This window comes from Sorex fumeus, unplaced genomic scaffold (assembly GCF_029834395.1).
Source record: "Sorex fumeus unplaced genomic scaffold, SorFum_2.1 ptg000008l, whole genome shotgun sequence".
NCBI lineage: Eukaryota > Metazoa > Chordata > Mammalia > Eulipotyphla > Soricidae > Sorex > Sorex fumeus.
Genome location: NW_026606065.1, coordinates 78,222,513 through 78,477,752, shown reverse-complemented (window position 1 = coordinate 78,477,752; position 255,240 = coordinate 78,222,513). Strand labels below are relative to the sequence as shown.

The 255,240-nt window shown below is 42.7% G+C and overlaps 2 protein-coding genes across 2 annotated transcripts; one reads left to right on the top strand and one right to left on the bottom strand.

The window, feature by feature from the left end:
* Positions 1 to 11,820: 11,820 nt before the first annotated feature.
* GTF2F2 (general transcription factor IIF subunit 2) lies at positions 11,821 to 162,606 on the bottom strand. Its single transcript, XM_056109796.1, has 8 exons — positions 162,373 to 162,606; positions 148,407 to 148,480; positions 144,209 to 144,227; positions 137,427 to 137,571; positions 85,821 to 85,902; positions 38,494 to 38,593; positions 27,070 to 27,213; positions 11,821 to 13,097 (listed from the first exon to the last, which is right to left on the bottom strand). Exons 1-8 carry the CDS (start codon positions 162,436 to 162,438, stop codon positions 12,978 to 12,980), a joined length of 750 nt encoding a protein of 249 aa, XP_055965771.1. The 5' UTR covers positions 162,439 to 162,606; the 3' UTR covers positions 11,821 to 12,977.
* KCTD4 (potassium channel tetramerization domain containing 4) lies at positions 97,420 to 98,736 on the top strand. Its single transcript, XM_056109795.1, has one exon. It carries the CDS (start codon positions 97,589 to 97,591, stop codon positions 98,366 to 98,368), a length of 780 nt encoding a protein of 259 aa, XP_055965770.1. The 5' UTR covers positions 97,420 to 97,588; the 3' UTR covers positions 98,369 to 98,736.
* Positions 162,607 to 255,240: the final 92,634 nt, after the last annotated feature.

Here is a 255,240-nt window from a genome sequence, read left to right as displayed (position 1 = left end):
CCTCAATCTTTTCAGCCTCTTCCTCTATTGCCTTTTGCTGGCAGCACGTTACCCAGCGTGCCCAATTAAAAAAAAAAAAAACAGAAAAACGAAACCGCTGGGGACTAAGACAGGAGGCGGCATTTTCTGCTTAGAGGGTGGGGGCATCAACTGAGCAAGCCGAGCGCGACCGCCTTTTGCAGCCCCGCTGGTCTGCGGCCCCGGGTACCCGGTCGCGGCCTAGTGCTAGAGCCCGAGCGCAGGGGAGGCGAGATCGGCTGCAGGGGGCGCTGCAGCACAGCCGCGGGCAGAGACGCGTAGCAGCGCCCAGCGCATCCCTGAGGGTGCGGTTCCCGGAAAGGCAAAGGTCTGGAGAGAACAACTACAAAGGGCATTTTCCTGAAATCGTCACTTGCCCTGCATTACCAGGACGGTTCTAAGCAGACTTTTTTTTTCTAAATTTTTTTTTTTAATTAACAATCTCGCAGCGATGATCCTAGACTGCCCTGTTGCTTGGCAACAGAAAGTGTGAATAAAATCATGAAGGTGTACACTGGGCCATAAAAGGCGGGTAGCAGAAAACCATGGCTGTGTTTTCTTAATCGAAATGCTTGGAGGCAAAGTGGGAGATAAATTATTTTATTTATTTATTTATTTATAGCTCTCAGATATGTCTTTGCAGAAAGATACCAAACATTCATTTGCAAATGCGTTGACACACATCCAATTATATTACTGATTTAAGCCGTGGGCAATTTAGGATGGCCCTGGTGTTAGGCATGAGTTTAATATAAATTTATTCTTTCTGAAGACAAAGAGTGCTCATATCTGTATCATCAGGATCTGAAACTATGTATGCACATGTTATCACCCTTTTGATCTTTAACCATTATTATTAAATAATAAAATGATAATTTAAAATAATAATAACAACCATTTAACCATTATTATTCCCTTCCACCTATGCCTATTTCTATCCTAGAGAAATGCAAAGGTAAAAAATGATGGCATGGGTGTGGGCTCAGCGTGGGGAGGGTAATATTGCACCCCCCTGCTCCTGAAAGGAACAAACTTGAAAATATAGGACTTAGCATTCCAGCTCTCAGACAAAACTGGACACTCTTCAATCATGTCTCTTTTCTTTTCTTTTTTTGCTTTTGAGCCACGCCTGATGGTGCTCAGAACTTACACCTGGCTCTGCATTCAGAGATCACTTTTGGCAGTACTGGAGTGGGGTGGGGGTGATAACTATATGGGATGCTGGGGATCAAACTCAGGTCAGCCTTGTGCAAGGCAAGTACTATGGCTCCGACCCCTCCAAGATTTTTGTGAACTGGGTAATGAGCTCATTATAATTGCATTACATTTTTACAACCAATAACTGCACCATTACTTGTACCATTAAGGTATATACAGAATGGGCACAAGTGGAAAAAACCTACAATAAAAAGTAGGGAAGTCAAGTTTTTCTTATTGGTAATCACATTCCCAGTTGCGACGTCTGTAGTGTGTGAATAAGAAGGGGAACTGCGTTAAATGAACTCACCATAACACTTCAATAGAGCGCCCTAGGAACGTCAGCAGAGGGCGTCTAAGTTTGCTTCCTAGGACGCTTCAACGTAAATAGCAGGGCAAAGCCCTGAGTCAGTTTCAAAGCTTGGGAAGGGGTGTGGAGTCAGGATAACAAGATGCAGGACTGGAAGACTGGAAGGCTGCTGGGGTGAGCTGTCATTGCAGGCCTGGGAAGTCTTCTTTTTTTTTTTTTTTTTTGCCTTTTTGGGTCACACCCAGCAATGCTCAGGGGTCACTCCTGGCTCTGCACTCAGAAATTACTCCTGGCGGTGCTTGGGAGACTATATGGGATCAAATTTGGGTCAGCCGCATGCAAGGCAAACGCCCTACCTGCTGTGCTATCGCTCTGGCCCCAGGCCTGGGAAGTCTTGACCTTGTTTACAGCTGTGAGCTGTGCTGCTGTTTGATGGGAAGGCCCTTCTCGCCTCCCTCTCAACTTGTCTATATTCAAGGGGGCGATGGTGAAGGACAATGCCTCGAAAGGTATACTACAGTCTAATAAATGTGCTAGGGTACTGGAGTGATAGGACAGCAGATAAGACACTTGCCTTGCGCACAGCAAACCTGGGTTTGATCCCCGGCATCCTATTCATGATTCCCCAGTCAGGAGTAATTCTTGATGGCAGAGCCAGAGTAACCCCTGAGCATTGCTGGGCGTGCCCCCCAAATAAAAACAAACAAGAATTAAGGGTGTGTTTGTTCACAGAGGGCTGTCAGACCTACCTATTTCCAGGAGTGCACATGCAGTGTGGGGGAGGGGGGATTGAACCGGGGTTGTCTGCCTACAAGGCAAGTGTCTTAATACCAGTGTAAGGTCCTGTGGGACCCCGAGGGAAATTCCAGAGCTAAACTCTGCTAATTAGTAACTCTTCCTTTCCTGCCCCCTCCCTAGTAAAGTCTTGAGATGTAAATCCTCCCCCTCCCTAGTAGAGGCCTGAGATGTAAATTCTGTCTCCACTGTTGACTCTTCTTAATTGGGATGTAAATCTTGCCTCCACTGTTGACTCTTCCTTATCTGCCCCTCAGCTAGTAACTCTTCCCTTACCCGCCTCCACCAGAAGGCAGGTGTTCTGAGCTGTAAATCACGGGGAGCTGGGTAGTCATGGAAGATAACCAGATGTTTGAGTTATGAGATACCCACTAGCCACAATGCCCATGTACGTAAATGCTGATCTTTGAATCTATAGGCTAAGGAGTGATGTACTTTTAAATGGATTGGTTAAGAAAGTATGTTACGAATCTATTGGCCGTGAAATGTGCGGGCTCTGCTGTAATTGGCCAGTGAAGGCCTATATAAGATTCCCTTTGAAGAAGTTCAGTGTCTTGCTTAATCTATCGGACCTGTGTGTCTGTATAGGCGGCTCAACCCTGGCTACCTTGCTTGCTGTTTGCAGTCTCTGGAGTCTCTTTGTCGTTAAAGGGAGATCACGATCCGTGTCCTAACACCTGTACTATCTCTCAGGCCCTATAATGAGATTCTGAAGCAAAGGGGGGGGGGAAATGGGGGAAAAAATGGGCATGGAGAAGCAGTGAAGTTGCTAGAGCCTTGGATTTAGTCATGAGTTTAAATCCCCAGTGTCCCACATGCACCAAGTATGAGTCTGGCCTTCATGGAAGTGTGGCATCTCACCTTTCCAAGGCTCCTGGGAATAACCAGGACAGACTGTAGGATAACACTGTTTTGTCCTTCTTGGATAGCTCCAGGCAGTTTAGGTATATTGGGTTGCTCCCATCACTCTGTGTTTATCTGTAACTTCTTTCTCTGTGTTCTGTTGACTTGTAAATATTGTTTTTCTCTTCTCCCTAAGTCCTTTGCATAGTTTTTTCAGAGCAATGTCCTTTTTGTAGGGATACAAGAAGATAGTATATGCTATGCTTTTGTAATGTGACTCTGTGATATTTTTCTCCTGGGCATCTGTTCTCTCAACTAAGCCTCAGCTACTCTTTCTTCCTTGTGCCCCCCAAGCAGGGTCCGACGAGGGACTGGATGGAACCAGGGCAAGCGGTAAGCTATGTGCTACCCTGGCATCGAGATGGACCTGGTCAAAGTGCCTAATGCTTAACTATAAGTTAAGAGCTTGGTCATGGACAAATGCTGTCATGATCCAAAAAGTAATAAATAGATTTGGACCCTGCTAGGGTTAGGAAAGATTAATCTGGCCTGAGTGCTGTAGTCTGAGTCTGTGGCAAGATGTTCCCAGGAAAGCTGCCCTACAAGCCTCAATGTTGTTTCTTACTGTGTCCATACAAAAATAACTAGTATTGAGATGTTGATAGAGTTATTGGACTGAGGAAAGGAGAAAAACACCTTAAGAGGCATTTTGCTGAGGCAGTCTGGAAGGGCTTTGAAATACCTTTTAGGTGGTGTTCCCTTTGAACTTGGTGGGCCCTCAGGAAGGGCTTTCTTATGTTGATTTGGCTACCAGACTGGGTGCAGTGTCAGCCCAGAGTGCTGGGAAGTTGGAGAGGCAAGAGAATTGGAGAACGAGAGAGAGAGCAGGGCGGAAAGATGGACTGCGGAGAGAATAGCAAGGGGACAGAGAGAGAATGTAGAAGAATACAGGAGCAGGCACGTGGAGAGAGCGAGCCCAGGCTGTGAGATGGAGCAGAGAGATGAGCCGGAGAGACAGGAGGTGACGGGAATGAGAGGCAGTGTGAGACTAGAATGTGAGGCTCAGGGAGACTGGGGCAGGCATGTGGGGAGAATGGAATAAACCACATCTGGTAAACCAACCGGCTTGGCCCTCATTTCGTCCACTGTCTGCCCCATGGCCTGGGCTGCCCCGGCTGGGTGAGTGGCCCGGGCGCCCCCCCCCCAACCCCCGAATGCAGGTGGAGAGGGGGAGACCCCCCAATGGCTCTCCCCTGGCCACCCCTAAAGATTTTATACAACAGACCATCTAATTTTCAAGAGCAACCCCAGTCCCACAAGTTCTGTCCAAGGATCCACGCATTTATTGTTTTTTTTTTTCTTTTTCTTTTTGGATCACACCTGGTGATGCACAGTGGTTACTCCTGGCTCAGGCACTCAGGAATTATTCCTGGCAGTGCTGGGGGACCATATGGGATGCTGGGAATCGAACCCTAGTCGGCCGCGTGCAAGGCAAACACCCTACCTGCTGTGTTATCACTCCAGCCCCAGGTGCATGCATTTAGTAATGCTTCTGCCTCAACATTCTCTCCCCTTCCAGGGTGAGGAGTCCCTGTACCCGGGGGCAGGGCTAGAGAAGCTCCTGTAGGTCTGACTGGTAAAGCCCTGGGAGATGCTTGAAAAAGATCCTCAGAGCCACAGCCCACGTTGCCCTGGCTGCTCCCAATTGTGTGATTTTTTTTTCTCCACCTCCAGGACTAGAGGTCAATGCAACTGTTTCCTGGTTGCAAGCTAGAATGGCTGTTCAGCCCCATTTAAATTCACTTGGCAAGTGAGTCTTCATGAGCTGTGGCACTACCACCCTCTCCAAGCCCAAAAGTAGATGCTGTGTAGGAGTAGCCCCTGCTTTGATAGATAAACAGCGGAGTTGTGCACCGCTTGGGCTGACAGGGCTGGAAGGTACCAAATCATATTTTCTAAAAGATAGGTTAGTCTATCATTAAAGGTGTGTGTGTGTGTGTGTGTGTGTGTTGTGTGTGTGTGTGTGTGTGTGTGTAATAAGTTCTCACACCCGGCACCCACTTGGGCTGACAGGGCTGGAAGGTACTAAATCGTGTTTTTTTTTTTTTATTATAAGTTTATATTAGTGAAACACCATGAGGTACAGCTGTAGCTTACAAATTTCTGTGCTTGGGTTTCAGTTATACAATGATCGAGTACCCATCCCTCCACCAGTGCCCATTACAAATCGTGTTTTCTAAAAGATAAGTTAGTCTGTCATTAAAGGTGTGTGTGTGTGTGTGTGTGTGTGTGTGTGTGTGTGTGCGCGCGCGCGCGAGTGCGCGTGTAATAAGTTCTCACACCCGGCTTGCTGGAGATTATGAGAAATCAACCACTGCAGCAGCATGAAGTTGTGTCTAGACCCATTTATTCTGAGATGTCTGTCCCGGTGTGTTGTCACTTTATTAATCATTATTTTACTTTTTTTTTTTTCTTTTTGGGTCACACCCGGCGATGCTCAGGGGTTACTCCTGGCTCACGCACTCAGCAATTACTCCTGGTGGTGCTCGGGGGACCATATGGAATGCTGGGAATCGAACCTGGGTCAGTCATGTTGGTTGCGTGCAAGGCAAACGCCCTACCTGCTGTGCTATTGCTCCAGTCCCTATTAATCATTATTTTAAATTATTTTTATTTTTAGGGTGGGGGGTGGAGCTATACCTGGCAATGCTCAGGGGTTACTCCTGCCTCTGCATTCAGGAATCACCCCGGGCACTGCCCAGGGGACCATTATGGGATGCCAAGAATCAAACCTGGATCTGCTACATGCAAGGCAGGTTCCTCACCACTGTACTATGGCTCTGGCTCCTGCTGTGGCTGCTTTAAAGGGACAATGCAGGACCAGGTCTCCCTGCTTCATGACCTAAGGGCCATCAGACCTAAAAGCAGGTCCAAAGTGTCTGAGCTGGGGTGGGGGCAGGGGGTGTTGGTTCCCACATTCCTGTGCTCTCACATCCTGAGGATACTTCAAAGATAAGGCAAGGTGTGTGGGGTTCAGAAGCCCGATGCCTGCCCTGGTGGCGTGAAGGATATGTACATGGGGGCAACAAGAAATGCACCCATTCTTTGCACTGGGACACCTGTCCCGCTCACCATTGGGAGGGACCCAATCAGGACAGCTGACAGGAGGTGGGGGAGCCAGTTCTGGCTGTGGGAAGAAGGGACATGAGAGGGGGGACTCTCCTCGGTGCCTCATCCCAGGGCTCAAGCACCAGTTAATACTTTAGCGTTTTTTGGGAGGGTCCACACCGGGCCATATTTGGGCGACCATGCGTGGTACTGGGAATCAAACCTGGGTTGGCCGCGCACAAGGCGGCCATTTAAACCTGCACACTATCTCTCCAGCCCACTTTCTGCTTTTTTACACTGTTCTTTTTTTTTTTTTGCTTTTTGGGGTACACTTCGCAATACACAGGGGTTACTCCTGGCTCTGCACTCAGGAATTACTCCTGGTGGTGCTCAGCGAACCATATGGGATGCTGAAAATAAACTCAGGTCAGCCGCGTGCAAGGCAAACGCCCTACCCGCTGTGCTATCTCTCTAGTCCCTTTTTTTCATTATTCTTTGGCTGAAAAATGTTGGACAAGAGCTACTGTTCCAGGACCTGTCTGAAAAATCATGAGATATGTGCAGATCTGGGGCCAGAGCAATAGTACAACGGGGAGGGTGTTTGCCTTGCATGTGGCTGATCTAGGTTTGATCCCCAGCATTCTATATGGTCCCCTGAGCACCGCCAGGAGTAATTCCTGAGTGCAGAGCCAGAAGTTAACTCCTGAGGATTGTAGGTGTGACCCATAAAGCAATAACAAACAAAACTGGGCCCTGGTGTGGACGTTAGAGAACATTTTTGTTGTGATCGCTCAGAGCTGCTGCCCTTGTGAGACTTTCCTTTCCCTCCTGCAACATTTCTCCACCCTGGGTCACTGGTGACAGCGGTCATGTAACTGCCCCCCCCCCCTTCCCCGGCAAACACAAGCATTAGACACGATGGAGACCATGAAACCAAGGCCTTGTCCTGCTGGCGTCTGAGTTCTGACCTGAACTGACAAAACTCCACTGGCTGGACCCACTGGCCTGAGAAAAGCCCCTTTCAAACAAAGAGAAGACACCTGTAACTTCAAAGAACCCCGCCAGGTTTTTCAGCCCTATCCCATTTGGTTAAAGATCTGCAGCAGTGGGTGGCAGAGTCCCACCCCTCCATGCATGGTCAGCTCCCAGCCAACACTGACCTATATCTTCATCGATGTCATCTTGCCTTTACCAGACCACACACAGGCAAACATTTGGTACAGAGTCCGAGGAGTCTGGCCTCATGCATGCAAGGTGAGTGCTCTGCCACAGAGACACATTTCTTGGCCCACATTACAAGGTTTGATTTTTTTTTTTTTCTTCTTGAGTCACACCTGGAGATGCACAGGGGTTAGTCCTGGCGGTGCTCATATGGGATGCTGGGAATCTAACCCTTGTCAGCTGCGTTCAAGGCAAATGCCCTACCTGCTGTGCTATCCCTCCAGCCCCTAGTTTGTTGTGTTTTGATCTTTGTTGTTCATTTGTTTTTGGGCCATACCTGGAAACGCTCAGGGCTTACACTCCTGGCTGTGCACTCAGGGATCATTCCTGGCAGGTTTGGGGGGTCATGTGGGGTGCCGGGGATGGAACAGCGCCTTCCCTGCTATACCAGCGCTCTGGCCCAAGCCCAGGCTTTGAAGGGCAGGGAGTGAGTGCCACTGGAGGCTGCAGGGACGTGTGGGGGGGACACTGCGCCCGGCTGCCCAGGCACTTCCTTGTGCTCTGTTGCCTGCCGCTTGGGTCTCACTGGATTCCTACACTCCTTCAAGAGTCGGCTCAGATCTTCAAACTGAGTTCAGAAGCCGACTCCTGAGAAGGCTTTCTTGATTGCCAAAAGATGAAACTAATTTTATTCTGTGCTACCTCCGTACTATATTATGTGAAATAAAGTCATTAAAAAACTTAATGCACATAGGGTTCTAAAGACAGAATAGGGGTAAAGCACTTGTTTTTCAAGTGGACTGTGTATTCTCCAGAGCACTGAGCCAAGAGGGATCCCTGGGCACCGAGCCAAGAGTGACCCCAGAACCAAGAGGGCTCTGAAGCCCCCTTCTAGCTGCAAAGACTATTAGAAAATCTTATTTTTGTATACTTTTTCTTATTTGTTTCTCTTTTGGAGGGTGGGAGAGGAGGGTGGATGTACTCAGCTAGGTTCAGAGCTTATTCCTGGCTCTGTATTCGAGGCTCAGGGGCAAGACGGAGTGCCTGAGAACGATACTGGGTTGGTCATGCGTAAGACAAGTGCCTGAACCTCTGTACTATCTCTCTCCAACCCCCAAATAATATTTCCACACCTACTATGTAAGTCATTCTCAACTGGAGCGGGGGCGGGGGTGGGTGGGTGCGGGGTGAGAAGAAGATAAGCTCTCGATTAGGTAGTCCATGTGTCTCTAGAACATTCAAAAATGAAAAGAACAACAGGACAACTCGCACTGATGGGTCAGGGGCAGGGCAGGGAATCAGGGCAAGCAGAGCCGGGCAAGGCCAGGGCACACGGGCCCCGGCCCCTCCCCCATCCCCGCCGACTATGCCCTGTCCACCACACCTCTCCCTGCCCATTGTGCCCTGTCCAGCACACCTCACCGCAGGCCACGCCCACAGGAGGTGTCTAGGAGACCCAGGGCCCTCCTGGGCTTCATTTGGCCTGTAGCCGAGCTTCAGGCCACAGGTCAGAAATGACGCGCAACAGCAGCTCCTTGTACGAGGTGCGGTCGTCCCAGGGCAGCACGGCGCTGCCCAGGACGAGGCTGTCCCTGCACCGCTGCCTCTTCCTCTCCTGCTTCAGTTTCGCGTTCAGCACGGCGGGCTTCCTGCTGCTGATGGCCGCCAGGCGCTTCCCGGAGGGCAACTGGGACAAGTTGATTTACCTGGTGGCCGGCATCTGCTTTGTGAATGTTATCTGTTTGGCCATCTGGGTCCTGTGGGACTTGGACGCGGGGTGGGATGATATCGAGGCCAACGCGGCCGCTGCCGGGGCTGCCGAGACCACCACGGAGGCCCGGTCTTCCGGCTCCCCAGACCCGGCCCCCCACGGGTCCTCCGACTTGGAGGACCGCACGACCCCCATCGGCCACTCGCAGGCGCCCCCGCGGGGTAGCAGCCGTGTCCCCAAAACCGCGACGGGCAGCTTCTCCAACCTGAGCCTGAGCCAGGCATCCTCCTCCATCTCGCCTGGCAGCGGGGGGACGGGCTGGGTCTCTCGGCTGCGCCTGCAGAGCCGGGCCGTGGGGTCCTGGATGGCCAAGCATCTGCGGTCGCACGGGAGCAGGGGGGCCATCCTGCCGCAGGCCTGGGCCCCACCGGACCGGGCCCCGCCGCAGGCCGTCCGGAAGCCGGTGCCCAGTCCCGGACGCGCCCCCGCGGGCCCACGCCTGCTGTCCGGCCACGCCTCGCCTCGCCCGCAGCCATCCCCCGCCCTGTGGTCCAGCATGCCCACGCTGTCCACAGCCGGCTGCCTTCCTTTTCTCTTGCCCGCGCACAGCCACGCCTCACCCTGGCTGCCACAGCTGCTCACAGGCCAATCGTGGCAGGCTGCTCTGAGATACCCGCCACGAGCGCCCGTCCAGGGCCACCCTCCCTCTGCCCAGAGTCCCGACCTGGCCTGGCCTGGCGGCCCCTGGCCTCTGGAGCCCCCTTGTCTGCGGCCTCGCCCCGAGACCACCGTGCCAGAGCCACCTCCGTTCGTTTGCCGGACCACTGGGGAACACACGGACGCCCCTGTTCTCCACGCCAGCTCCAGCAAGGGCAGCACCGTGCGCAAGATCTTGGTGCAGCCCCCGACGCCGGGCCAGGTCCAGGAGCCCCAGGGGCCCGGGTCCCCCGGCACCATGGCTCAGGAGCCCAAAGTTTCGGACCTCCCTCCCGTAGATTATTGACGAGAGTCCGGCAAGTTTATTCTGAGAAGAGATTGGATCAAAAATCACAACAGTTATGCTGTTCCTACTCAGATCCCGGGATTCTGCGTGAATGGGCAGTTTCGAATTGGGATCGGTTTTCACATGGAGACGGGCAATAAAGCATGCTATGTTTGCCTGAATTTTTTTTTGTTGTTGTTTGTTTTAATTTTTAGTAGTGAAACACATTGAGGTACAGTTGTAGACGTACAAATTTTTGTGCTTGGGTTTCAGAAGTACAATGATCGAGTACCCATCCACCCACCAGTGCCCATTCTCCACCACCACTGATCCCAATATTCCTCCCGCAAGGCATTCCCTTCTGTTCTCTCTCTCCTTTTGGGTACTGTGGTTTGCAGAAAGGAATTGAGTGGCGATCATGTTCGGTCTATGGTCTACTTCCAGCATGCATCTCCCATCCTGGGCGGATCCTCCCAACACCCTTTATCTGGTGCTCCCTTCTCTATCTGAGCTGCCTTTTCCCCTAGCATGTGTGGCTGGCCTCTAAAGATCAGCCCGGTAGATGTACCTGGCCAATTCTATAGAGCATTTATCAGGCTTTACTGCCTTTGGCTGTTTGGTATTCCCTTACTGTGCATCCTTATATCCCACATATGAGAAGGATCATTTTGTATCTTTCTCCTGGTAGATTTCACTTAGCAGGATACTTCTCAGTTCCATCTCCATAGAGACAAATGGCATTATTTTGTCTTTTCTTGTAGACCAGAAATATTTTATTGTGTATGTATGGGGGATGGGGGTTTGGGGGTGGGGGGGTGAGAAGAAGATAAAGCTCTTGATTTGGTAGTCCATGTGTCTCTAGAACATTCAAAAATTAAAACACCAGGACAACTCGCAGTGATGGGTCAGGGGCAGGGCAGGGAATCAGGGCAAGCAGAGCCGGGCAAGGGCGGGGCACACGGGCCCCGGCCCCTCCTCCATCCCCGCTGATTATGCCCTGTCCACCACACCTCTCCCTGCCCATTGTGCCCTGTCCAGCACACCTCACCGCAGGCCACGCCCACACGATGGCTTCCGGCTCCCCAGACCCAGCCCCCCACGGGTTATCCGACTTGGAGGACCTCACGACCCCAGTCGGCCACTCGCTGCCCCCCGACCCCTGTGGTGCAGCAGCCGAACCGCGACGACGGTCAGGTTCTCCAGCCTGAGTCAGGCGTCCTCCTCCATCTCGCCTGGCAGCGGGGGGATGGGCTGGGTCTCTCGGCTCTTACTGCAGAGCCAGGCTGTGGTGTGTGCAGGCAGACAGGTACCACTGTCCAAGGGAACTGCAGGCACAGACCTTGCGTTCTCAGTTCCGGTCAGACTGATGACGTGATTACCTACTGCTCCCTGGCAAGCAGCAGAAAAATGTTGGGGAGGGGGGACACAGGTTCCTGCAGAAGAGCAAGGCAGGGGAAGTCCTCAGAGTGGGGGCAGGGAGCAGAAACACATCCCCTAGTCAGAGAGGATACAAATTCTCTGGGCAGCGACGGTAAATCCTGGAATTCTGGTATTCCACTGTCAAAAATCAAGTAAGAGAGCAAAGTATTGTAGCATCTCCTGGATTTTTTTACCTACACAGCATCTTAAATTTTTTTTTTTTTTTGTTATTTGTGACTTCTTGGTTGCAACAATATAGGCACCAAAACAGACAAGTTAAAAAACAAACAAGCAGGTTTTTATTGGACTCAGTTTACTAAAATTTCTTTTGCTTTGGTAATGTTTGTGGGTACAATTTCAGCCAAATTTTGGGCTAGGTAGAACTTTAACCATGGACTTGCATCGCTTTTATTTAAAATTAAGGAAAACAAAGGAAACATTTCTAATCCCGAGGCTTTGACACGGTTTGTGTCTAAGATGTGGGCTGCCCAGAGAGCTGCCATGGTTACAGGCTGACTGACCGAAGTCTGCAGGGCAGGCAAGAAAACTCTGAGGCCATCAGTGTTGAGTGCTTATACCTTGGACTGGGGAGACCCCTTCTGAATTTTTGGGAAAGTATTTCATTTCTAAAGCTAACAAAAGAACTACCAGCGGACTATGATTTCTGCCTCATTTCTCATGTCATAGTCACTACCGTATAATCAACAATTTGTGGAAACTTCTTAGCACAAACGTAAGTGCTTTCCTCTAACTAAGGAATATGAACATCAAACATGATCACCTATTAAAGCCACCCAAGGCCCCCCGATTAAATGCCTTGTTCTTCGACACTTTCAAATTAGGGAGCTTTGGTTCTGTATTCAGCTTAAGAGTGCCTGCAACCGACCTGCAACTGACCACTTCTTGTTGTGTTGTTCATTTAGGATCGCGACAACCTCAGCCCTTTGGAGAAGAAACAGGGACGTGGAGTCCTCATTTAGAAAACATTTCCTCATTTTACAGGTTAGAAGTAAATATTTCAAAGGGGGGCAAAATGTTTTTCATCCACCAATCCCTAATTTCACTGTAAATAATCTGGATCAATGCAAGGTAAGTTCTGTAAATAATTCTTTTTAAACTTTTTGGTTTTGGAGGGCCACATCTGGTGATGCTCAGGGGTTACTCCTGGCTCTGTGCTCAGAGATCAATCATGGCGGTGCTCGGGGCAACCCTCTGAGATGCTGGGGATTGAATCCGGGTCAGCTGTGTGCAAGGCAAGCGCTCTACCCATTGTACAACCGCTCCTGCGCTCCGGTTCCAAATTTGTTTTTTTCCCTTAAACAAACAGACAAACAAACAAACAAACACTCAAGGAACTTCTCAAGAATTACTGGTTTAAAAAATTCAGCCTGTCCCGTCTCGGGTTGCATGTGGCCCGAAGCTCTGAGGCTGTCTCAGTCACTCTTCTCTTCTGCTTGATAGTGTCTGTACTCCGGCTTTAGCTCCCACGTGTTCTTGTGGATCCCTTTTACATTCTGAATGCCAATTTCCTTCAAGATTTCCTTCAGGTAGCCCTAAAAAAAAAAAAAAACAAACAAACCCAGAGGAGAAGGCAGAAAATGAATATGGTACCACATCACACACATGGATAATAAAAATGAAGGCTTGGGGAGGTCAAGGTTTCTCAACAAAGAGGTTCAAGTAATAGTCTTTTGGTTTTATGCATACAGTATAAAACACCTGCAGAAAACGAACTTGACTATGGTCTCTCGGGAATTGAACAACCTGAGCCAATCACTTCAACTTAAAAATAGGCTAGTGGGAAACAAATTGTCTACTGTTGCCTTTTCAGCAGATCTGAGTGTTGGGGTAAAATCCCAAATGTTAATGGTGGGTCTGGTGTCAAAATATTGAATTTAATCAAAGTAGGAGAATGGGCACTGGTGAAGGCACAGATGTTTCATTGTATGACCGAGACTTAAACCCGAACACTTTGTAACTGCTCTCACGGTGATTCAATAAGTAAAATTATATAAAAAAGAAAAAAGGAAAAAAATTATGAATAAAAAACAACAACAACAAACAAACAAAAATAGGCTAGTGGAAAATACACTAGCAAATGACTGGGGCCCAGTGCCCACAGCGACAGGGTTGCTAAGTGTGACAGTATTTATTGTGTATGTTTATGTCTGAATATATATATAGTGTATATATATACACACATATATGGATATAACATATCTATAACACAAATTTTTTTTGAACTGGAATATTCTATGAGCAAGCATATAAGAGATTTTCAGAATTCTCAGTTCTAAGGTAAATTACTCAAACTTGATATCAGAGTTGGAGTGAGAGTACAGAGGTTATGGTGCTTTGAAGAAGAAACAGGGACACGGAGTCCTCATTTAGAAAACATTTCCTCATTTTACAGGTTAGAAGTAAATATTTCAAAGGGGGGAAAATGTTCTTCATCCCCCAATCCCTAATTTCACTGTAAATAATCTGGATCAATGCAAGGTAAGTTCTGTAAATAATTCTTTTAAAACTTTTTAAACTTTTTGGTTTTGAAGGGCCACATCTGGCGATATTCAGGGGTTACTCCTGGCTCTGTGCTCAGAGATCAATGTGCTTGTCTTGCACATGGCCGACCTGGGTTTGATCCCCAGCACCCCATATATTCCCCCGAGCTCCACTGGGAGTGCTCTCTGAGCGAAGGCCAGGAGTAAGCCCTGAGCATGACCATGTGTGACCTCCAAAGCCAAAAACAAATGTACAAAAAACCAAAGCCCCAAACAAAAAACACAGAAGAGCTCATGCAGTGCATGCAGGAAGCCCAAGTTGGACCCTAACACTTCATGCTTCTTCAAGCACTGCTGAGCATGGCCACAGAGCCCAGAGTAGCCCCTAAACAAGTGGTGAAAATCCATGCCCCAAACTGTGGGTGCGGAAGCTCCTATGTTCGGTGAACAATGCTGGGCAGGCCCCTGTATTGAGGTATTTACGGCCTGTGCAAGTTCAACCACTATTAACCAAATGGTCACTATATTCCTGCAAATGACTGCTATAATAAATGTAGCAGTAAACCTCACTGCGCTTATCAGTTCCTAAGGCCAAATTATTCCACTATAAACTGACAAATGTGGGGCCTGTTCACCCCATGCCCAGGCGTGCAGGACACCAGGACACCCCTACACCCCACATCCCACTCCCTGGTGGGGGCATTCTGTTCTGGGACTGAAATCTGGGGCCTCTGCATGCAGGGCAGGTGTCCAGTCTTTGAGCTATTTCCCTGGCTCCTGGGAAAAGGTAGTAATTTTAAAGTGGTTTTTTTTTTTTTGGCTGTAAAGACAAACCAATCTAAAAATTTTTTTTTGTGTGTGCATGCTTCAAAGGACTAGTTATAATATTACAGTGTTTCACCTCAATGATGGAAGATATGCTCTTTCTCTCTCCCCCAGGGATTGAACACAGGGCTACACATGCAGGCCACTGCTTCACTGCTGAAGCACATCCTGGGCCACTGTGTAATAGTTTTACTTCAGTGAAATGAAACATCCATTTAAAAATAATCAAGAAGGTCAGGGAGATGACTCAAAGGACCATGTACATGCTTCGTATGTGGGAGGCTCAGGTACAATTCCCAGTGCCAGAGGGTTCCCCCGAGCAATGCCTGGAGTAGCCCAAAAGCAAACAAGAGCTCAGAGGGCCAAGTTCTTCATGCTCTCGGGTTTGTAAAGCCTTAGCATCTGGACTCCACGCAGGGTTTTTGAGCAGCCGCCCTTTCTCCAGGCACCAGCAGGTGGCAGCAACAAATCAAGTGAGTGCCAGGCTGCCCTGAGGCGGCTGCTTACCCCCACCTCTTGGTGCAGTGGGCCTCAAGGACCCCCGCCAGAGGAGGAAACTTGGGACATTTAGGTAACTGTATATCTGCCCTCTGCTACTTCAAATTACACAAAACAGCAGCGGCACTGTTCAGAAAGTACAAGCAACTGAACCGGGCTCCAAGGTGGAAAATACTGAGCTGCATTTTGATCTGGCCGAGAACAAGGCCTTTGTCAGACCCCCAATTGTTGGGGCTGGAGCAATAACACAGCGGGTACGGCGCTTAACTTGCATGTGGTTGACCCAGGTTTGGTTTCCAGCACTACACAGGGCCCCTCAGGACCCCGCTGGGTGACCCCTGAGCGCAGAGCCAGGAGTAAGCCCAGAGCGCCACTGGGTGTGGTCCTCAAACCAAATGACTGGCTAACTATTGTGGGTGCAGTGCAATGGGTCAAAACTGAAGAGTGGGGGGTATGGTGCCGCCAGCATGGTAATCTGTACCTGTGAGGCGATTGGTAGTATCCAGAGCAACAGTTGGTGGTCCTGGGATCAAACGATGGCCTCATGCCAGGAAAATAAGTGCCTTACAGCTGGTGCTATCTCTCTGTATGAGTTGAGATATGCACATTCTCAATTCGTCAAAGAACAATATGAGATCAGGGTCACAATGGCTAACCATGGCACAGAATTACTTCGGGTGAGTGACAGGAGGAGGAACTTCACTGGAATTTGAGGATGTTTCAAACTATAACCCTAGAACATTTTACATGAACTCAATAAACAAGCCTGGCACAAGGCACTAGCAGAAAAAGTAGAAACAGTGAAAAATAAGGTTAGAAAGTCTCTAAAAAAATTGACAGAGAAACAGCGAGAGCACGCTGTCAAAATTTCCCAAGTTGGCCTTGCTCTTCAAGCCCAGGTTCTCCCTTGAACGTGTATCTATCCCGTTTGCTTCTCTGTTTCTTTGCTGGCCCTGTCCACTCTGGAGAGGCCTGTGTTTACTCTCAAACATGTATTTCTCCCTCTCCCCTCACATGTATTTTTTTCCCCTTCTCATATATTTCTAAATAAAGTCTCAATAAAAACTTTCTTCACAAACAACAACAACAAAAACACCCAAAATAAAAATCAATCAAAAGGAACCCCCAAGTTCCCTTCGGCTTTTCGCTTCCAAACTCATTCACTGGTTCCACTCACCTCCTCCTTCCCCACTTGGCCTCATCTTCTGCACTTCCCTTAACACAGACTTCCTTGTACGTCCGTGTCCTTGTGCTTCTTCCATATACTCCTCTCTTTCCCTAGCTGTCTCCTCCTTCCCTCAAATAAAAACTCATCACCCTTCCACTCGAGGCTCTGTGCCCTTTCTCGGAGACTTGTCCCTGAGAACACAGCTCTTAGATTCGACCTTCCACCCTGCGCCTACTTCAGCGGGTCCTTTCCTCCCCGTTATACCATCTCTCCTGCTCCACAGGTGCCGACCTATACAGTCACTTACGCAGAGGGACTGAGTGTGCCTATGAGAAGTGGGGAGGGTACAGGAAGGGGCCCTTGAGCGAGCCCTTAGGAATGAGGCTACACCGTGCTAACTCCAGTTCTCAAGCTCTCATTAGCCTGTACACGGTGACGGCCTGCTTGGAGAAATAAAAGTTGATTAATTTGTGCTACCTCACAGTGACACTTATTGTTAAAATCTGTATTGTAATGCTAACATACTGGGAGAAAAAAGCCAACTGGGGGGAATTCTAAAGGTTCTAACAGGATTGAAGGGTAACTGGTGATCTGATTTTCCTTTTTACAAATTTAGTACTGGAGAGAAAGCTGAAGGGACTGGGCGCAAGAGTTTCTAAGCACCAGTGGGAACAACCCCCGAGCATCACCAGAAGTGGCTCCCAAGCAAACAAAGTCCGTAGAGTCACTTAAACATTATCTGGCTCCAAAACACAAAAGGGCCAAGTAGAGTGGCACACTGTCTTTGTTCTCACAGAATTCACAGTGTAAGATCAGAGTGCATGTGGGAGGCAGGAAAAGATGGAGAAGCAGGCAATTGGGAAATAAAGAGACATGAAAATAATGAAGACGTATCGGCAGGATGTTACCGGAGTACCTAGCCGCCCGACTCACGATGTTCAGTTGGGATTTGCGTTTGCTCAACTGAACGGAACAATAATTCAACCTGCACAGCCTAACAGAACCCAGTTCTCCTCCTCTAATTTACTCTAATACTGAGAGTCTTTCCAGTGTAAGCCTTTGGTGGACACCTGTATTTCACATGAAGGATTCTAGCTGCTCATCTCTATGCCACACAGGATTGGCGATTTCTCATGAGTGACTAAGTGTCCTGGTGCAGAAGGTTGGAAATAAAAACCTGGTTTCGGGGCTGGAGCAATAGCACAGCGGGTAGGGCGTTTGCCTTGCACGCAGCCAACATGACCGACACAGGTTCAATTCCCAGCACCCCATATGGTCCCCTGAGCACCGCCAGGGGCAATTCCTGAGTGCATGAGCCAGGAGTAACCCCTGAGCATCGCCGGGTGTGACCCAAAAAGCAAAAAACAAACAAACAAACAAACAAACAAACAAACAAAACCAAAAAAACCTGGTTTCTGCCCAGCAAGTCCTCATCAAAGGGATGTGCAAGCCTCAGAGCGAGTCTGATGCAGGGGAGGAAGGGGAGACGGTTTTCATGGAAGGAAAAAGGCAAAGCTCACACTTGACTGCTAAGTCAAGGGACAAGGACGCGGCTTATGTTCATGAGTCAAGATAGAATTATGGCAACCAGGGGCCTGGGAAAGAGCTCAAAGTGCTGGAGCACATACTCTGCAAGCTGGAGCCGGGGTTCGAGCCCTACTCCACATGGTCCCCCAAGTATCTCTAGGTGTGGCGCCAAAACAGAACAAAACAACAAGGGGGGGGGGGCGCAGAGGTCAGAAATCCAAGCATCAAATTCCTAATTTCCCAAGATCAAGACAAACCTTCGCAGAGTCACAGGCCCAGTGGCCTACTTTCATACCTCTCTCTCCTTCCTTCTCTCCCTCCACCCCCTCCCATTTCTCCTACCATCTCTGTCAACTAAACGAGGGATTTATCTGCATCTCATTATACTGTGAAACTCAGTGATTAGCATCACATACATAATAAATGAACTATGTATAAATTTCTAGAAGTTGATAAATTTCCCCCAAAAGGTTGGAATAATTATGTAATATTACAATTTGTATCAAAGATGGCACTGGGAATGCAGTCACCAAGGGAAGATCATTATGCTTTTAATTTTCTATTATCATCATTATTCAAGAAAAAAACCCTTTATTTTGGTTTGTTTTTGGAGGGGGATTTTTGGTCACACCTAGCAGTGCTCAGGTCTTACTGTTCCCTGCCTATACTCAGGAAACCATATGCAGCTGGCTATATGTGAGATATGTGCCTTTAACTTCCATATTATTTGTTTAGCTCCTTAATCTGATTTTTAAAAAGCCACTTCTTCTACAAAGGCACTTAGCCTTTTTGTGCCGTAAGTTATCATACTTTAATTAACGTACAATACCACATCTGTGTGGCACTGGTGATTTGCAACTGTTTGCATATTTCAGATAAAACTTATTTCCTCAGACCAAATTTAAAAAATGTTAATTGTTTAAAGATTCAAGATGTAGAGAATGTTTAAAGATAATAAGGGTATGGGGCTGGAGCGACAGCACAGTGGGTAGGGCATTTGCTTTGCACGCGGCCAAGCCGGGTTCGATTTCCAGCATCCCATATGGTCGCCCAAGTACTGCCAGGGGTAATTCTTGAGTGCATGAGCCAGAAGTAACCCCTGTGCATTGCTGGGTGTGACCCAAAAAGAAAAAAAAAAGGTAGTAAGGGTATAAGAGCCAAAGGCTGAAGAATCAGGGAGCTGGGTCTATAAACCAGCTTATCAATGGGGGGGGGGGGGGGGGGGCAGTGGGCAGGGGGAAACCTTGTTCTGGTGGAGAGAGCTGGCACCAGTGTGGGTCCGGTGATAAAACACTGTATGTGTGACATGTGGAGCAATCATACAGCGGGTTGGGCAGTAGACCTGATTTGGTTCCCCTACGGTCCCCAGAGCACCGCCAGGAGCAATTGAGCACTGTCATGTGTGGCCCATAAATCAATGGGGGCCAGGAAGGGGAGGGGGAGAAAATCAAACAAAAAATTACATATATGAACAGTATCTTAAATTAAAATTAAAATACCACCACCACCACAAAAAAAAAAAAAGGCAAAGTGATTTGCTTGTGAATGCTTATTTGCATACTCTAACTTATTCCAACTTACTATGGGATATACATAATAGTTTCCAATTGGGAAAAAATATATATACACATGCTATATGAACAGTCAACTCTGAATATTAACTAAGAAAATACAAAGATATCCAAAAAATTAGTAAAGATAAAAATATGCTTTCGGAATTTAAATATGAATTCTTACATTTAGAATCACGACAATTATTAGTACATTTGGAGTGAGGCAAAGCCTTGAATATACAAAAATTATCAACTGGCAGCTATTAGTCTACTTGATAACACCGCTAGAAATTAAATGGCAAAAAGACTCTGTAGGTGTATATTTTACCAACAGAGAATTTTTAGTAAGTGGGTTAGCATTCTCAATAATAAAGCATCAGTCATATCAAAAATATTTCTTATTTCTGGAGGGGAAGAGCACACCCAGCTATGCTCAGGGTGTACTCCTGTGCTCAGGGATCTCTCCTTGTGTAGGTTGGGGGGCTGTATGAGGGCCGGGGATCGAACCCGGGTCTGCCGCATGCAAGGCATGAACCTGTTGTGCTCCCATACTAAAAATACTTCAAATAGAGAACAAAGTTTTACTTTATAGCAATGGAAGATAAAAGTGTCTGGCTAAGAATTTAAAAAACCATCAATGACAATCTGAGATTTTCAAGTTAAAGTTAGCAAGAGACACAATTCCCCCTTTGAGAGGCATCAGGCGAGACCACAGCACAAAGGCGAGTACGCGAGGCTCTGCAGCACCAGCAGGGTGGAGCGAAAGGGCTGGCTCTGAGCATCAGTCCATATTCAGTGGAAAATAAGAGGGAATATGAGTATCATCTCCGACCGTTCTGGAAGGAAGGAGATGTGCTTTAACACGGTGACATGGAACTGAGGGTAGCCGACTGGCACCACAAGGTCTTCTGCAACAGGCTAATTCCATGCTATCTCAAGCCTGGGGTACTGCACGGAAGTCAGAAAAGATACTCTATTTCTGTCTGAGAGTTCCTGAGGAGGCTTTTCTGGCCACCACGTAGCAAGACCCTACTAAAGGAGAGAGAAGGAGAGAGGGAGAGGACAGAGGGAGAGGGAGAGAGAGATGCAAGGTAGATCGGTGGAAACAGCCTAGTAAACAGCCAACCCACTGGGTTCAATACCCAGCACTGTCAGGAGAGATTCCTGAGCACTGAGCAAGCCCTGAGCACAGTAGGGTGAGCCCCACCTCAAAACCTTCCCACCCACCCCCCAAAAAAAACCCAACCAAAAAATCCCCAGAATGGATAGTGAAGAGCTGGGATGAGATAGATCTAATTAACCAGATCTGGATCTAAGTAGGTGGATCTAGCCATGTCTAAACCTAGAGGCATTCCTTAACTTCCCAGCTACTTGAGCCAATAAATTCTATTTTTGTTTAAGCTAGTTTCTGTTGCGTTTCTATTCCTTGCAACGGAAAGAGTTCCAACCAATTCACAGATATGTAAGAACTCATACTTCTAAATTAGAAAAAAAAATTATTTTTGATAGGAACGCTTGTATGTCGAATTCTCTAGCCATTTTATCCTTTAAAGAAATACATTTATCATCTTGGATCCTTCTCTCCTGCCCACATCACAACCTGCCATATATAAACTTTCTCTTTCTGACCCTCCTTTACATATTTCTAAATAAAACTATTTTACTTAAAAAAAATTCTTCTTGGGGCCAGAGAGAGATAGTGCAGGGAGGAAGGTGCTGGCCTAGCCATGCAGCTGATCCCAGTTTAGATGCTGGCATCAGGTTCCGCAGGCACCACCAGGAGTCACCCCGAGTACAGAGTCAGAAACAGGCCCCGGGCACAGTACTGCATCCCACACTGTGTGGCATCTCTGCTGGGGATGGGGGTGGGGGAGTAGGGGATGGGTGGGAAGGATAACTTCTATCTTGCTGGTGACAAATTACGCTTTATTTATTTTTGTTCAAGTCTGTACTTAGACTTGTCTGGAAACAAACAGGATTAGGTTAACAATACCTTAATTGTATTGGTTGGGCCTGTATACCCAAAGTCTACAGAGTGGTACAAACAAGCAACTGCCTGCTATTATGGCATTATTCAGTGCTGGGAAACAAAATATGGGCACCACACTGCTTTAGAATCAAAGCCACGCAAATCTTCGTCTCATTTTCCCTGGTGACTTGAACCTACTTTCATAAAAGCATACAAATTGTTCAATTACATATTCTGAATTTTAAACCTGTTCCACTGGGGAAGGGGAGAGGAGCTGGGGGCTGGAGGGGGCACATGATCTGCGGCTGGGGGCCCCAGGTTCAATCTTGAGCACTGACAAGCCCCGAGCACCCCCATCCCTCCACGCCCCCACAAAAGCATGCCCTGCTTTCTTTTTGGGGACATCACTGGGAACTGATTTTAGAGGAAAGCATCAGTAGTAAAAGATAAACATGGTTTTGTAACTGCGAGGCTAGAAGACAAGGACTTAAGAGGTTTGAAGCAATTATTATCAGAAGTGATTGCAATGACCCCTCTGTTAGAAATGAAAGGTTCCAAGAACACAGGCACACAGAGTGAGCTCCAAATGGTCTTGACTGTTTGGTGTTTCAATGGGATCAATTAGATAAACTTTCTAATGGCCTGTGCTTTTGAAGGGAATGCTGAATACATGTCTATTTCAGAGATATAATAAAATATGAATTAAAAATAGAAACAACACATTTCAGGTGAAAGATCAAAGACTGCCAGGGGAGAAATAATAGGCTTTCTCTCATATTTCACTTTGGAAGGATAAAAAAAAAAAAGCTCTGATTTCTTTAAAAGGATATTTAACTGCATATTAGTTAAAATGGAGCTTGTTTGCCCCTGAGTGCCTTTAACCCTTTGTTTGCTTCTGACTGGCTCTAGTCACTGATTTTACTTGCAAAAGCAAAAGTTTTTAGAAAACATAGAAAGGAATGGACTAGAAAAACAAGAAATTACTGCAGATTCACTCAGAATATGCTAAAAGTGACATTCTTAAAGGTCAGAAAGCAGATGGGTACAAGTAGAGTGACAATGTTAATAGCACAGAAGATGTGTTAATATCCAAAGTGGCATTAGGGGCCATTAAAAAATAAGGTCATTTAATACATGTACTAAAGAGTTGATGAATACAATAAGATTCCCTTTCTTCTCTTTTATTAGGGCTCAACAACCTGTTTACTTATTTATCTGTTTTTGGTTTTGGACCACACCCAGCAACGTTCAGGGGTTACTCTTGTCCTCGCACTCAGGAATTACTCCTAGAGGTGCTCAGGAGACCATAGGGAATGCCAGGACCACACCTGGGTTGGCCACCTGCTAGGCAAATCCCACACCACCCGCTATACTATTGCTCCTGCTTCTCAACAATCTGCTTAATAGAATTATTATTAGCAGCAAAATACTTGGCATTTGACAATGCATTTTGCACAAAATTATCTTAATACTATAAGTATTCTATGAATTAGGTTGTGTTTTTAAATGCTTACATATTTTAATTCAATATTACAACCATTTAATTTGAACATGCTGGTAAATTTTATGTTGTCAACTGTTAAACAAACAAAAAAACCAACATTAAATAATGTGTTAAACAGTAAATGTGTTTTATTTAGACCTTTGTCCAGAAATATTTGGCTCTATTTCCTCCACCCTCTGTGACACGAAGCCTCTCAAAGTCCATCTAAGAAAACTACAGTGCTCCTTGAATACCGAAATGAGACCATTTCCTTTTATTTTGAGTCAACTCTGAACTACTATTATGTCTGTGCTTAGGAACATATACAACATTTAGGAAAAATAATATTGCCCTCAAGAAACTTACGCTCTTGAAGGTGGGTGGGGTATAACAGCACTGGATTCCCAAAACATTATTAACATTCTGCAAATCATGGTGCTTATATGTAAAAGAACAGAAAACAGAAACTTAAGCTTTGGTGAGGGGAGTGAGAAGGGGCTTAGGGGAGCAAGGCTTGCAAGTGCTCATGAGGGCTTCAATCCCTGGTACTCTGGGGCTGGCTGGGCACTGCAGGGGTGGCCTGAAGTCCTCAGCACTGTAGGGCTTGAATAGCACAGCATCCTTGGGCCTCAGCCAATGAACAGGCCAAACATTGCTGGGAGTGGTCCCTGGGGTAGAGTACTGCTTGGGAGGCCATCCCAGCCTCTTCAAGAAACCTAAGCCTGCCAAGGCAATCTTGTCCTGAAGGAACACTACTCATTTCGTTGGTTCATAGCTCAGTGGTTCTTAAAAGCTCTTCAAATGTTCCTAAATCCTAAATGAGAACTCGCTATCAACTCTGATCTGATCCTGAAAAAATGCACAGACTTTTTGCATATATTCAAGAGATTACTGGGTCCCCAAAAGCCCCACGACTGAACACGAATAATGAACCTCTGTTTTGAGATTCTTAGAATGCCACCACAGAAAAATTATCTGCAGAACTGAAGCTGAAATGCCAGTTGTTGATGCAAAATGAGCCAAACAATGTTGTCTTACCCAGCATTACACGAATGTTCCTCTACAAATGCTTCTTCCATATTTAATTTCTTTGTTATGCCATGAGAATCTATTATTTACATTCAGAGCTTCTGGAACTCATAAACTTCATTAAAACCAGAAGAAACATGGCTTAGCTAATGAATTATTCTATTTCAAATTTTTATCTAGCTTGGGATGCTCTTTGTGAGGCTTTGATGCTGAAGGGAGCGAGGTCATTAAGATGAGCTGATAATACTGCAGCAGGAGCACTTTCCTCGATTAAAATAAGTATTTAGAGATCTTGGAATTTAAATTAACTTCTTAATGAAACACCGAAAGGTTGAAGTATAACAGCGAAGAAATCTCTGAAGAGGGAAATGAACTGTACAATCAATATTAAAATTTCAGAAATCACTTCCAAACATTCTGAATAAGTCGGAAGAAAAGATATGTCAGGCCCTTTCATAAAGTTAGTTGGTTCTGTAAAAATGTTTGCTTTTAACCATAAGATCTGTAAGTAGAGAGAGAGAAAGAGAGAAAATGTCTGCCATAGAGGCAGGAAGAGGGGTGGGATGAGTGGGTGGGTGGGTGGGGGGCCTGCGGGTAGGGATACTGGGGACATTGGTGGTGGAAAATGTGCACTGGTGGAGGGATGGGTATTCTATCATTGTATGACTGAAACTCAAACATGAAAGTTTTGTAACTGTAGCTCATGGTGATTCAATGAAAAACAAACAAAAATATTTGCTCTTTTGGTGCCAGTGACTGACCCAAGGTCACATATATGACACTTGCGCTCTACCACTGAGTTACATTCTCAGCCCCTAAAATGTTTAATATTGGCCACCCTGTTATACATTCTAAGTAAATGAGTAAAGTTGCTAGAATGAACAGCCCTGTCAACAAAAAATAAATGAGACTAGATGGAAGAACAGAAAATGAAAGGATTCCCTAATGTAACAATTCAGTTTGATACTCTATTCACTATTTGATATTCTATACTCGATTTCACACATTGGGTGTGAAAAAGTGATTGTGATTCAAAGGCTAAAGAATCTGAATTTTTCCTCTGCATGCATGAGAAATATAAATTATTAGCAAACAGGAACAAAAGTCTGCATAAATAATAGAAATGATTTTTGAAATAAGCTCTCAAAAATTAAATTACTATTTTTTCCCATAAAAATGGAGAGTAGACCAATCCAACTACAGTTTTACCTACTACTATGAAGGAGCGCAGCTCAAGTTTTAAAGACCTAATGCTACTGGATAGGTGGTTTCTGATTAAAAAGTAAAAAGGAATCCATGGTCAGAACACATGCTTTGGACAGAGGAAGCCCAGGCTTGATCCCCAGTACTTCACAGTTCCCTGAAAAACCCCGGGAGCAACCCTTGAGAACTCAGCAGGAATAGCCCCTGAGGACTGCACAGGTGGAAACTCCAAAACAACAACAGCAGAAATGAAATAAGACAAAACAAAACATCCATGGAGCTCAGCCTGTAATGGAGGCGATGAACACTTTCGTATGACAGACCCCATGGCTCAAAACAGTCTCCTCTCCTCCCCATACTAGGCTGGCAGTGGGGAAACAGGCAAACGGAAGTGACACGGGGGCCTGGGGAGGGGGTGTTCTTGGGCACACTGCGGGGGTGAGGGGAGGCAACTGTGTACGCCAAGATTGTAAATATTAGCTCTAATATATTAAAAAATGTATCTTAATCCAAATACTAAGCAATCTAATATATTAAAAATTTAATAATCTAATTATATGCAATAACCTAATATTTTAAATTTAACAATCTAAAGTATTAAAAATTGTTCTATGAGGCACATTTCTTAGGGGGGCACAGTGGCCTCCCATTTTTTAGGGGGGTAGTGTTCAAGGGACCCCAAGGCAGTGTCTGGTGATGCTTTGTCTGGCTGTAGACCTGACGGTTCAGTCTCCATCAGTGTGGTATGCAGGGGGTGGGGGTGGGGGTGCCAAAGACTGGACTCTGAGCTATCACCCAAACCCCTATGGAGCAGGACTTCAAAAAAAAAAAAAAGGTGAGATTTTTGGGGAAGAACTTAATGTCAAGACCAGTCAACAGGAAAATCAATTTACCTTTGCTTCCTCTTTTTTTTTTTTTTTTTTTTTGCTTTTGGGTCACACCCGGGGTTGCACAGGGGTTACTCCTGGCTCATGCACTCAGGAATTATTCCTGGCGGTACTCAGGGGACCATATGGGATTCTGGGACGGTATCGAACCCGGGACGGCTGTGTGTAAGGCAAATGCCCTACCCATTGTGCTATCGCTCCAGCCCCTCACCTTTGCTTCTTGTGGATCTACTGTGATTAAATATAGTGAAGCTGATACTGATCTGAAATGAATTATCCAAAACTGGCTGCATCAACACTTCTTTTTTCTTTCAAGTTTTGGGGCCACGACTGGGAATGCTCAGTGCTAACTTCTGGTTCTGCACTCAGGGACAGCTCCTGGAGGCCCTTGGAGACCAGACATGGTGCTGGGGATGGAGCCTGGGTCAGTCAGGCACAAGGCCCCCACCTGCGGTACTTGCTTGCTTGTTGGTTTGCTTCCTTCCCTTCTCCCGGTCCCTCCCTCCCTCCCTCCCTCCCTCCCTCCCTCCCTCCCTCCCTCCCTCCCTCCTTCCCATCCCTACCCTTCTCTTCCTTTCTCTTCCATTTTTTTGGGGGGGCCTGGAGTGTTCGGGGCCACTCTCGATGCTCAGCAGTTATTCCTGGCTTTATATTCAGGGATCACTCCTGGCACTGCTTGGGGGACCATACGAGATACGAGGGGTTGAACCCAGGTCACCTGCATGCAAGGCCAACGACTTAGCCACTGCAGTATCTCTCCAGCCCACCCAGCATCTTTTCTATGTGCTAAAGACTGATATTGTCACAGTTGTGCACGCGCCTTTTCAGGAGAGCCAAGTTTAATAAAGCATATGTAAAAGATCAGTGTGAACAAATACATACCACAGGCTGTTTTGTGATGTCCACCAAATCCTTAAGGTTGTAATACTGATGCTTCTCAAAAGCTGAGAACAGCATGTCTAAAACGTATTGTTTATCAGCGCGCGCTCGTTTCCCGTCTTCTTTCTTTTTCCTTTCATACTCGATCTGTGTGCAAAAAGCCAAAGAAGGCATCAATTCAATATGCTGGACTCGAAACACAGGAATTTTCTCCTCAGTTGCCTACACAAAGTTCGGATTTTAAGCTGCAAGGCAGCAGGTTCAAGCAGCGGCTCAGAAGCTGGGGAGCTCATTAGTTTGGGGACACTCAGACCTCGATGGGCCTTTCTCCATAAAATCACAGCAAGTCAGTGTGACTGTGAACTTGTGTCGATCAGTCAGTAGTGAGTTCTTTTGTTTTTGATTGCTCAAGTTACAGAAAATACTGGACCTAACAGACGCAGTCTGGTAGGTAATATCTGTTAAGAATGGAATGGGGAGGCAGGTGATTATAAGGGCAGGGTCTAGAGCAGGTCCTCTGAGGAGCGAGGCTGGGAAGCATCGATGAAACCTAAGAACATGGGAGCGACAGGCGCCTCTTTGCGCACTCTGACGCTATGACCTCTTTGAACTCAGCTTTTCTATAAAGTGAACCATGGTACAAAAAAGAACCTATTAACTCTCTCCGGGTGCTACTACCCAGAGATTTGTGCTTTTGAAAACGGTTCCTCTTTTCTTGAGTACATGCCACTCACAGGCATTGATTTTAGCTGATTAAACATCACAATGGTTCTGTTTTGTTTGGGCCACATCTGGCGGTGCTCGGGGCTTACTCAGGGCTCTGCACTCAGGGATCACTTGTGGCGGGCTCGGGGGATCGTATTGGGTGCTGGGAATTGAATGTGGGTTGGCCATGTGCAAAGCAAGTGCCCTACTAACCATAGAATCACTGTCTCCCCAAAGTCACGATTTTTAAAAGAAACACTTCACTCACTTCACTCGGACACAGAATCAGGGAACTTGTTAAAAGAAATAGGCACAAACTGCAGTACAGCAGGAAGAAATTTATGAGAGGGCTGACAAGAGCTTCCAGAGAATATCTCCTGTCTATCAAATGGAATACCTATAATCTAGGTATCAGATTCAAAAATAATGAAATGGGTCTTGAAACTTACAAGGGTTTAAATTCCAGCACCTATAGTTATTTTTCTTATTTGACAAAAGACATTGGTTATTAAAAAGAAGAATATTTTTAAAAAAAGGATAAAAAATTAGTTTCCTATTGATGTTACAACTAAAAATACACTCCACATCAGGAACCTTCAAATTAGTGGCAGAAAGTGTAACTGATAATGGTATCTTTCAATTAAATAAAAGTAGCAGCTTAACACAGAGAAGAGACTATTTTTTGATACGAATGACTTGGAAGTATAACTCAAAAGAGATTAAGCATTGACTTTGAACTTGCTATTGCAGGAATAAATAGGGCAAATAAGACAGTCTCTTTCGAATGGTATCCTTTGTTAGGGCTTTGCCTTAAAACACAGAGAAGCTCTTGAGGGTTTAAAATGAGGTAAGGATAGGTCTAAGGCAGGATCAGGAAGCTAGAAAAAAAAAAATAAATAAAAAAAGGAAAAGGGAATGCATGACACAGATGGTTTACCAGGGAAGAAGGAAATCAAGCCAGTTCTCAAGATCCTGGGGCTGGGAGAGCACGCACAATAACAACTAGGGGCAGTGGCACCAGATTTATTAGAGAAGAGCAGTGATTTAGAAGAGAGGAAGAGAGGACCTGGAGTGTTAGTACAGTGGGTAGGGCATTTGCCTTGCATGTAGCCGACCCAGGTTCAATTCCCAGCACCCTATATGACACCCCTGAGCATCGCAAGGTGTGACCCAAAAAGCAAGGGAAAAAAAAGAAGAGAGGAAGATGGGGAGACCAGAGAAACCTGGACTCAGGAGAAAATCCAAATCTTCACAGTGTGGGGAAGATGGAAAACCAGGGGGCAGAAGGAGGGAAACTGGGGACACTGGTGGTGGGAAATGTGCACGGGTGAAGGAATGAGTGCTCGAACCAAAAAAAAAAAAAAAAAAAAAAAAAAGAAAAAACAACAGCTATGGGGAAAAAATACGGAAGACAAAGGGGAAAGTACAGCGTCTATTTCAACACAGTGAAAGGAGGCTGCTGCGTTCAAGAAACAAAGACCCAAATGAATGGATTTGAAGTTCACTCAAAAAAAGATTTTTTTTCAGGTGGGAGAGTCAGTACAGCAGGTAGGGCACTTGCACGCGGCTGGGAGCGCCTGAACCTGAATCAAATCTGAATCAAATCCGAAGTTTGCTTCCCTGAATCCGCCAAGAAAGATTCCTGAGCGCAGAACTAGGATTAATCAACTGAGCACAGCCACGGGTGGCTCCCAAACAAAACAAAAGGCTGTTTTTCCCTCTCTAGGGTCAAAAGAAGGAAAGAATGAAAAAAATGGCCGTAAGAAAGAAAAATAACAGGCAGAGCAGGTTAAAAACCCAGAAACCCAAGTCAGAGGGACTTTGTGTACAAAGAGCAAGCGGGCTGGGGAGATAGTTCAATGGGCTGAGCAAATGCTTTGTATGCCAGAGACCTGGGTTCAAGCCCCAGAAATGCAGGAGGAGCATCTAAGTGCCACCAGGTATGGAACTGGCCCCCTCACCCCCATACAAGGAAACCACAAAAGACTGAGTCTAGAAAACTATAGCTCTGCAGTACTGTAGCACTGTAGCACTGTCCTCCCGTTGTGCATCTATTAGCTCGAGCGGGCACCAGTAACATCTCACAACAAATTGTGAGACTTGTTACTGTTTTTGGCATATTGAATACGCCATGGGGAGCTTGCCAGGCTTTGCCGTGCGGGGCTAGATACTCTCGGTAGCTTGCCGGGCTCCCCTCCCAAGAGGGGCGGGGGAACCTGGGTCGGTCTCGGGCAAGGCAAACGCCCTACCCGCTGTGCTATGTTATTCCTTCTCTCTGTAGTTCTGTCCTTTTGGGCATTTTTGTCTGACATTGTAAGGAAATGGCACTCCAAGCAGTCAAATATCTAACTTTTCAGTAGACTCTGAAAAACACTGGAAAGATGTTACTGATCTAGGAACAGCTTCTGTATTATGGGAGTTTTAACTCTCAGCACCTTTTTTTTTTTTTTTTGCCTTTGGGGATTACCTGGGCCACCACAGTGGGACTGGGAGCATTCAGGACTACAACCAGCAGTACTCGGGGACCATGTGGTGCCAGGGATTGAGTCAGTGTTGGTCACATGTAAGGCATGTGCATTAACACATGTACTATCTCTATAGCCCTTAAGCTACGAATCTTACATTTGCCCTCATGATCACAGCATAACTGGCTGGATGATATAAAAGTCAGTTCAGGGGCTGGAGTGATAGGACAGTGGGTAGGGCATTTGCCCTGCACACGGCCGACCTGGGTTCAAGTCCCAGCATCCCATATGGTCCCCTGCGCACCGCCAGGAGTAATTCCTGAGTGCATGAGCCAGGAGTAACCCCTGTGCATTGCCGGGTGTGACCCAAAAAGCAAAAAATAACAACAACAACAACAAAAGCCAATTCAGAAGAGACTTTAGTCTTCAGTAATAATTTTTGGGGCCACACTCAGTGGTGCTCAGGAGTTGCTCTCAGCAACTTGGGGGCTGCTCACTGTGGTGCTTGGGCCTCTTGCATGCAAAGAGCAGATCCAGGCAGCCGAGTTCTCTTAAACTTTCTTTTGTTTTTGGGCTACACATCTGATCTGCAATGCTCAGGGCTTACTCCTGGCTCTGTTCTCAGGGATCACTCCTGGCGAGGCTTGGGGGACCACATGGGGTACTGGGGACTGAACCCAGTCTGGCTGTGTGCAAGACAAGCACCTGACCTGCTGTTCTATCTCTCTGGATCCCAAGTGCATTTCCCCCTAACACATTTTGACAATGAAAAAAAAATCATCATACACGATCGATTTTATTTTCACAATAAAAAAAAAGACTAAAATGCAGCCAAATGTTGAAAATTCAGTGTGAATGTGGTATAGAGATGTTCAACCGTCATCAGTGAAGCCTTAATCACTGACTAAAATTACAAATGCCGCCCACCACCAATTAAAATTTATAATACAGATGTCTGTAAATTTCTAGATTGCTGTTTGCGGAAACCCGCTGATTGCTTTGTCAAGGCAGTCTTTGTGGAAGCTTTTATCTCTAAAGTGAGCATGACAGCCTTGAAAATCATGGCTTACAGCTTTCTGAAAGAACCCTTACCCCCAATATTTCTATTTCTGTTCTGTATGTCCTCACCTCGAAGGAGAAAATTAATGATTAAGGGTCACTGTATTTGGTATGCCAATTCAAGTGAAAAAAATACTGCGTTTCCTAAGGCCTTTATGTACAGAACAGTGGGTATTCACTTGAGTGAACAAAATTTCAAATTCACAGATGTATTAGATAGACACAAAATAAAAAAATCCCAACTTCCTTAGCTCTGAAGTCTAACAATGCCTTCAGCAATCAATCCCACACCTGTTCTCATCTGAAAACTAATGCTGGTCGTCATATGGAAGGAAACTGAGTATGTATGAAAACAGGTCCACTAAGTGGTTCCTTTGGGCTTACCTTGAGATTTTATGTCATAACACGACACCTTCCCCACCACCAACACTTTTCTAAAGGTTTTGCTAGTTTGCTGCTGCTTTTGGGCAAAGAATTCTTGTCAAGGGGGGAAAAAAAAACCCAGTAGGTGGGGAATGAAAAATTTTTTTTCAGATGGTAACAGACTAGAAGATAGCAATCCCCCCCTCCCTCCCCCCATCCCCACCCAGGGGAGAAGCCACAATCAGTGATGCTCAGAGGATCAGATGGGATGGCAGGGACTGAACCCAGGTGGGCCATGCGTAAGACAAGTGCCCTACCCGTTGTCAATCCAGCCCTAAGATATCAATTCTTTTTCTAAAACTTCAGATATGGTGGAAAAAGTCCCGTGCCTCCTCCCAGGCATCATTTTCACATCCACTTTCAAGAAGAAATTGTAGAGAGAGTTATTAGGAAGGTCCTGTCTCTGTCTTTTCTTCCTTTTTGGGTCACACCCGCCTTGCACAGGGGTTATTCCTGGTTCTGCACTCAGGAATTACTCCTGGTGGTGCTCGGGGGACCATATGGGATGCTAGGAATCGAACCCGGGTCAGCAACGTGCAAGGCAAATGCCATACCCGCTGTGCTATTGCTCCAGCCCTTGGTTCCTGTCTCTGTTCAGTGTCAGGAACTTGAATTTTTTGTTGTGTCAGGAACTTGAATTTTTTTTTTTCTTTTTGGGTCACACCCAGCGGTGCTCAGGGGATATTCCTGGCTCTGTACTCAGGAATTACTCCTGGAGGTGCTTGGGGGACCATATGGGATGCCGGGGATTAAACCCGGGTTGGCTGCATGAAAGGCAAATGCTCTACACACTGTACTATTGCTCCAATTTGAATATTTTTAAGGGATTCTTGATAACTACACACAGTGGAACACAGAGCTTACTCCAGGCTCTCTGCTCAGGGGTCATTCCTGGTGGGCCTTGGCAGACCATATGAGGTGCTAGGGATCAAAACCAGGTTGGCTGAGTGCAAGGCAATTGTCATACCCACTGTATAACCTCATTTTTTTTTAAAAAAAGAAAAAATTGAATTACCCGGAGATGTTCCTGATTGGGTTTCAGTCATACAATGGTCCAATACCCATCCCTCCACCATTGTAATTTCGCAGTTCCACGCCCCCAAACCAACCGCATACCCACTTGACTTTATGGCAGGTACATCTCTTCTCTCTTTCTCATTAGGCATTATGGTTTGCAATACAGATGCTGAAATGTTATCATATATAGCCCTTTACATATTTTTAACACTCAGTTCTTGTCCTGAGTGATCATTTCTCAAATATTGTCATACTGGATCCTCCTCTATTGACCCCACACATACCTGTGGTAATTTTCAACCACTGTGGTCTTCCTGACACCTGTCTATATTACTTCTTTAGCCCCAGAACTCAAACATTTTAAGCCAGGAGCAGGGGAGACAGTAGTACAGAGGATGGAGGCATGCAAGGTGCCTGAGTTTAGTCCCTGGTACCACACGAACCCCCAGAATCACCAGGTGTGACTCTGGAGGTCCCTGAACATTGGTGAAGTGGCCCCACGGCGCCCAAGTATGACCATACCTTTGCATCCAAGTACTAAGCTTTTGGCTTGACTGGCTACAAATTGCTTCACCCCCTAAGCATTGCCTGGAAGACCCTACTCCTCATAAAAAAAAAAAAAGGTCCCTTTAGCTAGTTGAATTAATCTGCATTTTTCTTTAAAAAAAATTTCTTCAGGGGCTGGAGTGATAGCACAGCTGGTAGGGCGTTTGCCTTGCATGCAGCCGATCTGGGTTCGATTCCCAGCATCCCATATGGTCCCCTGAGCACCACCAGGGTTAATTCCTGAGTGCAGGGCCAGGAGTAACCCCTGTGCATTGCCAGGTGTGACCCAAAAAGCCAAAAAAAAAAATTTCTTTAAGGGGCCAGAGAGATAGTACAGCAGATAGGGTGCTTGCTCTGCACATGGCTGAGCTGGTTGATTTCCAGCATCCCATATGATTTCCTTGCACAGCCAGGAGTAATTCCCAAATGCAGAGCCAGGAGTAAGAACTGAGCACTGTGGGGCATGGCCCCCAAACAAAACAGAACAAAACGAAACAAAACAAAACAAACTCCCCAAAGAACCTGCGCTGCAAGCACAGGGCCAACAATGAGAACTATAGTGCTGCCCACGTGTGCGGGCATGGTCCAGTGGCTCCGCCATCTGAAACTCCTAGTGTGGTCACATGCTGAGCAACGACATGTGTGAGACAATCATATGTGTGAGACAGCAATGAACGCCACCAACCTGGGAACACAAGGGCAAGCACCTCCATCGTTATGTGTGACCCCCAGAGAGGGCCATGACGAAGTATGTGGACTTAGGCCTCGCAACAACAATAACTGGAAGAGGAAAATATTTTGCAGGTGACTCCAGTGACCAGCCAGCCTTGGGGACTCTCTATACTAATAGCTGATGTTGCTCAGAGGTTCCCAAACTTGTTTTGTGTATGGGCCCCTCTACAGAAAACTATTACGCAGCCTTGCTTCTTCCCTGTAGAATATTACTTTCTTTAAACAAACTATCAAAAAATACCTCCCAACTGCACCTGCTGCTACAACACTCACCCCCCCTTCAACCCCTTCCTCCCTGCCCTCGCGTGTGCACACAAACACACACACACACACACACACACACACACACACACACACACACACACCCCTGTGGGCAAGTGACGACAGTATTATCACCCACTTCGGGAGACAGCAGATGATGCACACTGCATCAGACAAACAGATGCACCAATACTTGAAATCACAGATGAAGGGAAGTGAAAGGACCTTCACAAATCAGCCAGTCATATATTTTGATGATATACTTTAAACAGCAGAAAGAAAGAAAGAAAGAAAGAAAGGAAGGAAGGAAGGGAGGGAGGAAGGAAGGAAGGAAGGAAAGAAGGAAGGAAGGAAGGAAGGAAGGAAGGAAGGAAGAAAGGAAGAAAGGAAGAAAGGAAAGAAAAAGAATCTATATCATTTGCAAATTTCTATGCATTGACAAACAAAACTTAAAGGGGATGAAATAAAAATGAAGTTTTGAAGAACTAGTTTTAGTTTCATTGTCAAAATTATAAGACTTCGCACCCCAAAAAACACAGTGATCTGCCTCATGTTCTGGTTTAGTTTTGAAGTGAATGGCAAACTGAGAGTGGAGCATTGACAATCACCAATTCACAGCACAACACACACCTGGGTCATGGGTCACAGTGCCAGTTATTTTGCCCAAGCCTTCAGCTCCAGACTGCAGAAGCCATGGCAGGAGGGGACCTGCAAAATATACTCCCCAAAATTCCTTGCCAGCTGTTTTTTTTTTTTTTTTTTTGCCACTGGTAGAATAAAAGTAGGAGGAAGAGAAATTTTTCTTTTTCTGTACTTGTGGGAGCTGTACCCAGCAGCGGCAGCAGCTTCCTGATATCCAATAACCAACCTCCTCCTCCCTTTTTCAATTTTTTAGCTGTAAACCATCTGTAATGAATTCCGTACGTCAAATCCTGTTCTGTTTGGATTATTTAGGGTTGCTTTTAGTTTCACGACAGACACTACCTGAATCATCAATGACATGAAGTGAGGACATCATACTTGAAATGATAGCGACAATTTCCATTGTTGGAAGGGCCAAGTTCAAGTTAGATCTGATGATACACTTCTATCCCATAAAGTTACTGGTAAAGTGATTATTTTAAGAGCATGAGAAGTGATAGTTTTTCTACTTTTTTTTTTTTAAATTATACGGTTTTTATTTGGAGAGTTTAAGGGAAGGAGGGAGAGAAAGTGGGAGAGAGAGAGGAGAGTATTGTGCTCAAGAGAGAACCCAGGCTTCTCCAAGGGCGGAGAGAGCCCCAAGGTTTTCTACTTTCTTGTTCATATAATTGCTTTATTAGGATTACTTTTATTTGGGTTGGATTTAGGGCCACACCTGGTGATGCTCAGGGGTTACTCCTAGTGGTCGTGGGGGACCACATGGAATTCTAGGGATCAAACCCGGGATGGCCACATGCACGACAAGTATCCTACCTGTCATACTATCCCTCCGACCTCTATTAAGATTACCTATAGATTCTTTGCAGAGTTAATTATTTTTGTGAAGCAAGAAAAGTTTTTATTGAAACATATTTAGAAATATGTGAGGGGAGAGAAAGGTTGACGTACATGTTTGAGAGAGAACACAACTTTCTCTAGAATGGAAATAGGCAGGCAAAAAGACACTGAGGCGAGTAAGAGAAATGTGTTCCAGGGAGAACACGAAAGTGAAGAAACAAGCCTTCACAGAAATATTTTAAATATTTTAAAGTCACTTCTTTGGAGGGTGGGGGGTAAGGGTGGGTATCTCTGAACTCTACCTGCTCAGGGGACACACCCAGAAGTATTCAGGCATCCAACCTGGGACTCCCACATACAGAGCATGAACTCTATCCCTCTGCGTCATCTTCCTGGCCCTTTTCTTTAAAACATCGTGGTTACATATGCTCAAATTCTTAAACTATGTTAATCTTTCTCCATCTATGAAAAGTCAACATCATCGTCTGAAAAGAAACCAAGTTTTATATTTATTATATAATTTAGTAAAATGACAAACATGCTTTTAAGAGCTATGCCAGTGGCTTTACACTCTCATTTTCTCCTGTGTGTGTGTACGGGCGGTGGGGTGGGGGGTGGGGGGGGGGGAGAGCCCTAAATGTTCAGATAATGCAATGTGGAGATTATAGTTAGTCTTCATTTCATATATATAAAACCCTAATAAAAGATGACTACATGACTCACTGGCTGGAGCGATAGCACAGTGGGTAGGGCGTTTGCCTTGCACGTGGCACGCCGGGCTGACCCGGGTTCAATTCCTTTGCCCCTCTTGGAGAGCCCGGGAAGCTACCGAGAGTATCTCGCCTGTACAGCAAAGCCTGGCAAGCTACCCATGACATATTCGATTTGCCAAACACAGTAACAACAAGTCTCACAATGGAGACGTTACTGGGCCCACTCGAGCAAATTGATGAACAATGGAAGGACAGGACAGTGCTATCGCTCCAGCCCCTGTAAGGGCATTCTGAAACTAGGACGTTTGGAGTGACCTTCAAGGCGGTGACAGGGCCAGTGTTGTTAAGAATATAGGCAGAGGCCAGAGCCTAGACAGCAGCACGTGCCAGCTCGGACTGACCCCGAAGAGATCTTCCTTTTGTTTCAGAAATCATGATCTGCAACCACATAATGAGTTACCCTTCTTGTGAAATGCAGGGGAAAATGATCATAATAAGAGAAATATGGACTCACTCCATCAAAGAAAACTCAGATTCTATCTCAACTGGTGTTTGATTTGAAAAGGCATAACAAAAGAATTCAAAGAAGTAGCTGCCCCCGAAATTCACATTTTGATCTATTTGGTTTCCTAGGAACAGATATCTCAGACACAAAGAAGGAATTTAAAAAGCATTTGTGGCTGCAAGAAACATTATTGTGTATATACACGGAGCAACTGGCTGACTGTGAGAAATGCTTAGCATCAGGACTGCTAGGTCAAAGGTGATAAGCCCTAAGCTTTCGAAACAAATCACTAAAATTTTCCTACAGAAAAGTAATGCGAAAAAAAAATCACAATTTACAGATACACATTTTATTTCTAGGCCCATTTGGCTCCAAAATGTTGTATGTATTTTAATGTAAGAGTTGAGAAATCTGGACTATAAGTATATAAAAAAGTAGACTTTTATCTATTTGTTTAATCAATAGACAAAAAAATGTCTCAGATTATCTGACACTTGTATCCACTTATTTTGAGTTACCATTTCTTTATAAAAAGGATGTATAGCCCCCAAACACACAAGAAAATTAATTTTAAAGAATATATGAACACACATGTTCACTGCTGCACTTAGCAAAATAGCCATACTATGACAACCAGGTGCCCAATTACAGATGGATTTGTGCCTGCTACAGGGGCAGTCTTGGGAGGTGGGTGGGAAACGGGACAGCGGTGGAACGAAGGTCACACTAGTGGTGGGACTGGTGTTGGAACATTGCATGGCTTAAAACAACTGTATTATGAACGACTCTGTAAACCACACATAAAGTTAAAATTTTTTTAAAGTTAGAATTTTTAAAGCTAAAAATTAAAAAAAAAATAGAAAAAGGGGGCTAGAGCGATAGCACAGCTGGTAGGGCGTTTGCCTTGCACACGGCCGACCCAGGTTCGATTCCCAGCACCCTATAAGGTCCCCCGAGCACTGCCAGGAGTAATTCCTGAGTGCAAAGCCAGGAGTAACCCCTGTGCATCGCTTGGTGTGACCCCAAAAGAAAAAAAACCCACAGAATTTGGACACCCTGATTTACAAAACTGTTCAGGATAGGGTTTCTTGCACACAAACTCCCAGCACCACACTCTCTACCAATGTCTGCTTCCCTTCACCACTCTCAGTGTTGTCCCTCCCCCAGTCCCCCTGTCCCACTATTTACTTCTTTTTTTTTTCCTTTTTGGGTCACACCTGGCGATGCACTGGGTTTATTCCTGGCTCTGCACTCCGGAATGACTCCTGGCGGTGTTCAGGGGACCATATGAGATGCTGGGAATCGAACCCGGGTCGGGCGCGTGCAAGGCAAACACCCTACCCGTTGTGCTACTGCTCCAGCCCTCCCACCATTTACTTTTAGGAAACTGTCATGTTTCTTACCAAGTTTGGATAATTCAGGTTCCTGATAAATAGCAAAGTGCCTGACTGCTGAAGGTCTTTCAAAATCTGAGTGTCTATGTTGAAGAGAGATGTGACAGAATAAAGACATGAACACTTACATTGTATTGGTGATTAGCAACAGGCTTGTAATTGGTTGTCACAACTTTGTCCAGCTGTTGTGACAGCCTTACAGGTTTAGATGATTCTTCTATTTGCAATCTGAAAAACAGACATCAACAAACTTGTTTAGTACAGTGAAATCTCAAGTTATTCCTATAATTTTATATAAAAAATAACAATATTTTAGAAAGTAGCCTCAAATGGCTTACTAGTTTTGTTTTGGCTTTTTGGGTGACACCTGGTGATGATCAGGAGTTACCCAAGGCTCTGCACTCAGTAATTACTCCTGGCGGGGCTCGGGGGACCATATGGGATGCAGGGATTTAACCCGGGTCAGCTGAGTGCAAGACAAATGTCCTACCCACTGTACTGTAGCCTCAGCTTCCAAGCTTATAAGTTAATCATTGAAAAACACACAGATATAAAATGTAAGCTAAATATATAAACCATCTCATTATAATTCTACAACTTATTTCTAATCTTATCTATTATAGTAAAATGAAACAAAAAACTAGTTTTAAATTTCTGGGAAAAAATCTTGGTATAAAAAATGAATTATCTTCAACCATATGGTCTAAACCTAATCAAGTTGCTAATTCAAAGTTTCTATTTACATAGTAAGAGATAAAGCCAAATAAAAAGAGATACATTGGCACTCGGGGTCTTGTGCTGCCTAACTAGATGAACATTTTCATCATCATTTAAAATCCCTTCAAGAAGTAGAAGCCACGGGGCTGGAGCAGGTAGGGTGTTTGCCTTGCGAGCAGCCGACCTGGGTTCGATCCCCGGCATCCCATATGGTCCCCCAAGCATCTCCAGGAATAATTCCTGAGTGCAGAGCCAGGAGTAACACACCTGAACACCACTGGGTGTGACCCAAAAAGCAAAAAAAAAAAAAAAAAAAAAAAAAGTAGAAGTCACAACCCTGGCTTAGGGGATGCTCACTTTTGGGCACATAATACCAAATTTGAAACCTATAAATACTATAGGAGTTATTTAACTAAAAATTAATATTTAAATGTCTAAAAGCTACACTGTTATGAACTGTAATATACTTAACCATTATTCTGACATTAAGCACTTAGCATTTTCAAATTACGAAAATAAAGATAATAAGAAGATGAACATTCTTTTTAATTTTAATTTTTTGCTTTTTAGGTCACACCTGGCGATGCACAGGGATTACTCCTGGCTCTGCGCTCAGGAATTACCCCTGGCAGTGTTCAGGGGTAATATGGAATGCTGGGAGTTGAACCCGGGACGGCCGTGTGCAAGGCAAACGCCCTCCCCGCTGTGCTGTTTCTCCAGCCCCAAGATGAACATTCTTGTGCATAAAATATACATATTTATCAAAGTTTCCTTGATAGAAACCAAAAAATAAACTTATGGGTGAGACAGTAGGAACATTAAGCACATTTAAAAAGAAAAACCTTGGGAGCCATCCCTACCCCCACAGCCACCACCATGCCATTGCTTCACGAATCATCTCTGCAGAGATGCCAAAATGACAAAAAGTCTAGGTACACGGGTTTTCAGGCAGAGAACTCTGGGGTCTTCTCAGAGTGGAGGTCTGCAGCCTCCCTCAGCTCCCCCTATCCCCATATTGCCAGACGTCCCAGCAGTCACACCCATAGCTGCCACTATGGAAAGCTACTGGCCTTGTTCTACAGATCTGGGAGCTCCAGGAGCAATGTCTCCAAATTCCACAGTACTGACAACCCAGTAGGGGCACACCAAATTCGATGGGAAAGTAGCATAGAAGCCAACTAAGCTCAAGAAACAAATCCAATAACACAGACGGAGGAACTAGCCACACAGAGCTCAGTAAACCCCAGACAAGGACTAAATGGCCCCATTATAAGATATAATAATTTTCACAAAACTTATTTTACTGAATTATTTTTCGATAATTAGGTAGAGGTCAAGGAGGGAGGTGTCCACCAGAGAGATGTGAGTTCTCAACCCCTTGCTGTGTGGGAAGGCACACACTACTTCACGTGACTTCACATCCCTCTGCAATCTAGCCCCTGCTTCTCTCTCCAACCATAGCAAACCCCTCACCTGTGTCAGACTGCCAATGTGCTATGACCAGATTTTAGGAGGTATTTTTTGGGCACTCGATCATCTACCAAGTGTAAACTAGGTTCCTGTGCCCACTAGGAGCTGGGTTAGAGGATAGGGATGTAGTAGTAAAGACTTGTGGGAGTGGAAGAAAAACATCAAACAAATGTTCATCTTAAACTGCAGTACCGAGGAGGGACAGGGGTTGGTATTGCTGACAGCTGCGTGCAGCTATGAAGTCAGTATTAATCCTAAGGCACGCAGCCCCTCGGCTGCATAAGTTACAGCAGTCCTGCCTATGTTTCCAAGTCAAGCAAGACTTGGGTGGAAAGGATTTATCCAAGCTGAGATGTCTCAAAGCTGCTAAAAGATAAACCTGTAGAGACAAAAAAAGGTGACTGAGGACCTACATGGGAATGTTTACTGATTCTAAGTATACCTCTGGAGTTCTAACTTTAGTCCTAGTCCCAAATAGTTCTCAGAGGTTTGACCTTTCTGAATAGTAATCTGTTGGGCTGCCACTAAATTATCTTCTCTTTTCTACCTTTTGATCATCTCATAATATGATTTTATGAGACACCCAAGGAAGGTGACATTAGTACTAGTTTCTTTGTCCACATTTAATGCTCATTCCCAGTACTTCACAGTTTGAAAATTCCTTAGTGTTTCAGTTTGTTTAGGTAAGTGCCTCTTTAAAAATAGTAGCTGATTCTCGTCATACTGTTAACACTTTTGAATTTATTTGTAGTCACTTATCCTAATTCAGGCTAATGTGGCATACTTTTATCTTGAACTAGAATGCAATAGTTCTAAAAGTTAGTTCCACTATCCATATTCAACCGATTTTGTATTTAGTATTTTAGTATATAAAGGAAAAGAGATGTAACTTCTTAAAAATGAAGAGCTCACACAAAAATTTAACCTTATAATACATTTAAAAAGTCAACTCCAAAGGTTTTGTTTCAATAAAAAGAGGATAGCTATGATTCAACACTCAAAACTGTTATATTTAGCACCAAGTAAAGGGTGTTGGGAGGATCCTCCCAGGATGGGAGATGCATGCTGAAAGTAGACTACAGACCGAACATGATTGCCACTCAATACCTCTTTTGCAAACCACAACACCCAAAATGAGAGAGAGAACAAAAGGGAATGTCGTGCCAGAGAGGTGGGGTGGGATGAGGGGGTTGGGGGGTAGGAGGGATACTGGATCATTGGTGGTAGAGAATGGGCACTGGTGGAGGGATGGATACTGGATCATTGTAAAATTGAAAACCAAGAGCGATAGCACAGCGGGTAGGGCATTTGCCTTGCAAGCAGCCAACAAGGCCGACCTAAGTTCGATTCCTTTGCCCCTCTCGGAGAGCCCAGCAAGCTACCGAGAGTACCTCGCCCGCACGGCAGAGCCTGGCAAGCTACCCGTGATGTATTCGATATGCCAAACACAGTAACAACAAGTCTCACGATGGAGACGTTACTGGGCCCGCTTGAGCAAATCGATGAACAACGGGAGGACCGTGACTGTTGTGACCGTGACAACTGTACCTAATGGTGTTTCACTAATATAAATTAAAAAAATAAAGTGTTATATTTCAACCTATGGGCTGAAATATAACCTATTTTTACAGAACTAAATCCTTTTTTTTTTTTAGGACTACTACTATTTGTTCAGCCATTGATTAAGCTGATTGAATTGGGCATGAACTCCATAGAACTGAACCTTAAAATAGTCAACGACCCTACTTCATCACTAAACAATGCATTAAATTAAACGTTACTGACCTCAACATGTATTTAAAGTCAAATAAGGTTTGTTTAAACTAGTATAAAATAAGGTGGAAATATTTTTATCTGTAAAGCAAAACAGCAAACTATACACAGAAATTTTTACTACAGTAAAAAGCTTTACTGTAGTACTGACCATTATTATTAAAACTAGGTTTTAACTTTTCAAGAAAATTTAAAATGTGATGCTATTTTCAAGAAACAATAGCAAAAAAATAATATTCTGTGTTCATTAGGTGCAACCAGGCCACACTTTACCTTCCTTTGATAAATTACTTTTTTGAAATGGAGTTACTTGCTATCATCATTTCAGAATTTAAATTATACATGAACATTCTTACAAGGCTAGAACTCACTGAATTACTAGTGTTTCTAGTAATATTAAAAAGTTCGTTTTATCTCTTATTTCCCATCAACGAAAAAGTTCAAGGACTTTTTCTAAGAGCAGCAAAATAAATAAAATGACAACCATAATAAGATACTGAAAGGGCATTTTCTGTGAATATGCTGAAAACTATTCAAATTTTGTTGTTGTTGTTGTTATTTCTGTAGATTTCTTTTTGGGTCACACCAAAAAGAAATGGTGATGCTCATGGGTTACTTCTGGCTCTAACTCCTGGCGGTGCTCAGGGGACCATATGGAATGTTTGGGATCCAACCCGGGTCAGCCGTGTACAAGGCAAAGCCCCCTCCTGCTGTACTATCTCTCCGGCCCCAACTATTCAAATATTTACCTGCCATCTCAATCCCACTTTCTGTCAAAAAAGAACTGGAAAACTCAAGATACTTTTTTACTTTTACCCCAAGACTTAAAGAGGTAATCGAAATACTCACTTCCGTAGTTTCCTAAAAGGTTATGTAACAAAATTAGTCTCTAACTCAAATCTCAATAAATTTATTCAAAATAAGTAATTTTCCTTGATACTTGGTAAACTCTCGGAGAGCCCGGCAAGCTATTGAGAGTATCTTGCCCTCATGGCAAAGCCTGGCAAGCTACCTGTGACATATTAGATATGTCCCCCCCCAAAAAAAAGCCAGTAACAACAAGTCTCACAATTTGTTGTGCAACGTTACTGGTGCCCGCTTGAGCAAATTGATGAACAATGGGAGAACAGTGCTACTTGGTAACCTGCCTACAATGATCCCAGCTGCAAACATGTCACTTTCATTAGGCCAGAATCAAAATGGCTCAGAATCACCCTTATCAAAATTACCTAAATATCTTTTCTTGTTATACTTTATTAAAGATTCATGTAGCATTAAAAACATTCCACTTCAGGTAATTTTAAAATTTTGGAAATGTAAAAATTCATCACAAATCCAAACTATTTGTCTAAACAAGTTGTTCTCTGATTCATCATTGGTTTATAATACAAAATTTCAAGGTTTTGGCTTCCCATCTCTCTACGTCTATAATTACCACATTCCACCACCAATGTTCTACGTGCCCTCAGCATGAACCCCCTCCCTCTCGCCCTCCTCTCCCCTCTCTTCTTCAGGCTGGTGATCACCATGTTGCTGCTATATTTTTAAACACCAAATACAGTGCTTAGTTTTATCATTTATTGTTAGTTCATGTTCTTGGAAATTCCTCTTGTACACAGAAATAATCAGGTAACCTTATGTTTTCCTTTATTTAACTTAGCATTATCACAAGAGTCATTTATCTTGCACACCATAACACCCAAAAGGAGAGAGAGAGTGAGAGGGAATGTGCCTGCCACAGAGGCAGGGGGTGGGAAGGGGTGGGGGTGATGGAAGGGATACTGGGAACACTGGTGGTGGAGAATGGGCACTGGTGGAGGGATGGGTACTTGAACATTGTTTGACTGGAACGCAATGATTAAAGTTTGTAAGTCTGTAACTATCTCACGGTGATTCATTAAAATAAAAAATAAATTGAAAAAACAAGTCATTCATCTGTCCCCAAAGGTGGTTTTATCATTTTAAATGGCAGAGCAGTGTTCTGTTAGGTGTGTATGCATACATGCATTACACCTTCTTTATCTAGTCATCTACCTACTTACATTGTTTCCACATAAAGCTGCAATAAATACAGGAAGTTCAAATATAGTTCCAAATACATGCTATCATAGCCTTCAGATAAATACCCTGGCAGGGTACTGTTGGATCACATACAATTGTGTCTTATTTTTCTAAAAGAGGAATATTTAAGGAACCTCGTCAAGAGGTTCCTAAGAGGCACCAACTTGCTTTACCAACCGTTCACCAGTTTCTTTTTCTTCACCAATAGCTTCCTTTACAAAAAAATAAATGAATAAATAAGGTCACTCTCATGAGTGTCAGGTGATTTTAATTTTGATTCAGTGTGATCTGGATTTGGCTTTGCCTAATAAGAAGGAATGTTCAGCAATTTTTCATGAGTCTGTGGACGATTTATGATTTTTCCTCAGAAAAGCCTTCTGTTTGTGGGTTTTTTTGGTTGTTGTTGCTTTTTTTTGGGTCACACACAAAGATGCTCAGGGGTTACTCCTGGCTCTGCACTCAGGAACTACTCCTGGAGATGCATGGGGGACCATATGAAATGCCAAGGATAGAACCTGGTTCAGTCATGTGCAAGGCAAATGCCCTATCCGCTATACTATTGCTCTGGCCCTGTTCATGTTTTGACTGGGGTGGTTTTCGTTGCAGAGTTGGATTTTTTATATATTACACAGATTTGTTACTGATAAGAACAGATACTACACTTGATCTCAGTGGTAGGGTGTTTGCCTTGCATGCAGTGGCCCGGGTTCGATTCCTCCACCCCTCTCGGAGAGCCCGGCCAGCTACCGAGAGTATCTCGCCTGCACGACAAAGCCTGGCAAGCTCCCCGTGACGTATTCAATATGCCAAACACAGTAACAACAAGTCTCACAATGGAGACGTTACTGGGCCCGCTCGAGCAAATCGATGAACAATGGGAGGACAGTGCTACAGGGCTACATAGATTTGTATATGATGTGATATATACAAATCTTATCAGATATATGATGTGCAAATATCCCCTCATTGCTGGGCTGGCATTATTTTCTTTATCTGCAATCATTTTTTTTTTTGCTTTAAAAATTTGATAAACTACCATTTGTTTATACATACTTTTTTCCCCCTTGAGGTATACTGATCTGCAAATATCAACCGTTCTACTTCTTTTTCCCCAATACAGATTCCTTTAATATCACTTTCTTACCTATTTGCTTACGGGGACTGCCAAAGTTATGTTAAGAAGCAGTAGGGTGAGCAGATATCCTTGTCAGGTTCCAGAGCTAAAAAGGGCGCTTTTAGTTTTTAACCATTGAAAATGATGTTAGCTGTAGGTGTGTCACAGATGGCTTTTATTAGGCAAGACCATTTTTCCTTCTCCCAATTTTATATTTTAAAATTATCATGATAAAAAGGTTTTTAGTATCAACTGATATAATCACATACTTTTTTTTTTCTTTTTCGCTTAGGGCTATTCCCAGTTCTGTGCTTTGGGGTTGCTCCTGGTAGTCTCCAGGTTGTTTTGTTTTGTTTTCTGAGTCATACCGGGTGGTGCTCAGGGATCACTGCTGAAAAGGCTAAGGAGGGATCATATGAAGTGGTGGGGATGAAACCTGGGTTGGTCGCATGCAAGGCAAGCTCCCTGCCCACTTTCTCTCAGGCCCTGAGTCTCTTGTTTACTGATGTGAGCCAGTATAGTGATGAATCTCCTTCTTAGTACTGCTTTGGCTGCATCCCACAGCAAGAGATAAGCCTGTCTCTTCATTTTCATTGTTCTCCAGGATTTTATTTGCCCTTTGATTTCTTCATTTACTCAATAATTATTTAGAAGCATTCTGTTTAGTCTCCACACGTGAAAAAAAGTCCAATTCTACTGTAGTAAACTGTTGGAAGATTAGGAAAAAAATGTGTCTTCAAATTTTAGTCAACAGATCCATTTCATTGTTAGTATAGAGCTTTTCATGTAAAAGCAATTCAATAATCTTCTTTATGTAGATGAATGACATTGGACACTTAGATCACAAAGGAAATACCAAAATTCCTTAAAAGCAAATACCACAATAATGTCTGATTTTACACATGCAAACTATTTTCATGTCTAGGCAGAAAATTCTCTTGCTAGTTTGATTATCAGCACAGAATTAAACAACTACCAGAAATTACAAGAATGACATATGTTTCTACCCTCAACTACTAAGGTAGGAGTCATTTTTTAATGTAAATACTATCACTTTAGTATTCACCTATCCTTTAAGCAACTGCTGCATTTGATTGCAATTTATGCCATTTTAAAAATGATAGGCTTGATACAAGAAGGTGTACTTTCTCAAGAGTTTTACTTCACCTTTTAAAAGGGAGACATTAAAGCAGTAAAGGAATAAAACAGCCCCTTCCCAAGGAGGAGCAAGAGGCTGCCATTTGCAGGATGGGAGAAAGAGAAGTGGCCGGGAGAGGTAGGCCCAGGAATGGAGTCCAGACACTCACCAGGGAAAGCCAGAACACAGAAGGCAGTGAGGAGGCCAGGTGGGCGGCCGTGACTGGCGATATGCTGAGCTGGTTTACTATTATGAAAAGGTTCTGATGGCGCCTAGTTCTAAGACCGCACATTTATAGAAAATTTTTGTATTCTGGGACTAAGACCAAAAGAGAGCTCAGGAAAACTATAATAGCAGCGTGTGTTGATCTGTTAGAATGTGAATTTCAATAGCAATGACAAAATTTTAGGGCTTCCAATAGGTAATTATATCATCTATTTATATAATCATCTGGCAAAACTACTGGAAGGACTACAGAAAGCAAATACAAGTGCTCGTCCAAATAGTTGGACAAGTGTCTCCTACAAATATTTATTTTTGTTGAATAATGGCTGTTCATCTCCCTAAAATCTGAAATAGCTATGCAGAATAGATGATGAATAATCAGGGGTGGCGGGGTGAGGAGGTATAAATGTGTTGAATAAAAAGAGGTTGAGGAGATGAAGAATGAGAAAAATGTTTGAGGGGCTTGGGGCAATAATAGTACAGCAGGTAGGGTGTTTGCCTAGCATGCGGCCAACTTGGGTTTGATCCCTGGCATCCCATATGGTCCCTTTGCACCACTAGGAGTAATTCCTGAGTACAAAGCCAGAAGTAACCCCTGAGCATTGCCTAGTATGACCCAAAAGAAAAAATTAAAAAAAAAAAAAAAGAAAAAACTGTTTGAGGTTGCATTTAGAGATGGAACTTCATGATAAATTCCAAAGACGTACAGTAACCCCCAAGAGCTATTAAATTTTTAAAATTTAAAACTCAGTTTCTCAGGTTATCAACAGCATTTTAAGTGCTTAATGGCCACTATAACTAGTTACCATACTGGACAATACAAACATCAAACATTTCTACCACTCAAAATGTTCTACTGGACGGGGCAAAAGAACTCATACACTCAAATGTTTAAGGAGTCTGTCAAGTTGAGTAGAAGTCTTCCTGAGGAGAGGTGGAAGCTGTAAATTGGAACACAGGCTCTATCTTAGAGAGGTGACTTATTTTGGAAGAATGCAAGCCCACTATTTGTTTATTTGTTTTGTTTTGGATCACCCCTGGCAATGCTCAGGGGTTACTCTTGGCTCTGTACTTAGTAATTACTCCTGGTAGTGCTCCGGGGACCATATGGGATGTCAAGGAGTGAACCCCGGTCTGCAGCATGCCAGGCAAATGCCCTCCTTGCTGTACTATAGCTCTGGACCCAGAAGCTCACTATTGCCAGATCTTCTCACAAGTCAAGAAAACGCTATCAGGAGTCAGAGGCACAGTATAATGGGTAGAAGGTTCGCCGTGCATGCGGCTGACTCTGGTTTGATCCTTGGGTCCCAAGCATCCCAAACGCTCTCCTGACCACTGCCAGGAGTAATTTCTGAGCACAGAACCAGGAATAACTCCTGAGCATCTCTATTTGTATGGCCCCAAAACAAAACAAAAAAAGAAAATGCCATCACATTTTTATGTGAAATCATTTAATTTATTAATCACTGCCAACTAATGTAATTGCTTTTAATGGACCACACTTTCATGGCCTATCCTTTAACCCTGCCAAATGCCAAAAACTACAATCAAAGCCAAAAACGCCATTTGCTATACCAGGCCACTAGTTAGTAGGCCTCTGGCATTTCATCTCCCTGCCCTGACCCTGCCATAGTGATGTTCTTAATTGTAAACAAAATAGCAAAGCTCTAAGAATGATTACTTCGGCACAAGTAGCGTAGCCGCTGGCATCAATAATAAGTTTTGCTGAAGGAGCAGCACATCATTCCACTCTTATCCCTATGTTTCCGTCCAAGGAGGCCTACGAATCTGGCCTGATTCAGATTTTTCTGGATTGTTTTGAGGGGAGAGTCCTACAGTTGATGTTTGAGGTAAGAATAGACAAATATCTCCTGTATCATTCAGAACTAGGTAATTTGGGGCTTAAAAAAATTTAAGCACCGTGATTGGCAATACCATCAATGGTAGGGTTTTACAGGTAAAAAGTTCCAACACCGTACCATGAACCAGAGTGTCTGCTTCTGGTAATCCTCTGGGCACCCCAGTTCACTTCTGGTGATCAGTTTTCAGGCTGTTACTTTTGGGCAGTTGTTCTATCCTGACTACAGTCTCTTTATATTCCATATTTGAGGAGATCATGCTCTGTCTGTCCCTCTGCTTCTGGCTCCCTTCACTCAGCATGAAACTCCTGAGTTCCATCTGCCCGGCAGCAAATTGCATGACTTCATCTTTTCTTAACAGCCAAGTAACATTCCACTGCATGCATGTACCCAGTGAGCTGTTCCAGATTTTGGCTATTGCAAATGGTGCTGCAATGAACATAAGCACACAGATGTCTTTTCTGAAGAGTTTTTGGGTCCTTGGGATAGAAACCAAGTAGTATTTTTGACTTTTTATAAAACTAGCAATATCATATGATTCAACCTAAGAGCTCCTTCTCAATGAAAGAGAACACTAAGTTGAATTCTACACAAGAACAATATAATTAAGAACTAATTAGGTCCCAGCTTAATGTTGTCTTGTCCATGATCACACCATTTGTCAGAGGCAAAGAGTTCAGGAAAATGAGATTTCTCATCTAGTGCAATTCACCTGTATTATAAGTAACAAAGTAATTCTGATGCTCTAGCTGGTTCATTTAGTAACCTCATTTAAAATACTTATGGCTACCTAAAAATATGCATTATCTCCATTACATCAGCTAGGTGTTCAGAAGGAAATGAAGAGAGGAAGTGATGATTCACACTAGACTTGGTTTTCTGCTAGGTTCTTGAGAAAAAACAGTCACCCACAAGTTTCTGGGATGTGATGAGGTAAGACAAATGACAGTGTAAGGAAGACTTTTTCTGCGTGCTTGTTTTGTTTTTAAATTACTGCCGAATTTCTATTCTTTACTGAAGTACTGTAAGACTGTCAACCCTCTATTTAATTTTCACTTTTCCAGAAAGAATGTATTGCCAGCATTTTTGAGAGTAGCCGGCTATTCATGCTGAATCAGCCAACACAGAATGACTATTCAGTGATCCAGGATGTAAACAGCTTGACTTCATGGCCAGAACACTTTTACTACTTCATGTGGCTTCCACTTCGCTCTTATCTCCTTACATAATCGACTGTCTTTCGCTTGAAGGCATATTGAGCGGCTACCTTTAATCTCCTCAGTGGCAGGACTTCTAAGACCCCAGCACTCAGTTCGAGTGAGTGCACAGAAGCCCGGAGCAGCAAACTGGAGGAAGAGGTGCAGGGAGACAGCACAGACACAATGCAAGGGTCAGAGCATGAGGTGTTTGTTCCCATAATCATCAGCTTTGGCCACCTGGACCTATTTCCCCTCCCTTAAGTCCAAGTCAAGCATGTTCTCCTTTATCATCTCAAGAAGACAAATGGGGGTTCAGAACGATAGCACAGCAGGGAGGGTGTTTGCCCAGATTCGATCCCCAGCATCCCATACAGTCCCCCAAGCACCCCCAGGAATAATTCCTGAGTGCAGAGTCCGGAGTAATCCCTGATCATCGCTGGATGCGGCTGACGTGGTTTTGATTCCCAGCATCCCATATGGTCTCCCCAGTACCACCAGGAGAAATTCCTGAGTGCAAAGCCAGGAGTAACCCCTGAGCATCACTGGGTGCAACCCAAAAGACAAAAAAAAAAAAAAAAAAAAAAATAGAAACGACAAACTGTTCTTCAGAAAGTGTGGATACAGAATAGAGGAAAGGAAAGAGAAGGGGACAGGCAGAGGAAGGAAACGCAGGCTGGCATTTGATGGGAGGAACCATTTACTGCCTATGCTTTTCCTGTTACTGTATTTGTGTGTGTGTGTGTGTGTGTGTGTGTGTGTGTGTATGTGTGCATAGTATAGTGGGTAGGACATTTACCTTGCATGCAAACATCCTGGTTCAATCCCCGGCATCACCAGAGCACTGCTAGGAGTAATTCCAGAGTGCAGAGCCTGGAGTAAGCCCTGAGCATCACCCGGGGGTGGGTGGGGTGGGTGGGGTGGATCCCAAACAAAAAAATCCAAAACCAAACAGACATACACAAGGGGAAAAGTATTGAGGTGATCAGGGACCAAGGAGCTATTTGTTCCATGCAAGAAATATAATTTCCATAAACTCCAAAGGATGATAAATGACAAAAATACTTAAACTTCATTGTTTAATAGTTTTTATTTCATTTTCTTTCTCCAAGTTCTAATAAAAGTAAAGAACCTAATCTGGCCCATTTCCTCAGGGTAGGGATAAAAGCCTATCTAGCAAAAGGACCAGCAATATTTACAGTTTGGTATTCAAAAGTGTGGCAAAGAAATACCTTTGGTATTTGGATTCATAATGATAATTCTGCATTAAAAAATCCTCAAACTGGGGCTGGAGCAACAGCACAATGAGTGGGATACTTGCCTTGCATGTAGCTGACCCGGGTTCAATCCCTGTCATCTCATATGGCTCCCTGAGCACTCCCAGGAGTGATTTCTGAGTGCAGAGCCAAGAGCAACCCCGGAGCACTGTTGAGTGTCCTCCCCACCTCCCACCACCCAACCTCCACAAATCCTGAACCTTATGGCACCCAGAATAACCCTGAAGAAAGTTTAGTGTGAGGCAGTGTACCACATGGCACACAGTGGGGTCCACCACTGGATGCGACCTTGGCCAAATCTGTCTGTTTTGAACATCATGATGTCTTTGTGAGAAAAAATAAAATGGAGAGAAATCAGTGGGACCACCAACACACTTGGTGAATGGGTTCAGTTTGCACTCGGTACCATTTTGGCTACTCCTATAGGTATTGTTATTTCTCAAATAGTCCCAATGAACAAACATATTGGGTAGATGTTTGAACAAACACAACTTTCAGTGTCTTTATTTTTGTTTGGGGGTAATACCCAGCTGTGCTCAGGGTACTGACTTTGCACTCAGAGATGACTCCTAGTAGGGCTTGGGGGACGATCTGGGGTGCTGAGGATTGAACTCAGGTTGGCCGTCTGCAAGGCAAACACCCTACCTGCTGCACTATCACTCTGGCCCCAGACTGGAATCTATTTTTATATTACTTCTATTATTACCAAAGTGACATGATCTATAGAATTGCTAATGTTCATGATTTTGGTATAGTTTCTCTGCTATCATGGTCACTGAAGTGCCTCAAACTCACCCCGACTGTTCCTGTGTCATGGGTAGCAAATCCCATCCCTGCCCCATACTCTGGAAACCTCAGCTCTGTTGTCAGAGTGCAAGGCTTTTTTTTACCAGACTCTGTCTATTCCCTTGCTTTTTGCTTCTTCATATACGATATATGTGTAGGGTCAGCTGGTACTCATCTTCCCTTTAATTCTTTCTGTATGACATGACACCCTCCAGTTCCATCCAAGTTGTAGCAATGGGCAACACTTCACCTTTTCTTATAGTCAAGCAGAATTCCACTGTGTACAGATACAATGATTTGTTTATCCATTCGTGTCACTAAGCATTTGGGTTGTATACAGATCTTATATACTGCAATGAATATGGGAATGTATTTTCAAGCCAATATGTTTATATTTTAGGGCTAGATACCAAGGAATGAAATGGCGAAGTTTGATGGCAATGTAATTTTTTAATTTTTAGAGAGTTTCTAAAATGTTCCAATGAGAATTGAAATGGATGATAGTCTCAATTAGTGAATGAGGGTCCTCTTTTTCACCAAACCCTAACCAGAACTGGTTGTTTCTGGTTCGGGGCCATTCTCATTGCGTAAAATATTATCTTGTTGCCATCTGATTTACATTTCTTAATATTACTGATGAGGAACACTTTTCATAAGCCTGTTGAATCTGTAGATCTTCTCTGAGGAAGTGTCTAACTAGTCTCTCCATTTCTAGATGGGACTATTTCTGTTGTACTTGAATTTTATGAGTGTTTTATGCATGCTGGATATTAGTCCTCTGTCAGATTATGGTGAATATTTTCTCCCATCCAATAGAGTGTCTTAATTTTAGCCATAGTTTTCTTTGAGGCTTCACGGTACAGAAACTTTCATACTTGATAGAGATCCATTTTTAAATTTTGTTTTTGTTTTCTGGATCAATGAAATAGAGATTACTATAATGGAGAGGTCTATGTATGTTTCCCAAAATATATTTTATGAGTTTGGTTCTAAGTTTGAGATCTTTAGGTACAATTCCTGGTATCAAAAAAAAAATGCAGAGAAACAACCTAATATCCTAATATCTTAAATCCTAGTAACAACCTAGTATTTTAAATCCATTTTGAGTTAACTCCCCCACCCTACCCTTGAACTTACATTTATGAAAGGTGTGAGACAGGGATCCAGTGTCACATTTTTACACATGGCTAATCAGTTTTCTCAACACATTTTGTTAAAGTAGCTTTCCTTGTTTTGTTCCACTCAATGCACTGTAAATTATTATATTATTATTTTTTTGTGGGGAGGCATCTCCAATGGTGCTCAGATGGCCTGGGAGCCTCTAGGTCCCTCTACCCAGCTGACTGGGCAGTGGTTTACTGCAGGGTCTGGGGATGCAGTGCAGCCCATTATCTGCCCTGGTGCTTCGGGTTACCTGGCAGACAATGTGTGCTGGGGATTGAATCAAAATCAGTTACATGCACAGCATGTGCTGAACCTCTGTACACACTGTCTGTCCCCAATAATCGTAAGTCTTTTTTTGGGGGGGGGGGTCACACCCGGTGATCCACAGGGGTTATTCCTGGCTCTGCACTCAGGAGTTACTCCTGGCAGTGCTCGGGGGACCATATGGGAGGCAAATGCCCTACCCGCTGTGCTATCACTCCAGATCCACTAATCATAAATTTTATCACACATTCCAGGGCCAACTTCTGGGCTCTCAATTCCATTTCCTGGTTCTCGAAGTCTGATTTTATTCCAGTTATCACAATGTTTTGATTACTAGTTTTATAGTATAAAGCTTCACTGATTGGATTTTTAAAACCAAGATTTATACAATCTGTGTTCCGGTAGAGGACACATAGCTTTACAGATTAAAAGCGCTTTCTTTGATCCCTTCTAATATTTCTAAGGCTATGAAAATTTTTTTCTAAATGCTGGAGCAATAGCACAGTGGGTAGGGTGTTTGCCTTGCACGCAGCTGACCCGGGTTCGATTACTCCGGCCCTCTCAGAGAGCCTGGCAAGCTACTCGTGGCCTATTTGATATGCCAAAAACAGTAACAACAAGTCTCACAATGGAGATGTAACTGGGGTCTGCTCAAGCAAATTGATGAACAAAGGGAGGACAGTGCTACAGTGTTACAGTGTTATTGAGTTGTAAGTAAATGTAATGCATATGGAAGTGCTAATTAGAACTAATTATAAATTTAATCATAGCATCAAAAGATATGTAAGAAATGTGGAGGTGCGCAGTGTGGGCTAACTTTTTATCTATATATGATTCAAAACATTTACCGAAGCTGGGGAGACAGCTTAGGGACTAGCCCATGCTTTCTATTCAGGAGGCCTGGGTTTGATTCCTGGCATGTCGTGTGGTTCCCCAGGCACTGCCAACGGTGACTCCTGTGCCCTGCTGGGAGTGGCCCCAGAAAAAACAAAATTTGTTGGACTTTAGATGTCATCAAAAATATTTCGAACTTATCCTTTGGACACTCAAAGCAGTCTCTCACTTAAGACTTTCAGCTTGCAGTGATTAGAACATGAAAAGCTGGGTTTAAATAAAGGTAGGAAATTACATTAGCATTATTTATCTTCCAAGTTATGAAGCTACCACATAACCATTTCTAAACCACCAGTCTCAAAAAAATTTATCTTCCCCATCCTTCTCACTAAAATGTGATTCAAAGAAGTTATAAAATATTCTTTCTGCCCAGGAGTCAAGAGTCAATTTCAGCAAAACTGCATGAAGTAACGGTTTCATTCCTTTCCTTCCCTGAATGGTGAATATCTAGTTTGTTTTGCCCAGAGTCCAGACTGTTACCTCTCTGACATTTTCAGCTGACTTTTTCTAGGTATTTTGGATTATTTTACATGCACAATTTTACTGCCTAAGTCGAAAAGGAAATGCCTTCAGGGACACTAGACAGTAACAGACCTATTTCCAGCAAAGCATGTTTTCATTTAGATTGACATCCTTTAAATACTTTGCCCAGTAGTTACCCACAGTGAGCCCACATCTGTGTGTGTGTGTGTGTGTGTGTGTGTGTGTGTTTTGGGGGGTTGTGGGTAGCAGGGAGGGGTTGAAGGGAAAACTTTAGACACAGAAATCAGGAAGCCGCCATTTTCACCATATGAAACTCAGATCCCAGCACTTCTTCTTCTTTATTTTTGCTTTTTGAGTCACACCCAGCGATGTGCAGGGGTTAGTCCTGGCTCTGCACTTAGGAATTACTCCTAGCGGTGCTGGGGGAAACATATGGGATGCTGGGCATCGAACCCGGGTCAGGCATGTGCAAAGCAAACGCCCTACCTGCTGTACTATCGCTCCAGTCTCCCACCTCTTCTAAGTTATGTCCCTTTACCCCTGCAGTGGCAGGGATCAAACCCAGTCTCATGTGTGCAAGGCAAACACTGACCGTCAAGCCACATCCACAGTCTCTTGATTATTTCAATAAAAAAAAAATGCTTCTAAGCATTCTGCACGTTTCCTTCATCTAAGTACTAACCAGGCCCGACCCTGCTTGGCTCCCAAATCTCTGCATGCGTCAAAGGGCTCCTGCTGCTTAAATTCTCAACTCAGTTAAGAAACCGTCCCTAAGTGTCTGCTTCCTTGCAGGTCCCCCATCTACAAGACTCTCCAGAATCCCACTATGGTGATCCTTGTATGATGGCGGCAACTGGATGACAGAACTGAGTCTAGTAGTCCCTATGGCACCGCAGCCCTGAAATATTCTCAAATCATATCAGATAAACCCTTTTATGTAGGTAAAATACTTGAAAAATAGACTTCTCTAGAAGGGTTTAAAAAGAAATCGAAATAGAGTCATTTAGGGGTAAGATTGCCACATAAGAGATTCTTTCAGGTCTTTTATATTTATTTAGTGGTGCTGGGGCTTGAAGCAAGACCTCACACAAGCAGAGCTATATTCTGGGCCAAAAGAGTTTTTTTTTTTTTTTTTTTTTTTTGCTTTTTGGGTCATACCCGGTGATGCTCAGGGGTTACTCCTGGCTCTGCACTTGGAAATTACTCCTGGCAGTGCTCGGGGGAACATAAGGGATACTGGGAATCGAACCCGGATTGGCCACGTGCAAGGCAAATGCCCTACCCACTCTGCTATCGCTCCAGCCCCATAAGAGTTCTTTTTTAATACCATTCTCCCTTCCCCAGGGCAATTTCTGGCTTTGTCATTTTTATGGTAAACACTAAAAAATATTAGAGCAAATCCTACAAAGCAGATACAAAAATTAAAGTATTGTGGATATCATTCATGTCATAAATTTACCAACTAATTTGCTAATTTTGTTAGTATTTGAAGCAAATAAGTAAACATTAGGAATGAATATAACAATAGGTGCCCCCCCTTTTCCTTTCCTGCCGAGAAAATGCAAATTCTGTCTTTCTCTATGCCAAAAACAGAAGAAATTCTATTGCATTGCTTATTAGAGAAACATAATACAAAAGCTTTTTCTTTCCACTAAGGATTGATTGAAATGTTTCCATTAATTTAAGGCTGGAGCTTGGTTTTGAGAATTTACAGTCTCACAAGTTTTACCTTTGTGAATAAAATTCTTGAAAAAATTAGAAGATAAATGACTCATTAATATGAATGGCATATTAATATGCCATTAATTGTTTTTTGGGTCACACCCGGTGATGCTCAGGGGCTACTGAGTTTAGGTCCCTAAACTTATATATATGGTCACCAAATTGCTAAAGTGCTAAAAAAGTTATACAAAGATGTTCTCTTTCCTTGACTCTCTGGCTATGCTTGGGAGACCGTATGGGATGCTGGGGATAAAACCCAGGTCAGCCTTGTGCTAGGCCTTACCAGCTACACTATCTCTTCAGCCCCAAAGATGTTCTCTCTCTCTCTATTTTTTTTTCTTTTAAAAAATTAGTGAAACACCATGAGGTACTTACAAATTTTTGTGCTTGGGTTTCAGTTATACAATGATTGAGTACCCATCCCTCCACCAATGCCCATTCCCTACCTCCAATGCTCCCAGCATCCCTACCCCCGCCCCCATCCCACCCCTTCTCTGTGGCACTTTCTTTTGTTCTCTATCTCTTTTTGGGTGCTGCGGTTTGCAAAAGAGGCACTGAGTGGCAATCATGTTCAGTCCATAGTCCACTTTCAGCATGCATCTCTCTTATCCTGAGAGGATCCTCCTAACCCCCTTTACTTGGTACTCTCCTCTGTATCTGAGCTGCCTTCTCCACCAGCATGTGCGGCCGGCCTCCAAGTCACGGAGTGAACCACCTGGTACTTATCTCAGCTATTCTTGGGTGTTAGTCTCCCATTTTGTTACTTTATATTCTCCAGATGAATGCAATCTTTCTATGTCTGTCCCTCTCCTTCTGACTCATTTCGCTTAGCATGATACTTTCCATGTAGTACCACTTGTATGTAAATTCATGACTTCATCTTTTCTAACAGCTGCATAGTACTCCATTGTGTAGATGTACAAAAGTTTCTTTAACCAGTCATCTGTTCTCAGGCACTTGGGTTTTTTCCAGATTTTGGCTACTATGAATAGTGCAGCAATGAAGATGTTCTCTTTTCAGTTTTTTTCCAGCTCATTTTGCCAGCTCTTTCAGTGGATACTCAACTTCAGCTATTTTTTTTTTCTTTTGGTAAGCTCGGAGAATGGCCTACCCACTGATTGATAAATTTGTGGTTTGGTTCCATCAAATTTGTGGGAGACTGTGAAACACTGAAACGAAGCTTCCCTACCAACATGTAAATTTTTCCTCAAGTGGAGTCTGGGGACTGTATATATATCATTTTATGACTTTAAGTATATACTATTTTTTCCTGGTATTGTAGGGGGAAGAAAGTATTATAAAAATGTTTCAATCTGCTTTTTCTGAATATATAAAATACTACCAAGTTCTATTTGAGTTTTATTTTTAATAGATAACCTTAGTACAAAGGATAATATTTAGCACATAGTAGGAGTTGCTAAACAAGACTTGGATGAAAACAATTCTCATGCTTTATGGACTTAGAGTCTCCAAGTCTCACAATGGAGACATTACTGGTGCCTGCTCGAGCAAATTGATGAACAAAGGGAGGACAGTGCTACAGTGCTACAGTGTTGTTACTAGAACCATCTATTTAAAAGCAGCTTCACCAAAAAATAAAAAAAATAAAGCAGCCTCACAAAAATAAACAAACAGACTAGATCAGATTAAAAGGTTACTGCACAGCAAAAGAAATGATCATAAAAGCAAAGATATCCTACTAAATGGAAGAATATGCTTGCATGTACATATGACAGTGGAATAATAATCAAAATATATGAAGTACTCAGAAAAATCATTAACATAACCTCAAAACCTGAGTTTTAAGCAGCACAGGTCTAGTACAGACAGATCCTCAGAATGAAGATGATAATAACAGAGGATCTGAATAGTTATTTCTCCACAAAAGATATGCAGATATCTAACAGGAATGTGAGAAGGTTTTCATCATCTCCTATTATTAGGCAAATGCAAATGCAAACCACAATGTGATATTACCTCACGCCTGTTAGAATGACTATTATCTAAAGAAACAAGAAATGGCAAGTTTTGGGAGGCGGTGCAAAGAAGGGAGAAAGCCTGGTGCAAGGTTGTGAGAATGAAAACTGTGGCAGCAGCTGTGACGGGAAGCAGTGTGGAGATTCCTCAAAAAACAAAAAAGAGAATTTCAAACAATCCAATTATCCCACTTCTGCGTACTTAACCCCACCTGAAAGCACTAACGTGATAAGCTAGGTGCACCCAAATTTTTAATGCAACATTATTTACAAAGCTAAGGGCTAGAAACAACCTATGTATTTATTGATAGATGGATGAATGGGCAGCATATACACATAATGGAACACTACAAGACTATTTTTTTTAAGAAAAGGACATTCTGGCATTTCCAACAATGATAAGTAAAATAAATTGGATAAAGACAGATAAACATGGCACGATTTCATACATGTGTTAGAGGGAGAAACCAAATGACAGGAATAATTTTTTAAAAAAATTTATTTATTTTTGCTTTTTGGGTCACACCTGGCAATGCTCAGGGGTTACTCCTGGCTCTGCACTCAGGAATCACCCCTGACGGTACTTGGGGGACCATATGGGATGCTGGGAATCGAACCCAGGTCGGCCCCGTGCAAGGCAAACGCCCTACCTGCTGTGCTATAGCTCCAGCCCCTGGAGTAAAGTTTTTAAAGAAAAAAAAAAAGAAAGAAAAGAGGCATCTGAGTCAAGTAATGAGTCAAAGAAAATAACCACTAGGAGATATTTGTAAATAAATGTTTTCAACCAAGACAAAAAGTCATGCCACTTTGATGGGAAAAGGCCAGAAAAATGGGAGGAAACTCTTATCCTTACAGGAATGTAAGACAGTAGAAAAGAGCCAAATGTTAAGGAACTGGGACGAATCATCATGTTAGAAAGGGAACATGACAAATGAAAAGGAGGAGACAGAGAGAGGCAGGGGACAGAATGCTGGAGTCTGAGAGTTCAGGAGGATATAGGATGCAGAGGATGCAGGTGGGTTCGCAGAATTGCAACGCAGTGCGGTGCTGTCCAATCAGGGAACCTCAAATCCCACACAGCCCAGGGCCAGGCTGGAGGCCTCTGAACTGAAAACTGCCAAAAATGTACCCCAGATTCTGAAGACACAGTATGAATTAAATGGAGTTTGACAATGGAGTAATACATTTTATGTTAAGTGCTGAAATCACAATATTTTGGAAATTCTAGTTAAAAAAACATATTAAGAATTTTTAAATAAAACAACAAACAAATAAAAACAGCTTTAGCTTCTAGGCGCCAATTTTATGGCCTACAAAATGTTAGTAGGGATAGGAGCCAGAGCAATAAGACAGTAGAGCATTTGCCTTGCACAGGACTGACCCGGGTTAAATCTCTGGCATCCTATATAGTCCCCCAAGCACAGTCCGGAATAATTCCTGACGCAGAGCCAGGCGTAAACCCTGAGCATCACCAAGTGTGACTCAAAAAGAAAGGTATCAGGCCACGGAACCACTGTCCTCCCGTTGTTCATCGATTTTCTCGAGCGGGCCCAGTAACGTCTCCATCGTGAGACTTGTTACTGTGTTTGGCATACTGAGTACGTCACGGGTAGCTTGCCAGGCTCTGCCGTGCGGGCGAGATACTCTCAGTAGCTTGCCGAACTCTCCGAGAGGGGCGGAGGAATTGAACTCGGGTCGGCCATGTTGGCTGCGTGCAAGGCAAACGCCCTACCGCTGTGCTATCGCTCCAGCCCATCAGGCCATTCATGTAAAAAGATATCAGGCTATTCATGTAAACTCTGGTCAGTCACCGACTGATTGGCACTTTGGGCCCCAAAGAAACATCTAAGAATGATTTTTTCCCTAACAATTACACTGGTTACTTACAGCTATGATGTATGTTTGAGAAATGAAAGACAATATCCATTTTATCTTTATAAATGGTTGACAGAATGATCTGGATCATTTATCTCTGTAAATCATGTTTTCTTAGAGATCTTTTATCAGGTTAATTATCAGTGAACTGAGCACCATCAGCAAGCATAAACCTCTGGCTTACTTTTTCCACCAGGCTCCTTAGAGCAGCCATTGTCTGCTGAAGGCAAGAGATCTTTGCACAAAACACACTAAGGTAACAGTGTGCAAATGGCCAGCAGTCCTGCCAACCTTAATTTCTCAGCAAAACCTGCTCAACAACGGAGCTGGTGGAAAACAAATCAGCACAAACCCACCACACGATCTTTTGCAAATAATACAGAGAAGTGCACTTTCTGTAAGCTGTATGTTTATACAAAATGAAATCTAAGGAAACATTTAAAAAGTGAAGACAGACTTACATAACAACTTAAGTAGTGACTAAAGGAACTTAAAATGGTTGTGTAGGAGGGGTAAATGGATGAGGCAATTTAGTTCAGAGACTGACCTACCAGACATTCAACGTTTAAGACTAGAAAAATTACTGTAATGACAAGCACACTCCAATTTTTATATTTTTACACGACAGACAGAAGGTGAATACCGGAATTATTTAAAATGACTTAAAGCTAAGCACGGAATCAATTGATCAATTTCTCAGGCTCTCTTTTTTTGGTGAGGCCTTAAGCAAGCTGCTTCTGATGAAAGCAGCAATGCCTCTGTGATGTATACCGCGAGTATGAGTCATTTTTCCAAATTAAAATTTCTATGATCTTATGACTAGGTGATGGGTGCCAACGGCACACAGTGGGCTCAAGCAACTCCTATTCAGTAAATGCAGAAATCATCATTCTACCAAACACCTGCTGCCTCTGAGTAGAAATCAGAGTCATTAGCTGCATATCATGTGACAGGGCAGGGAGCGACCCAGGCGCACACCAACCACAGCACGCGGTTGCCATGGTGACGAAGGGACCACAGCGAAGGCTACTTCATCAGCGACTGGGAACTGGAGACGCGCCAGCAAGGGGCGGGCGAGATACCGCCCTGCGCACGTCTATAAATGCAGCCTGGCGATTTCCCATAGGTGAGACAAAATGTAACGCAGTCTTTGAGACCGGCACCTTGGAAAAATCAAGGCGAGATGCTGGCACTTATCTGGGGGTGGGTGATCTGGCTCGCGGGAGGGGACACCGCTCAGGGCCAGTCGGAGAGATGCTGAGCATGATAAGGAGGTGGCCGAGCACCCTGGCAGCCACGGATGTCTGCAGAAAGGGTGTCCCCGCGCCGGGGCCGGGCCAGATGGTCTCGCTTTCTTCCCAAGATGAGCACAGAGGGTGGGAAAGATTTCCCTCGTGTTTCCACTTGGAGGAATTTAAAACTTTTACATTCAGGAGTCACAACAAAAGCTGGATAGAAACTCCCAAGGTAGTGACGGGATGCTGTGTGACAATTTAAGCTACAAGTTAGGATAAAATGTTAAACCATACATCTCTGAAGAAGGGAGAAGTTACTCAAATAAAGTCCGTCCAAGAGGAAAAGCTCTGCTCCAGGCTAGGCTGGTAGGGAGGGATGTCTCAAAGAAAGAGGGCTTGAGAGTGAAATAACAACCAAAAGGGTAAGTTTAAAGCTATAGTTACAACAGGACATGTATCGCCGAAGTTAATTTTTATTATATAATTGGTTGGTATAGAAGTGTAAGTTACAGGATTTAATATATATTTTTAAAAGTCTCAGATAATCGCATCTAATCCCAAGAGGCAGCTACTTACATTTTCTTGAGAGTACTTTAAGATACAATTAGAGATGCTTCATTTTTAAAGAAGCCATTGAGTTAAAATGTGTGTCTTTAACACTTCAATAGTTTTAAATAGCTTTGGGAAACAGTTTGTCATTGGTCAATGTTATTCTCATAAAAAAGATAAATTGTTGGGGGGCGGGTATATAACCACCAAGAAAGTGTTTACCATACTAAGATTTAATAACATTTAAAATTTTATCCCACCAGACAGACTGTCACTGTCACTGTCACTGTCCTCCCATTGTTCATGGATTTGCTCGAGCAGGCCCAGTAACGTCTCCATTGGAGATTTTGTTGTAACTGTGTTTGGCATACCAAATACATCACGGGTAGCTTGCCAGGCTCTACCGTGCAGGCGAGATACTCTCGGTAGCTTGCCAGGCTCTCCGAGAGGGGCGAAGGAACAAGTAAAAACCCAAGTCCATGATTTAAAACACAGACTTTTTGGGGGCTGGAGTGATAGCACAGCAGGTAGGGCGTTTGCCTTGCATGCGGCTGACCTGGGTTCAATTCCCAGCATCCCGTATGGTCCCCTGAGCACCGCCAGGAGTAATTCCTGAGTGCAAAGCCAGGAGTAACCCCTGTGCATCGCTGGGTATGACCCAAAAAGCAAAACAAAACAAAACAAAACAAAAACACAGACTTTTTTTCTATACAATTTGTCAAAAAGTTTTTTTATAAATACAATTTTATTTCTAAATAAAACATTGTAAGAAAACATCTTAGAATAAATTTTCTATATTTAAAAAAATAATAAACATTTCCTATAAAAACTGGTGGGACTGAGGATAGAATTCAAGGCATTACCTGAGTGAGTACAGGACCATCCCACTGAAGTCTTTATTGTAACCCTGGCTATAGATCATGACCAAGTAGCAATGAGGGTAAAGATACTTTTCTGTCTGTCACTGTCACTGTCCTCCTGTTCTTCACCGATTTGCTTGAGTGGACCCAGTAACGTCTCCATTTCGAGACTTGTTGTTACCGTGTTTGGCATATTGAATACATCACGGGTAGCTTGCCAGGCTTTGCCTTGCGGTTGAGATACTCTCGATAGCTTGCCGGGCTCTCCAAGAGGGGCGGAGGAATCGAACCTGGATTGGCCTGTATACATCTGAAATCTCTATCTCCTAATTAGGGACTCCTTAGACCAGAGAAGTATTTCTCAAAAGGGATTGGCTCCTACTTCTGTTATGTCCACAGCATTATTGTTAGTCTCAATTCAAGACCTGAAAGAAAATGTTTGTGTAAGGCCCACCCTGGAATTAATGTTTTTAATAAAATTTTCAGATGGCATGTATACACACAAAAAGGCTTGAGATCTGGCAAGCTAAGATCCATGAATATGAAAACCCTGTTTCAGTCACTGTAGGTACAGTGTCTAGCACAATACTCAACAAAGCAGGTATCTTTAATATATAGTAAAGGTTTAATGAATGGGACTGGCAGCAGAATATCCTGATATGCTGCTAATAACAAACTGATTTTGAAATTGCAGCTTCTTTCACAACAGAAACTTAAGAGCAGAGGAACAAGCTTTGTCAATTAATAGCTTAATAGAGCCCATTTATCTGTATGATTCAGTTCCACAGCAAAGCATTTGGAAAAATGCCAGTGAATTTACTTAGTAATACTTTATTATATATCGGAGTCTCAGATAGATGATACAAGTGTATCATATTAACACAAGTATTAAAAGACCCAAAGGAAGGTTTCCGAAATGAGAAACTACTTATTTCTATTTTTGTGGTTAAACACAGTGACATCTGCCCTAATCAGAATCAAAAAGAAGCAGAACACAGTATCTCAGTCACCAAAACAGATGTCGAAAAGCCATGCATGACAGCCTGTAGGTACTTAACTCACAGGCAAAACCTGTAGGTCTTCAGTCACAGAGAAGGATTTTAAAACAGGGTTTTGCTAAGTCACCGGAAATTAAAAACACTACATCACAAGAAAGCACAGGGTTGCAAAAGACAATAATACAATCAATATGACAAAATGGTAGCTGCTAGAAGTAGAGAACTGCATAAAATAATGATGAGAACTCACCAAGCACAGTGTCTGTGGCCACAGTTATCTGCAGGCATCTACCACATGAGCAGATTTAAAAATTTTAAGGGACAGATTTTAAAAGGAGACCAGTAACAGAAATGACTCATTCCTCTTGAGATCCAAGAAGAAAAAAGATACCAATGTACCATATCGACAGAACGGTCTTAAAAAAAAAATCATTCCACTTATCTCTTTGTTGACATGCTAAGCAAAAGTTATTCTTGTCTATGCTTGAAGGGCTATCATGTCTAGCTACCATTTGGAATCTTCATGGAGACATTTCATCTCAAAATAAAAAAAAGAATATGAAAAGTTTGCATTATAAAAATGGTGTTAGTGAAAAGCGCTAAAGATGACAATGAAAAATTACAAACAGCAATATAAGGGGCTGCAATAAAATGCCATATGGCATTCAATGTAATTATGCAATAAGTATTGAAAAATCCGAACAAAAGCATTTGGCTGTCACTACACCCTCCCCCTCCAAAATTGGTGTACGCACCAGATAGTACCAGCAAACAGACTTGAAAATTAATCTTAAATACTTCATGTTCATGTAATCGTCACACGGTGTCTGTGCTATGTGCGTGCATGTGAATGCTTCTCACAATTACATCATTTTGGACTATGGTAAAAATGTAAAAGAACATCAAATGTAGTTCAGAAAACAGATTTAACATTTTTCTTCTTGAAACTACAGACTCTTGTATATCAAAGAACAAACTGTCTACAGAAAATATTTCAGGGGCAGGAAAAATGTCTGACTCTCTTCATTCCTTAGGTTGCGGAATATATCCCGAGGTGCTCAGTGTTTACTGAATGAATGGGCTTACATAGAAACTCGTGAAGCCCGAGTTGCAAAATCCTCAGTATGATGGCATAAAATATTAACTTGTGGGAAAAATCCTGCTCACTGTTATATTTGATTTTAACAGCATCTTCAATTCACTGTCTAAAGTTATATTACATGCAGTATGTGCCATGACAAAGTTATTACTTTTAAGAGAAAATTAATTCTTTGAGATATTAAAATTAATTTTGGAATACTTGTGAATTAAACATAAGTTAACCCAAAGGTGGACACTGACTCTGGTGGTGGAGATGGTGAGTAAACTGTTTTAAGGCGTGTTAACTCAGTGAAAACAGGGGGAAAAGGTTTTAACTACTAGCATTTATACTCTAAAACTTAAAAAAAAGTGCCCACTCTTCTTTGTTAGTATAGATAGGTGTTGATTTATGATGATACATACATTAATCTAATGTATGTTTAAAAATCTAATTATCGACTTGCTTGAGCAGGCCCAGTAACGTCTCCATCGTGAGACTTATTGTTACTGTGTTTGGCATATTGAATTCATTACGGGTAGCTTGCCAGGCTCTGCCGTGCAGGTGAGATACTTCTTGGTAGCTTGCCGGGCTCTCCGAGAGGGGTGGAGGAATCTAATTATAAACTAATTAAACTTTATGCACTATAATGCAATGTTCACTGTATCACTGTCATCCTTTTTGAAACTAGCGGGCACCAGTAACATCTCCATTCGTCCCAGCCCTGAGATTTTAGCAGCCTCTCCTTACTCGTCCTTCCCAATGCTGCTGTATTGGAGGCTCTTTCAGGGTCAGGGGGATGAGACCCGTTATTGTTACTGTTTTTGACATATCGAATACGCCACAGGTAGTTTGCCAGGCTCTGCCGTGCAGGTGGGATACTCTCAGTAGCAAATACGGTCATCAAATATGGTGTGGTAATTATGGAAAATGGGTAGGGAGTGTCTTATGATATGTCTATAATGAAATGATATTTTAATAAAACTTTAAAAATACACATAAATTAAAAGAAAGAACACGTTAATTCACTTTTTTGAAAATCTAATAAAAAATTATCAGACCTTAACAACATCAACAACAACCTGTCGATCTTCAGATAAATCTCCATCATCTAAGGGAATCTCAAGACTATGAAAAACATTCATCCATGCAACAAATACTTATAGAATTCTCCTTGCATATAGCAATATGCTAGATGATGTGGGTACTAATGAGCCAATTATTGTTCATTAAATAGTGCCACACTAATGAGTACTATGAATATGGAAAAACTGGCTAATGATGCAGTGGGTAAGGAAGCAGATAGTGAGGGGAGAAGGCTCAGGAAAAGAGACTTCCACTGTAAGATTGGCCTAAGACTTATGCTTGGGCTGAAAGAAGGACTGGAGATGGGGCTTTTTGGGCTGGGGGCCAGCCCAAACTGGCTGTCACCTAAGGAATGTGAGAGGAATGTGGTGGGAGGGAAGGTTGAAGAAGCCTCAGGATCAGATCACACAGAGCCCGCAAGGCCAGATCACGTAGGATCTTAGGAACTCGGAGCAGGGGCAGTGGTCTGGTCTGAAGTAGGATGTTCCTGCTTGGGCTGCTTGTGTGAAGAACCGGCTATGGGGGAAGCAGGAAGTCCTGACTCTGAAGGCCACTGCAGCAGGAGAAGCAAGGGCAGAGTCCGGGGCTGCGCCCTGTGCAATGACCATTCTGACATTCTTTGTAACTACGAGCAGGGTCACTGTATTGTGGACCAAACCCCACACATTAGACAGTAGGGACCAAAGATAGGTGAGTGAAGGCAGCTGAGACATGTTTAGCGGTAGGGATGGCACAGAGTGGGTCGAGGTGCGCAGTTTGGTCTGCTCACGAACTTCAAGAGGCTACAAGTATCTCATCAAGAAAAGAAGTAGCACTGACATTTGTTTGGTTTGCCTTTATGGCTTTTTTCTTTTTGTTTTTTTGGGCCACTTCTAGCTACGCTCAAAGATCACTCCTGGCAGGGCTCAGGGGACCAGATGATTGCCAGGTCAGTCATATGGGTGCAAGACAAGTGCCCTGCCCAATGTACTATCTCTCTGGCCCCTTGTTTGCTCTTTTGAGACTCAAGTAACTGAAAATGATAAAATCTTGGGGAAAATGGTATTAGGGTTAGAAGAGTGACTAACAACCTCAGGCAAATGAAGTATCAGGTGAGACAACTAAGAGGAGTTACCGTGGAGAATTGTGTCTTAGTGTGTGTGTGTGTGTGTGTGTATCTGTTTGTTCCAAAGCAGATCCTGTAAAAGATCTAAGAACCTTCCTCAAAATGAAATATGCTCGTTCCAGCTAATTAGGTCATCTGCTATTTAGTCTAACAGAGAAATGACCTATAATCACCCCTCAGTCTATCCTCCTTATCTACCAAGTTCCCTGGAACACCACCTTTGAGTTAGCCCCAATTAGACTGTGGCCATTTTTGCCTGAAATCCTCCCTCCCACCTCTATCTATTCTTTAAGGCTAAGATTACTTTCTCTGACTTCACCAAATCAGCATTTAGAAGATCTTGTATTTACGGCCCGTAACTACCTCCCTGATTGCATGTGCTGTCTTAAATTATTAGTTAATACACACGTATGAACTACTTCCCCAAACCGACAAACTCTGGTTGGTTTTTAATGCCACACTGTCTGTTACACCTTAAATGCTCAATAAATATCACTTGAAGAATGAGTAATACATGACACTTTGAAGCTCTGAAATATGGGGAAATAATAGAAAAATCAACTTGGCATGCAGTAGCTTAGGAAGGAATGACTGATGGTGATCAGAGTCCTGGAGAGTCTGTAAGACAAAAAGACATAAAACCTAACTCTCATACCTTTCCTTCTTTCTGTCCTTTGTTCAACAAGTGGACCTACTAGGTGCCAAGTACCCTTCCAGTTATTAGAAATGTACCACTGAATAAAGGAGATTAAAAACTCTTATACTCATAGAGCCACACTTTAGTGGAAATTGGCATATTTTGCTTGGTACAAATTTCCTAAGCCCACACCTTCTATTGTGTCCCCCCAACCCCGACCCCCACATCTACTATTTTTTAGTTTGAAATACATTAACATCATCGCTAATTTCTTCCTTTTCATTGCCCCCAAATACATAATATAAGGGTTTTAAATATCCTGAGGCTTTAGTCAGACAGTATATGACAATGTTAAAAATACTAAATATATTGGGGCTGGAGTGATAGCACAGCAGGTAGGGCGTTTGCCTTGTATGCGGCCGACCCAGGTTCAATTCCCAGCATCCCGTATGGTCCCCTGAGCACTGCCAGGAGTAACTCCTGAGTGCAGAGCCAGGAGTAACCTACCTGTGCATTGCCAGGTGTGACCCAAAAAGCAAAAAAAAAAAAAAAAAAAACAAACCCAAAAAACAAAAAACAAAAAAAAACCAACTAAATATATTAAAAAGAAAATCTTCAAAATTACTCAAAAACTTGTTTATTTAAACAATCCAAAGCACTTAGATTTCACATAAACTTCACCAAAGTAAAAAAGGAAACTTTACAAATATACAAGATCATTAATATTCTACTTCTCTATAGAGAATACATGAAACTTTGAACTTTAAGTTATTTATTAAAGTTCATTTTTGATTTGCATCATCTGAAATCAGGTAATTAGTATGGTTTAAACAAAAAGAAAGTAACTAAAATGAACACCTGATTAATAAACAAGAATACATGACTCAGCAAGCAGGCTGATGTATCCTGGCTAAAAATCAGTTCCCTCCACCAGTCTTTAAACAATCTGTCAATAGTATCTACTCTTTCTCTCTTTTTAAAAAATTTCTAAGTCCCCCCTCCCCCTCCACCACATCCCTTTCTTCCCTAGAATACATCTCATGGCAATTGCTTTAGAGTCTGAAGCAGGAGGCATAAAAGAGCAGACTGTATACTATGTCAGGTGTCCTTGTACACTGACAAACTACCAGGAATTAAAAAAAATTTTTTTAAAGGTTTTTGGATCATACCCTGTAATGCTCAGGGGTTACTCCTGGGTCTGTGCTCAAGAATTATTTCAGGGGAGCTTAGAGGACCGAACATATGGGATGGTGGGGACTGAACCCAGATAGGCTGCATGCAAGGCAAATGCCTTACCCACTGTACTATCTTTCTGGTCCCTGGAATTTGAATTTGAAGCCCGATCATTCCCAAGAATAAATTAGTCCTTCCCAGAGGTAAGGCCAAGGCTTGACTATCATTATTCCTATGAAAACAGCCATCAAATGGGATCCTCACTCCCTACTGAACAATCTGGTAGCCCTCCTCAGTTCTCAGAGACTTCAGAAAACCACAGATCACAGGCTGAAAGTTCCAGGGCTCACAAGGACAAAACTATCAACTTCATTTTGAGCCAACAGGTAAGAAAATAGGCCTGGCGGTGGCTGTAGATGGGAGGATGCAGTTCCACCTAGGGCTCCCCTGTTCTGCAAGAAACCACAGCCATGCCAAGGGCTACATCCGCACAACTATCAGCAAGAATCTGTGCAATTATCATGCTAAGGTTCTGGCAGATGGCAGAACTTCTTGTGTGACAAAGCCTGTAAATTATCACTAATTTCTGACAGATAAAAACAAAACAGGGTTTAAAAAAAAAAGGCTTTAAAAAGGATGGCCTTTGAAAATTTCACACTGAACAGATTACCAAGCAGTAGAGACTTGGGGACGGGGTGGGGTGGGGTGGGGAAGAGAGAGAGATGGACTAGAAGGGACACAAGGATATTGGTGGTGGTGACGGAGGGGGCAGGGTGGGCAATCAGGTCTCTGGTGGTGGTGAGGTGTGATAACTACATCAAGACCAAGATTAAAAAGTACTTACACTATAGTAAAATATGTTCCCATAAATAGTATCTTTTTACAATAGTACAATACTGCTGCTTCAGACCAGCCTGCTGCTCACCACTGAAGTGTCAGAATTCCTCCCCCCTTATCCCAAGATTCCCTCCTCCACCCACACCCTCACATCACCCTTCCTGTGATGAAGGAAAAACTACCTTTCTTTGGACAAAAGAACTATGGAACTTAGTGATAATTCTGATTCTCACCGTGAGAATTCTGCCCACTTTTTGAGAGTCAGTCACTTCAGCAGCCAATTATAAATCCTCAGAAGAGCTCTCCTTGGTCAGATGTACCTATTTGGCTCAGGATACAGAGATCACTTCTGGTCCTGGTGACAAGTCCCCCATACAAACTAAAGAAAGGGACACATGATTTTGGAAAGTGGGTGGATGGGAGCTTATAGGTGGCAAGATTTCAATAACAGCTCTTCCTTTCCCATGGGGCAAAATCTACCTATTCCGTGCCCTGAGCAGGTAGATCATTTAACAGCTCTAAATCAGAACTTAGAGGCAAATGCTTAAAATCAAATGCCGAGTTTAATTTATGCCAACTGATCCTTTGGATATTTTCAGCATTGACCTTCTGTTGCTGCTCCCCCATTCCAGGTGAGGCTTGCCTCCGCTGATATCACTAGGCCTATTTCAAATGGGAGGAAGAGTCACTCCCTCTCAGGTGGGTACCAATAGCCTTCACACTCAAACTGTGCCATATTAAGGGCCCACACCACAGCTCTTGGAGTGACGGATCTACTCAACAAATTACATGCTGCTCACAGTTATTCTTCCTGTCATTCTGTAAGGTGGGCGGAGAAGACAACAACCTTTAGCTCTTTGCATCTTTTAGCCCCAACACAGGAAGAAACACCTGAAAACCAGTAGGGAAAACACAAGCTCAATGAGTGACAGTACCACCGAGGACATAAGCAACACCAGTAAATCCTCAGACAGTGTCTTTAAGTGATACTATGACGAGGATGTTCAATAAGTTCAAAGACACAATAGCACAGGTGGTCAGCAAAGCACAAGAAAGTAAGAGCATCGAAATGGAAAAACTACTAGTCAGAAATAAAGAGCAGGGTAGGTAATATTGAAAAACTCAATAGAAGCTCTGAACAGTAGAGTAACAGAAGCTAAGCGAAAGGCCATGGAACTCCAAGGTGAGAAGGAGGAAATCACTAGGAAGCAGCCAAAGGGGAAAATAGTATGAAAAGCAATGAACAGTATACCAGAGAACTATGGAATGAACTCAGGGGGAACAATGTAAGAATCTCTGGGGTCCAGGAAGGCAAACGCACTGAAGAGACATTTGTTAAAGAAATCATCGACAAGAACTTCCCAGAGTAGAGGATTACAGGCACCAACATCTAGGACCGAAGGGTCCCAGTGAAAACAGACCCAATTAGGAAAACTACAAGAAACATTATACTCAAAATGACAAAATTCAATAATGAAAGCAGAAAGGTCAAAAAAGGAACTTACATATAAAGGAAGACCCATAAGATGTACAGCAGATCTAGCACACGAGACCCTACAAGACATATGGAAGGATCTAGTACAAAAATTCAACGAAATGAACACCTCACTAAAAATACTTGATCCAGCTATACTACCATTCAGATTTGAAGGAACTGTACAGAGCTTCATGAATAGGCAACAGCTTAGGGAATTCATAGTCTTGCAAGATGTGTTAAAAAGCTTCTTTAAACAGGAGAAACTTCCCATCATGTGGTACTGAGGATAGTACTCACTAATGGTGTGTGATTGTCCTTTCTAGACTAAGAACGCTTAAAAAATCCACAATCATCACAGATTGACTACTATTTGATTAGTTTTCTGATAATTCTCTTAAGTTTTACTGGGGCAAGTGATGTAAGATAAATTTGTTATATGCCTGCCAAAGGGACAAAAAAAAAGCACCCCCAAACCCTTCATTTATGACAAGAAAGATATGATTACTGCAATAAGATTCAAATACAAAATAAAATTTCATGCAATATATTTTAGATGCCAGATTTGAAAACTTAGTGATGTAAATGAGAATTGGCAGCATATAAACTGTACTGTATGAAATGATCTGAATTTCTTAATTTACATAGGTTAAAATCAGATAGTAATCAGTCACTACACATTGACTTGTTGATTGCTTTTCCGATAAATCCATTTGCCAATGCTTTGTTTTGTTGGAGCAAGCAATATAAAATATGCCTGCCAAGGGAGCAGGCTGGGAGATGGTAGGAGCCTAGGGACACCGGTTCTGGGCAGAGGACACTGGTAGGGGATTTGTGTTGGAATACCATATGCTTTTAACAACTCTATCGTGAACAACTTTGTAAATCAGTGCCTTCATTATTTTCAAAAACAGAACAAGATACAGAGCTGATACTTCAGTGGGAAGATGACTTCTGGATAATAACGACAAACTTTCCACACTTCACAGCTTTGCCTAAGGTTAGGCCTGTTGATTTTCAACTGTGAATGAACAAAGAAAAATTGTGTACTGAGGTATTTTTATCCTGCAAAGCTGTGAGGCTTTGTGGAAATACCACCACATGCCAATACTGCTTCTCCTGGGTTATAATTTGAGATTTAAACACAGCTAAATACATTTTTTTAAAAAAAGGGTTCGTCCAGAGAGAGTCATTAATCAAGGTATAACTTTTAAATCTTTAAAAGCTAAAATACTGATCTTGACTCAGCTAACTCCACCCTCAGGGACTGATACAGTTCCTGACCTCAAAGAGCCCACACTCCAGTAGAGACATGAAGTTACAAAAGTAGAATAGAAAAGCAAAAGGGATTAGCAGTTTCTTAGAAAAAGTGTAGTGGGAGCTTGGAAGACTGGGAGCCTATTCAGAGAAAAACGCTGGGGCAGCCTTGACATCTGAGAGGACTGTAGCATGCAACAGAGCGGCCACCCAGGGGGCATGGAAACGAGGGGGACACTGAGAGACAGCGGAGGTGACTGGAGTGAAAGCGGGATTGAAAGGGCAGCAGAGTAAGGGGCCAAACCGAGAACACCAACAGCGTGAGCAGAGAAGACAGGAATCCCCCAAGTCAGAGATGCTTAGGGTGAGATTGAAATACTGATACTGAGATACAGGAAAAGTTCCTCTCCTCAAACTATCTTCAAGTGAAAATATCAGAGAACTTGGAAGAGAATGACAGGGGCTGGAGAGAGAGAACAGTCGGTGAGGAGCTTGCCTTGCATGCAGCTGACCTCTGCTTGATCCCTGGCATCCTACAATGGTCCCCTGAGCCCAGAACCAGGAGTAAGCCCTGGGCACAGCAGAGTATGGCCCGAAAAACACCAAAAATTAAAAAAAAAAAAAAGATAATGACAGAAAATGTCTGTGGTTCCACTATGCCAGTGCTATAATTCTCTACATATAGATATAGAAAAGTAAACCTATTTTCATAGATTAAAATGCCAGTGCATTAACATTAACAATAATGATTATTTACTGCTTGGTCTACAAGCCCAGTTCTCTTGAACACTTATCTTGCTGGTTTTCTCTATGTTTCTTTGCCTATTTCCACTCTGGAGAAGCCTGTGTTCTGTCTTAAATATTTCTCTTTCTCTCCCCACAAGTCTTTCTAAATAAATTTCAAAGAAAACAACTTGCTTCACACACAGACACAGACAGACAGACACACACACACAAACACACACACAGTCTCAACAACTTTTACAATCTCTTGGAAACCCTGATTTTACCAGCATAGTCCATCACCTGGGGCATGGGGAGGTCTAAGCACCAGGCTGCTGGGGCATCCCCCACAGTGCCTCAGCACAGAGGGCAAATTCACCTGTGCATCTTCTGAGATGGCCCTTCTGCATCATGGGGCATTTTCTGCAACCGCCCCTTTCAGCTTCTTTTAAAATCCTGGGAGGAACACTGTACTCCTAGTGTTCTCCGGTAGTTTGGTCTCCACTGGCGTTTTTTTTTTCTTTTTCTTTTTCTTTTTTTTTTCTTTTTGGGTCACACCCGGTGATGCACAGGGTTTACTCCTGGCTCATGCACTCAGGAACTACTCCTGGCGGTGCTCAGGGGACCATATGGGATGCTGGGAATCGAACTTGGGTCGGCCGCGTGCAAGGCAAACACCCTACCTGCGGTGCAATTGCTCCAGCCCCCACCACTGGCGTTTTCAAACATCTACTACAGCTGCCTATTTACAAGGATGCATTTTCAAATGTCTATAGTTTAATGAAGACATCAGTATCTTTCACAGGGTCACGTAGTTTCTTCACACTATGTGGAAAAGGCCATTCAGGGAGAAGAGCTGAGAGCAAGGGCACACACACAGCAGCGAAGACCAGCTGCTTTCTTGGGGTATGGCTCTTCAGAAGAACTTCTTGTTCCTGGCCTTAAAAAAAAAATCTTTGACTGTTTTCAAAGACAGCTTGGGAAAATTTCAACATTATCCTTTACACTTTCCAAAAATATTGTGACAATCCAGAAGAAGATTTAGAAGTGAAAACTTCTTGGGTTTTGGATATCTACATACAACTGTGGTTAGCTCTACCAGGAGTCCTTCAGGACAGAGCACCAGTATGAAAGGATAGACAGGTACCTGGGATAAGACTTCTGAACTACAAGTTTATGATTTTTTAAGTTGTTGTTGGTTTGTTTATTATTTTTGGGTCACACCTGGTGGTGCTCAGGGCAAACTCCTGGCAGTGTTCAGGAGAATATATGTGGTGCCAGGGACTGAACCAGGGTAAGCTGCACGCAAGTGCCCTACGCCTGTACTGTACCGTACTGTACTCAGGCCCACCACTTTGTTTTCAAATGATTCTTATCACAGTCTCTAGTGTAAACTCTTTGGATTCTCTCTCATATCTCTAGTTCTTTCTCTGCCCCATCTCCTTTTTTTTCTTCACCCAACCCATTCCTCTATTTCTAATTTGTACTGCTCTTTCACAGGGTAGAGACTAAAAAATAACCTTGTGTGCTTGTCTCCTCTACCGTGAAGACTAAGCTAGGACACAGGAGCAGGTCATGTTGGGAGGCACAGGGGGCCACACTGGTAGAAGGGCCAGTCAGCCTGAGGACAGGCTGGAGAGAGATCAGGAATATGAGGAGTAGGGCACGGATGACACCAGAACTTCCAGGCAAAACAAGGCTCAGGTTCAGGGCTGAAGCAATAGCACAGCTGGTAGGGCGTTTGCCTTGCACGTGGCTGACCCGGGTTCGATTCCCATATGGTCCCCTGAGCACTGCCAGGGTAATTCATGACTGCAAAGCCAGGAATGACCCCTGTGCATCGCTGGGTGTGATCCAAAAAGCAAAAAACATAACAACAACAACAACAAAAACAAAACAAGGCACAGATTCTCAACACCACTCGAACACATTTATGTGAGCAACTCAGCATTTTGTTTCTAATCCATTTTGCACTGGGTTCCCTTACACCTGCCCATGAAAGCATCCTAAGAGAAGTATATTTAACCCCACACCCCTGCAATGAAAATTCATATAGAAAAAGAAATCAGAAAGCTATGGTCCAATACTATACCTCCCTGGAAATCAATTATAAAATTCTGAATGACTATGACTCAACTTTTACTGAAGAATTCACAGAAAGGTGTATTTCTAAATCATTATTTTTAGCTTCTCATTGATTTTTCTTTTTTATAAGCTTTACAAAAAACTTACATGCAAACATTAACACAAACTCTCAGTCTGCACTTAGTCCCTGCACTTTGCTCTAGTCCAAGAGGTTTTCAAGCTGACAGTCTGCTAACCAATGTCTGTCTGCAGATATAGAAAGTCGAACACCACTGCTTAAGCCTGGAATTTCTAGCATATACTTCTAGCTGTCAGCAATTTTATTAACTGAGTCTCATCTTTTTGCTCTCATTTTAAAAGGCTGTATTTTAGTGTATCCAGATGACTTAGATAAAGATGCTCTTACAACCCAGCTTCTCTGGGCCAGTTTATACTGCTGTGTCAGTCTGGCACCACCTGGTTACAGTCTGCTTATAATCTCAAAAATATTCTCTCTGAATAACTAATTATATGATTATCACATTTGTTACCCAATTTTTTGCTTCTTTTTCAAATACAAAGGGACACAGCTGTATGATAATCATGACATTTCATAAAAACAATAAAAAATATTTATTTTTTAATGAAATTCATATGTGGAGGAGGGCTGAAATTAAGTGTAAAACATTCAATATCAATTTTTACTCAGTGAAAAGATGATGCCTCAAGTGTTGTTATTGTGTTAGATAAAAATTTTGTCACAGAAACTTCAGGCATAAATCTATTTCACCCATATGAATCACATCACCCATAAATTATGTAAGGATCTATTGATCTTTTTTATTTATATTTAATTTATTTTTTTTTCTATTGGTCTTTAATCGATGAGTTTTCTCTGACCTTAAGCATCCTAACAGAGCTTTTACCTTAATATGAAGTATCAGGGCTGGAGGAGAGATAGTATAGAGGGTAGGGCGCTTGTCTTGCTGTGGTCAACTGGGCTCATTCCCAGCACCGTGTAAGGTTCCCCAAGCCACACCAGGAGGGAGCCCTGAACTTTGCTTAGCTAATGGCAGAGTGCACACTTTGCATGTGTGAAGTGCTGGGTTGGAAACCTGGCCTGGGAAGAAACAAACAAAAAGCAAATTAGGGTGGGGTATTGCTCCACAGCGGCATGCCAGTCTCACATATTCGAGGAGCTTAGCAACCATGAAAAAAAAAATCAAAAAGCAAAATAAATTTCCTCCTAATAAACTATCATAGTCTAGTGATAAAGCTCATGCCTTTGCACACCTAAGGCCCAGTCTGACACTCAATACAAAATAAGATATAATTCAGATTCATTTTCATTAATGTCAGATAAAAAGAAAGTATTAGAAGCAGTAGATACATACTGTCTCCCTTTTAAGGTTTTCTTGATGGATAAATGTAATTTCACAAAAATTTTTTTAATGAGATGGGATTTGACAAAAGAAATTTACAGCATTGATTTGTTTCTTTGTTGGCTTAAATTTCATTGATGTAAGAGTTTATATACTTCTTGGGTTTATTGTAATACCAAGTTCTAGTTTAATCAAAATGAATGACAGAACCTTACATACTAACTGAATCTTATATTTGATTAAAATGGAATTGCATTTCTCATAACATTTGAGTAATATATCAGCTAAAATTTAATAGCAGAGCTACAATAAGAATTTATTACTAAAATTAAATTTCCAGTAAAGTAACACTGATCATTAAGAAAATTATTTATAAATATAAAGCATACTTTGTAATATATCTAATTACTTTACAAAATATGTGAGTTGCAATGAGCTAAAATATAATGCAGTAAAACCTAATTAAAGAAAGTGAAACTTCATTGACAAGTTAAAAAAATTTTTTGTGATGAAAAAGTCTAACTCTTATTTTGTAAGTTAAAGGCACTCAATTTATATATTAAAATAATTATTAATAAAATGTTTTTAGCTTTACAATCACTTTCTTCTCAAAGCAACATGCGTAGGTACACATATGTGTGCATTTATAAAAATACACATGTGTGTATATTAACGAGAAAAATCAAGTTGAGGTTTGAAGTGCAGGTCTAAAAAAAATTAAGAAATACAAATGATTTCTGTACCTAGTTTTGGATTTCTATTTTAATTCATTTCAAAACAACAAATACCTGAGAATACCTTTACAATCACTAAACTATGGAATGAGAGAACAAAAGAGAAAGGAAAGTGAGGAGGAAGCGACAGTGGGAAGGAAAAAAGTCACAACTCACAAGTCCCTGTTCCACGAAGCTTGTATCCTGAAGCAGGCACAATTATGTAAAGTGTAAGTGCAGAAAACCTAAACAGTCAGAGATACCATAAAGGAAGATAACCGGGAAATCACAGAACAGGGGAGGGTAGGTCCTACCTAGGATGGGAGAGCCGTCAATGAGCAGTTTTCACAGAGATGTGGGTTGGCTTTAAAGGTACAGAAGGATCTTTGCAGAAGGTGGCTAAGATATTCTGGGTAGAGGATGAAGCAAATAACAGGCATAATTTCATCAAGCATGAGAACTTATGGTGTAATGTAAACCTCTAATGTTTATGTAAATGACATTCTTGAAAAGGAAGTCAGAAAAGCTTGAATATCATTAAGGAGTTTAATTTAGAGAAGCATCTAAATATAAGAGGTTCTGAAATAATTAGAATACATGTACGAACTATCTAGGCATAGGAGATCTCAAGTGCTGAATTACTAATTTTGCACTATTTTTGATGAAACCTTTGCCTGGTAATCTGCCTTTCCATTTTCCACAAACAACACCACCAAAGTTTCTATCTGGTCAAGTAAATAGATTCTTTTTCTTTCTGCGGGGGGTGGGGGGAGAGAAGCGGGGGTTTTGGGCCATACCCAATGATGCTCAAGGGTTACTCCAGATTTGGTACTCAGAAATCACTCTTGGCAGTGTTTGGGGGTATGACAGGACTATATGGGATGCTGGGGATTGAACCCCATTCAGCGGCATGCAAGGCAAGCACCTTACCCGTGTACTATCTCTCCAACTCAAATTCTATATATAACCATGCATGTGTATTTCCTGACATTCAAAGGCTGTATACTTTTGGGGTAAGGCCACACACAGTAGTGCTTGCTCCAAGCAGTGCTTTGAGGACCCTGTGGTGCAGGGATTCATACTGGGCCTGGGATCATACAAGGCAAATGCCTTCACTCTTTTGTAGCTCCCCAGTCCCAAGTATCTTAAACCTCAAATCAAAACTACAGGCTGGAGAGACAAACTCATAGGGCTAGAGCACAGGCTGCTTCACATGCCAGAACACTGGGTATGATCCCTGGTCCCTCATGGTCCCTTGAACACTGCCAAAAGTAACCTCCTAGTACAGAGTCTCCAGTAGCTCCTTAGTACTGCCAAGTATGGCCACCAAACAAATAAAATAAATGAACAAGAAGCACGTAGTAGCACCGGATCATTTCATAAAAGATGAATATGGAGAAATAAGGGAAGAGAATAAGCATAAAAGAAGAGGCTTATGGTAATAACCCTCAGAATCCATATAGAAATATAGCAATAAGTTCTTTCATACTCAATAGTTAAATTAAATGTCAACGTCTTCAACTCACCAATGATTCGATCATTGTATGATAGAAACTCAAAACATGAAAGCTTTGTAACTGTATCTCACAATGACAAAGAAAAAAACCCCCCAAAAACAAAAACACAGGAACAGCTTTAGCCTTACATGATGGTTAAGGAATCAATCCATCAAAAGGACCTAATACCCATTAAAATATGTGCAACAAACAAGGGAGTATCAAAATATAAAAAGCAATTTTCAACAGACCTGAAGATAGATGTCGTCAGCAATAATAGGAGTTAGGGACTTTCGTACCCACTTGCCAGTGAACAAATTACTGACGCAGAAATTCACAGAGAAACAAGAGCCTTACATGAGGCGCTGGACCAAATGGGCACATTAAGTCACTTCCAAACCAAAAAAACTGAATACACCTCCTCAAGTGCACACAAAACACTCTACTGAATAGACACGTTGGAACAAAATAAAAAGTCAATAGGTTCACAAAAACAGGAATCTTTTCCACTATCTTCTCAGAGCACATGCATAAAAACTGAAGTCAAGAATAAAAACCTCAGGGGCTGGAGCAATAACACAGCGGGTAGGGCATTTGCCTTGCACGAGGCCGACCCGGGTTCAATTCCCAGCATCCCATATGCCCCCCCATGTACCGCCATCAGTAATTCCTGAGCATCACCAGGTGTGACCCAAAAAGCAATGAATAAATAAATGAAAAAAGAATACAAACCTCAAGTCCATGGACACTTTTTACTGAATAATGATGGGGTCAATGATGAAATCATAGAGGATAATTTAAAATTCCTGGAATCAAATAAGAATGAAGACAAACTACCAGTACATATGAGACGCATCAAAAGCAGAACTAAGAGGGAAGTTCATAGCAACAAGCTTCTATGGGGAAACAAAAAAGTCTCAAATAATCTAACTACCCACCTAGAAGAGCTAGGAAAAATAAAACACTGACAGAGTTTTCAATATAAAAGTCTTTCATTTCCTCTGTTAAGTTCTTTCCTTGAAATGTAATTATTAAAGATGTGATTGTAAATGGGATTTTATTTATCTATTTCTCTTCTTTGTTGTTTGCATGGGCTGGAGCAAAGCACAGCAGGTAGGGCCTTTGCCTTGCAAGTGGCCAACATTGCCGACTGGAGTTCGATTCCTCTGCCCCTTTCAGAGAGCCAGGCAAGCTACCAGGAGTATTTCGCCCGCACGGCAAAGCCTGGCAAGCTACCCCTGATGTACTGGATATGCCAAACACAGTAACAAGTGTCACAATGGAGACGTTACTGAGCCCGCTCGAGCAAACTGATGAACAACGGGAGGACAGTGACAGTTGTTTGCATATAGACATGCAATAAGTTTTTTTTTTTTGCGGGGAGGGGTGGTAGGGGATGGGGGAATCTGAGACATATCCTATGTTACTCAGGGCTTACTCCTGGTTCTGTGCTCAGGGCTTACTCCTGGTTCTGTGCTCAGGACTCACTCCTGGCAGGCTTGGGGTGCTGGGGATTGAACTGATTGGGCACATGCAAGGAAAACTCCTTATCTGCTGTTCTGTTGCTCTGGCCCCTGCAACGTGTTTGCATATTGATTTTATAACTGGCTGTTCCTGTATTTCTATGCTTTTTTTGGCTTTTGGGGTCACACCCAGCAATACTCAGGGGTTACTCCTGGCTTTGCACTAAGGAATTAATCCTGGCGGTGCTTGGGGGACCATATGGGATGCCGGGGATTGAACCTGGGCAGCGTGCAAGGCAGACGCCCTACCCGCTGTGCTATCGCTCTGGCCGCCTATACTTTTCTTTTTTAAACTATTTTATTGAAGGGGGCTGGGAGGCTGTGCCACACCTGGCTGTACTTGGGCCTCACTCCCAGTGGCACTCTGGGTGCTGCTGTGGAGTGACAGAGATGAACACAGGCAAAGCATATGGCTCCCACTGTCGATCCCCTGTATTGATTTATTAATTCTATAATGTTTTTTGGTTTTTTTTTTTTTGGTAAATGCTTCCGAATTTTCTGTTTATAATAAACTATTTGCAAAAAAAACCATTTTGCTGATTCTTTTTCAATGTGCATTCCTTTTATTTTTCTTGCCTGATTGCTCTGACTAGGACTTCTAGGAAGCTGTGTTGAAAAGTAATTGGTGTATTCACGTTCTCTATTTTCTCCTGACCCAATATATGGAAGCTGTAGGATTGACTCTAAGAATTTGTCCATTTCTTCTAAGTTTTCAGCTTGGTGGTAAAAAGCTGTTTGTAATGATCCATTATAGTCCTTAATAGAGTTCTGTGATAACTGTTGTAATTTTTCCCTCTTCACTTCTAAACCTCTATAAAGAGTTATATCTGTTGTTTTCTTAATGAGCCTAACAAAGATTTTATCTTTTTTTTTAAATTCTTTTGAAGCATCAACTCTTGATTTGATCCTGTGCTACGGAAAGCTGGAGATACATGTGATTATATACTATGTTATGAGGAGATATGTGCTATGAAGAAAACAGCACACTGAAGGAAGCAGAGCCCTAAGGAAGCAGTGTCAGAGAAGAGGCTTGACAGAGACTTGAAAGGGGAGAGGAGGCGAGTCGGGCAGTTATTTAGAGCACTTGAAGAATAGAGCTGAAGAATAACTTTCTCAACTGGGGACCCCTACTGTATTCTGAAGGCCACAGCACAAGACTAGGTGGGGAAGCAATACACAGGGGGCTGGACGGAGGAAGGGGTCTACAGTTAGAGAAAAAGGTTGAGAATCTATAACTTGCAAGACTGATCTTTCAGGCAGAAAAGAATTTTGAGTGCACAGGTGCTAAGAGGCGCGTGGGCCGAGAAGAAAGAGCCGAAGGGTGGGGAGCAGGGGCAGGTGATAGTTGGTTGGTCAACTTGGCACCCACAGGCAATTTTAAGGATTTGATTTTACTCCGATTGCTACAGGAAGCACAGGGAGTGGCACGCACAGGGAAGAAAGAATGGACAAATCTTCGAAGAAAGTGTTCTGGCTACTGGGCTCACGATGGGAAGATGCAGGGGAAGGCAGAAGCAAGAGCTCTGATATTACTATCAGAACCATAGAGCTACTATACTATAGAACTACTAGTAGTTCTTCTGCCAGAACCTGCCAGAAACAATGAAGGTCATGTAGGGGACAAGGAGTGGCTGGGGTATAACTGCGCATATTCTGAAGACCTAGTAAGATTTCTCGGACAAAGTGAAGCGTGAGAAGTCAAGAATGTCAGCAGAGTTCCTGAAGGAAAGAAAGGAGTACAGAGTTGGAATTAACTGATTCGAGTGGGATCCATACTTTTGGGGAGAAATTAGAAGCTCAGTTTTTGACATACATGACATGTCTACTGGACACTGAAACAGTGCCTTTGCATTGGTATCTGAAGCTTCAAGTTCAAAAAAGCTCCAGGCTGAAGTTTCCATCATTTGCTCTTATCTGGCTATTGCAGGTTTGCAGAAATACCTGCAGGTTCTTCTGGATGTTCCCCCAGTCTCTGTACCTGCATCTCTCTGCAGTGTTCTCACTCTCCCCACCCCCACTCCATCTCCCACCCCGCTTTTCTTCTTCAGTTTTTGGGCCACTCCTGGCCTTGCTCAGAGCTTACTCCTAGCACTGCACTCAGGGATCACTTTCGAGAGGGCTTAGGAGACCTTATATGACGGTGGGAATTGAACCTGGGTCAGCTGAGGGCAAGGCAAGCACTTTTTTTTTTCTTTTTGGGTCACACCCGGCGATGCTCAGGGGTTACTCCTGGCTTTGTACTCAGGAATTACTCCTGGCAGTGGTCAGGGGACCACACGGGATACTGGGACTCGAACCCAGGTCGGTCGCATGCAAGGCAAACGCCCTACCCGCTGTGCTATTGCTCCAGCCCCCAAGGCAAGCACTTTAAACCCTGTACTATCTCTTTGGCCCAAGTGTTTTCACGCTTCTTTCTGCTTGGTCAAAATAATTCTATTCTTCAAGAATAGTCATCTCTGATCTTTTTATAAAACATGGTAACATCTCTTGAACCATCCTGGTCCCTTAAATCATTAAAATAAATGAAATACAAAATGGCTGGTCATTTAGCATACTCAAAATGTTAAGTAATTTCTTCTTGCTTTTTTTTTTCTGGTAGGGAAAAGTAGCCATTTCATAAACACAGCAGGAAATTTGCTTGATCTCATCAAAAGAAACCATTAGAATTCTTTAGAGAAATCAAGACCACAGAAAAAGGCCAAGGCACAGTAGCCAGATTTTGCATTTTCCAATTCCAGTAGTTATTTGAAAGCAAATCTTTAAAAATGATTTGTACTATATAATAAACTCTATAGGCTACAAAGGCACATAGGGCAATCTTTTGCCAGTGTTCCAAAGCTATTTTCTGTTATAAAAAATTTTCATTTTGATTGTCATCATTTTACTTGCCCTAGGGAGGCATTAAAATGAGAGAAGTTATTGAACAAGAAAACGTGTCTGTGTCATTCCCAAGAGAAAGACTTGAATCAAATTGAGGAAAGGGGAAAAATTTTTAAATGATGTGAAATTTAGAAATAATCTAGATAAACAAAAATCTGCCTTTTCCAGACGAGAACACAGTCAGTCAGAGCTGATACTATCACTTGAACAGCATGTTCTCAACTATCGGTTCTGTTAGCTACAATTTGTGAAATTATAAACTCCATGAGGGCAGAGATTTCTGTCTGTTTTGTTAAGTATTGTTTCTATTTCACATACAAAGTGAACAGACTTATAATCCTAAATTGCATGGGACTGAAATACATTCAGGATGAACTATAAACAGATATCGAACATTTCTCCAGGGTTTGAAAAACTGCTTGCTCTTAGATCTGTGCTACCACGGAATCTGCAATCACGGTCTTAAAAATTTGATCACAGAAGGACAGTCACACAAAAGCAGGAGAAAGGGGAAATCTAAAGCAAAATCTCTAAATGCTTCAGATTACAAAAGCTGTCTGTGGGCAGGAGAGAATGCCTGGCACACAGAGACCTTGAGTTCCGAGCCCAACACCACCTCACTGTGAGCAGCCATGTGCCCCTGACAACCTCTGTCCCCCAGAAAACTTCTCTGTGGGTCGAGACAAAAGGATGCTATCCCACTGAAGACAAGGTCAGCAAAACCCTCCACGATATTGAGGCTAATGGTATCTTCAAAGACGACACTCCACTGACCAACCAAGTGGAAACAGGTAAACAAATGGGACTATCTTAAATTAAGAAGCTTCTGCACCTCAAAAGCTACAATGACCAGAATACAAAGACAATCTACAGAATGGGAAAGGATATTTACCCAATACCCATCTGATAAAGGGTTGATATCAAGGATATACAAAGCACTGGTTGAACTCTGCAAGAAGAAAACATCTAACCCCATCAAAAAATGGGGTGATAAAATGAACAGAAACTTTTCCAAAGAAGAAATCTGAATGGCTAAAAGGCACACGAGAAAATGCTCTACATCACTAACCATCAGGGAGATGCAGATGAAAACAATAATGAGATATCATCTCACACCACAGATACTGGCTCACATCCAAAAGAACAAAAGCAACCGGTGTTGGTGTGGATGTGGCGAGAAAGGGACTCTCCTTCACTGCTGGTGGGAATGCTGACTGGTTCAGCCCTTTTGGAAAACAGTACAGACGATTCTCAAAAAATTAGAAATTGAGCTCCCATTTGACCCAGCAATACTACTCCTGGTACTATATCCCGGAGAGGCAAAAAAGCACAGTCGAAATGACATCTGCACTTCTATGTTCATTGCTGCACTATTCACAATAGCCAGAATCTGGAAAAACCCCGAGTGCCTGAGAACAGATGACTGGTTAAAGAAACTTTGTACATTTACACCATGGAGTACTATGCAGCTGTTAAAAAGATGAAACCATGAAATTTACATACAAGTGGTACTACATGGAAAGTATCATGTTAAGTGAAATGAGTCAGAAAGAGAGGGACAGACAGAGAAAGACTGCATTCATCTGGGGAGTATAAAGTAACAAAACGGGAGACTAACAACCAAGAATAGCCGAGATAAGTACCAGGAGGTTCACTCCATGGCGTGGAGGCCAGCCACACGTGCTGGGGGAGAAGGCAGTTCAGATAGAGAGAGGAGCACCAAGTAAAGGGTGCTGGTAGGATCCTCCCAGGATGAAAGATGCATGCTGAATGTAGACTATAGACTGAACATGATTGCCACTCAATGCCTCTTTTGCAAACCACAGCACCCAAAATGAGACAGAGAACAAAAGGGAATGTCCAGCCACAGGGGTGGGGTGGGATGGGAAGGTTGGGGAGGTGGGAGGGATGGGTACTCAATCATTGTATAACTGAAACTCAAGCACCAAAATTTGTAAGTCTACAACTGTACCTCATGTTGTTTCACTAATAAAAACAAAAAAAAAGTGTTAGATTTACATAGCTATCGTGTTTTTTGGATACATATTCATTATGGGCATTAATAAGTCTTAGAAAGTAAAACAGTGTAAGGATATTGTAAAAGACTAAGATTTATCAGGAAAACTGGTGGTAGTGGGAGACAGAGTTAAAAAAAACTTTGATTTCAGATTATGTAATGCTTCAAATATCCAATTAAATGGCCCAGGTTCTATAAGTTCCTTTGTCAAAAAAACCCTTACATAGTTTTTAAAACCAAACAGCCTCTAAAGCAAACACTTCCAGCAAATACCAAAATTTCCATGCAGTCAACAGGCAATCTAATATATGCATTTCAATCCCCCAGAGGAAATATCATTTTTAACTGCATTTCAAAGTTAAAAAAATACCCACCTCTTTAATCTCATGTAGCTTTCACTGGCGGCAGGCCGGCATTCAGCTCTCTGGACCACTATTCCTTCCAACGACAGCTTATCTTGAAAGGAAGAAATAACAAAAGAATTCAGAAATACGTTATCATTTTCAAGATTGCATTTCAGCACACAGTAATGAGTTATGATCAAATGCAATAATAAAAATCAAGGAAAACAAAAGTACTAGGTTAAGGTTTACAGTCCTGCCTAGACAAGTGAGAGGCCTTCCTGGCGAGTGGCGAGCAGGGCTCCCGTCAGGAATGCTTATTGGGCTGCTACAGCCCCATGCCAATAACAGCTTACCTATACTTAGCCCTTCTTAAAGAGCTTGAAAGGCCATACAGTCAAATTTTAAAAATGTGAAAAACAGAGGCTTCATCATCTGTGGCAGAGAAGTAAATTCTGAAAACACAGCTAGTCTAAACTAGTAAATCCAGGAGAGAAGTATAGTGCTGTGTCTGTGTGTGTAAGCATCCCCACCTCCATGCAAACAAGATTCTAGAACAACCCATGATGAGAACTCAGCCTGGAAAATATTGCGAAATTGGGCAAATTATATTGTCTAGAAGTGTACTGTGTAGCTGCAGTTCTACCCACCAGCTGCTCCGACTTCTATTTTTCCAGCAAAATTATAAATGTGGGTATGTCCAGGTCAGAACTTTAACCGCTATGAATACCACCCAAATAAAAGGGCAACCTTCCCAACCACTACCTGAAATTCTTAAAATGACTAAGACAGAAAACGCAAGAGAGGGCTGGAGAGATAGTTCAAGCAATCAGAGTGCCTGGCTGATAGGGCAATGCCCGAGTTTGAACTCTTGAGCACTACCAGGCATGGGCCTGGTGTCCCCTGAGCACCACCCTCTATGGCCCCTAGAAAAGTTAAAAAAAAGTTATTTTAAAAGTCTTTCGACCTCAATGAAAGCACTGAAAATTATCAGCATCTTCTTCACGCATTCACCTTAAAAAAAAAAAATAGAATCCAAGACAAACAAAAAAGGTGGAGTAAAAGGGCCTTCCACATGCTTATCGATCATCAATCACTGTGGTGGTCTCTTAACAGATCTTACCCCCCTTCACATGACACAAATGAGTGTCCTACAGAGGCACCAGCCTGACTATGAAATGTCTGGAAATGTACAGCTCTGTCTACTAGTTTATTGCAGTGTTGAGGGCCTCACACATGCGTGGCAGGTGCTCCACTGTTGAGCCACATCCCTGCCTATCCCTACAAGAAGGAAATGCTATGTCAGTCATATTTCTGTGAGAATTCACTGAGATTTTTGAAAGGAGACAGGAAATCTCTTGGCTCCTCAGCACTGCACTTATGATTCATCTCTTCGGGCAAAGTGACCTCATTCATTCCATGAACATTAACTAAATGCCTACTGTGTGAGGGATACTATCCAGGCACTGAGGCATCAGTGCTGACTAAGATACAGGACTATCTTTAAGCACACGATGCCTGGGGAGACAGACGCAGAGGACACCACAAACACGGACACTACCTATTCCAGAGAAATCTTTTTATAATTCCTTTCTTAGAAATCATTCTTGACTTTTGTCTCCCAGATGGAGCAACTCCTTATGGCAGTGCCCAGGAACTAATTACGAATACACCATGTATATTATTAACAAGTCCTAGGGTCCTTCAATATAACATATGCAAAAATCCCATCTATAAACATTCAGATAGTTAGGAAGCAATGAGAAGCATTGCTTATACCAAAACATGCCAGGAAAAAAATGAGAAGACCATGATTATTTTTATTATATTTGAGATTTTGTTTTTTCAAGTAAAAAACAAATCTTACATTTAAACTTGCCTCCACTGAATCGTCTATCTAAAATATTCTTCAGCTGTCATAATAATAGCATGATTTAGAAAAGTTTTATGTATAAAATGCCTTAAATGCGTGAGAAGAGTTCACCACTGAAATAAAAAAAAGTTAATTAAAAACATTGTTGAGGGCTAGAGAAACAGCACTGGGCTAAGACACTTCTCTTGTGTGTGGCTGCCCCCACTTCACATTCCTGGCAGCACACAGGGTCCCGAGCCCCTCCAGGAAATAATCCCTGAGACCAACGGATGTGGCCCAACTCTCCTCCTGCCATCCACCCCCTGAAGGTCGCTCTCTGTATTCAGCATTGATAATCACTTGGCTATAATACTAAAAAAATTTCAGGGACAGTATCAAGAACGTCTACTCATTTATTTTTTGGTTTCTGGAACCTATCCAGGGGTGTTCCAGGCTTACTCTTGGCTCTAGGCTCAAGTATATTCCTGGCAGTGCTTGGGAGACCATATGCAGCATTAGGGATCAAACAGGGGCCAGCCAGGTACAAAGCGAGAGCCTTAACCACCCTGTACTCACTCTTTGGCCTGAAAGAGCGACCTTGTTTGGAGATGGAGCAGGAGGTGCAGGGCACAGCCTTCGGTGCGCAGGGGCTGTTATTGGCTTTGTGCTCAGGAGTGACTCCTGGCAGTGCTCGGGGGACCATATGCGGTGCCGGGAATTGGAACTCGAGTATTGCAGCTGCCACAGCCACATGCATGGCGAGTGCCGCAACCTCCTGTATCATCCCTCTGGCTCCAAGTCCGCTACCCTTTAATACCACCTACGAAAACGCCCCACTTCTATTCAGCAGCTTCCACTCCAGGTGGGTGAGTCTGCACATGAATTTCAGTTAAAGGTCTCTACTGCCAACATGTTCTTCGTGTAGCACCTGCAAGGGGGAGGAGAAACCCCAGTACTGGCCCCTCACAGCACGCCCATCACTGTTCCTCAGTCAAGGTCACTCACACGGAGCAACAAAATCCACTTCCCCAAAACATGATTTTCTGCCCATCACGTCTTCTTTTCAAACCTAAAATAGCCCTCAATTGCTTCCCAAGTGAAAGGAAAAGTCTCAATCATCAGCGATGACTTTCCCCACCAATTAGCTGCTCTTAAATAACCCCTCACTCATCGCTGTCTGCTTGTTCCTCCTAAATGAACTCTAAAAAGCCAATTTACTTATGTTACGGCTCTCAGCAAGATTTAAAACCTTCACACACATTTTAAGACAACACAGGAACACACTTTCTATCCTTCCACTAAATCATCTTGCTTCTTCAAAACATTCAGGAGAAAGGTATGAAATATTACATTTAATTTGCAAAGCATTTGGAAGCACACACTTGCACAGCACTGCTATTAATTATAGATCATATTCATTAATATGGAACCCTTATTTAAAATCACTTTATTGGCCTAGCTTGAATGATTCTAAATACTTAAAAATAACCCATATTATTTTTTGTTGACACTTCTATCAAGTATTTATGGGGGGGAGGGTTTAAGTAAAGGATAATATAAGGAACACAAAAGAAGTAACAAAGATAAATGGAAATGAATAAATGAACAGCTTCTACCTTCAAGAAGTGAGTGAGAGGCTGGAGTGTTTGCCCTGCACGTAGCGGATGGGGGAGTTAATCCTCAGTATCCCATATGGTCCCCTGAGCACCATTAGGGGTGAGCATTACCAGGTGTGGTCCAGAAAAACAAAAACAAGCAAACAAAAGAAGCAGGGAGTGAGCGTAGCCGTTCACAGTCTTTACAGGTACTGAGGACGCTCTTCCCCAAAGCTTTTGAGTCTATAGGTTCTAGCTGTAGACATTATCTATCACACTGGAAAGGGAAACTGAGAAATCATCACAAAATCCGTGAGGAAAGGCAATAAAGCCGTCATGTTGCTTCTGCATATTCTTGACAGGGTCTCTGGGATGCTTGTATCCAGTGGTTTCCAGATTCCATTTTGGGAACTGCTGCTTCAGTCGAATGACAGGCATATGAATCATTTTTAATATGCTAGATGCACTTGCAATTGACCACCACTTAACCCACTTCCAAGTCACCAGGGCTCTCAGTTACCCTCTCTGCAATACGGTGGCAGATGCCCGCTGCTCACTAGATACCAGTGGGCAGCAGGTGACTCTCTAGGACTCCCACACGCTTCTGCTCAAACTGGGATAGGACTTGTTTATGCCACTTTTACTGCTAGTAATTATACAATCTGATTATGCATTACATAATAATACTAAGTATTAGAATGGGGGAGGGATTTGTTTCTATGAACTAGATTTAATGATTTAGTTAAACTTGGTGTAAAGGTACTTTGCTAAAAACCAACACCAAACAAATAAAAAACTTCCACCAAATTATCAGAGAAAACCTGAGACTAGACAAGAAATGTGAAAATCTATTTTAGGGATAGGGGTGGGGCACAGCTGCCAGAGCTCAGGAATTATTCCTAGTTCTGCTCTCATGAGCTCAGGAGTTAGTCCTGGTGGCACTTGGGGGACCATATGGGATGCTGGGGATTGAATCCAAATCAGTCGCATGCAAGGCAAACATCCTACTCACTATACTACCTTTCTGGCCCTGAAACATAAAGAAAACACGGGTTTAGTTGTCATGCATTAAACAGAATGGAGGGGCTGAACCTTGAAAATTGGGTACTGATTTTATTTTATTTTTTAATTTTTTTTGCTTTTTGGGTCACACCCGGTGATGCACAGGGGTTACTCCTGGCTCTGCACTCAGGAGTCACTCCTGACAGTGCTCAGGGGAGCATATGGGATGCTGGGAATCGACCCCGGGTTGGCCGCGTGCAAGGCAAATGCCCTACCTGCTGTGCTATCGCTCCAGCCCCAAAAATTGGGCATGATTTTAGATGGAAGGTGAGCCATGGAATAAAAGTTGGTGGCAAGAATATGATCACGACATTTATGTCCTCTGCCTTGCCTCTGTAATTTTTAAAAGTGGGACTCAGACTAGAAATCACTGTCACTGTCCTCCCCTTGTTCATTGATTTGCTCGAGTGGGCCCAGTAATGTCTCCATTGTGACACTTGTTACTGCGTTTGGCATATTGAATACATCACGGGAAGCTTGCCACGCTTTGCCGTGCAGGCAAGATACTCTCGATAGCTTGCTGGGCTCTCCGAGAGGTATGGAGGAATCGAACCTGGGTCGCCCGGGTTGGCCGCGTGCAAGGCAAACGCCTACCCACTATGCTATTGCTTCAGCGTACTGACTAGAAATCAGTGCAAGAATATGGTCATAATTGCATTTTAAAGAGACATAAAAGCTTATCTCTCTGAAGACCTTAGAAAAGGCCCAGTTACTACCATCCCTTGAGTTGGGCCATTTGTTAAACTATTATTTGACTTCTGGGAAATAATCTAGAATCTTTCCTATTTGACTTCTGGGAAATAATCTAGACTCTTTCCTAAGTTTTCCCTCCACCTCTCCTTTAGTTGCTAGGTTGGTTTCAGCTATGATAAAAAGAGTCTTCATGAATATAAACATACATTTTATCATGTGTTTATAATATGAATACATTTTATTTGTATCCTGTCACCTAGTTCTAGAAAGCAAATTGAGAAAATTGTAAAGACAAAACATACAAGCACTTCCTATATAAAGAATCAACGGGAATTTTTTCTGATTATTATTAACTCTGGAAAAGTTACTTCATATCTCTGAGACCTCCTTCAATTTCCTTTTTCTAAAACAACACAACTAGCCCTCCTCGCCAATGGGGATGTATTCCTATCACATTAGTATTTGTTTGCTCTAACATTTTCTATAAGACCTAAATATAATTAAAGTTTCTTCCAGTTAAAATTAAAAAACACTTCTTGGAACAACAAACAAAATGTTGAGAAGCTGCCTAAGAACTGAAAATAAACTTCTGCTCTTGGTTGAACCATCCTGCTCTTGATTTCAATTTTAATTGTTTCCCTTTTATTTTTTTAATGGAACCATAATGATATATATATATATATATATATATATATATACACACACAAAGTTGTTCATGAATGGATTTCAGTCACATAATGTTCCAACACCTTACCCTTCGCCAGTGTACATTTCTCACCACCAATGTCCCAAGTTTCCTTCTTACCACACCCCCCCTTCCCTCCCTCCCCCCCTTTCTTTTTCCTCTCTCTCTCTCTCTCTCTCTCTCTCTCTCCCCCCCCCCCCCTCTTTTGGGCCTTATGGTTTAAAATACAGATAATTAAAGGTTATCAGGAATATCTCTTTACCTGTACCCTTCACTACCCGACCCCCCCCCACACACACACACATACACACACTTTTGTGGCAAGGTTCCAACCATTATCCTCCTGACCCCTGTCTGTTTATCCTTACCTTGGCTATTAGTCATATATATGTATATATATATATATATATATATTCCACAAATGAATGCAGTCATTCTATACCTGTCCCTCTCCTTCTGACTCATTTTATTAAACATGATACGCTCCATGTCAATCCATTTTAAGGAAATTACATGACATCATTCTTCTGAATAGCTGCATAGTATTCCACTGCGTAGATGAACCATAGATTCTTTATCCATTCATCTGTTCTTAGGCACTTGGGTTGTTTCCAGATTCTGGCTATTGTGAATAGTGCTGCAATGAGTATCAAAGTGCAGACGACAGTTCTGCTGTGTGTTTTTGGGCACCCAGGGAATATTCCCAGCAGTGGTATTGCTGGGTCAAATGGGAGCTCAATTTTTAGGTTTTTGAGGAATGTCCATACTGTTTTCCAAAAAGGCTGGACTAGGCGGCATTCCCATCAACAATGAATGAGAGTCCCTTTCTCCCACCTGTTCTCAAATTTAGGTATGTTCTCTATTGAGTGCTCGAAAGAAATGTGACAAAAACTTTTTCCAGGTGAGGGAGCACAGAGTTTGAACCAGTTAAAGCAGTAAGCAAGCAGAAGGGGCAGCAAGCGCCAGCACTGGCACATAAGGAATGTGAGAGGCATGCCCGGAAGACGTGAGGCATCAGGAAGTCATAGCATTCATTTCCACACGACCATGCAGGCTCCAGTTCAATGTGGAGCTCATTAAGAGCACTTCAAACTCAAGGTAAACTGTGGACTGGTGGCAAAGAATCAGGAGTTTGAACTGATGCTTGAGCCTTTTGAAGCTACTTTGCTGATTCTTATTTCACATCTCTTTGGAAAAGAACTGAAGACACGGTATCTCCAGAGCAGGTACATTTAAAAGGTAAATTCTTCTCATTTAAAATCTTTTCTTACTGGCTGCTGTTGTCTCTTCCTCCTCCTCCTCTTCGTTTCTTTTTTCGGCCTGTGGTTCACAGGATAAGGCCTATGAATAGTAAATTACCTGACATCCTAACAAACCAGTTTGGCAAAATTGCAATCCCTTTGTTAGTAAGGTAATACTTATGCCATTGAAATTTGAATTTCAGGACTAATCTGTAGAGTTTATGGGAATTATCAAATCATGTATCTTTGGGGGACAGGGGACAGGGGCACACCTGGTGGGCTAAGGGTACCACATGGGATGCTGGGGATTGAACCCAGATTGGCTGTGTGCAAGGCAAGCCTCCTACTTGCTATATTATCTCTCTAGTCCCAGACCATGTAGCTTTCACCCGGGAGCGCTACCTTCTTGGCAATGTTCCAGTGTCTATGAATGCTGCTAGCATATAAATGGAGCAAGCATATATTGGGATTAAAGTCCTATGTTGATTGCAGTGATGCCAATATCACACTTCCCATCAGGAGTTAATAGCAAGAGTCTCCCCAGTGGCCTGGAATAAGCACTGCCTAATGGAAATGGTGGACGGCTAGCACCATCATACAGTAGAAAGATTTGCTAAAATTTGGTTTGGGATTGGTGTTCTGACAGATAAAATGATACCAAGAATTCAACAATGGCATGGTTTAAATCCACAAAGTTCCTAAAGGGTCTATTAATAAATATCTCATGGATGTTTAAGAGAGAGGTGATCCAATGAAGGGTTAAAAACAAGGTGTTTCCCCTCCTCCCTTTTATGGCCTGAGAAGCAGAGTCAATGTTCTAGTCAAGGGATTGAGTGGGACAAAAACAAGCTAATATTTGATATGTAGATTAAATCCTTCTGCATTGGTTTAATGCATTGTACATTGATTTATGCCTGCTGGTATCTGCAGTGAGACAATGAAGTGCAGAGTTCTATAAACCCTGGATAGTTCCCTGGGTCTATGTACTGAAGTGCGATTTTTATAGTGTTTGGGCTGTGGATTTGATTGATGCTACCTAGGACAAGCCACCCTCACCACCTCCACCCACCCATTTCACTAAGCAGGTAAATACAAACAGACTAAAAAGAAGACAACCTGGCTTTCTCTTAAGGGGCATGTTCCACAGCAGACAGCAAAGATCAACAAAAATTTTGCACACTCTGAAAACAGCTATCACTCTGCTTTCATATGGATAATGTAGACTAATGGGTTACGGTATGGCCTACTGGGTACCATTTTTCTTTTCTAAGACTGCAAAGTTGGAGAAAACAGGACATAAAAGAAAAGTTCTACGGACTTATATCAGCACCTAGTCATGAACTATGACAAGGCTTCCATTACACTACTGTTGCCAGGCCATGAGTGGCAAACAAATCATACACGTTAGGCTGCAGAAGCCAAGAACACCAGAGTAAAATCTAGAGGGAAAAAAAGCAATCAAAGGTTAGAGTCTGTTAAGGCAAGCCAGCAGGAACAAAGACCACAGATCAATAATCTCGAAGAACAGGCAGCAGAAAGCAGAAGTGAGGGAGCAAGTATGAAGTAGCCCTAGCTGAACAGCCAGTGGGGTCAGTGGGCTAGACTCCAGCATCCTGCCAGGAAAGCCCCTCCTCCAGCACCAGAAACTTCAAGGCTCCCCCATGAACACATCAAAGAGACCAAACAGCATAGAAGGAAGACTCAGTATTCCGTAGTATTCACCTGTGTCACGTTGTTTAAACAATCAGGCAAATCCTAGCACAGACGCTATCATTATTTCAGTCATGTTCTACTGACTCTGCAATACTGAAGGTCATTGAAAGAGAGCTACAAGTTGACATTTATGTCTTTGTTGACTCTGCAATTATAAGTGCCAGAAATGTGCAGTGACTATTAACAGAAGAATTCTGGAAAGTATTTCTGAAATTGTACCCACCTCAAACTAATACATTATTTCTTAAAGATTTGTATTAACAGAAAAGACCTGATTGTAAGAAAACACACACACACACACACACACATATGTATACACACATCTGTTGAAATGCCAGAACATATAGAATATAGAACTTTTTAAATTAAGCAAGACTGCAAAGAAGCTCTTGTCTAAATGCTATTTTAAATATGACGCTAAAAATTCTCTGGGATGTAATTTTATCTTTGGTAAAATGTGGCGGTCGAATTTCATAGTCATTAGGCAAAAACTCAGTTCTAAGAACATTATGCCTTAGTTTCTGTCTTTCGGGGGTTTTGTTTTGTTTTCTGGCTTTTTGGGTCACACCTGGCAACATTCACACCTGGCAACATTCAGGGGTTACTCCTAGCTCTGCATTCAGGAATTACTCCTGGAGGTGCTCGGGACCATATGGGATGCTAGGGATAAAGCCAGGGTTTGCTGCGTGCAAGGAAAATGCCCCATCCACTGAATTATTGTTCTGGCCCCCTTAGATTTTTAAGATTACTTTTCAATGGACTTCGATTGACTTCAATGATTCATAAATGTTCAGTTCAATATTGTTTGGTGTGTTTGTGGGCCATACCTGACGATGCTCAGGGGTTACTCCTGGCTCTGCACTCAGAAATTACTCCTGATGACAATATGGGATGCTGGAGACTGAACCCTGGTCAACCAGGAGCAAGGCAAAAGCCCTACCTGCTGTACTATCTTTCCAGCCTCTAACATATGGTCAAAAAAATATTCTTCCATCTGAAGAGAAATTAAGTTTAGAGAAAATAAGGTAAACATTTTTAGAAGCACCTGCTCCAATATTTATATTAACACATAACTGAATTTAATAATACCTTTCACGAAGACAAAATCTTGCCTCCTGCTACAACATGGATGAAACCGGAAGGGGCATTTAAGCACAGTTAAGTTAGGAGAAGGAAGACAAATCCCAGATCAAAGATGGTACACAGAGAAGCGAAGCCAGAGTCTCTGACCACAGAACTGAGGTTACCATCAGCAGAGGACTCTGTGCAGAAATGGCCCAGTGGATTGCACTGGAGGTATGCTGGCATTTTATTAATGGGTATGACAACACTCAACACTGTAAATTTTTACACTCTTGCAAACCAGTGTTACCATAAAAAAAAAAAAGGAAAATACCTTTCAAGAAACAGAAATGTAAATCAATCTAATATTAACTCTAAAATCTAATTCTAAGAAGCTGGGGATGGAGTTCATGTGGTAAGGGCCTGATCCACAGCACTGCAAGAACAAATAAAATCACCTAATGATTTGAGGTAGTCAGACAGATAAGTCAAATAATAGCATGGCATGTAACACTAATATTTGTTACTGCTGAACACATACATTCTAGAAAAGAACAGGCCAGAGAGAGTGTACAGGGTTAAGGCACTTGCTTTGCACATGGCTGATCCTGGTTTAAACCTGGTACCACAGGTCCACTGAGCACAGAATTGCTGGGAGCGTCTGCTCCCTAAGCCCCACCTCCACCCAAAAAGATAAGAATTCCAGACATGAAAGTTCAGATCCCTAAGCTGACTTGAAAGGCAAGTTAGGGGGAAGTAGGGGGGGAGAAAATAACTAATAGGGAACAGAGTCACACCTTTCCAGTTCCCAGGTTAAATAAAGAGCAGGCTAGACTGGCTTCCCCCCGAGTACTGAGGAACAGTGGACACACAGACACTAACTTCCATGACAGTACTCTAGAGTAGGTACTTCGGATCTGCCTCTCTTTTATCAACTAAACACATGCATGAACTCCACCCCCCGACACACACATACACACACACATACACACACACACACACACACACACACACACACACACACACACAGAGTTTTCTGCAGTAGTCCAAATCTGTGTTCAGTACTAAAGTAGATTTAAGGGGAAATAAACTTATGAATTTTCCATCGGAAATTTTTACTTTTAATAAAGTAGAAATGGTTACTTCAAAGCCCTTGTTATTTTGTCTATTTTACCTTTGGGTTGTAAAAATGAAACAACAAAATAATCAACCCATTTGTTAAAAGACACTAAGAAATTTTATTCTCACTTCTAAAGATCCCGAGTCAGAATCATAAGCAAATTCAATTTAATTCAAGTGCAATGTCACAAGTAACAGGTTTACATATTCTCATTTGATCTCTAAAATGACTATATCACTGTGAAATATGTGACTTTTTTCAAGGAGAGAAAATTGCACATAACTAGTTCATTTCTATTTAGATTTATTATGATGTATCTTAAAAAATGGTTTCAACTCAATATATATTATTTTTCAAAAGATGACAGCATTATTCAATATTATGCCTGCCTGATTAATAACTTTAAAGGGGGTCTTCACAAATGGATAAACAAGCATACTTAGCTGCCGAACCTTTATGTTTGCATGACTGACAAGATGAAATTCAATTTGTTCAATTTTCATGGCTTCAAGGATACACACAAGCACCTTTCCACAACAAATCCCTTCCCTGACACAGTTAAATGCAAATGATCTTCCTTCTGCCTTACTCCAGAAAGCTCCTGCACACATAGCTGATACGCCACCTACTGCAAAGCTGAGCTGCCGGCGCAGACAGTGCTGCCAGCATTCCCATTCCAGCACCAGGCTGGGCTGAGTCAAGGCGTGTTCCTGTGCGCTCGTTTCTTTTTGGAAAATCTCAAAGCCAAGAAACAGAAGCTACAGCAGCATTTTCAAAAATGGAGCGTAAACTGAACAGAAGAGAGAAAGAGAAGGAGTACGAAGGGAAACACAACAGCCTGGAAGATGCTGACCAAGGGAAGAACTGCAAATCCACACTGATGACCCTCAATGTGGGTGGCTATTTATACATTACGCAAAAACAGACCCTGACCAAGTATCCAGACACTTTCCTTGAAGGTGTAGTGAATGGGAAAATCCTCTGTCCGTCCGACGCCGATGGTCATTATTTCATAGACAGGGATGGGCTCCTCTTCAGGCACGTCCTAAACTTCCTACGAAATGGAGAACTTCTGCTGCCTGAAGGGTTTCGAGAAAATCAACTTCTTGCACAAGAAGCAGAATTCTTTCAGCTCAAGGGACTGGCAGAAGAAGTAAAATCCAGGTGGGAAAAAGAACAGCTAACTCCCAGAGAGACCACTTTCTTGGAAATAACTGATAACCATGACCGCTCACAAGGACTGAGGATCTTCTGCAATGCTCCTGACTTCATTTCAAAAATAAAGTCTCGTATTGTCCTGGTGTCCAAAAGCAGGCTGGATGGATTTCCAGAGGAGTTTTCAATATCTTCAAATATCATTCAATTTAAGTACTTCATAAAGTCTGAAAATGGCACTAGACTCGTTCTAAAGGAAGACAACACCTTTGTTTGTACCTTGGAAACTCTGAAGTTTGAGGCTATAATGATGGCCTTAAAGTGTGGATTTAGACTGCTGACCAGTCTGGATTGCTCCAAAGGGTCAATTGTTCACAGCGATGCACTTCATTTTATCAAGTAATTACCTGTGTCACGAACAAAGGCAACAAGCATGCAGCCAGCAAGCTTCGAAAACGACAGCATCAAAGGCATCCCAAATAATGTGCCCAGCTAGCTCGTACTCAGAGCCCTGCTGCTAATCAATGACTGTGAGCTAATGGTATGTAAATTCTATTGCTAAAGATGTCCTTCTGTAGGGTGTTCCTGCTGAACAGACTCATACTGAAATGAAAACAGTGGTCTTCTATATACTGCAAATAAAGACTGAATGCTTTGCTATTTGCTTATTTTTCCTTAAGCTGTTCTTTCAATCAGCGTGTCTTGGGCACTTACACGATGAACAAGCATGCACATTATATACTGTTCATTTAAGTAAATGGTAGTAAAATATTTTAAGGGTCAATAAGATTTTAAATCCTTTCTACTACAGCAAAAAAAAAAAATCTACAAGGAAACGGAACCAGTAAAATTAACCATTAAAAGGAACACAGTTGTACAGATTTTTAAACAGAGCTACAGTACAACAAAAAGAGATCGTAGGAAAGTATTAGAGCTACCGGTTTAATTTTTAATGGTAAGCACCAAAATCTTACTGTTTTTGTATTTCATTCTAGAATTATAGCTGAATTGATATATTGCTAAAAATTCCTAGAAAAAAACTGCTTGATGACAATTAAAAAAAAAAAAAGTCCTGCTAGGTCCTTTGTATTAATAACTACAATAAAAGTTACATGTGTAATTTTAAAAATAAGTAGTCACTTGATGCTTTTAGATGACACTAGACACTGATAGAGCTGACTGGCTGCAGCAGTAATCTGGCTGCCTGGCTGGCTTTCCAAGTGACAAAAATCAGCAAATCTCTTTTTTATATTTTGCAGGCTGAGTTCTAACACAGCATGGAGAACTCATTCTCAAAAGAGTATGTGGTATCAGAATAACAGAAATGATTTTCAAAATCACTATACGTACTCACTGATCAAGTTCAAAAATATTAAATATCATTAAAGATTTTAATGAAAGAACTTTATTTCTTTATATTAGCCATTCTTTATATACCCGACTCTTTTTGGTACCTGTTTTGATGCCAAATCTCAGAGTCACTGAGTTGTGTAATTGCTCAACTTCATGCTAAACTAGGAGTTCTCTTCAGTTATTTTATTTAGAAAGTCTCGTTAAGAATGAAGTTTCATATATGGCTGTCTCAAAGAAACAATCCAGAAACTTAGCTTTAAATACGAGTGTGATTTTTTTCCCCTCCCTGTAACAGCTACATCATTTCCATGCCACTTGTTTTCTTTGGTTTCTAAGGAAAATTTAGAGCTAAATTTTCTTCCTTAAAATTTCATCATTCAAACTGCAATTCAATCTCAATTTTAATAAAATCAACAGAAATTTTTGAAAATACAAAAAAATTAGCATGCAGATTGAAAGATTAAACATAAAAACTTAGACTGAACAGACAGCAAAGCTGCTTCAATCTCAGAACACCGACCTCCAGGTACCACCTTGAAAGGCAGCACAAAAGTTGGCTCTACAATCCTAATAGTGTTACTTTTACGTTTAGAGTGCAAAAAAGGTCGTTCAAAAATCCACATTAAAAAACCTCCGTATCAACCACACAATCTTATTTTATGTGTAAAAGAAAATAATTTTTACCCAAACATCAAATTGCCTCTAATAAAATGGCCTGATTTAGATTTAAAGAAAGCATGAGAACAGAAATAGTGAAGCTTAACAGTCTCTGCAACTGAACATTTTAGCTATCCCTTCAGTTTATAAATCGAATTTTCCTTGGCATTTGTATTTTGCTAATAAGAAAACTGGAAAGACAATGTCAAAGAAAAATTTTCTTTAACAAGATTTCATTACTGATAATAAAAATAGGCCTGACATATCTCTTCATAGAAGACAGAGAACAAATCTCTACTTTTGCATTAAGAAAGAAAATTTAGCTGTTGTAATACACAATTACTATTGATGAAAACCACTGATTTTTATGTAAGTCTCTAACAAAATCCTACGAAGTATTTAATTCCACCTTAAACTACTGATAAATCATACTGGAAAATAACCTAGTAATTTAGAAAGAAATGTATCTTTTACAAATGTGCCTTTTACAATTTAAAATTACTTGCGCTTGGATTTACATATTCCAGTGCCTAAGAATTATACTAAATTCTGAAAATATCTAGCTTTTAGTTTCATTATTTTCTGGAAGTATTTAGAAATTCTTTCTACTCAAGAAATTATACAAAATGATAGCTATAAATCAGAGTAAAGCTGTCAAATTTTTACATGCATTTACTTCAAAATTTCTTCCTCAGATCTTTTCTAACACTGTTCCAAGGAATAACCACAGTGATTCTTTAGAAAAGTATTAAAATATCGGCTATCATCTTGTCATCAGCTAAACATACATACTTTGTATTTTGTATTATCCTACAGTGATTTCAAGCACTGACTTTAAAAAATGAAAATAAATAAGCTTACGGTATATACTACTTTGTAAGATATATAGAGCAGCATGCAGAATAAATGAACCACTCATATAGCTTTCCAAATATTACAAGATAATTACTATCCTAGACTGAAGAAAATATTGAAAAAACTTCAGTGTTTAAAGAAAAAATAATACTTCCTTCAAGTGCTATTTAGTTCAGTGTTTTATTACATGCAGTATAACATGCTACAAACACGTTATCTCAATTAATTCTCACAATCTTGAAAAATAAAACATTGCACTCTTTTCTTTCACAGATGAAGAAACAGACTTAGAGAGCTAAGAAACCTGCTTATGGACACGCAGTTATTATGTGGTAGAGGTGGAATTAGGATTTGAAACCCAGATAAACCAGTTCTAGAGCAAGTAGAAATTACATCTGCTTTTGAAGGACATTCACATCTCTAATACCTAGAACCTGCATAAAAGAGGCCTTCAGAAAGTAGGTAAATATGAAAACCAAAATATAGGGCTGCATCACTTGAAACAATCTCACAATGCAGGTATTCTTAAAATGTTAAGTGGATTCGGGAAAGCAAATAATATTTTTAATGTCAGGTTGTGTCATTAAAAGGGGTGAATCATTCTCACAAGAGTAAAAAAAATCCAAACTTGCCTATTAGTAAATCTTTGCTGAGTGGGGGATTAACTTTTTTATGACTTGTATAATCCATAGAACTGGTATCATGAGAAAAAATATGACACATTGAAATACACTTGGGCTCTGGCGTAAGGCATGGGTCCACATTCCATGAACATCCAGTAACTTATTTATACCAATATGTAAGCAGGATTTTCAACTTCTTTGAACTTCAACATCCTCATAGTAAAGTGAAGACAATTTATTAACTAAAGAACTTCTGTAAGGCTAAAATCATATGTAAGATGCCTCACCCACAGCAGACTTAGTTACTAAGTATTGGTTAGTATTCAACGTAAAGTATCTTCGTGACAACCATAAATCATAGGCACAAAATCACATATTTATATTAATTAGGTTTTCTACTTAGACACACAATTAAATTTTCTAACACAATGGAGCTTTTAACAAATGCATAAAGATACAAGAACATATATTTAAATCACTATAGGCAGTTTCAACTTATACAGGTTAAAAATATATTATGGTTTCTCAAGCCTTGCATCTTTGGTTTTCTTATATAAAACCTACAAGAACAAAATAGTTTTGCAGCTGTTTAATCAGTAATTTTAAATCAGCCAGCAGTATTAAGTGTGATAACACAATTTTTAAAGTACTTCCTCTAACACAGACCACTGGTGGTTGCCAGAGATAAGTGGAGTAGGGAGGAGTGGGTGAAATGGGTGAGGGGTTAAAAGGTATCAACCTGCAATAAAAACATGTCATAGGAATGTAGTATATAGCAAGGCAAATATAACTACAAATACATATTTGACGGTTCTTAGGAGAAGAATCTTGAAAGTTATGACTATTAGAAAAAGTTGCAAGTAGAGTGATGGATGGTACTGAGTGATCATTTTGTAATAGGTAACTATCACATTAAGTTGTACACAAGAAATGGAATGCTACATGTCAGTTACAATTCAATAAAAAAAGATACACCTATCTAATTCATTGTGATTAACTGCAATGTTAGTCAAAGTTAAAATTAGAATATCTGAATCATTATCCTTGCAATAAAGCAGAGATCTAATGTGAACAGCATGTATCTTTGAAATCATTTGTATTGAACTTTGAAATATATGTTTACTTCTGTAGCAGACAGTATCCTGATCATATTTTATTGAAGCTAATATTAAAATTAGTTTGCTTCTGTAAACAAATACAGAGGACGGGGCAAGAAAGTGTGCTGCATAAGTAAAAAATAAAATTTAAAATCTGCCTAAGATAATTTATAGAGAACACTCTGTTCCTATTTCCTCTCAATAAAAACATGTTATTAATTTCTATTAAACAAAATATCTTCTATTGTTGTACTGCATGTATAATTAAATTTTCCAACAAAGCAAAAAAAATGTATACTGATAGCATTTTGTACATAAAACAGTGACTCTAGCTTTGTTTCAACCATTAATTTGTTTTTCTGTAATACAGAACTAGCTATTAAAGAGTATGATTAAACTTTTTTTATATGCTTGATTCCCTAGCATAAAGCAGACAATTTAGGGGTTGGAGCAGTAAGTGGGTAGGGGAGACTTGCCTTGCACACAGCTGATTCAGGTTTAATCCCCAGCACACCACATGGCCCTCCAAGCCCACCAGGAGTGATCCCTGAGTGCAGAACAAGCAGTAAGCCCTGAGCATCACTGAGTGTGGCCCCCAAACCCAAAAACAAACAAACAAACAAAAAACCCTAAAACTATTTAGACTACTAGCTTTACAGGTTTTTCTAACCCCAAGATCCAAAACATTCAATGACACTTAAAGGCAAGTACAGTGGTTATATTCTAAACATAGATCTAATTAATTTTTGAAAAGAGGTCCATCTTTTCAAAGTAATTTAGATTTTATCTTCTGGAATGTTTTGCGTGAATTTTTCTATGCCATTATAGTATGGATATGCCTACTGATTTCTTAATTCCACCCCACTGATTTGTCTCATTATAACAGGTAGTTATTGGCTAATTTTTAAGGTTCTTTAATATCTGTTGAATAACACTAACTTTTTAATCTCACAGGTTGCTTTTATCAACTTTCTACAGCTTAATGTTTCACAAAGAATTAGACTAGCACTTATTTGAAGTCTCAACTAATAAAATTAAATTTTGTATTTGATAGTACAGCAGGTAGGGTGTTTGCCTTGCACGCAGCTGACCTGGCCGATCTGAGTTCGATTCCTCCGCCCCACTCAAGAGAGCCCAGCAAGTTACCGAGAGTATCTCAGCCGCAAGGCAAAGCCTGGCAAGCTACCCATGACATATTCCATATGCCAAACACAGTAACAACAAGCCTCACAATGGAGATATTACTGGGCCCGCTCGAGCAACGAGAGGACAGTGCTGTAGTGCTATTTATTTAAAAATAAAACCTGAGTATGAAGACAGACTCGAGCTCCTACAATCTAAACAATTTTATATTTATACATATTTTTATCCACATATATCTATTAAAAATTCCTACAGAAAAAAAAGATGACACAAAGAAATAATGATTAGTATAGGTAAGATGATCAATTGCAACGTTAAACAAAATAAATTTAAAAAATCATAGGATACTAGTTTTCATAGAGAACAGAGAAACAACCCCAAATTACAATCACAGGCATTTATGATACATAATTTTTTTTTCTTACAACATAGCTGAAACTTCAAAGTATATTCAATGACATTAAAATCTGGAAGCAGGTTTTATTATGATTCACAGTTAGTTATATTTCCTTTCTCTCTCATATTAATAAAATTTTGGATTACTTGGTTATCAGGCAGATTGTATTTTAGAGACCCAAAAATGGGAGATTCATTTATATCTTTTCATAAAGAAAATAATTCTTGTATTGTGAATTTCACAAGCTGATGGATATATAGAAAAATAATAAAGTTTTATGCCCAAACTGGGCTAGTAACACCAAGATGTTTAGTGAAGCCAAAGGCTGTGCTCTCAGCAAAATCATTCCTAGTCTTCATTTTGTGTCACTTGAACACTTTTCATTTAACTAAGTAAACATTTTAGTACAATTTAATTCCCTATATTGAAAAAAGTGAGTATGTGCTAAAGAGTGGTCATGTTTATTCAATGCAGAGGAAAGAAAAACAAAGAAAATTTCAAAATCAAAGTAAAAGATGTTCCAACTAAACCATGAAATCAAATGATTACAAAGTTATAAAGTCTAATGATAGTCAAAAAGTTGAAGTCTCCTGGGACAGGGAAACGACACAAAGACACAAAGGACCAGCACTGCATGGTCCCCTGCGCACCAATCCAGGAGCGGCCTGAGCACTGCCGGATTGGTGCCCTCCTTTCTCAAGAGAGAAGTCTCTCAAGCTGGGAAGGTGGCTCGGATCAGGGACATAAAGGCTGAGACCAGCTTCTGCATGCCGAAGGGTCGGGTTCAATCCCAAAGCCTGAGCCAGAAGGAGCCTCTGAGCCAGGGGCTGCTCCTGAACACCACAGGAAGTGGCACAGAACAAAATAAGATACACACCTGAAACCTTTCCTCCAGAAACCAATGATTCGTTTTCAAGGGGATAACCACCTACCTCTTTTCCTCGAATAAAACATGTACCGTACTTCTACGAGTCTCAGGTATTATATGATAAAAGGTCACTTCCTTGGCAAAGTACGTGAGGAGACATGAGCAGAATCCTCACATAGAAACCTGCATCACTGGTGCTTTGTGGCTCTTAGATGTGGCCAAGCTATCGAGTTCTGGCTGACAGGATATGAGGAAAACTTGTACAGTCAAAGTTTTTACATGTGCTCCTGGGAAAGGTTATGCAGAGCTTCCGAGCATTTCTGCTGCCACTTTTGCTGCTGGGGATGAGAAATGGGTGGTTCTAACTAGAGGCGCGGCAGCCTGAGGTGGAAGCCACCAAATGACACAGGAAGAATGCGGCCGGCATCCATGCAACCCTTCATACTAGACCGGAATCTCTCGTGGCAAAACTTGCTAAATTTATGTAAGAAAAATACATTTAAGTAACTGATTATCTATCTATCTATCTATCTATCTATCTATCTATCTATCTATCTATCTACCTACCTATCTACCTACCTACCTATCTATCTATCTATCTATCAACAAATCCCAAAGGTGGGGAGTATTACAAACTCCATTGTACAAATGAGAAAGAAGACCCGCAGAATGTGTGGCTTGCTGCAGTCACATAGTTCATGGGAAATCTCTTATCATTTCAGACTCAACACTGGGAACTCAGTGAGAGACTGGGGAGAGGACAAGAGGCTTTAGAATGGGCAAAATAATGTCAAGTGCAGCTTGGTCTTTCCATTTGTTTAGATGAGACCTAGATCTAGCTTCAAATACAGGAAGTCATTCAAGTAAACAAAAGGAAAAATCCTCTTTCTAGTTGAGTGCTGTGCAAGAAAGAACTAGAACAGACAATGCATTTCTGAGGTGTGTAAGATCATAGTCACAGAAGGGAAAGGCAGGGAATACGTGGGGCAGAAGTCTAACCAGAAAGGGAACCTCTGAAATACAAGGGAACCTCTGAGGATACCTGCTAGATCTAGGTATCCTCTAGAGGATTAATATGAGAATATTAGTGGGGCTGGAGAGATAGCACAGTGGGTATACGCAGCCGACCCTGGTTCAATCCAGACACCCAATATGGCCCCCAAAAGGATGAAAGGATATAATGGCAGTTTATAAAATGATGTTATGAATAATAATAACAGTAATCATATTAAAAAGCAAAATAGACTTTCTCCTACTTCCCTAAAGGACCAAAAATGCTTTTAAATACTCAAAATCAAAAAGCATCTTGCATGCTATTTTATAGTCAGTCACATTGATGGCAGATTTCTTTTACACTTTATTAGAAGTTGACACAAACCTCAGCAAACAATTTTAAAGCATGTGTGGAGGGCTGGAGCAATAGTCCAGCTAGTAGGGCAACTCACCTTGTATGCAGTTGACCAGGGTTCGATCCCCAGCATCCCATACTGAATTCCAAGCCTGCCAGGAGTAATCCCTGAGCACAGAGCCAGGAATAAGCCCTAAGCATCACCGGTGTGGCCCCAAAACCAAAAAAGAAAAATATAACAAACAACAAAAAAAACCCACACCTCCCTTACCCCCTTCCCCAAAAAAGTTTAGAATGTAAAATTATTTTATAAACTGCCTTTGTAAACTATGGTCCTTAGCTTTAAGTCTAATATCCATTTCACTTCATATTCCTTACCAATAGAATTATGAACTCATGTACAGAACATGCTAAATCACCAAATAATGAAAAATTATTAATCTTTACTGCATTTAACTTGTGTCACACACTGTCATTCACTTCTATAACTGCTACCTGATTTACAAATGAAATTGAACTTTAACAAAAAAGTGTGCCTAAGCTTTCAGGACTCATAATGAGTTGGTCCAGCTACTGGTTTTAAACTCACTCTTAATTACTATAACAAACACTCAGCCAATCTAAATTATCCCCAGCTCTGATAAGCAGAAAATGAGCTTTATCTTCGTTTGCCTTACAAGCGGCCAACATGGCCGACCCGAGTTCGATTCCTCCGCCCCTCTCAGAGAGCCCGGCAAGCTACCGAGAGTATTCGATATGCCAAACACAGTAACAACAAAGTCTCCAATGGAGACGTTACTGGGCCCGCTCGAGCAAATCGACGATCAACGGGAGGGCCTTTACCTTTACCTTTAATCTTCATCTATGAAGAACAATGCCTATCAAACAACTTTACAGTAAAAACAGTATTCTGAGGTAAGGTATTTTAGCTCCCATAGAAGCTGATTTTGAGAATGATAGTTTTTTTTTGGTCTTTGTTTTTCCCCACACAGGCGATTACTTATTTACAAGACTCTTAGCTGCTCATTCAAGGATTTCCCTGCATGTGCTCTCAACCCCCCAACCCTCTCCAGACTAAGCCTTTTTACTCTGATTTATTATTCTGAAGTGGTAATAATGACTTTTCTTAAAACTGCTATAAAAATAATTCCAAGCTGCCAGGAGAAGCAAAAAGAAAGGGAAGATTAAGAAGAAAATTGAAGACATGATATCTGCACATGACTTTTGTTTTCTGATGACTAAATAAGAATCATTAAAGAGATTGGCATTTTACCAGTACAAAAAGATACATTAAAGAAAAGACAAGCCTTTTGCAAGTTACCATATTTGGAAATAAAAGTTGAACGCATTTCATTACAATTAAAACTACAGGAAAATAAATGACTTAAAAAAAAAAAAGACATAAGGGATACTGACCAAATAAAACTATAGATTATAATTCAGAAAAATGTTTTTAAATTAGAGGGGGCCTTGAGAGGGCCTGACCCAGGCCCCGTGCCTTGAACATGGCCTCCTGGACATCCCAAGGGGGGGTCTGGTGGGCCCAAATGCCACAGGGCGTGAGCAGCACCACAGGCTCCAGCACTGCCCCACCGGCCTTGCTAGCTGAGTACTGTGGGAACGGACCTACCCCTCTCCCTGAACTTAGAGGGGAACCAGAAGATAGGTTGGTGACTACAAGCACTTGCCTAGCAAGCATGAGGTAATGGGCTCAATACCCAATACCACTTACTAGCACCCAGGGTCGTCCTCAGGGTGCTGCTGTCTGAGCCAAACAGAGCTGGCTGAGTGCAAGTGTCACAGCGAAAGTGGTGGTGACTAGGGTGAGCATGATGGCCAAACATGCACAAGCGCTATGCAACACAGCAGCACGAGCAACAAGAGGAAGGATCGGCAAAAATAAAATAAAAATTAGATACTGCCATCACAGGAAATTAAGAAGTATGTGAAGGAGAAAAAAGGGAAGCATGGCTCAATAAGTAGATCAATTCTTCCACACACACAAAAAATTGAACACAGTTAAATTTAATACTGTCTAGAACTCTTTGAGATATAAAAAAAAACTGTAAATAAACATTTTACTTTATATATCTAAAATAGGCAAAGTATTCGATCTAAAATGAAAGACTAAAATCTGCAAGAGAGTTGAAAAGAATATATGTGTATTTTGTAAAAGTCACCATAAACTCTTATTCTGGGGGTGGGAAGAACTAATGTTGATATCTAGGCAATGCAGAGATTAATGAAAATAATTTAGAAATAAACTGGCATAAGCAAAACCTGAAGAAAGCACAAATCTCATTATGAACGTAAGGTTAAGCAACAAAGAAATTAGTTGCAAAACAATGTTAATCTTTAATGACTTGACAGTGTGAATACAAGCAATAAAAAATTAGAAACTGTGTTTTGGTTTTAAAAAACAACAACTGTCAAAAACTGAAAAAGCTAAAACTGACAATTTCTCCATTATATGAAACCTAAATATAAGAGGAATTTTGGGGAACAATGATTTTTTTTGCAGAAAAAAGTGGTTTTTGACATTCAGTAATTCTTTCCAGTTTCATCTATTACTTCCAGTAAATTAGCTATACTTGTTTCTAACACCTGTAACAGTGGGCAAACCTATTTCGATCAAATCTTCCACTGAAAACAACTATAAAAGCAGAGAGATAGAGATCTGGGTGCTTGTTTTGCATGTTGCCAATACCTGTTGGATACTCAGCAACACATATGGTCCCCAAGACCCTCCGGAGAGATCCCTGAGCACCATTAGATGTGACCCAACATACCCCCAGCCCCAAAGACAGAATAAAAAATCTTAAAAGTATCAAAAGGCCATAGATAATAAGTAATCGCCGAATTCCAAGAGAGAAAAAAATCAAGCTCCCCTGAGGTAATTCAGGGAAAGGACCCTTCCTTTAGATGGATGCTCTCAAGGCACAGAAATCAAACTTCAGAGTCTGGACAAGGGAGAGAGTCTAACAGGAGTTTTTGTCTGTGACAGATTTAGAGTACGTGGAAAGCCCCTGATGAATCTAAGTAGGATGACAAGTGGTCCTTGTTTCCAGAGGCACGGGTGTTTCTTTCTACTCTCAAATAAGCTCCTGCTTGGAAGCCAAGCCCTGAGCACCCTAACAGTGACCTAGCTTCAATCTACTGGCCAGCCAATCACACAATGTCAAGTCTTAAGATGTTTTAATGGGGCTGTGGCAGTTTCTAAAAATGACTGCTAATCCCGGTACACAGTGAAAAGTGTCACACGTTTTAAAAGGAACCAAACAGGACACCTAAAAGTTCAAATGTGATAAGTAAAAATGAAACCTTATCCTGTCACTGTCACTGTCCTCCTGCTGTTCACCTATTTGCTCAAGTAGGCCCAGTAACATTGTGAGACTTGTTACTGTCTTTGGCTTATCGAATACGTCACGGGTAGCTTGCCAGGCGTTGCGGTACGGGCGCGATACTCTCGGTAGCTTGCCGGACTCTCTGAGAGGGGAGGAGGAATCAGATGCATTTATTTGTTTGGGGGCCAAACCCAGTGGTGCCGAGGACTGCTGATGGCTCTGTGCTCAGGTGTCACTTCCCGTGACTTTTGTGACGATGTGATACTGGGGACTGAACCCAGGGCTCCTGCATGCAAAGCATGTTTTTGAACATTTGAGACATCTTCCCAGCCCATGAATACATCTGAGGAATAGAACAGACACAACTGAAGAAAGAGCTGGTGAGGCAGATTATAGGAAAAATTAAATTTCCAGACTGGGAAGAAGGGAAGTAGAAGAAATGGAAAAGGTATCAAAGGTACAAAGAGTGTATGCATACTTTAAAAGTTTATTTTTTTGTTTTATTTTTATTTTTTTGCTTTTATTTGGGGGGGGGTCACACACTAGCGATGCTCAGGGGTTACTCCTGGTCCTGCACCCAGGAATCACTCCAGGCAGTGCTCGAGGGACCATATGGGAAGCTGGGAATCGAACCCAGGTCGGCCACGGGCGAGGCAAACGCCCTATCCGCTGTGCTATTGTTCCAGCCCCAAAAGTTTATTATTATTATTATTATTATTTAATTTTGAGGTGTTCATACCCCATGGTGCTCAGGGATCACTCCTGGTAGGGACAGGGGAAACATATGCAGTACTGGAAACCTGGGTCAGTTGTGTGCAAGGCAAGTGTCCTGCCTCTACAGTTGTCTCAAGTCCCTAGTTACATCTTAGGTGGCACAATTTTCAATACTGTCAATGACAGAAGTCATACATTTAATGTTCTAAGACGGAACCCTGCATGAGACTGTCCCCTTCCTCAACCTATGCCCTAATCCCCACTAGTTCTCCTTTAGCTCAAATATTTCAGAACACAGTAGAAATCTATACCAACAAATCTGGGGCTGGTGCAATAGAACAGGGGGTAGGGCATTTGCCTTGCACACGGCTGACACGGGATCACCTCATCCCATATGGTCTCCCGAGCACCAGCAGGAGTCATTCCTGAGTGCAGAGTCAGGATTAACACCTGAGCACCACCAGGTCATACTCCAAAAGCCAAAAACCAAAAAAACAAAACAAAACAAAAAAGCAAACAAACAAAAAGAAATCTATACCAACAAATCTGATAATTTAGATGAAATACAATTTCTAAATATTAAATTTTACCAAATGAGACAAGATACAGAAAAATCCAAAAAGACCTATAAATTGATTCCACCTATAATTTGTGAAAGGTGTGCTGGGGTCTGTCTGAATAAGGGTTTGCAACATGAAATGCAAGTACCAGACTACACTATCTCTCCAGCGCCCATTTGTTGTTGATTTTTGAAGTTGAATAGTAAGTATCAGGAAATTTCTGTATTATTCTACCACACTTGAAATTTTTCATTAAAAGAATGAATGTAAGCACCAACCTTCCAAAGAATTATATAAAAAAAATCACAAAATCAGTTTTACAAAGCTCTCTGTGAATCCATGGAAATGACAAGATTATTAATTTTTATATAAATTGGATTTCCTAGAGTTTGTAAGGCACTATACCATAGTAATCTGCAAAATGAGACAGCTCTTTAAATGAAATTTCTTACCAACTCAGAACATGTATCATATGATTAGCTATAAAGCTCAAGATGAAATGTATTTCAACTATTTATAAAATGCCATTATAGTTAAGGTAACAATCTGTATAGTCAGTTAGACAATTCATTAGCAAGAGAAAAACTGTGCTAACAACTGCCACAATAGAAAGGACCTTCAACCACCAAATTATAAACACCGTTAAAGCTAACTCTTTTTACTGAAGAGTAACTGCATGGAACAATGATCATTAAGTGTGAAACCCATTGAAAAAGTACTTAAAGCAATTTAAACTTTAGAATGACACACACTCAAGTGCTACAGCAGAAGAAGCACCGTGCAGCGTCTGTATAAAAAGGGAGATTATACTGAAAATCAGTCCTACTAGTGAATAAGGATCTTTTCTGCAACAGTGAAAAAAGCTAGTTTTCTTTTCAAATATACTATGTGTCCCAACTGATCAAAACATTCCTCACTCTTCAGTGCAAGCAACAAAAAGATGAAATAGAAATGTATATAAAATATTGCAGCTGCATGACAATTAACTTCAAAATAGTACTGATAGTTTCCTTTCTGAGGACAGAAAAGCCTGAGGGATTCTCGAGTCAAAAAAAAAAAAAAAACCTATTCCAAGGGCCTGGAACAACCCAGTGGCTTTTAAGCGCCTGGCAATCATGAGGGCCCGAGTGTGACATGCAGTGGTCATTGGATACACTGCGTTTTGGGTACAGCAACGGCATGGACCACCTCTGATTCACTGTAGTGATGTATGTGCACCTGGAGATCTGAAGACGTAAACACTTCAGACTTGTGGACTGGGACGCCCAACAAGTGCTCTCGCACCCGTGTGTGTGTGTGTGTATGTGTGTGTGAGTACCATGGCTGCCACCTGCAGTCACATCTAAACATACGCACTCACATGTACTTGGTACAGCTATCTCCCTGGTCCCTGAAGTTTTCTAATTTTTATATTTTGTTTTGTCTTCTTTGGGGGCCAATTCAGCAATATGCAGGGCTTACTCCTAGCTCTGCACTCAGGGATCACTCCCAAGTGATCCATAGGAAGGACCTTATGGGGTGCTGGGGATTAAATTCAGGTTGGCCTCCTGTAAGGCAATCACCCCACCCTCTGTACTATTGCCCCAGCCCCTTCTAGGCTCTGTATTTTAACAAACTATAGTTTTGGGTTTTTATTTATTTTTTTTTGGCTAATGGTACTGGGGGTCAAACCCATGATCTTATGCGGTGTGGGCTCTAGCGCAGGGTCAAATCCCAGTCTATAATTATCTTTACTATCTCATAGGGACCTTGCATGTGCTAGGCTCTGGGTTTGATCAATTGGCCTTACACCCTCTCTCTCCTGCTGTCCCCCACCTTACATAAAACTTCCAGTTCTAAGTTCTGGGGTTACAAGAAATAGGTGACTACAGTTAATACTGTATTAACTGTATTCTTGAAAGTTGCAAAGATGACTTTTTAAAAAATTTAATTAAGTTACCATTTGGCTTAACAGTCCCAAATGGTCACTGTAGTTTCTTTTATTATTGCTGTTTATGTAACCTATAGCATAGTGTCAATGTTTACGGTCTTGTTGTACAAGATTACCACACCTGCAACCACCAACAAAGTCCCCACGATTCTCCAGCACTGTCCATATGTCACTATTAGCCCACCTCTTCTTCCTCTCCCTCAGATCCCAGAGTTTGGTAAGTTCTATTCCAAAGTCAAAGCCCAGGAGCTTGTTATCATTATATATGTACTGTCCAGTCCCTTAATTTCTCTCTAGGACACAGATGAATCAGACTATCCTATACTAGTTCTCCTCCCTTTCACTTCATCTAAGGTGACACCTACTCAGTGAGAAAAGATCTTTCCTCACAGCCGAGTACCCACCACCTCCTTACCCACTCCTCTGTTGCTGGGCATTTGGGCTGCTCCCTGATCCTGGCGGTGTGCATAGTGCTGCAATGAACACGGCATCTCCCTTGTCAAGTTAGTGTTTCGGTATTCTTGGGATGCCAAGAGAATTACTAGGTCAGATGGGAGTTCTACTTTCTCATTCTTTGATAAGTCTCCATAGCGTTTTTCCATAGACACCGAACCAATGATGTTCCCACCAGCAGGCAACGCGTGTCCCTGTTTACTGCATCCCTGCTAACACTGTTTCTAGCCTTGCTGATATAGGACACTTTTACCAGCGTAAGGTGAGATGGACTGTCACTCTGATCTGCATAAATCAGAGGACCGGCGTTAAAACAAACTAGAGTTGTGGTTCCAGCATTTGATTTAATTTTGAACGCTGTCCCCTCCCTGCCCCCAAAAATCAGTGCTTGGGGGCCAACAGAGCCAAACCTGGCAATGGCTAAGAAGCCCTCAGGAGCCAGCAATCAAACTCAGGGGCCTCCAGACATGTGCTACTCCCCTTGAGAAATCTCCCTGCCTTTTGTTTCTTCTGTTTTAATAGGAAGACCTTGGTAATCTTTGTGAGGCACACAGTCTGGTAATCTTAGCATTACATAGGCTCCAATTAATTTTTCATTCTCCCACTTAACATCTTTTAATATTTTTTTTCTGACAAGTCTTAGAAGTAAAAGCTTTTTTGTAGAAAGTGAATGTCAGTTGAATCAGTGATGCAGTTAATTTATTTGACTTACTTTTCATGAGTCTCATAGTCTTGAAATAAAATTGTTTCCAACAAATGAAATTTTTGCAGCTAATGAGGTGCTGTGTACATAGAACATTTTTCCCCTTGCAATTGTCTCCCTAAGTAAATTATCTTTGAATGTGAAAGTTCTGTGGCTTTCAAATAGTTATTTCAAAAGGCTGGAGACTATACCCTGTGTATAGGAAGCCAAGGGGCTAAAATCACAAAAAGGATCAGAGGTGGTTCTTGAAAGAACCATCTTGAGATCACCACACCAATTCATGGAGGAATGAATGGAGCCCAAGTGAAGAGAAGGGTGGGGATGAACAGATTTGCCTGCAAAGTGGCCAGAGAGGGGAACGGAAGGGAAGCCAGTGAGGGCATTAAGCACTGTGCCTGGCCCTCTGGGTGGGGGCAGAGCTAGTAGTCAGCTAAAATGACTTAGGCAGTTGAATGAAAGATAAGCAGCAACAGGGAGTGATCAGGAGAGAAAGCAACAGAGCCAGGGGACACCTGGTGTGCTCTCAAACCGCACCTGGGTTCCTATGGAACATTTCCCCAAATATCAACCTAGGTCAATTCAAATATGCTTTATCCCTGCTAACCCTAGGAATCACATTAGGGTTGAAGATCGCTGGGATGCAAAGACACTCAGGGAGAGAGAGGCTGAAGATCAAAGATAAGTAATGTGACTTTTTTGGGGGGGGGGGGTTGGGGTTACACCTGGTAGTGATTGGGGCTTGCTTCTGGCTCTGTACTCAGGGATCCCTTCTGGCAGGGCTGAGGGGACCATATGGGGATGTCAGGGATCAAACCTCAAGTCAGACCCATGCAAGGCAAGCACCCTTCTACCCACTTTACTCTCTCCATAATTTTTATTTTTAGGGGCAGGAATATCATCAAACTTTGATCTCAGAAACACATCAATTTTCACTTTGAGTCAAAAGAGCGCAAGTGCCATCTCTACCTTAGTTTTGCCTTCCTCCCAAAGCTGACTCTGAAAAGACTTTAAAGTTCAGTGGTGAGGTGAGTCCTGGAAACATTGGGAGAAGAGCAAGAAAAAGAGACCAGAAGAGAAAGTAAATCACTGGGGTTGAAACTAGAAAATTGGTATGTACCGCAAAACACTGGAAACGTGGTTTTTTGCTCTGCTGCCAAACTCTGGAAGACACTGCAGGATCTGTGTCTGGGATTTACCCCGCATGGGGTCAGGGCTGGGTGTTTATCCACCAACTCCTGCCAGGTACTGGATGGAAGCCACCACCACAGCGAGCAGCATGTCTGTCAGCCCTCAGACAGGCAGAGTTGCTGGCAGCAGACAAGGGCCAGCGTGGACAGAAACAGCAAGAGCTGAAGGGACAGTATCGAAGGCACTGACGCCAGAGCTCCTAATCCACAAGAGGCTGAGTCTAACTGTCTAATTTAGGCACATAATTATTTTGCCCAAAAGACACACACACACACACACACACACACACACAACTAAAAGGTGCTCAAAAACACTAGGCAGTTTGCTATAAGAGTACAGATGTTCTTCTCCAGAAACTCTATTACACAGCAGGAAAGATACCTGCTAAAGCCCTGTCATCATTAAGTCCTATACAGTTAAGAGAAAAGAAACCAAAGCTGTCAAGTGCCCTGGACGGTTTTCAGCTCTGAGAGAAAGCTGCGGAGAAGGCCTCCAATTCTAACTATGAACCATTCTCAAGTTAGGCTCCTTCGGAACAACATGGGGTGGGGAGGGGGCAATGTAAAAAAACAGCATTTATCTGTCCAGACCAATAAGCTACGTCCTGCCTCTGGGTCTAATGATAATGCTAATGACACTGTATAAGAAACTATGGAGAGACAGAGAGACAGACGTGCGCGTGCTGTGTGTGTGAGCGCGCGCACGCACACATACACACACACACACTTCAAAAAATTTTTTTTCACACATACACTTTGAAAAAAGATTTTTTAAAGAGTCATTTTATTTCAAACACAGAAGTCTTTCAGAGCATGCTGGCTGTCTCTCTGAGCTCCACCTCTGGCAAGGCCACAGCTGTCTGCTTCTAACAGCTGCAAGTGAACATGCTAAGAATGAGGTTTTTATTTCAGAACTTAAACTTGTTTACTGAGACATTCTGCACCAGAGACACTCAAATAGACCTAATAAATGGAGCAATTTCAAACTAAGATTAAGCTTGACTGACTTCTCTATCCTTTTTTGATCATTTTTTTTTTAACTTTTCTAAGGAGCGATAGCACAGCGGGTAGGGTGTCCGCCTTACAAGCGGCCAACATGGCCGACCTGAGTTCGATTCCTCCGCCCCTCTCAGAGAGTCCGGCAAGCTACTGAGAGTATTCGATATGCCAAACACAGTAACAACAAAGTCTCCAATGGAGACGTTACTGGGCCCGCTCGAGCAAATCGACGATCAACGGGAGGGCCTTTACCTTTACCTTTTAAGGAAGTACATTCTAAATTGAGGTCTGTATACAATTTTATATAATGCTCTATCATTTGAGACAGATAGGCTTCCTAGTCACACTTTATTAACATTTTATTCTATTCAGCATATAAATTTATATGCTGAAAATTTATACTATCTTCCTCTAATTTACAGTTAGTTTTTACTTAAAAAAGAAACATTTTTCTTTAGACTTTTACAATAGTGCACTGAGAAGATTTTCCTCTTTCTGTATGACTGTACGCCTTTACTATATGCAATTTGAGCATAATCTATGATGTCCAATAAACACAGTTTAAGTATTCCCAACACCATCACAAGTTTGACATCTATGTGTCAGTCCCATTCTTAAAATGGTCTTCTCTTCTAAAACATAAAAGTTTTAGATTTGGGGTCACACCTGAACGGTGCTCAGGGGATCAGTCCTGTACACTGCTGGGATGAGGGGAGTGGCTGCTAAACGGTGCTCAGGGGACAATGTGGTGGCGGGAACTGAACCCGGCCACCAGCCCTTTGAGCTATCTCTCTCTGCCCTGTTTCCCCTCCCCCCACTTTAATAGAGGCCAAGCCTGGTGGTGCTCAGGGTCCACCAGGCCACACCCAGAGGTTCTGGCTGCAGGGTGTGTGTGTGTAGGTGGCACACAATGGCCAGGATGAGCTCAGAGCCTCACAGATTCGAGGTTCAGCCCTTTGCGCCGTCTCTCCAGCACCTATTCTGCCCCTGATCAGATTGCTTCACATCTTCAAAGTAACACAGTGACTTGATGACGCATGTTTCCTCCTCTCCAAGCAGATACAGTAAGCTGTACAATGGTAAACCACTGGGACTTCAGAAAGAGTTGGACTGGATGTCAGAAAACAATATATTTAAGGATGGGCACGACAGGGGTCGGAGGGGTGGCTAGGAAGGTCTGAGCATCAAACAGACCCCACTAAGCAGTTCTATAATATTTTGGAATGATTGCTGATATGTCTAGGTGTGATACTGATTATATATTTAAGGGGGAAATAAAGCTCATGAACATGTATTGACTTTAAAGATGAAAATATCTACTGTGTAAAAGAAATTTTTTTTCAGGGGTAGGGTACCAGGAATCCCCAGTTCAAATTTTTCTATAATTAATCCTGTGGGTACACAGGGCAGAGACTGAGCTGAAGCAAGATGGACCACAACTTGGAAGTTGGGTGATAAGTACATACATGAAACCTGCTATATTATTATTCTATTTTTCGCATATTTTTTCCTGATAAGCTTCACTTGTTGATACTGGTGTGGAAGCCAAGCCAGGGTACCTGGGAGCATATGGTGCCAGGAACTCCCCCCACCCCCATCCCCCACACACACATCAAGTGTTTTATCACTTAAGTCACATCCACGCTTGTTCCTGGTAAATTTTTATAAATGAAGAGAAGAAAAATTTGTCCCATTTCAATTTTTCAATTTTACATTGCCTTTTTCTTCATGCTATGTGAAACTTCCTAATTGTATCAACTTGAATTAAAGTGGGAATAGTCAAAGCTGAAAGGACCCAGCTTTCTCAATGTGAGCACTGCTTCAAAGGCAAAGAAAAGTCGTGTTTAAAGCACCCTATTTACTGCTCTAAGAATCTCTTCAGTCAGGACTTGTAGAGAATTTAAAAAGCAGGCTTTTGTGATGGTGATGAACACTCCAGATTGTTTAAAGGAGCAATCTTACAGAGGCGGAAAGAAAGCTAAAGTGCTTAAGGGCAGATACATGAATTAGTATAAAGAACCGAACTGCAGTCTTTAGCACACAGGATTTTTTCTGATATACTAAGAGAAGATGGGTGCTGCGAGGCAGGAGGAAGGAGAAAGTACAACTTCTTTGGAGACACACAAACACACACACACACACACACACACACACACACACACACACACACACACACACACCCGGCCAGCCCTGGGATTCATGTACATTGGTGGTGTTAAGGACTGAGAGGGCTAAATATCCAAATCAGCATTGACAACACCGAAATCATGAGACCTAAACTTGGTTAACCAAACACTTCAAAGGTGCATGTCAGGATGGCAGGCTTGGGTTGGGCGGGGGCTAGGAGAGAGAACCTGGGAACACTGGTGGAGGGAAACTGACAATGATGATGAGATGGGTGATGGACATTGTATGTCAAAGACCCAACTATAAGTAACAGTAACTCACTGTCCTCCTGTTGTTCATCAATTTTGCTCAAGAGGGCACAGTAATGTCTCCATTTTGAGACTTGTTGTTATTGTGTTTGGCATATTGAATATGTCACGGGTAGCTTGCCAGGCTTTGCCGTGCGGGTGAGATACTCTCGGTAGCTTGCCGGGCTCTCTGAGAGGGGTGGAGGAATCGAACTCGGGTCGGCTGAGTTGGCCGCGTGCAAGGCAAATGCCCTACCACTGTGCTATCGCTCCAGCACGTGGCCAACAGTAACTCACGGTGCTTTAATAAAATTTGGGAAAACATAAAATAAATTCACAATGTTTTAACTCTAAAAACAAAACAAACCCTACCTATTTTATATCTGGAACCCATCAGCATTAAGTCAGTAGTCTGTCATCTAAGAATAACAGCTTTCTCCCTTCAAAGGGAGGCCAGTGGTTCTTGCCCTTGGCACCGCTGACCTTTGGGACTGAAGAATCCTTTGCTGAAAGGGGCTGTGCTGGGCCTCCCTGGGTGACTGGTGGCATCCCCGTGTCACTGGATGCCAGGCGCACAGTCCCAGTCACACAGTCCAACGTGTCTCTCAACACTGCACAAGAGGCTCTGCTGGGGGCTACTGCACTGAGACTATAAAGACGCTAAGAAAGTGGCAGGTAAGATAGAACAGAATCTGGAAACAACGATCAGACTGATGACTGGTTTGATATGGAAAACTCAGGATGAAGTTTATGCAGAAACTAAGGTTGACGGTAAACGAAAGTATGAATAAATCCCGAAGGGGCCAGGGGCGTAGCTCAGTGTTCAAGCACCTCCTGCTCTCCACGAGTGAGCCACTGGTTTAGATCCCAGCTCCGAAAACAATGAAAAAGATGAAAATCAAATCACAATCATAAGTCTTAGAGAGCATTAGAAAACAAACTTCAGCAGGCCAATGAGGAAGGAGGAGTACATAGAGGTGAATAAAGTACAATCATATCTTTTTTACAAAAAAAAAATCTGCTATATTATTCTCTGGGAATAGGCTAAAAACAAACAAATAAACAAAAACATTAGGGCATAAAATCAAAAGTTGGGTGAGGGAATAAAAGTTTTTATTTTTTAAAAAATCTTATTCGAGGGGCTAGAGCGATAGCACAACAGGTAGGGCATTTGCCTTGCACGCGGCCGACCCGGGTTCGATTCCTAGCATCCCATATGGTCCCCTGAGCATCGCCAGGGGTAATTCCTGAGCGCAGAGCCAGGAGGAGTGACCCCTGTGCATTGCTGGGTGTGACCCAAAAAGAAAAAAAAAACTTTTTCAACTTCAGTGTACATTTAAAATGTTCCAAGATAAAATGTTAACTTTTTAAGTTTTTTGATGCTGGGAATTGAACCCAGGGCCTGACATTTGCAAGGCAGGTTCTCTACCTCTGAGTCACATCCCCAGCCCTTTTCATTCTATTTCTCTTTCTTAATGCTGCCTATGATGCACAAGACAAATTTTGCATCCACATTCCTAAAAATACTAAAACAATCATTAAGGACATGGGCATTCAAGCTGTATATTGTCTGTCAAATTATAGCCTATGTAAAAACCTTTTATTTTTCATCAGAGTACTAACACTAGTTCCTGTCACATAGGATTATTTGTGAGATAAGAGTACCTGGTATAAAGTGCTCACCAGAGTGAACAAAGAACTCAACGGATGACCTATTTCTGCTAGGGACTGCTGCTTAATGAAAAGACACAAACACTGTCAATTTATATGCCTAAATAAAAGTTCCTCCATTCTTCCAATTACAGAAATACAAAATGGTACAAGGCATTTCAAATCACAGTCAGCTTAGTGGAGAACAGAGGAGGGCTGGAGAAACTCAACTGGCATGCACACAGAGCATGGCAAGACCTAGGCTCAGTCCCAACACCATAAGCCCTCTCAAGCACCGGGTGACATAGACAGGTAGACAGGGAATGGCCCCCCTGGCAACAGAATGCCAAGAAAGGAATAAAAATAATAGACCCAAGGTTGCAAAAAGCCCACCTTGCAGACACAGGAACTAAGGCCTGATAAGACTTTCACCTGGCACCAAAAGAAGGCTGGACCCCAGCAAGAACAAAGGCCAGGAAAGGAATTTCAAAGAAGACCATCAACCACTCCCAACTCTACCCCCTTGGCAACCTCCCAGGCAATGGATTCTTACCTACGTAGCAGCCCCGTGTGGGGCCACATGGGAGAAACCCTATGAAAGCCACCTTGAACAAAGGAAGTCCATGCAAAGCTGCCTGAGCCCATGTGCTGCTTTGTCCACACGGCCAAAGACATGGGTCACCTGCATCTCCCCTCTTGAGATATATACCGGGGTTCTGTCTCTGGAGAAGTTCGTGCTCTCTCTTGAGCGTGTAACTCTCTCCCCCTTCTTCTCCCTCCTTCCCTTTCCTCAAAATCCTCCAAATAAAATCTGTCAATTTTTTTTTTTTTTGGCTTTTTGGCTCACACCTGGCGATGCTCAGCGGTTACTTCTGGCTCTGAACTCAGGAAAATCACTTCTAGCAGTGCTCAGGGAACCACACTGGATGCCGGAAATCGAACCCGGGTCAGCCACTTGCAAGACAAATGCCCTACCCAGTGTACTATTGCTCCGGACCCAAAAATCTGTCTTGTCTTTACTGCTCATCTACTTCTGAAATTCTTTTCTGTGAGAAGGACAAAGACCTGACTTGCAAGGCTTGGGTAAGATCTAGGACTGGCTTTCCTTTCCTGCAAAGAGCAATTTCTCACTCCAGACTGGGTTCATGGCTCCCAGAGAAACTGGGTGGCAGGGGTTAACTCCCATGCTGAGAAGTCAAGTGGGCAGCAGGTGTGGCTTGACGGCCACCTGGTGGGGCTGGCCAGGGGGTGCTCTGGCCCGTGCTGTGCAGTAGCTCATCTGAAGAGTTTATCAGTTTTAGCCTTCCCAGCCGGACCCGGGGTGGCAAAGGTGGATCAGGAGAAAGAAACCATCTCCTCCTCTCCACCTCACATAAGCCACCCATGGGGGCCCACTGACTTCAGGGGACTCCATACTGCTGGGGATATCAAAGAATAAAAAAATATTTAAAAGTATAGTACAAATGTTGGCTTCAAGTTTTTTTGGGAAGCTCCACCTACTCTGCTGGGGTGCAAGGTCATGGTTTTTTTGGGGGGGATGGAGGGGTTGTGTAACCTTTCTGTCAAGGGGGGTACACCAAAGAGAAGTACTAATCAGGCTGTGGAAGAAGGGGCACCTTCCTTCCTCCCTCCCTCCCTCCCTCCCTTCCTTTAATGTAGGAATACTGCTGCTACTTTTCTACATGAAAGTCTTCTGCACTCTTCATGTCATACTGTTTTTTACTCATTTCTATTTGTTTTATGCCTACTTTATCCTGAATTCTAAGGTTTTGCAGTTTCCATTTCTTCTTTGCACTATCTTCTTCCTCTGAGCAACCTATCTTCTTTCTCTGATCAACCTCCTCTTCAGGTTTAGGAAGAATCTGCTTTTTTCCAATAAGGATCTTCTCTGTTGCAGGGAGAGCTCATAGGGGGGCTAATCACCTGTAAGCCAATCCACCCGTGCTTTGTTCATAATATGCTCGATGACCAAAGAATCTACATCTAAACCCTTACGTTCATCAATACTCTTGGCATTTTAAAGCACGTGAAGTAAATGTCTTTGGCCAACGACCCTGGTGTCCAATCCCACTCTTTGGCTTGGGTGCACGTCTGAAAAACGCTAAAAGGGCACATGTTGCTTCTGCAGAGTGACATCCTTCAGGTGCTTAGTGCCTTTCCGGGTCTGCACACCCCTGATGGCCTGCCGGTTCCAGGGCGTTCTTAAAGTGAACACAAAGGATTGAGCCTCTGAACTTGCAGGATTTTGGCAGGTTTTGGGGGGATCCAAACAATGTACCATCTCAGGACTACCTCCAGTCCCTTATGGAAGAGGACTCAGGTCATTTTAAAACAAAGAATACGTACTGCTACGCAAAGTAATAAACAGGGTCAGGGAGGGAGAACAGGGGTGAGAGAGCTGCTTAGATTTCTGGCACCACAGTTGCCAGGGCACAGCTGGGTATTGCCTTGGAGGCTGCTGAGTGCCACCAGGGGGGCCTGGGGGGCCCCACACTTCTGGGTCCAAGCAGCAGCCCAGCAGCCCAGCAGCCTCAGGGGCTTGCACTGAATGGTCCAGTCTGGTTGGCTGAGAGTCGCAGGAGTGGCCTCTAGGTCCCAGTCAGCACTGTTTCGAAAATCCAAAAATAAAAATAATATAGTAAACCATATTTAGAGTCTCTTTTTTTGGCAAGGAATTGCTGTATTAGTAGTGTCAGCATATCAAAGAAGACAGTTTGAAGCAATAAAGCTCTCAAGGCAAACAAGAGATAATTTTTAATCAATTATTTATTTTGGCCACACTTGGCAGTGCTCAGGGCTTACTCCTGGTTCTGTACTCAGGGATCACTTCTGGTGGAATCAAGGGATCATATGTAGACCATGTCAGGCAACCGTCTACATGCAGTACTATCACTCTGGCTCCAATGTTTTCTACTTTTACAACAAAAGGCTAAGTGGCAGAGAAAGAAAACTCAGCGACATGGCATTTCCTGCACCTTCACTTCTGATATAAGAATAAGAACAGTATCCAGTTATGCTCAAAGAAGTCCAGAAGAAACCAAGACTAGGTGAGGCAAAAACTTTGAATAAGGTTTGAAAAACAGCAGTAACTTTGCAATAATGTGACGGTAGTGGCTCTTTTTAAAAACCAAAGAGAATGTGCTTCTACAAATCAAAACAACAGTAAGATATCATCTCACAGCACAGAGGCTGGCACACATCAAAAAGAACAAGAACAACCATTTGCAGGATGAAAAGAAACACATGGAATGAGACAGACTCAAGAACAGTAGAAATGAAGGAGAGGAGGACTGTTCCATGGTCGGAAGCTTGCCACACGTGAGGGAGGTGAGGGGCACTAGGACAGAGAAAGGACCACTCTGACAGTGGTAGTTGGAAATGACCACTCTGGACAAGAACTGAGTGCTTAAAGGAGGTAAAGGGATACACAAGATTACCTTTCATTACCTGCACTACAAACCATAATGCCCAAAAGGAGGAGGAGGGAAGGAGGAAGGGAAGGAGGGAGGGAAAATGGAGGGAGGGAGAAAGCGAGAAAGAAGGAGAGAGCAGCGTGTGCCACAAAGGCAGCCTGGGGCTAGTGGTGGGAGGGAAACTGGGGCATCAGTGGTGGGAAATGTACACTGGTGAAGGGACAGGGGTTGGTACACTGCATGACTGAAATCCAATCCTGAACAACTTTGTAACTGTGTATCTCGTGGTCATCCAATTAAAAAAATAATTTGTAATCATAAAAAATTAGAATATTCGTAATTAAAGCTGTTTCAATGATTTGGTTTTTATTATCTTCAGTGAATAACTTATAAGGTAAAATTCATTTTACTATGCTATACTTAGCTTATACAGAAGCTAGTTTCTACCTAAGATCTTAAATGAATCAAAATGAAGAAACCACTGAAGAAGGAAGCTAGAGAAATCACAGGCAAAAAAGAAAACATGCTTGTACAACTTGTCATTCCCGCCATGGACAATAAAAACTTCTCAAGTTCCTTCCAATTGCTTTACAAAACAGGACATATAGGTTTGATAAAAACCGAATATCCAAGAATGAGTACACAAAAAAGGCCAGAACTTAATACCTTTATGATATTCTGACAATCTCCATTAAAAACTACAAAGAATATTCAGAAAACAGATGTCCAAAACAATTTATTTCAGAAATCAAAACCAGAACTTTAGTAAAATCTTATTTTCTACATTTTGGAATTATACACACACACACACACACACACACACACACACACATATATAATTTATTTGTTGAATCACTGTGAGAACAGTAACAAAGCCTTTCAGTTCAAGTCTCGGTTGGTCATACAATGATCAAACACCTGTCCCTTCACCAGTGCACATTTGCCACCACCAAGAACCCCAGTATACCTACCCTCCCACCCACCCCCCACCTGTGTGGCAGATTTCCACTTTACTCTCTCTCTCTACATCGATCACATTCAATAGTACGACAAAAGACCCACCATTGTTATTTGGAATTTTCCCCAACATTCAGATCTGCCACAAAGACATCATTAGAAAATTTGTTTTCTAATGTTGATTACGAAGAGCTTATGATGTTGTGTGGCCACAATAGCGGCCAGGCGAATTTGGATTTCTAATATTTTAGTAATAAACCTAGAGGGATTACTGCCAGAAGCCCCTGGGTTCCGAGATTGGTATGTGTGCCTCTGGGTTCATGGTCGGTCAGAAGCCAGAGGAGGCATTTGAGGGTGGCAACCCGGAGCATTGCCATGGCAGGGAGAGGGGCCGATTCCACCCCCCATCCCATAAAGCCTCACGTGCCTCGTCAATGCAGTCACATACCTGGCTGTTCATTAGGCTCTAAAAGATGCAGGCCACCATGTCGCCACGGCAGAGGGGACAGGCGGAGGGAGAGACACCCTCCCCCTCCCAGGGCGGCATAGCACCATAGTTAAATATACAGTCCAGATGTATTTTGGTTGGACATTATCTTTTGCTCAGATTTTCCCACCACCATTCAAGCCTGAATTTCAGGGAGAAATGCTGGATGATTTACTTTCCATTGATCACTTTGCATATCAGGAAATGTCGTGTGGCTGCATAAGTGGCTGTGTAGTTCAGAAAAATTGCCCTGGTACCCGCATGCCAGAGCCCTGCTTGTAGAAGCTCACGGTCACCGGGATTCCATCTGGAGAAGGCGTACATTTTAGAATTTGTGAATACTGAAACTAAAAGCTTAGGTTCCACGAATGCATCCATAGCAGTGACTAAAGCTGAAGGGAAACAATCTGTCAATAGTCCTTGCGTAAATGACAGATCAAGTTTTCTAAAGCATACTATAAATATTTTCAAATTCACAATGAAAACACTGTCAGTGTAATTATGACAATATATAGAAAGAGAGACTACATACCAAAATAAAATAACACAAGGAGGGAAGGCCAGGGTGCAAGGTAGTGAGAGATGGAGTACTTGCCTTGCATGTTTAGGACCCTGGGTTCCATCCCTGTCGCCACAGAAACAAAACACAAAACAAACACCAAATCATGAGTGACAGGTGAAAACATCCTATACTCTTCACTGTTCATTTGCTATTTATCACCAGAAAACTAAGGACTGGATATTAAATTTCTCATTAATAATTACTCTTGAGCACGTAATTTATGTTAAGATTCAGGAAATTTCAAAGAATTCATGAACTAAAGAATCAGAAGAAAAAGAAGCTTGTCAAGATTTTCACTACATTGAACCTATTATCCTGAGCACTAAAAATTCTCCATTCAATCTAAGCACTGAAATTCTTTAATTGCTAGAAATTTGGATGACACAGCTAAGACATCACTAAAGAAATGTGTTGGTTTTCTCTAGCTCAATTGTAAAGACTTTGTTGTTGGCAACTGCAGATATGTCATAGTGACTCACATTAATACCTACTAACTCCAAGACAAAAGTTACCTCTGGAAAAAGAAACTTTTTCCAGAAAAAAGGAAAATAGAATGCCAGCTCTACCCAAAATGTTTTCTACCCTTTAAAAGGAAAACTCACATATGGCAAATGTCAACCATTATGATAAAGAGCTGTTAGACACAGGCTACACTATTCTCTATAGGCTTGAAATATTTCATTGTAAGAGCAAATCATACCTTTAACTTGTGACCACAAACCTTGCTATTATTATTATTATTATATTACTTTTTTTTTGGTCTTTTTGGGCCACACCCAGTGATGCTCAGGCTCCTGGCTCCGCACTCAGGCATTACTCCTGGTGGTGTTCAGGGAACCATATAGGATGCCGGGGATCAAACCTGGATCAGGTATGTGGAAGGCAAACGCCCTACTAGCTGTGCTATCGCTCCGGCCCCCCTCACTATTTTTCTTCTCCTCTTTACCCTGTTCCTAGACTACTAAAGCTGCAGTATATGCCAAGCACGTATTGATGCATGAATACCTGAACACAAAGAGTATGAACACACTCGTTACTCTCTTTCCAGACACTGAATACAGGAACACCCTCTGCTACTGGGCTTAATTTTTCAGAGCGTGGACAGGGCTCAGGCTGCTGGCAATAAAATTCAGAGCGGAAATTCCGGGGTCAGCTGCATCCTGCGCTGGCTGGTGTGCAAATACACAATGTAAAAAAGGCGTACATTTTTGATTCAGTCTGTTTAGCCTCAGGAGTGTGAAACGGGAGAAACTGGTGTGATTCCCAAAGCGCTGCAGTCATGGCTGTTACTCAGAGGTGTCACCAAAGAACCACATTGCTCTCCACTCCTCCCCACATCGGCCTTCACACCCCGTCCACTGCAGGTGTTGGGAAAACAGGGGGTGGGGTGGGGAGCTGCCAGAAAATTCCTCCCAGTTTAGTGAGCAGGAATCGACCCAGGTCAACCTAACAGCATGCCTCTCTCCTATTTTAAAAAGAGCTGTTTTCTAGAAGGCTAACTTGAAACAACAGCTTAGTAAACCCCTCAGATGAGGACTTAATATCCCCTTGGTAAGATATAACAACTTTCACAAATTTTCTGCGACGGAACTATTTTTTAATCATTCTGTTAAACAGTCAGAGGTAACCAGCAATATAAAATAAATTATTGTAGGGCTGCTACAGCAACAGCTTGAGGGATGGTTGGGAAAACGGAGACAAGAGTGGAGGGAAGGTGACAGTGGTGGTAGGATTGGTGCTGGAATATGAATGTCTGTGACCAATTATCACGAACAACTTTGTAAACCACGGCGTTTAAGCAAAGGGTGATGGGGTGGGGGAAGATGTTTTTTTAATTTTTTTTTTCCTTTTTGAGTCACACCTGGCGATGCACAGGGGTTACTCCTGGTTCATGCACTCAGGAATCACTCCTGGTGGTGCTCGGAGAACCATATGGGATGCTGGGAATCAAACTTGGGTTGGCCGTGTGCAAGGCAAACAGCCTTGTCTCCATTTTCCGACCCATCCCTATCCGCTGTGCTATCGCTCTAGCCCTTGTGATTTTTTAAGTATTCCTAAGAACAAGGAAAAAGAGTCATCAAATATCATTCATCTGCCTAATAGAGATTTTAAAGTCCCTCCCTGATGCACTGGGGGCAGGGGAATTAAATATGATCATGTATGTAATGGCAGACAATATACAGACATAGTGTGATAAATACTTAAGAAGTAGATGCCAGGGAGGTTCCTCTCAGGATGGGAAATGCGTGATGAGAGTAGACTATAGTCCGAACAAGACTGACACTCAATGTCTCTTTTGCAAACCACAGAACTCAAAAGGAGAGAGATAACAAAAGGGAATGCCCTGCCACAGAGGTGGGTGGGATGTGGGGAAGGTGGGTGGGAGGGATACTGGGACTGGTGGTGGTGGAGAATGGGCACTGGTGGAGGGATGGGTATTTGATCATTGTATAACTGAAACCCAAGCACAAAAATTTGTAAGTCTGCAACTGTACCTCATGGTGTTTCACTAATAAAAATTTAAGGAAAAAAAAATGTAGTAGATGCCAGTGCATACCATTGATGACTCACGCTTGAATGTGGTTTAATTACCACAACTTAGTGTGCCAAAGCCAAGGTGTTAAAATAACAATTTGATGAAATCCAGCCTAAAAAAAAAAAACCAGAAAAAATGTGGGTAGGGGGCACGACCAATGGCTCAGCATAGGTCTAGGATGCGCCAGGCCTGAGTTCCAACCCTGACATCATGAGGGCCTGAGCCCCACCATATGGCACCCCAAACAATGCCTCCAGATCTGTTCAGTGTGGCCCTGATTTTTTTTAAATGTGCTATACTTTCTGTGTATTTTTTTTAGGTTTTGTTTTTTGTTTTTGCCACACCCGGTTATGCTCAGGGGTCACTCCTGCCTCTGTATTCAGGAATTATTCCTGGCGGAGCTTGGGGGAACATATGGGCTGCTGGAGCCATATAGAAACTGGGTCACCGCGGGCAAGGCAAGCACCCTCTCCAGGGAGCCATCTCTGGTCCCGTGTTCTGTTCTGAATACCAACAATACACACTGAAGGGTGCGTGGGATGCACTGCTGTTAGTAACACTGCCCCTGAAGCTCTGGAAGATGGAGGTGTCCCATGTGGCTATGAAGAAAGATCCAACACATTTCAAGCTATCTGATAATGGATCCTGTGATCTTTCCTCATGATAGCACACTAAGTCCACATGCCACATCCTGGAGGGTCATGGGGTATATAGAAAGTCCAAGCACTTTCATCAGTGTATTTAACTGCCTTTCTCACTGTATTGAAATTTGCATTGTTAGTACCAAAGCAAGGTAGGTAAGATGTTGAGCTGTGGCTATAACAAGGTGATAGCACCCAACTACTACTACTACTACTCTACTACTACTACTACTACTACTACTACTACTACTACTACTACTACTACTACTGTACTTCCTCATACTCCCGATAAGATGAATGAAACATCTAAAGTTTCACCTGATGTCCTGATACACACAACCACAGTTGCATTTTATGTGATTCGGACCCTTGATACTCATTCTTTTATGCTACATAACACCAAGTAGGCCGGATGTATGAAGCACTTCTGCTAGCTACCTGCACAGGATGCAGTCCCAGGGGGAAACACTCCTGCCACTGAGTTAGGAGCTCAATGAACAACTGACTCATGGAAGACAATTTTTATCAGAATGGCAAACTATGATTACTCAGAGTCGGGTTTTTAAAAGAGATTTTTACAAAAAATGAATAGAATAAGTCCATCCTTTCAAAAACAAAAACCACCACCACAATTTGTTCTGTTAACCAAATTCAACATTTAAACAAAAAACCAGAAACTTCTGGACCCAACCTGTAAGAAATTACCATTTGGGGAGATGGTGTAGTAGAAAAAGAAAATAATCCAGAGTTATCTGAAAGTGCTATAAATTACTCTTAAGCTGTATTTGCAGGAGGTCAGATTTTTCTTCAGATTATTTCAACCAAAATATCCTCTAACAAAAGACTAAACAGAAGTGGGTCTGAAAATCCAGTTTATCTTTAATCTAGATATTCATGACATTTGCAAAATTTCTGGAGAGACAGTACAGCAGGTAGGGTGCTTGCCTTGCACTTGGCTGACCCAAGTTTGATCCCTGGCATCTTATATGGTCCCCTGAGCACTGCCAGGAGTAATTCCTGAGTGCCGAACCAGGCATGAGCAATGCTGGGTATGACCCAAAAACAGAAACAAAAAGCTACTATTCTTCCCAGTTTTGGAAAAGGGGAAGAATATGTTTTTCCTCCATAAAACAGTATTTAACATATAATGTACAAAGGGGTCCCTAGACCAAAAAGCGTGAGAACCACTACAACTAAGGTAATACAAAATAGCAGTGAATACACGAATAAGGCTACATGAAATTAATCATTTCATGGCGTCTAGTAATGTACATGCAGTAAAAAATTAGGTGATAAATATAAATTAGGCTTAAAAGCAGTTAACCCAAAAATCCAGTATGGAACAGCTGATATTTCAATGCTGACAAGCATTTATGAATAAAGCTTACTTCAACAACCTTCTGAAAATTATATAACCAATCTTTCACCTCAATAAATGGAAGCAATGCACCAAGTTCTGTATCTCAGAAGCACCTGATAATTCAACTTAGAGAACTGTGAGATATCACAGAACTAAAGCACACGTTTTGCATATACAAGGACCTGGCTTAAATCCCCCCCAAATATGGTTAAACTCCACAAGAAGAAAACATCCAACCCCATCCAAAAATGGGGCAATGAAATGAACAGAAACTTTCTCAAAGAAGAAATCCGAATGGCAAAAAAGCACATGAAAAAATGCTCTACATCATTAATCATCAGGGAGATGCAGATCAAAACCACAATGAGATACCATCTCACACCTCAGAGACTGGCCCACATTCAAAAGAACAAAAGCAACCGATGCTGGCGTGGATGTGGCGAGAAAGGGACACTCCTTCACTGTTGGTGGGAATGTCCACTGGTTCAGCCCTTCTGGAAAACAGTATGGACGATTCTCAAAAAATTAGAAATTGAGCTCCCATTTGACCCAGCAATACCACTCCTGGGAATATATCCCAGAGAGGCAAAAATGTATAGTCGAAGTGACATCTGCACTTGTTTGTTCATTGCAGCACTCTTTACAATAGCCAGAAACTGGAAGAAACCTGAATGCCCAAGAACAGATGACTGGTTAAAGAAACTTTGGTACATCTACACAATGGAGTACTATGTAGCTGTTAGAAAAGATGAAGTCATGAAATTTACATACAAGTGGTACAATATGGAAAGTATCATGCTAAGCGAAATGAGTCAGAAAGAGAGGGATAGACATAGAAAGATTGCATTCATCTGGGGGATATAAAGTAACAAAGTATGAGATTAATACCTAAGAATAGCTGAGATCAGCACCAGGAGGATTACTCCATAACTTAGAGGCCAGCCGGGTATCCTAGAGGAAAGGGCAGTTCAGATAGAGAAGGGAGCACCAAATAAAGGATGTTCGGAGGATCCTCCCAGGAGAGGAGATGCATGTCGAAAGTAGACTATGGACTGAACATGTTTGCCACTCAATGTCTCTTTTGCAGACCACAACACCCAAAAGGAGAGAGAGAACACAGGGGATTGCCCTGCCACAGAGACGGGGGGATGGGGGGATGGGGGTGGGAGGGATATTATCCATGGTGGTGGAAAATGGGCACTGGTGGAGGGATGGGTATCTGATCATTGTATAATTGAAACCAAAGCACAAAAAATTGTAAATCTACAACTGTAAAAAAAAATAAAATAAAATAAAGGAAAAAAAAAAGAAAACAACTATAAAAAAAAATCCCCCCCAAATAAAGCACGCACACAAAATTTTAATTAAAAAAGTCAAACCATTACATTTATGCTTCATTTACTGCACTAGTAGGACAGGACCATATAAGACAGATTATAAATTCTACAGAATCAGTTTGGTTCATAACAAGTGGTAACTCAACATCTCCAAGAGCAGTCCCATAAATATGCATTTTTCTTCAAATACAAACGAATACATTCTAAGACATATGTATTACCAAATTAAAACACAAAAGTAAGGCAGGCCACCATTAAATCAATTCTCACATACTGCAATGATCTCAGCTGCAGTGTTATATGGGGAATATGTCTTATTATATTGTGTACAGTGGTTAACCAAGTGTCACAGCACACTGCACTGAACTCATCTGATTAGCAAAGAAAAAGTAAAAGAATCATTTCTGCCAAAATTAAAATAAAAAGAGCAAGAAATGAAATGGAGAATAAAGGCATTTAATACTTAAATTTGAATCTCAAGTGTCTTAACAAAAACACTGTTAACTCTGAAAGAAGGAACCCCATCCCTGTGAGTCACTAACAAGCTCTCTTCAAAAACATTCTCAAAAGTACCATCGAATACTAGTAGTTGTTAGAAGAGAAACCATGTCAACACAATTGCTTTAACAAGCTCATTGCAATGTGCTTAATCCTGTACCAGACTTTACGGAGATTAGCATGAGCCCAGCCCACAAGGGACAGAATGAGGAAGACAACCCTAACCAACTTGTGAGTCCATGTGAAGGCGCAACAAAGGCTACAAGCAGCGAGGGCAGGATGTGTGTTAACCATAAAGGGCAAATAAATCCAGCAGCAGAAAAAAGCAAGAGAAAAAGCAGAGTGACAGGAGAAACCCACCATAAGATAACAAGGCATCCCAGCACACTGGTCTAGAGGAGGACAGAGAATGGGAGAAGTCTTCAGAAGACTACTTTAGATTAAGTGGTATCAGGGAAGAACATAGGTTGATTTCAAGTAAAGAAATAAGGCAACTGGTTGAATGTAAGTAAGGTGTTTGCCTTGCACATGATTGACCAGAGCTTGATTCCTGGCACCTCATATGGTCCCCTTGAGCACTGGTAATAGTGACCCCGAGCACAGAGCCTGGAGTAAGCAAGCCCTGAGCACACCGCACATGGCCCCAAATGAAAACCAAAGCTTCTCATTGAGGACAGCGCTGACCATGATTTAAACTGCATGTTCCACCCTCAACCCTCTTGACCCTATTTCCCACTTTCCTCCTGAGAGAATTTACTTTCCTCTAGATGGCTATGTAATTTGCTTATGTTGATTGTTTATTACTGCCTCTTCTAAGTACCATGAGGATGACATTTTGCTCATAGCATCCTGACTAAATAAAAGAAGGCGTGCAAACAAGCAGGTCCTGATAACAACATGTTCATTTGAAGATTCAAAGGGTTCAGAGAAAACTCAGAGCAAAAAAAGTCACCACATTTCTCAGTTTCCATTTTTCCCAATATTTTTTTTAACTCAGTTACAGCCTCACCATTCATCCAGATCTCAAGCCAAAAATAAGATTTCAGAAACCATCCTAGAGTTCTCACTCTTCAATATTCGTACGGTCATTTTACTACCAAAATCTGTCAAAATTATCTCTTATATCTCTAAAATCAGATTCTTTTCCACCTCCATTGCACCGCTGAAAACATTTTCCTCTCTTAGTTTATAAAGTTTACAACTGAGCCTATTTGTTTTGATCTAACCAGATCTTGGCTTAGATCTAGTCCAATGGATGTTTAGACAGATGTGATAAAAGTGACAAATAGAAGAAAGCGAAGTGGACAATAAAATACATAAAGGTGAAAAAAGGATTTTATTTCCTCTTAATAACAAAATGCAGGCTTACTCATATATTTCAAGGTCCTCCAATACTATCTCCACCTCGTTTTGTTTTGATTTGGTTTTGGGCCACAGGGATCAAACCAGTGTCAGGTGTTCACAAGGCAAGCACCATAACCCCTGTGCTATCTTTCTGGCCCAAACAAATGTTGGGTCTTTTTTTTGGGGGGGGGGGGGTTGTCACAGCCAGTAGTGTTCATGGGCTACTCCTGGCTCTGAGCTCGAGTTACCCTGGAAGTGCTCAGGGAACCATATGTGCTCTCAGGGATTCATATGAACCATTGTCCTGGCCATAGCTTCTAGGTGCAAGCTCGATGCCTTACATCTGTACTATCTATCTGGCTCTCATCTTCACATTTGAGGCCTTTCAGCTCCTTTAGGCATAGTGCATATACTTTCTTTCCTCCTTATACATAACTCTTCTTGGTATTTTTTTCCCACAAAAAAAAAGTTATCCCAATAGACATGGTCTTACTCAAGCACATGGTCTATCATCAGAAATGTCAGTTGTAGAGCTGAATGAATAACACTGTTAAATCTAGAAAAGGCAACTGTAATGAAGAAAAAGGTTAAGTCTGAACACAGGTAGGCATGCAAAGGACTGAAACAGAAATCATCTAGTTACCAACCATAGTAGACAAAAATACTAAACCAAAGACCCAAAGAGGTTAAAAGCCACAGTGCCAAGGGAGAGCACTAAAGGGCCAGTGTGGGTGCTCTGTGTGAGACCTTGATTCAACTGTCAGCACCACATGGTCCCGAGCACCACTGGGAGTGACCCCTGAGCAATGCCAGTGTGGTTCAAAAACCAGTAAAGACTACAGACAGCAGACATTTTCACAAAGATATGTGTACAATATAATAGAAATGCCCGTGAAAGAAGATATTTAATAAATAGATTAGAATTTTAGGAAGAAATGTGGAGTAGGAAGAAGAGCCAGCCCAAATCAGGCCATACAAATGGAACACATTCTTTTGGATAAGAGTGCTCAACTAAAAACAGATAAAAACAGAATGTGTTCAAAACACTTGCAAAATGCAGACTTCCTCGGTAAAGGAAAATACATGTGGTTCCATATACCCTTTTACTCCCACGCCCCAGAGAGACCGAAATTAAATCACAATTGGATTAAATCTAGAACTGCACAAATTCAATCAGAAAAACTGGGACAAAAGGACCTACCAGGTCTCAACAGGACTCAACAGGTTGACAGACAGCTCTAGGGGGTAAGCACTTGCAAAGTTTGTGGGAGGCACCAATCTGAGTCCTGACACTGAATGGTCCCCTAAGAAGCTCCAGGATTAGCACCAAGCCGTGAATAGTCCCTGAGCACCCACCAGGTCTATAGGAATCCAGGTTTCTACCCTGAAAACACAGCCCTCTCTCCTCCCCCCCCACACACCCCCTGCATTCCCCACCCCCTACAATCACCGTAGCAAACTCTGAGCACTGAAGCTGGAATTGTGTCCCTCTTCCCCCCCAAATAAGACTCTACTAGTTGAATTGTATCAAGCGATAAACATCCACACAAGCTTGAAACCTGAAATGTTTCAAAATAAAATTTAAGATATAATAGCAATGATAACTAATTTTACTGAGCACTTACTAGGGTCTAGGAGTTCAAGAATATTCTTATTTATGTATAAATGTAAATAATCATTGTCCCCATTTCACAAATAAGCCCAGAAAAGCACACAAAATGACATGGGACAAAAAATAATCGATGAGATTAAGAAGCAAATAATGTCCTTACTAGTGACTGACATCAAGTAGCAGCTTAGACGTGCAGCTGTATCATCACAATTCCCCCAAAGCAAGAACATAGTGTCCAAACCAAAGAAGGATGACAATGTTAATCCATTTTTAAACCCCTGCCAAGATAATCCTTCTAATACCTTGTTCACTTTGGAGTACTCGGTAACCAGATATGTGAACACAAAATACCCAAGAAGCAGAACACTAAACAATTTACAATTTTCAAAATCGGAGATTCATTATTCTCAGGGTAATAAATATCAACTTTCTAAACCAGACTTGCTTGCATAAGAACCAGCAGTAACTTAACCTATGCTCTGAAAAAAACTGGTTAACCCAAATAAGGCGCAAAAATTCAGAAACTGAGCACCTTTCTCCATAAAGGAAGTTCAAGTTCCCTACCGCAAACTTTTTCGAAGCTTTTCTCTGTCTCTTTTTATTTGGACTAACAAAATAACAAAAGCAATGCCATGACATCAAGTAGCAGCTTAGACGTGCAGTGGACCCTCTTCTACTCCAGGGTCCACCTGGTTCAACAGCTCTAAGTTCCTCTAAGCACAAGACACATTTCTGTGGATGTACCTAGGCCCTCCCTTGCCCTATGCCCCTATGCAGCATATAATAAATATATGCTATTTAAATCTCTGGTTAAAAAAAAAAAGCTAACATTTCCTACCTTCTATAATCCTACACTATAAATTACCACTGTGTTAGAATGATATAATAAATCAATACCAAAAAGATATTACTTACAAAGGGTAAGGCACTTGTCTTGCACATAGCTGACCCCAATTGAATCCCCAGCACTATATACGGTCCCCCAAGAACTGCAAGGAGTCATTCCTGAGTACAAAGCCAAGAACAACTGGATATGACCCAAAACATAAAAAAATTAAAATAAAAAAAAATCTCGAGGCTGCAGCAGTACAGCAATAATACAGCAGGTAGGGTGCTCGCCTTCCATGCAGTCAGTCTGGGTTTAATCCTTGGCACCCTATATGGTCCCCCCAACCCTGCCAGAAGTGATCTCTGAACACTGAGCCAGCAGTATGCCCTGAGCACTGTCTGGTGTGGCCCCCAACACAAAAATATAAATGAATTTATACTTCAGACCATGAGAAAATAGTTAAAATCTACCATTTTGTTAGACTCTATACCGAATACATTTTATGAAGCTATCACTAATCCAAGACATCACAAAAAGTTCATTTGAAGAGTCAGAGGGTAGTGCAACTTGCAGCATGTTTGCCTTGCACTCAGATCCAGGTTCGATCCCTGGCATCACATACTGTCCTCTGAGCACCACCTGGAGTGATTCCTCAGGGTGGAGCCAGGAGTAACCCCTGAGCACTGACAGGTACAGCCCCCCAAAAACAAAAACAAAATCCATTTGAGTATATTATGTTTTTAAAACAACTGGCTTAAAATAACGAACTTTCTAACACTTTTATTAAAATATTAAGTTAAGATACAAATCATCAAAACATTCAAATGTGAGAAATTAACCATATTAAAAAGTTTGCTACTGTAAATCGCAATATTATGAAATGAATAAAGGACAAAAACCAAGAAACAATGAAAATAAAGTTCCTTCTGCACTTAGTGCACAAACTGAAGCAAGCACTTGCTCCTGATTTACTGAATTATTAAGATACCTCGTGGCAAACCCACACAATTTGAAAATGACATTTTAGAAAGTTTCCTGGAGGCTGACAGCAATTAAAAGGAGTTAATCTGCTAATCTCTATACTTTAAAGAGCCTTCTTAGTAAAGAATGCAAGTAAGAACAAAAATTCAGATTAAAATACCCCCAAATATTAAGCAACATTCAAAAAAAATTTTTTTATTGGTGAATCACTGTGGGGTACAGTAAGCAACATTTTTAAGATACAAAGTAACTTATGGTTACTGAACATCCATCTATCGAATAGGCCAGGATGATGTCCTTATCTTGGCAAAACTCAGAATATTGTTTCTTCAACAGCTTAGAAGACAGCCTGGTACACCATACTCTTCCATCTGCTTTGTTCTATTTCTTTATGCCTCAAATGGAAATTAAACCCTTCGAGTAACAGCCAAATTTTCATCAATCACAGGACAAGAACTTGGAGCAGAGAATCAGCATGATATGAATATATGACTAACAGAGCCAGACAGAATAATCAGCGGTACAGACTTGATAATGACTTAACTGTTTTCTGATGAAAAATCTCGACAGCATATACGGGAATCACGAATTTACTCTGCTCTTACTTACCTGGTGAGCTCTCAGTAAACACGGTCAGTGTCTGTCCTCCAACACTCTGCAAGGCTAATGGATGTTCCCTTGGAGTACTGACTGAAGCTGGTTTCCCCCCAATATCATGAATATTTGCAAGCTCCTCGTTCAAAGTGAATGACACCTAAGGGAAATATTAGAGATCAATATGTTTGTGGCCAAAAACTTTGTGCATAAAATGTATTAGAAATCAAACTTTCAAAAATGTAAACTTTCCCAACCATTTTATTACTTAAAATCTTAAGATCTGTGAAGTGGAACAAGGAAAGCCTCTTCAACAAGTGGTGCTGGGAAAACTGGACAGCTACCTGCAAAAAAATAAACTCTGAACTCTGTCTAATGCCAGGCACAAAAGTCAGATCACTGTTTCACTGTATCACTGTCATCCTGTTGTTCATCGATTTCCCCGAGCAGGCACCAGTAACGTCTCCTTCGTCCTAGCCCTGAGATTTTAGAAGGTGCCACATTCGAGGCTCTTTCAGGGTCAGGAGAATGAGACCCATCATCGTTACTGGTTTTTGGCATACTGAATACGCCACGGGGAGTTTGCCAGACTCTGCCATGCGGGCAGGATACTTTTGGTAGCCTGCCAGGTTCTCCAGAGTAAGAACTAGATAAGATATTGGGGGGCAGTTGGTGGATGTAACGCCTACATACTGGAAGATGGGGGATCTGGGTGGAGGAGGCCCAGTTCCAACCCGGCGCCATATAATCCCATCAAAGGCCAAGACCCAGAGACTATAAAACTCAGCTCCCGGAAGAGAACAGCAGAGTCTCCTACCTCCACGCTTGGCTGTCCTCACTGGGGCCCCTTGGAGGAGGGCAGTTGAGTTTCCCTTCCCGCCCCAAGCAGAGTCCCAGCAGCTGAAGACCTCCGGTTCCAGCCACAGCCATGCTTAAGACCACTCTCCACACGTTCAGACGAGCCTCACGCATGAAGGAACCAGCAGAGGAACCCTGGTGTGCGGACCCGGGGCATAGATCTCCAAGCCTGCTCAGACTGGGACTCAGCCTCCTCCACCCAGATCCCCCCCCACCCCATCTTCCAGTTTGTAGGCATTTCACATCCAGCGCCATGTTAAAGTCAGATCAAGTGGATTAAAGACCTCAATATCAGACATGAATCCATAAGGTACAGAGAGGAAAATGTAGGCAGAACTCTCCACGACACTGAAGCTCAAAGCATCTTTAAGAACAAAACAGCACTGACCATGCAAGTGGAAGGAAACATAAACAAATGGGACTACATCAAACCAAGAAGCTTCTGCACTTCAAAAGAAACTGTGACCAAAATACAGAAAGAGCCCACACAATAGGAAAGATTATTTACCCAATACCCATCTGATAAGGGATTAATATCCAGGATATACAAAACACTAATAGAATTGTACAAGAAAAACCTCCAACCCCATCAAAACATGAGGAAAAGAAATGAACAGAAGCTTCCTCAAAAAAGAAATACAAATAGCCAAAAGGCACATAAAAAAATGGTCCACATCGCTAGCCATCAGGGAGATGCAAATCAAAACAACAATGAGATATCATCTCACATCACAGAGACTGGCACACATTCAAAAGAACAAAAGCAACCAGTGCTGGTGTGGATGTGGGGGAAAAGAGACACTCTTTCACTGTTGGTGGGAACGCCTACTAGTCCAGCCTTTCTGGAAAACAATATGAACAGTCCATCAAAAACTAGAAATTGAGCTTCCATATGACCCTGCAATACCACTTCTGGGAATATATCCCAAGAATGCAAAAAAGCACAGTAGAAATGACATCTGTACCTATATGTTCATTTCAGCACTGTTCACTTAACTTAATCACTTAATCACTTAACTTCCTGTTAGTCGTCGATTTGCTCGAGCGGGCGCCAGTAACGTCTCCATTTGTCCCTGTCGCGTGCAAGTGTAGCCCAATGGCATCTCTTCGCTCCAGGAACATGAAGGGCCTCAAACCGATCGTTCGCGATCTTGACGAAGAAGTCTGACCATCTGGTAGGTGGGCGGCCACGCGGTCTTTTGACATCCCATGGAATCCAGTCGGTAACAGTTCTAGCCCAGCGGTCGTCTTTAAATCTCATTACGTGACCAGCCCATCTGATTTTCGACACTTTGGCAAATGAGACAGCGTCCCTGATTCTTGATCGTCGACGGATGTCAGAACTCCGGATTCTTTCTCTCATTTGAGTGAAACGTGATATTCCAAGCATAGCTCTTTCTATTCTTCTTTGGGAGACCTGAATAGCGTTCTCATCCTGTTTGCGTAGGGTCCAGGTCTCTGAGGCATATGTTAATGCAGGAAGAACAGTGGAATCAAAGAGATGTGCCCGGAGCCGGAGGTTCTTCGTCCTCTTAGCTATTTCTTCGACGTTCTTGAAGGCGTTCCAAGCCGCTCTCTTCATCCTGCGCAGCTCGGGTGCCAGGTCATTGGTCATGTTGACCTCTCGACCTAGGTACACATAGCTGTTGCATTCGGAGATGGTCGTTCAGTTGAGAGCGAATGGGGCATCAGGAACAAGGCTGTTTCTCATAAACATTGTCTTCGTAAGATTCAGCTGGAGTCCTACCTTTCCACACTCACGGTCAAAGTCGGCCAGCATTTGTGCCGCTTGGCTGATGTTTGGTGTTATTAAAACAATGTCATCAGCAAAGCGGAGGTGGTGTAATTGCTGACCATCTATCTTCACTCCCATTCCTTCCCATTCTAGTCGTCGCATGATGTTCTCGAGGGTGGCACTGAAGAGTTTCGGTGAAATGGTATCACCCTGCCGCACCCCTCTCTTGACATCAACGATCACTTCTTTGTAGAATGGTGAGATCCTGGTAGTGAATCCGCAATACAGTTCACGGAGGATCCTGATGTATTGGGCTTGAATGCCCTGATTGGCTAGGGCTTCAATGACCGCTTCCGTCTCAACAGAATCAAAGGCCTTCTTTAAATCAATGAACGTTAAACAGAGCGGCATCTTGAACTCCCGAGAAACCTCAATGAGCTTGGTTATCATGTGGATATGGTCAATGGTGCTGAATCCTTTGCGGAACCCGGCTTGCTCGCATGGTTGTCCTTCATCTAGTGTTCTGCCAATCCTATTTAGGATGACTCGAGTGAACAACTTGTAGATGACAGACAATAGGCAGATCGGGCGATAGTTGCCAATGTCATGGATGTCTCCCTTCTTGAACAGTAGTACGGTCCTGCTGGTTTTCCATTGGGACGGAACCTTGCATTCAGACAGGTAGCGAGTGAAGAGCCGAGCCAGTGTATTGATGAGTACTGACGGCAGGTTCTTCAGGTGTTCAGGTCTGACCTTGTCTGGGCCGGGTGCTGTTTGTTTCTTTACCGACGAAATGGAGTGTCGGATTTCGGAAGGGAGAACGTTGGGAACGACATATCCATCCTGTGGAATTTGGTATGTCGGCAAGTGGACATGGCTGTCGAAGAGATTTGAGTAGAAGTCATGGATAATCTTCTCCATTGCCATTCTGGAGGATGTGATGGATCCATCAGGACGTCGGAGGGCAGTCATCTTGGTCTTGTAGTTGGCGAAGGACAGGCGGGCATTACGAATACTTTTCCTGGCTTCTGCCACATCTACCAATACTTCTGCTCTTCTCTCTTTGAGGTCTTCCTTGATCGCATCTCTGCACTGCTTTGCGAGCTCGGACGTTAGCTTGCGGTTGCCTGAGGCATGCGCCAAACCATGCTGGAGAATTAGCTCAAGAGTTTTTGAAGATAGGCGATTTTTTGTGGCTATCTCTCTCTTGGCGTTCCTCGCACATTTATGGAGGTGCTGAACCAGTCAATCGTATTCCTCGTCAATGTTGTCAACAATGGCATCTTCCCATGTTGCCGCAATAGTACCAAAGAGTTCCCAGTTGGTGGTCATTCTGGGAGTTCTCTTTTTGAACTTTGCAGCCCTTTCTCCCCGCTCTGTGAAGTAGAATTTTGCACGAAGGAGACGGTGGTCCGATTCCGTTCGAAATTTTGGGACAACAGCGACATCAGTCAGGCAAAACCGTCGATTGAATATGATGTGGTCTATTTCGTTGTGGAATCGTCCACCGGGAGACTCCCATGTCCATCGTTTAGATTCTGCCTTCTGGAACTGTGAGTTACCATGAATGGTCTTGGTCGACATGATGAACTCAGACAGTCTCTCACCCTGTTCGTTCCATTCTAGGCCATGGGTCCCGATGTGAAGTTCTTCAGCTGATCTTCTCGGTCCTATCTTGGCATTAAAATCACCCACAATGATCTTGTAGAAGGTGTGGTCTTCTTTATAGAACTTCTCTAGCTCCATGTAGAACTTCTCGATTTCTCTTTCATCATAATGAGATGTTGGTGCGTAGACCTAGGCTGCCACAACGAAGGAAGACAAAAATGATCGTCTGTACTTTCAATGCACGTACGCTAGCATCAGATGCATCCATCGAGGACCTGATGGTACAAGCGTGAATGATCAAGTACGACATCATTGGTCTGATCGAGACAAGAAGGCACGAATCTCACCATGCCGTTTTCAACACTGGAGAAGAATTGTTCCTCGAAACATGCGATAAGAGAGGTGTTGGAGGCGTCGGTGTCCTTGTCAACACAAACTTGGCCAAGAGCATTGATTCATTTGAATGCCTAACAACCTGAATCGGATGTTTACATTTGAATAGATGTGGCTCACTGCCTGCAGTTTCTATCTTCGTTGTCTACGCACCAACATCTCATTATGATGAAAGAGCACTGTTCACAACAGCCAAAATTTGGAAACAACCCAAGTGCCCTAGAACAGATGACTGGTTAAAGAAACTTTGGTACATCTACACAATGGAATACTATGCAGCTGTTAGGAGAGATGAAGTCATGAACTTTGCTTATAAATGGATAGACATGGAGAGTATCATGCTAAGTGAAATGAGTCAGAAAGAGAGGGACAGACATAGAAGGACTGCACTCATTTGTGGAGTCTGAAACAACATAACATGAGGCTGACACCTAAGGACAGTAGATATACGAGACAGGAAGATTGTTCTATAGCTGCAAGCCTGCCTCATGAGCAAAGGGGAGAAGACAGCTGGAATAGAGAAGGGATCACTAAGTAAATGATGGCTTGAGGAACCGGTCAGGATGGGAGATGTGTGCAGAAAGTAGATAAAGGACCAAACATGATGACCTCTCAGGGTCTGTATTGCAAACCATAATGCCCAAAAGTAGAGAGAGAGTATGGGGAATACTGTCTGCCATGGAGGCAAGGGGAGGGTGGGAAAGGGGGATATACTGGGGAGACTGGTGGTGGGAAATGTGCACTGGTGGAGGGAATGGTGTTTGATCATTGTGTGATTGTAACCCAAACATGAAAGCTTATAACTATTTCACGATGATTCAATACAATTTAAAAAAAAGTCTTAAGATCTTTAGTCCTTAGACATAAAGAGACTATTCTTATTTGTTACACTCATCATTAGAAAGATCACTTTGGGGCTGGGAGTGCAACTCCAAAGGATATACATGTTTTACATGTAGGAGGTCTGAGTTTGATGCCTAGCACCAAATGGTCCTGACCCCTAATTACCAGTACAAGACTGGTTTTAGCCTCTAAACCAAAGACAAAAAAAAAAAAATCCCAAGTAAGTACCAAGTGAAAAGGCTAGACCATTCTCTCTCTCTCTCTCTCTCTCTCTCTCTCTCTCTCTCTCTTCTCCCTCTCTCCTTCACTCCCTCCCTCTCTCTTTGTCTTATTGAAACTTATCTACACAGATGTGAGGGGAGAGAAACAGAGAAGTATGCACTCAAGAGAGAACATAGGCCAGCAAAGATACAGAGACAGAGAGACAGGCGAGTGAGATACAGGTTCCAGGAAGAACACAGGCTTGAAGAGCAAGCCAAAGTGGACCATTTTCAATTAGTCATTGCTTAATGAGTAAAATATTATAACTGTACTAAGAAAGCAATTGTATTTGAAGGTGTGAAAAGTGAGCATTTCACTAAAAAAAAAAAAACCTCCTATAAATAGAAGGTGTATTTCTTCTAGTAGCTTAATGACTACTATATGAGTACAAGGTACCAGTTTACTTTTTAATAATAGGTAAATAAATACAGAAAGGCATAGTAGGTGTTCTTTCAAAATGATTTTACTATATTCTGATTATACAGATCTCCCCAAAGAACAAAAAATATTACATTGAGGATTTATAAATACAAAATACTAATCTCCCAACTCCATAGGTAAATTATAAAGCATTTCTTAAAATATCTCTCTACTTGTGATAGGTATTACATTCTATGCCCTAAACTTAATAAATCAAAATCCAAAGCCCTCAAAAACTTCTATCAGGGCCAAAGAGATAGCACTCCAGAAAACTGGAGTACATGCTTTGCACGCAGGAGACAGAGACTGGATCCTTGGGTCAGATGGTCCTCCAAGCACTGGGCTGGGGCAGTCCTTGGGCATCCCTGGTTAAAGACCTTACCTACAGCAGGGCTGGAGGGTGTTATATGCCTTTTGCCACTGGAAAATTAAAATATTGTGGAAATTTCATAGTATCAAGAGTGGATACTTCAGTAAAAATAGAAAAAGGCTAAGATTGTGAATCAGAAAGGAGTGTGTTTACTCACAAGACTAATATTTTTACTATTATTTGTTCCTGACCATCAGCAATGAGTCTTATGTGGAGTTTCATGGGATCTAACAATCACCCTCCTTTTACAATGACTAATGCAGAGTAAAATAATCTCATGTTTTAAGTAAAAATGTCATTTAACCTTACCTCAGTCCTTCCTTGATTCCTAAAAAAGAAAGGAAAAATTTTCAAATTAGATTTCATGCTTCCTCAAAGCAAGCTAAAAAAAAGAAAGCTAATAAGAAAGCCACAAGAAATAGCACTACTTACAATTTACATAAAGTATTACATTTGTAGAGATTGATTAATATTTGGTTCTCCTTAACTATGTAATCTATAGGGGAAAAATCACATTATTCCCACACAAGTATATTAGATGCTATGAATTTGTGTCATTTAACACTATTACAACTGGTTCTAGAAATATTTTACCCAAATGATCTCAATATAATTCTTATCTTTATTTCTGAACATTTTTAGCATTAAACAGCATGTGAATGCATATTCAATACAAGGTACACAGTATTTCAGCAAGAATTTCTATTTTATCTAGCTAAAATTATTCATTAGCCTAGCTAAATCTTAAAAAATAAAAACTATTACATTTAATAAATTTTAAGTTTGTAAGCAATTTATTTTCATTACATAAACAGCTGGAGTGATAGCACAGAGGGTAGGGCATTTGCCTTGCACATGGCTAACCCAGGTTTGATTCTTCCGTATTCAATGTGCCAAAAACAGTAACAAGTCTCACAATGGAAACATTACTGGTGCTTGCTCAAGCAAATTGATGAACAATGGGAGGACAGTACTACAGTGCTCCATAAACAGCACATGCCTATATAAAAACATTTTCTTTTTTTTCTTTTTTTTCTTTTTGGGTCACACCCGGCGATGCTCAGGGTTACTCCTGGCTCATGCACTCAGGAATCACTCCTGGCGGTGCTCGGGGGACCATATGGGATGCTGGGAATCGAACCTGTGTCGGCCATGTTGGCTGCATGCAAGGCAAACGCCCTACCCACTGTGCTATCACTCCAGCCCCTAAAAACATTTTAATACAAACAAGTCTAATGAAGTTATAAAACACCACAACTTTACTGTTTACAGCTTGGTACTGAAAATATTCTCATTACTTTATTGCAACTATGGCCCTCCCGTTGATCGTCGATTTGCTCGAGCGGGCCCAGTAACGTCTCCATTGGAGACTTTGTTGTTACTGTGTCTGGCATATCGAATACTCTCGGTAGCTTGCCAGGATCTCCGAGAGGGGCGGAGGAATCGAACTCGGATCGGCCATGTTGGCCGCTTGTACGGCGAACACCCTACCGCTGTGCTATCGCTCCAGCCCCTAAAAACATTTTAATACAAACAAGTCTAATGAAGTTATAAAACACCACAACTTTACTGTTTACAGCTTGGTACTGAAAATATTCTCATTACTTTATTGTCTTTAAAATTTTTAGTAAATATGGTATGAATGCTTACTGTCTGAACCAGACAGTAGGCAACAAATTACATATATATATGCCTCTCGGAAAGCCTGGCAAGCTACGGAGAGTATCCTGCCCACACAGCAGAGTCTAGCAAGCTACCCGTGGCATATTCAATATGCTCAAAACAGTAACAATAACGGGTCTCTTTCCCCCAACCCTGAAAGAGCCTCCAATACAGCAGCGTTGGAAAAGACAAGTAAGGAGAGGCTGCTAAAATCTCAGGGCTGGGAAGCTACTGGCACCTGCTCAAGTAAATAGATGAACAATGGGATAACAGTGATACAGTGATACAGTGGCATCAATATTACATCCTATGTAACTTAATACTTTAAAAAAAAACCCAAACTGTTATTTCCACAGTGACCTATCGCTAAAATGATAAACATTATTGTATAACACAATAATTAAAGCCTCAGAAATGAATGAAATCAATACCTGCCCATTCTCTTACTGGACAACAAGAAGTTGGACTTTTCACTAACCATTGATGAGCCGCTAAAGCACTTTTTAGGTTAAAACAAGCAACTGATCAAAAGTACCAAGTCTTTAGCTCTGCTCCAGGGCTATCATGCCAGCTTGTCTTCTATTCACACGTCTGCTTAGTGAATGAGCGCATCAGCTCAGAAACCAGGGCAAGTGGCAGGCCAGGCAGCTGCAAGGTGAGCTGGAAAGGACAGGGAGCGACCAGGTGGAGAGGTGGGGAAGTCCCTGGGGTGAAAGGTGCAGTCTGGGGGCAGATGTCAGAGCTTAGAGTGGGGTGGGGGCAGCCCCATAAGAGATGGCTCAATAACAGATGGGGTGGCATCTACCTTGGTTGGCATCACCTGGAAGAAGCTCCTGAGAGTCAAGGGTGCCCTTGTGGGGCAAGGGGCGAGTCTAGAGAGGAGGGGGCAGCCTCAGCCGCCACGAGGACAGAAGTCTGAACAGGAAGGGCACAAACTGCAAGGGCAGCAAAGCGCAAAGTCTGATGAAAGGGTTTGGGGCGGGCAGGGAAAGGGGCGCTGAACAAATCAGAACACTGCCTCAACGAATATGTAACGGTACTTCTCACTTCCATCTAAGAGATACAAACATGAAGAGGGTCAAGAATGGGAACACACCCCATGGTGTCAGGCTAAAACTGGACACGGATGAGAGTTCATGTCTTCAACATGCAGACAAAAGGGCCACAGTGGTAGGACAGCAGGTGGGGCATTTGCCCGGCATTTGCAGCTGACCCAGGTCTGATCCCAGACATCCCATACGGTGTCCTGAGCACATCCAGGAGTGATTCCTGAGTACAAAGCAAGGAGTAATCCCTGAGCACTGACAGGTGGGGCCCCAAAACAAAACTGAACATGTAAGCAGAGAAAATAGGACAGATGTAAAGGGGTGGGGGGCAGGAGTCTACACACACATGAAAGCCAACAGAAAGCACAGGACAACAATGAGCACATTTGATATCCAGAGCTCAGATGTTAAATATCAATCTCCCGGGGGCCAGAACAATAGTACAGCACATAGGACACTTGCCTTGCCCAAACTGACACAGGTTCAATCCCTGGCACCCCAAAGAGTTCCCCCGCGCCTGCCAGGAGTGATACCTGAGCACAGAGCCAGGAATAGGCCCTGCACATCACCTGGTGTGGCTCCAAAATAAAAGTAATAATTAAAAAATCTCCCAAAGGAACCAGAACTCCTTGAAGAAATGAAGTTCTTCAGGGCTCAGATATAAACAGACATAAGTCTAAAACATCTTTCTATAACAAAAAATAAGTGCCCAAAAAATGATGGAAACATGTCAAAAGTACACAGGCCTAAAGAACTAAACTATGGTTAAACAGGGCACGTGAGCCAGCCAGAAAGTTCCCAGTGGATGATTAAACATTTGAATAAACGATGACAGTAAAAAATGCACCCTGTTGAGAAAAACTGAAATCCATTGCTTCATTATAATACTGAAAAATAAGTAAAAATTTGATGAGGAAAGTACCACACTACACAACACTTGGTAATTACAAAAGAGAGAATAGTAAGTATTTTATAGTGAAGAAGTGGAAGTTTAAAAAACATTATAATCAAGTCTTCAAACTTTCTACCACCATGGATGGTCAAAATGCAAACTTTGTCAGAATACAGCACTGATGCAGCTTTACCAATGTATTCTCAGAGGGATAAAAATAATCTGAATCTAATTATGGAGAAACATCAGAAAATCCAAATTGTACAAAAGTAACTGATTGGTAAACATAAAAAAAAAAGGTTAATTATGCATGAAAAACCAAGAAAAGATCTCCAAATGCTATCTACTTAAAAAAAAAAAAAAGCCTAGAAGACTGATAACAGAATGCAATGCAAGGGAGTCTTCTGCTACAAAACACCAATGACATCAAACAACGCGATACACAGGGAGAGAGGAAGTAAGGAGCGGGGGAACACGGAAGGCAGCGTGACACAGGGTAGAAAGAAAAAGCCTCACTGAGTTGGTATTTGAACAGATCTGAAACGTGGAACGAGCCACGGGAATGTCCAGTGGGAGAAGGTTCTGGACAAAATGAACAGAGCAAAAGTGAGTGTTGAGTCTGAGGTGCTACTGAGGCATCCTGGGTCAGGAGACAGTGGAATGAGGGAGCTATGTATTCTGCTGTTTCACGTGGAACGGGTTCCCGATCACTCTGACTAGCAGAGAACGTGTGTGTGCACACCAGCGCACATGCGTTACTCCTTACAGAATATCTGTCTTTTGACAAGCCTTGAAATCTTCAGGTAAATTTTCATTCTGGGGGTGGAAAAACTGCACTTACATTTAAAAGCACTTGTAAAATTTCAAAAAACAGTTTTTTAAATGTCAGAAATATCGGGTAACTTACTTGGCAATCCGCAGTTTCCCAACCTCACCTCTTCCAGGGGCTTTAGCCCACTGCTGTGACAAATATTTAGGAACCTAAAACAAAGATACATATATGATTATATCTGGGTGCTAACAAGTCTTCTTGAACATGAAACAATGCACTGCTTCTATTTTATTTTCTGCCTGCAATAACTTGCATTGGAGCGATAGCACAGCGGTAGGGCATTTGTCTTACAAGCGGTCAACATGACTGACCCGAGTTCGATTCCTCCACCCCTCTTGGAGAGCCCGGCAAGCTACTGAGAGTATCTCGCCCACACGGCAGAGCCTGGCAAGCTCCCTGTGACGTATTCGATATGCCAAACACAGTAACAACAAGTCTCACGATGGAGATGTTACTGGGCCCGCTCGAGCAAATCGATGAACAACGGGAGGACCGTTATTATTAAGCTCGAATTATGTTTTGTTCTGTAATGCGTCTTGAACATGCCCTGAGAGTACACACCTCCGCCCCACCACCTGCCCCTAAACAACAACAAAAAGAGAATCTAGTCATGACGCAAACATTGGTCCAGCAACTTGAAGTAACTAAGTGTCGCAGACCCCTGATCACTTTGCGACCCCTGAGTACAGAGTTGGGAGTAGCCCCAAGTACCACTGGATGTGCCCACCCAAAACTCCCCCCCCCAAAAGTTTAACTTTTAAAAAAATTATGAAGTGTTAACTTATGTTTCAAAACATGTCCAAAAATGTTCAAATTGAAACCCAAGCACAAAAATTTGTAAATCTACAACTGTACCTCATGGTGTTTCACTAACAAAAATTAAAAAAAAAATTAATGATGGAGAATGGGCACTGGTGGAGGGATGGGTACTGGATCATTGTATAACTGAAACCCAAGCACAAAAATGTGTAAGTCTACAACTGTACCTCATGGTGTTTCACTAATAAAAATTTTTAAAAAAACGTTCAAAAATGTTCAGAGATGAGAACAGCTCCTCAGAAGCACCGAGCACAAACATGGTATCGGAGCTTCCCAAGTTCATGGTAATTTCCAAGATACGATCAAATACAACTTCCCTAACACTGCAATAAGCACTTTACTTACAGGCTCGCACATTTGTTCCTCAATTTTATGAAGTAGATACTTTTCGTTACCCCTATGTTAGAGATTATGAATCTGGGATGCCCAAGTATTTAAGTTAGCAAAGAATATATAAAATTCATAAGTGATGAGACCCTAGATAGTTCAGCATCGAAACTGAAACGTAAGGAAATAAAAGAGTGAGATGGCTCCTGTCCAGGACTCTCCACTCCACACCTGTACCAGCACAGCTGAGAAAAAATAACCATGCTAAGTGGTCTCACTGGAAATGCATGTCCACTTCCAGCAAGGGAACCTTTTGGACGCTGGGGCAAGCCATCTCCCTACCGCATCACTCCCCCTCCACAGATGAGTCAAAGCTCTCTCCACTGCCAAACCACACTTCTCTTCCCTCTGTATTATAGCCTGATTTTTGTCTTGCAATAGCCTTGAAACATATTACTGAGCCATAGTCTGGTTGCTTTCCCCACTTTTAAGTCCAAGGTGAACTACAGCCACTCCTTCACTTGATGCAATGCATTTCTTTCCCTGGTGACGTTCTTTCCTTCAATGCTACCATCCCTGACTCCAGTTCCATCTCTCTTAATCATTCTCTCAGAGAATGATGACATCAGAAGCACAAGCAAACACACTCCTAACAATGCAGCCAGAAGATTCTAAACTAGTTCGGGAATGAGCTCCCAAGAGCAGCATTCCTGGGTAACAGCTTCTCTGTGTGTGAGAACAAGACCTGTCACCTGCTTTGGTGATGCAATATGGCAAAGGAATGGGATGCCATTATGTGGGCAAGTTATAGTAATTGTGACTTGTGGGTAGGGGCCAGTAGAGCACACACCTAGGATGGATAAGACCATGGGTTCAATCCCTGACTCTCCATACCCCCCAAACAGATTGGAAATTATGTCCTGTTTTCTCAACTTGCACGTTTTGATGATGTCAGCTACTGTGTTGGAGAGGCCCAGGTGGCAAGAAAGTAAGGCCAGGCTCCTGCCAGCAGTCAGCCTGAAAATTAGGCTCCTAGTCCAACAACCCATGAGAAACAGAATTCTGCCCACAGAGAAGCTTGGAAACAATACCTCCCAGGAACTCAGATAAGAATTCAATCCGGGCTGACTTGATGGTAGCAGGTATGGGACTGATTCAAAGAACCCAACTATGCCGGGATTCCAGAGTATAATCTGAATCTGAAGCAACACAATTCTGATCCACAGACCCTGAAGCAAGGTGTTATTCCAAGTTACTAAGGTTGTTAGAACACTTCATAGCAATAGATTATTCGTTAGGTAACAATCACCCTTCCAAATATTTAAAATATACTAGCCATGAAATCTCTATCAATCTTATTCTTTTATCAATCGTACAATGAGGCAACTGAGGCAGAGGGAAGTTAGCAAATGTGTTAAGGATTACACAGTTAAGAAGTAGTAAGACCAGACTATAAATCTTTCCTCTGTGTGCGTATCTGTCTGTCTGTCTCTAACACACACATCCTCAGCTTTCTCTCTCTCCTCTCTCTCTCCCTCCCCTCCTCCTCTCTCTCTCTCTCTCTCTCTCTCTCTCTCTCTCTCTCTCTCTCTCTCTCTCTCTCTCTCACCCCCCCCCACCTCCACACACACAGGGCTCACTCCTTGCAGAGCTCACTCCATAAGGCGTGTGGCACTCACCATGGCAGGGACCATCAAGGTCACACCTGACACTGCTGGGAGGTCAGCAGAGCTCCACCCTACAGTGCTATGGGGGAGTTAGGGGCCCACTCTCTGTCCTCTCAGTAACCTCCTTGAATGAGCGGTTTCTGCTGGCTGGCTACAACTCCTCTGCCCTTCTGTTGGATCAGGCGGTCTTTCCTTCCTACCACACCACTGTAACCAAACAAAGGTTCCCATGCCACCGGGCCAAGGTTCAGCTCTCTCCCTGTCCTCCCCTCAACAATACTGAGAACTAATTTCTTCCTTCAAACACTTTCCGTCCTCTCACTGCCTCCTGACAGCCTTCCCACATCTCTGGCTTCTCCCTTTTGGTGTCCACCTCCAGATTCTCATCTTCCTGATCTTTTTCTCCAGCCCTCAAACCTCTCCTCTTCTTATACTCACTCTTACAGAATATCTTGTTTCACAGCTTTAAATACCTTTGAACAATGACAACTCCCAAATTTATTACAAGTCCAGGCTCTCCACACAAGTCCCAACATATACAACTGACCCTTGAACAACACAGGATTGAACCGTGCAGGTCCTTAAAAGAAAAAAAAAAGTTTTTTCAATGAATGCAACTGGTTCTCTATATTGGTGGGTTTTTCTTTCTTTCTTTTTTTTTTATAATTTATTTATTTATTGAATCACTGTGGGAAAAGTTACAGAGCTTTCAGGTTTAGGTCTCAGTCATGTAAATATCAAACACATTTCCCTTTACCAATACTTATTTTTAACTGCGAACCCCAATAGAACCCCACCTCCCACCCCTCCCAATTCCTGTGAGGCAGATGAGTTCTAGTTAACACTCTATCTACTTTGACTAGATTCAATGTTTCGATAAAGGATGCACCATTATTATTTAGAGTTTACCACCCCCACCCCCCCAAATCAGACATGCTGAAAAAGCATTGTGAAATGATTTGCTCTCTACAGCTGGGTTCAAGAATTAAATGTTATCACGGCCACGCGGTTTTGGATTTCTGCTATTTTACTTATTAACCCTGGAAGTGTTTCTACTAAAAGTCAGATAATTAAGAGATTGGTTTCTGTGTTCTGGAGTCGTGGCCCTGCCAGAGAGCCGCTCGTGGGGGGCAACTGGTGACCTCGGTAGGGCGTGAAGGACGGGTCGGAACGCCCCCCTTCCCATGAGGTTTTTGTCGCCCCCGACCCCCAGCTCAAACCTGCTGTCCACAAGGCTCCCGTGCGGCCACCATCTTTCTTTCCAGAGAGGAGAGGGCGAATCTATATTGGTGGGTTTTTCATCCACAGATTCACCAACTGTGAATGTCATTGATCGAGTTCATAGATGCAGAAGCTGGAGTCATGAAGCATAAACTACAAGTACCTACAACATCTGTGGAACTCGTCATCAACTTGAAGGGGGGGGGGGTTCTGAAACCTATTACCCTCATATATCCAACTGACTTCGGCTACTCAAATTCTCCATCTGAATATTTGGTGGGCATTTCAAAATTAAAAACCCCACACTAAAATTCTTATTTCCCGGGGCTGGAGCAATAGCACAGCGGGTAGGGTGATTTGCCTTGCACGCGGCCAACCCGAGTTCGATTCCCAGCATCCCATATGGTCCCCTGAGCACCGCCAGGGGTAATTGCTGAGCACAGAGCCAGGAGGAACCCCTGTGCATTGCCGGGTGTGACCCAAAAAGAAAAAAATTCTTATTTCCCATAAGTATCTTCAATGCTGATAAATCTGCACCTCCTACAACCTTTCATGCCCCAATAAAAGTAAACTTCATTCTTCCAGACACTCAGGCTGAAACATGGGAACTATCCTGAATAGTTCCTGTTTTCCCACATTTCACATTCAACCAACAGACATATTCTGGTAGCAATACTTTCAAATTACATCTGAACTTCAGTTTCTTTTCACCAGTTCAAGGTCCAACCTGACATTATCTCTTGTATAATTATCAGAACAACTTTTTTTTCCCCACTAAAAAACATTTTATTTTATTTTTTTTTCCAGACTTACACATTTTTGTGCTTGGGTTTCAATTATACAATGATCAAACACCCATCCCTCCACCAGTACACATTTCCCACCACCACGGATCCCACTATCCCGCCCACCCCCCATCCCCCATCCCACCCTGCCTCTGTGGCAGGGAATTTCCCTCTCTCTCCTTTTGAGTGCTGTGGTTTGCAAAAGAGGCATTGGCAATCATGTTTGGTCGATAGTCTACTTTCAGCATGCTTCTCCCATCCTGGGAGGATCCTCCCAATACCCTGTTTGGCGTTCCCTTCCCTTTCTGGGCTCCCTTTTCCCCTAGCATGTATGGTTGGCCTCCAGGTCATTGAGTAAAATTCCTGGTACAAATCTCTGCCATTCTTGGGTGTTAGTTTCCTATTTTGTTACTTTATGTTCCCCAGATGAATGCAATCTTTCTATGTCTATCCCTTTCTTTCTGAGTCATTTCGCTTAACATGATACTTTCCATGTAGTATCACTTGTATGAAAATTTCATGACTTCCTCTTTTCTAACAGCTACATAGTACGCCATTGTGTAAATGTATCAGAGTTTCTTTAACCAGTCATCTGCTCTAGGCACTCAGGTTTTTTCCAGATTCTGGCTATTGTAAAGAGTGCTGCAATAAACAGACAATTTCAGATGTCACTTTGGCTATACTTTTTTGCCTCTCTGGGATATATTCCCAGGAGTGGTATTGCTGGGTCAAATGGGAGCTCAATTTCTAATTTTTTGAGAATCATCCATACTGTTTTCCAAAAGGGTTGAACCAGTCGGCATTCCCACTAACAGTGAAGGAGTGTCCCTTTCTCGCCACATCCGCGCCAGCACCGGTTGCTTTGTTCTTGTGGATATGGGCCAGTCTCTGTGATGTGAGGTGATATCTCATTGTGGTTTTGATCTGCATCTCCCTGATGATTAATGATGTGAAACATTTTCTCATGTGTCTTTTAGCCATTCGGATTTCTTCTTTGTCAAAGTTTCTATTCATTTCATCTCCCCATTTTTTGATGGGATTGAATGTTTTCTTTTTGTGGAGTTGAACCAGTAGGGATGCAAGGCTGGTCTAACACTCGGAAATCAATCAACATAATCCACCATATCAACAAAAGAAAAGATAAAAATCATATGATCATATCAGTAGATGCAAAGAAAGCATTTGACAAGATCCAGCACCCATTTATGATGAAAACCCTAGCCAAAATGGGGATAGAGGGGACTTTTCTCAATATAGTTAAAGCCATCTACCACAAGCCTACAGCAAGCATCGTCCTCAATGGCGAAAAACTGAGAACCTTCCCTCTAAGATCAGGGACGAGACAAGGATGTCCACTCTCTCCACTGTTGTTCAATATAGTACTGGAAGTACTTGTAATAGCGATTAGGCAAGAAAAAGATATTAGGGGCATCCAGGTAGGAAAGGAAGAAATCAAGCTTTCATTATTCGCAGATGATATGATACTATACTTAGAAAACCCTAAAACCTCTATCAAGAAACTTCTAGAAACAATAGGCTTGTATAGTAAAGTGGCGGGCTATAAAATCAATACCCAAAAGTCCATGGCTTTCCTATATGCAAATAGTGAAAGAGAAGAAAGAGACATGAAGAAAACAATCCCATTCACAATTGTGCCCCAGAAAATCAAGTACCTAGGAATCACCTTAACTAAGGAAGTAAAGGACCTGTACAAAGAAAACTACAAAACTCTACTTCAGGAAATAAAAGAGGATACGAGGAAATGGAAAAATATCCCCTGTTCATGGATCGGGAGAATTAACATTGTCAAAATGGAAATACTTCCCAAAGCACTGTATAAATTCAACGCAATTCGTATTAGGATACCCATGACATTCTTCAAAGAATTGGAGCAAACACTCCTGAAAATTTATATGGAACAATAAGCCCCCACTAATAGCTAAAGCAATTCTTGGGAAAAAGAAAATGGGAGGAATCAACCTCCCTAACTTCAAACTCCACTACAAGGCAGTAATAATTAAAACAGCATGGTACTGGAACAAAGGCAGAACTGTAGATCAATGGAACAGGGTTGAATATACTGACGTCCCCCCCACCAAGCATACGAGCATCTAATCTTCGATAATGGGGCAAGAAAAGTGAAGTGGAGCAGGGAAAGCCTTTTTAACAAATTGTGCTGGCAAAACTGGACGGCTACATGCAAAAAAATGGGCTCAGATCTCTGCCTAACTTCATGTACAAAAGTAAGATCTAAGTGGATTAAAGACCTCAACATCAGACCGGAATCTATAAGATACATTGAGGAAAATGTTGGCAAAACCCTTCAAGACATAGAAGCCAATGGTGTCTTCAAAGATGTCACACCGCTGGCCAAGTAAGTGAAAACAGAGATAGACAAATGGGACTATCTTAAACTAAGAAGCTTCTGCACCTCAAAAGAAACAGTGACCAAAATACAAAGACAGTCTACAGAATGGGAAAGGATATTCGCCAACTACACATCTGATAAGGGGTTAATATCAGAACAGCTTTTATTGTGTTATTATTATTCTTACTGTGATGCTGAGGATTAAGCCCAGGTTCTCCACAAGCAAGGCATGTATTTGAACACCAAGCCACATCTCTAGCTCTGTAAAGGTCTCTAAACTGATATCCTTGCTTCACTTTTGCTCATATCCAGTTTCTTCCCAATACAGCAGCCATAGTGATTATCTTAGCACATAAGTGAGACAACAATGTACTAACACGCTGGGGATGTGTGTGATAGAAACAACATTTATTGAACTGTACTCAGTTTAACATTTATATCGTCTTACCATCTATCAAGTGCTTTTCTGTATACTTTACAAATATTGCTTCATTTAATGATCTTTTTTTCCTCTTATTTGTAGATAAAGAAACTGGGGTACCAAGTAGTCACTTTTCCAGTCTCACTGTAACTATAATCATAGTGGAACCATGATTTCAACCTCGCCAACTTAGCATGCTACATGTCTACTAGCATCCCATCAAAGATAATTCCCTCTTAAGTCTTAGATGATCCATGCTCTTCTTTCAACAGCTGCATCACTACCACCCTCTGGATTCTAACTTTATGGATCTATGAAAAATCGCAGCACACACCCATATGAGGACCTCTGATTTGCCATTCTCTCTGTCTGGATTATTCTTGTCCCAGATATCTGCAGAGCATCCCCCACATAAGTTCCCTTGGTCTTTGTGGAAGGACCACCTTAACTGTACAGCACTTTCTTCCTGTACTAAATACAGCATCTCATGGACAGAAACTTCCTCAAAGAAGAGTAACAGATAGACAAAATGGTATACGAAAAACGCTTGGCATCACTCATCATCAGGGAACCGCAAATCAAAATGATGAGATATATCACCTCATACCAGTGAGACTGGCACATATCTCAAAGATTAAAATTAATGATCATAAATGATTAAAAACAACCAGTGTTGGCAGGGACATGGGAGAAAGGAACCCTCATCTGCTGTTGGTGGAAATGTTGACTGGTTTGATCTTTGTGGAGAACAATATAAAAACTCAAGAAACTAGAATCCTGTACAATATAGGGATTCCATTTCTTGGATAACTCCAGAAGCTCAAAAACTCTTCCAGAAAGATATCTGCACATCTATGTTCATTGCATCACCATTCACAACAGCCAAACTCTGGAAACAGCCTAAGTGTCAAGACAACTGGATATAGGAAACTGTGGTACATAGACACAATGGAATACTATGAGGCTATAAGAAAAGATGAAATCATGAAATCTGTTGCTATATGGATGGATATGCAGAGTATTATGCTGAGTTAATTAGAACAATGTTATGACAGAACCATCTCTCTCACTTATGGTATATAAAGTAACAGTAAAGAAACAACAAAAACTCAAAAGCAACAGAAACTGAGAACTGGTCTATAATAGAAAGAGAGGATGGTGCATAGGATAGAGAGGGAAGAAACACAGCATCTCCAGCTACTTTCCATGTCATTTACCCTACTTTATTTCCTTCAGAGCACTTATCATCTGCTCTCTATGTATTTGCTGATTATCTGTTCTTCCTCCACATTAGAAAGTAATTTGCACACGGCAACTATTTTGGCTGTTTGGTATACCATCATCTCCCTAGGATCTATGAGAATAGCCTGACATTGTTTGGGACATACACTAGAGGCAAATTTATCATTTTAATGATTGGATTAAAGAAACATTAGCTCATGCTAATATAATGACAATTATGGTGATATTGGGATATCCTAAGGATACAGAATTTACTTTTAATAAACTTCATTTCAAAGCAAAGTCTTATTTCAGAAATCTAAAATTAAGGGGGAAGACAGGAGAATGCCAACAGCAAAGCATTTTCCAATTTTCCACTGCTGGTAGCCTGAAATGCTGTTGCGATGAAGAATGTCCTGGAATGAAACTATGATCAAGCTTGCGGAAACTACAATTTAGTCTGAAAACAGTTCTAAGTGAAGCAACTAAATATGGCATATACACAACATATTTAAAAATCAAATTCAGTTTATAAGGTGAGACAGAACGTACCAGAGTTAAGGCTCTTGCTTTACAGCCCGTGTGCAGCTCCAGGAGAGACCCCGGAGCAGAGCTAGGGGTAGGCCCTGAGCACTACCTAGTGTAGTGCAAAAACCTGAACCTCACCCAGCCCCACCAAACAGAATAAAATTCAGTACAATAAACTATACCCAACACAAGCAATTGCCAACTTCAAGGTTTGTGTTCCAGAAGCTAATTGATAAATTTGGAACTCATACCACATTGTCATCATTATTGTAAAACTACTGTTTCCCAGGCATACCGAGTTATTTAATACAAAAGGCTGCCAAATATTATACACTGTAATGAAAAATAAGGATAGTATGCCAACAGATACAACTTGCTATACTTTCTATGAGCTTATGGAAATGTGTGTGCATATTTGTAGGTCCATTAATATTAAATCTGAAAAAAGAGGTAAGAGCCAGAAGAAAAAATAAGTGAAGACATACTTCCCAAGGCACCAAACACTTTTGGGGGCAGTTGATTTTCTTTCATTAAAATATGCTATCTTTAAATAAAAGTTAAGTGTATTTAATGTATACCACACTATGTACACAGCTAAATTAATATACTCAGGCTAATTAACTACTTTTTGTGTATCTGATACAGACCAAAAGTATACTCAGTAGATTTCCCCCAAACACTTCAGTCACATGTCATCTGTGCATGTCATGCGCATCAAATATGAGATAAGTAATGGGTGTGACAGGGAATGTTATCAAGACAGGCAAATGTGACACAAAATTTCCTCAGTAAAACGTCCCTTAACTCACTCACTCGAAGACAAGATCCTGTGTTAATCACAGCCACAGAAAGTTTTGCTTCATTTATCTGTAATATTTTCATTAAGTCGAATATGAGATTGGTGTCTGTTTCCTGCACTAGTCTATAAGCCTAGTTTACACAGCAAGGACCAAGTGTGTTTTCACTTGCCATACCATCTAGAACCCTGGATAAAAATCTACTGAAAGTTTACTGAATGAATCAAGCCACCCACTTACTCACTCAAGCTGGAAAGAATACTAAGTTCAACTGTGCCTTGAAGTCAGTGTGTTAAGGCAGTAAGTATAGACAATCTTTTTCTAAGCTTCTCTGTCAACACTGCTTTATTAAATATCTAGTCCCTGGACAACTAGTCTTCAGGGTGTCCAGGCAACTAAGGGCAGTGCAGAGCACTCTGTGATGTGATACCCATTCTACCTACTTACAAGTAAGAGCTTATTCCCCCAGTAGTTTGCAACATGACCAGGAAGAGCCCTCTGCTGTCAGCACTTTGGGGAATTGCTTCCACCAAGAGAGCCTTAGCCCAGCGTTCTCCAAGCACCTGTCCACAGGCCACTACTGGTTCGCAGGTGTAAAAGGTTAAAAACTACCTGTATGCAGGAAAGGTGCTGACCCTCAGGCATGAAAAGGTTTTTCAGTCAAGATCATACACTCCTCCCAGGGCAACCACAGTCAAAGATCAGTCAACAATGGGTGTGTTTCAGCCCACACAGGAGAGCTCTGTTGGACTCTTTTTTGGATTTCTTGGCTTGTTCTTGTTCGTGGCTTTCAATGAGACTGCATCACACTCTCTATCAATCCAGCTCAAGCTCGTCTCCTTCCACAGATAGTGATCCTAAGTGCACTATATGTAAGCTCACCTCCACCTCAGAGTCAGCCTCCTGGAGAACCCAACGCACGACAGGTAGCTTTCACTCCCATGTTTTCTTGAAGATCAACAGATGGAGCCAAAAAGATGTAAAGACACAGAAATGAAGTTTCCACCTCACCTCTCAATCTCCAAGGAGAAAAATCATTCCAATGGGATAGAATATTTATCCAATACCCATCTGATAAGGAGTTAATATCCAGGATACAGAAGACACTAGTAGAACTGTACAAGAAAAAAACCTCCAACCCCACCAAAACATGGGGAGAAGCTTCCTCAAAAAAGAAATACAAATGGCCAAAAGGAACATGAAAAAAATGCTCTACATCACTAATCATCAGGGAGATGCAAATCAAAACAACAATAAGATATCATCTCACACCACAGAGACTGGCACACATCAAAAAGAATAAGAACAACCAGTGCTAATGTGGATGTGGGGAGAAAGGGACTCTCTTTCATTGCTGGTGGGAATACTGACTGGTCCAGCCATTTTTTGGAAGACAATATGGGTATTCCTTCAAAAACTAGAAATTGAGCTTCTGTATGACCCTGCAATATCCCTTCTGGGAATATATCCCAAAAAAGCACAGTAGAAATGACATCTGCACCTGTATGTTCATTACAGCACTGTTCAAAACAGCAGAATCTGGAAACAACCCGAGTGCCCGAGAACACACGGCTGGTTAAAAACCATGGTATGTCTACACCATGGAATACTATGCAGCTGTTAAGAAAGATGAAGTCATGAAATTTGCTTTTAAGTGGATGATCATTAAGAGTATCATGCTAAGTGAAATGAGTCAGAAAAAAGAAAGACAGACATAGAATGACTTCAGTCATTTGTAGAATACAAAATATCATAATATGAAACTAACACCCAAGGACAGTAGAGACAGGGCCAGGAAGATTGTACCACAGTTGGAAGCTTGCCTTATGAGCTGGGGGACAAGGCAGCTGGGATACAGAAGGGATCACTTGGGATGGAAGAGGTGTGCAGAAAGTAGATAAAGGACCAAACATGAGGGTCTCTCATTATCTGTATTGCAAACCATAAGGCACCTAAGTAGAGAGAGAGTAAGAGGGAAACTGTCTGCCATAGAGGCAGGGGGAGGAGTGGGACAAGGGTGGGAGTGGGGTTGGGTACTGGGGACATTGGTGGTGGAAAATGAACACTGGTGGAGGGATGGGTGTTCGATCATTTTATGACTGAAACTCAAGCTCTGTAAGTATAGGTCATGGTGATTCAATTTAAAAAAAAAAAAAGAAATGAAAAGAAAATTCATTCCAAGAGGTCATGGGGAGGAGGGAATGGGGCACCCTTAAACTGAGCATTAGCTTCAGCTTATTCCTAGCATAAACTTTGTAGCTAAAGATATACATCTGTGTCACTGTCAATACCTAAGCAAGAACACCTTCCTAAGCTCAGTTGCATCATCTGGAAAATTTAATTAGTACCTACTCAATTTAATTAGCGTTAGTACCTACTAAAATTTAATTAGTCTGCTTTGTAAAACACTTGATACACTAAAAAAAAAAATCAAAGATCCTTTTCCTACTACTGCCTGCAATACTTTAATGTATGTATGTAGCTTTCTCTATGGCCACCAAATAGCCAACTGCTTCCCTACCCGTGATAAAACTAAAGCTGAGCTTAGAGGAATTTTAGCTGCTAAATAAAAAGGGTAACATTCACAGCAGTATCTTTGCCATCTCTCCAGCCTGATCCTCTCCTCCAACAAACATTAGTCAAAATGATAAAAGGATGGTTTGACAAGAAATAAATCTTCTCACTGGCTAACAAGCAATGGATTAGAACAACTGCAGCTCTTCCCAGTGCAGCCACCTGTCCATTCCCAAAGACATTACGTGCGTGCATGTGTGTGTGTGTGTGTGATTCCAGTAGGAGTATTCGTGACTTACCAAAAAAAAAAAAACTTCATTCCTTTCTTGTTTTTTGTTTGGGGCAGGGAGGGAAAGCAAGGGTGTGGATCACAACTACCTGTACTCAGGGAAGCATCCCTGGCAGTGCTCAGGGGATTATATGTAGTGGCGGAATCAGATGTGGCGGCAGGGATCAAGCAATATTTCAATTTAAATATTGAAAATTAAACAACAGATCAAAAATACTTTTAAACATCATCCAATTTTTTAAAACACAATTTGATATAGGGAATGCAGCAGTAGTGTGACCAGTTGGCAACCTACTAGTGGCAGTGACAGCAAATAGAAACAAGGTAGAGACAACTAGGGTCATCGAGGTGTCTTTAAAGGGCTGGAGCGCACGCCGGAGTCCCAGGTTCCATCCTTGGCATCCCCCAAACAAACAAAGGTAATACAAACGACAAGAGACTAATTCTCTGAGTTAAAAGTACTTAACTTTTAACTGGTAAAAATTGTGGCACTTGGTGGGTTTAACTCGGTGGAATCTGCTGTCAAGTGTTAAATTCACATCTGTTACTTTTAAGTATCAGCCTGTTTAGAGCATCATTCTCTTACCATCCCAAACTCCAGAAAGAACTTTTTTTTTTAAATCAGGAAAGGCCCTGTACACTCGTAGTACACAACCTACTGCTACATTTTCTTTTCCCTCGACACATATCCTAGTTCTCCCTAATTCTTCTGGGGAAGTTTGTTCTAACCAACAAGCAACTCGAAAGCGCTTCTTTATATAAAAAAAAAAAAATCACCTTCCCCAGTAAGAGTTCCCTGCTCCGGCCAAAGTTTTTCCTGCTGCAACAAACTCTCAAGCGATCTTAACACGTACAGCTTCTCCCTTTAGAACTCCCGTCCCAGCCAGGCTCGGACACTTGAGTGGCACTTTGCAGAATCTCTAAACTAAACTTCTACCAAGAGACAAAAACAATGACCTGGGCGAAATCAGTGATGCCCCAACACAAGGACGATTAAACAACAGCAACAAGCTTTCTGAGGCAGAGAAGTGGGCCAGTCCAGGGGCTCTGGGTTAGGGCGCGTGCCGGGACTCGCATCTCTTACCTTGACCAGCCACACTCCAGTGTTCTGCTTTGCACCGGTCAGGTCCAGTTCCCCGCGCTCTGCCATGGCTCGGTCACTGGTGTGCACCCGCAGCTGCGGCCCCGGGAGCTGGGGGAGGCTGCGGAGCAAGAGTCGCGAGGGTTAGATCGGCGGCTGCAAGAGACTGGAGAGTGAACTGCCCGCCTCCACCTGCCAGGACGCTAGGAAGTTGGGAAAAGAGGAACACGCCGCCGAGAACCGTGACTGCGCCTGCGCACAGCCACCGTCGGTACGGCGCGCTGCTCGGGACAAACTTCCTGGGTCCGCACGGGCTCGAGTGGGCGTGGCTAATGGTCCAGGCTCTGGCTGAGGGATGAGATCATAGGGTGGGATGGGCCATCCATCATCAATAAATATAAAGACTAGGCCAGCTTGAACTGCAGAATGTGTCAAAATAGAAAAACGAGGCCCAAAGAAACCAAAGCTGTGAGTATATGTCTAACTCTTTAAGTTAAGGAAACTGAGCACTCGGAGGACAGGGTCTGAGTGAAAAATGAATTTGCACAAGTGGGCCCTGGAATGAGGCTGAGTGATCTTGAGTATATTGCAAACATACTGATGCAAGGCGAGCACACCCTTTATGGAGTCCAGACCCAGAATTCGTATAATTAAATCATTGACAATAGGTATGTCAGAGAAGATGCAGGTTTATCTGTAAGAGAAGATGCAGGTTTGCTGGTAAATTGTTGTTTAACTCCCAGGCTTACCAGTTATCTGCCTCTCTTCTTCTTTTTTTGTTTGCTTTTTGGGGTTACTCTTGGCTCTGCACTCAGGAATTACACCTGGTGGTGTTCAGGGGACCATATGAGATGCTGGGAATCAAACCCGGGTCAGCTGCACATGCAAGGCAAACGCCCTACCCACTGTGATATTGCTCCAGCCCCCGGCCCCTCTTTTCTCTAAATTAATATGTGTGGGGGAGAGTGGCTAGTTCTGGGGATGGTGCTTAGGTGGAGGAAAGATGGTTAGGTCAGAGAAGGGACCACTATGACAATGATAGTGGGAAGTGATCACTCTGGACAAGAACTGGACAAGAACCTGCTGAAAGCAGGTAAAGTGATACTCCTGATATCCTTTCAGTAACAGTATTGCAAACAGTGCCTGAAAGGAAAAAAAGAAAAGTGGCTGCCGTAGAGGCAAGCTGGTATGGAGGGGGGCAAGAGGGAAGTTGGGGACAATTGTGGAAGGAAGTGGGCACTGGTAAAGGGATAGGTGCTTGAACATTGTACATGAAACTCAATCATGAACAACTTTCTAACTTTGTATTACATGATGATTCAATAAATTTGTTTAAAGTGAAAAAAATAAATAAAATTTAACCTGTCCTATACAAACCCTTTCCATTTGATACCTGCCATTCAAACAGCCACACATCTAACTACATGGAACTCATACTTCTGAACCTTTCAGGATCTCTCTCAATCATTTCAAAGACTCTACTAACTTGATTATCTTTACTCAGATGCTCTATTTGTGTATGTTGTGGTGTGTGTGTGCGTGTGTATGTGTGTATGTGTGTGTGTGTGTGTGTGTGTGTGCTGGATGGGGGATTATTTCCAGCTCAGTGCTAAAAGTGCAGATCACTCCAGGAGGTTCTGGGTGAGGGTGTGGGGAACCATCCAAGCGCCAAGACTCCTGCAAGGAAAGCATGCAACACAGCCCACTGGGCTACCTCTCTGGGCAGTTTCTTTTTCTTCTCATCTCAGTGTGTGACACTTAGCAAGCATCACCATGGCATACACGTTTACACACTGCCTTAGCTGTCTCAGCTGGGAACTCTTCCTAAGCTTACATAGTTTTATTCACTTTATATCCACAGAATCTATCATGGCACTTGACACATTGTCAAACTTCAATAGGCTTTAGTTGAATGGACTTTGCTAAAGAAACGAACAGCAAGATACTGTAAAAATGGAAATGACTATATTGAACTACACACTAGACCATGCTCACAGTAAAAAAAAATCTGTGTCTGTACAGCATTGGACCAAGAAAAGTCATCATCTATATCAGCCAGCTGAGATCGGCTAGAAAAATAGACAAAGATGGAAGATCAGGCATGTGGTGACAAGAAAGGCTGCTTGGGAAAGGGCCTTAAAACACAGAAAGGACTAACAGTAAAATAACTGCTTTAAGCTTTGATTAAAAAAATAAATAAATTGAAATATTACATCAAGGGTTGGAGTGATAGCACAGTGGTTAGGGTGTTTGCCTTGCATGCAGCTGACCAGGGTTCGATTCCTCCATCCCTCTCAGCTACCTAGAATATCCCACCCCCACAGTAGAGCCTGGCAAGCTCCCCGTGGCATATTCAATATTCAAAACAGTAACAAGTCTCACAATGGAGACGTTACTGGTTCCTGCTTGAGCAAATCAATGAACAATGGGAGGACAGTGCTACAGTGCTACATCAAGAAATTTGTACTAGAGTATCCGACCAACAGAATTGAGAGGAAGTGAAAAGTTTTAGATCTTGGTTTGGAGTGCAGAGATGGCTTGACAGTCTGAATGTGCTTGCATGCAGGAGACCCAGGTTCAAGCCCTGGTACAGGTGCCACATGTTGCCCAAGACTGATCCAGAAGTAGCTGTGAGTACTGGAAGATATAGTTCTGCCAGGGAGAAAAGTATCTTGGCTTTGATCTATAGGTCACAGGAAATTCAAAATGTGCATGTGAGCTTATACTAGTAGAGTTGGAGGGAAATAAATAAAGAAAAAATAACCGAAGAAAGGGGAAAAGGTGAAGATTTTAAAATGATTGTAGGAACTAGAGATATAGGACAGGAGACCAGGCCCTTGCCTTACATGCAGCTCACCTGGATTTGATGTCTAGTCAGACCTGTATACCTCAAGTAGTGATCCCTGAACACAGAGCCAAGAGTAAGCCCTGAGTACAGTTGGGTATGACTAAAGCAATAAAAAAAAAACTTGTGGCCAGAGCAATAGTACAGCAGGTAGAGTGTCTGTCTTGCATGTGACCGACCCGGGTTCAACCTCCAGCATCCCATATGGTCCCCTGAGCACTGCCAGGAATAATTCCTGAATGCAGAACCAGGAGCAACCCCTGAGTATCACCAGGTGTGACCCAAAAATCCATAAGTAAATAAATAAACACAAACAAAATACAAAACTATATATGGGGAGTGAGGGGGATGGGAAATGATGCAGACAAATGATTCTATCAAGAAGAAAAAGTCTTGAGCACTTTGTTACTCTAAGTAGCCAGGTAGAAAGCCTCTGGGCAGAAAATGTAAGAGAGAGACAAAAAAAGAAGAAAAAGACCAAAAACCTTAAAACCAAGAAATGGGGGCCCTAGAGAGTACAGGGGTTAAGGCATTTGCTGTGCACCCCACCAACCTGGTTCAAATCTCATACAACTTTTATGATCCCCGAGCACCACTGGGAGTCACTCCTGAGCACGGAGCAAGGCATAAGCCCTGAGCACAGCCGGATTTGACCCAACCACCACCACCTCCCTCAAAGAAACCTAATTTTTAAAGAATCAAGATGTGTCTGGAGAGACAAAATATATTCTACTTGTAATATTTTTAGGGGGTGGGGGATGAAGCTATACCCAGCAGGGTTTACCCTGAGGCTCTCTGCACTCAGGGGTTACTCCTGATAGGGCTCAGGAAAATATACAGTACCAGTATTCAAACCCGTTTTTGATGCATGCCAGACAAATGCCTTACGCACCATACATCTCTCCATCCCCACAAGATATGCCCTTAAGAGGCATCCTGAGCCGCATTAAAGGCATTACAGCGCGTTTGACACCCTGTCTTCAAGCAGCCAAGATTGAAAGCAGGAAACAATACTGAATGGTTGAACTCAGAAGATATTTTATATTAAAGGACAGAAAGGGGACAGGAGCAATAGTGTAGCAGATAGGGCATTTTCCTTGCATGCAACGTACCCGGGCTCAATCCCCAACATTCCAAATGGTCCCCCAAGCACCATCTAGTGTGATTCCTGAGCACAAAATCAGGAGTAACCCCTGAGCACCACACAGTGTGACCTAAAATTTTTAAAAATATATTAAAAAGTAAAATAAGGGTCTGGAGTAATAGCACAGTGGGTAGGGTGTTTGCCTCGCACACAGCCGACCTGGGTTCCATTCCCCACATCCCATATAGTTCCCCAGCACCACCAGGAGTAATTACTGAGCACAGAGCCAGGAGTAACCCCTGCGCATCGCTGGGTGGGACCCAAAAAGAAAAAAAGAGTAAAATAAATCAAAGGATACAAAGAAGAGAAAGTTGGGGATAGGAAGGCGCCCCATAATATGGGAGAGATCTCCTAAGCAGGTGTCCAGAGAAGGAGGATGCCTTTGTTTTAAACTAGGGGAGTGGGTTTAAAGTATGTAGGCTGATAAGAGAGGTGGTGAGGAAGAGCAGGAGGTGGAGATGAAAAACTTCTGGTTGGTCCAGGTTGGGAGGTCCATTCTCCTGACCTTCGTCTCAACAGACCTAGGTCTAATCTAGCCATACCTCATTCCCCCCATGCCTGTCACAGTCAGCTCAGTAAGAAACCCAGATACTGGTTCAGAAATTGCTGGTGGTCAGGAATGATGCCAGATATGATGGAGGAGGGGAAAAAAGGACACCCAACACTAAATTCCTTCTCCTTGACAACTCCCTAGAAATGCAGCACAAATGAAGGCAGCTTGGCAACAAAAGAAAAAAATAAACAAAAACCTATTAAAGCCTTTAGTGAGCACTTATATATAAGAGAGGGATCACCATCTGTGGAGGGTGGGAGAACTGCTTTCTAGGGTAGAGGGGACACTGGCAAAGATTCTTCAATTCTTAGGGGGCCACATGTTGTCCCATTCTGTTATAGTTTCCTACATGTCCCTTTCCAATCTTTCCCAGTCATGCTCTCACTTCTTTTTTTTTTGTGGGACAGGGGAGGTGCTCAAGCACTACTCAAGGCTAACTCCCGGCTCTGTGCTCAGGAATCACTTCTGGCAGTACTCAGGAACTGTATATGGTGCTGGAATAGAAACAGGATTCGCTGCGTACAAGGCAAGCATCTTAGCTCTTGTGCTATCCCTCAATAATTTCAATAATACAATGACAGTGAGCCCATATACTCACTGTCATTGTATTATTTTCTCAGATGATTACCTAGTAAAATTCTTACAAAGTATTCGGGAAGGCTCAAGAACTTACAGCTGGGGGAAGGGAGATAGGAGAGATAGTACAGTGGGTAAAGCACTTGCCTTGCAAATGACCAACCAGGGTTTAATCCCCAGCATCCCATATGGTACCCCAATAGTACAGAAGTGATACCTGAGCACAAAGTCAAGAGTAAGCCCTGAGCACCACTAGCTGTGGCTCAAAACTAAAGAAAAAAAATTCACAGCTTGGGCCAGTGAGATAGATCAAAGGTCTGGAGGCCTTTAATCTCCTGCGCCTTCACCCAACCATACTAAACAAAACACTACAAATGAATATGGTAATATGATCATTAATCAGACATTTTCTTTGTTATTATTTTTCTGCACTATCACAGCCCATCTCTGAATCCTTCCCACGAGGAATGATCCCCAAGCACTACACAGGTGTAGCCCCTGTGCATTGAAGAGAGTGCCCAAAAAGAACAAAAAAAAAAAGAAAAGAAAGAAAAAAGAAAATAAATCAATCACAGTTGCCTGAACTTTTCCAAAAAGTCTAGTAAGGGCTTAAAAAACCCTCAACTCCATCTTTACCCTAGAGTTTGGGTTCTGGTTCAGTTTTCAGAGCATCCCTATGTGCTTACCAGGCAGAACAAAGATTTGCTTTGTGTTGTCTAGACAAGGCAGGTGCTAAGGATTATATTCCTGCATCCAACTCCACCCAGCAAGCTTTATACAAGGCAAATGCTCTCAGGGGCTGGTCCCTAGAAAAGCTGCATTAAGATTCCTAGAGAGATATGTTAATAAACACAATCAAATGAGCAAACAAAAAAAATCCCACAAACCTGGGCCTCAGTCCAGGTGAACACAATCAGAATTTCCAGAAGCTAGTAGAAAGATCAAAATTATATTAAGTTTCACAGATTTTTTTATTTAGAATTTTGGCATCTAATTTTATTTTATTTTTATAAAGTTGTTCACAATAACTCATTACATTTAATATTCAAACACCAGTCCTCCCACCATGCACCTTCCCACCAACATAAGAGGAAAGTGTGTGAAGATTGTTATATTTCATCCTGGAGCCATTTGAGTCCTTGCATAAGAGATTACAAGCATGCATGTTAAACCCAAACAAATGTGTGCTACTTTTGGTACATCAGTGGGCTAGACTATGAAAGGCCGAGAAATTTAGGATATGATTGTAGAGCAGATTCATTCATGGGTAAGGCCTATGTTGCTCTCTTCTTGGCCGTTGATGAGATTATATGGCACTGGGGGCAGTTTGTGGGTGTGACTGCCAAGATGCTTGAAAACTAGAGAACCAGAGTGGGGGTGGGGAGGCAGGAGGAGGCCCAGTCCTGCTCCTAGCGGCTTGGAGATTTCAGTCATGTGTCCCTCATACCTGGGTTTTTCTGAAAGTTCTCTCTTGGGTGAGGCCCATCCGAGTCTGTGGAGAGCAACCTTGAGCATGGCTGCGCCTGAGTTCTGGAGGTTTATGGCTGCCAGGGTTCTGCTAGGGTGGGGAGGAAAACTCAAATTGCCCCCCTCTGAGTTGCCTCGGTAGCTCACAGATATTTTTTTAACACACTAAAATCTGCACATAATCAAATTCCACATGCCTTGTATTTATTAGAACTGGGCCAGACTCCATGGTCTGAGCATGAGAAAAAGTAGCACTGCACTGTAGCACTGTCCTCCCATTGTTCATCAATTTGCTTGAGCGGGTCCAGTAACATCTCCATTGTGAGACTTGTTACTGCGTTTGGCATATTGAACACTTCATGGGTAGCTTGCCAGGCTTTGCTGTGCGGGCGAGACACTCTCAGTAGCTTGCCGGGCTCTCCGAGAGGGGCGGAGGAATCAAACCTGAGTGGCTGTGTTGGCCACATGCAAGGCAAAAGTATACGTATTTTTTTCCTTCTTGTCTTTATGTCTTGCTGGAATTTCCCCACACCTGGTGAATTCAGGCACCAGAGTACTATTATGTAGTCATTAGAGTATTAGCAGCTGTGTTACCAGGATGTTAGAAGCAAGAAAAGAAATGAGAACAATATAACTGCTAGCTGATTCCACTTTCAAGTCACCCTGGTCCTCATGCACTGGCTGGCCTGGAGAGTCTGTGTTCATACTCATCCAGTCATACTGTGAATGCAAAAAGAAGCACAATATATCCTCAAAAACACAGGCTTACTGGGGTCAGTAAGATATTACAGCTGGTAAGGTGCTTTCCTTACATGCATGTGGCTGACCTGATTTGATCCCTGGGGAGGCCAGGAGTGATCCCTGAGCACAGAGCCAGGAGAAAGCCCAGACCACCACTGGGTGTGGACCCCAAAATAAAACAACAAAAACAAAAAACCAGATTATCATTTCTTGGATACCAATATGGATATTTCATTCAAATCGTTACAAATGAGCTAGGGATACAGTTCAAAGGGCTGGAGCATATGTGAAGTCCAGGTTCAATTCTCAGCACCACATGGCTCGCAAAGCACTGCCAGAGGTGACTCCAAACCCATCCCAACCAAGCCCAAAACTCCAAATAAATATGGCGGTATGCTCATCAATCAGAAGTTCCCTGTGTCATTCTTTTGCTGCAGTACCATAGCCCATCTCTTAACACTCCCTACCTTTCCCTTTCCCAACACTCTACTTCTGCAGAGTACCCACTTCCCTGGAAAATTCCCCATTTGCCCACTCGTACATAAAGAAAAAGAGACTCCCTAAAATAGTCTCTGTTTTCTTTTCTTTTTTTGAGGGGAGGCAGGGAGGCAGGGGCGCAAGAGCTAACTCCTGGCTCTGTTCAGGGGTCACTAGGATTGCAATTATCCTCCAAGCCATATGCAAGGCAAGTGTCTTAACCTCTGTACTGGCTCTCTACCTAGTTTCCGTATTCCATAGTGTGGAGTTTTGAAATCAAACACAGTGCTTTTGAAAATAAAATTAAATTGTTTTTATTTAGGAACTAGGAGAGAGCAGAGAGAATGAGAGTCTCACAAAGAACTGCCATGCACTGGCGTACCCCTCTGGGTGTGACCTGCATGCTGTCCTGGGCTGTGCCTTTTCTCTCCACTTCCTGGGGCTCTCTCCTCTCTTGCCAGAAACTCAGGCTCTCTTGTGAGCGCATTTTCTTTTCTCTCCCTTTTAATGATAATTCTTTACCTGTAAAAACAAAAAAAAGAAGAAAGAATGAAAATAAATAAACGCCCTCCTCCCCAAATGTGGGCCACTCCAGAATGATGGATCACAGCTGGACTCAAACACATTTAAGTCCAAGCTTTGCTGGGCACATCTGAATCACCTCAAATCTCTGTGCCTATTTGCTTGCTTTTTAACTGGGGCTTTTGTCCCTACCTTATAAAGTTCTTCCACAATTAAAGGAGAAAATCAACCAAAATAACTTATGGTGATGTGAAAACTATTTGGGAACCATGTTGATTATATTGGGACAAACAATGGAAAGGAAGCAGAAAGGATTTCTTTTTTTTTTCTTTTTTTTTTTTGGTCACACCCAGCAATGCTCAGGGATTACTCCTGGCTCTGCACTCAGGAATTACTTCTGGTGGTGCTCAGGGGAACCATATGGAATGCTGGGAATCGAACCCAGGTCGGTCGCGTGCCAGGCAAACGCTCTACCTGCTGTGCTATTGTTCCAGCCCCAGAAAGGATTTCTTACAGGCAATGCTGGGCTGGCCAGTGTTTAACAGTGGACTTTTCCTACCTCCAACAAAAGCCCTGATTGGTAGTATTGTCTAATTCTTTGTGATATGGATATTACAATCCACTGAGTTCCAAACACGATCTCACTGTGTTGCCAGAGACACCAAGTTGAAAGAGATACATCATTGGAGGAGATACATACGTTATATAATATTATCATCAAATGGGTATTGAACAGAAACAATTTTAACAGTGTAGGGAATAATAAAATGAAGTAAAATAATGTCAGAAAGGTAGTACATGGATTAAAGCTCTTATCTTACATACAGCTGACCCCAGTTCACTACAAGGTAACACTGTGGAAGGTTCCCTGAGAACCACCAAGGATGACCTCTAAGCACCACCAGGAATGGCCCCAACCCCCAAATCTGGTAAAATAATTAGAAACTGATACATTTGGGGAATTTATTACCTTTGTGCTTAGTTTAATTTTTAAACCTAATCCTTAGTGTTCTGGGGAAAGAGAATTGTATCTCAAACCCTGAGGGGCTTCAAACCAAGGTGTTGGAATCTGTGAAACATAGTTACAAATGTATTTCAGAGAGTTCTAAATTGGAATATCAAATAATCAGATGTACTTCTTTTACAGGAGTATTCTAGGTCCTGTGGGGAAAAGAAATGAATTGGAGTGAAGGAGAATGGAAAACAAGAGGCTAATTCAGACATTATTGCATAAATCCAAGCAGGTGAGGACAGTGGTTTAGACTAGGAAAGTGTCCATATATTCATAAATATATATAGAGAGAAATTAGACCAAGGAGGAGGAATTGACAAGACTTTCCTTAATTTTTTCTTGCACAAGTATAATTTTGTGCAAGAAACTACAACAGCACCCCCCCGCCCCCCCCCCCCCCCCACACACACACACCCTCTAACTCCTTCTGGGATCTCAAGCAAGATTCTGCACATATTTTCCTGATGGATGGCAGAGTTCAGCTAAATTGCTTTTGGTAAGTACCTTATGTCTGATCTGACACGTGGTTGCAGTGGTCTGCAAGAAGCTGTCTTTTGCTCTCACTGAGTATGTTTCATTGCTCATTAGGGATTTATCTGGGAAGAAAGTGTTAAATAAAACACTGGTCAAAACAGAATTTGTCACTGAGGTAATTAAATATGATTTGTCCTCATAAATTATTTACCCGAACATTTATACAATAAATAAAATTATAGTGAAGAAATCGCATTGAGATACTTCATCCAAGAGCCCAGATTAAAAATCACAAATAACAGTAAGTCCTAAAATATCATATTAAACAGATGGATCCTCATTACTGTTTAGGTTTGGAAGCCAGAAAAGCCTTGCATGCTGAATATCAATGAGGAATTATGTCCACATTCCTGCAAAGAGCAAAAGTGGGGGGATTTGAATGAATCAAATTTCCTACCCAAATATACAAACATCAGTGGCAAGATGTTTTCATGTCCAGGATTGATTAAAACCATTATTTAAGCACGGGCATGACTGAATCAGTGAATGAGGGCAAGAAATGTTTAGTTTAAGGATTCTTTCTTGGGCAAGATTCTGGTCATGCTTTGCCAATGCAAGTTTCACTTATCTCTCATGTAAAAGACTGAGACCACTGTTCCATCTTACCATTTCACCATCTCTAGCAAGCTTTTCTTGATTACATGGTGAGCCAGTCTACATTTTCCTACTATGACGAAAAGAGTTTAAACATTTTTATAGAGTTAAGGCATTTACCTGGCATGCGACCAACCCAGGTTCGATCCTCATCACTACAGAAGGTTGCCTAGAACTGCCATGAGTGACTTCTGAGCACAGAGGCAGGAATAATCCCTGAGCACCAGCAGTGGGGTCCAAAAACCAAAATAATAATAATGATAATAATAAATCATCTACACATCTGAAAAATGGTAAAAATTGGTACCCAAGTAGTATCCATATACTGGGTTGTTGGAGATGTTTCATAGCTCTCCCTCTCTCTTTTTCTCAAGCAATCTAGTAACTCTAGATTACTTGGATCCCCACATTGTCATTTATGACATTTATTTTCCCTTTTTATTTCCTAGAAACCAGTAGTTAGATTTCAAGGCATGCTAAGATACAGGTTTTATTTTGATGAGACCACTTACTTCAAACAGCAGACCTAGTTTCCTTTCTTTTAGTGACTTAGAAAGCCACTGATGGTTATTGCACAGATACATTATAGCACTGTATAACACTGTCCTGATTTTCATCAATTTGCTTGAGCAGGCACCAATAACATCTCCATTGTGAGACTGTTTTTGGCACATCAAATACGGCATGGGGAGCTTATCAGACTCTGCCCTGTGGGCAAAATGCTCTCTGTAGCTTGCCGGGCTCTCTGAGAGAGGAATGGAGGAATTGAACCGGGTCGGTCACGTGCAAGGCAAACACCCTACCCACAGTGCTATCACTCCAGCCCATTGCACAGATACATTAGGATTATAAAATCATTACATTCAAATTCTATCATTACTTCTTTAGAGAAAATATCCCAACATCATTCCTTTGGAATAGACAGGAGTGTTTTACTAGCATGTGAAAGCTTTTTGTCTTATGAAAGCTAGTAGCTGACCAATGAGCAGTGAATTCAAAACCGTTAAAAGTACATTCTGAGTATTGCAAAAGCACCCCAGAGAGATCAGCTTTCAATCCATCTACTTAAATTTTCAGACTCACATCCTCTTTATCCCTCAACCACAGAGCCACAGTCTTGCTTTTTGTTCTTCCTGTAACATTATTTGATCAACCATCAAGAAAAGACTTCTTAAAACCATTAAAATTTGAGTCCTCCAGTTTGCAAATGGCTGATAACCTAATTGTTTTTATTCCTAGGAAGAATGAATTTTCATAGCAGTTTCCTGTACAGCATTCAGGAAACACAATACTGGTGTCCTTCTGTGACAGCTTCACTAAAAATAGCCACAGCCAAGTGACCATTTAATTTGCACACTAGGTTATCTTTGTGGCCATCCACACCTAATTAGGTGGCCACTCAGTGGGAATAAACTGAGCTGGGTCATAAGTCCTTGCTTTGACTAGCTGCTTCATGTGGACACAACACTATAACACCGTAAAAGCAATAAAGCCAAGCTGAGCTTGGGAGGCTGACTGACTCTTGAGGGGAGACAGTAATTGGTGGGATGCATGTGTCGTTACTATTGATTTTTCTGCTTTCAAGCCTATTTCAACTAAAACAGGAGAGAAAACCCTTAGCAATTACTTATCATTTTTATGTTCTTTTCCTTTGTAGCTCTCAATTAATAAAATAACCAGGATTTGACTATTTCTTGCATCCAAAGGGTATTATATATATCCTATTTTAAAATGGTTTTTATGATATCAATTATTTTACAACTTCTTTCATCTTTCAGGCCTGGGGCAATGAAGGCTTTGTTGTTAAGAGGTTATTATTAATTACTTTCCCTGAGGTCAAACGTCCTCTTTATAAATCATGAATCCAATAACCACTAAGAAGAAGAATTGGCCTTAAGACATACAAGAGTTATAACAGAACTTTTTTTTAATTTAGCTGTAATGCAAATTTGTTTTCAATGAATTTCTCTCTCTTCTCCTAACATCTTTTAAATGAAATTATTGCTTCAAATCTTTAAGCTTGGTTTATTCATGATCTTGTTTAACTGTGTGAAGCTTCCTTCCAAGAACTTCTTCCCTTAGTTCCCAAAACATTTCTCTCACTTATTTCTCAGTTTTTTCAGCACAAAGGCATGGATCACTTATGATTTACAAAGTGAACCAACCAGTCCTTTTTTTCTATGTTGCTTGTGGTGTTGGAGTTGTCAGGTGACAAAGAGACAAATGTTAGGATAAAAGCTTCTCTTTGGGGTGGAAGAAAGAGAGCCCTTATTCACTGCTGGTAGAAATGCCAACCAGTTCAACTGATGTAGGAAGGATAGGGAAGGCCCCTTTTCAAATGGCAAAGATTTCCTGGGAAGAAATAACCCTGAAATACACGGGACAGGTAGATTGCTCCACAGCTGGGAGTCTGCCTTATAAGCAAAGGGGGAAGGCAGCTAGAATAGAGAAGGGATCACTAAGAAAATGATGGCTTGAGGAACCAGTCAGGATGGGAGATGTGTGCAGAAAATAGATAAAGGACCAAACATGATAACCTCTCAGTGTCTGTATTGCAAACCATAATGCCCCAAAGTAGAGAGAGAGTACGGGGAATATTGTCTGCCATGGAGGCAGGGGGAGGGTGGGAAAGGGGGGGGTATACTGGGAATATTGGTGGTGGGGAATGTGCACTGGTGGAGGGATGGGTGTTTGATCATTATGTGATTGTAACCCAAACATGAAAGCTTGTAACTATCTCATGATGATTCAATAAAATTTAAAAAAAGAGAGAGATGTACCAAAGTTTCTTTAACCTGTCATCTGTTCTCAGGCACTCAGGTTTTATCCAGATTCTAGTTATTGTAAACAGTGCTGCAATGAACAAACAAGTGCAGATGTCACTTCGACTATACTTTTTTGCCTCTCTGGGATATATTCCCATGCTGAAAGTAGACTATAGACCGAACGTGATTGCCACTCAATTACTCTTTTGTAAACCACAGCACCCAAAAGGAGAGAGAGAACAAAAGGGAATGCCCTGCCACAGAGGCAGGGTGGGATGTGGGGGGATGGAAGGTGGGACGGATACTGGGATTAGTGGTGGTGGAGAATGGGCACTGGTGGAGGGATGGGTATTTGATCATTGTATAATTGAAACCCAAGCCAAAAATTTGTAAGTCTACAACTGTACCTCATGGTGTTTCACTAATAAAAATTTAAAAAAAAAAAAAGAAAGAAAGAGAGAGAGAGTTAAGCCGCCAGTTCTCAAACCTGGGAATTGGCTTTCTTCGCACAAGCACCCCAGGCATCCTCTAGGACCCTGGGTCGCCCACCAGCCCTGTGCCTCTTCCTGTTTATCCCCAACGCTGTGCCGGTCTTCTTCCCCTCCCAGCTGGTACTCCCCCCCCATCCCAAACACCAGGTACCTGTGGGGGCGTGGCCTCTTCCGAACTGGGCGTGGCTTCTGCAGAAGTGGGCGTGGCATAATTCCGGGCCAGTCAACACTCATGCAGCAGCAGGTAGTTTAATCATACCAAGAAATCTAGTGTAACATCTCAGTCCCCATACCTACACACCAAAGTGAAGAAACAACACAAATCCCCACCACGTAGGGAGGATGATGAAAAGAGTCCAGAAGCCTCAGTAGGTGCTAATCTCTGAGAAAGAATTCAGATATGAAGTAGCGAAGATGTTCAATGAACTCAGTGAAAAAGCCAGACAGATATCCAGCAACATGACAGAAACAATTGAGAAATTACGGGAAGAAATGAAAGCAGAAATTGGAAAGCTACGCACAGAAATGTCACGAGTAAAAGATTTAGTAGATGAAATAAAAAAACTTAGTCTGTGCCTTCAACAGTAGAATGGCCACAGCTGAAGACAGAATCAGTGAGCTGGAAGATCAGCTACACCAAGCCAACAGGCAAAAACAAACAATGGCAAGAGACTTCAAAATAACTCTAGAGCAAATCAGAGTCCTAGGAGATGATTCCAAGAGGAACAACATTAGAATCATTGGAGTACCAGAAGGTCATGGAAATAATCCCAATGAAAAAGCCATGGTCAAACAAATCATTGCTGAAAAATTCCCAGAGCTGGACAATGCAGCCATTCAGATTCAAGGAGCCCAAAAGACACCAGCTAAAAGAGACCCTAACAAAAACTCTCCAAGACATATAGTTAGAGTGATGGATGCCACAGATAGAGACACAATACTGCAAGCAGCAATGTCAAAGAAGGAAATCACATACAAAGGAGCACCCCTTAGATTCACAGCAGACCTATCAGAGGAAACCCTCCAAGCCCAAAGGCAATGGTGGGATATAGCAAAAAAACTCACTGAAATAAACACTTCATCAAGAATACTCTATTCGTCTAAACTCCCACTCAAACTCGAAGGAACGGTACACTATTTTCTAGACAAACAGGAGCTCAGGAACTTCATAGACTCAAAACCAAACCTAAAAGAAGGGCTAAAGGGTCTACTGTAAGACAAGACAAACCCTACAAGCACAATAGACCTTTACAGAAAGATGACACAAAACCCCATAACAATAGTCTCTCTCAATGTCAACAGTCTAAATTCACCAATTAAGAGACACAGAGTGGCAAAATGGATTCAGAGACAGAACCAAACATTCTGCTGCCTAAAAGAAACTCATCTGAACAGTCAGAGCAAACACAGACTCAAAGTTAAAGAATGGAAAACAATCCTGCAAGCAAACAGCTCCCTCAAAAAAGCTGAGGTGGCCATACTAGTATCCGATAACATAAATTTCAGATTGAAAAAGATTTGAAGAGACAGTGAAGGCCATTTTCTATTCACCAAGGAATACATACAATAGGAAGAAATCACACTTTTAAATGTATACACACCTAATGAGGGAACAGCTAAATATTTAAAACATCTGCTAACAGATTTTAAGGAGGACATTGCTAGCAACACAATAGTACCCAGAGACTTCAACATCACCTTATCACCTCTGAATGCAGCCATTCAGATTCAAGGAGCCTGAAGGCTCCTTGAACAAGAACAAAGTTCAGCAAGGAAACATTGGCTTTGAAGGAAGAAATAGAAGAGAGAGGGCTTATAGACCTATACAGGGATTTACACCCCCAAAAGAAAGAATGCACATTCTTTTCCAGTGCACACGAAACATTTTCCAAAATAGAACATGTGCTAGGACACAAAACATACCTCAATAGAATCAGGAAGATAGAAAAAGTATCAACAATCTTTTCAGGACATGATGCAACAAGAACAGAAGTGAATCACACACAGACATGGAGAACCAAATCAAACACCTGGAAATTAAACAACTCAGTGTTGAACAATGAGTGGGTGAGTGGGTCAGAAAGAAAGTCAAGGATGAAATCAAAAGATACCTGGAAACAAATGACAATGAAGACACGAGCTACCAGAACCTATAGGATGCAGCTAAAGCCATGTTAAGGGGAATATTTATAGCTCTGCAAGCGTTTCTCAGGAAGGAAGAAAGGGCCCACATAAACAACTTGACTTCAACTTGACAGCTCAAGAGATTAGAAAAGGATCAACAAAAGGAGCCCAAATCAGGCAGAAGGAAAGAGATCATAAAACTTAAGCAGAAATCAAAGACATGGAACCCAAAAAAAAAAAAAAACAATCCGAAAGATCAATGAAACCAAGAGCTGGTTCTTTGAGAAAATAAACACGATAGATAAACCACTAGCAACATTCACAAAGAAAGAGAGAGAACCCTAATAACCCTAATAAACTGAATCAGAAATGAGAAGGGGGACATCACAACAGAAATCAAAGAAATTTAAAAGATCATTAGAGACTACTTTGAAAGTCTGTATGCTATGAAACAAGAGAAACTGGAAGAAATGGATAAATTCCTGGATTTCTATAATCTCCCAAGGCTGAATCAAGAAGATCTAGAATAGACCTATTAACATCAGGAAATTGAAACTGTAATCAAAAGTCTTTCCAAAAACAAAAGCCCAGGTCCAGATGGATTCACTAGCGAATTTTTTCAAACATTTAAAGAGGACCTATTGCCAGTTCTTTTCAAGCTTTTCCAGGAAATTGAAGAAATAAAAACTCTCCCAAACAGTTTCTATGAAGACCATATTTCTCTAATACCAAAAGGAAACAAAGACACCACAAGAAAAGAAAACTATAGGCCAATATCCATGATGAACATGGATGCGAAGATTCTCAACAAAATACTAGGAAATAGAATTCAACAACTCATCAAAATGATCATACACCATGACCAAGTGGGATTCATCCCAGGGATGCAAGGATGGTTTAACATTTGAAAATCAATCAACATAATCCATCATATCAACAAAAGAAAAGATAAAAATCACTTGATCATATCAATAGATGCCAAGAAAGCATTTGACAAGATCCAGCACCTGTTTATGATTAAAACCCTCGCCAGGTGTCAGAGGTGGATTGGGAGAAGGCGACTGTCTTTCTCCTCCCAACTTCACACGAGCCACCCCACCAACATAACAATCTTTTGGGAAAACAATATAGATACTTTTCAGAAAACTGGAAACGAAACTTCCATATAACACAGTAATTCTGATTCTGGGCATCTGCCCCAATGCCCCAAAAATCTTTTCAAAAAAGACACTTGCACTCCCACTTTCTTTGTAGCACTATTCACAATAGTGAAAATCTGGAAAAAACCCAAGTGTCCAAGAATAAAAAAATGATGGTATGTATACACAATGGAATACTACTCTGCTATAAGAAAAAATGAAATAATGCAGTTTGCTGCTATGTGGAGGAATCTGGTATTGTGCTGAATGAAGTTAGTCAGAAGGAGAGGTCAGACACAGAATGATCTCTCTCAGATGCAGTAGATAAAGAAACAAAGAAGGGGAACAACAAATGCCCCAAAGCAACAGAAACTGAGAATGGGATTTCAGTAGGAAGACTGTGTTGGGGGGGGGGGGGGGGCGGGGAGCCATAGTATGTAAACCACAGCATATTCAAACAAACAAACAACGGACATTTCCAGAAGGCAGGCAGGGGGATGGGAAGGAAACTGGGGCATTGGTGGAGGGAAGTTGACACTGGTGGTGGGATCAATGTTTGAACATTTGATACTTGAAACTCAATTATGAATAGTTTTGTAAATCATGGTAGAGAGAGAGACAGAGAGAGAGAGAGAGAGAGAGAGAGAGAGAGAGAGACAGACAGACAGACTGACTGACTGACTGACAAACAGACGGACAGGCAGACAGAGAGACAAAGACAAGGAAAGTGCCTGCCAGAGAGGCAGGCTGGGGGTGAGTGGCAGTGATGGTGATGGGAGGGAAACAGGGAGCACTGGTGGTGGGAAATGTGCATTGGTGGTGGGATGGGTTTGGGGACACTATGACTGAAACCTAATCATGAACAGCTTTTTAAGGGCCTATCTCACTATGATTCAAGTAAAAGATTTTTTTTAAAAAATCATGGTACCTCAATAAGAACAAAATAAATCCTCTCTATATCAAGACAGGTTTAACTATATCCTGCCAGGTAAAGCGGCAGACTAAAGAGAATATGTTGGACCAACTATAACACTATTTGAAGAGATATAAAATTTTGTTTACATCGTTTCTTTCTTGTTCCTTGGGCCACATCCAGTTACTCTCAGGGTTTATTTCTAGATTTTTGCTCAGGGTCTACTCCTGGGAAGTCTCAGGGGGCCATATGGGGTGCTGGGCATCAAAGCTGGCAAGCACCTTACCTACTGTAGTATCTCTCTAGGCCTTCTATGTATTCTTTAAATTCGCCCAGACAAGAGAAATGAAAGTCACATTAGTTGAGAGAAGGCCAAATTAGTATTAGACATGAGTTATTGCCTGTCTTTTTGGGAAACTCGCTGTTGCTGTTGGCTATGATTCTGGGTGATTTTTAAATCTATCCTGATTTGGGGCTGGAGAGATAGTACCAGGGGATAAGGTGTTTGCCTTACATGTGCCTGACCCATGCTCAACCTCCAGCATCACATATGGTCCCACAAGCCCTGTCAGGAATGTACTTTGAACAGGAAGCCAGAGTGAAATGCTGAGCATGGCTGTCTGTGTCCCCAAACCAAGAAAGGATAGTAATAAAACTAATGTAAACTATATCCCAATTCTTTGATATACATTCCTACAGATTGTGAAGCCTGTTTCCTTTCTCTTCCCAATCCCCCACTCATTTTCTTGATACATACTAGACCTAATGATCCGTGTCAATTAATAGAATGACTTTATTTTGGTCTAACCATTATTTTAACGGTTGGCTTCCCATCTGTTTCCCCCACCTTCTGTGTGCTGAAAGTAGGTTAAAAGATATACATGATAACTTTTCAGTATTTGTACTACAAGCAATAAGATCCAAAATGAAAGAGAGAGCGAGAGAGACAGACAGACACACACACACACAGAGAGAAAGAGAGAGAGAGAGAGAGAGAGAGAGATAACAAAAGAAAAGTGCCTACCGTAGAGGTTGGGCAGGGGGTCAGGAGAAAAACTGACATTGGTGGTGTTGAAACATTATATAGTTTTAGCTTTTATCTTTGTATCCCCCCAGTTGAAGCCCCAGGCAACAGAGGAGAGGCAGAGAGAAAGGGATTAACAACATCCCTGAGGATACAGACTCTTCATCCCAATATCTAGATGTGGGAGTATTGGTAACATGACCTTTTTGTACTCTTTGAAAATATCTCCTTGACACTCTTGAGAAAACAGGGTAACATATAGCAGAAATGTCTTCTTCTGAGAGTGACCCAAGGGAGACCTCAATCAGCCAAAGCTTTGTTTTATATGAGAGAGATGATCATTTCATAAATAGAAGTGCATTAACAACTTTTAACCATGCCTCTTAGCAACTAGATAAGTCAGGTTTTTGGTATACAGCACCCAGGACACTCATTTGTAATGCAAGAGAGCCCATTATAATACAATCCAATTAAAAAACTCTAATGAATAAAACAAATTAGCTGCTGCCACAGGAAAATTTAATTTTGGATGTTAATAAAATACTGATGGGGAGTTCAAATGTGCGGTATAAAGCCTAGCCCTTCAAAGTGTGGTTCCCTAGGCTGACAATATTACATCACTTAGGAGTTTAGTTAGAATCAGAGCATCTAGAATCTTACTGCAAACCTACCAGATCAGAATCTGCACATTAACAATATCCCTAGATGATTCAGAAACTCATAAATATCTGAGGGGTCTAGTTTAGAATCCTGGTTCCAAGTTCCTGTGAAACTCATGGTGTATCATTCATACTTTTACTTCAAATTTCCTATCTTTTGAAGTGTGAGGGGCTCCCCAGCAATGCCTGATCTACCTGGGCTACACCTGGTGGTTCTTGGGGTGCCATGCTGTACAGGTGATGAACCCAGGGCCCTGTGCCTGTCAGAAATGCATTCCAACCCTTTGAACTCCAGATTTCCCATCTTTAGAATGGAGGTGAGGTGAAAGTGGTTAAGCCGCATATGAATTCATTTGTTCAGTAATTATTCTACTAGATATTTAGCAGTAAGCAAGACAGCCTAGAAACTTTCCATTTTCTTCCAGCTCTGAAGTTTCCTGTTTTTAAAATCAAGTCCCTTGCCATGTAGAATTACTATTTTATATTTAAAATAAGAAAGTATTTTATTTCATAAATAAGTGTGAATTTCTTATTCTTGACTTTTCCCCTGCCATGAAGGGAGAGTAGTCATAGGATCATGAGACTTTGCGTAGGCAGGAATGTGGGGGTGGAAGGTGGACAGTTTGGGACCTCCTACACCCCTGAGATTGAAGTAGGAGTCTATGTAATAACACTGAAGTTTCCATTACCATCACTGACAGCTTGATACAAAATTGCATCCATAAAGATTCTGAGGTTCCCTCACTTGGCTTTTTAAATTGCTCCACACATCACTGGGAAATTTTACAGAGTTTTGGAAACAGTGAGATTCTGACACCATGTCAAGCATCTACTGTTGTGTCTTCCAAAGTTGTCTAACAGTAGTCAGTGGAGCATGCTAGGGAAAGTGTAGGGGTATCCTTATTCCATAAGCATAAAAGTCAAAGCTTAGTGATATTTGCTACTGGGCATGGGCATTTGTTTGCTTATTTGTGGGGGCTATCTCTGGCAGTATTTGGGGACAATTGGACACTGCACTCAAGAGTTGCTCCCAACTTTGCAACCTGAGCTTCTGACTGAGAAGTATGTGCTCAGAACATTGAGCCATAATTTTGGCCCCTAGAAACTTATTTTGTCTTTTAAATTCCACTCTGGGGCTGGAGTGATAGCACAGCGGGTAGGGTGTTTGCCTTGCATGCAGTCAACATGAGTTTGATTCCCAGCATCCCATATGGTCCCCCGAGTACTGCCAGGAGTAATTCCTGAGTGCAGAGCCAGGAGTTAACCCCTGTGCATCGCCGGGTGTGACCCAAAAAGCAAAAAAAAAAAAAATTCCACTCTGGTGTGTGTGTATGTGTGTGTATGTGTGTGTGTGTGTGTGTGTGTGTGTGTGTGTGTGTGTCAGGAGAGAAAGAGGTGGATTAGGAATGAGGAAGTGAATAAATAGACAGAAAATAAGGTAAGGTAAAGGTAAAGGCCCTCCCGTTGATCTTCGATTTGCTCGAGCGGGCCCAGTAACGTCTCCATTGGAGACTTTGTTGTTACTGTGTCTGGCATATCGAATACTCTCGGTAGCTTGCCAGGCTCTCCGAGAGGGGCGGAGGAATCGAACTCGGGTCGGCATGTTGGCTGCTTGTAAGGCAAACGCCCTACCGCTGTGCTATATTAAAAAGAAATTCAGAAATACTCTCAGCACTAATCCTCTCCAAAACTCAAGGGTCCTAAACACCAGATTCATTTTTTTTTTTTTTAGCAATCAAACAGAAAAAGAAAAGAAAAGAAACTAAAGCAGAAAGAAAACATTGATTTGTAGGAAAGAAATTTTGAAGATTTTAGAAAAATCACCCACTGGAGCTTGAGCGATAGCACAGAGGGTAGGGCGTTTGCCTTGCACGCGGGCGACCTGAGTTCGATTCCCAACATCCCATATGGTCCCCTGAGCACCGCCAGGAGTAACACCTGTGCATCGCCAGGTGTGACCCAAAAAGTAAAAAAAGAAAGAAAGAAAGAAAGAAAATCACCCCTTTTGGGACCCTTGCAAATAGCATGATTCCTTTTGTTTGTTTTCTGGGAGCATGGCCACTCCTGGCAATCCTCAGGTGTCACTCCTGGCTCTGCACTCAGGAATCATTTGTGGCAGTGCTCTGGGGACCATATGAGGCCCCAGGGTTCAACCAGGTTAGCCAATCTCTCTGGCCCCAAAGCATGCCTCTTTTTATGCAGCAGTGAAACAGGGCGATCTTCCGCTGCAACATCACTTGTCCTATCAGTTGACATAAATGTACAAATGATTTGCTGGTGGAATAAATTTGTTAAATTAATTATAACAATGTGTGTCACTACTTTTACATCTCAATGAGTTAATGCCACATATTAATATCAAGAACACAATGATAAACATTGCTAGATGAAGAAATGAAATAGAGTGCAGAAAGACAAATGAAAACATGGTTTAGGCCCCATCTGTCAAGAGCTTGGCTGTTAGGTAGCTGGTCGGCTCTGCTTCCTTAGGCAGGTTCCTTGAATAAGACAGGATGACATGGATTTATGACTTGTCACTTCAGTTTGATTCTAAGATTGCTCAGTTTGGGGAATTGTGGGGGGGGGGGGCACAAGGTTGTTAAAAGCAGTGCTGAATGAGGAGACCAATTAAAAGCTGAATGTATAGGTAACTCAAAAATCCTCCCAAAAATAATGAGCTCAGTTTGTGAGTTTAGAATTTTAATGAAGAGAAAACAGTGTTTGAAACTCTAAAGACTCAGACTCTGCATTTGTGTGTGTGTGTGTGTGTGTGTGTGTGTGTGTGTGTGTGTGTGTGTGCGTGTGTTTCTAAGAAATGGCTTCTGAGGCATACTTTACAAAAGTATAAGCTTCAAAGAAGCTAACTGAATGTTTTATGTTCACTACATGCTCATTAGTAACTGTTCTCATTTCTCTTGCTTATTTCTTTTCTTACCAATCTGAAGGATGCAATTAAAATCCCAGTGACTTGTGGTTTCTGCTAGAGATAAACAGCACCTGACCCTTTGCGATCTGCCACATGAATAGAGATCAGAATTTCATCTTCTAGCAACTCAATTTTAGGTGGTTGCTAAGGAGACTATTGGCATCTCTGTGTCCCGGGTGCCATATTACTTGGAAATAATTACAGCATCCTTGCCTGTTATATTCCCAGAAATAAAATCTGAAAACAGGGTAGCCACATTTTCAGAGTGTGTTGGTCTCTTTAATGTTTAGAATGCCAGTGATGTTGGATTGCAACTTGTGAGCGTGTTGCCATCTAAATGAGCACACTCAGAAATGACAGTGCAGCTTTATTATAGAAAAAGAGCATGAGTTGTCAGACACTGGGTACCAAAGTCTCTGATCTGGCCTGAAGCACAGGACTGCTGTTTGTTTATTTATATATCCATTATTTATTTTCTAGACCTGCTTCCTCCTCTCATGGTCAAAGTTGGGAGACCATGATTAAATTCCAGCTATTTTCTAACACACTAAATAGCCCCGGGCAAGAACCCTCTCTGACCCTGTTTCCTGATCCTCAAAACAGAAAAATGGAGATAGCTCACTGAACTGTTCGTGAGAATTACTTTTTGGGTCACACCCGGCAATGCACAGGAATTACTCCTGGTTCATGCACTCAGGAATTAGTCCTGGCGGTGCTCAGGGGACCCTGTGGGATGCTGGAAATAGAACCTGGGTCGGCCGTGTGCAAGGCAAATGCCCTACCCACTGTGCTATTGCTCCAGCCCCACTGTTAGTGAGAATTAAAGAATGAAAATATATAGACACAAGTTACTTGCAAATTGTAGAGCGGGGATAAGTTACTCTTTCAAGGGAAACTCCCCCTGACCAACTTCAGGAGTTCTACACCAGTATGACACTTAGGATTCTACCCAGATAAGGAGCAGGACAAGGAAAGGGAAAAGTTGAGCAGTGAATGAATGCAGGCCCAACAATATCTTGACCCCAATAATGAGCTCTGGAGCTAGAATGGTCCTTCAGGACTGTCCTATGGAGCACTGAGTTAGCCAGGGCTTGTTTTCTCCTCTATTATGGATTGAACATTTGTGCCTTCCCTAAATTCACGTGCTGAAGCCTGCATTTCTCAATATGATGGCCTCTGAACAGAGATTGTTTAGATGTAGCTCTGAGGATGGATCCTCATCAGAAGATCAATGTGTTAAGAAGAAAAGACGAGAGTTATCTCTTTACCAAGCGGGTACTCAGATAAAAGTTGACCTTCTGCAAGTCAAGATGAGAGCCTTTATTAAAATACTGTCCATCCTGTCACCCTAATCTAGGACATCCAATATCCAGAGCTGTGAGAATATAGATGTTCTTTGTTAAAACTATCCAGTCTAGTGCATTTGGTTACAACACCCACAAGTTGACTAAGATTCCCTCTGTCCATGAGTCCATGAGGCTTTAGACTGTCCCATGAGGGACATGAGATTTGTTTCTCACCACTGAGGTCATCATGGAAGGGACTGGTTAGTTGAAGGCTGTATGTGGTATGTGGGTAGCACAATGGACATCCTATTCATTGTTATTACTGCTCTCTCTTCCATAACAAGATGTCCTTTCAGAGATTTGTCGCTAGGCAGAAATAATAAACTCATTATTGATTCATGTTTTACTTGTATTATTCACCCTTATTTGTATCCATTTTTCTCCCCTTTACATGGTGGTTCTCACTAGCTTTTTTTATTTGAAGCACTTCCTGGGATGCAGCACACCTCTAGGAGCAATGGAGGGAATTTGTGAATGTGATTTTCCCCAGGTGGGAATGGTGGAATAATGGGCTCATTCTCTTAGGATCTTTGGTTCTTGGAACAAAGGACTAATCACACACATTCCATATAGAGTTTAGCTCTTTCAAGTTGTGGGGCAACTTCCTGTTATTTCTTTTGTTAAAAAAAAAACAGATTTAAGCAGATGCTTAGCACAGTAAGGTGCAATTGAGAAGAATTTTTCAAAGTAGAATGTGGACCAGCTAGCTAAGACTGTGAACAGGGGGTACTTATTGAAAGATTTACCATCAGACTGTATATTTAATAATGTTTGATTTCCTATATCTTCCCCCACCCCCATCCTCATGAGGGTTTTACAAATATATATAAAATAGTAGGATACTGCAGGAGATAGTAAAAGGGTGAAGGGTACAGCTCCATTTTGGAAGCTGAAAAAATAAATGGAAAGAGTGGGAACTGACTCAGCAATGTCAGGAAGGCACAAGCTAGTGTCCAGAGAAAAAGACATCTGCATCAGCCAGCAATGTGTCCAGCTGCCAGGAATGGGATACATGGGATTCAAAGTAAGCAGGGGTTTCAATAGACAAAGGGATGTTTTTCTCCTATTGGAAGAAATCCAGAAAAAAGTGGGTGCCAGCAACGGTTCATTTATTCGACTTCTCCAACTCTATTCCTGCCTGGCCATCCTGAGCTGGCTGGTTTTGGTGTTTGCCTCAGGATCCCAAGTTGGTCCCGAGAGTTCCAGATATTATATTTGTGTTAATGAAAGAATGAACAAAGGGACACCCTCAGGGCTGGGCCTTTTATTAAGAAAGGAGCTGCTTTTCTGAAGCTCTCCAGCAGATTTCTGCCTGCAATGAAAGCAGCAATGTGCAGCCTCTTGGGGTCACAAGAGGGACTGAGAAAATAAATTCGCATCTGAAACTAGATGCCCCAGTGACCTTAAAGGTAATTGCCTCCCAGTTAGGGAGGACAGGGCATGGTACTGAGCCAGTATCTGACTTATGTACAACAAAACGTTGGTCAAAAAGCAATCAGGTCCTGTGGAAGGGGTGATGTACAGCCTGAACCCCTTGACAGCTGTTGCAAACCTGTTACCAAGCCAGGTGGGCACTGTGTTGGCACACAGCTTTGGCCCTTCTCTGCCTCGTGGGGCAGAAAGTGGTTCTGGATCAGAGGACACAAGGCTCAGAGGAGGGCAGAAATGAAGATGAGATGGATTCATGGATTCAGAGAATGCTTGCAGGTGAGATCATGATACCCTCAAAGCTTACGCTGCCCCCAGATGCTAGCACCAATGTACACAGTCCAGACACAGTTAAAAGTTTCCCATCCTGGAAAAGGTGACTCTCCTAAGAAAAAATTCCCTGACACTGCCTCTTGCTGTCATCTTTATGTCATATGTATTTGATAGTAAAGAAATTCTGAGGGGCTGAAGAGATAGTACAGGGTCTAAGGCATGCTGCCTTATAGTCAGTCAACCCCTGTTCAATCTCCAGCACTACCTCTTTTCCTCTGCATTGCCAGGAGTGAAATCTGAGCAGAAAACTGACTCTGAGTGGCTCAAAAACGAAAGTTAAAAAAAGTCGTGGTTTCCTTCATTTTTTTTTAAAAATTGTGGTTAAAAGAAACCACATACCGGCAGTGAATGAGCAGTGAATTCCCTTTCCCCCCACATCTTGGCAGCATTGGCTGTTTGGTTCTTTTTGACTGTTGCCAGTCTTGCTGGTGTGAGGTGGGATCTAATTATTTTGATTGTCTCTTCCCTTGATGATTAGTGCCATTTTTCCATGTACATATTGGCCACTTGCATGTCTTCCTTGAGGAAGTTTCTGTTTATGTCTTCTCCTCACTTTAAAAATAATCTCTTTCATATGCAGGATATAAAGAAGCAAGGGACCAGAGTGATAGTACAGTGGGTATAGTATTTGCCTTGCATGTGGTCAACCCAGGTTCAACCCTGAGCATCCTATATGGTACCCCGAGATTCCCAGGAATGAGGCCTGAATTAGTGCATAGCCAGAAATAACCCTTGAGTACTGTGAGCAGGAGAAAGAGAAGGAGGAGGAGGAGGGCAAGGGAATAAGAAATGGCTAAAGGCAATAGAGCTGGAGAACTTCTTTATAGAACTGAGTTTACTATGGCAAGTAGATAGTGTGGGGAAGGGGAATTCAGTGGGGGGAACCCTGAGACAGTTGTGGTAGGAAATCAGTCATTGGTGGAAGTTGTAGGGTTATAACATGATGTGCATGGAAGCCTACCATTAATAGTATTGTAAATCATGGTAACTAAAATACTTTTTAAACACATCTATTTTCTGGTTTTGGTCACCTACAGTGGTGCTCAGGGTTTACACCTGAATTTGCACTCAAGGATCACTCCTGGCAGGCTGCAGGGAACCACATGATGTGTAGAGGTCAAACCGGGGTCCACTGCATACAAGGCAAGTGCTTTACCTGTTATATCTTTAGCTCCTAGAATATTTTTTTAACCAATGACATTCCTAAATTTTTTAAAGTGTATTCATTTAATTTTAATTGTACAATACAGGAATGTTAACTATATACACAATGTTAGATAACCAATTTCTAGAACATTTTCATTCTGCATGACTGATTTTCCACCCATTATTGAAAAGTCCTTATTTCTCCTTCCCCCTATCCTTGGTAAGCAGAATTCTTCTTTTTCCTTCAAAGAGTTTTTGTGAAACAGCTTTACCAAAATCTTAGGATGTAAGTAAGCCAAATCAGGTTCCATTCTGAAATAAGCAGTTGTGAAGTAAATGGTTTCTATTGTGTTTTAGAGAAGATTTGCAGGATAAGCACTTCCAAAGGAAAATCTTCCTTGGAGACATCAACCCCCTTCAGATGGGCAGAATCCATTGTTCTAAAATTCCTGATAGTGATAGAGAGATAGTACAGGGGTAAGGCACTTGCTTTGCATGTGGCAACCTGCTTGCAAATCCTGGGTTTTTCCACATATTGTCCCCCCAAGGCCCAGAAGGCTGTTGTCTCACTATGCATGTGCTTCCTGAATGAAATGAGGGAACTCAGAGATTTCGGCCAATGGCAAGGCAGGCTAAGGGCTTGATTCAGAGGCGGGTCCAACCCTTCAGTGTTTTCTCAGTTTCCCTGGGTGGGGGTGGGGGTGGGGGTGGGGGTGGGGGGTGGGTATCTGACCCTGGGGGACTTAGACTTTCTGCCATCTGTGTGACTGTCCTTACTTTCTCTCATGCTCTCCTCCCACAGTGGTCTAAATTGTAGTGGTAGGCAAATCCTTTTCAGAATTTAGACGAGTAAAAAAAAAATTGCTTCAATGCGTGTGCATATTGAGGGTTGTTGCATACCAGCAGTGCTCCGAAGTGACCCCTGACAGTGCTCAGAAGACCATGTGAAGTGCTGGGAGTCACACCAAGGTGGGCTTGAACACCGTACCACCTAACCTTCCTGTATTCGCACTCCAACCTTAATTAAAATTTTAAATTAGGTTTAAGTTTTAATTTTCAAAAACATTCAGTTATAAAAATTTTCTGTGATAAATTTCTTCACAGTTTGCAATCGTGCATTTTAATTTTAAGGTAAAAGAGCTCTGTGCCCTCTCAAAATGACACGAACAAAATAACCTCTAAAATCAAAGGGAGAATGACTAGTCCCAGGATCCATGCATAATAAGTACCATAGCACTGTAGCACTGTCGTCCTGTTGTTCATCCATTTGCTTGAGAGGGCACCAGTAGCATCTCCATTGTGAGACTTGTTGTTACTGCTTTTGGCATATTGAATATGCCAGTAGCTTGCCAGGCTCTGCGGTGTGGGTAGGTAGTTTGCCGGGCTCTCCAAGAGGAAGGGAGGAATCGAACCCGGGTCTTCCGCGTGCAAGGCAAACGCCCTACCCATTGTACTATTGCTCCAGCCCAATAAGTACCTGATAAACATAGAATATAAATTTAAGAAAAAAGAGAAGACAGTGGAAAAAAAAAGCAAAGTATCTGTAGCACGCTTTGTTCTCAGTACTCAGAGGATTATATTGTCCACTGAAAAATTCTGCTCCCAAGAACCAAGGACAAAATTTGCTCAAGTGATAATTGGAAGCTGAATATGCAAGCAAAACTCTAGAAGCGGAATAGCACAAACCACCGAGACAGTCTGCTTTGTCAAATATCCAGACAGCCTGTTCCTATGCTGGGCACACAGCTCCGGTCTGTGCCCATCACGCCCCAGTGATGCTGCATTGCTCTGGTCTCTGAGACCAGGACTTGCAAACACGTCTTCACTTCAATCAATTATAAATGTAGGAAAAGGAAAACTTTATACTGCAGTAGTAACACCCCTGTCAGCCAAAAGCCACTGGCAGAGTTAGAAGGGAGAAAAGACTTGCCATTCTTCCAGCTTCAGTTGGAAGCAAATTCAATGTTTCTGTGCAGTGTGGGGGACGCCAGGAGCGACCCTGGAAATTAGAGCAGCTTTTAAGCAAGCCACTGGAAAGTATAACCATTCCAACATTTTAATCACAGTCCAGGTCTGTTTCCTCATCCTACAATGGTGAGTCTGTCCCATGATGGTGGTATTTAACTGGGTCTCATTTTTGTGAGTGTGTTTACTTTAGAAAGTTAGATGCAGTGGTAGAGCACATAACCAGCACGAGCAAACCTGATTCTGATCCCCAGCACCACATTGGGTCCAGCAATATCAAGAGTGTATTCCCAGCCCGTTAGTATCATGGGGGAAAGAAAGAAATAAAAGAAAGAGAAAGGAAGGAAGGAAGGAAGGAAGGAAGGAAGGAAGGAAGGAGAGAGAGAAAGAGAGAGAGAGAGAGAGTGTGTGTGTGTGTGTGTGTGTAGGAGATATAGTGCTTGCCTAGAACACTGCCAACTGATCCTGATTCAATGCCCAGCACCACATATGGACCCCCAAGTCCTGCTAGGGTGTCCCTGAACACAGAATCAGGAGTAAGCTTTAAGCACAGACATATGTGGCCCCCCAAAAAAACAAAGAGTATTCTAACACATGATGACTAAGCATCCATCGGTGTGTCTGACATAAATCCATTCATCCATCCATACATAAATTGACATGTTTTTCCTCTCTGTCCTGCCCAGCTCACACTCTTCCTCTTTCCTAATTTTGATTTTATTTTCCTACCTCCTCCCGCTTCATTCCTTTTGATGTTGTTGATATTGTTGTTGCCATGACCTTGGGTCTAATTCCCACACACACCTGATTATTGCACTTGCCTAAGTCTTGGGTACCTACGAAGGCTCACTAAGGCTTGCAAAGAATGCAAGAATGCTGCAGTGCTTTAAGCCGAGGGTACTCACTGGGGGCCACACTCCCAGCCAAAGCACTCTGGTGCTAAAGTGCTCTTGCCCAGGGATGGTGGCTCCTAAGTATGGGTCTTGTAGCACTGAAGCACTGTCCTCCTGTTGTTCATCGATTTGCTCGAGCAGGCACTAGTAATGTCTCAACAAATTGTGAGACTTGTTACTGTTTTTGTCATATAGAATATGTCACAGGAAGCTTGTCAGGCTTTGCCGTGTGGGTGAGATACTCTTGGTAGCTTGCCGGGCTTTCGGAGAGGGACAGAGGAATCAAACCTGGGTGGGCTGCATGCAAGGCAAACGCCTTACCCACTGTTCTATCTCTCCAGCTCATGGGGCTTGTACATCTTTTAAATTGTGTTGTTCTCTAGAGTCACTCCCCTGTACATACACATACACACACACACACACACACACACACACTTTACTCCCACACCCATAGCTGCAATTCAGTCACAAATCACAGGCAGCAGAGCTATGAGCATTCTCCTCTTCACATGGTGAAGTACCAGGGATTGCATTCATTACCATATGCTTTCCAGATATGTGATCTAAGCTACTGAGCTCTCTATTGTACTTTTGTATTTGTACTTTGGTTTTGGTTAAATGTCAACTTAGTTCATAGGATATCAAGACAGGAAGTGAGGAATATGTCAGAGAAATAAAATAAATCCCCTATCCTCAGATAACTTACATGACGTTGGGATGCTTGTTTTAGGGGGAAAGGAAAAGATGCCAGTTAGCAGGTTTTGTTTTTGTTTTATTGTTTTTGTTTTTATGGACAGAGTCTCCTGCCCATGCCCCAGGCTGTCTTCACCAGGGCCCCTTGGAGGGGGGCAGGTTGAGTCACCTCCCCCCCCCCCCCCGCCCCAGCAGAGCCCTGGCAGCCAAAGACCTCTTGTACCCAGTCACAGCCATGCTCAAGGCCACTCTCCACATGCTTGGATGAGCCTCATGCATGAAGGAAGGAACGGGCAGAGGAACCCAAGTATGTGGTTCCCGGGGCTGAGAACTTCAATCCTGCTCGGATCGGGACTGGGCCTCCTCCACCCAGATCCCCCATTTTCCAGTAGCTATGTAGTTACACCCACAAACTGTCCCAGCGCCATGAAATCCCATCAATGGCCAAGATTCAGAGACTATAAAATAAAGCTCCCAGAAGAGAGTGGCCGCATATGCAGCCACGCGACCTCTTATAGTCTAGTTCTCCTTCTCGGAGAACCCAGCAAGCTACCAAGAGTATCCTGCCTGCAAGGCAGAGCCTGGCAAGCTCCTGTGGTGTATTCGATATGCCAAAAAAACAGTAACAATGATGTGTCTCATTTCCCTGACCCTGAAAGAGCCTCCAATGCGGCACCACTGGGAAGAATGAGTAAGGAGAGGCTGCAAAAATCTCAGGGCTAGGACAAATGCAGACGTTACTGGTGCCTGCTCGAGCAAATTGATGAATAACGGGTTGACAGTAATACAGTTTTTATGGGCTACACCCAGCCATGCTCAGGGCTTACTCCTGGCTCTGTGTTCATGGTTCACTCCTGGTAATGCTTGGGGTACCATATGGGATACCAGGGATCAAACCTGGGTCAGCTGAATACACGGCAAGTGCCCTATCCACTGTACTCCTGCTCTGACCCTAAGCAGGTATTTTGTTGTTGCAAAATTTAAGTATACAGAGAAGGTTCAAAAGATACACACACACACACACACACACACACACACAAAAGATGAACACAGTGATGGCGGATAGTGGCAGCAAATGATTTTCCACACCCATTCCCACCACACCACCTGCTGTCTGCTATAAAAACAAAACAAAACCCACCGCACTCCTAGAATCCTTTGCGGCTAAGTTCTGTGTGTATTTTCAACGTTCCTGATGAGATGAGCTCCCATGCAACACTGATTTGGAGTGAGGACTGGAGAGAGACAGGCAAGCCGTGAGTCATCTCTAGGTTTGGACGTGGTGGAGGCGGCTGTGAGACAGCAGCTGTGCTCCAGGCTTCCTGAGTCTGCATTTGCCTCGGAGCAGCGGGCCCTGGGAACAGAGATTCTTTGATTAGTGTGGTTTGGGCTTGAGAATCCAGGTCTGGGATTTTGTTCTGCTATTAACCCCCATTCATCTCCCCCATCCCAGTAAAAATCTGCTTGAATTTTTTTTTTCTTTTTGGGTCACACCTGGCAATGCACAGGGGTTACTCCTGGCCCTGCAATCAGGAATTACTCCTGGCGGTGCTCAGGGGACCATATGGGATGCTGAGAATCGAACCCCGGTTGGCCGCGTGCAAGGCAAACGCCCTACCTGCTCTGCTATCACTCCAGCTCCTGCTGTGGAATTTTTTGTAGACTCCAATAAGCCACCTTCTCCCCTGATTTTTGTACTTGGCCCACACCTGGCTGATGCTCAGGGACAATGTTTCTCTCAGAGATCAGGAGTTGTCCCAGGGCGGGGGGTATCCTTTCGTGGTGCTGAGGGTCTCCCACATGCCATGTGCTCCAGCCCTTTGAACTATTTCATACCCCTCCAGGAAACCCTTTATACTTCAGTTAGAGAGAATTATATTCTTAACAATTTTGGAACTTGACAATTCAAGTTTTGCTTATGTTAAGTTCTTTACCTATGTAACCAATAGATGCGTAGTATATTCATACTATAACTTATTTCTGTTTTAGTAGATTAAAAGGGACTTTTGCAGAGTGGGATTTTTTTTTTTTTTGGAAAGAAAGTTGTTTGGGGCCAGAGAGATAAGGTAGAGATAAGGTAGGTAAGGTATTTTCCTGGCACCTGGGTCAAACTGGGTTTGGTCTCTTCAGCCCACCAGGAATGGTCCCTGAGTGCAGAGTCAGGAGTAATACCTGAGCACAGCTGGTTGTGGCAAAAACAAACAAACAAACCCCGGTTCCCAACCAACCAAGTGTAAAGTTGTTAGAATAGTACAAATAACCCTTTTGTACCCTTTACCAAGATTTCCCAGTTGTTTACACTCTCACATTTGCTTTAGCTTCTTTGTTCTCCTTACACAAAGAATATGTTTTTAAAATGTTTTTCTTCTATAATTTTTTTTTTGCATTGCTGGGAATCGAACCCAAGGTCTCCCACAGGCAATGCAAGGGAAATGCCTATCACTGAGCTACATTTCCCAGATTTTTTTCCCCCTGAATAATTATTAACTAAGTTTCAGTCATCATGTTTATCAGCTAAGAACAAGCACCTTCATGATCTAAGTACAAATGACCAAATCAAAGAACTAAACACTGATGCCACACCACTCTAGAACTCACATATATTTTACTTTGTCTATTCTCCCAATCACCTTGATGGGGTAAGTGATTCAAATTTGGGGGCCACCACCCATGATACTCAGGTCTTCTTCCTGGCTCTGTGGTCAGGAGTGAGTGACCCCTGGTAGCACTCAGAGACCTGTACATGATGGTACATGATGCTGGGGATTCTAATCAGAGCCGTAGCCTACACAGCCACATGCAGGGCTAGCGACTTTCCTTTTCTAGTATCTCTGCGGCCCCTTCTTAGGAAAATATAAGTAAACAATTTTTCTAATTCAAGGCAGAATTCATACTTATAAGTTGCATTTAGTTGTAAAGATATTTTAGTCTCCTTTAACTAGAATAGTTCCTCAATTTGTATTATCCCTTCATAACCATAGCACTGCACTGTAGCACTGTCCTCCCGTTGTTCATCAATTTGCTCGAGCGGGCACCAGTAACGTCTCACAACAAATTGTGAGACTTGTTGTTATTGTTTTTGGCATATCTAATATGTCATGGAGAGCTTGCCAGGCTTTGCCATGCGGGCGGGATACTCTCGGTAGCTTGCCAGACTCTCTAAGAGGGGTGGAAGAATCGAACCCAGGTCGGCTGCATGCAAGGCAAATGCCCTACCCTCTGTGCTATCGCTCCATAACCATAACCATAACCATAACCATAACCATAACCATAACAATATTTATTTAAAATATATATATGCCAGTTATTATTATTTTGGGGTATCCTCAGCAGTTGTCAATCTTCAGGGGTCATTCCTTGCACCTCTTAGCCTGACTGTACAGACTTGACAATAGCTGAGGCAGTACTTTGGATTGTATGTGGTGTCAGGGATTGAATCTGAGGGTGTCACCCATGAAAGACATGTGCTACAGGCCTTTATACTAGCTAGCCTGACACAACCACTTATTAAATGTCTATTAATTGAAATGTTTATTAATTTAATTTTTAAAAATATTTCCTGAGGGGATAGTTATTTTTATATATATAAACAAGTGTGTTCAAACACATGTATTTTACATATATGTTGTTTAACAGTCAAACAGAAGTATGTGTAATGGAAGCTTAAATATTGCCTCTTTTAAGCAGAAACTGAGAATTGATGTTCAGTCAGATGCAGACTACAGAGGATGGAAGGGGATAGGACAGTAAGGGGGATTTTGGGACTGTGATGGAGGGAGGTGGTCACTCTGGGGAAGAGTATGAAACTAGCATGTGTCATGCATGAAACCCTCTCAGTAACAGTTTTGGAAATCATGGTGCCTAAAATTTAAAAATATATATTAAATGCCTTTCACAGAGACAAGCTGGGGAGTGGGAGGGTTAACTGGGTACATTGGTGGAGGGAAGTTGACAACGGTGGTTGGATTGGTGTTGGAACACTGTATGCCTGAAACTTGACTCTGAGTAGCTTTGTAAATCATGGTGCCTTAATTAAAAAATGTTTAAAGCATTAGGGATATTTTTCATAAAAAATCATATCTTGAGCAAGTATGTGGAAAACTCCAGCTACAAAGAAGTAGATACTAAATATCCGATTCCCACAAAAAAGAAACTCTAGTTTGAGAGTGCTTTTCTTTCTATTTGTTTTTCTTTTTTCTTTCTTTCAATATTGTGCTTTTTCTATAACATACTGGCAGTAGCAAAGAGTCTGTTCAATTGGATGTGTCAATAGGACACAACGGAGTATGAGTATATTTATAAGTCTGAGTGTGGTGGGAGTGAATTTATAGCTATGACACAAGAGAACAAACACTAAACATTTCATACTCATCCTTCACATCAACGGAATGCTATAACTGTTCTACTGGAGGGTTTTGTGTGTTTGGGGTTATTCTCCAGCACTTTATTATCACCATTCATTTCTTTTATGTTGGGTCTAAAGAAAGGAGTCATTTGTTGGTTGCTGCTCCATCTGTAGGGATATTTATAAGCCTATACATGAAGTAGATTTAGTGATGTCTTATGGACATTGTGCTGGTTGAATAGTGTACCCTTAAATTCACATTCACCCAGAACTCCAGAATGGCACCCTATTTGGTAAAAGGTCTTTGTAGAGAAGTAGTACAGCTGTCAAGGCACTTGCTTTGCACGTGTTGATCCCTGTTTGGACCCCTGGCACCACTGCTGTGGATCCCAGGAGCATTGCCAGGAATGATCCCTGAGAACTGAGTATGGTGTAAGCCCTGAGTGCAGCCGGGTGTTACCCCCCACACATACACACAGAAGGTCTTTGCAGTTGCAATGTGCCAGGTAAAGTAAGGTCACTCTGAATTAAGGAAGGGAGGGTCCTCCGTGAGAGCCTTCAGAGGCTCCCCTGACACCTCGGCTTTAAACTTCCAGCATGGTGAGAGAATATGTTTCTATTGTGTTAAGCCTCCCAAGTTGTGGTCATTTGTTCTAATGGTCCCAGGAAGCTAATATAACATTGTTCTGTCGAATGCTTCAGGGCTTTGGGGAGCTGACTCATTCCGACCAAAATTCACCAATTACTTTATAAACTCAAACTTCGGTTAATTAATATAAAATGTGATGTAGGTGGCAGGATGACAGGCATTCCCTCAGGGGGCACGGACCTGGTACACAGATCTAAATCATGAATCAGAAAGGAGGGAAAGATGAGATTTCTCCAGCATCTGATATGTTCCCAGTGTCATAGGTGTCACCAAAACATGTAAAATTACAACTGTGAAAAGGGCTTTGAAGAGAGCCTTAGTACTCTGGCATATAAGTGGAGCTAAGGAAAGGAAGGAGACCAAGGGGGAAGAACAAAGGGAAGAATGGGAGAATGGGGAGTTGGGGGTAACAGAGATTAACAAAGGAAAGTGGACAAGGGAGACTTTAGAGCAGCAAAGGCACACATATCCAAGAAATGGAAAGAAGGGCCGTGTGCACGGGGTGGGTAAGGGTGTATAGGTTGAATCTGGGAGAAATGAGGAATGACAATGTGAGGGTATTTAGACGATGTTCGAGTTTGTGCCTTTCTCCTCAGAGCAGAAGTAGATTTGCTATACAACGGAGTGAAATGAATAGATTTGCATTTTAAAAATTGGTTACTCTTATTGCAAGGAGGCTACAGACAGGAGGAAGCAGGTGAATCAAGGGGACGACCAGAGGGTCCAGGGATGAGGACACACTATACATACCTAAGCACACACAGGAGCTGTGGGGAGACCCACAGGAGCCAGCAGCAGCCTGCCAATATGGGGAGGGTCGGGGAAGAGAATTAGGAGGAAGGGGGAGGAGGAGCACCCACTTTCCACCCTTGGGAAAAGAACTAGCTCTGAGTGTTGTCTTGAGTTATGAGAGAGTGAGAGAAAGAGAGAGAGGAGGAGGAGGGGGAGGGAGAGAGAGGAGAAGAAAGAGAGAGAGACACTACAGTAACTCTGGTATCATTGAATGGTATTAAGATTGTCATTGGGGCTGGAGCAATAGTACAGTTGGGTAGGTTGTTTGCTTTGCATCATGCAGCCAACTCTGGTTTGATCTCTGGTATCTCTGCAGTCCCCTGGTCCCTTGAGCACTGCCATGAGTGATCTCTGAACACAGAGCCAGGACTAAACTCTGAACACAAATGCTGTAGCCCCCAAACAAAAACCAAACAAAAACCAACCCCCCCCCCAAAATTGTCATTTGAACTAAATTTTTATTCTTGTTCCTCCAAAGGGAAAAAGAACAGAATAGAATAGAATGTAACATTCTATTTATAGACAAATATAAAATAAGTAAATTTTCAGATGAATCAAATGAATATGAAACAAAGACTCAAAAAATGCCATAAGCATCCCTACAGGGAAGAATATAGCAAGAGAATATAGAGAGTGTATACGTCACACTATATTATATATATATATATATACTAGGTAAAGGCCCTCCCGCTGATCGTCGATTTGCTCGAGCGGGCCCAGTAACGTCTCCATTGGAGACTTTGTTGTTACTGTGTCTGGCATATCGAATACTCTCGGTAGCTTGCCGGGCTCTCCGAGAGGGGCGGAGGAATCGAACTCGGGTCGGCCATGTTGGCTGCTTGTAAGGTGAACGCCCTACCCGCTGTGCTATCGCTCCAGCCCCATATATATACTATATATTTGTAATCAGTATATTTGTAATCAGTCTTTATAATGACTACAGTACTCCTTGTGCTGACATGTTGTCACTTAACTGTTTAATTCCTTATTGCTTAACAATTTTCATCTTTCTCATATTTTTGCTATCACACCAGCACCTTGTACACACATCCAAGTATACACATCTGAGTGAATTTCCTATGGCATAGAATTTTGGAAGGAGGATTTCCAGGTCTAAGAGAAAAGATTTTTAAATGCTGATAGATTCTAGCCAACTTCCCAAAAGATTGTTCTCTGTATAAAAGAATAATGATTTCAGTATTATTCTAAATGATACCTCAATAAAAATTAATTAAATAAATAAAATTTACTTTGCAAACACACTTGCTCAGCATAAAAATAAAGATTCTTCTGATACCATTGTACTGACAGACCAGATCACTTATTTCTCCCTGAGTATGACACACGTCACACATCTCCATACATTGTCATATTCAGTAAAGTTTTTATGCCTCTGATTATAGAAGTTACATGTTTGAGGACATGGAGATTTCTTTTACCTGGCTTATCAAAAAGAGTAATCTGTATTTGTGTGCATGTGTGTGTGTGTGAGAGAGCGTGTGTGTATGTGTGTGTGTGTGTGTGTGTGTGTATGTGTGACATGTGGTTGGACAGCCTGGATCAGAAGTGATTTGACTTGAAATGTTCAGGTAGAAACTCCCCGAGAGCAATAGGCTTCTTGATTTGTTGGAAATGTCTGTCAAAATAAAACCTGTGATAGTACAGAATCTTTTGGGCACCAGAGGGGAGAGCCTGAAGTTGACTGGTCATGAAGGACCCCAAGAAGGCCCCAGAAGCAGCTGAGAATGGACTGGGAATGGTGAAGGATGCAGGAAGATAGACCCTATAGACCCTAGATGCACTGTGAGTAAACAGGAATTTGGGGGAGACTCTGTAGCATTTCCTCGAGACCATTAAATCGCTTTTTTCCCCCCTCAGAATCGTGTAGGTAACTTCTGAGAAACTTTGTAAGTTGACTGGCTCTGGCCTGTCTCCCAGGCAGACAGCTGGTCGGCAGCTGTCCAGATCTCAGGAGTGATGTCAACACTGGGAGAAGAAGCCAGGAAAGCCTGTTGCCGATGGTGAATGACGGATGTGAGGAGACGCTGCCACTGAGGCATAAGAAAGCACATCAGGTTTGTCCAAGCAACTGCCCTTGGTGATAAAGCTCTCGCTGTTTTACCATCACTTTCAAACCCAAAGGAACAAGTGAAGAGGCTGTGTCCCAAGGCTTCAGTTGCACTAAAAAGAGATTTGGGAATCTCCTTCTATGATTTTCTTTTGGTTTGGGGCCACACCCAGCTGTGCTCAGAGCTTACTCCTGGCTCTGTGCACAAGGATCCCGCCTGGAAGTCTCAGGGGAATATATGGGATGCCAGGCATCAAACTCAGGTCAGCCACATGCAAGGCAAATGCCCTACCCACTGTACTATCGCTCCGACTTGGTTTGGGAATATTTGCAGACAGCCTCTGAAAAAGTTGGGCATGCATGGAGCTGCTGTGCTGAAGAGAAGATCAAGCTGGGTGTTGCCAGAAAACAAAGCAAAAACAGAGGTGTGTGTATGTGTGTGTGTGTGTGTGCATGTGCACATACATGTGCATGCATGCAGGGAGAAAACCCAAGGCCTCATACACATAAAGCATGTGCTCTACCACAGAGATGCTTCCCTAGCTAAAATAGTGAGAGAAACAAGCTGGAAGCATGACTGTGAAAGCTGGGGGCAAGCCTAGAGGCTGATAGAGGGACCTGGTCCCTCGGGGCAGATCACAGAGGTCCTCACAGAGTTTGGAAGATGAAGAGTCACCAGGGCAGGGAATACTGTAGCATCTGTGTCCTCGGACTGCAGTACTAGACCTTGACAAGCAGCCTGGCTTTCTCCAGCAACTCACTCTCTCCCAGCTCTGGACTCAGAAGGCTGAAGGGAAGGCCTTGGCAGCGACACGCTCACCCTGAGGATACCATTCCTTGCCCCTCCCACTTGCTCATTACTTCTCGACTTTGACCACATCATACCAAGCTCTGTCGCTTGAGATTGCCTTCTCCTTTTTTGTTCTCTTGTTGCTTTTTAAAATTCTTTGTCCTTGACTTACGGTTTGCCTGGTAAACCAGCCTGATATCATGTCAAGATACTTAGACCAAGTACATTGACAAATAAAGGAACAGTCAGAGAGTTTGGACAGTAGGATGCAGGTGTATTTGGTGGGGGGAGGGTGGCTAGGGGGCCCTTTCAGCTTTTTTTTTTTCTTTTTGGGTCACACCTGGCGATGCTCAGGGGTTACTCCTGGCTCATGCACTCAGGAATTGCTCCTGGCGGTGCTCGGGGGACTATATGGGATGCTGGGAATCAAACCTGTGTTGGCCATGTTGGCTGCGTGCAAGACAAACGCCTTACCCGTTGTGCTATCGGCCCTTTCAGCTTTGAACAGAGGGCAGAGACTCCCTGGGAGAGAACACAAACTTCTTTAATTGGGGTGGGGGATTTGGGCTACATCCTGTGCTCTTTAGGGCCTATTCCTAACTCTGTGATTAGGAGTCACCTCTGTTGGCCCTCAAGGGACCAAATGTAGTGCTGGGAATCCTAATGAGGGTCGACAAGATGCAAAGCAAGTCCCTTAGCCCCTGTACCATCTCCCCAGCCTCAAAAAAAAGCAAACTACTAGGATTGGGTTTTTTGTTTGTTTGGTTGGTTTTTGGTTCTTGGGTCACACCTGACTGTAGCCAGAACTTATTCCTGACTCTGCATTCAGGAATCACCTCTGGCAGTGCTCAGGGGACCATATGGGGATGCCAGAGATACAACCCAGATTTGCCACGTGCAAGGCAAACAGCCTACCCATTGCACTATCACCCAAAACCAAAAGAAAACCATAGAAGGAGATTCCCAAATCTCCTTTCAGTGCAACTGAAGCCTTGGGACACAGCCTATATTATACTTCAAAACAGGCCTTTGATGATCATATTTTTTTCTATATTCCAGTGCCATTATCTACTATTCTCCTGGCCTCAGGGTATGATTAATTGCTTTCATTTCCACAAATGAAAGTTTTGTCATGCCTCCATGCTTTAGCAGAGGCACTTCCCCCTTTTGGCTTTAATTAATCTGGATGCTAGAGGGAGAATCAACAGGATGAGGTGATTGCTGGGAGCAGGTTTGGGTCTGTCACTTACAGGCTCTTGGAATCCTAATGTTCACATTCATCTTCAATGGTTTCTGGAACAATCTAGCTGCATTCTGGGGTTCTCGTTGCCATTTTTTCCTGGCTTAATGTAAGCAGCATTTAGGAGGCTTATTTGTGTGAGATGTTAAAGACTTCTTTCTGGAACTTGATTTATATCATGTTTACTCATGAATAGCAGCTGCTCTCAGAGAAGTTCTTCACTCTTGAGTAAATCATGTTTGCCTCTGTGCACATAAATATCCTAAAGGTTTATTTTGTTGTGTGTCTCAAGAGAAGCAAGTAGGGCTGAATAATCTGGATATTCATAAGGCTGCAGATAACTTGTTTTGCAAGCTCTCAGTAGACTAAGGAACAGCAGCCAAGAAGAAGGCTTGAATTTCAACGGGAATAGTCAACATGAAGTGAATACCAAAGATCCAGCCCCAAGACCAGTGCATTCATATCTTTCTTTTATTACCTCATTGTGATTATAGCCTACAGTGGATTATGGAAATACACAAATATCTTTCACCTCTGATTTATCCTTGTGTGCTGTGAGGTTGTGATGGGATGCAGGATTGCCTGTGCGTTACACATCTTGTGCTGCTACAGAAGGACTTCAATATTCAGTATGAGGCTCCATGTAATCACAAAGGTGACAGAAAAAGTATTATTTGTAAAGATAATAGCAAGATAAATTAAGGGGAAGGGAGAAAAAATGTAGTCATTGTGCACCAGACAGATATAGATTACTTGGTGTAAAACCAAAGAACCAGAGAGATAGTACAATGGGTAGGGCTCTTGTCTTGAATGCTACTCATTTGGGTTTGTTTCCCATGGCAACACATACGGTCCCCTGAACCCTGTCTGGAGTGATCCCTGAGCACTGCAAGTATGACCCTCTAATCAAAACCAAAATGAAACAAATGAAGACACCAACAATGAAAAAAAAAATGAACACAGTGAGGAGGTGATTTGGAAGCAGACCGAAAGGTGGAATCTAAACTATTACCCCCCCAAATTCCTTCTACTTTGCAGTGCTAGAAATGGAACCCAGGGCCTCACATATGCAAGGAAAGTGTTCTACTGCTGAGTTATACCCTTAAATTCTCCACAAATTCTTTAATTTACATTAAACATTAGCATTATCCAAACCAGCATTTTCATTTTAGAATGAATTTAGAAGAAGCTTAGCAAAAAGGACAGTTCATTAGGAAGAAAATTTTAAGTTTAAAAAAGGAGAGAGGTTGGTCATCTGCTGCCTTTCTCCCTTTGGTTGATACCCTTCAGTCCATCTAAGTTACAACAAACTGCATGATTTCATCTTTTCTCACAATTGTATAGTATTCCATTGCCTATATGAATATGTATATGTATACTATTGGTTGTTCCATTTGATTGTTCCAAGCACTGCAACTGAACAAAAGTGCACATATATATTTTCAGATTAGTTTATTATTTATTTTTTGCATTGGAAGTGGTGGGTAGTAGAATCACTGGGATATAAGGAATCTCTTGCTGTACTTTAATCAGTGAGTGTAATTCTCTTCACTGCAACTCTTCTGCCATTGCACTGCAGGGAAGGGAATCAAAGGCAGTTGTAGGAGTATGACAGTTCTGGAGGAATGAATTATTTCTGGGTAGGCCTGGAAGAAAAAGTAAGACTTCTTGGGTCCAAGAGGAGAGGCAGAGGAGTAAGGCAAAGGGTGCAATCCAGGTGGGCTTGCCTTTTTCCACACTTTTTCTCCACAACTTTGGGTGAGATGAAGAGATTTTAAACAGAAGGGTTTGGAGAAGATTTCACAGTAAGTTATGCTGTTTCTCCCCTCTTTTGGGTAAATACTGGGGAATTTTCAGTAGGTTTACACAAGTGCTGAGTCCAACAAAATGATCCTTCCTAGGCAATAAAGTAATCTAGGCAAAAAGAAGACTAGAAATAATGACCGCTCCCACCCTGCCTCCCATTAACCAGGCTCCCTCCCACAATCTTCCAACAGCTGCTCATTCAGTCCCAGTGACATCTGAGACACTAAACCAAACAGACCTTTGGGATACTCAGCGTGCTCAAGGGAAATTTGAGCTCAACAGTGAACAACTTTTGCAAGCAACTGTGAGCAAAACACAAAACCAAATTTCAGCAAGGAACTTTGCACACTTCCCAAAATGAAAGAAGCTGCCTTTCATCAGAAGAGAACACAAAGGGGATGGAGTGGATAGGGCATTTGCTTTGTATGCTGCTGACTGGGGTTGGATCCTCGGTATCCCATATGGTCCCCTGAGCACTGTCAGGAGTAATTCCTGAGCACAGGGCCAGGAGTAATCTCTCAGCACCACCAGGTGTTATTCAAAAAACCAAAACCAAACCAACAAACAAAAGAACTGAACAAGAAAACTTTCATTAGAAAGAGCAAATGTCTTCTTTCCTTAGTGTGACGGTGGCTTGAGTGCAAGCTCAGACTACTGGAAGCAAATCAAGAGAACTTTTATTTTCCTCTTCTGGAACATTCAAATCTGTCTAGAGTATAATTGAGACCAATATAAGCAGTGCTTAGGGTGATGTTATCCACTGTGAGGGTTCTGGAGTTGGGCAGAGGAGAGCTCAAAATTAGAAGATATCCACAGAGAGGGAAGATAAGGAAGAATCCTGGTCAGGAAGAAGCTTGAAACCATGCAAGACTGCTCCTCTCTCCAAGGTCCCGAAGGGGACAGAGTTGGGTGCTGGACAAGGCCCTGACAGGAACTGTGTTGACCTTTTCATCCTACACAGGGATGTCAACTACTGCTTATCAGGTCTTCACAGTTAACTCAGAGAGAAAAGAAGGGAGACTGTTGTTATTTCAATTTTAAAAACCATCCATATTTCTTGGCTTTCCTCATTGAAGACAATATTAACTGATCCCCAGCCTCTGACAGGAAGAAATTCCAGGAAGACAATGAGAATGGAAGAGCTCCTTGGCGACCTTCTAGAATAAGAATATTCTGTGCAGAAATGGCAGACCTATGCAAAGGGAACCTTCATTGTCTTCTTCCTCTGTCTACCACTAATATGTTTTTCCTGTGCTGGTTAGTTTACTTTTGATGAATACTATGTATTGGTTACTAGTAATCTCACATTAAATCAAGTCCTGTCCTAGGCACAGTCTACACATAAATTATTGTGATATTTGATGATATTAAAATGGTAAGAAGGTCTAGAGAAATAGTACAGGAGATAAGGTACTTGGGGGCTAGAGCAATATTACAGCAGGCACTGTGTTTTCCTTGCATGAGGCCACTCCTGGCTTAATCCCTGGAATCTCTTATGGTCCCCTGAGCCCAGCAGGAGTCATCCCTGAGCACAGAGCCAAGAGTAAGCCCTGAACATTGCCAGGTGTGGGCCCCAAAGAAACAAACAAACAAAAAGGATGCTTGCCTTACATGCAGCTGACCTTGATTTGAATCCCCTGCACCACTTAAGTTTCCCTGAGTAGCACCAGGGATAATTCCTCAGCACAGAGCCGGTAACAGCCCACAAGCATCCCTGGTGTGTTCCCAAAACAAATACTTGATCACTTGGTCTCTTGACATCCCGTTACTCATCAATTTGCTCGAACAGGCACCAGTAACATCTCCATTAGTCCCTGTCATGTGCTAGTGTAGCCCAATGGCATCTGCTCGCTCCAGGAACACAAAGAGCCTCAAACCATTCGTTCAGGGTCTTGATGAAGAAGTCTGACCATCTAATTGATGGGCGACCATGCGATCTTTTGATGTCTCGTGGAATCCAGTCGGTAACAGCTCTAGCCCAGCGGTTGTCTCCAAATCGCATTACGTGTTCAGCCCATCTGATTTTCAATGTTTTGACAAATGAGACAGCGTCCCTGATTCTCAATCGTCGACGAAGGTCGGAACTCTGGATTTCTTCTCTCATTTGAGTGAAGCGTGATACTCCAAGCATAGCTCTTTAGATTCCTCTTTGAGAGAACTCTCATCCTGTTTTCGTAGGGCCCAGGTCTCTGAGGCGTATGTTAATGCAGGAAGAACAGTGGAATCGAAGAGATGTGCCCGGAGCCGGAGGTTCCTCATCCTCTTAGCTATTTCTTTGACGCTCTTGAAGGCGTTCTAAGCCGCTCTCTTCCTCCTGCGCAACTCAGGTGCCAGGTTATTTGTCATGTTGAGTTCTCGACTTAGGTACACATAACTGCTGCATTCGGAGATGTTTATTCCATTGAGAGTGAACGGAATGTCAGGAATGAGACCATTTCTCATAAACATTGTCTTCGTGAGCTTCAGCTGCAGTCCAACCTTTCCACACTTTTGGTCGATGTTGGCCAACATTTGTGCTGCTTGGCTAATGTTTGGTATTAGAACGATGTCAACAGAGAAGTGGAGGTGGTGTAGTTGCCGACCGTCTATCTTCACTCCCATTCTTTCCCATTCCAGTCATCGCATGGCATTCTCGAGGGTGGCACTGAAGAGTTTCGGTGAAATGGTATCATCCTGCCAAACCCCTCTCTTTATGTCGGTGATCACTTCCTTGTAAAATGGTGAGATCCTGGTGGTGAATCTGTAATACAGCTCACGGAGGATCCTGATGTATTGAGTTTGAACGCCCTGTTTGGCTAGGGCTTTGATGACCGCTTCAGTCTCAACAGAATCAAAGGCCTTCTTTAAATCGATGCACATTAGACAGAGTGGCATCTTGAACTCCCGAGAAACCTCAATGAGCTTGGTTACCATGTGAATATACATAACAAATACATAAATAAAAATAAAATGGTAAGAAGATTTTATGTATTCCCAGGGTAGTATTATCACAATGGGAGTCTAATTCACTGTTCAAAATTTGTGAATTTTGTTATGAAAATTTACTGAAATCAGGTGCTGGGGAAATACAGGATTATGAAATGATGAGAACATAAGCTCCCCAAATTAATGGGTTAGGATGAAATATTAGTGTTCAGATAGAAGTACAGCATGCGTAGGATGTCTTGCAGCAAGTCTGGCTCGGTCTTATCATTGACATTCTGAGCATCACCTCTTCATGGTCAGCAAACAGATTGCTTTGAAATCTTCAGGTGTTTGCTTTTCATGGGGCACAATGATTCTTCCCCACATATTGTTAGTGATGCTCTCAGCCATACTTAGGGTGAAGTTGCCGTGTTTTGCCTTCTGTTCTGCAGGTGGTGAGGAGGAGGTTCTGGGACTAAGCAGCCTGATTTACTGGCCCAGGGCAGTGATTGCTTAACAACTTCTCTGATTTATCCAGAAGATATTTGCCAATAAATACAAATGAAGTTTAAGACCAGAATAAATCCAAGAACTCCTTTCCATCAGCGGTCACGATTGTTCTTCATCATCTATTGTTAGAGACAATGCCTGTGATTCATGCTCCACATTTCCCCGCCCTTGAACAGTCGATAGCCCACGATTCTCCTGTGTTCTAGAACCTTCTGTGGCTCCTTCCAATTTCAAAATAATGTTCAAATGACTGGCATGCTGGGCTGGAGCAATAATACAGCGGGTAGGGCATTTGCCTTGCATGTGGCCAATCTTGGGTTTGATTCCTGGCATCCCATATGGTTCCCTGAGCACCACCAGGCATAATTCCTGAGTGCAGAACCAGGAGTAACCCCTGGGTGTGACCTTAAAAGATCAAAAAATTAAAAAAAAAAAGACTGGCATGTAAAGCCTTTCAAATCTGATCCCACCTTCTTGGTTACACCTCGTGGGACCTTATGGAGGATTCTGTTGGGAGCAGGGACCCTTGTCACTCCTTTCTTGGAATATCCATTTTAATGTCTCCTTGTTTCCTTTTTTCTTTTCTTTTCTTTTTCTTTTGTCTTTGTTTTAGGGGTGCTCAGGGTTTTCCCCAGCACCACTGCCTCCTCATTTCTAACAGTCTTATGGAGACTATTGGTTTCATGCCATCTTGAGGACCTGTGCAGGGGTGTAGGTATCAGAGGGCTAAAAACCACTATCTAGGGAACAAGCACTCCACAGTCTGTAGAACATCATGCCCCAGTGTTACTGTGACTCCAGCCACATTTTCCATGGCAATATAGCTGTGAAAAAGGCACAGCAGGAAGAGGAAAGACAAAGAGAAGGTCAAAGAGGACAGTCAGAGATGGAAGGAGGAGCCGGCCCAGAGTCTGATGGGTGGAATAATTGCTGCTCTCCTACAAGGCAGGATTCCTCCCACTCCCTCCTTGGCTCCTCCTACAGAGCAATAATCCCACCTCCCAGTTTCCTGGGTCCTCCTTGCCCTGGGATGACGCCAGCACCCACAAGGTGGATCCTCCCTCTATGATGCCCATGACAAGTCCTCTGGGACCTGCTCCTGGAATGAGGTCATCCTAGGAAGCCAAATGCCAAGGATCCTGGGCCCCCAGTGATGTGACCCTCTGCCTGTCTCATGACGGTGCCCTCTGGACCAGCAAAGACTTGACTAGACAAATGAGTAAAGAGGAGCCTCAGAATTCTCCACTGGTTTCTTTTCATTCCTTCTGCTTCCCCAGGGGACATGGTGCCTGTAACTCTGGATGTTTTATAACAGTGTGACAAGGGACACTTGCTCTCTTTTATGATCAGAGAAAGTTTTGGAAGGGGTACTAAGTAGGATCAAACCCACACCCCAGTTTTTATCTGTATTATGAAATGTGAAGACAAAAATTATCAGCTCTTCGTTAAAAATAAAGTAAGGAAGAAACTACTATTTAAATTGCCCTGCCCCTTTCCCTGGGGAACTTTCCCAGATCACTTCAAATCGCAAGTTGGTTGGGGTGTATGTGAAATAACTGGGCCTCAAAGCCAGGATTCTGAGAGTCACAGTTAATTGCTAATCCCTTGGCCTACCCATGAATATCTGTTCAATTCTTGCTTTTATCACTTGTAAGCGCAGACCTACTTATCTCAGAAAAATTCCTTCTTGCATTTTAAAGATTGCCACTGGATCCCCCATCCCACCCCCATCTCAGAAATGACCATCTAGTACCTGGATCTGTGTTGTAAGACTCACAACTTTTAGACCTACTACTTGATATCTGTAAGATTCTCTTTTCTAGAAAAATTTCTTTGGGATACAAGAAAAATTAGGTCACACTCATGGGACTAGAACTGTACCTTTTAAATTTAACACGTGTGAAGCAATCCCTTTTCACTGCAAGGGGAGAGAGACAAAGTGAGAGAGGAGGAGGAGGAGGAAGAGGAGGAGGAAGAGAAGGAGGAAGAGGAGGAGGAGGAGGAGGGGGAGGAGAGGAGAGGAAAGAGAGAAAAAGAGAGAGAGAGAGGGAGAAAGAGAGAGAAACTAATAGACCCAGAAGGAGAGGTAGAAATGAGAAATGAGAGATGGAGAAAGTACTGAAAACTTCGTAGGTCATTATTTCTGCTCCTTTCGGTAGCACATCCTGTTCTTAAAATCCATGAAATATCACAGCACCCGACCCAGTCTGTAAAATTTGAAGGAGATGGCCTCCAAGGAGGACATGAGCAAGTTGAGGGGTTCTTACATGTCAGAGGAGGTCAGGTGTAGAGTCTGCTGGGCCTATCGGGAAGGGAGGGGAGTCTGCACCCCCATCACCCCGGTTTGAGAAGGACACAGAGTTTTCAGCCCAGAGATTGATCTGTTTTGGAAGATTTGTCAGCTTGGCTGCCTTTGTAGAGAGATATATCTCATATCTAGTTTTCCAGGCAGTTGCTAATTTTTAAATAATTGTTTTAAATATGTTGTGATAGATTTTTCTCCTATTATGTAATCTAGTTGCTTCTTATCTATCTTATCACTGTTTTCCAGCTCTATTTTAAAAAATCTTTTAGTTTCTTTGGTGTTCTCTATTGCATAATTATGGTTGATGTGTTTTGTTTATTTTCTGTTTTATTGGATTTTGTTTGAGATATAAAATTATTTAGTAACCTCAAGACAGAGATAGTAAAAGAAAGTAACAGTGGACAATGGAAGCTGATAAAGTCTGATAACAAAGTGTAAATGTGGAAAATGAGGGAAAGCCAAAAAAAAAAAAACTAAGTCTAACTGCAAAACAACCCAAACCCTTATTGGAAAATGAAAATGAGTTACTTAGTGCCAGTAATTTCTCTAAAACGCCAATGGATTGAATTCTCTAATTAAAAGACACAGAGTGACTTGATGCACCAAAAACCAATCCCAGCCTCCTGCTGCTTACCAGAAACACACCACTTATATAAAAACAAAGACTGCGAAACAATCATTCAAACAAATGGTAGCTTAAAAGGGGGTTAGGGCAGCTATACTCCTGTCAGACAAAATAGAGCTCAAACTATAAAAGATATTAGAGACAGGAAGGACATTCTGCATTGGTTTCTTAATCGAGGGTTGTATGGCCCCTTGTGGGACGCCAGGATATTCCAAGAGAAGCACAAGTGAAATATAACATAAATGGTGGTGGTGGCTGGGGAGGGGGAGAACATGCGATAAGGGGGCCAACCTGTAGGACATGAGCCCATAAGAAAGAAGCAAGGTCAGAAGGGACCACCATTGGAAAAAGGATGAGAAACACTGGGTTAAGGGATCAATACACCCAGAGGACTTAACTCTTATCAATATATTCACTAAATGAAGGGGCAGTGAAGTTGCAACTACTTAAAGCCACTACTAGTAGACCAGGGGAAACAGGAACAGAACAGCGGCAGGAGACTCCACCCCACTCACGGGACTGCACAGAGCAGTCAGACAAATCAGTAAGGAAGCAACAACCCGAAAGAGCTAGAGGAATCGGGTTCAAAAATATACATGTGAAAGAATTTCCCATCTTCTTTCTCTCAGCTACCCCCCTCTGCCCCCTAAAAAGTTCTGAATACACTCTCCACTCCTCTCCAGTGCACTTGGATTATTCTCCAGGATGGATCACATGCAGGGGCACAAGCAAGTAACGATAAAGTCAAATATAAATTATATCATTGCTTTCTAGGTTACAGTGCTATGAAAGAAAAATTAACCATCAAAATCGAGTTCAGCTACAATTTAACAACCATTGAGTAAAGAGGAAAAAAAAATTTTTTTTTAAATTTTCTATCGAATCACAGGGTGATACACAGTTACAAGGTTGTGCATGATTTGGTTTGAATTCTATAATGTTCCAACATCCATTCCTTCATCAGTGTACAAAGAAAAAATTATTTAAAAACTAAAATATTCCTGAAAACAAATGAAAATAAAGGTGGGATCCAGCATAATATACCAGACACAGCAAGTACAATACTAAGTTCATCACAATATAAGGTCACAAAAGACTCAAACAAATAACCTAACTCCAAGTTTTAAGGAACTATAAAATGAACAACAAATGATTTGGTTCTGTTCTTCTGGCTTAAAGAAGCCAGTGTCACTTGTTCTCTGATTTCTTTTTCTTTTAGTTACAATTTTATTTTTCTTATGATGAGAATTTTATTTTTGCAGGGGGTGGGGGAGGAGCGTTGGGTTGGGCACACTGGCTGTGTTCAAAGCTACTCTTCTAGGTGTGTACTCAAGAATCCTCCTTGCAGTGCCCAGAGGACCTTATCTGATGACCAGGGATCCAATTAGGATCAGCAGCATGCCAGGTAAGTACCTTAATCTCTGTACCATCTCCCCAGACCTATGATGAGGACTATTTTTTTTTTTATATAATTTATTTATTTATTGAATCACTGTGGGAAAAGTTACAGAGCTTTCGGGTTTAGGTCTCAGTCATGTAGATACCGAACACATTTCCCTTTACCAATACTCATTTTTAACCCCGAACCCCAATAGACCCCCACCTCCCACCCCTCCCAATTATTGTGAGGCAGATGAGTTCTAGTTAATACTCTATCTACTTTGACTAGATAGATTATTTCGATAGAAGATGCACAACTATTGTTTAGAGCTTACGACCCACCCCCCCCCCCCAATCAGACATGCTGAAACAGCGTTGTGAAATGATTTGCTTTCTACAACTTGGTTTAAGAATAAAATGAGGTCGCGCGGCCGCAATAGCGGCCGCGCGGTTTTGAATTTCTGCTATTTTACTTATTGACCCTGGAAGAATTTCTATTAAAAGTTAGCTAGTTAAGAGATTGGTTTCTGTGCCCTGGAGTCGTGGCCGTGCCGGAGAGCCGCTCGTGGGGGGCAGCTGGCGACCTTGGTGGGGCGTGGGGGACGGCCCACAAAGCCCCCCTTCCCATGAGGTCCCCGCCGCTCCCCCGAGCCCGGCTCAAACCCGCTTTCCACAAGGCTCCCGTGCGGCCGCCATCTTTCTTTCCAGAGAGGAGCAGGCGGGCTGGTCAACGCCCTTCCCACTCCGGGCAGGCTTGGTGGCGCGATCAACACCAGTCCATTTGCTTTTCTGCTCCAAGCGGCTGGTTCTCTGTGCTAAGTCCTTGTGCCTCCGGGGCCGTGGCCGTGCCGGAGAGCCGCTCGTGGGGGGCAGCTGGCGACCTTGGTGGGGCGTGGGGGACGGCCCACAAAGCCCCCCTTCCCATGAGGTCCCCGCCGCTCCCCCGAGCCCGGCTCAAACCCGCTTTCCACAAGGCTCCCGTGCGGCCGCCATCTTTCTTTCCAGAGAGGAGCAGGCGGGCTGGTCAACGCCCTTCCCCCTCCGGGCAGGCTTGGTGGCGCGGATCAACACAAGTCCATTTGCTTTTCTGCTCCAAGCGGCTGGTTCTCTGTGCTAAGTCCTTGTGCCTCCGGGGCCGTGGCCGTGCCGGAGAGCCGCTCGTGGGGGGCAGCTGGCGACCTTGGTGGGGCGTGGGGGACGGCCCACAAAGCCCCCCTTCCCATGAGGTCCCCGCCGCTCCCCCGAGCCCGGCTCAAACCCGCTTTCCACAAGGCTCCCGTGCGGCCGCCATCTTTCTTTCCAGAGAGGAGCAGGCGGGCTGGCCAACGCCCTTCCCGATGAGGACTATTAAAATCTAATCTCAACATTGGAATAATGTTATTAACTATAATGACATATAGTTAATATGTTATATTAACTTATAGTTAATATAGTTAATAATGACATAAAGTTAATAACAATGTCACTAACTATAGTCCCAATGTTTTACATTACATTTCAAGATTTATTTGATTTCTAACTGGAGATTTGTACTTTTGGGTCACTTACACCCCTTTCAGCCCCGCTAGCTGTTGTGTCTGACAATCAATAATCTGTTTATAAGTTTTAGCAAAAAACAACAAACAAACAAAAAAGAAGTAAACTTTAAGTAAAAAATGTTCTTAAATTCCATTTTAAAGTGACATCATAAGTACTCATCTTTCTCAATCTGACTTATTTCACATAGCATAACACTCTCAATGTCCATCCAAGATATTGAAAATGGAAGAGTTCCTTTTGGAGAGGGGTGGGGATGGCTTCCAAATGGTGCTCAGGGCCCTGGAGTCACTCTCAGCAATTCTTGATCATCTGGGCCTGCAGGTCAAGGCTAGGTTCAAGGATGAAGGGCTGCATGGTCCCTGAGGTGCTGGGCACCACCAGTGCTGGCAGGAAGTGGGGGGCGGGGGAAGGAACATATGCTCTTGGGGATACAACCAAGGTGAGATGCATGCATGCACCCTTAATCCTCTACTCACACTCTGGCCCAGGATTTTATTTTTTTAATGACTGAATTCATGATTTTTAAATATACATAAAATATTTTTATTTGTAAATGATGATCTTCCAAGTAATTTCTGATTTTCTTATTTGTTTTCAGTACTTTTTACAAAATCACTCTCCTCCTTGCAATTGTCCTTTGAATGACAGCTTTCTAGGTCCTTGTTCTAGGTCACTCAATCAAATCACCTCTTCCTTCCCTAGCTGTATTTTTCTCTGTAGCCTTTATATTGTTAATCATTCACTTCCGTACTTAAATTGTCTATTTGCCCACTTAGAATGTGAGCTCTTCTAATTTTAATGAATTCACATAATTGCCAATACTATCATGTTACATTTTCATCTTCCCCCAAGTTTCTTTGTGCCCTTTTATAATTAATCTCCTCTCTACCCAGTTCTAAGCAACCACTGATTGTTTCTGTCTTTATAAATCTGGAAGTCAGGAATTTTAATTGTCTTACTCATTTCTGTATTCCAAGTATCTAAAGTCCATGTATGTAACAGAAATCAACAACTATTTGTTAATAACTTTTTCAAATAATCTTATTCTTTTCCCCACCTGTCTGATCTATCAGTTTTTAGAGATGCTGTTTTAAAGATAGCCAAATATTTTTGTTGACTTAACTGTTCCTGGAATTCAGTTCACTGAAGCTTTATATATTTTGAAATCATTATTGCCATATGCAGTATGTTCAGGATTACTATATATTCTTGGCTTACTGCTCATTTTTTGGTCATATAGCATTCTTCTTTATTTTCTTTATTTATTTTTAACAGTGTGTACTTTAACTTTGATTTCTATCTTGACAATATAATTGAGATCTGAGCTATTGTTTAATTCTTATAACTTAATCTTTTCCACTCTTTATTTCACTTGTCTATCCATTTTGTTTCAAGTGTATGTCTTGCTTTGCAGACAGGAGGCCAGGTACAATCACTGGCTGACACTACATGGTCCTGTGAGCACCACCAGAAGTGACTCCTGAACACAGAGCTGGGAGTAATCCCTGAACACTACCAGGTTGACTACCTAACAAAACCAAATCAATAAAAATTGCATGGAGAAAAAAAGGAGAGAAGAAAACAAATTAAAGACTAAAAATATTTGTAGCACATATAAAACCAGATTCAGTATTTCTCAAAGTAAGCAAGCACTGTTTCCAATGGTGCTGGAATAATCCAGAGGTGAAGAGAAAATAAAAGAGAAAGGAAGGAAGGATGGAAAGAAGGAATGAAGAAAAGAAGGAAAGAAGGAAAGAAAAGAAGGAAGGAAGAAAAGGAAGAAAGGAAGGAAGGAAGGAAGGAAGGAAGGAAAGAGGAAGGGAAGGAGGGAAGGAGGAAGAGAAAAGGGTAGAGTTCTAGGGAGCTCTGAGTAATTTTCTTTTTTCTGAAAATGGGATGGTAGGTCAAATCAATTTGGGAAACTAGGATTACTTCACATAAAAATAAAGCCATATCAAACATCTGCAATAATAATAAATGTATAACATATTCTGAACTAGATGAGGATGTTGAAACATTGATGATATTTGGTGATATTAAGAAATTGTTCATTTTAAATATTAATGATAGCAATGGCTCATGTTTCTCAAGAGAGAACATATGCTAAAACATTTCAGGGGAAATGATAAGATGTTTGTGATATGCTTTAAAGGAATCAGGGTAGGGACATGGGCAGGAGGATAAATGAAGGCAGAAAGTCTCCAAGCTGGTGATTGTTAAATCTGGATATGAAAACTCGTTGTATGACTCCCTGTGCTTTTTGTGTATGTTTAAAATCTTCCACAATAGTGTTTATTTAAGTTTCTCTTTGAGGTCTTGGAGGTCTGAAAAAATAGCAGAGAAAGAAAACTTCAAAATCTGTTTATGCAATGATTACACTAATTACTGTCATGGTCTAGTAGGGGAGATGGGCAAGTAAACATATAATTCCAATACAATGCAGTTAACATCTGCAATAGAAGTATCACAGGGCCAGAGTGATTATGCAGTGGATGAGGTGTTTGCCTTGCACTGACAGACCTGGGTTTGATCCCTGGCATCTCATATAGTCCCCCAAGTACAGCCCAGGGTAATTCTCTTCTTTTTTTTATTTTTTTACTAGTGAATCACTGAGGTACAGTTACAGACTTAGAAATTTTCGTGCTTGCATTTCAGTCATACAATAATCAAATACCCATCCCTCCACCAGTGCCCATTTTCCACCACCAATGGTCCCAGCATCCCTCCCACCACCCACACCTGGTCCCCTCCAGCCCATTTTCCACCACCAATGGTCCCAGCATCCCTCCCACCACCCACACCTGGTCCCCTCCAGCCCATTTTCCACCACCGATGGTCCCAGCATCCCTCCCACCACCCACACCTGGTCCCCTCCAGCCCATTTTCCACCACCGATGGTCCCAGCATCCCTCCCACCACCCACACCTGGTCCCCTCCACCCCACCCCGCCTCTGTAGCAGGGCATTCCCTTTTGCTCTCTCTCTCTTCTTTTGGGTGTTGTGGTTTGCAAGAGAGGCATTAAGTGGCCATCATGTTCAATGTATAGTCTACTTTCAGCCCGTATCTCCCATCCCGAGGTGGCCCTCCTAGCTCCCTTTACTTGGTGGTCCCTTCTCTATTTGTGCTTCCTTTTCCCCCAGCATGTGAGCCCGGCTTCTAAGCTGTGGAGTAATCCTCCTGGCATTTATCTGTACTTGGGTGCTAGTTTCCCATTCTGTTACTTTATATTCCACAAATGAGTGCAGTCTTTCTATGTCTGTCCCTCTCTTTCTGACTCATTTCACTTAACAGGATACGTTCCATGTTGATCCACCTATATGCAAATTTCATGACTTCATCTTTTCTAACAGCTGCATAGTATTCCATTGTGTAGATGTACCAAAGTTTCTTTAACCATTCATCTGTTCTCGGGCACTCGGGTATTTTCCATATTTTGTCTATTATAAACAGTGCTACAATGAACATATAAGTGCAGATGTCATTTCTACTATACTATTTTGCATCGCCAGAGTAATTCTTGAGTGCAGAGCCAGGAATAACCCTTGAGCATTGGTGAGTGTGTCCCTCACTCCCCGCTCCAAAAAAAGAAGTATCACAAGACAGAATGTGTATGGGTGAGGGTCAGTCAACCCTGTCCAAGGGATTAGAGAAGAGGAAAGATGAATAGGACAGCCCTTGCTTCCCAGACTTGAGGGGAAAGAGAGCACTGACCTTGTGATGCTGGGGACAAGTGTAGTCCCTGCTCACACTGACCCCACCTAATCGTCCTTTTCCAGTGTGCACCTCCTCCTGTTATTGGAAGGCTATCCCCAGGAAGACTGCTGCCCATGTCACCCCCTGTATAGAGGGCCCAATCTGGTTGACTGGTTTTCCCCTTTTTCTGCATAATTCTCCATCTCTTAACTCTCTAAGAACCTGGATCCCTTCTCTCCTTTCATATCCTCTTTTTGATTTTTGTTTTGTTTTGTATTGGTTTGCGTAGTGTCTGGATTTGAATCCAGGACCTCATATATGTAAGGCAAAGCTCTATCTTTGAGCCACATCTCTGAATGGGACGGTGAATGTATTTGGGCTACACCTAATATTATCTCTGCAACTCCTTCCATTGGTTCTTTATTGTACAACTATGTTCAAATTTCTTAAAGGAAGAAGGAAAGAAAGAGATAAAGAAATAGAGAAAGAACATAGAAAAGGAGGAAGGAGGGACAGAGGAAGGAAAGAGAGACAGAGAGGGGAGGAAGAATGGGAAGTTATATAATATTTTATACAGTTACTCACAACATTCTCTTACAATTGTTTCATTCCTATCACGATCATGACCGTCCTGTTGTTCGTCGATTGCCTCGAGCAGGCCCTAGTAACGTCTCCTTCGTCCTAGCCCTGAGATTTTTTTAAAAAGTGGCATATTCAAGGCTCTTTCAGGGTTAGGAGAATGAGACCCATCATTGTTACTGGTATTTGGCATATTGGGTATGCCACGGGGAGTTTGCCAGACTCTGCCGTGTGGGCAGGTTACATTCAGTAGCCTGCCAGTTTGTCCAAAGTAAGAATGAGAAAATAAGATGTCGCTTCTGGGAGCTGGGTTTTATAGTCTATGGGTCTTGGCCGTTGATGGGATTATACGGCTCCAGGGGGCCAGTTGGTGGGTGTGACCCCTGCCTACTGGAATTTGGAGGATCTGGATGGAGGATGCTCAGCCCCGATCCGAGCAGGCTTGGAGATCTCAGCCCCAGGACCTGCATGCCTTTGTTCCTCTGCCGGTACCTTCATGCGTGTGGAGAGTGGTCTCAGCATGGTGGTGGCTGGTTCTGGAGGTTTTCGGCTTCAAGAGCCCTGGTCAGGGCGGGGAGGGAAACTCAACCCTTCCTCTCCAAGGGGCCCTGGAGAGGACAGCCAGGTGCAGGGACAGGAGACTCTGCATTTCATTCCTAACTCAGTAGAAATGGCTGTCTTCTATTTCTGATTCTGTTGTTTCAATATATTTTTTGCATTTTTCTTGGTTAATCCAGCTAAAGATTTGTATTCATTGCTTATTTTGTTTTGTTTTGGGATCACACCCAACAATGCTCAGGGGATACTCTTGGCTCAGCACTCAGGAATTACTCCTGGCAGTGTTCAGGGAACCATATGGGATGCCCATCATCCAACTCAGGTCGACTGCATGCAAGGTGAACACTGTACCCACTGTACTATCTCTCCTGCCTGATTTATTTATCTAATGAACCAACTACAGTTCCATTGATTTTATGTTTTTTTTAAGAAGTATTTTTATTTCTTTAGTGTCTACCCTTGTCCTTGTTATTTTCTTCCTGGTGTTTTCTTTTTCCAATGTCTTACTGTGAAAGCTTAGGTTGTTGGGCTTCTTTTCTTTAAAATATTATGGATATAAATATCTCTCCAAGCCAATTTATGTCTTTATATTTACTGGAAGTAATGCTAAAATTTCCAAAATCAATACATACACATTTTGGTTATCCTCAACGTATAATGTTTTTTAATGTAGGAGTACTGCTGTTCATTCAGCCATTGATTAAACTGATTGAGTTGGGCATAAACTCCACATTAATTTTTTAAATTCAGAATGTTTATTTTATTTATTTAATTTTTAAAATAATTATGATGACTGCCCTCTGACATCCTGATAGATCTATCACATCTTCCAGAAGGGCAACAGAGAAGATTATCTATGACTTCTACTCTGATCTCTTTGATAGCCACGTCCACCTACCCACATACCAAATTCTGCAGGATGGATATGTTGTTCTCCCTTCTGAAGTCCAACACGCCGTTTTGACAGTAAAGAAGTGAACAGCACCCGGCCCAGACAAGGTCAGACCCAAACACCTGAAGAACCTGCCGTCAGTACTCATCAATACACTGGCTCAGCTCTTCATGCACTACCTGTCTGAATGCAAGTTTCCGTCCCAATGGAAAACCAGCAGGAATGTACTACTGTGCAAGAAGGGAGACATCCACGACATTGGCAACTATTGCCTGATCTGCCTGTTGTCTGTCATCTACAAGCTGTTCACTCGAGTCATCCTGAATAGGATTGGAAGAACACTAGATGAAAGACAACCATGTCAGCAAGCTGGATTCTGGAAAGGATTCAGCATGATCGACCATATTCACACGGTAACCAAGTTCATTGAGGTTTCTCGAGAGTTCAAGATGCCACTCTGTCTAACTTGCATCGATTTAAAGAAGGTCTTTGATTTTGTTGAGACTGCAGTGGTCATCGAAGCCCTAGCCAAACAGGGTATTCAAACTCAATACATCAGGATCCTCCATGAGCTGTGTTATGGATTCATCACCAGGAACTCACCATTCTACAAGGAAGTGATCATCGATGTCAAGAGAGGGGTTCGGCAGAGTGATACCATTTCACCAAAACTCTTCAGTGCCACCCTCGAGAACGTCATGTGGCGACTGAAATGGGAAGGAATGGGAGTGAAGATAGATAGATGGTCAGCAACGACACCACCTCTGCTTTGCTGATAACATCATTCTAAAAACACCAACCAGCACAAATGCTGGCTGACATCGACTGTGAGTGTGGGAAGGTTGGACTACAGTTGAATCTCACAAAGACAATATTTATGAGAAACGGACTCCTTCCTGATGTTTCATTCACTCTCAATGGAATGAACATCTCCGAATGCAGCAGTTATGTGTACCTAGGTCGAGAACTCAACGTGACAAATGACCTGGCACCTGAGTTGAACAGGAGGAAGAGAACAGCTTTGAATGCCTTCAAGAGCATTGAAGAAATAGCTAAGAGGATGAAGAACCTCTGACTCCAGGCACAGCTCTTCAATTCCACTGTTATTCCTGCATTAACATATGCCTCAGAGACCTGGGCCCTACGAAAATAGGATGAGAATGCTATTCGGGCCTCCCAAAGAGGAATCTAAAGAGCTATGCTTGGAGTATCATGCTTCACTCAAGTGAGCGAAAGAATCGGGGGGTTCCGACCTCCATCGATGATTGAGAATCAGGGACACTGTCTCATTTGACAAGGTGTCAAAAATCAGATGGGCTGGATACATAATGCAATTTGGAGATGACCGCTGGACTAGAGCCATTACTGACTGGATTCCATGGGACGTCAAAAGATGGCATAGCCGCCCACCTACAGGATGGACAGACTTCTTTATCAAGACCTTGAAGAAACGGTTTGAGGCTCTTTGTGTTCCTGGAGCGAGCAGATACCATTGGGCTACACTAGCATGTGACAGGGACGAATGGAGATGTTACTGGTGCCTGCTTGAGCAAATTGATGAGTACCGTGATGTCAACCGGGATGTCAAGTGATCAAGTGAACTTTTTTCTTTCCTTTTTTTTTTTTTTTTTGCTTTTTGGGTCACACCCGGCAATACACAGGGGTTACTCCTGGCTCATGCACTCAGGAATTACTCCTGGCAGTGCTCAGGGGACCATATGGGATGCTGGGAATCGAACCTGGGTCGGTTGCATGCAAGGCAAATGCCCTACCCGCTGTGTTATCACTCCAGCCCTGAATTTGTAAAAAAAAAATTATTGAATCATCGTGAGATACAGTTACAAAGCCTTCCTGTTTGAGTAATACAACGATTGAACCCAACCTTCCATCAGTGCACATCTTCCACCATCAATGTCACCAGTATCCCCCCCACCCCTCTCCCTGCCTCCATGGCAGACAATCTCGCCCATACACTCTTTTATATTTCTTGTTATGATTAGCATAAGATGTCACGTGTCTGCAAGAATAGCTGCATGCTCCTGGAATTCTAAGATTTTAGATAATTAAGGTATGGAGAAATCTCTGCAGTGAGATGAGCTGGTCGGTCGGAGATTCTTTTGTGTGTCTCTGGATCATGGCTGTTAAGGAGCTTAAGTAGCAGCCAAGGCAAGGATGCTTGTGGGCATTGTGACCTCCAGGGTCCCATGGGGAGGAGGGCGTTTGGAGGCGATGGGGAGGATGAGAAGGACCAGTCCATATCCTATCCCTTGAGGCCTGGAGTTGGCCATCATTGACCTGTGTACCTACACTTCTCATTGGGTTCTGGAAGTTGGTGGCCACCGGGGTTTTTAGGGGGCAGTTGGAGGAATGATGCCTATCCCTGTCCAAGGCACCCCGGTGAAGTCATCCTGGCTTAAAGTCTGAAGCCATCTCTGCAGTGAGCTGCTCATTTCAGAGATTCTTTTGTGCGTCTCTGGATCATTGCACTTGTTTTCATCTTTTCCAGGGAAATAAACTATTGGTGTATACCCTGTAAATCTTGTCCACTCGGCTGTTTGATTTATTGGTAAACTTGGCCCCAAGTTGTTGTGGTCCGGCCAAAGGCACAGTGGCAATTTGGACGTATCAGGAAACCTGAAGGCACCATCAGACCCCGCAGGTACAGATTGACCTGTTGGCGGCCTCAATGTAGAATTTGATGTTTAAATTACTCTGTCCTTAATATTCTCCCTGGGGGACAGAGAAGTGGCCTAAAAAAACTGGAGTACAGCATTGTTCCAGCTTTACCCCACCTGTTAGGATTCCAGTGATTAAAAACAAGTTATCCTCCCAATTTTTTTCTAAATAAAATTTTAAAATATTCTAATTTGGGTAGCATGGTTACAATTGTATTGTTGTTCAAAAGAATTGGACACAGGTGTTGAGAGAGCCACCTCCAGGCGTACTCAGAGACACCTTCTGGCTCTCTGCTCAGGAGTGATTCCCGGTGGTGTTTGGGGTACCACCTTTAATACTGGGGATTCCCTCCAGGATTGGCTACTTGTAAGACAAGTGCCTAAATCTTTTCATGATTTTTCTTTCTCCTCATAATATATTTTATCTTATATTTGTTGTTCATTGTTGTTGTTATTATTCACTGTCACTCTCATTGTCCTCCTGTTGTTCATTGATTTGCTCGAGCGGGCCCAGTAATCTCCATTGTGACAATTTTACTGTGTTTGGCATATGGAATACGTCACAGGTCACTTGCCAGGCCTTGCCGTGAGGGCAAGATACTCTCGGTAGCTTGCCGGGCTCTCCCAGAGGGGCAGAAGAATCAAACTCGGATTGGCCTTGTTGGCTGAGTGCAAGATAAATGCCCTACCTGCTGTGCTATCGCTCCAGCCTGTTTTATTATTGTTATTATTACTATTATTATTATTATTTTAGGGCCACAGCTAGTGTTGCTTGGGCTTACTTTTGGCTCTGTGCTCAGGGATCACTCCCAACAGAGCTCAGGAGACCATATGGTTCCATTCACATGTTAGGGATGGAATACACATTGGCTGCATGCAAGGCAAGTACCCTATCTGCTGTGAGGGTACTCTGGTTGCTCAGTTTTCCACAGTCATTTCTGCTTAGTCACCTTGGAAATTTGCTTCCGTCTCTTCTCTTCATTTCTGTAATGAACTGCAAAGCATGGCTGGTCACAGTTTGCAGCCGCAAGTGACAAATATGAAAAATTGGCTGGTTCCATATGGAATCTTTTAGCTATTTGAACTTGCAAATAAAAAATTGTTATGAGATTATTTGTTCTGTAGGTGTCCATAAACTCAGTGAGTCACTGTCAGGTACTAATGGCCTCGTATGCATTAAGTAGGGATGCTGTTATTGGCACGGCTCCTTTTCATCAAAACAGAGATGAGAGTTTGCAGAGATGTCCACCACCCCATCTCAGCCATACAATATCTGTCAATTTGCATGGCAGGGTTCAGCTGTAGCTACCAGCTTTTATGGGAGGAAAGTCATCATAGAACATAGTGAATTCTTCTTAGCACATATTTATGGCCTTGGGTAACTTGAAATAAATGCACCCAATGTCACTCGTAGATTTCCTCTAATATCTGTAAATAGTCAAGGGAAGACCAGAGCACTTCTATAACACTTGTGAACTGAGACTCTCCTCCCCCTTTCTAGTCACTGTCACTGTCACTGTCCTCCCGTTGTTTATCGATTTGCTCGAGCGGGCCCTGTAATATTGTGAGACTTGTTACTGTGTTTGGCATATCGAATACGTCACGAGTAGCTTGCCAGGCTTTGCCATGCGGGCGAGATACTCTCGGCAGCTTGCCGGGCTCTCCGAGAGGGGCAGAGGAATCAAACTCAAGTAGGCCAACTTGGCTGTGTGCTAGGCAAACACCCTACCCACTGTGCTATTGCTCCAGCCCCCCTTTCTAGTAATTATTAAAAGTAAAAATGAATTTAAATCTTATAACTCAACATTTTCATCTTTATTTTGAAAACTATCACCAATGGAAAAGTTAAATAATGAAAGCCAAGGACAAAAAATGTACAAGTATACTGTGCATGCCACACTCCACCATCTCACCCTGATTTTTCAGTCCAGAAATTGGTTTATAATCTAAGAAAAAGCTTCACATAAAAACCAGCTGAAGTGAGAACTCAGTGGGCTGGAGGAGGCCCAGGTTTGTTTTGTTTTGTTTTGATTTTGCTTTTTTGCTTTTGAGGTCACACCCAGAGATGTTCAGGGGTTACTACTGGCTCTGCCCTCAGGAATCATTCCTGGCAGTGCTCAGGGGACCATATGGGATGTGGGGGATCAAACCAGGGTTGGCAATGTGCAAGTCAAATGCCCTACCCACTGTACTATTGTTCCAACTCGAGGCCAGGTTCTATCCCCAGCAACACTTGTTCCACTGAGCACCTCTGAGAGCAAACCCTGAGCACAGAGTTGGGAATAATCCCAGAGAACCACTGGATGTGGTTCCCAAGCAAACAAAAACAAAAATCTTTAACAATTATGCAGTGAAATATATTAATGCTGATAAGGTAGTGAAAATTACCATTGAGAAATATTAATTAAGTGGCAGACCTCTCTGGGTGTATATACACCTTCTCTTTATTAGAAAGTCAAATAATAGTCTAGGTTTTGCTGCGAAGAGATTTTAAGTATGTAATTAAAGGTTTCTGAATCAGTTGATCTTAAGATAAGGAGATTTTAATCTAGGTGGATCTGACCTTGTCACACAAGCCCTTTACATCTGGGTCTAGAAATTAGAGAGAATGTAAGTCAGAGATCTCGGGAGGGATTCAACATGAGGAAGACTCTACTGGAGGCAGAGGGGACCATGTACAAGCAATGCAGGTGGCTTTTAGGAAAGTATCCCCTAGCTGACAAGAAAAAAAAAAGAACCTCAGTCATACAATCACAAAAAGTGAATTTCTTTAATAACCTAAACAATCTTGGAATTGAATTAGTTTTCTAGAAATGGCAAAAGGAAGCTCTTTCTAGTATTATGAGATAAACCATAGAAGATCTTGAGCAGAAGACCTTGATTTAGTCAATCTTTTAGGACTTTCTGATGCACAGAAGCACTAGGTCATACAAGAGTGTTGTTTTAAGCTGCAAAAATTATATTTATTTGCTGTAGAGAAACAGCAAACTATTGCATCTATGAAAAGAGAATAATAATGATACAATAAAGATTTCACATTAGACATATTGTGAGAAGAATGTCATCTGTCTCCATGTACAGATAATGTAGACAATTCTGGAAGACATTTTTGAGAATCTGGGTTCTTATGGCTTTAAAAGTTTAGACTGCAGTGAGTGATGAGACTGAAATCCTGAAACTCCCTCGTAAGCTGCTTGATATCCCATAATTGAAACAACATAATATATGTATATATACACATAAATGTACATGCAAAGAAATATATATTAAGTTAAATGCTAAATAATTGTTGTTTAGCTAGAATTTCCCCAATATGTTTCACAGAACACTTATCTTGAAAGACATCAATATTTTATAATATGCAATTTAACTTGAGAAATATTATATTCAGTTTTCCTGTTAAGTCGTGAGTTCATGGCTTCTTAATAAATTATGGCCTCTAAGAAATTCTGTAGTACAGAAACCTATTTAAGTCCAAATCAGTTATTTACCCTTAGAACCCTTCCATCTTGGGTGAAGGAGCAGCAGTCCTTCAGCAGACTTCCTCTGTATGTATGCATGTAAATGATTGAATCCTTTGTGAATATTTTTTTACCACATAAGCAAAGCAGATCCTTAACGTTTATCTCAGTGAAAAAAAAAAAGCCAACTTAATCTTAAAAAAAAAAAAAGTGAGGACTGGAGCAATAGCACAGGAGTAGGGCGTTTGCTTTGCACGCGGCTGGACCCGGGTTCGATTCCCAGCATCCCATATGGTCTCCTGAGCACGCCAGGGGTAATTCCTGAGCGCAGAGCCAGGAGTAACCCCTGTGCATTGCTGGGTGTGACCCAAAAAGCAAAAAAAAAAAAAAAAGAAAAAAATTCCCTTTCATCAGCAAACACATATCATCAGGAGAACAGAGTTTATAGCTCATTGAAATGGTGAGTAAGAGAATTTACTCATTACTACAGCAAATACTGAACATCCATTATTTGGCAGGCACTCTGCTGGGCACTCAGGAAGAGTCTACATATTTGTCTCTTCATATTTACATACGAGCTGGGGAAACAATACGATAATCACTAAACGCGTTATTTAAAAACTATGTAGGGAATATGGGGGATGTCATTAAGAGTAGGAGAGGGTCACGAAAGATCTTATTGACAGGGCTAGGAGATTGTACAGGGGTTAAGGTGCTTGTCTTGTATTGGTGCAGAACCCGGTTTTGATCCCGGGCACTGCATTGTTCCCTGAGGCACTTCCCTCACCTCCCCGCCCCAACACAGAGCTGGAAGCTGTTAAGCACTGCTGAGTGTGGCCCAAAATCAAAGAAGAAAAACCTCACAAATATCTCAGTGACTATCCAGAGTTTTCATTTAAACTGAGTTCTGAAAGACAAGAAGAATTCTAATTAAGTACTGAGTTAGGAGAAGCATTCTAGGCAAGGAGGATAGAATGGGTGAAAGCCTTCCAGAGTCCAGAAACAGCAATGGGACTTATTACCAACATAAATGTGTGAAGAAATATTAAAAATTAAGAAATATTAATAATTCAATTTTGGACATGTTGAATTGGTGTTTGCACTTGGTTCCTGGCACAGAGCTTCTAAAACCCTTGTAACTTGCAGAGTGATAAGGGTGAGAGATACGTGTTTTGGTAGTCACCATAAGCCCTTTCCATGGTTGAAAACTATAGATGAGTTTATGCCAACGAGGTGACTCTTGGATAACGGGGCCTGTTTGCCAGTGGAATCAACCAGGTGACAAGAGAGTTGATGTGTTTATCTCCTTACACTCCACAGCACCGTCACCAATGGGAAAAGGAGTGGGTCTGGATGTAAGCTTAATTACCAGAGGTCAATGAATCACTGAGTTGTGCCTCTATGGGCCTACGCATCGTCCACAAACCTAGAACCCGTAGGTTGGGGAGAGTTTCTAAGTAAAGAGCTTCGCCTACCCGTAGGCTGGGAGGGTGGTTCTGGGAGATGGCGTGGCATTACTGCAAACACAGGCCCCACCTACAGTCCTTTTCCTGTGCATCTCTTCCATTTGGCTGTTTCTGAGTTGTAGCCTTCATAATAAGTCAGTAATTACAGGTAAAACATTTCTCTGAATTCTGTGATAAGCTCTAGTAAGACTGAAACCTGGGAAGAAAGTTTGTATGAACCCTTGAATCATGGATGTGGGTCAGATAAACAGGTGGCAACTCAAGATTAGTGATGGGTATCTGAAGGGAAAGCAGTCTTGTGGAACTGAGCCCAAAACTCTGTGTACCTAGAGTTTACATCAGATGCCAGAGTCTGAATTGAATTAGTAGACATCTCACTGGTGTCCATGGATACTTGGAAAATTGCTTGGTGTGGGGGGATAAAACATGCATTTGCTGTTAGAAGCATTATGAGTCCAGAATTACCTTTTCCCTTCTAGATATCCCATGAGATATTTGCAGGGAGTTGTAATAAGTAATTGGATATGGAATTGGAGCTCAAAGGACAGATATGGGCTAAATGGCAAAATTATAATTTGCTCATATTTCAATAAAATTTGTAAAACTTATAGTAACTGAACCCCTCCCCCCCACACACACACTGGTAGGCATAGAAAAGAAATTAATCGGCAAATTTTGTGCTGATTGTAACCAGGGAGAAAATTTCTGAGTGTGCCTTTAATTTAGTCTCGTTTTCCTTAAAAAAAGAACAAAGCTTATTCTGGTGATTAATGCTCTTTAAGCCCTTGGGAGTCCCAGCTGGCAGCCATAGCAGCTGTTCCAAAGCCAAAGAGGAAAAGTGTTTGTGTATGCTTTAAAATGGAGTAATTAATGATGTGGAGGAAATATTTTCCTTTTATTTGCTTATCAACAAGATGGCTTTGTATGATGAAGGATGAAGTGTCAAAATGAAATTTGAATTCAACAAAGGAAAAATATGTGAACTGGTATTTCTGTGTTACATGAAAGCTGCTCGGAGTCTGATAGACCTGCTGCAAAGATAAGATGGCATTTTATAACATCTAGAGAATTCTCAAAGTCAAGCTAAAATTGATGCCACTTACAAGAGCTTTGGCCACCTCAACAATACTAATAAGGACTGAAGTATTCTGGAGAGTAAAACGGTTAAGTCACTTGCCTTGTATGTGGCTAACTCTGGTCCCCTGAGCATCAATCACCTGATGCAGCCCTGGAGCATCACTGAGTGGACCACAAGGCCTAGGTAACACTGTATCCCTGGAATATTCAGTTACTTCCAGGGGATGTGCCAGACAAGTTTTTCTGTTAACAAAGCAAGTTGGGAGACTTTTACTCAGCGAGATGACACAGAAATGTGAGGGACTAGGAGCATAGGAGATAAGATATAATGGATCAGCTAAATCCCCAAGATCTCAACTCATAATCAAGGAAGCCTCATCACCTGTGATGTCACCCCAGCTCATCAGTTTCCTGTCACAGGATTTCAGAGAAGTCAGTCCTTTCTTCACAGTAGTTAATACCACCATTATAATAAACTCATTTGTCATGCAGGATTGAGTATTTCAGCTCACAGCTGAGTTGAGCAATAAATATAGCTTAATTGATATTTCAGAATACAGTTGGGCTATGTCAGTCACTTTGGGGATGGCAACATTTTGGAGTTCTGTAGGACAAAGATCCTATAGAAAGGAAGGTACCGTGGTGACCACCCTGTTCTTATTATTATATGCCTATGGAGCTATTGTTAAAACACCTTGAGTCCTTTCTGGCTCTGTTCCCTTAAGCCTAGTGGCCCACAGAGCATGCAGAGGCATCTTTGGAAATACTTTTTGTCCTGCTGCTATGCCTCTGGGGCCCAGGAACAGAGTTTTCCAGTAAGGCAAAGTCAGGAGAGGAAAGGAAATAGTTCACAAGAGGAAACACTGATTAACATTTCAAAAATAGTAGTTCAAACATGTATTTACTGTGTCTGGGAGTGTGTAGTGAAAGTTATGTGGGAGAAATTAATCGCCAGTTTTTACCAGCTTTGTGTCAAGTGGAAACTTTTTTGGAGGGGGTGTGGGTTGGGGGCCACACCCAGCAGTGCTCAGGACTTACTTCTGGCTCTACTCTCAGGAATTATTCCTGGCGGTGCTCAAGGAATTATATGGGATACCAGGGATGGACACTGGGTCGGCCATGTGCAAGGCAAAAGTCCTACCTGCTGAATTACTGCTCAGGCTCTTCATCAAGTGAAAACTTAAAAAAAAACAACTTGTTTTTATGCTTTGATTTTGGGGACCTCATCCAGTGGTTCTCAGAGTCTAATATTGGCTCCATGCTCAAAGTATGAGCATGGAGTTCTGCTGGTAGTTCTTAGGGAACCATATGGTGCCAGAGATTGAACTTGCCTACCCCCCACCCCCCATGCAAAGCATGCATTCTCAGCGCATTGAACTGTTTCTGTGTCCCTTGGACCTCTCCAGAACAGACAGATAGTAAGCAGGGAGGGCAATTGCCTTGTACATGGCTGACTTGGGTGCGATCCCCAGACCCCATTTGGTCCCCATACCCCATCAGGAATGATCCCTGAGCACTGAGTCATGAGTATTTTCTGAGGATAGCTGGTTATAGCTCCCCCCCACCAAAAAAAGAAAGGAAAAATGGTTTAGGATATTATCCAACATAAAAAATTCCATTATTTTGCAAAATATGTCCTATATTATAAAAAAGGAGTAATCTCAATGTTCACTGATGAATGGATTAACAAAATTTAGTAGATAGATAGATAGTTAGATAATGTTTGGCCTTAAAAAAGAAAGAAGCGGGAAAGACAGTACAGTGGGTAGGACACTTGCCTTGCACACAACTGACCCGGGTTCAACCCCTGGCACTACATATGACCCCTGGAGTCCCACCTGGAGTTATCCCTGACCCTTAACCAGGAGTAAGCCCTGAGTGTGATATGGCCCCCTCAAATAAAAACAAAGCAAAACAAATGAAAGCAAATGTTGTTTCAAGTTACCACATGGATGAAAACTGAAGATACAGCCAGTGAAATAAGCCAGACATGGAAGGACAAACATGATTCCTCGCCTCCCTGAGAGACCTAGAATAGTCCGTCACAGAGACACATGCTCCATCGTAGCTGCCAGCGGCTGGGGGAAAGGGAACAAACAGGCAGTAAATGGGCATAGAGGTTTAGCTCTGCAAAATAAAAACATTCCAGAAAGGGATGGCATTTATGATTGTGCCAAAAGGTAGATGTACTTAATGTCCCTGAACTACACATGTAAATTTTGTTAAATCTGAAAATTCCACTGGCTATAGCTTGCTTTAGTGGGAGACAGTTACCGTGACTTAAGCAAGTTTTATTGCTTTGTGTATGCTATTACAGTTAAAAATTTTTTATCCAGGGCCACACCAGCTGGAGAACATACTTTGCATGTGGGAGGCCCAGATTTGATCCTCAGTACCATATGGCCCCCTGAATACTGCTGGGAGTGATCCCTGAGTAAAGAGTTGGGATAAACCCCTAAGCACTATGGGCTGTGGATCTCCCAAATCAAGAAATTTTCCTGATACATATGGAATTAGTTGTTTAAGGTCTTTCCCTTTTGTTAGAAGAAATGCTCTGAGCAAGTGGGATCTTGTGCATCTATTCACTGTTCTATGCCAACCATCTGCTCCAGTGCCTGGCACAGAGGAGTAACTCCATAAATAATAGTCAAGGGACTGAGTGGTCCTTGGAGTGGGCTTTGGGGCAGAGAATGCCCCATATTACCTAGGAAACATTGGCAGGGATCACGCATTTGCTACCGATAATATTCAGTTGCCATAGTGTTTGGGCACTTGTGAACATATATCTTGTTCAAATATAGAAAGAAAGAAAAAAAGATATCACATTACATCCCAATAGTCACATTATTAATCAGTTTATCCCCTGCATAAGATGGCATCTTTCTACTGAGTCTTTGCTGGTGTGGCATGGTCTTTAAATTTCAAAATAGTTACGTATTTCATAGATTAGCATAAATGACTTATATCTTAGCCTGTGAAATTAGACCTAATGTAAATATCTCAGCCTTTTAATTGTAGAAAATAAAAAGAGAGGTTATAACAGAGTAGTAGGAAAGAGGAGAATTGTAGGGAGTGGAAAGAGGAAAAGGAAGTCTCTAGAGAAACAAGCAATTACAATTTAAGATAATTTTTATTAAAATTAAAAATTCATATGCATTTTTATGCAGCAAACCTACACATGGGAATTAAACTCGTGGAGATGAAATCCTAGTTTATAAAATAACACAAACTTGGATGCTTCTGCATCATTTTTTATTGTAGCAAAACAACACCCAGAGATGAATAATTTGTGGCATAATCCACCCCATTAAAAACACAGAATAAAATCCAAACCATTTGACTTAGAGAGATTTCCATGAGGTATGGTTGAACAAGAAGAAAAAGAAAATCATAAATTTTCACATTTCTTTGTATGATTTCGTAAGTAAGGAGAAAAATAGGGCAAGATGCACATTTGCTTGCTGATATTTATTCTGTGTGTGTCGGTATGGAAATGGAAGGTGTTGGAAAGGAGAACGGGAAAGGTGGAGGAACCAAGTAGGAAAAAGAAAACAACTGCACTAAAATACTAAAAGCATAAAAGAAATGCATTTTAGGTAAAGCTGTATGTGACTTAGGGGGGAAAAAGGTGAAAAAGTTATGCAAAGACAGTGAACTACTTCCTCGAGGTAAGGAGTTGCTCTTTAGCTATGGTGGTCTCAGCTCTGAAACACACAGGTTAATGGCAGAAGGAGTAAGAGCCTTGAACAACGATGGTCACTCAGAGAGAACAGAATTCTGGCTTTATCTCCTCACATGCCTGCTGCCAGGAGTGGTCCCTGAGTGCAGAGCCAAAAGTAAACCCTGAGTACAGCCCTATTGCCGACCAAAATCTTAAAAAAAATAATAATAATCTAGAGTCTGAAGCAACAGAGACAGCTTCTTCTTTTCCATGGAGTTCTCACCTTAGCCTGTCACTTTCTTGGAAAGGTTTTCCCTCCTTATTTAAAAGGACACATCAAAAGAGCTGGAGCAATAGTTCAACGGGTAGGGTGTTTGCCTTGCATGTGGCTGATCCTGATTTTGATTCTCCGCATCATCTATGGTCCCCTGAGCACTGCCAGGAATAATTCCTGAGTGCAGAGCCAGGAGTGAAATCTGAGAATTGCCGGATGTGATCCAAAAAGCATTCCCAGACTGCCAAAAAAAAAAAAAACCCTCTCTCTGCAGGTAGGAGAAAGTTAGTTCAGCAGGCAGGGTCCACCACATGGTGCCCAAGAGCTCCAACCCCCAAATCACTGAGCCTGGAGTAGCCCCTGAGCAGCGCTCTGTGAGGCCCCCAAACAAAAAATAAATGAATTAAAAAACAAATCCATATGTGGAAACTGAGTGAGAAGAAGGAAGTATGGGGAAAAACAGTTGGAAGGCACCATCTTTCTCAGGGATCTAACGTAGATCCAGAAAGTAAGAGCCATCTGTATCATCAAAGTGATCTATCACATGATCTATGTTTGATATGATATCAGGTATGTGATAGAGAAGAGGTGAGCAGTGTGAAAAATATCCTGCTGTGATGGCTCAGAGCTTGGAATATGCCAAGAAGCCCTCAGCTCAAAAATTCACTGGATTTGGCTACTTTAATAAGATACAATACCAAGGGTAAAGCAAGAAAATGGCTTAATTTTTTCTCCAGTAATAACCCTGATAGTAAGTTTTGAACTGGGCCTGATGGTTCTGTGATGATGGAGACTCAAGTTTATTTTATTCTGTTATTCAACATTCTTCATCTCTGCAAGGGTGAAGACTAAGCACCAATAGATTTGCCTTTCAGGCTGTTAGTAGAAAAAAAGAGACGATGAGTCACATTCCTTTCCTTTAAAGAGCTGCACCCAGAGATTGGACTCAACTCATTGGCCAGACTGTTCATGGGATGACTCCTAGAAGCAAAAGGAGAGTGGGAAATGTGGTGCTTGGCTGGCATGAGCTCAGTTAAAAGTGCCATTAATAAAAAAATACAGCCAGGGACCAAAGATGTCGCTTATGTGATCGAGAACATGACTATGACTGCTATGTGTGAGGCTCTGGGTTCCATTCCTGCAGCCTTCCAAACACCACCACCAGCTACAGCAACAAACACAACCACAAAAGAAGATGGAGAGATCAAAATTAAACCCAAGTCACACAACTACATCCTTTATCAATGATATCATAACTTATGAAGGAATAATGATAGAATGAAATATGAAATCATATCAAAGAATTCTGTTACAGTCTAGGAGTCCAGGGAAGCTTTGATCTAAGTCTGAGAAGGCAGGAAAGTGACTTTCTCTTGAGGAATTGGTTTTGAGCAGGGATCTAAAGTGTTAACTAGATGAAAAACGGACGAAAGAAGGATACAGGAGTAAGGAAGGAACAAAGGCCCCAAACAGGAGAAACAAAGCATGTTTGAGAAATTGAAGAAAGGAGGGTTTTTTTGGTTTGTTTTCTCCCCTGCTTGTTTGTTTTTGGGGTGTGTGTGTGTCGATTCTTTTAAATTTTTGTTTTGTTTTGTTTGCAACATAGGAGCAAGTGAAACTGGATAAAGGATCTATCTTGCCATGTGGGAGGTGAGAGCATCAGTAATCATTGGCCACAGAGACTCATTTTCATACACCACACATAAAACTCAGTTTCATTACTTTACATTTTCACCTCCCATGAAAGCCCTGGTAAGTGTGAGTCATAGTAAACTCGAGGTCCTAGAATCTGAGTGAGCCCAGTATAAAAAATTCATGAAACCATTCTGCACTGCTTACTCGATTTTTTTTATTGCAACTGGTAATAGTTTTTAAAATTTTAATGTGCTCCTTTCCTTTGTTTTCCCAAGGACATAACCTTCACCCTGGTTGGCTCTAGACATAAATTTGATTTGGAGGAGATGAAAATCTGTAATGGGAGGAGAGCTGAGAGAAAGACCTGGGTAATTTCCAATTTCTGGCATCCAAAACCAATGACAGCGAGGCTGTTGTCTTGAATATGGATTTTGCATTTTAAGTTCTTAGCAAACCTAGGAAGTAGGCTCTGGCTCAGTCTAGAGTAGTACAGAGCGAGGATTGCCAGATAAAATATGGAATACATAGTTAAATTTGAATTTCAGATGCTACTTTAGATAAATACTGTTTCAGAATTAGCATATTCTCAATACTGAATGGAACTTTATTAATATTTATTTCTGGTTCGAAGGCCATGCCCAGTGGTGCTGAGTAACTATTCCTGGCTTGATACTTAGGGATCACTTCCTGACAGTGTTCTGGGGGCCATATGGCGCCAGGGCTGGAACCCAAGACTACCTCCCTGGGCATTGTTTCAGCCCTTTTAAAGCTACTTGTGTCCCAAAATGGGGCGTAATAATTTGAAACTTTATTTTGATGTTTATCTGAAATCCAGATGTAGGGTCTGGAAAGAAGGTAGAGTGAATAAGGCACTTGCTGTGCACATGACCGGTTCAGGTTTGATCCTTAGTATCACATACAGTCCCTTGAGCACTGCCAGGAATGACCCCAGAGCACATAGCCAGGAGTAATAATCCCTGAGCACTGTTGGGCATGGACTCCCCTCCCCACCCAAGAAAAAGAGATGAAAACCAATTTTAATCGGGCACTTGTACTTTTATTGTTAAATCTGACAATCACACCTTCGGAGATATTAGACTTTGAGGCAACAGGCCTAAGAGAGGAAAACAAGACACAAGGGAAATCTTGAGTCATACTTTCCCCCCAAACTTATTCTCTTTGTGCAGGGCCTTGCACTTACTGGAGAATTAGAAGGCCCCGGTGCTTGCTCCCTGGGCAGCTTTGAATATAAACGAGGTCCAGGCCAGTCAGATCGATTTCCCCCCCTGACTCTGACTGGAGAGCAGATATTGGGAGAAGCAGGAGCTGTGGAGAGCCTGTTCTGACAAGTGGTGACAAGGGTGACCTTGACGGAATCCTGGGTCCAGTGTAGTCAGCGGAGGAACCTGTGGGGACAGTATCCATGGCAACAGCCGAGTTTCTAAGGCCAGATCTTGAGCATTGTTGCTGGCTTCGGAGCCTACAGGCCTGATTCCTCCTCTCAGGGAGCCTGCAAGCAATCCAATATCCTTCTGATGAATTCCTCTGCCCTTTAACTCTGTCCCAGTCGATTTGGTTACACACACACACACACACACACACACACACACACACACACACACTTAAAAAAAATATCCAACCCTGAGTGAGAAATGAAGTTGAAGCCTTCTCAAGGCAGGAGAAATTCAGAGAAGAGCAAGAGGAGCGAGTTAGCGGGCAGATCTGTGCCTGGACAGGAGATGGGAGAGGGAAGTTGGGAAAAGCAAATCTCTGAGCCAGTGGACTCCCACAGACACTAGTGCTTCCCCTGCAAACAGAATGGGCCGCTCTGCTGTCAGTTCGATGGGTGTGTGGGATCATAAGGACCAGGCCAGCTCTGTGCGATGCTTGTGCTCTGCTGGCTGGGAAATACCCCATTTTGGTTTTTTCCCCCAAAATATACATACATTGTGGTTAAGACTGTTGAGATGGCTCAAAGAACTAGAGCATGTGCTTTCAAGTGGGATCCACAAGTTCCACACCCCTGAGTACTGCTGGGAGTCACCCCCAAGCACTGAACTGGAATAGCCCCTAGCACCTTCAGGTGTGACCCCAAAACAACAATAACAAAATGTGGTTTAAAAATACAATACGAGGGGCTGGAGCGATAGCACAGTGGATAGGGGTTGAAGAGATAGTACAACACAGGTAAGGCTCTTGCCTTGTATGCAGCTGATCTGGGTTTAATCCATGGCTTCCCACGTGGTCCATCAAGCATTGCCAGGAATGATCCCTGAGCAGAGAGCCTGAATTAAGCCCTAAGTACTGTCAAATGTGGCTTAAATCCAACTAGAAATAAAGACACTACATAAAACTGATCGTCTTAACCATTTTAAGACCAGTTAAATGGTATTAAGAAGATGTACATGGCTCAATCCCGACTTGAGTCCTGCCAGGAGTGATAACTGAGTGCAGAGCCAGGAGTAAACCTTGAACACCACTGGGTGTGGCCCAGGACAAAAAGAATGTTCATGTTATTTGAAAACAGAGCTCTTTACAATAAATTGTAAAATAATTTTGCTTTCAACCATCAATGGTCAATGGTTGGAAGCATGCCACAAGTGTGTAGGGGTGAAAGGCAGTTAGGATAGAGAAGAGATCAGTATGGTAATAATAGTTGGAAATGATCAATTTGGATAGGATGAGTGTTGAAAGTAGGTAATGGGATATGCATGATAACCTTTCAGTATCTGTATTGCAAACCATAAGCCCCAAAAGGAGAGAGCTAGAGAGAGAGAGTGAGAGAGAGAGAAAGAGAGAGAGAGAGAAAGGGAGAAAGGAAGAAAGAGAGAAAGTGTTTGCCATAGATGGGGGGTTGGGAGGCAAACTTGGGACATTAGTGGTGGAAAATGTATACTGGTGAAGGGATGGATGTTAGAACATTGTATGACTGAAACTTAATCATGAACAACTTTATAACTGTGTATTTCACTGTAATTCATTGAAAGAACTTTTAACAGAATAAAAGAATTTTCTTTATCAGAAACTAAACTCTACTTTTCTCCCCTCCTTCCGTCCCTGGAAATAATCTTTGTTTCTAATAGGCTGGTGCTTTAAAAAGAGGTGTTTTGATTCTCTCCCCCGTCGCTGTTGTGGGTGATGTCAGGATGCCTGGAGGCCGCATGTTGCATCTCCCTGCTGTGCTCGCTCACTTTCAGCTGTGCATTGACAATGGGGCTTGCGTGTTAAGTTGTAATGCTCCTTGAGGCAGGCCCTCCCCACCCTTCCCTCATGCTGGCATCAGCACTCACACAGGCTCGCACTCTAAGTGGAGGCTGATGTGCCATGATTGTGGCATTCACACACGTGTACTCCGGGGCTCATACTCCTGGCCCTGGTGCTCACTCATCTCTTTTCCTAGGTGTGCGCACCAGGGTGGCAACCGTTTTGTGATCTCTCTCTCTCTCTCTCTCTCTCTCTCTCTCTCATACACACACACACACACACACACACACACACACACACACACACACCTGGCTGCAGAATCAGCTCTCGTTTCTGCGGACCACAGAGCTTCCAGGGTTGAGCAGTGTTGTTTGGGGAACACAGGACTCAAACGTACAACCATAGTGCTTGCAAGGCGAGCATCAAAGCCAGTGTGCTCTAAATCCCTAGGCCCTATTATTTTGGCTTAAAAAAAATAAGATTGTTTTTAAAGTGGTATCCCACAGTATTTGAATTTCTCTGACTTAATTTCACTGGGCAAAAGACCCTTGAAGTTCATTCATATTGTAGCAAGAGGCTGGCTCCTCTTCAAGTGGCTGGATCATATTCCACTGTAAATAGACAGGCTGTATCACATTCCATGGTAAGTATGCTACATGCTGCATGGAACTCCTTCATTGATCCACCAATGAACACTTGCTTGTTTTGCTTCCAAACCTTGGCTGTTGTGAATCATGTTTCTCTGCACTCAGGGTGGAGGGCACAGATATCCCCTTCTGGAGTTTTAGATATTTTCCTCTTTCTCACCCCATTACTCATTGCAATGACAGGAAGTTCACAAAGTTGCAGCTTGTACACTTAACTTTATCACTCATGGTGGGGGAGAGGGGGCTGATACATTTTTAGCTGCAGATTATTTTAGCTGCTGATACATTACTTGCCCTCTAGGAGGCGCACATCTGGGGTTTCTTTTGTTTGTTTATTGTTTTTGGTGCTCTCAATATTTTTAGTTTTGGTGATCACCAGTGTTTAGTGACCGGGATTCCTTCACTGCATGAATTGGGGCCCTGGAGGCCCCAAGCAGTAGAGCTGTTGGATCAAGGATTAGAGCATGCAGGCGGCACTGGGGATTGAACCCGCTGCCTTATGCTTGCCAGACAGGCACTTTACCACTGAGGCATACCTGAGTCTCTGTTTTAAGTATTCTGGTGCAAGCATTTTCTCTTGGTAAGACAGAGAGAGTCTCTGGGGTTCAAAGTTTCCTTTGACTTTAGGATGGTAAGGTAAGGTAAGGTAAAGGCCCTCTTGTTGTTACTGTGTCTGGCATATTGAATACTCTCGGTAGCTTGCCGGGCTCTCCGAGAGGGGCGGAGGAATCGAACTCGGGTCGGCCATGTTGGCCGCGTGTAAGGCAAACGCCCTACCACTGTGCTATCGCTCCAGCCCCTTTAGGATGATAGAGAGAAAATTGAGAGTGTGTCTGAACATCTGGATCTGGTGGAGTGGTCTGCAGCAAAGACCTATGTGGGGATGAATACTCAGTCCAGGGCTGAGGAGGAGTTTTGGACACATCTCAGAGTGTTTTTATTTATTTATTTATTTATTTATTTTTGTTTTAGTTTTTGGGTGACATCCAGCAAGGCTCGGGGCAAACTCTTTGTTCCATCCTCAGGGGTCACTCCTGACAGGGGTTGGGAGATCATATGCAGTTCCAGGGAGCAAATCTGGGTCAACCGCAAGCAAGGCAAGTGCTCTATCCACTCACTGTATTCTCTGTGTCTCTGTGTCTGTGTCTGTCTCTGTCTCTGTCTCTGTCTCTGTCTCTCTCTCTTGGCTCTTTGTATCACACCTGGCAATGCTCAAGGGTTACTTCTGGCTCTGCACTCAGGAATCACTCCTGGAAGTACTTAGGGGACCACATGGGATACCAGAGATTGAACTTGGGTCAGTCACGAGCAAGGCAAGTGCCCTACCTATTCTCTTTCTTTGGTTTGTTTGTTTGGGATTTCTTTGGGCCATACCTTGCAGTGCTCAGTGCTTGCTCCTGGCTCTGTACTCAGGGATCATTCCTGGCAGTGCTCAGGGAACAATGTGGTACCTGGTTTCAAACTAGCATCAACTGAATATAGAGCAATTGTTTTAGCCTCTATACTATCTCTCATTTTTATTTTTTAATTTTATTTGGGGCTCTGTGATTACCATATAGTTACTGAGATGATTTTATGCATGAGGCGTTTCAAGGCCACACCCTCCGCCAGAGTGTCTGCTCCCCTCCACCAGGGTCTCAGCCAGGACTTTGAGTTGTGGGGACCCTGTGAGTGTTCACAGTTCAGGGGATGTCATCAGGCTGAGTCCAGGTGAGCTAGACTGAAGTACCATGTAATTGCAGCCCCAGCTGCCAGTAGGTAGGCAGCACCTTGGGAGAAAGAGGCCTGTCTTGGGTTCTTAAAATCCACAGCTCTTGGCCATGGTGGATCTGTACACAATAGTCCCCAACACCTCTTGGAAAGAGAAGCAGAAAGCAGGAGGCACAAGAGACACTAGGTTAGCAGATGGACTGAGTCATTATTAAATTATGTATCTAGTTTCTTTTGTTCCTAGGAAAGGTGTGAGTTGGACTGAGGGGGCAAGGGAAGCCTAGATAAGTGATAAATAATTTAAAAAAAAACAGTTTTCCCACCCAAGGATAGTAGAGATAAGGTCCAGGAGGATCGCTCCATGTCTTGGAAGCCAGTCAGTCTCACATGCTGGGAAAAGGCAGCTCAGATAGAGAAGGGACCACCAAGTAAAGGGTGCTAGGGGGGCCCGCTTGAGATGGGAGATGCGTGCTGAAAGTAGACTATGGACCGAACATAATGGCCACTTAATACCAAACCACAACACCCAAAAGGGGAGAGAGAGCAAAAGGGAACGGGCCTGCCACAGAGGGGTGAGGGGGTTGGGGGTGGTTGGTAGGGATACTAGGAACACTTGTTGCGGAGAATGGGAACTGGTGGAGGGATGGGTACTCGATCACTGTGTGACTGAAACGTAAGCACGAAAGTTTGTAAGTCTGTAACTGCACCTCACGGTGATAAAAAACAAAAAAACAAACAAACAACAACAACAAAACCCACACACAGTTTTCCTCTCATCCAACGTGAGCAATGATTTAACACTTTGGAACCCTCTTCTCTTCCCCTCTTCCCACCATTCTCCTGGGCCCATACTCTAGGCCTGTTCCGTGTTCCCCACAAACAGGCACCTCCCCACTTAGGCTCCAAAGACCCTCGGGAGTTCTGACCAAGGATCTCCTCGCTGGCACTGTGTGGCCTGGAGAAAATCAATGGTTTCCAAGGTGCCTCAGCTTCAAAGCCTGTGTGTTTCTCTGCTCCTTCTGTCCCCTCAGTGTGGCGCTCACCCTTCTCTGCTTGAAAACAACCCATTAACCTCTCAAGAACCAGACCAAATGTCATACCTGAGAAATTTCTCCAGACAGCCGTCTCTTTTATGTGCTCCATTCGCAGTTGCCTCTCAATAAGGCATGAGTCACAACACTCTCCCCCTGCCTTCTGCGCTTGATGGGCGTGTGGCTGGCTGCCCTGTGCAGATACAAGGCCTTTGGGAGCAGGAAACAGAATTTCATTGTCTCCAGGCTCCTGACACAGAGCTTGGTGGAGAGCAGGGCCCGAAAGGGAGCAGAGTGGATGCATGAGGCTCTCCTTTGTTCCACACCCCCCTGAAAGTTCCCCCAAGGTTGTGTAAGTGCCCTTTAACTGTATTTATTTATTTATTTTATTGATTGATTGGTTTATGGGCCACACATCCTTTGGTGCTCAGGATTTACTCCTGGCTCTGCACTCAGGGATCACTCCTAGTGGGCTCAGGGAAGCATATGAGATAAGAGATGCCGGGAATAGAACCCAGGTTGAAAACACCCAATAAGAGAGAGAGAACAAAAGGGAATGCCCTGCCACAGAGGCAGGGTGGGATGGGGGGATGGGGGTGGGAGGGATACTGGGATCCGTGGTAGTGGGAAATGGGCACCGGTGGAGGGATGGGTATTTGATCATTGTATAATTGAAACCCAAGCACAAAAATGTGTAAGTCTGCAACTGTACCTCATGATGTCTCACTATTAAAAAAATTTTTAATAAGAAAAGAAGTAATAATAAAAAAAACTAGAGATTAGATCTCTAAAAAAATAAAATTTGTACAAAAATAGCATCTCAAAAAAAAAAAAAAGAACCCAGGTTGGCTGCATACAAGGTGAACACCCTAACCACTGCCCTATAGCAATATTTATCATTCATCTACACTGACATGGCAATGTTGACTGGTACAACCTCCTTAGGAAAAGCTTTAGAACCATCTCAATAAACTAAGAATTAAGCTTCCATGTGACCCACTTCTTGGCATCTCCCCCAAGACTCCTCAAATACTATTTTGAAAAGACACTGGCACTCCTCTGTCCATTGCAGCAGTTTACACAATAGAGAAGGTTTGGAAACAAGCCAAGTGTCTAAGTGCAGACGACTCAATAAAGAAAGCGCCTGCCGTAGAGACAGACTGGGGGGAGGGTGGTGGGAGGCAAACTGGGAACACTGGTGCTGGAAAGTGTAATGGTGGAGAGATGGGTGTTGGATACTGTATGACTGAAGCCCAACCATGTAACTCTGCATCACACAGTGACTCAATAAAATATAAAGGCCCGAGATCAGACGAGATTGGGCGCGTTCAGGGTGGTATGGCCGTAGACCAATAAAATATATATATATATATTTTTTTTTTTTTAAGGCCAACTATGACACAGACACACTGTGGAGTAACACTCGGCCATAAAATGAAAGTCATGTACTTTGCCACTATGAGAACAGAACTGGGGAACATCATGCTGAGTGAAGTCACCCAGAAGCAGAGGGACAGATAAAGAATCGTCTCTCAGATGTGGAATATAAAGAAACATAGTAAGGGAATGACGTTGGCCAAAGGCAAGAAAACCTGAGAACTGGTCTGCAGGACTGAGCTGGGGGGCGAAGGGAGGGATCCTGAGATGAAAGTGGAAGAAGCAGGCTCTATTGCAGGGGGTGCAGTGTTGAAGTCTTAGAAGCATAAAGCCCAATAACTAATGGTATTGTAAATCACAATATCTAGAAACTTAAAAAATTAGCAAATGAAAACTAAATAAGGCCTTTGTTCATAGAATGTCAGGTTTGCTTTCTTTTCTTTTCTGTTTTTTTTTTCTTTTTTCAGTTTTTGAGCCATACCCAGCAGTGCTCAGGACTCACACCTGGTGGTGTTTCAGGAGCCATATGGGACGCTGAGGATTGAACCTGGGTTGTCTGGGTGCTAAGCAAGTGCCTTACCCTCTGCACTATCTCTCCAGGCCCCCAATTCCAGCATTTAAAGAGACCTTACTTAGTCCTTTCATGCAGCCACTCACCAGCCCACGAACTGGTGTTCTCTGAACCACAAGCAATGGGTCTATATTCGTACATAGGAGCATCTCTAAAACATATGGTTATGGAGGGAGGGTACTTGATCATTGTATGACTGAAATGTGAACACGAAAGTTTGTAAGTCTGTAACTCTACCTCACGGTGATTCACTAATTAAAAAAAAAAGAAACAAACAAACAAAAAAACATATGGTTATGCTGTGACCTCTCTCTTTGGTTACTGACACTATTTGGCGTGTGCTTTCTGATGGTGAGGGTAGTGGTGATGATGCAAAGTTTTAGCACTTGAGCACACATATACGTAGAAAAGCAAACAGTGGTGGGAACTAGTACGGAGGCCACAAGTCAGCTAAACAAAGATGTTAGCTAGGAAGTCTGTCCCCCAAACTCTACTCTCAGATACCACACTCCCTCGGTGCCCTAAGAGGGTTGCTATGGGGAAAACAAGTGAGAGGATGAGTAAGCTGGTCTGTCTGCCCAGGTCAGCTCAACCCAATATGTCTATAGAGTCACCCTTCAGGAGAAAAAGATTTAGGAGCCATGATTCTCAGCCATGAATCAGGTCTGGCCACCGAGGTAATGGCCTTGTTCAGGTATCCAGTGTGTTCTGCCATCCTTCATCTTGAGCTGAGAATGTTCAAGCACAGTCAGAAGTCCATGATGTAGAATGAGTAATGCACCCTTTCTTCCACGCAGTCTGCTTTACAGAAATGTGGCTAAGCCGAAGCCCGGACTCTTTGGAAAGTGGTGGGCACAGCTCATCAGAAGTTTCTGGTGATGAGCACCCCAGGTTGAAATTCTCAGGGAGATCCCGACCTGCTCATGACCTGCTCCATGTTGCTGCCACAGAGAAGCTAGCCACAGTGGATAGCGGGAAGGCCATGCTCTTGATGCCACTAGTAACACCCTATGTTTAAGCAAACCTCTGCTGTCATGAGGGCATTTTCTTTTCGGACACCGAAGGGACAAAAACACAAGGACAGAAAGTAAAATGTACTTGTCGTAAGGAAGGGAGGAGGGAGATAGACCAGCCAAAAGGTTCAGAGTAAAAGTCATGGCTGGATGGGTTTGGCACCTGTCTGTGTGGGGTGTTGGGGTGGGTCGCGGGGCCAAGAGGAAGCAGCACAGAGGGCTGGGGAGTTTACTGGATGAAAACCTTGAGAATTTGATTTAGGAGAGAAGGGAGGGAATGTACCTAATGAGGGAGTAAGACGCTTGGCGTCACTATCTATAGTCCACAGTTGTGGCCAGAGCGTTAGAAGGATCTGGGGTTGGAGTGATAGTACAGTGGGTAGGGCATTTGTCTTCCACGTGGCTGACCCAGGTTCAATCCCCAGAAACCCATATGGTCCCTGAAGCACTGCCAAAAGTAATTCCTGAGTGCAGAGCCAGGAGTAAACCCTGGGCATCGCTGGGTATAATCCAGAAGAAGAAAAAAAAATAGAAGGACCTTTTATTTTTTGGCACTGAGAATCTGAGGAAGTTGTGTGTGTGTGTGTTTGTGTGTGTGTGTGTGTGTGTGTGTGAGAGAGAGAGAGAGAGAGAGAGAGAGAGAGAGAGAGAGAGAGAGAGAGAAGTCATACCTGATGGTACCAAGGGCTTATTCCTGTCTCTATATGGGGTTGGTGTCAGGGATCAAGCTGGTGTTGGCCATACGCAAGGCAAGTGCCTTACCCTTGTACTATCTCTCTAGTCCCCATCCTGAGGAAGTTTTGAGCAATGGCTTGACAGGCACATAAAACAGACCTTTTGCCATCACTGTTACCAATACAAGAGGAGGCTTGCATGAGAGGGACCTTGGCAAGGACATGATTTACATACTTAAGGGGCAGAAGGATGAGCACCTGGACTCGGGCAGTTTGGATGGGGATGGGATGAGAAAGAAAAGAGACCATTAAGACCAAGTACAAGAGGTCCTACTGCTGTGGATAGGAAGGGAGGATCATTTCTGGAGTGGACACCTGGTTTCCTTGGGGGTGGACCAACTGTGATGAGATGAGAATACTCAAGGTCAGGACAATGATTTATATTATTCACTTAATCACTTAATCACTTAACTTCCCGTTAGTCGTCGATTTGCTTGAGCGGGCGCCAGTAACGTCTCCATTTGTCCCTGTCATGTGCTAGTGTAGCCCAATGGCATCTCTTCGCTCTGGGAACATGAAGGGCCTCAAACCGATCGTTCATGATCTTGAAGAAGTCTGACCATCTGGTAGGTGGGCGGCTACGCGGTCTTTTGACATCCCGTGGAATCCAGTCAGTAACAGCTCTAGTCCAACGGTCGTCTTTAAATCTCATTACATGACCAGCCCATCTGATTTTCGACACCTTGGCAAATGAGACAGCGTCCCTAATCCTTGATCGTTGACGGATGTCAGAACTCCGGATTCTTTCTCTCATTTGAGTGAAACGTGATATTCCAAGCATAGCTCTTTCTATTCTTCTTTGGGAGACCTGAATAGCGTTCTCATCTTGTTTGCGTAGGGCCCAGGTCTCTGAGGCATATGTTAATGCAGGAAGAACAGTGGAATCAAAGAGATGTGCCCGGAGCCGGAGGTTCTTCGTCCTCTTAGCTATTTCTTCGACGTTCTTGAAGGCGTTCCAAGCCGCTCTCTTCCTCCTGCGCAGCTCGGGTGCCAGGTCATTTGTCATGTTGACCTCTCGACCTAGGTACACATAGCTATTGCATTCGGAGATGGTCGTTCCATTGAGAGCGAATGGGGCGTCAGGAACGAGGCTGTTTCTCATAAACATTGTCTTCGTAAGATTCAGCTGTAGTCCTACCTTTCCACACTCACGGTCAAAGTCGGCCAGCATTTGTGCCGCTTGGCTTCTATATTATTCAGAAGAAATTTTTAGCTGAAGGTACAGGGCGACATGACGGTCAGTGGACAGTGTCCAGGAGAGGAGCAGGATGCCCCTCATCTAAGAAATGGGCAAAAGGGGAGGAGCCAACAAGGCAGCTAGCGCTGGAGAAACCCAGAGAGAGAAGTGGGAGAGGGTCATGCCAAGGTGAGGGGTTCGAAGTGACTATCAGTGGAGTTACTGGATGCAGAAAAGGAGCATAAGATGGCACCTAGGAAAGGCACCTTAGCCCCTCAGGCAGGGGAGGGCGGCATATAAGAGTGACTACATTGGAATGTAAGACAGGAAGTTGGAAGCCAAAGGATATGGAAGGAAGGAGCAAGGAACTTGAGAGATTGGTGGGGGAGGGTGGCCATGGGGGATGGGGCCTGGCAAAGGTCTAGCCCTTTCCTGGAAAACTTGGAGGGAGGCTTCCGGGACACTGTGGTCTCGGGGCACTGCAGCCTCCGGGCACTGCTGAGGATGCCAGGTAGTGCTGAAGAGGGAAGGTGAAGCAGAGGAGACATTGTAGACAGTGGCTGCTAAGGGACTCTTCAGCACAAGGTGGAGGGGACACACTCCAGAGCACTGTGGGCTTCATGTCTCTCTTTCTGTTGCTGAAAGAGAAAGCCTCAATTTCCCCTTGCCAGCTGCCAAGAGTGGCTCCATTTTAATCACCACAATCCATTGTTCTAACATTCCTGTCATTTCCCCAAGCCCTCTTAGAGAATAAGGAAGTTTACAGTTTCCCCTTAAGACAAAGGGATAAATCATGCGCCATATCTTGGGCTTGCTCACAGGCGGTCTGGAAGATAACAATGGGTTGAATTTTTCAGGGAGAAGACAGCCCCATTAGCTTTCTTGGGCACATAAGACTTCAGTTGTACGACAGCCAGGCGAACTTCAAGCAGGCTAGCACCAGAGAGCAGCAGGTGCCAAGGGGCAGCTGAGTCTGTGTGACTTGACCTAGCCACAGGATGCATGCAGGATGTCCTGAAGGGGGTCAGAGCCTTGCCCTGTAAACTTGGGAACCTGGGAATGTACTCCAAATGTGCGGATGTCCTTGAGGTTGTCCAGACCTGCTTTACAAAATATACTTAGGAACTTCTGCTTCTGTACTGTTCTGTCAGCTGCCTATAAAAGCCCCATCCCCCACCAGACATTCTATAAAACTGAGCTCTCACCTTTGTTTGGGACCCAGTCTTTGGAGCACAAACCCAACCGATCTGCCTGTGAAATAGTGGTCTCTGGCTTCTCGAGGCAACTGCTTGTTTTTTTCACTGGCTTTGAGTGGGAATTTCCACTACAAACGGCCCTACCATAACTGAACACCTGTGGGGAACAAGTGAGAGTACTCTCATATTTTTTGCAACAATCCTTGGTATGAAGTACAAAGGCTTAATCTACATTTAAAAGGGATTACACAAAGACACCCCTCTCTGTCTCACCCCCCCCACACACACACACTCTAAGTCCTATGCTAAATGTCTTCCAGTAGGGGAGTTCTCTTCTGCTTTCCAATAAACTTTGTTTTGTTTTTTAATTTGATTTACTGGGGGGTCCACACCCAACAGTGTGCAGGGCTTACTCCTGCTGTGTACTCAAGGCTCATTCCTGGCAGGCGTGGAGAACCATATGGGAATGTGGGGAATTAAACCGGGGTAGGCCATATCCAAGTCAAGCACCTTGCTCGCTGTGTTATCGTTCCAAGTAGAACATCTTTTATTCATTTTTTTTTCCCTGAAAATAGTGAAGAACCCAGGAGCCCCCACAAAGACCTGCTGTGCCTGCATCATTGCTCCTGGTAGGGTTTGACACCGCAGTCCTCTGTGTGAAGGAGATGGTAATCATGCTCCATGGACCACTGGAAGAGTTAAGCTAAAATACATGTCAGCTATGACAGTGATAGTTGGAAATGATCACTCTGGATAAGAACTGAGTGTTGGGCTGGAGCGATAGCACAGTGGGTAGGGTGTTTGCCTTGCACAGAGCCAATCCGGGTTCGATTCCCAGCATCCCATATGGTCCCCTGAGCACCGCCAGGGGTAATTCCTGAGTGTAGAGCCAGGAGTAACCCCTGTGCATCGCCGGATGTGACCCAAAAAGCAAAGTAAAAAAAAGAACTGAATGTTGAAAGAAGTAAAGGGACATATATATACGTATATATATATAAAATATATGATAACCTTTCATTATCTGTATTGCAAGACATAATGAATGCCTAATAGGAATGAGAGAGGAGGGTAGGGGGGGAGAGAGAGAGAGTTAGAGAGAGAGAGAGAGAAAGAATAAAAGTGCCTGCCACTGAGGCAGACAGGTGTGTGTGTGTGTGTGTGAGGGTTCTGGAGGGGTGGGAAATGTACACTGGTGGAGGGATAGGTGTTGGAACATTGTATGACTGAAACCCAGTCATGAACAACTTTGTAACTGCGTTTCTCATGGTGATTCAGTTAAAAAAATTAACAGAAAAAAATGTAAAAATAAAACACATATCAGGCTTGGAAGAGGACTGTAGTAAGCTCCATGTCATCACTGTTGTTCCTGTCATGATCTCTGCTCTCATCTGCAAGAGTGTTTTGGGAGCATGGTCAGAGGTTGTAAAGATTTGGGCCAGCTCCTTTCACAAGAGGGCTATGAACAGGATATAGCTGAGTGATAGATTCTGAGGGATGCAGTTAAGACTGGAAGAGAGAACTGGGCAGCGGTGTGAATCCTTATGGCCTTGTCAAGGCAGCCTTGCAAAGCCAGAAGAGATGAGCCTTTATTTTCCTTTTCTAAGTGAAGAGAGCTGAGGCTCAGAGAGGGCCAGCTACTTGGCAGGCACACGTGATATGATCCCTGCTTTCTGCCTCTTCACCTTCATTGTTGTGCCAAACAAGACACACCAGAGCAGTTCACAGACCAAATTGTCATCAAGCCCTTGGCAGGAATGAGGTCCTCACCAGAAAAGAACCAAAGAGATGAGAATAGAATGAGAATGTCCTAGCTTAGTGAAGCCCTTCCAGGACACTGGCTGACAATTTTTTCCTTCAATACTAAAAACAGAAAAAAAAAAAAGACTGAAGCGATAGTGTAGTTGGGGGTAGAGTATTTACCTTGCATGCAGCCAACCCAAGTTCAATTCCCGGCATTCCATATGGTCCCCCAAGCACCACCAGGAGTGATTCCTGAGCACAGAGCCAGAAGTAACCTCTGAGCATCACTGGGTGTGACCCAAAAACGCAAAAAAAAAAAAAAAATTATTTCACAATGACTTAATGGATGCCCAGGTAGGGATATGGGGGCATCCCAAAGCAGCAAGCATGTTTGCTGGATGAATGATAAGGAGGTGATGCTAGGGACTGGTAAGACATTGAAGTGGAATAATTTGGGGGATTCTTTAGAAACAAGTCTAAGAGTTGGAAAGATAATGCAAAGGCCTGGAGCTCAGCCTGGCATGCAAGAGGCCCCGAGGCTAATCTCTGGCACAGCAAAGCCTCTCAGTAATGTGGGTGTGGCCCTGCTGACCCCCAGCTCTGTTAGGCCTGAGCAGCTGGACATTAGGCCATCAGACTGTATCATCAGCCCTTCAGCTCCATTGCAGGCATCTCTCCCCAGTAAAAAGATCATTAAAAAAGGAAAAAATAAAGAAAGCAAGCAAGAAAGAATGAAAGGAAAGAGCCAAACAGAGGTTGTCTCTCAAAAGGCATTCTCCTCAGCAGCTTAAAGTAATGGCAGTGTCTAGAAATTGTGCGAATGTCTGTAAGAGACTCACTTTAGCGACCGAAATCACTTCATCACATTAACTATCCTGGCATATTAACTGTCCTACCAGCATCTAGATGTAATGGCCCAGCTGGTTTAAATGGGTCTCCATGGTTACAGCCATGCTCTGGTTTCCATGGTGATGTTTCGAGGCTCCTCACATGAGTTAGAGATATATATTTGAAATTTCAAAGGATTTTTTCCCCCTTCTTCTTTCTCCACAGCCCACACAGAATGCTAGGGTACTAAGATGTGGAACGAAAATGTCTAACTTCTTGGGGGAAAGAAATTGAGGACCATGCCATTTGAGACCGTTTTGTCATAGAAAGAGGGAAAGAGGCAAAGAGACTTCTGTGAGGAAACATGATGGCTGGAAATGAAATCCCTCCTCCATCAGGATCCCGAGAACCTTCCTCCATGAGCAAAGCAGAAAGAAGATGAGGGGGAGGGGTGTGTACACCCTGGAGGTGGGTGTGTGTGTTCGGCTGTGAGGGGTTCTGCTGTGGGTGTACTTGGACAGCAGTCCTGCCTCTTCCCACAGCACCGTGGCCAAGTCCTGGCCTTCCCCTGGCAATCCCTTGGCCTGCCTTCTTCCTCCAGTCCTCACTGCAATTCCCTGTCCAGGCCCCATTTCACTATATGGACATCAATGACAAGGCAGCAGTCCAGGTTGAGACTCTGTGTGGGATTGTATTTTCTCAGCCAAGAGACCCTTGTGGAATTCTAGTGCCTCCTTGTGGTGTTTCTAACATTTCCAGCTTTACCTCTGGGGGGAAAAAAGCTTTTACTACTCAGGTTTTAGGAAAGAGTCTTTTTCTCTGTGGCTATTCCTGCATACATACCTTCATGAGTGCTGAATCACTAATCCCTCAAGCCCCTCCCCCACCCCATTGTACCGAACATTCTAGTAAAGTTCAGTAAGAATATTACACATATTTCATCAATCAATTTGTTCGAGCGGGCCCAGTAACGTCTCCATCATGAGACATGTTGTTACTGTGTCTGGCATATTGAATATGTCACGGGGAGCTTGCCAGGCTTTGCCGTGTGGGCGAGATACTCTCAGTAGCTTGCCGGGCTCTCTGAGAGGGGCGGAGGAATCGAACCTGGCTCGGCCAGGCTGGCTGCATGCAAGGCAAACGCCCTACTGCTGCGCTATCGCTCCTGCCCTACACATATTTATGAGATAAATATTTATTAGCATTTCACCTAGGTATTGAACTAGCATTGAGAATAGTAAAAATAAAGGAAAGATATTCACACACTCACAAGCAGGTATGGGGCAAGGCCAAGACAAGTAACCGACACAAGTTGGAAATGATCACTCTGGATAAGAGCAGCTCTGAGATGCACAAAGAGCCTCCCGGGAGAAAGGCAGGCACAAGGAGTCACCAACAGGGCTGCCTGAGGAAGCCATCGCGCTGCAGGACAGTTTAGCTTTGCTTTAATTTTGTTTTTGGTCTAATTCCAGCAGTGCTCAGGCTACTGTTGCCCCTGTGCTGCTGGGGTGCGTGTGGGGGAGACCAGGTGGAATTAGTTGCCAGGAGTGAGCCTGGGGTCTCTCATACACAAAGCCTTAGTTCAATCTCCCGTCCCAAAAAGAAATATTCAAGCTGTTCGTTCAAGGGCTGTATCCCTCAGGGCTTGAGGGTGGGATGATGCCGATATTTCATCAGTGAGCAGATTCTGGCATCCAAATAAGCTGTGGTAGGAATGTCAGAGTCCCTGCCTGGGTGCTGAGTTCCCTCCGAGCCGCTCTGTGAGCAGCAGCAGACATGGAACCTTAGAGCTGGGCAGGAGATGCCCAGAGCAAGGTGGTAGTCTCTCCTTGGCATTCCCAGGCACCTGGGGCAGGTGACAGGCACCCACTGGGAGTCTATGATTCAGCAGAGGGTGGGGTGTGTGTGTGAACAGAGGACCCCTCCCCACTCTCCAGCAGGAGGGCTGGGGGCAAGGCCTTGGGAGAGAGGCACTTGGATCTGAAGGTCGGAATGGCTGACAGGTTTTCTGGAGGGGAGGACATAACAAAGTCTATGATAAAGGTCATTTTTGTGACAGTCAATTCCCTCCCAAGCTCGCGAAGGACGCCAGAGCTCTGGCCTGGGGGAGGGCTTCACTGATGGTGGGGCCCATTTGCAGAAAGGGGGTCAGGGGAGGCTGGATCAGGGCAGCCCCCAAGACTAGTGTCCTGCGTGTTCTCCCAGAGATATTCTTGGCTTCTGTAGCCAATTTTAGATGTCAGGCAAATAATGCTGTCTATTTTGGTTATATTGCTGACGTGCCTGTGGCATATATAATGGAGCAAGCTGGCAGTGGGGACTTTGGAATTATTAAAAAAAAAAGTGGTGTCCTTAGCTATTTGTGGCAATCCAGAGGAAAAGGGAGGTCTGAGAAGATGAGCACCATGGAAGGAAAGACAAACTGGAAGAGCAGCTGTGGAGAAGAGGAGGTGGACAGCACGGGGCCCATGAAGGGCTGGGGGACACGTGGGCTGACTGTTCATTGCTACTCTTAGAGCTGCCCGCCACCGTGGCCAGGAAGGGATGATGTTTCATTTGGGACTGATGTCTTCAACCCAACCCAGCCTGCTGTGTGGCTCCTAAGACAAGCCAAGAAGCGTCTCTTGCATTCCAGACACAGTTCACGGACTCGCAGTGGGCAGCCAACCTACGCCAACCCAGGGCCAGTCCATTATTTCCGAGAACTTATTATTTTCTATTTGCTTAATTTTGGAGGGCCTCCCAGGCCATGCTTACGAGGCATAGGGCCCTGTCCCAGCAACTGTCAGGACACCAGGTAGGTGGTTCAATGTAAGGCTCCAAGGAGGCAGTTCTGGAAATAACCTGGAGCCCCTGGCAGTGCTCGGTGATCTCCAAGTCCCTACACATCCATGTATCCAGCCTCCACTCAATGGTTTTTATTAAAAAAATTTTTGTGTTTGCTTTGGGGTACACCCAGCTGTGTTCAGGTCTTACTTCTGGTTCTACATTCAGGGACCACTCCTGGTGGACTCTGGGTGCAATATGAGATTTAGGGGATTGAACCAGGGGCCACCAGTGTGCAAGGCAAGCTCCTTAACCCCTGAACTATCTCTATGGCTGTGCAATGATAAACTTTTATTTTTTAATTTTTTTGGCTACACCCAGTGTTGCTCAAGGGTTACTCCTGGCTCTGCACTCAGAAATTACTCCTGGCCGTGCTCAGGGGTGATGACATGGGGTGCCAGGTGTTGAATCAGGAATTGAATCAAGTTCAATTGCATGAAAGTCAATCTCCCTACCTGCTCTACTATAGCTTTGGTTGAATTAATAATAAGTTTTTATTTATTTATTATTTATTTATTTATCTTTTTTGGGTCACACCTGGTGATACACAGGGGTTACTCCTGGCATTGCACTCAGAAATTACTCCTGGAGGTGTTCAGGGGACCATATAGGATGCTGGGACTCAAACCCAGGTCAGCCGAGTGCAAGGCAAACGCCCTACCTATTGTACTATCTCTCCAGCCCCAATAATAAACTTTTAAAGGGAGAACATGCTTAAAAATTTTATTGCACGGGTATAGCGTGCATATAGTTTACAGCTGGGCCTAGAGGGGGATGGGCTTAGCTTTCTTGGGCTGCAAGGAGAAGATGAATGACTGTCAGACTTTCCTCCTAGCAGATTCTCCAAAGGCCCTGATCTTGCTCTAAGTATCAACTTTCCGATATCAGGGCTCACACTACTGCAGAGATGCTTCCAGAGCAGCTCCCAGGAAGCCAGGCCTGCTGGTCGTCTGCTCCGGTCCTGTCCTTCTGTCACTGGGACAGGGCCGTGAGTGAGTCCCAGAATGCATTCCTCTCTCCAGATCCGATGATCACTCTCCTGGATCTTGGTCCAGGTTAGACCTGGAGGTGCTGTGAACACACCTGGGGGTACAGTTCAAAGCCAGCTGGGAGGGCAGGCCTGGAAGCCTGGAGTGTCAGGGGCATGGCCGAGCAGTTCCACCTGCCCACTGCTGTGCCTCCTGCAGCACATGCTGGTAGAAGCCCACACCGCAGACGTGAGTCCAGTCACGAACCAAACTGACTCACACGTCCAACCAAGCGTGGCTGAAGCGCTCCTCTCGCTAGGGGTTGGGGGGTGAGGCGCTTCTAGAGCTGCAGAAGGGTCAGAAGAACCTCCCTGGGTTCTTTGCCAAAATGGAGAAGCTCAGCCTGGCTTCTGGGCAGCTGGAGCTGAGAGAACTGCCACTCCAAAGTGATCTGCTCTAGCCTCAAAAAGGTTCCTGGAAACCTTTAAGGACACCTTTGATCTACTGATTAGCAAGGTCAAATTGAAGACTTGCTTTTTAACATTGTGTGGGCATTCTGAGCTTTCTGTCATTATCCACAAGGGCTACAGGAGTTTCTTTTCATTAAATTCAGATATTTTGGGGGCTGGAGTGATAGCACAGTGGGGAGGGTGTTTGCCTTGCACATGGCCAACCTGGGTTTGATTCCCAGCATCCCATATGGTCCCCTGAGCACCTCCAGGAGTAATCCCTGTGCATTGCCGGGTGTGACCCAAAAAGCTAAAAAAAAAGTTTTAAAAAATTCATATTGGGGCTGGAGCAATAGCACAGCGGGTAGGGCGTTTGTCTTGCACGCAGCCAACATGGCTGACACAGGTTCGATTCCCAGCATCCCATATGGTTCCTGAGCACCGCCAGGAGCAATTCCTGAGTGCATGAGCCAGGAGTAACCCCTGAGCATCGCTGGGTGTGACCCAAAAAGCAAAAAAATAAATAAAATTCAGATATATTTTAAATTACTAAGTGAAAAAGCTAGGGAAAAGCATGCTGTGAAAAATCAATTCTACCTCCCTAGAATGCAAGAGCTTTCTCGAAGATTATCCATCTAAGGTTCACAGAAGTATCTGTTCTTTCTCTTCCCTTCCTCTATTTCTTGCTCTCTTCCTCCATCTCTTATTTATTTTCCTTTAGGTAACACACCAACATGTACTTCAGTATTTTTACTTAACATACTTCGGAAATGACTTCATATCAGAATCTAGAAAACTGAGTTCCTCAGACATCTGTGTGGCATTCTATGGTACAGATGTGACCCTGGGCTCAGTGCCCTACTGATGAGCCTGAAGGTTGTTTCCAATCTCTTGCTGTACCAGGGCCACTTTACAACGACACATTCTGCACCTTGCAAGTAGCACTGCAGCATTGTCTTCCCGTTGTTCATTGATTTGCTCGAGCGGGCACCAGTAATGTCTCCATTGTGACTTATTTTTACAGTTTTTGGCATATCGAATATGCCACAGGGAGCTTGCCAGGCTCTGCCGTGCAGGCAGGATACTCTCTGTAGCTTGTCCGGCTCTCCGAGAGGGACAAAGGAATTGAACCTGGGTTGGCCATGAGCAAGGCAAACGCTCTTCCCGCTGTGTTATCACTCCAGCACCTTGCAAGTAGCCTTTTAAATTCTTACCGGATGGATGGCAGTTCGGTGGTATGTAATGTTAATGGGTACTAGCAAATGACCCTTCAGAATTCATGTCCATGGACACGGGGGCTTTTCCCATTGCTCTGACTGACAAAGGGTGTTTGAATGTTTTATTTTTACTTTTCTGCTAATCGAGCAGGTAAAAAGTAATTTCTCACTCCAGGTTTAATTTGCATTTTTATGAGTAAGGTTGAATTTCTTTTCACATATTTAAGAACTATTTTATTTCTGGGAATTGTGTGTTCCTATCCTTTGCCCACTTATCTATCAGTGTGCTCATTTTCTTTCCCTGTTGAATTTTTCATATTGGCCTTTATCAGCTATTCAAATGCTAAGGAAATTAGGCTTTGGCTTATGATGTGAGCTGCAAATATTTGTCTCTCAATTGTGCAAATTTTATGCAACATTTTTCTTTAATAGCGTCCAATTATCAATGCTTTTATTTTAGGGCTTCTGGATGCCACATTATCCTTAAGCAGTCATTGCCCATTCTGAGATTTTTTATAATCCTCCCACGTTCTCTTCCATTTTTACAGCTTCATTTTTTTACATTCAAAAATACTTCATCTATCTGGAGTTCATGTTGAGCTAGCGCGTTAGACAGAGATGGAACCTATTTTCCCCCACACCTACCAAGCAGTCTCAACATCAGAGAGTAACATAAGCAGCCCCCCCCACCTAGACGAACCACCTTCTTTGTATTTGTGTCACAGAACTTTCTGTGGCAGATGAACTTCAATCCAGTTCCAGATCTTGTTTTTGGAGATGAGTTCCTTGTTGCTTTTGGTTGGTTTTCAAATGTGAGAAAGACTTGAGCTGTGTGAGGAGGAAGACCAGAGGTGAAGGAGCTGTGCCCAGGGTGTGGGTCACGCAGGGCTTTGCTGGGGACATAGTTTAGGACTCTGGACAGATTCAAAGTGCTAAGTAGTGTACCTGA

Coding starts and splice junctions, on each gene's coding strand:
- KCTD4 (XM_056109795.1), top strand. CDS start 97,589: ATGGAGCGTAAACTGAACAGAAGAGAGAAAGAGAAGGAGTACGAAGGG.
- GTF2F2 (XM_056109796.1), bottom strand. CDS start 162,438: ATGGCAGAGCGCGGGGAACTGGACCTGACCGGTGCAAAGCAGAACACT. Junction 27,214..38,493: donor TTGCTAATCACCAATACAAT/GTAAGTGTTCAT, acceptor TTTTGCACACAG/ATCGAGTATGAAAGGAAAAA. Junction 13,098..27,069: donor ACATCACAAAACAGCCTGTG/GTATGTATTTGT, acceptor TTTTTTTTTTAG/GGCTACCTGAAGGAAATCTT.